The sequence below is a fragment of the Rattus norvegicus genome, chromosome 15 (assembly GCF_036323735.1).
Source record: "Rattus norvegicus strain BN/NHsdMcwi chromosome 15, GRCr8, whole genome shotgun sequence".
Classification (NCBI taxonomy): Eukaryota; Metazoa; Chordata; class Mammalia; order Rodentia; family Muridae; genus Rattus; species Rattus norvegicus.
The window spans coordinates 85,729,458-86,017,815 of NC_086033.1; the positions used below are offsets into that span (position 1 = coordinate 85,729,458).

The following is a 288,358-nucleotide window of genomic DNA, read 5'->3' on the forward strand; positions in this document are numbered from 1 at the left end:
ATCTCTCTGAAATAAAATGGTCTCAAACATTGAAATTGTCCTTGGCATTGAATGGTTTTGTCTTTGGGTAAATTATACTTTAAGTGGAATTTAGGCTTCAGGAAGGAAAAAAAAATCCATCAAGCCAACCTTTAAAGAGTGAGAGTTAAGAAGGCAGAAATGTTAAGTGCCATTTCCCTCCCAAAGAATCACAAGGATCTGGAATTAATATAAATATTACTTTTAAATCCATTTTTTCTGATTCCGTCTTTAAATAACTCTTCATGTGTCTTTCTCTCTTATTTCCACTTTGTTTTTCCTTGTCTCCCAGGGCAGTCTTCCTGCTATCTCAATATTATTTATAATGGTTGTCTCAGTCGGAGTTGTGTTATAGCACAAAATATCACGACCAAGAAGCAAGTTGGGGAGGAAAGGGTTTATTCAGTTCACACCTCCACATTCCTGTTCATCACCAAAGGAAGTCAGGACAGGAACTCACACAGGGCAGGAACATGGAGGCAAGAGCTGATGCAGAGGCCATGGAGGAATGCTGCTTACCGAATTGTTTCCTTTAGCTTGCTCAGCTTGCTCTCTTGTAGATCTCAGGACCAACAGTCCAGGAACGGTACCATCCATAATGGGCTAGGCCCTGCTCTCTTGATCCCTAGTTGAGAAAATGCCATACATCTGGGTCTCATGGAAGCATTTCCTCAAGGCAGGTTCCATTCTCTGTTATAGCCCCAACTTGTGTCAAGTTAACACACAAAACCAGACAGTATATTGGTATCTAAAACAAAGCAATAATTTTCTAGGCTGCTGTGTGCTTTAGTGTTTCCAGTTTATTAGAACATCTTTACCATGAGTGGTATAGCTGGGTCTTCAGGTAGAAATATTTCCAATTTTCTGAGGAACCTCCAGATTGATTTCCAGAGTGGTTGTACCAGTTTGCAATCCAAACCAGCAATGGAGGAGTGTTCCTCTTTCTCCACATCCACACCAGCATCTGCTGTCACCTGAGCTTTTTATCTTAGCCATTCTGATTTGTTTAAGGTGGAAACTCAGGGTTGTTTTGATTCGCATTCTCCTGATGACTAAGGATGTTGACATTTCTTCAAGTGCTTCTCAGCCATTAGAGATAACTCTGTTGAGAATTCTTTGTTTAGCTCTGTACCCCATTTTTTAATTCAGTTATTTTGGTCTGCCTTCCTGTTTACATCATCTTGCTTGAGAAGAAAATTAAGCTTTCGTGTAAAGGAAGTAACAAAATAACCATTTTAAGAACCTGAGATGTGTATTAAAGAGAGTGACGAATCTTACCATGGGCAGTTTTGCATTTTGGAAACTCAAGAATAATCAATGTCTGTATTACTTCCTTTATAGCAGGTTGTTCCATTGGATACTTTTTGAAGATCCTATATTTATTCTCTCCTTTGGAAAGTGTGAAAAGACTTGAGTCCTTTTGTAAAGACAGTCTAAGGTGAAAGGAGGTACATGAGTCCAAAAGTGTGAATCTGCTCTAGCTGTCCCCTGACTTTGCTTTTATTTTATTTTTTAATTTAATTTAATTGTTCTTAACTTATTCACATTACATACTGCTCACACCCCCATCCTGTTTGCTCCCTCCCACAATCCTTCCCCCATCCTCCATCTCCCCTGCTTCACTGAGCTGGTGAGGGCTCTCCTGGGTATCCCTTTTCCGAACCCTGTCACTTCAAGTTCCTGGGAGGCTAAGCTAGACGCTTCCTCTCCCTCTGAGGCTAAACAAGGCATCCCAGCTCTTAGAGCCTATCCCAAGTACAGGGAACAGCTTTTGGGATAGCCCCTGTTCTAGCTGTTCAGGACCCACATGAAGATCAAGCTGCTAAGACATCATGAATTTTGCAGGCAAATGGATAAAACTTGAGAATGTCATCCAAAAGGACATGCATGGTATATGCTCACTTATAAGTAGATATTAGCCATAAGATACAGGTACTATGTCACACTCCACAGAAGCAGGAAGGTCCAAGTGAGGAATATAGACTCTCACTTAGGGGAGAATGAAATAGTCATAAGAGACAGATGGAGGGCAGGAGCTGGGAGGGAGGGGGCACAGGGAGTGGAATGGGGGATTCAGGATCAGGTGTGGGGAAGGACAGGAGAGATGGCAAGATGGCCATGATAATGAATGGAAACCTGCAACTGACAGGGGTGAGGAGGTGGGGGGACATCTCCAGGATGAGACAGAGACCTGGAGATAAGGGAGGCACCCAAGAATGAATTGGGGTGACCTTATCTGTGACTCCCTACCTTGGGGATATGGAACCTGAAGAGACCATAGAAATCATAGAAAGTTTGGGTTCCATCGATATTAATAATTTCATATTTCACTTTCTTATGAGAATACAGACTAAGAAAGTTTGGCTGATATATTAGTTATTTGTTTCATAGCTATGTCAAAGAACCATGACAAAAGCAATTTGAGGAAAAAGTATTTATTTCAACTCATATCACGTTTCAAAGGTAGGTCTATACTCTTAGTCATGGCAGCAGCAAGCAAGAGGCAGCTGGTGCTACAAGGTGCACACACAGGAAGAATAACACAACAAATGCTAGCTCTCAGCAAACTATCATTCAGTCCCGAATCCCAGCCTATGAGATGGTGCCACCTACAGCTGAAGTAGGTCTTTACCTCAATCAACATAATACAGATAACTGCTCACAGGCATTCCCTCATAAGCATGCCCTGTGGTTTATCTCTTAAATAAGTAGCTTAGGTCAAGCTGAGGATCAATACTAAATATCAGGGCTGGCTTATGCAAGAAGATGCACAAAGAACGAGCGGCTAACACATAAGTGCCAGTATCCTCTAGTAGGTTTCCGCTATCCTTAGCACTGTTCTTTTTAAACGGTTCTTTAATAAAAAGAATTATTGCTTATCAATGACTGCTTAATTCATTGGATTCAACATCAACCAATAAAATTATTTTGCTGAGTCTTTCATAACCTATGAAAGTTCTGAAATGAATATTTGGAATATCTGGGTGAATATTCTGACAACCTTAGCTGTTTAGTTTCACAATAAGATAACAGCCACCTGAAGTCAGCCCAAAGGCAGGTGAAACTCGTTACAATTCTCAGAGTTATTCTTTGGAGAGCCACTGGTTATGATAAGGGTCTGTAAATGACTAGAAGACATTGCCATGCCTTTCAAGAGGGAGGCATTTGCTTACATCACAGACACCTCTTGTCACAAAGAATAAAACCTAAACTTTCAGATGAATGCAAAGGATAGACTTTGATCTGGTCCAAATTTACAATTGCCATTTACAGATCTGAGGTCCTATGCTGTAAGATTTCAGTAATTCAATTCAACAGTATGCATTATGGTTCAGCAGGCATGACCTAGATACAGGAAAACGCAGGGTCTACAGGAACATTAAAAGATAAAGTATGTCATTCTGGGTGAATTTGCCCACAGTAGTGTGTGTAGACACATGAGTGTGTGTGTGTGTGTGTGTGTGTGTGTGCGTGTGCGTGTATGTGTGTGTGTGTGTATGTGTATGTATGTGTGTATGAAAATTGAAACCTGTGATAGTTTTTAACTGAACAAATACTTCAAAGAATTGATGTTAATAATGAAAAGCTTGTGATCTCTAACACCTGATCATGTATGGTAACTGTGCATGCTTACTGCGCCTGTGTAGGTCTCTGTCAAAGGTCTTTTTTTTTGGGGGGGGGTTCTTTTTTTCGGAGCTGGGGACCGAACCCAGGGCCTTGCGCTTCCTAGGTAAGCACTCTACCACTGAGCTAAATCCCCAGCCCCTCTGTCAAAGGTCTTTAACTGAAATAGTGCTAATGTGCCACTCATTCACTTTCAAACATGATGGAAATACACTCAAACAGTAGATCTACATAAAATAATTATGAAAGTACAAAATATACAATACATATCAAAGGAGCAAAATGCTAAGCACAAAAGTAGAATAAAGTTGCATTCCCAAGCCAATTACAACTGGACACAACTTAGTTTTCTTTAGCTGCCCACATAGTGAAAGAGCATAAAAGAACAATTTTATAGTGATAATTTTTCTCTCCAAGACTCACAGAATTCTAAATTGCCAAAATCTCTTCTATTTTCCTACAGGCTTGAAACAATTGAAAGACATAATCCCAGAGCTCACACACAGCAAGGCTGGTAATATCCACGGGCAGGTATCCCTGAGAGTATGCTTGAGGACTGCAAAGGCTTCTCTAGAATAAACTATAGTCAACGGGAAGCTGGTAATATGCTGTCAGAATGTTGGAGAACCAGGAAGTTTGGTAATATAACAGAGTTGTGGGCCTTCTTGCTAATATCTCTCCGAATGGTCTAAATCCTAGAACCCAAAGGCCGAAGACTCTTGGATACAGCAAAGTGTCCTTTACCTTTTTGATCTATTTAGATACCAAAGGGGATTGGTGATGGTTGATCTGTACAGAGTTCCCTGAGTCAGTTGCACATCAGTTCCATACCATTCCCACAGATGCACCTCAGAACGCTTTCCCAGCCATCTGAGCATTCTGTAGCCCAGCCAGCCAGGTAAATAAAACTGCTCAGCACACAAGCTATCCCAGAACCATACAGTCAGTGTGTGCAATCCTATCCTGCCTTTTGTAATTCTCATTCTTAATTAGTCTAGCTTCTGCTCATAATGAGATTGCCTTGGAGGAAACGTTTGACTTTGGAACTCCAGATGGGTACCTCTGTACCAACACTGCTTTATTGCTCTCATTGACTATTTTTATCTGTGTCTTCACTATCATTTTGCATTTCTGACAAAATAAAAAGAAGAGACCAGCAACATAACTCAGCAGATTAAAGGCACTTGCTGCCAAGTCTGATGACCTGAGTTAGATCCCCTAGACCAGAGGTTCTCAGCCTGTGGGTTTTGACCCTTTTAATAGTTAAACAACCCCTCCACAGGAGTCACCTATGACCCCTGGAAAACATAGATATTTACATTATGATTCATAACAGTAGTTAGATTACAGTTATGAAGCAGCAATGGAAATACTTTTATGGTTGGGGGTAACCACAACATGAGGAATTGTTTTAAAGAGCCACAACATTAGAAAGAGTAAGGACCACTCTGGTAGACCCACATGACACAGGAGAGAATTTACTTCCAAAAGCTTTCCTCTGAACTTAATATGTGTGCTGTGGCACATATGAACATATATATATACATATATATATATATATATATATATGTATATATATACACACACATACAATATATACGCACACACACAAATAAATAAATACATGTAATTTAAAAATAAAATAAATTTTAATAGAAAAAGTTTATATATGATTTAGGAATAATTGAGTTTGAATATACATACAAATAAATATTCATAATTTAAAAATAAGATACATTTTTTAATAAAAAAAGTTCAGAAATTATTTACAAATAATTGAGTTTGAAGGACACCAGGAAAATCTTGCAAACCAGCTAGGATGGGATGCACAAAAAATGGCAGGCAGAGGCAGTAGTGTGCATGAAAGTCTGTAAGCAAAATGAGCATGGGTTATCAAAGAGACGACACTTCCATATGGAAACTCAATGCTCACTTCATCACATACGTATTATGAACCATATGGTTATAGAATATGCTAGAAAGAAGCAGAAGACGTGGGGGAAGCTAAGGGCTCTCAGAGGCACTGCTGGTGTTCATCTAGTAGTCATTCCTCCTTCTAACAAAACACCATTCAGAAACCCATTTGCATTTTAATCATGAGCCTCAGGCTTTTCCCAGACTGGCATACACATGAGTATGTCATGCAACTACTCGAGGCTGGGGAAATTCTAGCCTTATTCTTATGATACCTCATATACTTACATGGGTTATTCATTTCCCACTAACTGGGATAACCACAAACGGGGTCATCAGATAATAATTGTCATCTGTTGAGTGTGCTAAAGGTCGCCCCATAGAGTTGGGATTTCAGAACAAACTTCATTTCTGGATAGGTTATTTCAATTTGAATGAATTATTCCATTTTTTTCCAGTAGTATCAATAAGTCCTTGGAAGCAATGGGTAGAACAGGTAAGAAGTATTCATTACACACAATAGAGAGGGAAGATAGAGAAGGGGACAGATGAAATAATAAAAGCTACTGTTAAGCGCTCCTTTCCTCTCTACACCCTGGTCCCAAAAGAGAGCATGCCTTATGACCTAGTATTCTTCTCCCAGGTGGAGATGGTCCCAATCATGCTGGATTCACCATGATGAAAGCTCAGCTATCGCAGGATCTCTGCATTATATGCACCTGCTCATTGATAAACCAACAGAACACAGAGGTGGATGTGGGGTGATATGAGTCTCAGACTAAGCATTCTCTAAGTGCACAGGAAAGGTTTATAGCTAACCATCTGTTTAGCCGTCCCAGTAAAGACCCATCACATCAGTTTTCCACTGGTCCCGTGACCTAAGATTGGTTGTCTCACACAGAGTCACTGGCTCTGTGAACAGGACATCTTCAATCTCTCTCCCAAGGCTAACACGATTCACACTTCACTTCTTTTTCCTCCATGCTCTTCCAATTTGTTTGCATTTTTTATTTTCAAATAAATATGATGCCTTTAAAGCACTTTCATAGCCACTAACTGCTTAGCAGAATTATTTATTCTTAATTGCACTCAGGGCCACACAGTTTTGTCTTAAGCTTACTCTTGTGTGATATAAATTATCCTGGTAAATTGTCATGTGCTGTTTGTAGTTGTAGAAATTAGACTCTGGGTGTTAAAACAGCTCCTTTATTCCAGACCCCAGCATGTTTATCTCAGTTGTAGTCCAAGATTCCATGTCATAGGGCAGGCTGGATCTTGGCTTTGAAACATGGGTAGGAGAATAGCAAACAGGTAAGGGCATTGAGATCTCTGCTCTGAAGAATAGCTGGAATTATTCTAATTGATGTGACTATCACCAATCCTAAAATAGAAAATTGTCTGTGGTCAGAATAAGAAGCTGGCAAATTGTCCTGCTCTTGACAGAAATAATTCATTTGGCAAGTCCATCCAGAGTGTGTCTACTGGGCTTCCACAGTCATGACTGCTGGATACTGTCAGTTGATCGGATGTTGCTTTGAAGTCTGTCTGCTGCTTGTTATTTGTTCTTTTATTTGCTATATACTTAATTTTCTTGCTTATTTAAACACAAACTCAATACTATCATGAATGATTGTGTGTACAGAACATCTCAATTACTCTAGAATAGTGGTTCTCAACAATGAATGGCAACTTCTTTGGTGGTCAAATGACCCTTTCACAGGTGTTGCATATCAGATGTCCTGCATATCAGCCACTTATGATTCATAACAGTAACAAAATTACAGTTTAGTAGCAAAATAATTTTATGGTTGGGAGTTACCCGCAACAGCAGGAAAGCTGAGAATGACTGCTCTATAATATACAATCTGAGATCAGAATTTTATCAATTTGTTCCCTATTTCCTCAATGCCCAGAAAAGTGTTGAGCAAAAATTAACATTCAAGAAATATTATAAGTGAACAAATACATCTTATTGTCTAGAGACCAACTATGTGAAGCAAAATCAGCTCTAAAATTGATTAGTGTGTTTTACAAAGCACTGGATCCTGAATATCATTGTAGTCTGTGTTTTCTTTGTCAAGTGTGTCTGTTTGGAGAGAGCAGTATGTTCTTAAGTTTATTAGATTCAAGGTAAAGATCAAGAACTTTAACATTTTTCCTTTTCCTTTTAGGAACTAAATTGCCCTTAGCAATTGAAGATTTAAGAGCTAGAAAGGAGGGCTGGAGAGATGGCTCAGCGGTTAAGAGCACTGACAGCTCTTCCAGAGGTCCTGAGTTCAATTCCCAGCAACCACATGGTGGCTCACAACCATCCATAATGGGATCCGATGTCCCCTTCAGGTGTGTCTGAAGACAGCAACAGTGTACTTACATACATGGAATAAATAAAATAAATCTTTAAAAAAAAAGAGCTAGAAAGGAGGAATAAAATGACAGGTCAGCAACTAAGAGCTCATACTGTTCCTAACAAAGGAGACAAGTTTGTGTTCTTGCACCCAGAATGGGCAGCTCACAACTGCTCATACTCCAGTTCTGAGGGGAATTGACACCCTCTTCTGGCCTCTACAGGAACCTTCACTCAAGTATACACACACACACACACTTAAAGTTTCTAAATAAACCATCAAATAGCTGAAACAAAGGTGTCTAATATTCAAGAAATGTTTTACTCAGCTCTAGCACTGGCATGATACCTGGACCTTCTGAGCTGGGTCTGCAGTGAACTGTTTCTCTGGGAATAGCTGTGCTTCCTTAAGAGGACCAGTCACTGCTAAGGATCTCACTTCACAGGTCATGTAATGCAGAAAAGGCTTCTGATGACTACAAATCTTTATCTTTTCTTAGAATTTCTATCAAAAGACATTTATATCATTCTTCTAGGAAGCTTACTTGGATTCTCTTTTTAACCATCACGATTCAGCCTTCATGATAACTGGTTGTAATAGCTTCACACAGAGAACTAGCTTCATTGAAGCAAAAAATAAAGGAATGAACAAAGTAAATAGCAAAACAAAACTAAACCTATTAGAGTGCTCACTGTGAAATGCAATGCCAATGATGTGACTGGGGAAAATGTTAAATGTCACTGAGTTCTGAAAATCCCTGCAATGCCTTCTCTGTCTCCAAGTTCCATGACCCTTTGTTGGCCTTGAACTGCCCTTTGACTCTCTGAGTTGTGACAAGCATATCCATGCACTCCTGACCAGCACAAAGCACAGAGAGGATTCAATATTTTGTGGGGGTGGTGGATATGACTTTGAAATCACCCTGGTGTCCAACTCATACCATGCATGTAAACTCACTCTATCATGGAAAGTGATTCTGCTTCTCTGTGACTCCTGCTCTCTCGCTCTCTAAGCTGCCTACTAAGGAGTAAACTTTTCAGCACAACTAAGGCCATTTTTAATGAAAGAATCCATTCTTAAAGAATAACATCTGCTATGGCCAAATTTTTCTTCTGATATGTTTATTCTTGTTCATACATGAATATATTATATGAAAGTCACATATGGCAGGATTGTTTGTATTTTAAGCTTAACACTAAAAATGCAAAGAATTAGAAGTCTAATCCCAAGGTCATCCCTAAAATTATACATATGTATACAAACCCACACACATGGACACTAGAATGACCACAGAGAGCAAATGCTGATCTGACTCCCCACTGTGCCTTAGAAAGGGTAGCTTTAGCAATTCAACACACTACTAATTTTTCTAGGCTAATGTAGTCATTTGCATATATGCATGAAATACATATGCAGTTTTGATACTAACAAAACTATGTGAAACATATTGTTCTGTAAGATTCTTCCCATTAACAACAATTTACTACCAATTTACTTTCTGGATAGTTCAGTCATCTCACTGTAGCTATAGGATTTTCCTTTCCATGAAAGCAGTTGGAGTTAATGGCACAGGAAATACCATCCCAGTCTCCACCGCAGTCTCTCCAGCCTTTGCTAGTATATGTTCTATGATGATTAGTCTCTTTCAAAATGATTTGGTGATGATATATATTTCCCATGAAACGACATTGAAAGCTAAGAAGAATCCGTGCCCAATTGCCTCCTCACATGTGTATCACGAAGACAGTGGATGCTAACTTGAGGGTGAATTTGAGAGCTAATCTGCAGTCCTTTCAAGCAGCATCATGGCACAGAGGATTCTGCATTTGTTCTCAGTCAGCTTACCAGTTTGATTGACACTATGCTGCCCAACATCGTTATCTAATCTTTATCTTGAATGTCAGTCATGAGCAGCAACAAATGGATGCTAACGTGTGTCTGGAGAAGCTCTACAAATCAGCCCATAGCCCCATTTCTAGACAAGACAGCATAAGAGCTGCCTTTCTTTTCCTGCTTCTCAAATACTTTTAGTAATTAGCATTTTTATAGCTTTAAAGTGGCACCATTTTTCTCACTGTAAATATTTAATTCCATAATGCAAATAACCAGCATTATAAGAATGTACATTTTTCCCATTTAAAGCCTCAAGAAAGTGATTAAAATTTCAATGAAATATGTCATGCAAAATATGCATATTTCAAGAATGTGAAACTGTAAAACATATACTGTATGCAGATACTTTTTCTAAACACTCTTCTAATTTAAGGGTTTTATCTATTACAGTTTCACAGAGAATCAAAATTCAATCCTATGTTTATTCTGTGGAGTAAAACTAGAAGTCCTAGCTATTTTTAATTCTGAATTGGTTCTTAATAAAGGTCAAAGGCATCAACAAAATCACTGGTAAAATTGAGCATTGTAAATATTTTTTTGTATTCTCCAGTATTGTTTTCAATAAATGATCTTTTGGAGATGGAATCTTGTCATTTGTCGCCTCACTTTGTGGCGTGATATTTTCCTCTGGACCTTGATGCTGCATCAGGATTGCTGTTATGGGAAATTTCTCTGAAATGATTTTTACCCTTACAAGGCCTTTGGTGAGATTTTCCTCCTTGTCCATCTCCCCCTGCTAAAAAAATATAGATGGCAATGTAAGTATGCCAGATAAGGACCAGAACTTGTCAGTAATTTAGACATTTTTTTCCAGGCAACTTTTATCATATTTTATTTTCATAAAGAACATACCTTTCCAAAATGAAAATTTGTGCCACAAGACAGCTAGAACTGGCTACTGCTTGTGCTTCTGTTAAACATCAGCACAGGAAGGAACACTGCAGAAGATCCACAAATGAAACTTTCAACAGAGGCCATATACAGATACAGGAAGCTGCCCAAATCATCCTATATTTAAGAAGCATATCTATTACAGTTTCACAGGAAATAAAAAACCACTCTGCTTGTTGTCTCAAGAAGGCATTTAATGAGGAAGTTGAGTGCATATTAAGATGTTCACAGGTCTCATGGGAAAGGCAGCTATTAACCCATGAGTAAAAAGGAAAGCTAAAATTTAGAAATAGAAATATATCCCATGGAGGGAAAATGGTGAGAAAATGCATTGACTGCCTTCAGGTAATCAACACATTCAGGGATACTGAGACGCAGGGTCACTCCCACCAAAGCTCACACAGAAGACACTGTAGACCTTCCATTCTTGTCAGCAGAGTCTTTTGTTCTTCTTGTCAGAACAAACGCCAACTTTAATCCTATGTCTTGGCCTTTTTATGGGTGAAAATGTAAACATATCAGCAAAACTCTGGAGCGTTTAGCCCCCAGGCTTCAGACACAAGGAGGTATCACGGATAGGAATGGTTCTGGACCTCATCAGAACACATCTCATTCAAAAGTTCATTAGTATGATTTCTAAGATCACAGACAGGGTCTCTTTAGAGACCCAGAAACATACATGCATCTCAAATTTAGCTGACACTGTTTCCCTTTGAAACTTATTTGGATGTCCCAGTTAGACACACACACACACACACACACACACACACACACACACACACACACACACACCACAAAACACAAAACAAAAAAAACCTCCAAAATTAACATTTCTAAAGATGACAGCTTTGTTAGAATTATACTCTTAGATAAACCTGTTTTCATAACAAAACTCAGGAGAGCAGACCTACTACCTCTCTCTGTTTAGTTGCTAGAGTTATAAAAGAAGGAGAATGAATTATGAAAGTTGGCTAGCACTTTCTTAGTGCCAAGCCACATTAACACCATTTCCTTCCTCTTGGGTGATATGTGCATAGAAGATGATTAATGTGTTTTCAATCTGGTTAGGAAGTTTTGGATAACCAAAGTCCTTGTCAGTTTTATTGAATCATTCATGAAATTGATTTGAATTTGTACAAGATTCTCTCCATCTTCAAAGACTAATTTAGTTATTTGAGGATGAATTTTTTGGCAGTTTTCAAAGTATATTATCTGTCTCTATTTTAATGAGCCTCAGGTTTATATAATCTTTGGTAGTTTCTGGCAATGTTATTCTCAGTGTCTATGGATTTCAGAAACTTAGGCACCAACTTTTCATTTTTAACATTTGGTTTTTAGCTCCAGAGTTTTATAAAATATCTGCCTTAAATTATACTTATATCTTAATCCCAAAATCACCACCATGCTATAGCAAAACTATATCTCAATGTTACTTCATCCTTCAGCATATAAAAAATTAAAAAGATAGTAAGATACAACTATGCATCAAGTAGAATGACAAATTTAAAAATCTTACATTGCATATTGGCAAGGATGTGAAAAACATTGGGACTTTTTATAAATATAAATTGCCAAACTATTGGCAAACAGTTTGACAGTTCTTAAAATATTCAATATATACCCATCAGATAGCCCAGCAATTTTCTTTGTTAAATATTTACTGAAGAGAAATGAAAGCAATTACTCAATAAAGATTCATGCATAATCATAAAGCTGCATTTGTAATAGCACAAACATAAAATAAACAACAAATGACAACCAACAGATAAACGGTTAAGTAAATGGAATAAACCATTAAACATTCACCTTGGCAAATGGATGTTAAGGTAGTTATGCTGAGTGAGTAGCGCTAAACAAAATGAGTAAGTGTTGAGAGTCTCCATTTACACATAATCCTAGAAAATATATGGTATCTATATGAAAAAGAAACATACAGGGATTTGGGATAAAGGAGTTGGAGAATCAAGAGAAGCATGTTGGGCTTTGGGATTTAGGAATAGGTATGTTATAACAATCATGCATGAATTTCCTGAAGAACAAATTAAAATAAAAATAATCATAGGCCTGGCTTAATTAGATTTTCTGTCTGGGGTTTGTTATTCGTTACTTTTCTGTGGCTGTGAGAAACCAACTTGACCTATGAAATGTATAAAAGAAAAATTTTATGTGGGCTTCAAGCAACTCATTCAAGGAGTAGGAGTTCATAATTGTGGGCATGCTAGCAGGCTGGCACACATGGTGGCTGGAACAATGGAACAACATCTGGGAGCTCACATCTTCAATGGTAATGGAAAAGACAATGCAGAGAGAGCATTCTAGAAGTTTAGTAATGCCAGTGACTTACTTACTATAAAGCCAGAATTCCTAAACCCCTTCAAATACCACCACCAACTCGGGATCAAGAGTTCAATGGTCTAACCCTATATGAGATATTTCTCATTCAAATCATGACAGCGCACTTCTGGTCTTCTGGTACCAATTTTTAATTCTGCTAAGAATCTGAAATTGTGATCAAACATCGTGACTAAAAACAATCTAGGTAGAAAAGGGTTTTAATTTCATCTTAAAACTCTTAGATTACAATCCATCACTAAGGGATTCTAAGGCAGGAATTCAAGCAGGCACAGAAACAGGAACTATGAATAAGGTAGCTTGCTGGCTTGCTACTTCCAGTTCCTTTTCTTATATCCCACAGGACCACCTGTTCTGGAGTAGCCCATCCATAGTGGACTGGACACTCTCGCATCAATCGAAAGTCAAGAAAATGCAACAAAGACAAGCTTATACACATCAAAACAATACTCTTTCTTCAATTGAAGTTCCATCCCTTCAAGTGACTCAAATTTGTGTCATCTTGACAAAAATTAACCAGCATTTGGTTTCTTATGAAGTTCAATCAAAAGTCCAACAGGGCTACCGTTAAATCAAAGGTAGCAGGAGGATCCTCTTCCAAGCTGGCTAGGCACATGGCTGATGGCAGATGATCTTGTTTTCTTTCAATGGGTTTTTTTTACATGAATTTGCTTCTGTGTCTTGTACACAATTCAACTGAAGGAAAAAGAAGAAATCATGTCTTTTAATTAATCATCTTTTAATTGCCGTGCTATCACTTTAGCCATCCTGATGTTCAGAGACCAACCCTGGACAATGTGGGGAAACACGACTCACAGGATTCCCTGTTTGATTTCCTGCCCTAATTGCTTTCAATGATGAACAGTACGTTAAATAAATCCTTTCCTTCCATTTTTGTCATGGTGTTTCATCACAGTGATAGTAACCATTACTAACATACCCTCTTTGCCAAATAATTGAAGAGTTGCAGAAAAAATTAAATCTAATATATGAAAAGAATCAGAATTTGACTCAATCTCTTCAGAACTCGTTGACCTCCAGGATCTTTACTGAAGGTTTTAGACATTATGTATTGATATTATTTGAGACACGAAAAGGTTCATTGCAATATTAAGACAGGAAGAACTAATAGAAAGGCTCATTGGCTTCTTATACCAAATATCCATTCAGAGTCACATAAGGCTTGTAAAGTAACAGTCTAAAAGATAAGGTTTTGAAATAAATCAGATCACTATACTATATATGAGTATAGATAAAATAAAATATTAGCCTCAGTTTTACTTCTTGTACATAATGTTAACAATGAACTAAGCAATTAAAAAAAACATACTTTTTTTCAAAAGGAGACCGGAAGCCCTTTGTCTCAGTTCCCAGCTCCCACAGGTAATTCCTGGGAACACAATTAGTCAAGATGGCCAGGGGATCAGACAGATAATCTTCCCTCTCCTTCTTTACCTTCAATTACAATATCCAAGTCTCAACCCCAGATTTGTAGCAGACCATCTGCTATGATCTCTTCCTCTCTGAGGAAGGAGGAGAGGTCTACAAAGATCTTAGTTGGACAGCCAGCTTTCTTCCCTGAAATGGACAGACCTTCTCAACGTCCTACCTCTTTCTAACCCATCCCTATTCTTTCATGTCAGCTCCTAATACCTAGAAAGAGACTCTATCCTAGACTCCAGTGGCCAAAACTGGCCGGATGTCAGAAGCAATCTTTACCATGTAACCCATAGCCACACACTCTCCTGAGCACCAGAGAGTGCAAAATAAAACACAGAATCAAACACAAATCCACAAAACACAAGACCAAATATCAACATCTAGAATTACAATCATCTCAAATCCAGATGCCTAAATGCCAGTATGAAAACCCAATTAACATCCAGAACATATGTCTCCACTGGAGACCAGCAACCCTACTACAGCAGATCTTAGAAAACACAATATAGCTGTCCACAAGACAAGAACTTCAAATTAGCTATTGTAAATATGTTCAAGGATCTTAAAGAGCTTGTAAATAGATTAATAAAATATGTGTGTCTCTGCATCTACATGAATACTTGTGGGTTTTTTTCCTGTGGTTCTCTTGTTTCTATTTGTTTTGTCTTATTCCAAATTCCTTGTTTTTTGTTTATCTTCTAATTTAATTTTATTATTATTATTGAGAGGCCTGTTTGTTTTCTGAGACTCAAAGATCATGATGTATTCTGATGGAAGGGGAGAGAATAGAATGTCAGAAGAGTTAGGAGAAGGAAGCTGTGATCAGAATATATTGAATGGGAAAAAAACTGTTTTTAATACAAAAAAGAATAAAACAGATTGAAGAGAATATTAATTTAGTAAAGTGATTTAATCTTTGTATTTCTTGTTTTATATTTTAGTCATGAGCATTTTTCAAAGGTTTTCATGCTTAAAGTTAATCATTATGTTTCTAAAAGAAAACCTTTCTCTTCTTTGCAATTAATTTTATTATGACAAGCTGTTGCTTTCATAAACACTCACTCAGGCATGCTAAAATTGATTGGAAATATACTAGACTGTCAGAGTGCTTCATCCAGGCAGGTAGAAGTGGTTCAAAGATTCAACATGACCTATTAATCTTGCCCAGAATCAGAGTTTGGTTCCCAGCACCCAGGAAGCCCACACTAGCCCATACTGCCAGGGTATCTGATACTGTTTTGGATGTGTGACACCTATACACATACCACCAAAAGACAGACTTGCCTACACATGATTGAAAATAAATCCCCAAACCTTATCCACCACCACATGCAGATTATAGGTAAATAGACTGTGAACTTTGTGCTGAGGTGGATGTGAAGCAAGATGGATACTACTCCATTGCTGGTGGGAGTAAAAGTTTGTACAGCCACTGTGGAATATGGCAGTTCCTCAGAAAATTGGGAATCTATTGACATCAAGACTCAGCTACACCACTTTTTGGTGTATATCCAAAGGATGCTTCATTCTAACACAAGAACACTTGCTCAATTGTATTCACAGCAGCTTTATTCATAATAGAAACTGAAAACAACCTAGATGTCCTTCAAACAAAGATTGGATTTTAAAAAACATGGTGTTTTTACAAAATAGAGTATAACTCAGCTGTTAGAAAATATCATATCATAAAATTTGCAGGCAAATGGATAGAAGTAGAAACAATCATTCTGAGTGAGGTAACCCAGACTAACAAAGACAAACATTGTATGTAATCACATGTAAGTGAATATTAGCTGTTAAGGAAAGGATTATCATGACAAAATCAATGCATAGATGGAGAGATGTTAAGTAACAAGGAGGGTTCAAGGTGGGGATGGGGGAGATGCATGGATCTCCCTAAAAAGGGGAAATAGAATAGATTTAGTAGTTTGACTGAGATGAGTGGGAATGGGAATTAGGAGTAGCAGAAGGGACAGGAAGGGATAAAGGAAGAGGGTACTGAGAGGGTCAACTGAAATTTGGGTCCACTTAGAGTCAACATAGAAATCTAGTGCAGTAGAAACTCCCTGGAATCTATGAAGGTGACCCTAGTAAAGATTCCTAGTACTGAGAGGTAAGGAGCCTGAACTGGCCATCTTTTATATTTAGGCAAGTTTTCCAATGGAGGAACTGGGAAGCCAAGCAAGCCATAGAACTTTCACCACACAATTTGTCCTGCCTGAAAGATATGCTGAGGTAAAGGTGGCACAGAAATTCATGCCATGAGGGGAAGCCCATGCCTGACACTATCTGGATGACCAGAAACCAAAGGCTAGATAGCCCAAAGACCTGGTATAGAACCAAACAGGACTGTCAATAAGAAAAAAAAAGTCAGTGAAATAATTCCTAATGATATTAGTTATACTCATAGATTGTTGAGTAATCCAATTGTCATCAGAGAGGTTTCATTTAGCAGCTGATGAGAACAAATGAAGACTCAAAGCCAAACATTAACAGAGCTCAAAGAACCCCATGGAAGAAGGATTGTAGGAGCCAAAGAGGTCAAGGACACTACAAGAATCCTGTCCACTCACTGTGGTTAGGACAAAACCGCAACCAACAGATAAGATCTTTACCAATCCTACAACAGATAGAGGCCTTATATCCAAAATATACAAAGAACTCAAGTAGTTAGACAGCAGGGAGACAAATAACCCTATTAAAAATGGGGTTCAGAGCTAAACAAAGAATTCACAGCTGAGAAATGCCAAATGGCTGAGAAACACCTAAAGAAATGTTCAACATCTCTAGTCATAAGGGAAATGCAAATCAAAACAACCCTGAGATTCCACCTCACACCAGTGAGAATGGCTAAGATCAAAAACTCAGGTGACAGCAGATGCTGGCGAGGATGTGGAGAAAGAGGAACACTCCTCCATTGTTGGTGGGATTGCAGACTGGTACAACCATTCTGGAAATCAGTCTGGAGGTTCCTCAGAAAATTGGGCATTGAACTGCCTGAGGATCCAGCTATACCTCTCTTGGGCATACACCCAAAAGATGCCCCAACAAATAAAAAAGACACGTGTTCCACTATGTTCATCGCAGCCTTATTTATAATAGCCAGAAGCTGGAAAGAGCCCAGATGCCCTTCAACAGAGGAATGGATACAGAAAATGTGGTACATCTACACAATGGAATATTACTCAGCTATCAAAAACAATGACTTTATGAAATTCATAGGCAAATGGTTGGAACTGGAAAATATCATCCTGAGTGAGGTAACCCAATCACAGAAAAACACACATGGTATGCACTCATTGATAAGTGGCTATTAGCCCAAATGCTTGAATTACCCTAGATGCCTAGAACAAATGAAACTCAAGACGGATGATCTAAATGTGAATGCTTCACTCCTTCTTTAAAAGGGGAACAAGAATACCCTTGGCCTACACTGTGGTTAGGACAAAACGGCAACCAACAGATTGGGAAAAGATCTTTACCAATCCTACAACAGATAGAGGCCTTATTTCCAAAATATACAAAGAACTCAAGAAGTTAGACCGCAGGGAAACAAATAACCCTATTAAAAAATGGGGTTCAGAGCTAAACAAAGAATTCACAGCTGAGGAATGCCGAATGGCTGAGAAACACCTAAAGAAATGTTCAACATCTTTAGTCATAAGGGAAATGCAAATCAAAACAACCCTGAGATTTCACCTCACACCAGTGCGATTGGCTAAGATCAAAAACTCAGGTGACAGCAGATGCTGGCGAGGATGTGGAGAAAGAGGAACACTCCTCCATTGTTGGTGGGATTGCAGACTGGTAAAACCATTCTGGAAATCAGTCTGGAGGTTCCTCAGAAAATTGGACATTGAACTGCCTGAGGATCCAGCTATACCTCTCTTGGGCATATACCCAAAAGATGCCTCAACATATAAAAGAGACACGTGCTCCACTATGTTCATCGCAGCCTTATTTATAATAGCCAGAAAATGGAAAGAACCCAGATGCCCTTCAACAGAGGAATGGATACAGAAAATGTGGTACATCTACACAATGGAATATTACTCAGCTATCAAAAACAACGAGTTTATGAAATTCGTAGGCAAATGGTTGGAACTGGAAAACATCATCCTGAGTGAGCTAACCCAATCACAGAAAGACATACATGATATGCACTCATTGATAAGTGGCTATTAGCCCAAATGCTTGAATTACCCTAGATCCCTAGAACAAACGAAACTCAAGACGGATGATCAAAATGTGAATGCTTCACTCCTTCTTTAAATGAGGAAAAAGAATACTCTTGGCAGGGAAGGGAGAGGCAAAGATTAAAACAGAGACTGAAGGAACACCCATTCAGAGCCTGCCCCACATGTGGCCCATACATATACAGCCACCCAATTAGACAAGATGGATGAAGCAAAGAAGTGCAGACCGACAGGAGCCGGATGTAGATCGCTCCTGAGAGACACAGCCAGAATACAGCAAATATAGAGGCGAATGCCAGCAGCAAACCACTGAACTGAGAATAGGTCCCCTATTGAAGGAATCAGAGAAAGAACCGGAAGAGCTTGAAGGGGCTCGAGACCCCAAAAGTACAACAATGCCAAGCAACCAGAGCTTCCAGGGACTAAGCCACTACCTAAAGACTATACATGGACTGACCCTGGACTCTGACCCCATAGGTAGCAATGAATATCCTAGTAAGAGCACCAGTGGAAGGGGAAGCCCTGGGTCCTGCTAAGACTGAACCCCCAGTGAACTAGTCTATGGGGGGAGGGCGGCAATGGGGGGAGGGTTGGGAGGGGAACACCCATAAAGAAGGGGAGGGGGGAGGGGGATGTTTGCCCGGAAACCGGGAAAGGGAATAACACTCGAAATGTATATAAGAAATACTCAAGTTAATAAAAAATTATAAGCCCGTGGGGGGAAAAAAAATAAAAAAAAAAAAAAAAAAAAAAAAAAAAAAGAATACCCTTGGCAGGGAATAGAGAGGCAAAGATTAAAACAGACACAGAAGGAACACCCATTCAGAGCCTGCCCTACATGTGGCCCATACATATACAGCCATCCAATTAGACAAGATGGATGAAGCAAAGAAGTGCAGGCCGACAGGAGCCGGATGTAGATCACTCCTGAGAGACACAGCCAGAATACAGCAAACACAGAGGCGAATGCCAGCAGCAAACCACTGAACTGAGAATAGGACCCCCGTTGAAGGAATCAGAGAAATAACTGGAAAGCTTGAAGGGGCTCAAGACCCCTTATGAACAACAATGTCAAGCAATCAGAGCTTCCAGGGACTAAGCACTACCTAAAGACTATGCATGGACTGTCCCTGGACTCTGACCTCATAGGTAGCAATGAATATCCTAGTAAGAGCACCAGTGGAAGGGGAAGCCCTTGGTCCTGCTAAGACTGAACCCCCAGTGAACTAGATTGTTGGGGGGAGGGCGGCAAAGGGGGTCAGGATGGGGAGGGGAACACCCATAAAGAAGGGGACGGGGAGGGATTAGGGGGATGTTTGCCCGGAAACCGGGAAAGGGAATAACACTCGAAATGTATATAAGAAATACTCAAGTTAAAAAAAAAAAAAGAATCCTGTCCACTGACTCAAGTACTTAGGTTTCATAGGGACCTGAAGCAACAACCACAGTCATCATGCCTTCATGGCTCTGAGGTAGGTCCTCCAAATATATGTTATAGCTTGATATTCTTGTAGGACTCTTAACAATGGAAGTGGAGGCATCTCTAACTCTTTCACCTCCTTTTGGGTTATCTTGTTCAACCTTGATAAGAGAGCTTGTACCTAGTCTTATTGTAACTTGTTAAGCCATGTGTTGGTTACTATCACTGAGAGGCCTGCTGTTTTCTGAAGGGAAATGGAGGAGGTGTAGATCTGGGGGAGAAGAAAGATAGAAGATAGAATGTTATGAGTGGAGAGAGGAAAAACTAGTCCAGTTGCAATGTATGAGAAGAATTAATTAATCAGTTAGTTAATTAATTAAAACAACTAAATAAACCACCTCCTCAAATACAATGCCTTGTATGCAGAATTTATGTAAATGGACTGTAAACTGCATGCTGGGAAACTTAGCTCTGTGTCACTAGCTCTGATTTCCTCAGGGGGCCTATTGATAAGAAGTCAAAGAATAAACTAGTCAAGTTCTACATCAAGCCTAGTTCTACAATGACCAACTATACATATGCAACTCACATGAGTATTTTATATTTCTCTTTCTTTTTTTTTTGGTTCAAAGGGGAGTTGATTATTTTTTGGTAATAAATGGGACTATCTGAACTAGGCAATCTTTTTAATTTGGATGTTTTAAATTATAGCAGAATTAAAATCAAAGTGACAGAACAAATTTTTAAAAAGGGTGTTGGAGAAGTTTATCTACATGAGAATTCTTCCTCTTTTACATAGAAAGGACTTCTGTCAGCCCAGATGCTAATATTCCTTAACTGGCACTGACTGATTGTTCTAAAAATAACATTGTTCTATCATACTGTCTATGGAAATGAGTAACTTACTTTCATATGTTGTACCATTCATCCATTCCTTTATTTTGGTTGGGTAATGTGAGAGAAGGCCATTCCCTCCAAATTCCATGGAATGGTCTCTATAATAACAGTTTTTCTTACTGAAATAAATAAATAGATTTTAGATACATAAAATTTTCTGGCTGCACTTTCTACATGTTAATGAGCATATTAAATAATTCTTATGACTTGGTTTTTCATATGGGATCAATCATCTTTTAGCTTTGTGTATCTTAAATGTGAAGGTTGCCAGTATTAAAATATTATGCACAACTGTTATTCATTTCATGGTATGATTGTTTACAACTAAAGCTATAAGAAGCTTAAGGAAAAGCACTTTGCTATAAAACTTTTCTTATCCTAAACATAATTCTCAGAGCAGTGTTCTCAACCAGTGTCAATCAACAATATCAACCAACCAGACCCCCCGCCCCCAGGAATGGACCCATGGCTCCAGCCGCATATGTAGCAGAGGATGGCCTTGTCTGGCATCAATGGGAGGAGAGGCCCTTGGTCCTGTCAAGGCTTGATGCCCCAGTGTAGGGGAATGCCAGGGCAGGGAGGTGGGAGGGAGTAGGTGGGTGGGTGAGCACCCTCATAGAAGAAGGGGGAGATAGCAGGTTTCTGATGGGGAAACTGGGAAAAGGGATAACATTTGAAATGTAAGTTAAAAAAAATCCAATAAAAGAAAAAAATGTCAATAAATAAATAAATAAAGCCATAAGGATAGTGCTATTTGTTAACTAACTTCAGAGGCACACCGGAGACTAAATGCATCCAAGAAGTATCTGCACGAAGACATTCTACACAGCCTGGTGTCTGCATTGCCACAGAGAAAGGGAAGTATCTAGGAACGTGATGTTTATGCTTTCACAGGACCAAGAACAGGCCGGGCTCACTTTTGGGTTACTACACTGTCTGTTTGAGTATAAGTGGTAAACATTGTGAATGGTGTTTAAAGTATGACCGAACAGCATTCTTACTCAGAGCAAAGAAGTGAAGGGGAAAACACATGACCAGAAAACCATGAAAGATTGACATATTGTGAAAGCATCAATCAGACTAAGTTATACAGTGAGATATATCATTCTTCAAGCAGAATGTAAAATCACTTATGAAGATTTTGTCAGAGTTGTTTGGGTTAGGCAAGGCAAAAGTGGAGCAGCTAAATCTCTATTTTCAGGTGTATGGCAAGAATGCATAAAATTGAAACTTATTATGATTTCCTTTTGTTCATGGTGTACAGAATAAAATAAAATAGCATTAAATCAAGTCAGAGGCAATTTAGGTTAGACTTAAAATCATCTGTGGTCTCAAAATAGAAAGCAAGCATACGCCCTCCAGTGGGACACTCAAAACTCTGGCTTTGATGGTAAACAAGAGGAAGAAGAGGAATAGAAAAAAAATCAAAACAAAACAGAAGAGAAAGAGGAGAATGAGAAGAGGGAGGAAGAGTTTGTATTTCTAGTTCTGAGCTAAACAGTTGTATTTTCTTACTGTCCTTCATATCAACTATGTTAATCATTTCTACTCTTTATTTCTTTCCATTGTCTTTTACAAGGGGGATTCTTAGTCTAACCCAGAGGATTCCTAAACCATCGCCAAGAAAAAGCTGAAAGGAGATCGAACTGAACTTAGAATGGGCCATGCAGGACTCATGATGTCTCTCTCATAGGTGGGGTATAGCTCACTGCCTGATTATTTGGGTTCGGGTATTGGTAAAAACAGGGAGACGATTACATGTACAGGGAACTGTATAGTAAGATCATGCCTTCCTGTGTGGAGTCAACATGATATCGGGGCCACAAATGAGGTAAAGAAGCACGAGTCGAGTTTAATGGAGACTTGGATCATTGTTGGTTGCACATAAAAATGTGAACATTGTTAATGCTAGGAAACAGGGCAGAAAAATACTTGATAAATGTTATTAATTTTCTGCTTTTCAGACCATAAGTAAACATGGATGGATACATATACATATATTGCTGAAGCTTCAACCCTATGACCCTAGCACAATCGACAGAAAGAGATGTGGTAAGCATGGAAGGGCAAGAAAGTAGAACCTACCCAGCAATGAAGGGTCCAGAACTGCGTTTTCTAAAGGAAGAGCAGATTCACCCAAAATACGGTCTTTCCAAGAAGTGAGGCGATTTATTTATGGCCCCAGGACAAGTACATGGTTGCAGGGAGACTGAGTGGTTTAAAATAGAGCAGAGCTGCCTGATTCTGTACATCAAATGGACAGGTCGTTGTTGAACCTAAGAAACCAAAAGTGATGGACGTGTTTACTACCATAAGATTGATGGGATGTCTATTGTTTGTAGAAATGACACAACAAAGGTCTTGACCCAGAATGAGGCAAAGAGCTAGGAGATGACTTTGGTTTTCATGCAAATAAATGAGACCCCTTTCCCCTTTTTTCTCTCCTCTTTTCCCCTTCCTCTATCCTGTCAAATCTTATGATATAGTTTCTTTTCTTGAGAGACACTTCAGAACATTTCACAACTTTTGGTATATTTCCTCTCTGTTCATTTCTGCTCCTCATTTAAACAAGTTCTTTGAAAACTGAGAGCTTGGCATTGTTCTTGTCTTCCTGAAAAGGATCTTCCCTCCCACAATTGTTCTTCCCTTAGAAATGCTGATTGTGATTTCTCAAAAGACATTTTATTAAATGTGTCTTTTCATAGCTTTTTACAGATCCAAAAACAAAAATAACACGATTTGATATAATAATTTCTGAAGAAAGGCATTTAGAAAGTTTGACTCATGGGAAGGTAGAAGGCCAATTTCTGAACTTTATTAGGCACTTGTTAGGCAAATTATTCTTTTCCATTTGAAGATCATTGACCAGGGAAAAGTAAGATTTGCCCCGGATCTCTCTGTCTACAAACCATTAATCCACTTTATCTTTTAATCATTTTTTAGTTCACATTGCAGATGGGAATAATTCTCTGTGCTTAAGGAAAGTTAAAGTTTATCTTCAACAACAAAACCTCAGACAGTGTCCTGTAAAACTCTGGGTACTGTGAGACTTGGCTGCAGTCATCATATCCAAGTCCAGTAGCCAACCAACATTTGGTTCTTTCTAAAGGACCCTTCTAAATTTCCCTAAAAACTTAGTTCTTTAAGTCATATGTGGCCACACTCATCTGTATTCTGGTATTCAGTAAGAGTAGATATAACTTGATGTTAGGGGTTTTACTTATAAGCAATGTACCATCATCTGCCATCAAAATAGGTAGATACATATTAAATAAACAGATATTTAGAATATGCACATCTATTTAAAAATTTCTAGTAAGACACACAAACACACACACAAACATACACAGGGTGGAGATAGGGGCAGAGAACTACAGATGAAACAGGGGCTGATTCTGCCTGTATGGATCATTCCTTTTAGATTTCGAGGCTAAAATATGTTCAAGCACAGACAGGCAAGCAAACAGTATGATGTTATTTCAACAGTGTATTCCCATTGTCATTCTCTTCTAGATTCTTTTTTTTTTTTTTTTTTTTTTTTGGTTCTTTTTTTCGGAGCTGGGGACCGAACCCAGGGCCTTGCGCTTCCTAGGTAAGCGCTCTACCACTGAGCTAAATCCCCAGCCCCCTCTTCTAGATTCTTATACAAAGACACAAATCAAACAATAAGATGGGAAAGGAGAGGTGCTCCTAGAAGTCAGCTTAACTATTTCCCATTGGATGCACAATCTTAGCCACAACAAAAGATGCAAACTGGACCCTTTCTTAGGCTCTTTCTCTGGTTTCTGGACATCAGAAAGTCTTTCAATGTCTTCTGTTACAGAGTAAAAGTTTAGGGACACATCTCATGGCCCGTCTTGGCATTCGAGTACCTCTAATCCATTACTCTGCTCACAGCAGAATCACCTCAGTGCTGAGCTCAGCATCTCTCAGCACATCAGTTTACATCATTGAGTTCAAGTGTTTCTAATCACCTTTGAAAATGTGTCTTATAGAACTTGGGATTCTTGTTAATGTTTTGCTTAAGACTTCGCTCATTCTGGAAGCTCAGCAATTCTGTGCAAAACATATAGGAAGTCACAGATAAGGGACATTGATCCGCTGCACCTGGGCATGAATGTTATTCCTCTTAAACTAAAAGAATAGTGATTACTTGTATTTGGAGGACAGAAGTGACCTAATAAATGATTCTTCAATACTTGTTGGGACAAAGTGGAGGCACCAAGGAAATAGATAAATCATGTCAGCGGCCTGGAGGTCTACAAAGGACACCTTCACACTGTGCCCTCAAGTTGGGCGGACTTACCAGAGGCCTATTTCAGGAAAACCTAAAACTTTAATAAACCAGTTTCAATTTTGACAGGAATTGATGATGATTCTTTCTAAATCAATACATCTTAGTTAGTGTTTTATTGCTGTGAAGAGACTCCATGACCACAGCAACTCTTATAAAGAAAAACATTTAACAGGGGCTGACTTACAGGTTCAGAAGTTTAGTCCATTATCATCATGATGGGAAGAATGGCAGCCTGTGGGTTGACTTGGTGCTGGAGAAGAACTACAAGTTCTTCGTCTGGATCTGTAAGCAGCAGAGAGAGTGACAATTGGTATTGCTTGAGCATTTTAAACCTCAAGCTCCCAGGTGGCATACTTCCTCTCACAAGGCCACACTTAGCCCAACAAGGTCATACCTCCTAACTGTGTCACTTGCCATGAGCCTATTGGGGGGGCATTTTGATTCAAACCACTACCTTCCACTCCCTGAACCCTTCGAAAAAGGTAAGACCCCCCTCATCATCCCCCAAAAAAGCCAGCAAGGTAAACTCCAAATTCTGCAACTCCATTTCTGATGTGAAGATTCACTTCAGATCTCCAAATCATTTCAGCTTTGTTAACTGCAACACACTCGTACTTTGGGCTGTTCTCGTTCCCTGTTAAGCAGCTTTTCTCTGCAGGAATCCCATGGTTCTGACATCTCCAAGACAATCTAGGCTTTACTTTTCACTGCATCTCACTCTGTATAGGCAACCATGTAGGGACATCCCTCACCTATGTCTGGCCTCAACAACTTTCCTTACCCATAGATGGGGATTCCACAATCCCTTTCTTTGACCCTTGACTCTAAAGCTGGAAGCATGCTGATGAAGCTGCCAAATTTTGGTGCTGGCTGAGACTGGAACATGGCCTCCTCATTCCATTACAATTTCATTGACTTTCTGTTTCTGCTTTTGATGGTTTCCTTCACTGCTTAAGCATGGCTGCCTAGGCTGACCCCAATCTTAGAGATCTGACAGCCTCTGTCTTCAGAGTGCTGGGATAAAGGTGTGCACCACCATGCCTGACACTAAGTTTTCCTTTAATTCCTTTTCACAAGCTGAGCTGGGTGGGGTCTTGCTCTGAGGTCAACACTCTCTTTATTCCACTTAGTATTAGGCTTTTTTTTTTCTTTTTCTTTTTTTTTTTTTTTTTCGAAGCTGGGGACCGACCCCAGGGCCTTGTGCTTGCTAGGCAAGTGCTCTACCACTGAGCCAAATCCCCAACCCCAGTATTAGGCTTTTTAAAAATATGTTTATATTTCCTGGTGCCTCCTTTCTCCTCAAACTGTGTGTTTTGTATTTTTTTCCGTACTCAGCATGATCCTTTACATTATAGATTTGCATATAGCATGGCCACTAGTAACCAAGCAACATAGTCAATCCTATGCTATCTGGAAATCTCCCCTGCTAAAGCTGTCAATCTATAATTCTCCACTTTAACATCAGGCAGATTAAAGGTTTATTTTTTATGGGGTGGTAGGGGGAGACAAGGGCAGAAAGCAGTCACATTCTTCATCAAATATTACAAGAATGTTCTCCAGGCCACATATTAATATTCATCTCTGAAACCTCTTGAGCTGGGTCCCCACAGTACAAATCACCCACAGCACTGCTGTCTTCCACACATAATAGCCCACTGTGCCCTGCCTGATGCAGTCAAGTGGTTCTCTAATCCGAAGTCCACATTCCTCCAAACAGAAGCCCAGTCAGGCCTATCACAGTGATAATTTTAGCTCTCCAGTTAAAGTAGGGGCTTCTGGAGGTCAGATGATTAATGAAGTTTTGGCTAACATCCAACTCACAGAAGGTTCGGTGTGTCACCAAACTCATCCTGCTATTTCCCCAATTCCGGAATGTATAACTAGAGTTAGAAGTTGTACTTAAAAATTCTTAGACGTTGGAAGAATCTTCACATTGGTTGCCTGACCTGCAGGATTGAGGGCTATTATGATTGGAAAGGCTACATGGAAGCCTTTACAGTTGCCTCAGCCAAAGAAATAATGAATGGAAAACAGTATCACATCCCTGGAGGAACCACAAAAATTAGTACGCACGCACCATAAAGGACTTGAAACAGTCAGGGGTGGTGGTTCTCATCTCTTCTCTCTTTAACTCTCCAATCTGGCCAGTGCAGAAGACAGGTGGATCACGGAGAATGACAGGAACTATCAAAATCTCAGTCAGGGAGTGGCTTTGACTGCAGCTTCTGTACCAGACGTGGTGGCCTTATTTCATTATCACCTCTCCTGTACATGATATGCAGTGAAGGACCTACCAAACACCCTTTTCTCAGTACCTGTCTGTTAGGATGACCAGAAACAGTTTGCTTTAATTTGACAAGGCCAGAAGCATATCTTTACAGTTTTGCTTCAAAGACATATTATCTCTCCTGCCCTGTGCTATAGTTAGTTAGAAAGGATCTCCATTATCTGTCTCTCCAACACAATAACACATTGGTGTACTATATTGATGACATCAGGCTGCTTGTACCAAGTGAGAAGGAGAAAGCAACTGCTTTAGATTCCTTGGTAACAACTATGCATATTAAGATGGCAAATAAATCTAATCAAAATTTAAGGGCCTTCTACCTCAGTGAAATTCCTAGGAGTCCAGTGCGGCATACAGAAATATTCTTTCTAAGGTGATGGATAACTTACTGTATATCACCATCAGAAAGTGAGCCAATGTTTAGCAAACTTACTTGGATCCTATTCAATCGGGTGTGTTACTCTGGCCTCTATACCAAGTGATACAGAACGCCACTAGCTTTGTATGGGTCCTGGAATAGGAGAAGGCTCTTCAAGAGGACCAGGGTGCTATATAAGTTTCTTTACCACTTGGACTATTTAATCCAGCAGACTGATGGTACTCGAGTTATTAGTGGCAGATAGAGATGCCCTTAGGGGCTTTTGGCAAATGACTATAGGCAAATAACAAAATAGAACTTTGGGATTTGGTAGCAGGGCTCTACCATCATATACAGACAACTATTCTCCCTTTGAAAGATAGCACTTGGCCTGCTAGTAGGCCTTAGTAGAAACTGAATCTTTAATAAGTTCCCATGAATCCTGAGCTGCCCATCTAGATCTGGGTGTTATCTGATCCTGATCCACCAAGTCATAATTACAATGTGCATAGCAGCAATCTATTTTCAATGGAAATGGTGTATAATGATCTTGCCTAAGCTGTTCTTGAGTAAAAAAGCAAGTTAAAAGAAGATGTTGCCTACAGTCTCTACTCCCATCATAACGCCATATACTGCAAAGTATGTACCTAGAGCCTCATGATGCGTTCCCTGTGATTGGTTGACAGAGGAAGAGAAGGCTCAGGCCTGGTTTTTGAAGGTTTTGCATGTTATGCAGACATTAACCAGAAATGGAGAGCTGCAGCATCACAACCCTTTCCTAGGACAGCCCTGAAAGACATCTGGTCATTGTTTTGAAGGAGAAATGGGCAAGTGTATGATTGTTCACTGACTCATGAGCTGTAGCCAATGGGTTGTCTAGATGGTCAGGGACTTGGAGAGAACATGATTGGAAAATTGATGAGAAAGACATCTGGGGAAGAAGTATACAGATAGATCTCAACAAATGGGCAAAGGATGTGAAGATACAACTTATGTCCTATGTAACTGAGCATCAAAAGATGAGCTCAGCTGAGGAGAAGTTCAATAATCAAGTAAATAGGATGAACTATACTTGGATATTGAGCCTCAGTCCCCAGCTAATTCTGCCATTGCTCAATGGGCCCATGAACAAAATGGCCATGGTGAGGTTTTGCATGGGCTTGACAATATGGACTTCCGCTTACCAAGACTAGCCTGGATATGGCCACTGCTGAGTGACAGATCTACCAACAGCAGAGACTAACACTGAGCCCCAGATATGACACCATTCTTTGGGGTGACCAGCCTGGTGGCAGGCTGACTATATTGGATGATCTCCTCCATGGAAAGAATGATACTTTGTCCTTACCAGAATACTGTAATTATGGATTTTCCTTTCCCAAGAAAGGAAAACCACCATTCATGGACTTTCAGAATACCTTACCTACTATCACGATATTCCATACAGTTTTGTTTCTGACCAAGGATCTCACTTCATAGCCAGAAAAATGTTATGGTGGGCCCATGACCATCATCCTGAAACATCTGGTCTGATATAAAATTATATAGCTTTCTGAAGGCACAGGTATAGCACCAATTAGGTAGCAGCAGCCTGTAGAGCTGGGAAGGGTTCTCCAGAAGGTAGTGGGTGCTTTGGGTCAGTATCCAGTATATGGTAGCATTTCTCTCATGGCTAGGATTCATGCATCCATGAATCAAAGAATGGGGAAGGGAACAAGTCTAGTCATTATCACCTCCAGTAGACCACTAGGAAGTTTTTTGCTTCTTGTTTCCACAATCCTAATTTCTGCTGGCCTAGAGGTTTTTATTTCACAGTAAGGAGCACTCCTGTCAAGAGGCACAACAAGCATTTCATAAACTAAAAAAGCTCAGAATTCCACGTGACCACTTAGGTCTTCTAATGCCCTTAAACCAATATTCAAAAAAAGGAATAACAGTGTTAGGAGATAAGGTTAATCCTGATTACGATGGGAAATTCAATTGATTCTCAACAATGAAAATAAAAAAAGATTATGTCTGGAGTTCAAGAGATCCTTTAAAGTCAATGGGAAACCACAACAGCCTAATCTATTTAGGCAAGATGACAGTGGGCATAGACCCATCAGGAATGATGTTATGGTTCACTCTTCCAGAAAAAGAGTCATTAGCTGCTGAGCTTCTTGAGGGGGAAAAATACAGAATGGGTAGTAAAGGAAGGTAGCTACAAATACCAGCTTAGGCCATGCCACAAGTTACAAGTTAGAGAAATAAGGATTATAGCTGATATAAATACTTTTTGTTAAAAAATGTACTTTGTTAAAAATGTTTATACAGATATTTATGTTTTCTTTCAATTTCTTTGTCATACATTGTAATATAAATTAAGAGAGTATTAGCAGTTATTATATTTATGTTTGGGTACTGAAATAATGTCCCCCTAGTGACATTGCCACCTATTCTAAATTTATAATGTGTTTGTGGTTGTGTGAGGGACATTAATAGGATTTTAGGCATAAATATGACCTGGTGTACAATTATATGTGAGATACTTTGATTATATTTAGGTATTATCATAACCTGGTTATTATTTTCTTTTTGGAATTAACATGACATAAGGAGGTATTACTATGTGCCAAGTAGACCAGGGGTAGACTTGTAATGGCTATTATTGGCTCTCAATTTGACTATCTCTGGAATGAACTACAACACAACAAGATATAGAGGACACAACTGTGAGAGACATTTTGCTTGGTGTGAAGTGCTTGAAGTGGGTAGGTCCACTTATAGTCTGAACTTTGGGGTAGGAAAGATATACCCTTCATCCAGACCACACCTTCTGCTGTAAGTCTACATAAAGACATAGAAGAAAGTTTCTGCTCTTCACCTGTTTGTCTTCACCTTGCTAGGACATTCATTTCTTCACTAGCATTAAACCTGCTGCTTCTTCAGGATCCCCACAATAAATGAAAGACCAGTTGAGACATCCAACTTTGTTAACTAAGCAAGTACTCAACTCTTGGGCTTGCCATTCACAGCCAGCCATTGAAGAAAGAGAAACAGAGAAAACTCTAGAGAATACTGAATAATAATACACAGGGATTCTTAAATTTCATTCTGCTGAAAATATGACTAGAGAGCTTATTTAAAAGCTAACTATCAGAACTAGAGAGATGTCTCAAGAGTTAAGTGCAGTGGTTGCTGTTCAAGAGGACCTGAGTTTGAATCCCGGTGCTCACATGGTGACCCATGACCATCTTTAACCCTAGGATTTTGGGATATGTATACAACTGCATGCATGTGGTATACAGGCATAGATGCATTCAGAACATCCATACACATACAGTAAAAGTAAAGGTTTAAAGAGAAGAAAGAAACAAATTATCAAGAAATTCTGAGATGATCCAGTTATGGGTGCATTTAGAGATCAACTTTTGTGTGGTACCAGGGAACAGAACGGTTACAATAATATACAGAAAAAAAGACCATTTCCTGTTTACATATGGTGAAGTTGCCTCTTCGGAGAGCAATACATACCTAAAACTTAATGTGCAATCTGTGACAATAAACTAACTAACTGTGACAATAAACTAACCAGTGCTAGTTTGTGAGCATGACTTTGTTACCAGTCCGAGTTCACACTGCTTCATTAGACCTTTATTATACCAGGGGCAGAATGAATGGAATGATGGGAAAAGCACACATCTATGCTGGGACAACCTGATATATGGATCTGTATGTTGGTTTGGGAAACACTAAAGCTATATCAGATGTTTTGTTCTTTTCTGTGGCTGGTAAGAATACTATAAGCCACACAACTTTGGCTATGCAAAAGGCTTTAGAGAGCTTATTTTTTGTCCTGAAAAGTTGGCCATTGTATCTAGGAACAAAACACAATTAAGTGTGCAGATTAAACTTAATTTTTTAAAAGCTTTCCAAGTGAAAATAAAATGTTTTCTAAAACCACTTCTTGCCAATCCTCAGTATACATGAAAAAGCCTGGCAGAAAACTGACAGTGGCTTGGCTGACGAATAGCAGTGGCGTGTTTTCCCATACTCAGTTCACAGAACATGCCTGGAGCTGCCCACAAGGCACTGCTGATATCATTGCCTAGTACCTTTGGTAATTTTGGCTCCTCTCTCACCCTACCTACCTATGTGAAAACTTACCGGATGGAGAAAACTGATCATCCAAGCGAAAGCCCTTCTTTGTTAAATGCAAACAATTCAAATGAAACACAAATATACTGCTTAGAAATGTTAGCAATATCTTGGGAAGAAAGAAAGGGTTACCCATGAAGCTGAATTCCTACTTTGTATAGGATGTAGCTACAGAGCCTTGTTACCTTAGATCAACCTTTCTAATGCGTGTAACCCTTTAATAAAGCTCAACATGCTGTGTTGACTACCAACCATAAATTATTTTGTTGCTACTTCATAATTCTAATTTTGCTACTGTTATGAATTATAGGAATATCTGATACACAACCCTGTGAAAGGGTCATGTGACCTCCAAAGGGGTCACAACCCATAGGTTTTAGAGGAAAATAGGTTATTACATATCCAAGCAACTCCCTGATGAAAAAAAATTCAGCCTCATGCTAACCGTGTAACATTTGATTGATTATTTTTCTGTAGACATTAGTCATGTCATAGTGGATAACTTTTAAATTAGCTGGCAAATGGAATGGTTTCTCTAATTGTTCCTGTTAAAGATAAAATGTTAGCTAATTTCAATAACAGAGAAGAGCAATTAGACAGATCAGTGAATCTTTCTCTTCATACTTTCATCTCAGAAGTTCTATGTTAGCTTGAATAGCGCTTTCTGCTTTGATCAGAATGATTATCAGATGGCTCTAGTTTATGTGAGACAAGAGCACATCTGAATTGCCAACACGTCTGTGAAGCCCATGTCCAAGTTGCATTAGCTAATTTCTACTAATAGTGGGTACATTTTCAATTAAGTGATGATTTGATCTGTGAAAAAAAAGTGATTATTAATTTAGTCATTGTCTGTGCTCCATTTTGGCTGAGTAACAGAAACTTCAATGAACTCAAGCAAAAACTAAGGAATTTCTTGGGAGGGAAGTTTGCTCTTGCACATGGTTCTCTGTATTAGCTGGGCTCCTCCTGGACTGTGTGCTTGGGAATCAGAATGCTGGATTAGTTGGACCAACATGTCTTCTGAGTCTTAAACTCAGCCTCAAGTTAGACCATGGTTGGATCATACATATATTTTGATAGGGCAGAGAAGTTTTAGTACAGCTTGGTTCAGCTGTCTTCCTATTCACTCAGAAGTTGATTTAATAGGCTACCATTACTTCTGAGATAGAACCAAGCCCAGCAATGCATATCTGAGTAATTTTTCTAACTGTACACAGCTAATGCTAGAGGTCATAGCCATTCATCTTCATGACTTTAGCATCTTCTAACCCATAGAACCAACAGGCTAGTGTGAGTCATTTAAGTGCTCACAATAACCACTGAAATTAAGATGATATCATTCACGCTAATGATGGTCATCACATCTACAAGATTAATTATTACAAAATTATTTAATCATTTATCAATTGATTATTAATACATTTAATTATTGGCAAAAACATAAACAGGGTCCTGAGAAAAACTAAAGAGTTGCTCTAATAATAATGGATAATTTTTACTCTGTTATAACAAGACAGTTTCTTGTATGGTAAAGTACATACTCCACTGAGTGTCTAAGTGTATTATCAAATTGAAATCTCATATTTATTCAAGTGTAGTATCATTGCTCTTATTTAGACGTAAGCTTTACAGTTGTGTTAAAGAAAAAAAAATACTCAGAGTCAAATGGTTAGAAGATATTCTTGAGAACCAAGTATGATTTGGATGCCTTGGCATGATGGCTTGTCTTACTGCGTTATTATTTATATCAGTGCGCCTCCGTTCACTGTTCACACATGGCCCTGGAGAAGAGAAGTGCAATGAAATTCCTGACTCCTACATTTTACCCTAGTAATCCTGTCCTTCCTCATTCTGTTCATAATTTAACTATGGACAATTATGACCGTTTTAGGGTACACACAGAGAAGGTGCAGGAAGGAATAAGTAGGTATCTAAGTAAGCTTAAATGATTTGGGGTTGTAAATCACTTAAAAAAAAAAAGAAAGAAAAACGACCTTCAAAATGGAAATTTTCCAAGGCACATTGGTCCTTGTATGTTGTGTTCTTACCCTGTACCTCTTTACAAAAAGATGCACTAGTATATTGTCTTCTTCATATTAAATAATTTTTTTTATTAACTTGAGTATTTCTTATATACATTTCGAGTGTTATTCCCTTTCCCGGTTTCCGGGCAAACATCCCCCTCCCCCCTCCCCTTCCTTATGGGTGTTCCCCTCCCCACCCTCCCCCCATTGCCGCCCTCCCCCCATAGACTAGTTCACTGGGGGTTCAGTCTTAGCAGGACCAAGGGCTTCCCCTTCCACTGGTGCTCTTACTAGGATATTCATTGGTACCTATGAGGTCAGAGTCCAGGGTCAGTCCATGTATAGTCTTTAGGTAGTGGCTTAGTCCCTGGAAGCTCTGGTTGCTTGGCATTGTTGTACTTTTGGGGTCTCGAGCCCCTTCAAGCTCTTCCAGTTCTTTCTCTGATTCCTTCAACAGGGGACTTATTCTCAGTTCAGTGGTTTGCTGCTGGCATTCGCCTCTGTATTTGCTGTATTCTGGCTGTGTCTCTCAGGAGAGATCTACATCCGGCTCCTGTCGGTCTGCAATACCCTTGGCAGGGAAGGGAGAGGCAAAGATTAAAAAAGAGACTGAAGGAACATATTAAATAATTTTTAATTCAAGCTAATTTCTGGAATAGAGTGGGGCATCTGACCTGTACTAAGTCAAGAAAGAGCAAAGCCAGATCTCGCTGCCAATCCTGCCAACAGATAAACAGTGAATCACCGAGAAGCAACATGGTGCTTAGTAGATTTATTTTTGAACCGTTAATAATGGAAGGGGAGAGGAAATTTTAAATCAATGTCAAAAGTATTTTTAGAACACTTTCTACAGAAGTTTAATGACCACTATATACTTATACATATACAATACTACCTTAGATGGTGTCATATCTAGTCTAGTAGATCTTATAAAATGAAAATCAGGCCTCAGTGATGCCTCAAAGCATAAAGACTCCTGCCTACCAAGCCTGAAAACCTGATTTCAATCCCCAGAACCGACATGGTGGACTAAGAGAATCAACTCCCTCCATTTGTGCTCTGAGCTCCACACTCCTGCCAGGGCACATCTGTGCCCTTTCCCACAAACACACACAAATAAATATTTTATCAGAGGATGGCCTTGTCAGGTATCAATGGGAGGAGAGGCCCTTGGTCCTGTTAAGGCTCAATGCCCCAGTGTACGGGAATGTCAGGGTGGGGAGGCAGGACTGAGTGGGTAAGTAGGTGGGGAAGCACCCTCATAGAAGCAGGGGGAGGGGGGAAGGGATAGCAGGATTCTGGAGGGAAAACTGGGAAAGAGGATAACATTTTACATGTAAATAAAAAATACCCAACAAAAGAAAAAAAAAGAATATATTGTAAGAACAACAACAAAGCCCGAAAACACAAATCTCCCTAAGTGCATAGAAAGACAGACTTCAAAACTAACCTGGACAGGAAGGAGACTGGAGGGGTGCCAGGCTGAAAACAATGATCATTTCTCTATAATTTTATTGCCATCATGAGGTCTTTGTCCATGTCATTATTAATGTCAGAAATATTCATTGGTGTGCACCATAATACGTACTAGGCACTTAGATAAGCAATGGCTGACGTAAACAGAAATGGCTACTTCCCTCTGGAAACGTTAGGTTCCATAGTCTTCATTTGCTGACAAAGTCATGACCATTCTCCATCAATTTAATGAAATTGCTGTTATCCTTCTTTGCTCAATATTTTTTTTCCAGAAAATGGTCATTGTTTCATGTTTTCATGAGAAATGGTACAAAGAAGAGACAATGGCGAAAAGGACAAAGAGCGAGGTACTCCCGCATCTTATCTCCTACTGTTGGTGCTGAAGATTATGTAAGGCTGAATAACTCTGGGAGTAATGATGACACAGGTTGAGTGTGGTCAACCTTCCTCTGTGCAGATGCCCATTTCTGATGCTTCTTCACCCATGAAGCTGAGTATGTGCTAGTCTCTTACCTTAATTAACTTTAAAGTTTACATCCTGTCTTAGTCAGGGTTTGTATTCCTGCACAAAACATCATGACCAAGAAGCAATTTGGGGAGGAGAGGGCTTACTCAGCCTACACTTCCACATTGCTGTTCATCGCCAAATGAAGTCAGGACAGGAACTCTCACAGGGCAAGAACTTGGATCAGGAGCTGATGCAGAGGCCATGGAGGGTGCTGCTTACTGGGTTGCTTCCCCTGGCTTGCTCAGCTTGCTTTCTTATAGAACCCTGGACTACCAGCCCAGGAATGGCACCACCTGCAATGGACTGGGGCCTCCCACCCTTGATCACTAGTTGAGAAAATGCCTTAGAGCTGGATCTCATGGAGGCATTTCCTCAAGGGAGGCTCCTTTCTCTGTGATAACTCCAGCTTGTGTCAAGTTGATAAGAGGTACAACTGACCTCTTATCAACTTGACACATAAGCCCATCACTAAGCCTACTCTCTTATCCATCCCCACGATCTAAATAACCTTTAAAGGCCTTACAAATTCTTATGCATTAAAATTTCAATCCCTTTCAAATATCTAATCTCTTTTGAAATTCAAACTTTTTATTTTTATAATTCAAAGTCTTTTAACTGTGGGCTCCACTAAAATACTTTCTTACTTCAACAGGGAAAAATAACAGGGATACGTCACAATCAAAAGCAAAAATCAAACCATACCTGTTCAGTGTCTGAGATCCACACACAATCTTCTAGGTCCCTCCAAAGGTTTGCATCACTTCTCCAGCTCTGCTCTTTGTAGCACACACCTTATCATCTAAGCTCCAGCTGCCTGTACTCCATTGCTCCTGCTGTTCTTGGTGGTCATCTCACGGCCCTGGCATCTCCAAAACATGGCTATCCTCTGCTGTAACTGGACAACACTTTCACAAATAGTCTTTCATAGGCTCTTTTCGTGGTGCTAAGCTTCAACTTCTCTGCATGACCCCTTCAGTCCTGGGCTGTCAACTGCCACTGAGGCTGCACCTTCACCAATGTCCTCTCACAGTACCAAGTATCAGCTGCCACCCCTTCATGTTTCAAAACAAGTGTCACCTGGGTGACTTACACAGTCCCAAGTCTGGCTGCCAGCATGTGATACAACCGTGGCTGCCACGGGAACACAGCTTCTCTCAGAAAACACTTCACAGATGATTTCACCTCGGTGATGCTGGTCTCCTCTTAATCACGGCTAATTTCTTAGCTCCAGCTGACCAGCATCAACCATCCCAGTAATACTAGGTTCTGCTTCAGCAGTTCTGGCATCTTGTTAATCACAGCTGATTCTTCAGCTCCCATAACCAAAACCACAGATTCTTCACAATCAAAACAGCAATGGCCCTAATATGAGTCTTTAATTTTCCCTCTGAAATGTCACAAGCCAGGCCTCCACTGTTTGCACTGTTCTCAACATTCTCTTCTAAGCTCCTGCAGAACATCCCACAGAGCTCTTATCGCCCAATGGCTCTTCTAGCCCAAAGTCCTTCTACAGAACTGCCAAAAACATAATCAGGCTGTCACAGGAATACCCTACTCCTGTACCAATTTATCTTAGTCAGGGTTTGTATTCCTGAATGAGACACCATGACCAAGAAACAAGTTGTGGAGGAGAGAGTTTATTCAGCTTACATTTCCACGTTGCTGTTCATCACCAAAGGAAGTCAGGACAGGAACTCACACGGGGCAAAAACTTGGAGGCAGGAACTGATGCAGAAGCCATGGAGGAGTGGGACTTACTGGCTTGCTTCCCATAACTTGCTCAGCTTGCTTTCCTATAGAACCAGCCCAGGGATGGTACCACCCACAATGGACTGGGCCCTCCCCTCCTTGATCAGTAATTGAGAAAATGCCTTAGAGCTGGATCTCATGGAGGCATTTCCTGTGATAACTTCAGCTTGGGTCAAGTTGATACATAAAACCAACCAGTATACATCTATAATGTGTATATGCATACACAGGTGGATGTATGCATAATATGGCATAGTATTTCATAGGCATAAAATGGAAAACCAAATTAAGAGAATGGTGCACACAGTGTTGATTTCTGCAGTATTGTAGAACAACTTGAGTCCTCATCATTCAAGAGCAATGGAAAGTATTATTCTAAAGACTCCTGGAGGTATAACCCCACAAACTCATCTAGTTCCACTGCATTCTGGATGCGCAGTAAGCAGCGTTCTTGAAAAACCAGCCTTTCTATTAGAAAGTGGTATGAAAGTTTATCTTCTTCCAGAAAAATGAAAAAATGTCTAATAACGTGGTAGGGTTGGAAAGTATGATTCCAAAGATAAATAGGCCACCCTGGGAATACTCGGCCTAAAATGAAGGAAGGAGTAATATGCACCCTTTGCTGTTTCTGTTGCTCATTCTCTTAGAGATAGTAAATTTCATTAAATATAATAATTCACATATGATAAAACTAACATTTCCATCCCTAGCAAGAATGTCTTTAAATACATGAAATTAACAAAAAGATTTTAAAATATCTAGTCATGTGCTATGTTAAACTTTCTTTGGGTTTTTTTTTTCTAAGATCAACATCGTTAGTCATAGCTGTTGCATTATCAGGACTTACCCCTGAATAAATGGAATTCTTTACTACTTTAAGTGCTGTGTCTAAATTTGAATAATATTATTTATAACTTTTAATGTTGTCTAGTAATCCTGCGATTGTTCCCACTTGCAAAATGTTCTTAGAAATGTACAATAACTATGTTTGTATTTGGCCTATCTGAATTGAGATAAAACTCATCTTGGAATTGGCTGATACAGCTTTCAAATAGCTTTTAATCTATTTATTAGTTCATATTTCTAGTCTAATATATTATACACAATATATAATATATATATACTTATTCATGTATATATGAACACATAGGTATGAGTATGTGTGTGTGTGTGTGTGTGTGTGTGTGTACACATATATGTGAACAAACCAAACCATTTATTTTGTGAGATTTTTTTCTAACTTTCTGGCTTTCACTAGTTGCACCCCCTGGGAATACACTATATCTGAAGTTTCAATTGCTTTTAGAAGATAAATTCCCATAGCATATGTCTATGTTTTCTATTTTTAAACTATTTCCTACTATAGATCCATCATAATAAAACATATTTCAAAAACTATTTATTAAGCTTGCGTTACCTATACTATATTACGTATTTCATGGGACAAAAGCAGTTAGCTTTCCCACCAGAGTATGCACAGATGATGACGACACTCTGCTTGCCACAGCTTTCTCCCACATCCAACGCCTCTTGCTGCTCTCCCTTCGCACAGTAAAGTAGCATTTGATTCACAGGCATTTGGTTATGAATTAAACGACAGCTTGGAGTGTGATGCTATTCTTACTACACACAAACACATGCACTACCCTGAGTGACTCCTCCATCCCTCTTGTTCTAAAAATACCTCCACTGGGTTTGCCATTTTCCCGGGAGGATAACCTGACGAGCCAAATCTTTGGCCAGGGGAATCTGACCACAACATCTGAAATCACTCATGGCTTAATGAGTTGAGTCTGCATGAAGTCAAAATTTAATTGTATGTTTATAAGACTTTTTATCCAGGCCTCAAATGATTTCTTTTGTACATGTTTCTAAGGGAAATGAAATCAAGTCTGTCCAAACTTTGCTTGTCTGCCCCAGAGAACTGTGTGGTTCACATGAGAAGCACTAAAATTCTTTATTCAGCAAGAGACTAATCTCTGTGGATGCGTCACACTCTGGGCAGGAGTACCGGATTTCAGTTGTTGATTGAATCCACACTTCCCTTAACACCACTTCAACTGTTCTTTTCAGATTCTAGATGTTACCAAACTTTTGGCTAGTCAAAGGTGACTCCACCCACACTCTGTACTCTATTTGAATTTAAAGTCAGAATGTGATGCTGACATCAACTTTCCCATATTTAAGGAAGTTAAGTTCCCATAGGATTTGCTTTTTCAAAATGATTTTTTTATTTTATTTTAGTGTGTGTGTGTGTGTGTGTGTGTGTGTGTGTGTGTGTGTGTGTCTATGTGTGTGTTCCTTAAGTGTTGGGATGCCACACTTGAAGAAAGTGGCCAGAAGATATCGATGAATCCCCTGAGCTAAAGTCAGAGGTGGTGGGAAACAAACTCAGATATCTGCAATAGTGGTGCAGTATCTTAAGCACTGATTCATCTCAGCAATCCCAACAGGATTTTCATTGTCATTGTCTTTCTGTTTCCTCCAGTGTATGTCTTCCCCAATCATGCCAGATGGTTTACTGGACATTTTAAAGGACTCACTTCTTCATTATACCCTAAGTAACACATTCATTAGAAAAATCTCGAGTCTGTCCCAATTGCTCACACCCGAAAAATTCATCTTCGCTGGTTTTCTATTGCTTTTGCTTCTGACATTTATATCTCTCACAGCACAGCTCCGAGCTGCTTACTCTCTGGAAGCACACATTCTCAAATACATCTTTGAAGCTGCCTGGCTTTGCTCTTAGACAGGAGAAAGGGGCAGGGTTACTGATTAAAATTCATTTCTGGAGATACAAAATCACTTCAAGCTAAAATCTACTTAGGTTGAAGCATGTATCTGATCTTTAACACAAATGAAACAAACCCTAAGAATAATTTACTGAATATAGAACAGAAAGCATAATCAGACTAGATAGCCCATAAATTGCCAATGCACAGCACAGAGTCAGCTTCTCTCATGTAGAATTCTCATTTTCCTTTCCTTGATGACTAAATGGTCAACACCAAAACAGCCTCTAGAAAAAAAGTGTGGCAACTGGTGACTGGGGTGAGTTAGAGTAAAACAGAAATGCTCACTTTGGGGATGCACTAGATAAAAAGAAAGGGATAGATGAGCAATTTAAATATTCCCCTTTCTGTTCTCAGTGGGAGAGGATGGACCTAGTCCTACAGTAACTTGGTGTACCAGGGCAGGTTGGTATTCATGGAGGGACCTCCCCTTCTCTGAGAAGGGAATGGAGGATGAGAGGAAAAGGGGTTGGGAGGGAGGGATAAAAGAGGAGGAGGGAGAGAAAGCTCAATAAGGATGTAAAGTGAGTAAATTAATTAAAAATTCACATATTGCATCCTAATTAATAACAGAACATCCACACGAATATAGAAGTCTTATTTGACCAGAAGACAGACCACAAAAGAATGGGGTAATCTGAACTTGATTTTTCACATTTTTGATAGTTCCTAATTTTATCCCAAAGGGGGGCAATAAAGCTAACAGCCTTAACTGGTCTGAGGTTACAAGTTACATGTAAAGGATGCCAGTCACTGACCAACCTCTTCTTTGTAGAACTGGAAGGTCCATGGAGTGCTATTTTGAGTTTTCTGCACAAAACAACAAAGAAACAGACAAACAACAACAAACAAAACAAAGCCAAAAGAAAAAATCCAAACCAAAACCAAACCAACCAACCAAACAAACAAACAAAAAAATAATGGTGGCTCTCTGATGGTATGAAGAACTTCCATTGCTGGCATCGGGACACTACAACCAGAATTAGAATATTGGAACTAAATAAAGCGCAGTCTGGAGCCAACTGGTCAACCTTCTCACCTTTAGTCACATTTCTAGAGAAGTAACTTATTTGAAAATAGAGACAGGTTTAACTAAGTCAGCACTCTTTGGCAGCAATTGGGCTAGCTTCTAATCAAATTTTAAGTTACTCATTTGTGTGGCAAAGGCAAACTATTCTTTGAAAGAAGACTACCAACGAAAAACTAAAACTCCAACTTTGATGATGATCAACATTGAACTAAATGCACCTGCGCACACTTACCACCCACTGCCCTAGTTTCTTTTTTCTGCTACTGTAATAAGAAAATACTCTGAGGAAAGAAACTCAAGAGAGACATTGTTTGTTATGCTTCAATTCAAAAATAGAGTATCACATTACTAGGTAGTCAAGGCAGTAGGCAGGAAGTCACATGGCACCTGCGGTCAACAAGCAGAGAGACAATAAATGGATGCTAGTGCTCGTCTCTCATTCTCCACCTTATGCAGTTCAGAGTTTCTACCCACAATTGATGAGTACTTCCCACCTCTATTGACATTCTTAAGATAATCCTCACGAGCATGTCGGAACTATCTCAATAGGCAATTCTTAGTCCCAACAGGTTTACAAGGAACACTGTCTATTACACCCACATGGACTGAGCCCAGGTCTGGATAGGAAATAAGTGCTTGATTTGCGCAAACTTCTGGGCATCCACAGTGCTCTTGACAAGACCTTTTACTCATTCTCCACATCAAACTCCATCTTGTAAGCTCTTCTTATCCCCATGGTACACTATATGAGATTTTGTTCTTCTTTACTTATTGACATATTGTTTCTCCGGGAAACCTATTCCTATAATAGTTTAATCATCCCAAGTTAACCAATGTGAGATACAGATAGAACCCTGTTTTCGTCCATCTACAATGAAGGAATCACGTCCCTAAAACCTACTCCTGCACCCCATCACCAAATACATCCTCCTTACTTGGGAACCCAAAGGCACATACCATTTTTCTTTTGTCATTATCTCTGTCACTATATTCCTAGACTAAGCAACATGGTCTTTCTCTGACATTATGATCTAACCTCCTAACAGAAAAACATGCCTTAGCTCTTGTCTTCCCACCATTTGTCCATCTCTGACCAGCCATATTCCTCTCAGTTAAATGTAAGACAAATCTGGATTTCCTGACTCACAGCTTCAAAGTGCTTTTTAACCCACTCGATAAATTCAAACTTTTTAACCTAATGGAGGAGGAGGTGAGAGTAGTCCATGAAGAAAGGGAAGAAGAGAGAATGATTAAAAGGATTATTTTATTTACTACTTGTGGTTTGGAAGAATCCACATGAGATTAATGAGGCTTGCAAGTTGGGCAAACAAGGCCTCTTTTGTATGTAGTATTATTAGATCCACAACCTTGGTGGTTACTTTCATTTTTCTGTCCTAGACCTTATTCATCTCTTTCTTACTCCAGTTCTTCCAAAAAGTACAAATGAAATGATTCACATATCTAGCACAATAACAGATAGTAATGTGAAAGAAACAGTATACCAAATGGTGCCATATATGACCTAGAACAAGGTATTGTATTATCACAACCAAGAGAAGGAGGGGACAAGTCTAATGAACTTAGAGGACAGAGAGCATAGAGCATAGGTCTCTAACCTATTAGGGACCCTAGGAAAGGGACTCAGCTAATTTTGGCTTTCTTTTTATTATGTGAATAAAGAATGTAAAACCAAACATTCAGATGAGCTCCCGCGACCACTGTGTTTACGGTCAATGCGTTTCTTCTTCTTTCTCCACCACATGAGAAAGCAGGCACCATCTAGGGGATGAGTCGTTTATGCCACCTTTTGCTGAGAAACCATTTCTGTTGTCTCTTCCTTATGAGAACTATACAGAACTTCTGGACAAGCTTTGGCCACATCCTCTAGGTTATAGCTTTGGGTCCCAGAATAAAGTCCCATTACTCGGCAGATATTTTGATGACCATCCTACTGAAATACCTTGTAGCAGAACTGGAGACTGTACCCATTCTACCTGGGAAAACCCGTGTCCCCACTCGTGATCCTGCAGCCTCTGCTGCCCCCTGGTGGTACCTACTAAAGTTACTGTCCCATTGATGGAGTCAAAGTTCCCAGGAAAACTCAAGAAACAGTTTTTGAGACTTACTGCATTTGGAGTATTGCGTATACAGAGCTGTGGCACAATGTCATGGCATATGTTTTTCAATAAAAACAACGTTCGAGAAAAATATTAATTTTCCTTGAAAAAAAAAATTATTCCCTGATAGCTAACCAACCATACATGGAACTGTAACTAATTTTATTATCAGAAACACAGAATAAATCAACAGTGCCACTCGCACATTTCAAAGTTTAAAAACAAGAGTTATAAAGATAATTTAAAATAGTTCAGGTGAAGTTCATAGGTTTTACCTAAATGATAGTAATTTCCCCATCTTCAGAATATGTACCATTTGATACTTAAAATTCTCGTGGGTGCCTCTGCTTAGCCCAAATTAAACACACATTAAAGCCTGAAACTGAAATAAAAAAAGAGGAAAATTTAGGACTGCCTTATGGAATCTAATATTTCCATCAACTATGTTTTTTCATTTATAAAAATTTCCACAAAGAAAAATGAGTTATATTTGAAATACGGTTTTTGTTTTTTGTTTTTTTGTTTTGTTTTATTTTTTGTTGAAGCATCTTAGAAAATGGCCTCTAAGTTGCCACAGTCTACTTAGGAAATTCAAAGACTATGACATATTTCTCAACCCTTCTACTATTTCTCTGCCTTTGACTGAGAGTCCGCTAAAGAACCATTTTGTCTTTGAGGGTTTCATTTAAGAAAATGTCTGGTAATAAGATCATTTTCACGTTCTAGGAGGACATCTGTTTCCAATTCCATTCCTGGAAGCCAGGCAGAATCCTGAACAACTCAGATCCATTTGACAGTTTCCCATCCTTGTTTCCACTGGCAAAGTGGCCTTCTTAAATGTTCAGCTTTTCTCAAATGAATTAATACCTATAATTTGTGTTCATGCCTAATCTAATGTTCCCAAGCTGGGATAATTTCTCCTCAACAATTTCCCACAGCTGTTGGGTAGTAAAGGTGTTCCGTGCTTTGTTTTTTATGTGCCCGCATATCACTATCAACGCAGAAACCACATTTTAATGTATCCGAATCTGTCTTCTTTGGATGCTCATAAATTGGATATGTGCTCAGGGCCTTGTGGGTGTTTTTTTTTCTCACTGTAATAAACGGTAGTGAAATCTGAGGAGTTATGATGTACAACCTTGGGCTACAAGGGGGGTACTTTTGACACTCAAATGTCTCCAGAAGATGGAAAATTCAATTTATTTTATTGCCACTCTTAAAAGTTCTAAAAGTTCTGGAGAATTAAAAACTGTTCTCCATACTTCTTAGAAGTCTTAAGGTCTGTGACTAGTAGGAATTAAAATGTCTATGCCTTGTATAACATACAGAGATGCTAAAAATAATTTATTTGAGTTGAAGCCAGGAATAAGATGACTGGTACTAACACAGACAGACAAGAATCAGGTAGTTTCTGGTGAGCTGGATGTTCACCATCAGGAACTTCAAAGCACCAACCGGATGAACTCCTATTCTTGTTTTCTGAATATTGCTAACAATTTCAAGACTGAAGCTGTCTTTTTTTTTTAAAGATTTGTTATTTGTTTTTAATTATATGTATATGTAATGGAGGAGGACATCATGCACAGAGGTATGGGTGAAACACAGAAAAAGACATCAGATCTAGAGCTGGTGTTTTGGGTGGTTGCGAGTTACCAGATAGAGATGTTTGGAATCACATGTGGGTCCTTTGCAGTGAAATATGGGCATTTAACTACTGAGCTATCTCTCTGACCTCAAGTTGCTATTCCTTAGTGGCTAACTTTGTAGGTCCTTCTGCTTAATATGTTCTGGTCTCTCGTAGTTACTCAAGATCTAAGAAGACTCCTACTTTTACTGTCCTCATCATAAATCTTTAAACACTTTCCAACCAATCTGAGAAACACATGGTTTGTGAACCGTTCATTAACCTCTCAGTTACTGACTTTTATGCCTTGAGCAGACCATGCTGGAAATGGTAACTACTCACTTTTATATTACCTTAATTAGTCTAATGAGCAACATGGTGATGTAAAATTGGTTTCATTTTTCAATCTCCAGCATGGAAACTGTGCCTGACACATAATTAGTGATAAAAATTATCAATTGAATGAGTGTTGATAGCATACCTTAAAGACAGTCAATTCTATCTCCACACAAAATTAAATATTATTTCTAGAACCTTAGATTTTATTGTAATAAAGAAATGTGCCCTTGTTAATCTTGATTCTGGGAACAATTTTGGTTGTACAAATACTAGCCTCTATTTGTCAAACTCTAGCTAAAATAATTTTTTTAATTTATGGTAGTTACACAAAACTAACTTCCAAAGATAACATTAATTAAATGAAGTTCACTAATCTTTTTTCTCTCTTGCTCTTAAAAAAATAGTGTAGTATGTTTACTCCTGATTATTAGGCTTAGATCTATTCACTAGAGTTAATTTTTAAAACTTACACCCTAGAATATGATGATTTATACCCAGAAAATGTTCAAGTATTTATTACATACATAAGGTAATTATAAAGAGTATACTGAGTAAATTAGTTCCTTGCATCTTATGTGCAGCCAATTTTGTAATACTCTGACAATTCCCTATTATATAAAATCTTGCCAAGACCAAGTGTTATAAATCTCTGGGCTATTCTCCAATATTATCTATCCACCAAAGTTCTTGACACACAGAGATCAGAATTTTACACTTAGGTCCTACTTGTACATTCATCAAATTGATCAATGACACAAAAAGTATGAAAATAATCTCCACTATAATACGGCTTTTACGTTTTGACTTTAGTTACATTCAAGAGCCTCACGCTCGTCTTTCTTCCTAATTCTGGGAATCCAGACACTTAACCCAAGGTCAAGGGAAAATAGAATTTATGACATGGAGAAGAAAAAGAGCTCATAGAATAATATTCATCAGAAAACCATGAGGCATTTGTGATTAGAATACGTACCTGTTGATTCATAAAGCCCAGGTAATGATCTATAATTAAGTAGCTTTATTAAGTATAAAACAAGGTAAAGTAAAAGAATAAATAGCAAGTGATGATAGATAGAAGATAGATGATGATACAAGATAAGTAGATTATAGGTAGATGATAGATAATTGATAGATGAGTGACAGATGATAGATATATAGAAAGATATGTAGAGATGATAGATAATTGATGATGATTGATAGATAGATAGAGAGATAGATTATAGATAAATGGTAGATTATACACAGATCAATTATAGACAGACAGACATATATCATTAAATCAAGTACTCATAACAGCCATCAGAAATCAAGTGGGAAAGCCCCTTTAAGACAGTTGAAGTTCTCAACAGAGAGAGTCCCTGGCAGAGCAGTGTCCCCTTATGTGACGTTCCCAAGTGATAGAAAAAATAGCAACAAGTAGAACAAACATGTAAAGCCCTGGGGAAACTCAGTAGAAGCTGACAGAGGAGGCTGAGTAGTAGCTGAAATCTTGTTGATTTCAGTGGCGCATTCTCTCTTTGGCCAAGTTTTCCATGAACTTCTGCCTTCTCACTGTAGACACGTTAATATCCCGAGATAAACAATAACATCTGTCAGAAATGTTTAACCTTCGAGCTGCTCTTAAGTGCTTTTATTCTTGGGCTGCTTACCATTCTCTCTTCCCTGTCACAGAGTTGAGGTGAGGGGAGAGAAGGGCAGCTTATTTCCAGGCAGGGGGAATTGGAGGACATTCGATGTGAACATGCTTGGCTTGAAATGGAGCAAGGCAAAGCCTGTTTCCAAAGCAGCTTTGCAGGGATCTTAAACAGCACATGAAAACCCGCCAATGTAATAATTACACTTGATACTTGAGACTAGTATGTTGTCCGCTGGTAGATCATAATTATAAGACTCCTGTTGCTGACCCAAATGGACATCGTGTGTGTGTGTGTGTGTGTGTGTGTGTGTGTGTGTGTGCATGCGTGTGTGCATGCGTGTGTGTGTGTGCGTGTGTGTGTGTGTGTGTGTGTGTGTTCTGTTTGTTGTCACTCACATCTATCATGGTTAAGTGTTGCCCCTTTATGGATATTCTGTCATGCTAGTCATTGTCATGGTTCATAGATGTTACAGCTCAATAGTCATATTTTTCTCTTCCTTGGCAGCTTTCATAGAATAATCTAGATAGAATAGCGAGGAAGGAGGCTTTCAGATTAGATCCATCTTAAATCACTCAGGTCCTATGTCCTAAGTGTGCAGCCTCTTTAGTACTAGGAGTTATTGCTCAACTCCTGAGAAAAAAACCAAAGCTACATTCATAATCTGCAGAGATTTCAGGACCACTCGGACTACCCTGACCGATCACTTCAAAGTTGTGTGTGTGTGTGTGTGTGTGTGTGTGTGTGTGTGTGTGTGTGAACATACACTCATATATATTGTGTATAATTTGAAATAGATATAAAAATATTATTCCTTGAGGCTTTTTCAAACACACTTTGTGTTATTATCAAAGGTCAAAGAGGTATTACTTCCAGAGTCAATTGTCCTTCATATTACACTTAGAACCACACCTCAATACTTCAGCCCTCCATCCTGGGTTTCTTGCTTTCTTGTTATAGAAGATCGATCCATATTTGTAGGTCAACCCTTGTAGGAAGGCAGTCAGCTCGTCCCTTATTCCAACAAGTCCTCAGAACTCCACTTTAGTTATCCATCCTGGATTCCTAATTTTTTCCTTGTAGCAGACGGGTCCACATTTCTAAGCAAATCTTTGTTGGGTGGTAATAAATTCCTCCTAGAAATTTCATTAATAACTGATAAATACTCAAAATTCCCAACTCTACTATAAGGCAAAGGCATCAGGGTCTTTCATTTGTAACAAGCACTCCTACGATAGACTCTGCAGTTTGGGCAGGAAGACCGAAGGCCTGGCACAGAGGGATCTGTGGCGAAGACTGCACACCTAGAGGCTGCAGTATGCACAGTGGGCATTAAGCAATTAGTTCAATGAAGAAGATCTACTTTTTATTATGAGCCTTGCTTTAATGGAGGGAGAATTATCTCAAAAAGTGAGTGGATTAGTAAGATTTTTAACATCTTCAAAGGCAAATTACCATAACCATCTGCCTTGAAATCTGCGAACTCTGGAAGTATGATTTGAGCTAATATATTTCAGGTTTCAAATTCTCCTAGTGAGGAGACATTACTTATATATCTTATTCCCTTGTATATATAAAATATAGTGTTGGCTTTGGGCAAGATGCCCTGGGCAGTTTTGATAGAGAGAGAGAGAAAGAGGGATGGAGGGAGGGAGAGGGGAGGGAAGAGAGAGAGAGAGAGAGAGAGAGAGAGAGAGAGAGAGAGAGAGAGAGGCGGAAGCTAGATAAGATGATTTTTGCAAAAGTCTCTTCATTAGTAATCAGTGTCATGGCAATGCTAATTTATGTCTGTCTTCTGAGTGGCTGGAACAGAATTCCAAACTAATGCCATTTCTGCTTTCAAAGGACTCTATCTTCTAGACCTCATTTAGCATGAGGATAGAGAAACACAGATAAATGTCTTATCAGGCGAAAAAGTAATTTCATGTTCTTGCAGTTCTTCCCTCTGTCTATTCAAATGCTAGATGCCCTTTCATCTTCTACAAATGGTTTTTCTCTTAATCTGCAAGAAACTAGCCCATTCTTCCTAACAACATCATTATATTTTGAGTGAATTATCACAGAACAATTAAGAGCTGTTCTCATGTGGCACACACTTATCTTGGGCTGTTTGTTTCAAAATTTCATTCAGCTGTGCCCTCCACAATTTCCTTATTTTGTTGAATGCTTCTGTCAGCTCCCAGCAAGGAAAATAACACAGTAGGGGGCAGGGCAGAAGTCACAGTACTATAAGACATCATTGCTGCTCCAAACAATGTTCTCCATTAGAGTTCGCTGAGCTAAAGACAATGCATTATTTTGTTAAATGGTGTTACTGTCGCTGCGGCAAAATATTAACCAATTGGTGGAATATTAACCAAGCTGTTCCTCTGACACGTGTGTGTGTGTGTGTGTGTGTGTGTGTGTGTGTGTGTGTGTGAGTGTTTGTAAAGCCCTGCTGTGCCATGGGTTGTATTTTCAAGACTTTATAAATAGATTTATAAATAGGTTCATGAATAGGTTTAATGTATTTCAAAATGGTATATTACAGATAAGAATGATAGCTTTAAAAGAAGTCCTGAAACTTCATTCTTACTCAATTGATTGCTAATGATGTGATTTTTTTAGACGATATAATTAATTCTCCTAATTTCCAATGTCTGCATCAGAATGAAGGCTTGTGAAGTTTTTAGTACTAAAATTAATGTGTGTGACTTAGGGATCCATGCAAGGAGACACTGTAAAGGGAGGAGGTATAACTATCAGTAGGCACAATTAAGGCATTTTACCTCAGAATTCCATTAAGCCCTGGTGTTTCTGATTTCATGTCTATTGCTGTGATAAAATGCCTTGACTAAAATCAATTTAGGAAAAAAAGTTTCTTTGGCTCCCATTTCCAGGTTGTACCCCATTGTTGTAAATCACAGAGCAGAAGCTGGAGACAGCTAGTAGGTACATCACAGTCAAGAATAGAGACGAATGTAGGAACCTATCCTGTTTGCTCGCTGCTTCTGTTCTTATTTAGCTCTCTTCTGTTCTATACAGTTCAGGACCCTTGTCTAGGGAATGGTGTTACCATCAATGAGCTGGATGAGAGCTATTAACAATCGAGACAATCCCCCACAGACATGTTCACAGGCCAGTCAGATCAAGGAAATCTTTCATTTGAGATTTCTTCCCAGTTGACTCCAAGTTGTGGCATGATGACATTTAAAACTAACACAGAGGAAATAAAAATACAGAAGTGTGTGTGTGTGTGTGTGTGTGTGTGTGTGTGTGTGTGTGTCAGAGAGAGAGAGAGAGAGAGAGAGAGAGAGAGAGAGAGAGAGAATGTTGGTGAGAATGTAGCATCCCTATGTTTTACTAGTGGGAATGTGCAACTTACTTAGTGGGTCTTCAGAAGTCAAGCAAACAATTTCATGAATTGGAGATTCCACTCCTATGTGTATGTACAAGAGAATCAAAGGCAAATATTCAAGTTCAAATTAAACTTGTACATAAATATCCATAGCAACATTGTTGCGATTAGCCAATTGGAGAAACAATCCAAAGAATTGTCAACAGAAGACTAGGTCAATTACAATACCGTATATTTGTACAATATAAAGTTATTCAGCTTTAAATATTGCCAAAATGTTCATATTATAACTTGTATGAACCTTGAAACAATGCCCACTGAAACAAATCAATCACAAAAGATCACATACTTTTTAAATCTACTGATGGGGTTGGGGATTTAGCTCAGTGGTAGAGTGCTTGCTTAGCAAGCACAAGGCCCTGGGTTCGGTCCCCAGCTCCGAAAAAAAAAAAAGAAAAAAGAAAAAAAAGAAATAAATCTACTGATATAAAATGTTAAACATATAAATAAGGCTGAACCGTAGGTGATAGGGAAATAATTCCCAACATGTAGACAGATGGCATTGGTCATTACGGAAGTGTTCTAAAACATGTGACTAGTGGGCTATAACCCTGACCATACTAAAGACCACTGGAATACACATATAACAAATACAACTGAATTGTCACTAAAATTATACCCAAATATAAATACTCCCTGACCCCTGTTCCATGCACTTGGATATTAGGGCTCTGAGTTCACCCTGTCTACTGCACAAAGATGTTTTTGTAATAAGATCTGAGATATGCATTCATCTCTGTGTATAGAGATGGTTATTTAGAAAGCAGTTTGCTCATAGGCCCCACTTAAAACTACTACTTTGTTAAACTAGAGTAGTATACTTTTTGTTTGTCTGCTTGTTTTAAATAGTGGAGATTTTGTTCCATATTTTGGTGTTCTGAATTTACCAAAGCCATTGAAAGTTAGCATTATAAATTGAAATTGTTTTGAGTAATAGCCCAAAGTGTTCTTCCCCTTGGTGTTATTCAACTTTAAGGAATTAATGCATTTCTTGAAGTCGTTATCATTTGGCAGAAATTATTGTCTAGTTAATGGTGTGGAGCTAGAAGTAAAAAGCATAGCTTGAAGTTATCTTTATACACCCAACTGCTCTCCCTAAGTAGACTGGATGCTGCGTTCTGTCTTTCTATCTATAATAAGTCATGTTGAGTGGAATTCTGGATAGAAGTGCCCTTGTCACCATCCTAGCAGGAATGAAGATATTCTGGGGATGCTTATGACTACCCTTTGGCTGTCAAAGCCACAAACCATGGACTACTAGAAATGGAAAATTCCTCAGGACTCTTATACTGGGATGAGGAAAATGGTGAGGCCTTAGTGTCAGCCAGAGGATGCTTATCTCTGGAAGAGATTTCACATGCTTCTGAAAGCCCGTCAGATCATCGTGCAGGAGGCTCAGATTAGACAATGATGATGTAGAGGACCATATCTCAACCATGACTGCTTATTTATTCATGCCTTTTGCCTTTTATTTAAGCCTTATCCTCATGTCAGGATCCTAGAAATGGACCTGTGGACTCCCGGGAACTCTTTATCTACCATGTGGTGACATGGAATAAATATTCATTCTCTGTGTTTCCCTATCACTTCATCTGCTTAGGTAGACTATTAGACTAATGGCCAATATTGACTTGTTAAGCCTACCAGGATCCAAGTCATGCCCCTAACAACACTGGTAACACATCAGAGAATAGCAAGACATTAGAAAGAACATCCTGAATTGTTCCCCCCCTAGTTTTTATTTATACTTCTCCTCGCATTTTCTAAAGTTCTTATTCCACATGACAGTCACAAGTCACTCACCTAATTGGTTGCACCTGTTAATTGCAATGTTCAGAGCCAAGATCTCATGTTCAGCAACTAAACCACAGAGGAAGGCCACATTTCTCTCTTGGGCTCGCCAGCAGAGAACGGGAATGCTGTGGAATGTATCTTTCTGCCAAGCCCAGAAGGAAGTAAAGAAAGGAAAGGACTGAGAAGCCCAATGCACACCCTGCCGGAATACATGTGTCTGCTCACTGCTGTAAGCCTCCACTCCTGACACGAGCATCCTTCTCTCCCTGGAGCAGCCAGAGCATCCCTGCTGTAACGAGCACATGCAGATTTCAGCGTTGCTGTCAGTGCAAACTATAAATATCCAAATGAACCCCAAAGGGATTTGTCACGTAGGGAGCATGGATATTTCAATTTACGGAAGCACCATTTACAAGGAAGATGCATAGCATCTTAGAACAAACTAATTATTCGTGGATATGTGCCTCGGACTAAAGGGACAGAGGTAAAAAGGGTTACCATTTTAGGGGAAAAAATAAGATCTACTAACGGTCTTCAGTCTGATTTATAGTGCCAGCATAGTGAGGCAGAGGTGGTGCTCTTCCTGTCTCCTGTTCCATTCACTCCTCACTGTGTGTAGCTGAGAGCATTCACATTTCCTGTCTGTCTTACTGAAGAAAGCATGTTTGTGTCTCACGTGTAACTCTTATTTACCCAAACATTTCTGCTTTTTAAAAAATATTTATTTGTTCTATATAAGTACACTGTAGCTGTCTTCAGACACACCAGAAGAGGGCATCAGATCTCATTACAGATGGTTGTGAGCCACCATATGACTGCCAGGATTTGAACTCAGGACCTCTGGAAGAGCAGTCAGTGCTCTTAACCGCTGAGCCATCTCTCCAGTCCCCAAATATTTCTGTTTTTACAGTTTTCCTTTAAGCCATTGAAATTGCCCATTTCTAAACAGAGTTACAGGGTAGCGCAAGGCGTGTAGCATGGGCATGCTTTTCCTACTGAGGTACTCAGTGCTCTGCACATCTCTACACAAGTACCCTGTAAACTTACAAGAACGAAAACTGTGAGATAAAGTTTTCTGACTCAGAAGTGAGATTTCTGCATGGGGTTTTCAAACTGTCATTCAACACAAATTGGAAGTAATTGTTTCCCTATGTTGCACCTGGATAGTACTAAAAAGTGTAATTCAGGTGTAATAAGGTGAAATGGTGTCTAACCATTACCTACAATACCTTATTTAAGAAATTCTAACAACTTACCTGAGGAAAAATGCTCTTTATAATCGGTTCTTAGGAAACATTGCTGAAATTCTGGTTCATTGTTTCTCTTGTGAGATATTTTGATTATTAAGAAAACACAACATTTTTTTATTATGTATCTTATACTTTGAAAATGTTTTCTTTGCTTGTCATTTTCTTTTGACATTATGACTCTTTGATGCAATGGAGAAATTCTAGTTTTGTTTATGTGGATTAGGTCTAGACATTTTTTTTCATCTCCTGCCTTATGCTTTAGAAGAAGACTTCCATGGCAAAGTTGTTTTAAGAAGAAAATGTGCATTTAAGGTGTTGTTATTAATCACAGTCACTACTGCTCACCACGACACTTGAGCTCACTCTGACACTGTAAAATGGTATAAAATTTAAGAAAACAATTTCTTAATGCTTTCAATGTTATCCTTTTACAATCGAATGTCTTTATTTCTTACTATTGAATAAAGCATCAAGTAGAGCTGTAATTCTATTCTTTAAAAAATCAAAACCAAGCCAAAAAGTTTATCTGGCCTTCCTCTAGAGTCTAGCAAATCCTCTATTTTCTGTCTCTCCCCCATTTATTTATTTATTTATTTATTTATTTATTTATTTATTTATTTATTTAATTCATGTTTAGTTTCACCTTCCTTTAGCTACTTAAACACTTACATCAATTTTTTTAAATGTAGTTGCTTAGGAAAACTTTGCATGTTTTGGGTTGCTGTTTGTTTTTTTTATTTTTTTTTATTTTTTTTTATTAACTTGAGTATTTCTTATATACATTTCAAGTGTTATTCCCTTTCCCGGTATCCGGGCAAACATCCCCCTCCCCCCTCCCCTTCCTTATGTTTCTGAGACAGGGTTCAATTATATCGCTCCAGCAGGCCTGGAAGCTCACTACATAGACCTCTGCTTCTGAAATGCTAGGATGTGAGGGTTAGGGACGTGTACAACCATGCCCAACCATGCCCAAGACATTTTAAGTTGAAAAAAAAAAGTCCCTTGGTACCAGTTACTTTTCTATATCAAAGCATTCCTAGATGTTTTCATATTTGGACTTTGACTTGAGTTTTATCATTGTTTAGAACAGGGATGTGTTCCTCCTGATTGCCTATGACTTATTTTTTCTCCTTGTGTATTGCCTTAGCAGCCTTTATTTGGTCTGTGCTTAGATATTTTAAATGTGTTTCTGATGATGTTTTTTTTTTCTTTGTGAGTCACGAATAAAAACAGACATAAGGAGGATGTGATGGATAAGCTCGAAAAACTTAACATCTCATTTGGAGCTTGTAGTTCTACAAAGTCCATCACTGAGGAAAGAATTGTTGTAAGCACAAGTTATGTAGGAATTATGTAGTTCTGTAGACAGGAACAACTGATGCAAAGCAAATTTCTTCATAGTATGCTATATTGGGTCTTTAGGAAGGAGGGGACCTCTGCCATTAGCACCAAGTGCCTGGACATCCATGTCTTGAACTTGTTTTTAGCCCACATCATATTATGGTCACTGGTTCACTAGAGAGGTTTCCGTAAGGTCACAGATGAAAAGGGACACTTGAAGATTCCAGTAGCTATTTATTGTCTGTACCATTCATGCTCGACCTGCTTCCGTGGGCAATTAACCACCCACCCCCACTCTTATTCAGCGAGCACAGAGTACTGAAACTACATGAAGTATACATGTTAAAAAATAATGAGTGCAGGCTCTTAGGTAGTAAAAGAGAGAGCCGTGCAAATATTGGAAGGACAAGTGCAAAGAAGGGGGAGGAAAGGAGAGCTCTTCAGAGGACGTGCACCCATGGGAATTTCAAACAGCCTGAGTTGCAGTGAAAGGAACTTAAAATTCCACTCTCTGGAAATTAGTCTGTGATATATATATATAATGGGCTTGAATGCCAAGGTAAAAAAATGTAGACTAGATTAAATCTAATTTTTATTTCAAGTTAAGCTAGCTGTCTATGAAAAGGTTTATCTAAAAATAGAATGAGACACACGTGCCAGGGAACCCCAAAGTGGAAAGAAAGGTCATGTGTAAAGCATAGAAAATCTGAGGTCTGGCATACATCCCAACAGTAGCCCAGCTCCTTACATATAGAAGGCACACATTAAATATTGAATGAATTAATGAAAAATAAATGACTGGCGAGGTTTTTTGAAATCAGGCATTTCTAGAAGTTCATAATTTATAACAGTTTCATCTCAAGATTTGAGCCACACATTCTTCTCAAGCACAAGATTCCTCCTAGAGGAGCAGTGTCTTGCCTAATGAGAAAGACAACATTAAGGAACCAGAATCAGGAACACAGCAGCAATTAAGCCAAGGAATTAATGTTTCCTAAGCACTCAAGACACTGCTTTGCACAAATTAAATGCTGCATAACTGATAGAGCTATCCGTTAAGTAAATAATGAAGGCTGGAAGACAAGACCAAGATAAGGCTGTAACAGAGTAAATGTTCAAGTCAGATGCTTTCGCCTCCTTTAAAAGTACCTGGTTCCCATTTTATTCTCCCCTGCCACTTCATTATTTTTGAAAAGCTCCAAAGTAGTTTATTAAGCATTTTAAATGCTTCATAAACAACATTTAAAATAAAATCCTTTTTATAATTAAATATGAGCAATGTCTCAAAAAAAAGCCTCATGAGTAAAGACCAGAGTGGTTCTTCGGGAGATGATGTACACATTTGTAGTAGGACTTCATGAGAAGTCTTTGTCATATCGAGAAAATGCTCTCAAAGGTAACTGTGAGAGCCTGGTTCTTTTCTAAATCGTTATTCTTCCTGGTTCATAATATGATTTTTGTCACATGTTTCTGCCTGTTATATCACCCTTGTTAGGGACATGAATTATTGGGCCCACGCTCAACTGGAAACTCCAGAAGAATGAGCTTTATCTTTTAGAACATGATTCCCTAGAGTATTTTGTTATGCTAATATGATGTTGACCAACATAACTCCTCTTGGAAACAGGTTCATTTGAATCAAGGTGTACACAGAAAGAGAGGGAGAAACATTTGCTTCATGACACAAAGCTCCGTGCAAATGATCTGTTAAGGCAGAGAAGTCAGAGATAAGCAGGATACAGCTTGTCCAGTTTTGTGGATTTTAAGGCCTGGGGATTTCAACTTAAAAACAGCAGAAAGCCATTAATGATATTTAACAAGATTACCTGTCTATACCTTGATTTTTAAAAACTATTCTTTCCATTTAGAGTGAAGAATACACTTGAAAAAAATGAAGAAGAAACATCAGGTAGCTGTCATTTCAGTCAGTAGAAATGACTGGTTTCGACTTTAGTAGTGGCTGTGGAAATGAAAAATCACGAAGAGGCTGAGTGGAGATCAACTCCTCTGGAGATAAAGAAGAGTAGTGTTAAGAATACAGACTAGGTTTTGTGGCACAAGAAACTAGGAACCATTTCTCAATGACAAGTGTTTTTCAAATATGGGTTCTGGGGAAGGAACACATTATCACTTTAGCTCATGTTAACCTTCAGAAGCCAGATTCGAGTCCTCCAACTAGAGATAGTAAGTAAGGAGCAGGTCGTATGAATGGGAACCTAAGAAATATCGGAGATAAAGAAATACATGTGATGTTTATATTAGACCATCATAGGATTCAAATTTACAAGCTTGCACACCAACCTCTTACCCCAGTCAAAACAGCCACAACGTGAGCTGTTGCTTTCTACATACGTTAAAACAGATGTCTACAACTTTAATATTATAATGCCCTCCATTGGACTTAGGATGTACCAGTGTGCTGTTCTGTGCATGTACTGGCTAAAGCTTATTTTTATACACCCCAGAAATATGAAAGAGCTAAGAATTTCCCATCAGACCTAAGTCTAAAGTATTCCACCATTTTACAAAGGCATACTTTTGGAGGCCAAGCATTCAACAGGTGCACCTTCAGGGGACATTTAAGATTTACACTATAGCTCATGTCTGAAGCTACTTTGAAAGGAAAAGGAAGCTGATGAATGAACATGGTTTTCACCCCTGGGTATACAGAAATGGAGATGAGTTTCTCCAAGCTTCTCTGATGCTCCAGGAAAGATCCAATATCAATCACCCAAAGAACCAGTCACGTTGATCATCCATTCTTTAGCAGGCTTGCCTTTCAGCCTAAACTCACTTCATCTGTGCATCATTACCACCGCTGGCTAAGATAGCTTCCCAAGTAATAATTGCATGCAAGCCTTTGTCTTGCTAGTAGAATTATTGAAGTGATGTGAATGTACAAGACCAAAGAGAGAATGAGAAAAGATGTGAAAAGCTTCAAAATTTGTTAATTTACTGATCATGTACAGCCAAGAAATTTTAAAGAAACTCTAGTTATGAAAAAACTTCAACAAAATTTAAGATGAATTTAAAAGCAGTATAGAGAGAGGGTAGAGTGGGATGACCAGGGGTTGAGGAGCCAAAAGATTATTTAAATCAGCCACAGTAAATAGCTGAAGAGTTGAAATCTTAAAAAAGAAAAAATAAATAAAAATTAAAAAACTAAAAAAAGGTAAGCCAAACATTTTGTAGTAAACTTGGAATCATGGAGATCAGTTACGTACACAGTTAAGGTATGCATTTTTTTTCCAGAACACACAGGTAGAAAATAAAATATCCCATAGAACTAGAATCAGTGAATTTCCAAGTTGAAACTCTTAGAGAGACAAGGTCTTCATCTTCCTAGAATGCTAGAGCTCCCTACCTATGAGGCCAATTGTGAAGGCCTTTTTTTTATTATTATTTGGTTTTATGTTTTTTCTTTATTTATTTTTTATTGTATATTTTATTTATTTGCATTTCAAATGTTATCCCCTTTCCCGGTTTCTCCTCCACAACCTCCCATATTCCTTTGCAAAACCAAGATCTGAAGTTTCACATTTCTGTGTTGAAGTTTGAGGGACTACCTGTAGAAGCCAGAAAACACGAAAGGAGCTATGAAGATAGTGGAAGGAAATATATGTGGTACGGAGATGGAATGTGGAAAAAACTAGAGATGAAAAGGTTGAATTTGGGATGAAGCCTAGAGGAGAAAGGAAGGAAGATAGTGGGAAGGGGACCAAAATTATGGACTATGAAAAAAATCATAGGAACCTACTAACATATAGGCTGACTAAATGTTATTTTTAAAAAGAAGCTCGGCTGCCCACAGAAACCGAATGAGAGGAAACTTTACTGAAGGCAATACACACCTTGGATATAAGATAGGGAAAAACTGTGACCGACCTGGAAGATTCCTCCCTATTACCTAGTTTTCCAATGCCAGAAAGTGTATTGCATTGAAAAGTCATCAATTACCTGACCCAATTCTGAATTCTATGTGTTATATTACTAACCTACCAGAAAACTATGCCCTCCAATGGAGCACTGGCATGACTATTTTGGGGGTAACCAACTATTTCCTGATCTAATCTGAGGCCTATTCCACGAAATATAATTCATGCCTGAGACTATAAACCTTATCAAAAGCTGGTGGATAGGGAGGTCACAGGCCATATGGGAGAATCTACTTCTGACATTTTTCTTAATGGATTTATAATTAAATTGTCTTCTAAATATTTGCGTTTATACTCATGGACTACAACAACTTCCTATCTTAGAGAAGCCACAAATGTCAGACATGACAGTCAGAGCAGAGACATAGGTCCTGCTAAAGTGCTGTGAGTAAGAGACCAGCGAGTACTGAGTCCTACATAAACATTCACACGTGTCTGACTTTGAGGGCCACTGGAAAGACGGCATGGAAAGAATGTGAGAGCCAAAAACAGAGGGGTTTTATAAAATGCTGTCCTTTAGATATGACATGGCTGTCGCAATCATGATCACACAGTAGTTCTCCCCAACCACAAAAGACTTGCTCAAGGCATGAAAACTGAAAACAGATAGGAACTAAGATAGGATGACGTTATCAGAAAGAAAAAAAAAGAACGGAAAAGCAATGGGTGAGTGGGTGAGATGTTATCACTGTTTATTATATAGAAGTAAAGAGCCGTCAAAAACTTACAACTAATAAACTCCCCAGCACCTGGTGACCATCAATCCACTCAACGTTCATGAGAGCCCTTTGTCTATGTTCCATGGATGAGTGAAATCATACACTGTTTGCCTTACTATACTTGATTTACTTTAAGAATCACAAAGGTCTCCAGTTCCACCCCTACTCTTATACATGACAGGACCCCATACATCATATGGCTGAATTATATTCCGTTGTGTATATGCACCATATTCTCTTTACATACCTGTAAGTTGATGGTCACTTATTTCATTATTTTGAGCAAGGCTTCACTGAAGCTTGAATTAAAACTATCCTTGACTTATTCCCTTTCCTTTGCATCTATGTTCAGCAGTGGGGTTGCTGGATCGCTTGTGGTTCTATTATTACGTTTATGAGGGAATTCTGACCTGTTTTATATAATGATTATTTATAGTTATTTACTCTCCCAGTAGAACTTTTCTCTAGCACTTTTCAGAAGTTATAGTCATGTTTCCTGAGGTCAACTTAAATTGTGGTTTTAAAGTGGGATTTCTTTGATAACCAATGATATTGGAAATTTTCATATACCAGTAGACCATTTATGTCTCATTTTGAAAGATGTCTATTTGGGACAGGTGCTCACTTCTCAATAAAGCTACTAATGCTTCTATTATTTTGATAGTGAGATTCCATAGTACTTTCTATTCTCAGGATGCCAACATCTTGCTAGATCTACAACTGCCAAATATTTTTTCCTACGTCACAGGTTGTATTTTTACTGTGTTGTTTATTTCTCTTGCTGCACGGATCCTTCCTAATTTCATGCAATCATAATAATTTAACGTTTTTGCTTTGTTTTTAGTGATCTAGGGTCTTAGGAAAAAAATCTTTATCTATTCTACTAGTTCAATATTCCTTATAAAAGTTTCAGGTCAGTTGTAGGGTTCGTGAAGATCCTCTCCCAATCTGTAGGCTGCCAATTTGTCCTATTCGTAGTGTTCTTTGCCTTACAGAAGCTTTTCAGATTCATGAGGTCCCATTTATCAATTGTTGATCGTAGAGCCTGAGCCATGGGTGTTCTATTTAGAAAATGGTCTCCTGTACCAAAGTGGTCATGGGGTATTTCCCAATTTCTCTTCTATTAGATTTAGTGTATCCAGTTTTATGTTGAGGTCATTCAACTACTTGGACTTGAGTTTTGTGCAGGGTGATAAATATGGATCTATATTCATTCTTCTCCCTGTAGAGATTCAGTTAGTCCAGCACCATTTGTTAAATTCTTCTTTCTGTCATAGGTTTTACCATTTTTTAATAAAAAATAAAGTGTCCATAGGTTTGTGGATTTATTTCTGGATCTTCAATTTGATTCCATTGATCAACGTTTCTATAGCAATACCATGCAGTTTTTATCACTATTGTTCCATAGCACAGCTTGAGGTCAGGGATGGTGATTCCTCCTAAAGTTCTTTTATCATTCAGGATTGTTTTGACTATTCTGGGTCTTTTTGTTTTTCCATATGGAATTCAGAATTGCTCTTTGAGATTTATAAAAACTGTATTATAATTTTGATGGGAATTGCATTGAATCTTGCTTTTGGTAACATGACTATTTTCACTCTGCTAATCCTACCTATCCATGAGCTTGGTAAATCTTCTCTTCTAATATCTTCTTCAAATTCTTTCTTCAGTGACTTGAAGTTTTTGTCATACAGATTTTCACTTGCTCGGTTATGTTGTAGAAATCATTTAAATTCTGGCCAGAGGTTTTGACCCTTCTTATTTAAGTTCTGAGATGTAAAGTGCACACAACTTTTATATTTACAATTAGCCCTAAACAACACAAGATGTTGGCAGATATTACTCTCTATTTTGTTAGAACCCACTTCTCTTTCAAAAACCCCAAGTTATTACTCACTATGTTTCATCTGGGCTATTCTTAACTCCAATTGGTCAGGCCACAGTTCTAGATTCTTATTATCTTGACACCTAACCCATGGCAGTTTCTTCCTTTTCCTCCTCCTACACTCTTCTCACCCTTGTGGTACCTTTCTGACCCTAAGCCTATGAAACCTAAACCCCATCTATGTACATGTATGTCTCTTCTGCCCAACGATTAGCTATTGGCATCTTTATTTACCAATCAGAAATAACTTGGGGGCAGGGTCACTTAGCACCTTATAGGCAAACTCTCTCATCTCTGAGGCAACCAATCTTGGGGGTCAAATATTAACATTAAAATCCAAGTAGCATAAGGCCAATCCACTGTAGAGTTACACCAAGATGTTTTCTATTGTTTGTGGCTATTGTGAAGGCTGTTGTTTCTCTAATATCTTCCTCAGCCCACTTATCATTTGTATAAAGGAGGACTACTGGTTTTTTTTAATTAATTTTGTATGAAGCTACTTTGCTGAAGCTGTTTATCAGCAGTAGGAGCTGTTTGGTAGAATTTTTGGGGTCAGTTATGGATACCATCACATCGTCTACAAATAGCAATACTTTGGCTTCTTCCTTTCCAATTTTTATCCCCTCGATCTCTTTTAGTTGTTTTATTGCTCTGGCTAGAACTTCAAGTGCTATATTGAATGGATAAGGAGAGAGTGTACAGCCTGTCTTGTCCCTGATTTTGGTGGAATTGATAATACCCAAAATTTACAAAGAACTCAAGAAGCTAGACACCAACGACCCAAATAACCCAATTTAAAAATCGGGAACAAAGTTAAACAGAGAATTTTCAACAGAGGAATCTTGAATTGGCGGAGAAACACTTAAAGAAATGCTTAAAGTCCTTAGTGATCAGGAAGAAGCAAATCAAAACAACTCTGAGGTTTCCTCTTACACCCATTAGAATGGCTAAGATAAAAAAAAAACTCAAGAGATAGCACATGCTGGCGAGGATAAAAAGCAAGGGAAACACTTTTTCCTTGTTGATGGGAGTGTGAACTTGTACGACCATTTTGGAAATCAATTTGGACTTTCTCAGAAGACTGGGAATAGTTCTACCTCAAGACCCAGTTATACTACTTTTAGGCATATACCTAAAAGATGCATCAATATCCTAGAAAGACACTTGCTTAACTATATTTATAGTAGCTTTACTCATAGCAGCCATAAACTGGAAACAACTTAGATGTCCCTTAACTGAAGAATGGATATGAAAATGTGAGACATCTCTGCAATGGAATACTATTCAGCTATTACAGACAAAAACATGAAATTTGCAGGCAAATGGATAGAACTTGTGAGTAGTCACCCTGGGTGAGGTAACCCAATCTCAAAAGGACATGAATGACAAGAACATGTTGTCCTCTGAAAGTCTTCACCCAGCAGCTGGCCCAGACATATACAAACACTCACAGCCAAACAGTCGATGGAGCTTGGGGACTTTTATGGAAGAATGGGAGGAAGAATTGCAGATCCTGAAGGGGATAGGAACTCAACAGGAAGACCAATAGTGTCAACTAACCTGGACCCTTGGGTCTCTCAGATATGAACCCCAACCAATGAGCATACATGGGCATGTTCCTAAGCATCTGTGCACATACATTGCAGATATGCAGCTTGATCTTCATGTGGGTCCTGAACAACTGGAACAGGGGATATCCCAAAAGCTTTTGCCTGTCTGGGACATGTTCTTCTAGCTGGGCTGCTTTGTCTGACTTCAGTGGGAGAAGAAAAGTCTAGCTTCACAGAGACTTGAAGTGCTGGGGGATGGGGAGGCATCCACTCATAGGAAAAGGAGAGGAGGGATGGGGAAAGGATTGTGGGAGGGGGTAGCCAGGAGAGGGGCAATGGTAGGATGTAAAGTGAATAAGTAAAAAAATTAAATTAAATTAAAAAAGTTTTGTGTCTCCCATTTATGTCTTTAATCCATTTTTTTGGTTGATATTTGCAAGCGGCAAGAGAAATGGATCTACTTTTATGTGTCTGCATGTCAATATCCAATACTTCCAGCCCATTGAACACTATCTTTTCTTGTTATTACATCTTTAAAATATTATTTTGTTATAGATCTCTGAGTATACCTCTAGCCTTATGATTGCATTGAAATGTCCAGCTGTCCCATTGTCCTGTAGTCTCTCTGCCTTTCAGTGTGTAATATTTACTTTTCTGTAACAGCTATTGGATACAACATTACTTGTCTCCAGCTGTGGGAAACCATAAAAACGTAATACCAATTAGTTAGTCTACTGTTGAATAATATATCTCTCAGGGTACATTCACCAATAACTGCACGAAATCAATAATTTTCTATTGGTTGCCATCATTGATCTTGTAAACACGTTTGCACTTAATCTTTAGGAGATTAAACTGAAATTGCCTCTGCAATGCTTTCTGTAAGACAATATTTACTCACCTTTTGTCCATATAAAAATTATCTCATGGGAATTACCTTAGGTTTAAACATCTCAGCTTTAGAAGGATCGTTAATAATAAACACTTTCTATCATAGAAAAGCAATCAACGTTTTGGAATTCCCCCCATCTATCTGGTCTGTAGACACAGTAATTAAAATTCAAATCCAGTACCAGGGCAGAGATGTCTTTTTATTTTAGCAATTCTTGAATTCCATCTCTAACTGTTGGTAGTAATTTTTCCTGACTCCTACTCACAGCTTTAAAATCACTCGCCCAGAGGCTCACAGCAATTCATACATGTCTTGAAATGTATCTGAACTGAGAGGAAGAGCTCTGACCTGTGATCTACAACTCGGATCACAACATTGGTAAAATATGATGCTGATTGAAAACTAAAGTTGAAGAAAATAAATTATTTTCATATTTTACCTGAAAATGTCAGTAATATTATTCAGTTCCTAAATTCGAATGCTTTTCTCCAAGCTAACCATGTATATCAAGATACACAAACACTTTGAGCACTAATAGCTAACACTCCACCAGGTATAGTGTTAATGCATGATGCGTGCTATGCCTGAGTATTTGGATCACTCTACAAAGTTGGTAACAATGTCCATTTCACAGGTAGAAAAACTGAAATGTGAGGGGTTAATGAGTTAGATTGACAAAGCTAAGAGAGATGATAGAAATGGAATCCAGTAAAGTAAAAGTATTGTACAATTATAATTAACCAAGCAGATCTTTTTATTCCAACTTTATTTGCACAAACTTTCAGTATGGACTTCTCTTATTCTTACCATACCAAAGCTAACATTCAAAAGTAAGAGATGCTCAAAACTGGTCCAAAGTAGCTCCTCCCTGAAAACACAGACCTGAGACTCCAAATGACTACTGACTGGTGCTTAATTATAACCAATATCAAACTTGCATGACACCACAAATCTACAGGAAAAAAAAAGACAAACTTTGTATCCTGAAATGCACCCTTTCTCATGACATTTCCTTGCTGGATTCAAAAGCCTCCAGTGAAAGAGAGACTCTATGCAGGCAAAGAATCAAGCAAAGAGGAAAAATTACAAGTCAGAAAGAGCCATGTTTGTTTTTGCCTTGTCAGCAAGGCTGGGAATCCATCTTGTCATGAGTCGCCTGCAGCAAGCCACCCACACTGCTCAGAGTTGGCAGCCCAATACTGACAGATAAACTTCTCTATTATACTTGACTTTTATTTCTTGCGTTTGAAAATGCTAATTGCTAAAATTTGACCATGTTGAAGTTGTCAAGGGAAGAAAATAGACTCAAGGTAAACATATGATACAAAGAAAATTTACCCGAGCACCAAACAAGTTGGTCTTATTTCAGGGCAATTATTCGTATTGAATATTTCTACTTATTCTCCTGTACTTGACAAGGCCAATGATTTCTGAATAAAATATCGCATTCTTCTGGGCCTCCAATTTGAATTTTTGTACATGATTTCTTTCAAGGATGCTGTGATTTACAGTTGATTTGCTGTGGTTTGAGTGTTTGTGCCTCTCCTGCAATTCAGGAAAAAATGCAGATGTGGATTTTTAACCTCCCTAAAGAGTGATAGGTATTAGGAGGGAGGAAATTTGGGGTAGTGAATAGACCACAAGAGTTGTGCCCAAATGAATGAGATTAACGTATTATATGGATTAAATCTAGAGTGTCACTTTCTTAATTACCTTTCTACTGCTTGACAAGACATCATAACCAAGGTAACATATAGAAGGAAGAATTTATTGGGGATTGCATACAATTTCAGAGTGTGAGTCCATGGCTGCCATTGTGGGGGAGTATGGCAGCAGGTAGGCAGGCATTGAGCTTGAATAGTAGCTGAGAGCTTATATCTGATCCACAAGTAGGAGGGGCGCGCGCGCACACACACACACACACACACACACACACACACACACACACACACACGGGGGTGAGAGAGAGAGAGAGAAGAGACAGAGAGAGAGACAGACAGAGACAGAGATAGAGAGACAGAGACAGAGACAGAGGGACAGACAGAAACAGAGACAAAGCATGGGAAATTACATGGCTTTTTGAAACCTCAAACCCAATCCCAGGTGATAATATCCTCCAACAAGACCTCACCTGCTCCAAAGCCCCACCTCCCCAAGACCCAAGTAGTGTCGCTCCTTAATGACTTAAGTATTTAAACACTATGAGGGTTGTTCTTATTTAAACCACACTATCTGAAATATCTGGGGACAATGCATTCAAATATATAAGCCTGTGGGGATGAGTCTCACTAGGCAGTCAGCTATAGGCTACTATTGCCTATACATGGCCTTCAGCTAGAGGGTTTGATTCCCTTTGTTTTTTTTTTTTTTTTTTTTTAGAAGTTCTTGAAATTTTGTCAGGTATAGCCTAACTGGAATAAACTGGGCACTAATGGTGAACATTCGAGGGTTATACTATAGCTCTGGCTATACCCTCTAGCCTTACCCTTTGTGTCTTGGTCTCTCACTATGCCAACAAAATCTGTTATATATGAAGAATATATAATAAAATATTATATAACAGACGAATGTATAAGAGTTCAGCTCACCATGAACTAAGCTGTTCCACCAGGATGGATATAAACTTTCTCACACCATGGACCAAAATAAAAATTTTCTACCTTAAATTGCTTTCATCAGGCCTTCTGTCATGGTGATAGGATAGTAGTCCATACAGAAAATTGTTACTGATACAGAATGTGGAGTAATTGGTGTGTCTAACCCTCACCACATGGCGATTGAGGTCTTTTAATGTGTTGGTAGAATGGATTTTGAAGAACTTGGATGCACAGCTAGAGAAGCCTTAGAAGCCCATAAATAGGCCTTCATGAATGATTCTGGTAGGAGTGCAGAGGACCAGAATGTGGACAGGGATGTGGTCAGTAAGAACTGCATCATGAAGGTTCTGATGGACATAAGGACTGTATTGACTAGAGCCAGTTGTTGTCTATGCTAAGGATTTTCTTGTTATTTTGCCTATATGCTGAAAAATTGAGTGAGGTGAAATTCAGAAGTAAGGAGCTAATTAATTTAGTGGAGGAAAATTTAAGATAACATCACATTCAAGCTGTAGTATGGTTATTACTAGCTTCCTTTAGTGAGGTTTAGAGTAAGAAAAAGAAGCAAATGAAGAGCAGAATGATCTGGAAATTTGTAGTTTGACTACAAAAGGGGGATTGTTCATAATCGGAAGCTAAAAGGCCTTAGTTGCTAAGAGATTAGTAGTATTAGAAGACTCTACTCCATGTGTTTTCTATACCTTGTGTGTGTCTTCCCACCTCAATTAACCTAACCCAGCTAATCTCTCATGGGCATGCCTGTAGGCTAATAATTCCTCATAGGCAGACCTAAAGGTTTATCTCACAGATGATTCTAGAACATGTTAAGTTGACTAAAAAGATTAACTATCACAAGGGCATTTGGAGAATTGGCAAAATCTCTCCACATGATATAAGAATGTAAGGTCAAGGAAAAGACTTCTCTAGAACTATAGTGACTACTGAGTACCATGCTCAGGCCAGGCACCTTTGGAAGTGTTTCCCACAAGTTCTGCTGCTTTGGTGCTTAGCCTTAGTTTTTAATTCATGTCACTTGAATTTTCGTCATTTTGAAAAAAACATCAAGAATTAGTTGGCATTCCCCTACCCTGAGGCATCGAGCCTTCCCAGGACTAAGGACATCTTCTCCCATTGATGTCCAACAAGGCCATCCTCTGCTACATATGCAGCTGGAGCCCATGGATCCCTCCACGTGTACTCTTTGGTTGGTAGTTTAGTCCCTGGGAACTCAGGCGGGGCTTATCTTCTTCAGTCCTTTCTCTAACTCCACCATTGGGGACCCCGTGATCAGTCAAATGGTTGCCTGCAAACATTCGCCTCTGTATTTGTCAGGCTCTGGCAGAGTCTTTGAGGAGACAGCTATATCAGACTCCTGTCAGCAAGCACCTCTTGACATCCACAATAGTGTCTGGGTTTGGTGGCTGTGTGGGATGGGTCCCCAGGTGGGTCAGTCTCTGGATGTCCTTTCCTTCAGTCTCTGCTCCACACTTTGTCTCCATATTTCCTCCCTTGAGTATTTTGTTCCCCCTTCTAAGAAGGACTGAAGCATTCACACTTTAGTCTTACTTCTTCTTGAGCTTCATATGGTCTGTGAATTGTATCTTGTGTATTCCGAGCTTTTGGGCTAATGTCCACGTATCAGTGAGTGCATACCATGTGTGTTCTTTTGTGACTGGGTTACTTCACTCAGGATATTTTCTAATTCCATCCAATTGCCTAAAAATTCATGAAGTCATTGTTTTTAATAGCTGAGTAGTACACCATTGTGTAATAGTACTACATTTTCTGTATCCATTTCTCTGTTGAAGGAGGCAGGAGTAGGTGGGTGGGTGGGGGAGCACCCTCATAGAAGTGGGGGGTGGGGAGAGGATGGGATAGGAGGTTTCCAGAGGGGAATCCAGGAAAGAGGATATCATTTGAAATGTAAATAAATAAAATATCCAATAAAAAGGCAAAAAGTAGAACTAATGAGACAGAATAAATGGCTCTACTCCAGTCCCCCAGAGTTCTTGTTACTGTCAGAGCCTCATGAGAATAGCCATTAATGTCCATGTTTTTATTGAGATTGTGCTCTTCCAAACTCCCACCAGAATCATCTATAGGACTAAGGGGCACAGACACCTGAAAAACCAAAAAAGGACCTTGGTGTTTTCATGTATTGCCATTGTCTTGTTTTGAAGGTATATACACTATAGAAGTTCGGGGAATATAGGATTTTCATAGAAAGTTTATTGCTCATGAAATGTGTTTGGGTGAATCTTAAGAGGTTTCCCATGTATTGCAGACTGGTAAAACCATTCTGGAAATCAGTCTGGAGGTTCCTCAGAAAATTGGACATTGAACTACCTGAGGATCCAGCTATACCTCTCTTGGGCATATACCCAAAAGATGCCCCAACATATAAAAGAGACATGCTCCACTATGTTCATAGCAGCCTTATTTATAATAGCCAGAAGCTGGAAAGAACCGAGATGCCCTTCAACAGAGGAATGGATACAGAAAATGTGGTACATCTACACAATGGAATATTACTCAGCTATCAAAAACAATGACTTTATGAAATTCGTAGGCAAATGGTTGGAACTGGAAAATATCATCCTGAGTGAGGTAACCCAATCACAGAAAAACACACATGGTATGCACTCATTGATAAGTGGCTATTATCCCAAATGCATGAATTACCCTAGATGCATAGAACAAATGAAACTCAAGACGGAAGATCAAAATGTGAATGCTTCACTCCTTCTTTAAAAGGGGAACAAGAATACCCTTGGCAGGGAATAGAGAGGCAAAGATTAAAACAGACACAGAAGGAACACCCATTCAGAGCCTGCCCCACATGTGGCTCATACATATACAGCCACCCAATTAGACAAGATGGATGAAGCAAAGAAGTGCAGGCCGACAGGAGCCGGATGTAGATCTCTCCTGAGAGACACAGCCAGAATACAGCAAATACAGAGGCGAATGCCAGCAGCAAACCACTGAACTGAGAATAGGACCCCCGTTGAAGGAATCAGAGAAAGGACTGGAAGAGCTCGAAGGGGCTCGAGACCCCTTATGAACAACAATGCCAAGCAACTAGAGCTTCCAGGGACTAAGCCACTACCTAAAGACTATACATGGACTGACCCTGGACTCTGACCTCATAGGTAGCAATGAATATCCTAGTAAGATCACCAGTGGAAGGGGAAGCCCTTGGTCCTGCTAATACTGAACCCTCAGTGAACGTGATTGTTGGGGGGAGGGCGGCAATGGGGGAAGGGTGTGGAGGGGAACACCCATAAAGAAGGGGAGGGGAGGGATTAGGGGAATGTTTGCTGGAAACCGGGAAAGGGAATAACAATTGAAATGTAAATAAGAAATACTCAAGTTAATTAAAAAAAAAGAGGTTCCCCATGTTTATAAAGATTTAGCTGAAGCCTAATCTAAAGTGAAGATGCCAGGATATTGGGAAGCCAAGAATATAAGATATGCCTATTGAAAGCTGGAGATACCACATGCTGACAGCTTAAGACAGAGGGCTTATCAGTGCTCCAAAGGGCAAAGCCATAGGGATGGAGCTTTCTCAGGGCTCATATGATGACACTATGCGATCCAGGTGCTGAACATGCAGAACCAGAATTCGTCCTTTGGTCTCACCCATCCCACCTACCAGAAAACATAGTATGTAAGTAAAAGACCTGTAAGGTTTTTTTTTAAGCTCAGACAAAGCATTGTTAAACAACTACTCCAAGAGTATTATTGAGTTCATTCTGTGTTGTTCATACATGGGTGGGTATGGGGCTGTCCATGAGGACATGCAGTGTATATGCAGTGAAATTCCAATAGAGGAAACTACCTTCCCTCTCTGAGAGCATTTATCAACTAGAGATAGATTCTGTGTTAAAGATGGGGCATGTGTTCACTTTCCTTCTCAGCACTGGGACCCTATCTGATTTAGACCTGTGCAGGCCCTAAACATGATACTAGAGTCTCCATGACTTCATATGTGCATCAGTCCTGTTTTATATAGAAGGCAAATTTTTTGCCTCCTGTTCTATAAAGTTCCTGAGGGGAGGAATTTGGCGGGTATATCCCATTTATGACCGAGTGTTCCAAAGTCACTTGCTCTTAGCACATTGTTCAATTGTGTGTCCCTTTATTGTTCTCATTTATTGAAGGAAGAAGCTTCTCTGGTGATGACTGAGAGATACACTGATTTGTGAGAAGAGCAGAATGTCAATTGGAGTCATTTCTTTGTTACTTTCCTTTATCAGAACAATGGCATTTGGTTTTCCCCTAGGAAAGACTAAACATGTCATTGGCCTATTTAGTCCAAGCATCTTGGCCAGGCAAGCAGTGTTGATTAATCACAGGTTCCATTTCCTTGAGTGGGTTTAATTCCCATCAGACCGTGGTTGGTTACTCCCACAATTTTTGTGTACTATTGCCTCAGCCTATCTTGCAGGCAGTTCACCACTGTGGACCTCAGGGTTTAAAGCTGCTGCTTGCCTTCCTCCTCTCATAGTGCACAGAATACCTTATAGTACCACGAATACCAATCAGGTGGATTAATGGTCTTAGGTAAATACCAGCTCTTGACTAAGTGAGTAATGCAGGTGTTGCCGATGCCCTTACCATCTGTCCTTTAGGAAGGACAACCAATAGCCTGTGATGTTTGAAGATTTCCATGGCACCCCTTTGGCCAACAACTTGATTTGGTATAACATATTCCTGGCACTTGAGGTGAAGTTGCTGGAGAGATATCTAAGTGGTTCTTGCTCTCCCCCAATTTATACAACCTTCATATATGCAAGTATTTTAAGAAGATTTTACCACACGAGGTTTCTATACAACTCTACAAATTGCCCTGACTTTCTGCCGTCCTCACTATTCACTCCCTTACTTAGCTTGTCCCTCCCATTCCAGTCCCCTATCTATCTATAACTATCTATTTTATTTCCCCATCCAAAGGAATCTTTCCCTCACTCCTAGTATCTTACTCTACATCTACTCTCTGTGGTTGTAGGAATTGTAATGTGCTTATCGAACACTAATACCTATATATAAGCAAATATGTATCATATTTGTCTTTTGGAGGTATCTCACTCAGAATGAGTTTTTCTTTTTTGTTTTTAGTTGCATTTTTAATTTACATTTTAAGTGTTATCCTATTTCCTGGTTTCCCTTCCAGAAACCCACTATTCCATACTCCTGCTTCTATGAGGGTACTCCCTCACCCACCAACCCACCCACCTACTCCCCACTCTGAAATTCCCCTACACTGAGACATCAAGCCTTCACAGGACCAAGGACTTTTCCTCCCACTGATGCCTGACAAGGCCATCCTCTGCTACATATGCAGATGGAGTCATAGGAACATTTCTGAGTTCTCTTGGGATGGTGGTTTTTATCCCTGGGAGTTCTGGGCAGGGTGGGTATAACTGGTTGATATTGTGTTCTTCATATTGGGTTGTAAACCCCTTCAGCTACTTCAGTTCTTTTTCTAACTCTTCCACTGGGAACCCTATTCTCAGTTCAATGGTTGGCTGCTAGCAACCACCTCTGTATTTGTCAGGCTCTGGCAGAGCCTCTCAGCAGACCGCTATATCAGGCTCCTGTCAGCAGGCACTTCTTGACATCCACAATATAATCTGGCTTTGGTGGCTGTATATGGGGTACATCACTATGTGGGGCAACCTCTGGATGGCCTTTCAGTCTCTGCTCCACATTTGGTCCCTTTATTTCCTCCTGTGAACATTTTTGTTCCCCCTTCTAAGAAGATATGAAGCATCCACATTTTGGTCTTCCTTCTTGACCTTCATTATAAATAAGGCTGCTATGAACATAGTGGAGCACATGTCTTTGTTGTATGTTGGAGCATCATTTGGGTATATGCCCAGAAGTGGTACAGATGAGTCCTCAGGTAGTCCAATTTCTGAGGAGGTTTTTTTCTCTAGTTCTATCTATTTACCAGAAGATTTCTTGATTCATCTTTAGAATAGCCGAGTAATCTTCCATTCGTTAAATGTATTACATTGTCTCCATCCATTCATCCATTAATGGACATCAAAGCTATTTCCAATTTCTGGCTATTATGAATAAAAGCCACAATGAACATGGTTAAACAAGTATCTCCGTAGAAGGATATATAATCCTTTGGGTCTATACCCAAGAGTCTTGTAGCTGAACCTTGGGGTAGACCTGTTCTCATCTTCCTGCACTGATTACCATAACAGGTCTACTAGTTTGCAGTCCAACAGTCAATAGGTGAGTATTTCCCATACTCTGCATCCTCACCAGTATGAATTGTTATTTGTTTTTTATTAATCTTGGTGTATTCTGAGTGTTGTAAAATTAAATCTCAAAGAGTTTTGTCATGTCCTTGATGACTGAGGGTGTTGAATAGTAAATGTTCCTCACCCATCTATTTTTTCTCTTTTGATAACTTTCTGTTTAAATCTGTGCCCCCTTTTACATTGGATTTTTTGTTTTGTCGATACCTAGATTTTTTTGTGTTCTTTGTATATTTAGGACATTAATCTCTATTAAATGTGTAGTTTGACACACACACACACACACACACACACACACACACACACACGTTCCCATTCTGTAGTCTGTTGCTTTGTCTGAAGAATGGTGTCCTTCAGGAGCAAACATATTCAATCCCTGACAGGGCTATGTTTTGAATAGTTCGATTCTGTCTGAACATGCTATCCTTGGAGGTTCTAGAAACTTTGTGAGGTAGGCGACAGCTAGCAAAGTTAGGTAAGTGGAGATGGTTCTTCCAAGTTTATAGTGAAACCTGGTTCTTGCCTATCTCTTTGTCTTAGTTGCATTCTCTGTTGCTGTGATACACTACCACAAGAAAATCAACTTAAGAGATAAAAAGTACATTTGGTTCATAATTTCAAGTTATAGTCCATCGCTGTGGAGAACTCGAGGCAGCAAAAACTTGAGGCAGCAAGTCATACCATTTGGCAGTCAAAAGCAGATGGCAATGAGTTAATAAGACATCCTAGTGCTAAGATCATTGTGTCCCTCTATTAACCCTCTATTAAATGTGTAGTTTCATTAATTTTATCATTAATTCTGGACTACAGACCATGAAACAATGTCTCTCATAGTTAGGGTAGTCTATCTCAATTAACTCAATTAAAAAAAAATCCCTCATAGACATGGCCTACTGGCCAACCATTATAGACGACTTCTCATTGAGACTCACTTTTGAAGTGATTCTATAATGTCTCAAGTTGACAGTGAAAACTAGCCATCACCTTTCTGCTTCCTGGCTTGCTGTGATGCAAACAGCCTGTACCACAAGTTTCCTGAGCTTGATCTAATGTGCCTTCTCATTGTGATGGACTGAAGCTTGGTTGAACCATGAACAAATATAAATCTGCCCTGTCTAAAGTTACTCTGGTTTTTGTCACTGTTGCAAATAAAATTAACAGAAAGCCCTTATTACAGATATCCCAGATGGCTGCCTTGCCCCACCCATCATGTGAGAATCCAAGCAGAAAATTAAGAAAGTCATACCTGACCATATTTATAATTATCAGATACCTCGATAGTGGATTTCTCAGATTCCACAACTTTGTTTATATGCTCCTCACTGTATGCTGTTTTGCTTTTATAGAGATTCCCAAATAGAAGATGTGGTTTGCACAACAAATACTGGTCTCAAGATAGAGATATGAATTTAAATCTCAAGAAAACATACACATGAACATTGTCCTTTATGTCACTTTGAGCTTCAACACTGTGATGGTTCATATATGCTTGACTCAGGGTGTGGAACTATTTGGAGGTGTGGCCTTGTTGGAGTAGGTGTGTCACTGGGTGAGTGGGCTTTAAGACTCTAGTCCTAGCTGCCTGGAAGTCAGTATTCTGCTAGCAGCCTTCAGATGAAGATGTAGAACTCTCAGCTCAGCCTGCACCATGCCTGCCTACACACTACACACTGTCATGCTCCTGCCTTGATGATAATGGACTGAAACTCTGAACCTGTAAGCCAGCCCCAATTATATGTTGCTCTTATAAGAGTTGCCTTGGTCATGGTGTCTGTTCACAGCAGTAAAACCATAACTAAGATAAACATCCTTAATGAAAAATAAAAATTGCATTACTCACATGATGTAGTAGTAAAGACCATGTATATGCTTTCACAGTACCTAACATAACATTAAAATTTAAAAGTACTGTCTGAATCCCAAGATCAATCCTTTACACAAAAATTTTCTTGTTTAGATGCATTATTTTATCACCCAATAAATGGTCATTCGTTTCCTCTCCTCTCCGTGGGGTACTAAGTTTCTGCATAGAATTACCAGGTATAATTGAAATTGATAGTAGATGTAAGCACTTTCACCAGGCAGCTATAAAGAAAATTACCTTTTTGAAATGTTCCTGCTGTGAAATGATGGTTTACTAGCCACAGGGGGACATAAGAAGGCCACTGGCAGATGGACAAGACTGTCCTTCGTCTTTTGAAAGTTCTACATGTTGCTGACAGTGAATTTGCTATGTGAGTAATGGAAGAGAATAAATACGCACGATCTTCTGTTTTCTTAGAGCTACTGACTCGCACTGTTCAAAACCGAAATGAACACTGGAGGGTTCCAAGCATGTATTCCTTCCATGACGTGTGGTTCTTTAAAGAATATAATCTGTTGTTTCTTGGAATATATGAAGAGTAGTTCTTAGATTTGGGCCATTCCCAATCTGTTATATTACATTCATCGAAGTGGTCCTGGGAAGATAAAAATAGATTTCCTTTGAAAAAATAAAATTATACACAAAATGAAAAGTTCTCCATTTCAACACATTGCCAGAGTAGTGACGCTTACAAACTGCATCTTCTATTTCAGTCCTCTGAACTCAAGATAAGAAGGTTTCTTTTGTCTATTTTATATAAAAAAAGTTTCCTTATGGCCAATTCATCTCAACTGGCATCAAAGTGTAGGTTAAGTCTTGTAAGGTATTATATCATAAAGAATGTGATTTTTTGCAAATATGTGTGGGTATCATGTTTCTTAGGGAATGTCTACTTAACATTCAAGGTATGTACATGTATATATCAAAATGTAACTATCAACAGCTTTCATGAGTCACTTTGATATCCTTGTTAAGAACAGAGCAAGATTAAAGCAAAGAAGAGGCATCCTGTATTCTCTGAACCTAGCTACACATAATCACTGGTTTTATTTCCTAGCAATCTCGAAGGAGATTAATGTAGCTATAAAGAGATTTGGTTGAATTAGTCTAATCAGTTAACTATCCCACCTCAATAATTATAGCTAGATTTACTAGACAGCTCGCCAAGGACACCACACATTACCTATTAGATCATTGAAACTTTTATAGTAGATGACATTCCAATTCCACTTTATAGAAATCCAACTAAGGCATAATAGAGAAGAAGGTGGGTTGTGTGTTCCATGGAGATAGAGCCTAAGTGCAATGAACTTGGGGACATCACTGAGCCTCATGAAAATGATCACACTACCTTGTAAGTAGGCTAATAACCAGATGCAAACACAGCCCTAGTCCAAAAGAATGAGCTCTTAGGTTATACCATTCATTGGTGTCTGACATCTCCATGTCAAATCCAAATAGCACTACTCTGAGTATATAAAACAGAAATTCACATCTTTAAAAATTTACTTGATGATTATTCAATAATAATCATTTTATTTTTATTACCAAGTATTCTCTTTTGGGTGAAAGTAAAAATGCTAAATTCAAAGAAGCCTAGGCCTTTGATAAGGTCTTCATTTCCTAGAAGGGTTCATGAGTATACTTGTCTCAGTTTCTACAATAATTCCAGCTATGAGGATCCATTTTGTATGGTTGTTAAGAAACCCATCATTTGTTGGCATTGGAATCCTGCTTTCTTTGGATAGCACTAGGTGACAAAGTCAGTCAGTATTCTGGTTAGTTTTTATATTGCCTACTTTACACAACCAAGAGTCAACTGGCATGAGAAAATCTAAATTGAAGGGTTTTATTTTGTTTGTTTGTTTGTTTGTTTGTTTGTTTGTTGTTTTAGATAAGATTGGTCTTTGGCCATTGTCTCGACTGTTGTTTAATGTGAGAGCCCACAGTGGATAGTGCCAACCACACATAGGTTCATGGGGCTGAATAAAAATCAATCAGGAAAAGCAAGAACAAGAGCAAGAGTGATAGTGAGAATCAGACAGACAGACAGTGTGTGTGTGTGTGTGTGTGTGTGAGAGAGAGAGAGAGAGAGAGAGAGAGAGAGAAAGAGAGAGAGACAGAGACAGAGACAGAGACGAAGACAGACAGAGAGAGACAGAGAGAGACAGTATTTTTTTCCTGCCTTGACTTCCCTGGAAATGTAAACTAAAACAATCCATTCCTTCTTCAGGATATTTTTGGTCATAATATTTCATCACAGCATTTGCATCTTCTGTCTTTGAGAAGTTTGGTATTACTCCTATTAATCCAGGAGCACAATATCAATGTCCAATGTTAGTGTCTTGCCATTAGTCACCCTTCTAGTCACCAGGTCAAAGGGTTACCCTCAGTGCCTCACATGAATCACAAAGCATCAACTTCTCCAGTCAATGTGCTTGCTGAGCAGCCCGACCCTTAGCTTCCTATGGTACCTTGGCTTTCAAATTCATAATGTTTTAAATCTATTCTTTGCCTCAACAAACATTTACAATAGATTTAATGAATCTATGTATTACTGAAACTGTCAGGAATAAAAATATAAATCTTATAAAAATGCTCTCTTTATCTACTAAGGGGACTAGGAAAATAACACAATAGAAATATAGTGCCGTGATATAATGTATGAAGTACTTAACTACACTAAAGCAGGGTAGGAAATACTGGGTGTGTGTGGAAAAGATGCTTCAAGGGCAGGATAGTTATGTCACAATATGAGCAAAGTGGGGAAATGAGGCTTCTGTCCATCCTCCCAAAAAGAGATGTGGGAAGAGAAGAGAGTTCGTTGAGAACAAACAAGGTCATACAGCTATGTGAGCAATGGAGTGAAAGAGATGGGGTCAGACGCATAGGGGCTTACAGGGTGCGGTAGGCCACACAATAAAATGACTCTTTTATTTAAAAGTGATAGTATGTTCATTTTGTATTTCTACCTTACAAAATGTGGCTGAAAAATTTAATGCTTAGTGGTGGATGCCTGTGACCCCAGCACTTGGAAAGCCAAGATGTAAAGATTGGGAGTTTGAGGACAGCCCAGGCTGCTTAATAATATCTTATTGCAAAATATAACAAAAATAATTGTTATATTGAAGAATCTTGAACAATTTCTATCAGTCAGGAGTTGAGTAATTAACTATACTTTCTGCACAGAACTTCAAAAGGATAAAATGAGACATCATCTAGCTGTATCCTACTTAGAAGTGTTCAATGGAAGAATATATTTTCAACTCCTTCAAGATATTTAAAAACATCTTTCGGTCCAGATGTTTGACTCCTATCCCATCCTCTTCCACATTTAAAAGATAGAGAACCTCTCAGACTCTTGCCATGCACTATATACAACAGTGTAACAATTTGCCTCCTGTAGGCCACCAAAGTGTCTCTGATTCAGGTAACTCTGTCTTCTGATCAGGTCAGGCCAGGATATTGCTTCTTATGATTAATTCAAAGTTAATTGATTTGGGAGTTTAATTACATCTGAAAATCCCATTATCATCACAAGGTCTTCTTAGATTCAGGGGCAGGGTTTATATTCCATTCAAAAGGCAAAATGTAGAAGGGGAGCTTAGAATTCTCTCTACAATACACCATAAGTCAGGGAATCAGAACAGCCTAAATTAACTCCATGCAAGTTTCGACACAGTAAGCTTACCTAGATTTCTATGCAATAGGTTTTAGATAAAGAATAGTACCACTGGGATAAATCAAGAAGCCATTACCATGGTATAGGTGATGTTTGATGACAGGTTGTATGACCTAGCTTCCAAGACAGAGTCACTAGCTTTGGTCTGGGTATGAGGCATGGATTCTGTGCTTGGAGGGCACAAAGCTTGTCATCATGAATATCAGATGATGACATTTTCTCAACTTTTGAAAAGCAACTATACATGCCGAGGTTTCCTTCTTCTCCCTCTGGACAAAAGCTGAATGCAGCTGCAGCCTCCAAGGTCTGTACTCACTAACCTGTGGAGATTGCTCCTCACTAGCTTATGTAATTGAATGTGACAGGAATGCTGCTCCGGTGAGAAACTCTCTTCTTCTACTATTTTGAAAACTAAGTTTCTATTTTCTTTAGGCCTTGGGTTTCATCATAATTTAAAGAGAAGCCCCACCAACCTCATTAATTGAGATGCCCATAATCACCTTGTTGAAGAGCATTCTTGGCACCTGTGATCTACTATGTAAATTTTCATTTGCTTGTGCCATTCCTGTACTGACACACATTTTAACTAAAAGACTGCAGTAATAGAGAAGCACTGTATTAAAAACCACCAAAACCACGCCTTGCAAATAAATGATTCAATATCTCTGAAATAATAAATGACAAGCCTTTAAGTCTCCATCAGTGATGCCTAATCCCCAGTCAAACATACAACAGCTAAGGATGGGACAAGCAGCCATTCTTTTGTTGCTAAGCACAAGAGTATAAGGCTCTGATCTATAGATCAGAGAGAGACATTTTGAAGAGATAGCATTGTCCTGGGGACACAGCGACAGTGCCATTGATTCCTCCAAATGAGGGTGAGTACTAGATCAAGGTTCTTGAGTGGTCCATGGTGGAGCCTTCAAATGTCTATTCAGTTAATAATTGGACCAACTATAGCTGATTGATACCTGGGCTCTTAAAATTGAACTCACACTGCAAGAGAATAGTTTGTATTCTGCTGGAAGATCTCCACACCCTTTGGGGAACTATTCGGGTTAGTTTTTATTTTTAATTTTCACAAACTTAGAGTTGCCTGGGAAGAGGGACCTGAAGCATTCTCTCCAGCAGATTGAGAATTCTGGAGAATTAGCTTGATAGGTGATTGCTATGAGAGAGTTCATCCCTCTATGGGTAAAACCATTCTTAGTTAAGAGGGTCTAGGCTATGTAAAAAAGCTTGCCCTAGAGAGCAATGCAGTAATTAGCATTCCTCTGTGGGTTCTCTTTAGAGCTCCTGTTTTGAATGACTGCATTAACATCCCTGGATAATGGACTGTAACCTATAAAATGACATAAACCTATTCATCCTAAATTGCTTTGGCCATGGCATTTATTACAGCAACAGATAGCAGACTAGTATGGAAAGAAAACTTACTTTTGTATGTGTGTGCAGATGCTTTGAAGAGTGCTCAGTCACTTGTGTGTACGTGTGTGTAGAGGACAAAGCACAAGTTTGGATATTGTTTCCCAGGTCCCATCTACTTTATTTGTTTGTTTGTTTACTTATAACTTACTGTGGTGGTTTGAATATGCTTGGTCCAGGGAGTGGCACTATTAGGAGGTGTGGCCTAACTTGAGTAGGTCTGGCTTAATTGCAGGAAGTCTGTCACTGTGACTAGGTGGGCTTTAAGATACTTGTGCTAGCTTCCTGGAAGCAAGGCTTCCCCTGCTTGCATTTGGAACAAGATGTAGAACTCTCACTTCCTCTAGAGCCATCACTGCCTGGACCCTGCTATGTTTCCAGCCATGATGCTAATGGACTGAACCTCAAAACCCCAATTAAAGGTTGTCCTTTATAAGAGTTGTCTTGGTCATGGTATCTCTTTACAGCAATGGAAATCCCAACTTATTATGAGACATTGGCTGGGACTTTCCAAATAGTCTAGGCTGGCACCAAGGACACATCTGACTCTACCTGGTCTGAGCTGGCATTACAAGCACATATCACCACACCTAGGTTTTGTAAGTGAGTTCTGAGGGATCAAACTGAGGTCCAAATCCTCATTCGGCAAGCACTTTCTAAGTGTTCACTTTGTACAAGAATGCCCTTTCATCCTGCTTCTTACAAGACAATAATACCCTAGACAACTTTATGGTACAGGCACATTAAAATCTTTCTTAACTCTTCTCTATGTAGTAAGAATATGAATGGATCTTGCCTGTTGAGAATGGCTAGGGTCAGGATGGCTGCACACACTTTTCCAATTGTAAATTGCCTTCAAAGTTAAAAGGAAAAAGCTATAGTGTTCACGGTGCAATGCAATTTCATTTCTATTGCCTACAACAATAGAAATGTATTTGTATTATTTCCAATGTGAAACTTGTCATAAAAGTAGCCCTTTGTTTCTTTTATCTAAACAATGCAGAGTTTCTTAAAATTGTGCCTCATTATTTCTGGTCTCTAATTCTTAGGAACTCACAAAACCCTGAAAATGCCACGAAAGTAAACTGTTGACAAGACACAGCTGACCTTACTGCTCTCCAAAAAGTAAGCAAAAGCATTATCTTGACAGAATCTTAGCGGCACTTTAGAAGGTGAAGGGTCATATTGATTATTTTTGTGCAGCTTAGAAGTGTCGTAGAGACAGCTCTTCTGCTGTGGACGTTGATTAGTGATGGGTGGCACCTATGCTAGAACACTTTAGGTTTGGTGAACATGGCCAGGGTCACTGAGAAGTGAAAGTGCTTTGATGCTAACTACTGTAAAGTTGAATGTCTGATGTTCGTTTAGATATCTTATTATAGATGATTAGGAGTTTTCTAGACAGGAAAAATATGGTGTTACATATTCGTGAGAGAAGTGACTTGGGAGAGTAAAATATTAAAACAGGATTATTGCAGACGGTGAATGGCATTGCCCTCTCAGTGTGTGGCTATAGATCACCCTGCTTCTAAAATAAGTGCAAATATTAAGATTATTGATTCAATTAGAATTAAGGTTTTCTAATTTGGGCTAATGGCTGACGCTTGATTAAATAATTTATGTTGGATGTTACTAATTAATTTTGCTTTTATGATAAAATTCCTTGAAGGAGAAAACATCTATTATGATTCAAAGTTTCTGAGAGTTCAGTTCATATCTTCATTGCCCATGAAGCCCATCAGCCACAGGAGAATATCATGGAGGAACAGAAAGCAGAAAGAAGGGGGTGCTGACCAGGGGCAACCAGCAAAAGCAAGCCCTAGTGATCCATTTCATCCACCTTGACCCTACCTCCTAAAGTCTCAGGAACTTCCCCAGATAGTATGCACTAGAAACCAGACATTGACCATGTAAGCCTGTGGGGACAGTTCCTGTTCAATCCACAAGGGGCACTGAGTTTAACCTACCATCTTCACCCCAGCCAACATTGTCTTTGTTCTTCCTGTTGCCTCCCCTCTGGACATTTTGTATTATAACCACGTCACTGTTCCGGGAACACCAGGCTTACCCAGGAATTCATTACTGTGTTTTTATTCATGCTAGCAGAAACCTTTGTAAAATACCATGCTTTCATGTAGAAAAACCAGAGCTAACTACTACGTATTTCTTATTAGGAAACATCCACCCATCTCCCAGAAAGCATTTCCGGCACCTGTGTTACTGCCTTACACCTTGGAGGAACAGATTGGTATCTACTTGATTTTATTACACAGACTATAGCACAGGTCATTGTAAGTGCTGTGTGGACATATTAGGAATATTCTAGAAGTAAAATTCATAGCCCCTTTCTTCAAAAACTACTACCTGGGAATCAGCCGAAAGGAAAACAAGCAGTTTCCTATGGATTTGACCCTTTTCAAAATCCATCAACGTCATCCCAGAAGCCAAGCTCACTTCACATTTTAAGAGCCCATTGTATTTCTTCTTCAAACATATACTACATAAATTTTTAACCATTCTTCCTGCAAAAGGACAACTAAGTCCTAGAAGTAATGAATCAAGAAACTAAAATTATAGAAAAATGCCCAAATATAGCAATAACTATTGCTGACTACTTGGTGAAGCACTAACTTCTCTCTGCTTTCAAGTTAGAATCATCATGCTTTATAAACCTGGATTTTCTCTGTATCTCTTGTTTTCCTTCTTTGGAAGAGACTTTTGCAAGTTGTTTTATGGGCCAAGACTATTAAAAGTTTCTTGAGTTTAAGTTATTGTCAAAATAGTTATACATACATACACATATACACAACTACAAAATAGTTTTATAGGATATTTTTCATATACCATGTGAGAACATATATGTATGTATATATAGAGATATATACATATATATTATATATATACATATATACATATGTATATATATATAACACATAGATACATCTATCTATCACAAATATTAATGAAAAGAAAAAGGGGTCAAAGAGGGGTACCCAGAAGGATTTGGAGGGAGGAAAGTGAAGGGGAAAATAATGTAATTATATTGTGAACTCAAAAGTAAATAATAATAATTTTTAAAAGAGCATTTGACTGTCTCTCCTTGTATGTAGATCTCAGGTATTTATGCTGTCATTTGATTCAATAATGTGTTACCTCCTTCTTTAAAACAAGTGATGCTTTGCTTGCAATTTTCCATTATTTTATATAAATTCTCATTACTTTCTTAAAGGCCATGTGATTTTGATGCTGTCTAACTCTTACAGAGGTTATAAAATAGAAGATATGCCTGAATTTCCACCACACATTTCTCATATCTCACTACAGCTAACAAGTTGAAATGCGTTCAAGAATAGTTCACATCGCATTAGCCCCTCATTTTATCTTGTAACCAATTCTTCCTGAGACCCATAAACTCAAGGTTAAAGTCAATAAAACTGATTGTAAAACATTCTGGGAAAATATATATGTACACTCACCTTATAATAACCATAAAAGTGCATAGTCGCCCCCCATAAAACCTGATGCTGTAATTTGATCCCTGTAAGCTCTTGGAAAATCTCTAGTGTAAGCAACGTGGACCTGGTTTTACTCATGAGAGATTATATACTGAGTGAATGCAGCAGGAAAGAGATCACTCTACAAACATTATGTGCTTTCTTGTTCAAGGTGAATATATATGTTCTGACACTCTTACTTCGTTTCAGAAAAATCAAAGTAAATTTTGATCAGTAAGGGGTGAACTTGCTCATGAGAGTAGTTTCTAATATATGATATCAATTACTTCTCAAAAAGAATCAAGTTTTTTGTGATGGTATAGTTTCTTCTCCATAAGTGATTATTGGTACTACAAACATAAATATTATTTTAATTTATTAAGTCTCTATGTGTGTTTACGTACATGTGCATGCAAAGCATATTAGAAGACCTCCTGCAGGAACTGGGATTGTTTTAATGTTCCCCCATGAAGGATCAATGATTATGCCTTTCATTTGTTGAGAACTAGTATCTCACACTTTAGTACTGTACCTGTGACTGTATTGTACAGCTCAGCATCAGATTTGGGAGAGCAACTGAATTCAAGTAGTGTCTTCTCTATTGCCATTGTGACTTCAGGTTGTTTATTTAAACCCTTTGATATCTAGTCTCCTCATTTCTAAAACCAAGGTATTAATTTTTCTTTCTAGCTTAACAGATAATAGCAAGGAGCAAATTAATGTAAATGATTCAAAAGTTTGGTTTTTAAATGCAAAGCTTCTCCTATTCTGGACGTAAAAATAGTACTGACTCTTAAGTTTTTGACTGACAGATTACAATTTTTTTGAGACTGTAAGTCTTGGGCTTCAAAGTATAAAGTCTTCAGTTTCAGAAAAAAAATACCAATATCAAAGTGTATTCTAAGGTCTGAACTGTTTGCTATGTACCTAGACAAAAATTCTTATTGCTGTTTTAATATAACTTTTTATTTATTTTTTTTTCTTTTTTTTCAGAGCTGAGGACCGAACACAGGGCCTTACACTTTCTAGGCAAGTGCTCTACCACTGAGCTAAATCCCCAACCCCATAACTTTTCATTTAAAAACTTAACTCTAATGGATGTCAGATCTTCTGTTTTCTTCACAAGTTATATTATTACACTATGCTACTCTCCAGAAAGAAAGGCAAGAACAAATGAAATGCCTCTCTTACATTTAGGAATACTTTTGGCTGTTCTTTTAGCTTGACCATTCAAGGGGAACCCTCTTCAAAGTTCATTTTATCCACTACATTAACCATTAACCTTGTTGTGTTTCTTTTAGAACACTCTCTTCTGATATGTGAGTCATGGGCATATGGTCCCTTTATTGGAAACTAAGGAACAGATGTGTGGTTTAGTGAGTACACACAAACACGTGAAGGTCGAAGGCTGGTGGCTCACTACTTTTGCTGTGTGGTAGAAAGGATAGACATGATTCACTTGCTTGGGAAATTTATTCCTTGAAACAGCAGCATCACAAAACCTACCATTTTATTTATTTTTCTATGAAGGCTTAAAAGGATCTAACGGGTATATATATCTTTTGAGTTGTTAATAATTCTCTGGGAATCCAGATGGTGCATTTTGGAAAATGTTCTGCAAGCCAAACCAAGGAATGAACACACATCAAGATCTTTCTCACATCAAGATCTTTCTTCATTGACTATGAACGGGAATTTCTTCAATGTTTGTCTTCCTTATATGAACATTCAGCTCATATGAGAAAACTGGGGGATCACTTGCCATGTCAGGGTGCTCTACTTACTTTCTTTCCAGAAAACAACTCTTTCCCAGAGTCTCTTGAAACAGAATAAAAGAAAAATGTCCCTATGCCCAGGAGGAACACAAACTAGAATTGGTGGGTTTAAAAAACGAGCACTTAACATTGCTTGCATGTGTGTTTTTTGACAAATTAGTATTCAATATTGAATTAGGGTACCTATCCTCAGAGAAGATTTATTCTCCCACTTTCAGAAGCACTCATTGTTGATAGCTGTTCATCCATGAATAGGGCCATGTAAGAATCTCCATCTATGCTAGCATGTCAACTGGTGTAATCATTGTTCGGGTTATGTGTCATAAATTTGAGATTTCATGGGTGTGGTTTCTCTGCTTTATGTACAGAGCAAAATCCCGGTCCTCTGACCCTTACAGTTCTGTCCTATCTCTGCAATGTTTCCTGAGCCTTGGGTTTAGGGATGCTGATACAGATGTTTAAATTGGGACTGGGTAATCATTTCTGAATTTGTCCATTTATGGATTTCTGTAATGGTCTCTATTTAATGGGAAACAAAGCTTCTTCGATGGCTGCCAAGAGGCTCACTGATCTGTGGGCATAAGGAGAAGTGTGCTGAATACACGTAGAAATCATGCTGGTTTAGGAAATGGCACTAGTAGATCCTCTAGGTTCCATGGCCTCATCATCTGCAGGCAATTGGCTAGCTTTAAAGTAGTACCAGGCTTGGAATTATTCCTATGGAGCAGGCTGTAAGTCCATTTAGATGGTTATCGACTACTCCCAAGATCATTGCTACTATTGTAACTTTGGAGGATATCTTGTAAAGCTGATCATTGTTAACATTCAGAGGCATCAGAGCAGGGTAAGAACACTAATTGATTCTTTCCATGGCGACTTTCAGAGCACCTTACAGTGTTATCAGAGCTAGTCCTCAGGGAAGTGACATTAAGACCAGATCCAGGTCTCTCTCTCTCTCTCTCTCTCTCTCTCTCTCTCTCTCTCTCTCTCTCTCTCTCTTTCTCTCCTTCCCTCCCTCCCTCCCCCTCTGTGTGTGTGTGTGTGTGCACGCGTGTTATACCTCTGAAATAAGGTCTTACTTTCAGATTCTAGGAGGCAGCAGAAGTAGTCAGTCCTAGAAATGAGTACATTATTAACACAAAATGGACTCAGCTTTATATGTATAATTTGCTTATTTCTTTAATAATTAAAGGGAAGGAGACCATGATTTTGAAATGGGGGAAGCATGGAGATAATTGGAGATTACAGAGGAAGGAGAAATGATGTAAATACAGTTACAAAATTCTCAAAATTATAAATACCAATCAATAAAAGAAAAAAATTTTAAAACCATGAAATTTGGGTGATTAGGGAAGTGGGATTGAATCTGGAAGGCATTGAGGTTAACCATAATCAAAATCGGTTTGGTTTTATGAAGTTCTCAAAAAAATTAACAGTATGTATATATTTTTTTAAAAAAATCAACAAATGAAACTATATGTTCTTGAAAACTTTGAGACCTATTTCCAATAGCCTGTGTTTTATTTTTTAAGTCCAAGTCTCCTGCCCTGGCGTTTATCCCCGTGTTACAACTTTAGAGACATCAGACACCAGAGATAGGGAAGTTGAACAAAGTCGCAGCAGAAGGAAGCCATGCTCTCTCCCTCTAGTAGGAGTATGAGGCATTCATATCTACCCATGAAACCCAACGTTTTAAATACTGAAATGAGACCACTTTGTACTTAAAGGTATCTTAAGCCCTTGGACTGCTTTCTGTCAACTTCTATAACTTTCTCGTCTTCATGAGCAAGCCAAGAGAAAATGAAGTTCGCTTAGCAACCTGCCAGAGCAGTGGGAAGAGGCGAGGTTTGCTCTGTGAATTGAATTCTAAAAATTATACCCATTCAGAACACTGGAGACAGCTGTTAGAGTCTCCCATACCTTAACTTTCACAAGTGAGTGAAAACAAGCCAGCTCACTTTGCACACCACTCCACGATTTAACTTTGAGAAACCTCACGCCTTCTCTCCCAACAGACATGAAACCACTCATCACATCGAAGACCTCCAACAAACCCACCATTATTCTAATGATATTAGCAAACATTTTGTCAATTCTTCTAATGCCCCTGTCTTTGGCAGATTTTAGGTTTTTTTTTTTTTTTTTTTTTTGGACTTCTGGAACTGCTGTTCAACTTTTGACTTAATGTGTCAATATGGTTACGCTTTTCCATTTGTGGTGTCAGGATTTAGTCTTTCTAGCCTCTAAGATGGAGAATAAATGGGAGCAAAGCATAAAGGTTCTGAAAAATCTGCCTCCATTACAGCTTAGTAAAACTATAAATATGCACATTTCTACCGAATTTTGAAAATAGAATTTCCTTCTTGCTATTTATAGCTGTGTTTTTTTGCTCTTTTCTTTCCTCCCACCCTTGACATCTTGGTAATAGAAAACGTTAGCATCAAGCACATGTTCTAATGAGATACCTCCTCCTAGAAATTCTCATTTGAAATGCCAGGGTTATGATCTCATAAATCAATTTTCGTATGCAGTAAGCAGGAAGGGGGACATTCTTTGCTGCTGGTGGAGATTTCTTACTCTTGAAATTGCATTTTGCAGACGGTGCCTAAGACACACTATAGACTGCATTTATGTTGTCAGGTGATATTATAAACATACATATATATTAACTTTTTAAACATATATTTTCTTGCTCTTTTTCTCAAGAGTCATAAAGAGCTCCTGAGTAAATGCTCAATTCCCAAGACTCAGATTGGTTTGCAGAAAATGAATCAGACAGATGCCAGTGGCTACCCAATTTCCATGGATGGAGTTTTCTGATGCACCCTCTTTCTTGATCTATGGAGAGACTGCTAGAAAATTTCAACTTATTTCCCTCTACATTTAGGCATTCCTTTTGATTTCTCTGTTTTTCAAGATTGAAACAATCATTTTTGGTGGCCTTAGATTATGAGTCAAAATAATAAGTTTACAGCGTGCTTTAAGTTCTAACTTCTATTTCCCCACAGAAAATTATGGGCTTGAATTTCCTCTATTTAATCAAAAGCAGTTAACACTATCATTCTAATTCAAAGCTTCATACAAGTACCAGTAGGTGTATACAAAGAGTGTGGAGTAGTTTCTAGTGAGTCAAAAAGAACACAAATCATAAGGATTTTTGCTGATACCCTGGTGTGTTACTGACTCTGTACACACTTGCTGATTGTGTACCTGTCCTGGTGTGTTACTGACTTGGTATACACTCACTGATTGTGTCCCTGCAGTGTATCCTAACTCTGTAGAGGTGACCCTCATATGGAGAAAAACATCCCTCTGCCCCTCAAAGACTCCTTTCAAATCCATTAACAGATATCACATACTGACAACATGGGGCCAGGGGTGGGTGGGCAGTGGGCGGAAGACCTAAGAACAATTTAAGGTGAGAGCAGAAGAGAATGTTTCATTTCGCAGGAAATCAGGTTGTGTATCCTTAAATTAATTTTTAGTGAGCACTTAGATTTGTTAAAATAAATTAAAATGCAATTTGAGGTATGAAGCCAGATTGTTGACCAAAACTGATTGGGTTAGCTTTGTGGACACAAGACTGGATTAAGGAAAGAGATAAAACTGAGATTTTAGCACCTGTGTAACATTCAGTGCACTTCAGGGCATCTACTGAGGAATGTGGCAATGCACAGATTCACACAGGCATGTTACATGCACGTGCCCTATGAATGTTCCAGAATGACCTTCCTCCTTGATTGGCATACGCCTTTAACCTCACTGCTTACGGTAGACCATTGCATAAACCTGGATTCCCTCTTTCCTAGCTTTGTGGCTAACATTCTTCCCTTTTGTTTTTCTATTTTTTTTCTGTGATATTCATTTTTGTGTCTTGGGGTCTTTAAATTTAATTGTGCATATTTAACATGTATTATATGATGTTTTAATATTCATGTACAGATGTATATTGTGAAAAGATCACTAGTAAACAAATTAGTTTTCTAGAATCTATCTTTTGAGGAGGCATGATAATAATATGTAATTCTACTATCTTAGCACAATTTTACATACATGTTTCCCTCCCTCCACTCCTCCCAGTCTTCTCCCACCTCTCATGTGGATCCAATTCCTTCTGGTCACAATGAGATAATAATAAAATGAAACAAAATATAATAAGACAAAACAAAAAAAAGAACAAATAGGAATAGAATAAAACAAATAGAAAAGCCTAAGAAAAGAACAAGGAACAGGTCGAGGCACAGAAATATACTTGTGCACACACTGAGGAATCCTATAAAAACAAAACCAGAAACCATAAGGACCTTCAGGGGAAATAAATAAATGAATACATACATACATACATACATACATACATACATACATACATACATACATACATATAAAAATAAGTTCTGACATGATGTTATGAGACAAGGAACCTCCAAAGACATGTTGAGTCCATTTTCTGTAGGCCATCTAGTGCTGGCCCTGCAACCTACAGCTAAGAGTAGTTTGTTTCCTCAGTAAGACTGACTCCCTTGGAGAAAGCAAAATTTTCATTTGCAAGTGGTTATCAATTGGCAATGGCTTCTGGGTTGAGAATGGGGAAATATATCCTCTTTTCCTTTCAACTGTTAGGACCCGGTCTTGTGCAGGCCCTGTGCAAACTGCCTATTTCTATTTCTGAGTTCATGTGTGTGTTCATGTATGAGTTCATGTATGTGTTCATGTATGAGTTCATGTATGAGTTCATGCAAGGCCTCGTTTCCTTGTTTTCCACACCCCCTGACTCTTATACCTTTTTTGTCTTCCCTTCAGCAGGGTTCCCTGAGCTTAGAAAGGGAGGGATACGGTGAAGGCATCTGTTTAGGTCTGAGTGTTCCAAGGTCACACACTCTGCATGATGTCCTGCCGTGGGTCTCTGTTTTCGTTCACATCTACTGCAGGAGGAAGCTTCTCTGACGATGGCTGAGCGGGGAAGGCATTAATCCCTGAGGATAGATAGCACAGTGTTATTCAGAGTCATTTATCGCTGTGTTCCTTTAGTAAAACTGTATTAATTAGATTTCCCCTAGTCTTCTGGACTACCTAGTCTCATGTTCAAGTCATCCAAGCAGTTTCAGTTCTAGGTTTCGTCTTATGGAGTTGGCTTTAAATCATATGGGATAGTGGTTACTCCTACAAGCTTTGTACCACCATTGCACCTGAGTATCTTGCAGTCAGGTGACCATTATAGATGGAAGTGAATGCTGTTTCACTTTTGGTAGTATGTAAGCTACCTTCTTATAGCAAGAACACTATCCCCCAGGGATAAAGGCTCTTGGTAGGTACCAGCTCATCTTCTTTGTGCTCAATGAGTTGGCTCAGTGCTGTCTTCAGCAGTAGTGCCTTGTGGTCAGCTTCTGTAGAACAAATTATGTGTCCATTTTTGGAGAGCAAAACTATGGCCTTGACAACAGCCTGGGTTGTTTGGGGATTCCCGCAAAACCCCTTGGACCAACACATCAATGAGATGTATCCCATTTCCAGTACTGGAAACTTCATTTGATGGCAAGAGATGACATGAAAATTTTGTTGGCTTTAGTTCTGCTGTTCATTAAACCTCCATGATAATTCATTTCATATAATAAAACTTCTTGGTGTTATTTTTATCAATTTATCTTTACTTTTTCCTACAGACATATCTGTGCCCCATGTGGATGCCTGACACCTGTGTAAACTAGAAAAGGATATTTGATTCCTGTAACTGGAGTTATGGTCAATTGGAAGTCACTATGTGAATACTGGGAACCAAACCGAAGTCTTCTGCAAGGACTACAAGTGCTCTTAACAGCTAAGGCATCTCTCTGACCCCTCCTGGAGGTTTTTTTTTTATACAGTTCCATAATGAAGACAATGCCATCTGTTTAATAAGGTCCCTTATATTCTAGGTTTAGAAAAGTATATAAGGAAATATCTGATACACACTCAACAATGGCTTTATTATCTCTATAAATTACTATGCAGTGTTCTCTAACAACTTTGCCATTTCTCAGCAGTTCACAGTCCTAGCTTCCAGAGTAGCTCCTGTGTTCAGGCTGCTCTATTGAATTCTATTGTACTTATATAAACCAATTCTGCATTCAGTTGAAAGTTTATGCTTAGAATTTAGGTACAACACAAAGATCAATATCATATTTTATTTAGTATTTCACCATTTAAAGCAAGTTGTGTGTGTTCTGCTATGCACCCATATCACCAGTAATCCTTTCATGCTTGTTTTAGTTGAGATTGCTTGTGGAATTTCAAATGCATTGACCGGAAAAGCAAAAAAAAAAAAATCTTTCCTTTTAAAAAGGTTTGTAATTGATTTATTTCTTCCATTTGGAACTTGCAAAACAGTTCACGATTGTGTGAAATAAGAGTTATATTAAAATTAGAGGCCATTTTGAAGAAGGGCTAACTTCTTATTTCTCAGACAAAGTTCTGTTTCCTTTGATCCCATTTGTATTAACTTCGATCAAGTGGCCCAAGATATGGCTTTCATTCTTTCCTTTTCTCTCCACTTTTTCAATGTACGTTTTATTTTTTCTAGTTACTAGTCATGCTGTTTAGTTTGGTTTGCTCACGGTTAGCAATGGCATCTTTATTTGTGAGGAGCGTGTGGTGTTTCTGTGACACATGTTCCGTTGTGTCTAAGTATACTAACACACTACTTCCTTCCTTTTTAGTTATCTTGATCATTTATCTCGTTGGTGAAAGTTGGGTCTTTAATAATTTAATTCATTAATATTTTTCTAGTTACTCTAGACAAGGCTACATAGCAGGATTCTTACCCAAACCCACAAAATACTATAAAAATCACTGAAGATCTAATCGTTAAGAACTCCCATTAAGCCATTTTGCAAGTACTTAAAACTATCTCCAGTGTTTTAAAAGTAAGAATGAAGACACTTAAAATGAAAATGCACTGATAAACTAGAAGCCTATATAGCAGGCATTACTACAGCAAAGACTAATTCTATAATAACAAAAGGTATGTGGGAGCAAAGCAAATGCTGATTGATTTAGATTTATTTAAATGCACCGAGCAGACACAATGGCACACATCTGTAATCTCAACACTCGGGAGAAAGAGCAAAGAGGGTCAAGGGCTTAAGGCCAGTCTGAGCCTGGGCTACACAGTGAGCCCTTGTCTCAAATATTAAAAACAGATATACATGTAACAAAACCAGAACTATTATAAAAGAAATGGCATTTCTATAAGCCAGTGAGTTCAATAGAGTTCTCTCAATATATAAAGATCATGAAGCAAAAAATATTCTTCCAAATTGCTTTAAATTCTAAAAGAACTGCAATAATTTCCAAAAGAAAAAATAAAAATAAATGTATTTTTCTTCAGGGGGAAAGATGCCTGTAGATATGTAAAAGTTAATAATAAATTGTAAATTTTTTTAAAAAAGTAACTACAGAATTGTTTCTTACAAAGCAGAAGACAAAAGAGGAAAATAAAGATAATTTAAATATTCAAGAACCATCAAAACACATAAAATATAGAAAACTCAAGCAGCAAACTGTTCACTTATTGATTTCATACTTTTAGGAGGAAAAAGGGAAATGAATGAAATGTCTTCATTCTGAACTAGATAATCCTCAGCGATGATGTCATAGCCTCTTCTGAGGGGATCTGATTGTCCACACAGGAGGCTGTCTGTGTTCTGCATGGCCTTCCTCAGGCATGGGTAATTAACTGGGCTGGAGGTCAGCTTGCAGCTTAGGAACGTGCTTAGGTTAAACAGTGACAAGTGAAAAACAGTGGGAAAAGATGAACAGGATTATTATTATATACGATATTACATTATTACACTCTATTCTTGAACAATGTATCTTTATTCAAATACACTTTGGTATATCAAATTAAAAAAAAAAGACTGGCAGGAAAGAGAAACTCTGCTTTGGTACTTAAGTCTCCTCAAAAGAAACAGTCTTCCAACATCCTAGCTACTAATTGACAGGGTTCCCAAGTTGGGTAAGAAAGAGAAGCCAACATGTCTGACTGTTGGGAGAAGGGGAGAGAGAAATATGAAACAGTTTCATGGCGCTGACTTCATCAGAACTCAACTTAGCCTGGTGGCTGTTTGTTCTCCACATCAGGATTCTGTGTCATTCCCATTATTAGCAGTAGACTGTGAGGGGCCAGTGTCCTTTTGTACCCAGTAGCGACTCTGCATGCTTCTCACTCAGAGACTACAGAGAAAACTAAAGATGCCACGTTATCAAAGCATCTCAGTGTGTCCTGTTAAAAAGATGGACTCTGACCGCAAGGTTTCCTGATCATTAAGAAGAAAAGGCCTTCTTACGGTTGTTAGAGTCTTGGACAAATAGTGACGTTACACATTTCTGCCTTATGAGCCACTGAAAAGCTTTGCAGAAGATTAGCAGAGAGCGCACCGAGCTAGTTCCCCGTACCAGCTTTTTTCCTTCTTGTATTCTTTGCACGTTTGTTTGCAAAGATGCTAGTAATACAGAAGGAGTGAAATTAATATTTAATTACAAGAGGAGTAAATGCGCAGAAATAATAAAGCTGGATTTAAGGCGGGCAATGGAAACCATGTGCCGCCTGGCGCTATACGCTGCTAACAGGAAGCTGAAAAAGTCTGTTTATTCTTTCAGTCAAACCCAAATAAACCCAGCTTTTTACAGTGATTGTTGTCGGAGCTGGAGAGACTGTTCACTGCTTAAGAGTACTTGCTCTCACAAAAGATCCAGATCAGGTTTTCCCCACCCAAATGGTGGCTCATACCCATTCGTAACTCCAATTTCGTGGGATGAGATGCATTCCTCTAGCCTTCTCTGGCACCGAGAATGTGTATGGTGCCCAGACATACATTTTGTTGGCAAAACAAAACAGTAAAACCATAAAAATTAGTGTGTCTTGCCTGATATGAACTTTATATTTAAGAGAATGGATTTTTCTCCTCAAAACTTGGCAACTTCTTTTGGCAACTGTGCTTTCTTCCCTAAATGTCTGAGGAATACTGTGGAAATAACCAACCTTACCTATCGGGATACATAGCACATTATCAATGAACAACAGATGGAGAGCACCTTGCTTTAAAAATCACGAACGCTTTTTATTCTTCAGTTTACCATGCTGTGCAAATGGCATAGGGGCAAAGAGTTCCCCCAGAAACAATTCTCACAGGGCCCAAAAAAAATGGAATACTTTTTAACATTTCAGAAAGGCCACTCGTGTTAACATGATTTCAATTTCTCAAGTTGAAATTGAGAGTTAGTATTGTATCAGCTCCCTTCACTTACAGAGGTAGATTGAGCAGGTAAGGAAGCTAAATAACCCAGGAAACAGAAGTGATGGCTTGGACTTTCCTTCCCCTCAATTTATCTCAGCTTGTCTACGTTCAGGTCTCACCTGCTCTAAGAACCTTCTGGAACTTCATTGGGCTATACCTATTAGCAGCTAGGAGCTTCGTTTTTGGTTTTTAGATCAGCTACCAAGCACCAAATGGTCATTATAAATAAACCGGCCTTGGGGCCCACTTCTATACCCACGTTCTTGCAAGAGACCTTTCCTGTATTCTCAGCCATGGCTCTATGTCTTTATGTCCCAACCTCAGAGGCATTCCTGCTCTCTATGTTGACCTACTAATAAGCATCTGCCCCATGCTAATCACACCCAGAATGTGCCAGCCATATTTCTTCTTCAAGTTACAGTTTTAAGCTAAGCATGATTAGCGTCCCTGACCGAGAAACGTTCCAGACAATCCCACCATGAAGTGGTTTCCCATAGCAGTGTGTGCAGGCTCTCCTAACTAAATCCCTAAGCTTCCTTCACCCATGAACAACATCTCTGTGTAAATAAACCCCGTGCTTCCCTTGTCTGCTGCAGTCAGTGTTTCTTCACTCTTCCATGCCCCCTCAGGGCTTGCGTGTGCACTCCAAGATGGGAATCCATGGTGTCCGGTCACATAACCTACTCTGGAACAAATGCTAAGCTTAACAGAGTTGGAACAATGTAATAAAGTATTGTTTGGAATACTTGCCTAGGGATGAAGCAGAAAAACAGACCCACATTCCTGACCACGTAGTTACTAGGAGGATCAGGCAAGCGCCAAAGTCAAGTAATTGGAGCTGGTGACACCCAAGTCATGTTATGAGAAGTAAATAAGAGAATATGCTACGGAAGTAATAAAGTGATAAGTGATCGGTCAACCACCATTTGTCCAATGAGTCTCCTGGAAAGAAAGGGGGAGGAGAGGGAGAGAGGGAGGGAAGAAAGGAAGGAAGGAAGGAAGGAAGGAAGGAAGGAAGGAAGGAAGAAAGAAAGAAAGAAGTTCAGAAAAACAATTTATAGAAAAGATTTCTGCCCATAAGGGAAGAAATCTCTTTCTATAGTATCTTGTAATGTGAGAGCAAATCACTGAGCTGTTAAAAGTCTAAAATGAAGAAGCCCCAGGAGTGTCCTCAGGACCATCAGAGAGAAAATGAGTCAGCAGCTCTCCCGACGGGCCAGCAGACCTCTGTCAAAGCCAACGCATGATCAGAAGCAATGTCAGAAGGATGTGGGGTTTGGCTCCAACTAACAAATATTTGTGTGTGTGTGTGTGTGTGTGTGTGTGTGTGTGTGTGTGTGTGTCTGTGTTTGTGTGTGTGTGTGTACAAAGTGATTATCTTTTACTCATTAATGTATACCTTTAAAATCATCCCATAAAAGTTCTAGGAAGAAGATGGGCCATCACCATTTCATTTCCACGTGACGGTATTCCCAAAGGTGCTGTGGGAGAGGAAATATGCAGTAAGAGTAATTTTCTAAACAATGCTCTGAGGACGCACAAGGACATCCATGCTTAGTTAAAGTGTGCCGTGACTCACAATGTAAAGCGGAAATCTTGACCTACATTTTCAAGATGGTTTAAGAGGAAAAGAGCTATAGCCTTACTGTGAAAAAGAAAACACGTTGAAATTTCCTTCTGTCCTTTGTCTGTGAAAACAACTGAATTTGAAAGTAGAGATACATTTTGCAAATATGCCTTATGATGTTCATTCATTTCTCCATTGATGGATACCTAACCTAAGCTGATGCCATAACTTGGCCACTGGAATTAAAAGGGGGAAGTGATATTAGCAGGAGAATGAGCTGAACTGGGACCCATCGCTTTCAGTAAATTAAGGAAAGCTAAAAAAGACAAATATCTCATGTTTTCACACACATGTGCAGGTGTGCACACGAGAGAGAGAGACAGAGAGAGAGAGAGAGAGAGAGAGTGAGAGAGAGAGAGGGGAGGAGAGGGGAGGGGAGGGGAGAGGAGGGAAAGGAAAGGAAGGGAAGGGAAGGAGAGAAACTGTTTTAAACTTAAGAATTCATCTTTCTTTTGTAGATGCTGAAAGCATATGAGGGAGTAGCCACAACTTGTTTGAAAAGTAAATGTGTTATGTAAATCATTGATTCATGTTACAGCTAGAAAGTTTTTGTATATTCTCATGCTTATTTCATTCACCTGTTGCTGTAAAATTATAAAAAGTTTTCCTTTACCCTTTCTAGATCCGGTACCACAGTGCCCCAAGATATCTGGTAGGTATCTTGCCAGAAACACACATCACAACTTCACGGCATCCCAGTGTCTGTGCCACCATACACTCACTTAAACATAAATCATGACCTGAAAGAACACACAGAACAATAACCTCTGATCCAATCGATAATATATAATTGCCCACCTAAACATACAAAGCCCTACACATCCATCCCTTAAGAACATTCATAACAACCTATAAAGATACAGTGTGGAATCTTAACATCGCCTCCATGTTCTCTCTACTGCTTCTCTTCTAGTCTCCTCCAGTCTTTGTCCTTTCCATTCCAGTCTCCTCCTCTTCCCTCAAACTTTTCTCCTGTCCATTCTTCCTTCTTGTCCAATGACAGGCTTCATTCTATCTTGTACCCGCCTCTCCTGTATGACATCATCTCACATTCACCTTTTTTCCCTCATCCTTTGGAACAAACTTGATTTCAGACCAGAGTCCCTTTTAGACGAATAGGGTTGGTTAATGCACACCCAGCTTAAATGTCAGGAGACACTTCCTACTCAACCTGGAATAACTTGAAGCCAAGGTAGTTGTCAGTATTGGAAGAAAAGTGTCTACTTCATTCAATCTTCAAATATTAGTATCTCATTTTGAATAATTAACTGTATTTTATTGAAAAGAGAAGGATGCTTTCAGCTGAGGAAATTTCACTCCCAATGGCACAGAGACTCCAGTGATCATTGAAGTCAGGATTCTGAATGAGGCTGGTAGTTTCCAGAGTCTCCCAGTAAGAAAATGATACCCAGGAATGATTCTATCCAAATGCCTAGCACTCCATAGCCCCATCTAGGGAACATATGGGAAGCCACAATGGCCAGTTTGAGCCAAAATAGAGCCATTTGTACCCCTGACTGCACATAGCACTTGACAGAATTATGCATAATTTGAGCGAGCCTGCTGTACCTTCCTGTGAAGTCAAATGGAATTCAAGGCATCACTTTATACTGAATTGTCTCTTGCCATAACCCACACATTCGAAAAAAAATCATGTATATTGTGAAGGTCCCACATTTCTAGCATAAAGTATCTCCATTCGGATCTGGAAAAATGACACTACTAATACTTTCAAAGTTTTCCTTTCTTCTCTTTCTGTCTTTCTTTGTTTCTTCCGTTGTTTCTTCCTTCTTTTCTCGCTCCTGTTTCTCTTCCACCTTTTTCTTGTTCTTTTCTGTCATTGCCGTAAAAGAGGAAAGTTTTGAGCTAAAGATATTGTGCACTGCTTCATCTCGACAGTCATCTTCACACCTTTTTGATTGGCTATGAGCATGGGATCCTCATTTTTGTCCTCCTTTGGTGGCCCCAGAGTCCCAGACAACAACAAAAAGCATGCATTTGCTTATTGATAATACCCAAGGCCTCGGTGTTCAGTAACATTTTAAAATTTATTTCCCTTATTTTTGAGAATATTATAATAAAATCACATCATTTCCCCTTCCCTTTTCTCCCTCCAAACCCTCCCATAAACTTCTCCTGGTCTTTTAAACTCATGGCCTCTTTTTTTCACTGATTGCTGTTACATGCATATATGTAAATACATGATCATATATTTCTAAATACAATCTGCTCAGTTTATATGACATTACATGTATGAATACGTGTATGAATAATATGTTTTCAGGCCTGACCATTTGATATGGAATAATCAATTTCTATAACCTTTCCTAGTTAAAACTACTACTTCTGCTCTCTGCATTCCTTCATTGCCTGTAGTTCTTTGAGTGTGACTGAGGCCTTCTGGTCTTTCCGGTGTTTGTTTGTCTATGTGTCTACTTTCTATTGGCTTTTCAGGTCATGTTTAGGTAATTATGGTGGTGAGACATTAAGGGGTGTGCCATCTGACATTACTAGGTGACACAATATCATAGCAAATTCCTTGATCCTGCAGGAATCATATATACGTATATATATATATTTTTCTGAACACTGTTGCATAATACTTCGCTGAACCTTGGGTGTAGTGTGGCTGTAAGTGAAGTCCTCATTCCTCATCAAGGAAACGTCTCTGCAGTAACCAAAGACCATTATAGAAAACCACGACCAATCAAAGCGCAGAGTTACTTTAAACAGTTAACACATGCTATTCTAAAACCACTTGGAGATGCTTATGAAAGTGAAATTCTCGAACTTCAGTGAATTCAAACGCATGCAACAGGAGGAACTGAAATCCCTCATACCTTATCACGTGTATTTAATTAGACTCCAAAGCAGATCCCGGTTTTGCAAACAGGCACCTACTTCTCTAGTGGAGATTTCTCTGAGGGGCTCTACCACACATTGGTGAGTTTCAGGAAATGAAAACGTTTTCTGTAGGGAGCTAGGACTTCAGATCAGCGAGTGGAAAGCATGATGTTTTTGGGGTGCATTTCCTCAGCTGCTTATTCTTTTAACAGGGTTTACGGTGTTACCTTGAAGTAACAAATTCAAGTGGCTTTATAGCTCTATAATACTGCCATTTAGAAGGCTGTCATTATGAACAAATCAGAACCTAGCAGCCTGCAGGAACAGAGCAGAATAAATAAATGATGACCACCTCTAAAAAGGGAGCTGAGGTAAAGAATTAGGAGAGTGGCATGCATTTAATTAGGGAGCTCTAGAATTTTTGGATTAAAGACATTTTTACCCTGTAGGATGGTAAATACCATTGATTCCTAGAGCCGCCACCAGCTTTCCCTTTGGTATCCCTAGCAGGGCAACCCTAGTGAGCTCCTAAGTTTCCTGTGTGATGGATGGACACCTCTTTGTTGTCTCTGCCTTGCAGTGTTTACAAAACGATGACTAGTGCCAGCTACCTCAGGGTTCCATACACTTGGCGGTGATCAAGTACCAGATGACATATTTACTGATTAACCCTCACCTGTGGAGTTTATTTTTAATTGATTTGAGAGAACTGGAAATAGTAGAATTGTTCAAACGATCAGATATGACATCGATGATTTACGGCTATGCTTCTGCGACTGAGATGGAAATAGGCTCAAAGACATTTTCCTTCCGTTACCTCTTTTATTGGTTTGAGCTGTTGGTCTTGGGAGATTTTTTAATTCTACCCCTTCTCCCTCTCGTTTCCTGTTGTCATGCTTGAGAAATGGTGAGATGCTTTTCACAGATTTTTCTGGATAAACTCTACAAGTGCAAAACAACAGTTTTGATGTGTTCTCCTAGCTGCATGGTTATACAAGTAGACCCTGCCTTCATTTTCTGTTCTTATGTCAATTGATCAAAAACTATTTTAATGATGAGTCTGTGAGAAGACAACTCAATATAGTCATTAAAGTGTCAGCCTATAGTACTATGATCTGGGGTATAGTCTTAAGAAGAACCAGCCTGGCCTTGGTCATTTATTTCACATTTGTAAACTTAGGGGCTAGTTGCTTAATCCCTGTGTGATCGGGAGGGTAATATTGTTAGTACCCATCATGCAATTTGCTGCAAGGATCCACTGCCACATGAGAAAATACGTTCTGAGGGACTGGCACACAGAAAGCATTGAAGGTCAACTGTCTTTAATCTACATCTATAGGCTGCCTGCGTAATTCCAGACTGTTCACCAGGGAAACATTAATCTTAAGTAACAGTTTAATTTAACCAATAAAAACTATAAAAATTAACTTAAATAAATCTATTTCCACATCCTAAACAGCAACATAACCTCTTCAATGGTGGCAATTTAAAACTTTATTCTTTGAAAAAATTATATACCTGTGTTTATATTTGATAAAGAGAATTTGTCAGTAAATGATTGGGAGTACTTATATTTATAAGAAATATGATAATAAGTAATTAGACCTTTTAAATCTAATAAGAAAATATTTTATTTTTAAAGGCATTTTCTGTATATAAGCTATGTACATTATCATATTTTTGTTTCATTTTATGGCTCTATTAATATGATACATATTTATATCAATTATCAGTTATATTGCTTTAATCTTAACTTTTTGATAAGCTAAACCATTTAGGATGGATATTTGGGTCTGAATTTCAGATTTATCAGCCTACCTATTCTTTTAAATGTAAATTATTTATAGCTAAAAGGAAATTTTCCAGAAAAGCCACATAAAGTCAGATGTGAAGTGATGCTCCTCTTGAAATATTCATAATGTACAATTAAAAGAACTACTGATGTTAAATTATCAAGTTAGAGTGATGTATGCCATCCAGTCAACATTTACAAATCATAGCTCAATGCACAGCTAGTTATAATTCTGCAGGGGAAATTAATGACCTTATTTGATTTTCAAAATAACCCTTGACCTAGATTCTTAAAAGAAAAAACTTCACAGTTTAAATGGGACATCATGGATAAAATGTGATATTATTGTAAGTTTTCTGGAGAAAAACATATTACTAAGACAATATTTTTATGTGTTCCAATTTTTTTAAATCTCGGTAGTTATATTTCCTAACTAAAAGAATATCATTTGTAACATTCAAAACACACAGTGACATTAATTATTCATTACAGGCATCTATGGTGTGTGTGTGTGTGTGTGTGTGTGTGTGTGTGTATACACAGGTACATGAGTGTGCCTATGCCCGTGTATGACTATGCATGTATTCATTTAAAATTCATAGTTTTCATGCACACTTATAAATATATATTTTCCCTCATTATTATATCATTTGGCCTTACATATATAAACTATCCTGGAAAATGGGATATCTGGAATTTACATTGTCAAATTCTTTTAAGTAATGGGAAATGAATATTCATCAATATTGCTTTACAAACTTAATCAACTCTATGATTATTTCATAATTCTGTCAATCAAAAACCTATTAAACTGTATGGCTTTCTCACAAATAGACAGCATTTGATATTATAAACTATTTGTTATACAATAATACATGTCAGACAGAAATTTATTTATCAAGAGTAGAAAAATACTCAATTACACTTGGAGTTATTAAACTTAAGGCATGGCCGTTAATGTGGTAGTTTTGCTTATGACTCTGTCCGTAATAATAAAGCAAATGGCCTCATTCATTTTGCATTCAGTATTAAAATTATTGTATTGAGATTAGGAATAGAAAAATATTTTGAAAGTACAATTGATTTCAAATTGAAGAATATATCTCTTAATAATATATGGTAAGAAAATAATTAAATGCAGAGTGGATTTTTACAAGCATAGCAGGAATAGTTTATAGTTGAATTCAAAATGATTTGACGAATTAGAAAAATCAGACACTTAAATAAATTGCCAATATGATTTTATATGCATAATCAGCTTTCAAAGGTTTTATGTTTATTCCAGATTAGAGAAAATGATTTTCTAAGTGTCTAAAGCTAATCTGTTTTGTGCTCTATGCTGAAGATTGAACCAGCCACTTGAAGGCTGTTCTCTGTTTGTAGCCAAGGGCCATTGTCCTTCCAACCAAATCAGCTATTTGAGTTCTAATCTCCATAAAATCATCTCTTAATCCAAAACTTTCAGAAGGAACTAACTTCTTTCAACTTAAAGTCATCTTTCTCAAGTCTTGCCAAAATCACACTGGGTAACATAATTTTTCCTTGTTCCCACCTTAGCCTAACTTTTGGAGGATGAAGACAATGATTAAACACTTGAAATATCAAAAAGCAACATGACAATGCTCACCCGAGGTCCTAGCATTTCAGAGACAAGACAAACTGATCAAGGTTCAAGGCTACCCTCAGCTACGTAGCATTTGAGGATAACCTGAACTATCTAAGATCCTGTCTGAAAACGTGACTAAAATTAAGACGAATCTTGTCTCTGAGACCTCAGCTCCCCCATCTGAATCCCACTTTAGATTTCTTGGGGGAGTAACAGAAATGGCAACTGTTCTGTTGCAACCACTGGAAGAGATATCGAAGGTCCTCATCTTTTGCAACTTAGGTAGCCCGATACTTGAGCTGATTATTCTTCTCTATACTCTTCTTCTTGCTTGATGCCCTCTGTGTAGCTCCCATGCTGTCTTCAGTTGCTACTTTTCTTGTCTCTACCTATGGAGGTTCCTTGCATTTCCAGTTTTTCTGTTTGAGCAATATAAACTATGCCATTTCATAGCCTTTTTCATAGTGAAATTAGTACCCACTTCCTTGGTATTATTTTATTGACTAATGCTTCCTATAGATCTCTTCCTTTCTATATTTCTATATACTTCTTTTTCTATATTTCATATAAGAAGGCTGGTTGATTAATTGTTTTAGGGGCCCACTGAACTTCAGGATGGCATGTTATTCACTTTAAAAATGACTTTTTGAGTAACGTTTCATTCTCGGGCATTAGAGCATGGTGCTTCAATTCATCTCTTTGGTGAAATTAATCTGATTCTATAGTGTGCACATTTACCTGTTTGAGCTTTTGTTTTCTAATTTTATTTTCTAACATATTCACTTTATATCATGCTCACTGCCCCTTTCCTGGTCACCCCCTCCCAAAATCTTTCCCATCCCCCATTCCCTTCTCCTCTGAGTGGGTGGGGGCCCCCTCTGTATTTCCTCATCCTGGTACTTCAAGTCTCTGGGAGGCGAGGAGCTTCCTCCCTTACTGAAGCCAGATGAGGCAGCCCCAGCTAGAAGAGCATATCCCATGAACAGGCAACAGCTTTTGGGTTAGCCCCCATTCCAGTTGTCCAGGACCCACATGAATATCAAACTTAGATCAAGATTTAGTGCAATTTAGGAACCTAACAAAAAACATATATGACAAAGAATTCTTATATTATGTCTAGATTTGATGAAATAATAGTAGTGCTCTCTTGAACTCTGAATCCATGAAAACATACAGCTTGTTCTTGCCCACCGGTCTACTAAATTTCTGTTTCTCCCTACTAACTCAGCCACTAAGATATTGCCAGTTATACATAATTTTTATGGGGAAATGAATTCCATTAATTGATGTTTATCTGTACTCATATAGCACTGAATTACAAATTAGCAGGGCACATAATAAAAAAGTATTTCTCGGAGTTGTTTTTAATCACTTTTCCCCAAAAAGGAATGTTGGAAATACCTATAATATAGAAAATCCAGGTTTCATAGAAATATCTTTTCTATAATGTAATAAAGTTTTGATTCATCAAATTCCTGACTAAAATGTCATTGTAACTGTATTTCTTTTCTTCATGTAGCTATTAAGACTATTCTATAAAAAAATAATATATAACACAGCCAGGGTAAAGATAAAAGCCCTAAAGTGCTCACATTATGAAGATGAAATATTAATGTTAGCAAAGACATTAGAAGAAATATTTAAGCACATCGTAAGTATAAATGTTTCTCATGATGGCTTTTCACAAAGCATATCACAGTATTAATCAGCAACACTCAGCTCTGGATATTGATAGAGATTCGTATTTAAAAATAAGTACCCACTGCAGTCATAAATGAATTGCCTACCTTCAATGGCAATTATGTAAATTAACCCAGGTACAGCTGCATTTGAACAGCAGAGTCACCGAAGAAGACCCATTCGTAGCTAATTCTGTCCCAGTTACAAAGTTGCTTCACATTTATCATGAAGATTAGATATTTACACAAGAAAATCTATATAAAACTGGCTGCCACACTCTCCACACAGGGTAGACACTTATCAAAAGCTACCATTGTTAATATCATTCAAGGGCCAGGAAGCTATAAGCACTGTTGTGAAAAAAAATATATATATATACTTCTTTAATCTTTTAGCATGTCACAGAATTCCTTTCAAAACAGTGATTGAGGTCAATCCATAACTTTTGAATGCCATGTTGATAAAATTATAAGTAAATATTTCAATCACATGTTAATAAAATGGTGATAATGTATTCTGTTATTTAAAAAATCCAGTATGGGGTCATCTTTTATTTTTAAGGGATTTCAAGACAAGGAACCTTCTTAGTAATATTCTAAAGATAAATGGTTCCTAATCATTAGCATGCGTCAACATCATCTAGAAAGTGTGTATAATATATGTTTTACACACTCCTTCCTGTACCTGGGAGTGCAGAGTGAATGAACACTCATGAACGTCATGTGGAGATCGGAGGTCGGCCACAGATACTCTGCTGTTCTCCGCCTTCGCTTTCTTTTAGTTAAATTTCTTCTATGATGGTTTCGTTCGTGTACCTCGTGTTTCATGTTTACTCTCTCCTTCCATCTGGTCTACCTTTCTCCTGCCCGTGTAACTCACCCCTTCTCCTCTGCAGGTGCTGTCTCACATTTATGCCTCTTTGTTCATTTCACTATATTTTTTATAGGACCTTCTGTATGGTCCCAGGTTTGGAAGTATTTGTTGAAGCCTAACCCAATAAGCAACCTGTTGGAATACCATTGAAAGCAATGGTTCTTTGTCCCGGAGAATCCATCGGTTACCAATATCCACCAGGATGGGTTAAGGCCCACAGGAGTTCCCTCTTCAACCGGTTGTCCTTTCATGGTTAGATATCCATGTCATCTCTCTGGGCCTGGGCTATCTCACTTGGTATAATACTTTTCCAGTTCTATCCATTTACTGGAAAATACCCATGATGCAATTTTTCTTTACAGAGGAATTGAATTTTGTTTGTACATGTGCCACATGCATCTCTTTATACACAGTTAGGCTGATTTCATTTCCCTGCTACTGTGAATAGCACATCAGTGAAGGCTTACGAACACGTATCTCTGTAGTAGGATATAGAGTTGGCTTATTTATTGATATTCCCAGGCATGATATAGAAGAACCATATGGTAGTTCTATTTCTAACTCGTTTAGAAACCTCCACAATGATTTCCATAGTGGCTGTCCCAGCCTATACACCCATCAATGGTGAAAATCTGTTCCTCTGTCATCACAGCCTAGCAAGCATATGCTGTCACTTGACTGTGTGTGTGTGTGTGTGTGTGTGTGTGTGATAACCTCTTCTCCTTTACTCTTTTCCACATACATTTTTGAAACAAAGTCTCTTATTGAACCCGGAGATTGCCATTCATGCGGGATGGGTAGCCAACAAACCATAGGGATCCTCCTGTCTTCTCTTTTCCAGTACTGGGATTTCAGGCACACATCTCTTTCCTGTTTCTTTGTGTAGACGCTGGGGAATCCACACTCCGATTCATGCTTCTGTGGAAAACACTTTTACAACCAAGCCATCTCCCTAACCTTTCTAGAAGGTTTTCCTTCTATAAAGCATAGAAGCTTAGACTCTTGAACTTCTGCATCAGTAAGCATTAGTGGTGGCTCCAAAAATGTGTATTTTTAATAACACATTCCCAGGTGAATTTGGTCTGGAAGCAACAGTTTCTGAATCATTACCACAGGTCAATTACTGGCAAAAGTTAGAACAACCTTTCTAATATTTCCTTCTCTAAACCAGACATATTGGTGTTATTAAATATCTAAGAAGAAATATTTGGGTTGTCTTGCCAATATATTTTCTGATTGTCATTTAATTATTTCAACATACTTGAATGGGTGTGGAGGAAAGTTTGATCATGTGATAGCAATTTCCAATCCCAAAACACAGACATTTTTGGTACAGGCTTACTTTCAAAACCTACGAAGAATGAATAGTGGGAACCAGAAGCCCTTCTTGACCCAGAGGACACAGCACTTCTTTGTTAGGGGCCAACAACACATCCATTCAAGAATGCTATTCAAAACATGAGAGTTTTATTTTTAACTGATGCAGGCTTGGACAATTAGATCATCCTATGTTCATTACATAACTTAAAGTCATGAAAAAAAATCTGTCTCTGCTTCCAGAACATGGTCAGCAGCCTTGGTAGTTTTCTCATAAAGAATATTCAAAATGGTGGACCACAATGAATTCTGCACAGTAGACAATATGTAGTTTCACTGAGGCTATACATCCTCTTTTAATTCCAGATTTGATAAGATTGAAATAAAAGATAGAGAGCAGGACTCATATTAGCATCATTCATTAGTTTAAGGAGCATCATGCAGAGGGTGGGCAGCCACACACTCATGAACAACTCCCGGAAAACTGATATTTTGAGTCACAAGAATGGACTGGGCTAAAACTGCATGTGATACTTCAAAGTTCAAAACTTTTGTTGGTTTTGCTTAATTCCATTTCATTCCCAAGCATTCTTCCCTCTAGGACAGGACTTAAAGGACGATCTAGACTTCTAATTTCTCTTGGATAACATAGGTATATTCGGTCTTCCTCTCACGCACTCTCTTTCTCAGGTTTCTTCCATCCCTTTCTTCTCTCTGAGAGTGCCTGAGTACAGGGAACTGCTAATTCCCTGTTTGCATGGAGCCTCTGATTGTCACCAAATGAACGCCTCACTCCTTCGTTATGTGCAATTCTGAAGTGGCCGCAGCGAACAAAAGCTGTGAATTGTGTCCTCAGCCTGGCAAAGGATGACAATTGCCTCCAAGGAAATCAAAGCAGAGTACACCTTCATCTTTCATCTGTTTCGGGTTTCCTTGCAAGTACAATCTCTCTTTTACTCACCTTGCTGCCTTCAGTCTAATCTTATCTTCACTGACCGTTCGTAACTTCCATAGCAGAGCTAGGTCAGCAGGACAAGAGCCCAAGAAGGGGAAGCACAGCCAGGATGACTGCTGTTTTCCTCAGGTTCCTGCTGTTTTCCTCAGGTTCCTGGAAGAAGGCCACGTTATTCTTCTTGCTTCCGCACCTGAATGTAGCTTGTAGTTTCAAAAAAAATGAACCAAGCTAAAGCCGGCTAGGCACCAGCACTGGCAGTCGTGCACCCCCACTTCCACCCCCAGCCCCAGCCCCCGGTGGTTAACTTAGTGTTGAGCCACTTTGTTCAAATATCTGCTCCCAAGCTCTCTTGTTCTCTGCTTGCTAAGCTGACTGAATCAGTTTTTCCTCCAATGCTCGGAGCCTTGCCTCAAACTTCCCAGGCCAGGCACCGCCTGTGGCTGGCTTACAAGAAGCCAGCTACCACTCACTCAGATCCCCATAGCCACATGAAATGAAAACACTAGAGACATCATATCATATACCAGCCAGATTTATGACGGTAAATCTCCAACCCCAAAATGCCCAAGCAAAGAACATAAGACTCAATTGCTATAAATATGAGCTGCACACCTAGACTGGGCAAATGTGCCTACACCACTCTATTGTCCATGTATGAAATTCCTAGCTACTTGTGACCCCTCTAGGTCACGTGGTTCTGGTTCATCCTTCCTCTTCTTCCATTGTTCTCTCTGTCCTCTAAAACTTTCAGCTCCGCCCTTTCCTTCCACTGCCCAATCACAGGCTCGAGGCTGATTTGATCCATTAAGATTTCACTTGACCTCACCTGAGTATGTGATCCACTCCTCATTGGGGCACTCCCCTTGAGGGAGCAGAAGATCCACAACACCCAGACCCACGCACTTGCCCACATACCACAGTAATGAAAACTTTAAATCTACCTGGGCTTGCCTTGGATTCTCACTTCCTACTGCTCAAATGTTTAGTTAGTAGATGTAATTGTGATGAGCAGACACCTAGATAACATACACATATATGTATTTCATTATTTGAATGCACGTATTTGTCTGAATTTTCTCTCTTAACATAGTGAGGCTTTCATTAGTGTTGTGTGACTATGACTAAAATTCCCATGTTAGCAGCCAAAAATTGAAATCTGTTCTTCAATCTTTTTTACTTCTTAGTTAGTGGGGTCTGTATTAGTCAGTGTAGCAGATATTCTGGTTGGAAATATTTTTATGTGAAAATAAAAAAAAAGAGCACATATATGTAAATATACATATATACATATATATGCATATTGAACTTAGATTTTAGGAGATTTTAATAGAAAAACTAAGTCTGCTTTTAAGTTTTACAGTCAAGTGTTTACTTTTCTTACTTCACTCAGAGTCATCTAGAGCTACTGAAATAACCCCTGAAAGTAAAAATGAGAGTCATGTTGTGGTACCCACCTTCTCTGTCACCTAGCAACTCTGCTCTTAAGAGTCAGCATATGAAAACTCTAAAGCAATCAAAGTAGAAAACCATTTCTAATTGATTTACAGAACTATCTCTTATTTATAACTCTCACTATTATTAACCAAACATCGAAAATATTTGACTAGCAATAAAACTCAAGTAAGTGATGTTGAAGAGTAGTTACAACGACGTAGATACATCCTTAAGGGTCATCATCTGGACATCACGAAGCTCAGTCAAACTGTACAAACTTTCTCTTTTCTTCACGAAAGTCAAATACCTTTGAAGAAATAGAATACTTTACCCTTTTCATGCTACAAATATAATGTTCTTATCTATATTTTCGATTATTAATTTTGATCATCAGGCTAAATTGGATTAAGAAACCCCTAGGGAAACCTTAAAAGTCACCCTTAGAACTGGATTTAAAATGTCATATGACATGATGATCACAGTAAATATATAACTGTGCTAGATTTATCTAAAACAAAACTATAGAGTCAGCCATAGTAATTCACGCCTATAATACAAAAGTTTATGTGACTTTCCAGAAGGTTCGAGGGTTCTGGGTCAGCCTGGGATATCTCAAACTATACTTACACATCTAAGCATGTGTACACATGTATCTGTGTGTTTGCAGTATATCTAAAGAAAAATATAAATTTTACAAGAATCAAGCGATACTTCCACAAATCTGAATTAAGGTCAAATAAAAGTAACTCCCAAACTTTGACACTGGACAATATCTCTGAATTATTTTAAGATGGACAATGCCAAATATACCTGAAGAGTGATCAACAACACCCAAGATTCCACCCTCCCACACATTTGCCTCTGCCCACATGTTGTGCGGGAGTCCCACTGGTTGTCCACGAAGAAAATGAATGACATATCCTTCAGTGCTTCCTCACTCCGTAGCAGATGTCAGCAACATCAGTCACTGGGATTGCTACTTTCTCTCAGGAGAAGAAAGCATGGACTTGGTAACAGTCATAGATCAGCAAGATTTGAGATAATGGCCCTGGATAATGACGAGGGAGGACAAGAAGGAAATGAGGCATGATGTAAAGCAGGATGAAAGGGGAGAACGGATGCACGGGACAAGTGATGGTGTGGCACTGCAGACTAAATACAAAGGTGTGTGGTGTGTTTCTCCCTTACTCTGTCTTCTTGTGCTTAAACACGCAGAACGTGCAATAACCGCTCACTTTGCCATGAAAGAAGTGGTGTAGCAATCATTCAGAGCAGTTAGTATGAAAGCAGGAAGTCATCTGTAAAAATAAAGGAACTAACATTTTATGGTCACCCAACCCTCAGAATGCATGTTTTTATACTCACTGAACATAAACTCATTAAAAGAAAAACTGTTTGGTATACTCCCAGTGAAACGAATTAGAGCAGAGATCTGCTGTGTACTTTGGAACAGATTAAATGTGGGTGATATGGATGACCAGAAATTTAAACATGGTTCTCATGCCAATTATATTTAAAAGGCACATTAATTGATTTAACTTTGAGTAAGTATGTCTTTACTATTTGCATCTGAAAAATAGCACTAGTGGATTTCTATATTATCCATAGGAAGGGTCTCTCACAGAGCACACAGGGGTGTGTGGGTATGAACTTTGATAAGTCCAGGTTCCTCACTGTGGTTCACTCACAGGAGCTAAGCCTTGGAAGCAACCCAGCTGTTCTTCACTGGGTGTGTGAATGGACGGAAACAGTGTAGCATCTAATCATAAATGAATTCTTTCTATAGTAAAGTGGGAGAAAATAAGTTGCTTCTGACAACATATATAAACCCAGACGGACAATATGATAATTAATATATCATGGTCTAAGGGAGAAGAGTAGACAGGGAGAGAGAAGAGGTTGATCAAGGACACGAGTAGACAGGAGGAGTAACCTTCAGTAATCGATTGCACATAAAACACAACAGTGCATTGCATATTTCCTAATTGCTAAAATAATAAAAATTTACCAAGAAATAGTGAGTAAAGTAGATTTACTAATTAGACTTGTGTAATTATTCTGCATTATAAACATAAAAGTTACATCACATTCCATTAATATGTATTATTAATCACAAACAGTTAAATTGTTAAATGTAATTATGGAGGGATGAATTCTGGAAAGAAAGTCTGAAGAGCCTGAGGGTCTTTCCCTGGGGATCAAACATGTCTAGTGAACACCGTGAAGATACACTGATTTAATTGTCTATATGAAGTTATTATAAATTATTTGCAGGGCATTCAACAAATGGAGAAATAATTACATAAGAAAATTTGCTTTATTTAACAAGAAAATTGAGAGCATGTCATGGTGGAGCCATGGCTTTGTCCCCATATCACTCTATTTCAACATCCTAGATGCTGAATTTGGAAAGTGAGTGCATTTAAGAACAGAGAGGTACTTCCTCTAGTCCAGCTTCTGCTTCAGGAATAGTATTTTATAGTTTCAGGGAAGCAGTATTTTCCATTCTGTCCACCCCTCCCAACCAGGGAGGTCCAGTCCTGGCAAAGCAATTGAGTAGTCTGGGCTCCATTCCCTCCAGAATCTGTTCCCTAGATTCAGCTCTCTACAGAATCATAGGCCAAGACCAGTGCACTGTCATGACCACCCTCACTTTTGCACCTTGGAGAGCAGAGTTTTCTCAATGGCAGAGGCAAAGTAGAGAGCAATCAAGGACCCTGCCCATTCCCACTCTTAATTCTGGAGAGCCATGGTGTGCTCCAGAGCAAGTGGCCAGGGTCCCTGTCACCAGCTCCATGGCTGAAATGTTGAGGTTTTTTTTTAAAGAGAACAATTGGCTATAAGAACAGAGAACACCAGAGGCTATCCCCAGGGCACTGGTTTTATTTGAAACAGAGAGTAAGGATGTCCGAAGTAGAGTGCCTCAGAGGCAAGGCATATCTTAGTAGTAACCAATTAAAGGAGTGCGGGAACTCTAAGAAAGAAAGAACCAAACTGTTAAAAAAAAAGTTTTCAATTTAATGGCAAGAATCACAGACAGAAATAGCTAAGAGTTCTCTTGGGAGTATAATAAGTTTTCAAGCATGAACCTCAAAGGCTATCCCCACAAAAGAGGCCCAAATTTAATGAGATCAAACTGTGGAGCGGTGTATGCCCCAAGGCTTTGTCAAAAATAATAGAACAATCACTAGACATTGTTAGAAACTAATAGCTGAATGTGATAACAGAGGTAGACAATTTACCAAGAGGTCAGGAAGAAGGAAAGATAAAGAGGGCCTCCTAAATCCATGTTATCCCATGGTGACTGTTAATAAGCCCATGTCTGCTCTCAAGGATGTATTCTGCACTCAGAGGAAACTAGACGTCATTCAAATAGCCTCCCAAGCCTCCAATATGTAAACAAACAGACTTAATGAAAGCATGAGCCTGGAGCAAGGTATGTGGAAATCATGCTTCTGAGTTGGCGTAAAATCTAAATGTCTAATTATTCACAATTGACAAAATTGTGGAATATTAAAAACAGAAACTGTGACTGGATCACATGAAAAAGAGCAAAAACCAGATATGAACCAGCTAAGTTGATACATTTAGCAAATCATTCAAATCGATTACAAATGAAATCCAAGAAACCCATGCTTTAAGCAGTAGAGAAAGATAAAATGGCAGTGTGACCACATGGACAATGGACAGTGTAATCCAGTGGACACGTGACCAAAAATTTGACCATCTTTTTTTTTTTTTTATTAACTTGAGTATTTCTTATATACATTTCGAGTGTTATTCCCTTTCCCGGTTTCCGGGCAAACATCCCCCTAATCCCTCCTCCTCCCCTTCTTTATGGGTGTTCCCCTCCCCATCCTCCCCCCATTGCCGCCCTCCCCCCAACAGTCTAGTTCACTGGGGGTTCAGTCTTGGCAGGACCCAGGGCTTCCCCTTCCACTGGTGCTCTTACTAGGATATTCATTGCTACCTATGAGGTCAGAGTCCAGGGTCAGTCCATGTATAGTCTTTAGGTAGTGGCTTAGTCCCTGGAAGCTCTGGTTGCTTGGCATTGTTGTACATATGGGGTCTCGAGCCCCTTCAAGCTCTTCCAGTTCTTTCTCTGATTCCTTCAATGGGGGTCCTATTCTCAGTTCAGTGGTTTGCTGCTGGCATTCGCCTATGTATTTGCTGTATTCTGGCTGTGTCTCTCAGGAGCGATCTACATCCGGCTCCTGTCGGTCTGCACTTCTTTGCTTCATCCATCTTATCTAGTTTGGTGGCTGTATATGTATGGGCCACATGTGGAGCAGGCTCTGAATGGGTGTTCCTTCTGCCTCTGTTCTAAACTTTGCCTCCCTATTCCCTGCCAAGGGTATTCTTGTTCCCCTTTTAAAGAAGGAGTGAAGCATTCACATTTTGATCATCCATCTTGAGTTTCATTTGTTCTAGGCATCTAGGGTAATTCAAGCATTTGGGCTAATAGCCACTTATCAATGAGTGCATACCATGTGTGTTTTTCTGTGATTGCGTAACCTCACTCAGGATAATATTTTCCAGTTCCAACCATTTGCCTACGAATTTTATAAAGTCATTGTTTTTGATAGCTGAGTAATATTCCATTTTTTAGATGTACCACATTTTCTGTATCCATTCCTCTGTTGAAGGGCATCTGGGTTCTTTCCAGCTTCTGGCTATTATACATAAGGCTGTGATGAACATAGTGGAGCACGTGTCTTTTTTATATGTTGGGGCATCTTTTGGGTATAAGCCCAAGAGAGGTATAGCTGGATCCTCAGGCAGTTCAATGTCCAGTTTTCTGAGGAACCTCCAGACTGATTTCCAGAATGGTTGTACAAGTCTGCAATCCTACCAACAATGGAGGAGTGTTCCTCTTTCTCCACATCCTCGCCAGCATTCGCTGTCCCCTGAGTTTTTGATCTTAGCCATTCTCACTGGTGTGAGGTGAAATCTCAGGGTTGTTTTGATTTGCATGTCCCTTATGACTAAAGATGTTGAACATTTCTTTAGGTGTTTCTCAGCCATTCGGCATTCCTCAGCTGTGAATTCTTTGTTTAGCTCTGAACCCCATTTTTAATAGGGTTATTTGTCTCCCTGCGGTCTAACTTCTTGAGTTCTTTGTATATTTTGGATATAAGGCCTCTATCTGTTGTAGGATTGGTAAAGATCTTTTCCCAATCTGTTGGTTGCCGTTTTGTCCTAACCACAGTGTCCTTTGCCTTACAGAAGCTTTGCAGTTTTATGAGATTCCATTTGTCGATTCTTGATCTTAGAGCATAAGCCATTGGTGTTTTGTTCAGGAAATTTTTTCCAGTGCCCATGTGTTCGAGATGCTGCCCTAGTTTTTCTTCTATTAGTTTGAGTGTATCTGGTTTGATGTGGAGGTCCTTGATCCACTTGGACTTAAGCTTTGTACAGGGTGATAAGCATGGATCGATCTGCATTCTTCTACATGTTGACCTCCAGTTGAATTGACCATCTTTTGAATTCTACATCATTCAATAGGATTAAATGTAGGTGATGAATAGAAAATACCGAGATTCCAAGAAAATCTTGTGGCATTTCTGACTGGCACGTCTGCCCTCTACAGCAATGCAGGCCCACTCCACTCTCAGCAGAGATCTTTGTTGTATATCTATGACTCTATAAGTCATTCTTTCTGATATTCTAGCAATAACCTGAGGCTTTGTTTCAATTTTAATGTAATTGTAAGAATTTTACATCCTCTTGCTTCTTATAAAGAAAAATTATTTTTTGAAGAAAAAATGAGATAAAATAAAGTCACTTTAATGATAATGAAACATTCAGATTCTTAAGATGTTCTTTGAACAGAGTGAAAGAGTCCTTATTCAAATACATCGAGAAGACCAAAGGATTCCAGTATCGCTAATTACAAATGAAAGAAACAATACGGATTGCCTTGCCGTTTTCCTACCTCATCTAAATCAATCAAATGCTATCCCTATATCAGTACCAGCAGGTCTATGGCATGAAGCCATGATTTATGTGAAATTCTGGCACAAAGAGAAGAGTAGAAACAAGTTGTATTGAGAAAAGAGATGGTACTCTGATGCATAAACCCTGACATAGTCATTCTACCAGTAAAGGTGAAAGGCATGTTTTGATTCTCAGTGTGGATGCTACGATCTGTAATCAATTAACTCTAATGCCTTTGGGCCTGTGAGGAGGGGTGGGACAGAACATTAAGTAGGAGTGTGTAGTGGAGAAAAATTCCTCACTTCATGATAGGGAAGTGGAAAACAGAGAAGGTGAGGATGTCCTACTATTTTTTTTTCAAATGGGTTACACAGTCACCTGAAGGCCCAAGATAGACACCAACTCCATGAGGTCCTAGGTTCAGTACAGGAGACTGAAGGTAGGGCCTCATACATGCTAGACAAACTGCTAATACACAACTACTAAGCCTGACCTCTTAAAGATTCTAGTAGCTTCTAATTATGCCTTGGGGCTTGGAACACACAGGTCTCTGGGGGGAACTCTGGATCCAAACTAAAACATTCGTGAATCAGATGTACTAATGAAGAGAACAAGGTAGGAAAATAAATTACTATTATTTGATAAAATGAGCATGTTTTCAAAGCCATTTGAGGTCAAAATAGAACTATTATTTCTTTATTTTAAAGAGTGTATTATATTTATGCATTTGTGAGATATGGAAATAGATGAATGAATAGATAGATAGATAGATAGATAGATAGATAGATAGATAGATAGATAGATTCTAGCATGAATGTGTTCTGTGGATATTTTTATTACAGCATATGTATGGAGGTCAGAGGTTAAGCTGTAGGAATAGGTTCTCTCTCCTTCTACCACTTCAGTTCTAAGGATTAAGGTTAGGTTGTCAGGCTCAGTGAAAGGTATCTTTACCAGTTGATCATCTTGGTGGTCCAAGAAAACTATAATATTTGGGCATCTTACACAAATTGCTACCCTGAAAATATATAAAGTACCAGGTGTTTTCTGAAGACAAGTTTGTTGCTGTTTTTGTTGTTGCTTTTACATTTGATTCTCTTCTGGAATATCCATGACACAAAAATCATTTATAGTTAATTGAATAACTAATGAACAATATAAATTTTCTAGGTCATGAATGTGTTTCATAACAAAGAGGATTGTTCCTAATATTGTATGTTTATTCAAAATAACAGTTCATTCCGTTCCTTCTCTAAAAGCTGGGTGAGATGCTCTGTGCAGAATAACATGTTCATTGTTTGCAGCATCCAGCTAAGTAGACCAATTGACCACTTGTAAGCACTGTTGTGCTACATTTAGTCATTATCTCAAAGTAAAATGTTATATAAGCCAAGGACCATAGTCACTACAAACAGCCAATGTGCCGATAAGAACTTAGCAGGGTCAACTAGGGCCAGAATAATCAGAAGAACTGGAGGGTTACGGTCATCTGGGTAGATTCTGATTGTTCTCAGTTCTGTGACCAGACAATGATTGTTCTGACTCATTCAACAGAGCAATCTGGGGCTGGGGTTCTAGCTCAATAGAGAGCATTTGCCTAGCATATATGAGGTCTTAAGTTCAGTTCGCACGACCACACTAAATCCAATCAATCAAGGAAAACAAAATATGCCTAAGTGAATCTTACTTGGCTCAAGACCATGAAATAGCTCCCAATATTGTAAAGCTGCATCCCATTGTCAAACTTTCAGTGTTTATTCATTATTTATTAAATGTTTATGGCATGTGAAGAAATGTATCTGGCACTGAGTAAGCAGGAAGCTATGCCTGTAATGTTTATTCAGAGTTCAGTGCAGTTTTGAAAGTCTATTTGGCACCAGGCACTGTACCTGCTGTGAGACGCTCACTGGTAGAGAGAACTGTTCTTGATTTTCGAGAGCACACAGTGGGAAAGGTGCAGAGGGATGACTGAAAGCTATAACTGAAGGCAAACGGAAGCTCTGCCACTTGCAGGACCTGGGTGACACAGGTGGACATTGTGCTAAGTGACTGCACCACAGTCAAATACTACCCAGTTTCACCTGCGTGTTGAAGGTAAAGTATTTTAAAAAGACAAAACTATAATATGTAACAAGGCTGATTAGAGGTTGAGAGAGTGTGTGTGTGTGAAGAAATTACAGTGATGAATTTTAGGCAAAAGAAATGAGCTGAAGAGGTCATCTGTGTAAAATCATGACTGTAGTTAATACCAACACATTACATACTTGAAAGTTGCTAGAATAAATTTGAAGGGCTCTCAGCAAACATATAGTGTGTGAAGTAATTTATATGTAAAATGGTCTGATTGTGTTAAATGGCTTAGATACAATGTATCTGCAGCATTAAACTATATGGAGGACATGATATCATTGCATCAGTAAATAAGTTAATAGTAAGAAGCACGAGAGCTTAAGAGCTGAATGAACTGTGACAGATTCTGTGGTGTGATTCATGGACTTGTTTCACGTCTACTCTTCGTCTCCTTTATCATCACTGGGAAGTAGAAGGTCTTGCATTCATTAATTGATGGGAATTATGAAAGACTGTAGAAAGATGGGTGCGTGACTTCTTCCATTTCACTTCAAAAGGTCACTGGTAATACTCAAAGTTGAGGAAAATGGAGCCTAGTAAGAACTAAGGTAGTTTCCTAAACTGCTCAAGAAGAAAACATTTTATGAACCTAGCCACAAGAGGAAAGAGTATACAGCAAGAACCCAAGAGAATGCTCTAATGCATGACTTGTAAAGCTTAAAATGGAAAGAAATCTTGTCAGCTGTGACAGAATGAGAGACCCTCAAGGCAGTAATCTAAATGAGAGGAGAACAGATCCATAAATTTATTGTTTAATTTATATGTAGACTGAACTGCTTCAAACTCAGGTTCAAAGTTGAAACACATACAAACAGTGACCTCTGGCTTCTCTGAAAAACCTCATTGTGTCTAACAACACAGAGAAATGAAAGTGGTGGCAAGGCAAGGAGACCTTGGCAAGCAGGAGATAGTGAGAAACTAACTGGAAACCGGAAATACTGGATATCAGCTCTGCAATGGAAATGAAATCTGGACAAAGTGATGAGGACACAGAAGAGTCGTCCATGGGCCCAAGTCGTGAGGCAGCAAACAAAAGAAAGAAGCAGCCTCCAGAAGCAAAAGCAAAGTTTCGGCTGGGTAAGATGCGTACTGTTGATTGTAAAATTTATAAAAGTAAAAACAATGAGGAGAGTTAGTGAAATACACCCTTGTGTGCCTGTCTCTACAAGGGTGATAATTGAGGATAAAGAGAATAATTGAGGGGGGCACTTTCCCTGAATGTGTGTCATAGCATGGGCTAGGACCCAGACTGAATAAAATGTGGGAAAAGAATAATGTAAGCTAAGAACTAGCATTTATCCCCGTCTGTCTGTCTGCCTGCCTGCCTGCCTCTGTCTCTTTCTTGCTCTCATTCTTATTATCTTCTTTCTCTGTCTCTGTCTCTCTGTCTCTGTCTCTCTCTCTCTCTCTCTGAGTGTGTGTGTGTGTGTGTGTCTTTTTAGTGTATTGAAATGTGAGCAATAGGGTTTGTCCATGAGGCAGCTCACATTAGAGTTTGGTGGACAGCCAATCGGTGAGGCAGACAGACAGACAGAGGCACAGACACACACAGACACACACACACACACACACAGACACACACACGCACACACACATGCACACAGACACAGACACACACATACATACACACACACACACACACACACACACACACACACCTTGAAATGGGAGGTGAAGTACCGCTAATATGGTCTAGCAGCAGGCAGGTGTTACTCAAAAGAAAAGTGCTACTTTACTCTAGAATTTTATTATAGACCGAGAATACCTTCTCTGTTAGAAACCTGAGACTTGGTCTCCTGATGGCCACAATATGGCTTTCTCTGTTCTTTCATTTCCCAGTCTCCATTCCTTCATTGTACAGGACGCCCCTGGTGTATGTACATAAAAATATTAAACTTTTTGTTTTTTTAAAAAAAATGAAATGTGAGCCAGTTTCCAGATCTTAGGTCACAGTGTCATGGACAGTAAGTAATCCACTAGGACATTGTCACTCTGCCTAAAAAAAAGAAGATGCTAGAGAAGAGACTGGCATCTTTGACAACATCACAAGCTGAGACAAAGGAAGAAGTTAATCCTGACAGGAACTCTACAAACAAACTTCTCTGCTGAGAAAACTTCAAGATTCACTAATTTATAACCAACCCAAAGCCCCAGGTCCACTGAGTCAGCAAAAAATTACCTTAAAAACCACCATGAAGAGGGATGAAAGCCGGCCTGAACAGAAACTCGCTGTTACAAATATAGTTAAGCAAACATGGAGAGATACAGGCTATGCAGAAGAGCAGAGCCTGAGCGAGGAGAAGCAGTCTGGTAACAGGAGAAACCCTAGGTTGCAAATGAAAATACAATGGATGTGGCCATATCATAGTGTGGGACACTGAAGCAGTATACATCCAGCTAGTCCACTAAAGAGAGAAGCTAGTGGAGCGAGCCCTGAGCTGAGGTGGTGTTCAATGCTGAAAGGTGGAAGGACTCATGATCAGTCAACGGGGGTGGGGTGGGGGATGGCTTAAAGAACACTCCTGCCAGAAATCAAGTCTAGCAGCGAGCAAAGTTAGAAAGTGAACTACAAGTTGTTTTCTAACTGAAGCTTTCCCATAAGGAGGAAAGGCTACAAAGATAACTCTGAGACTTGAGAGATGGGTCCACAGCTAAGAGCGTGTGCTAGTCCTACAGAGGACCCGAGTTAGAGTCCCAGCAACAGGCAGCTCCCACTACCTGTATCTCTAGCTACCGGAGTATTTGCTGCCTCTAGCCTTCACTAGCACCTGTACATATGCACCTATGTACAAAAATACACATTAATAAAACCATAAATCTTTAAAACAGAAAACATAACCTTGGGGATAGGGGAAACCTACTTTTATCACAATCAGGAAGGAATGTTGACTGATATATTTTTCCAGTGTATTATTCTTATTTTTAATTTTTGGCTTTTAGTTTCTTCCATCCTCAATTAAGTTCTGTTTGGTGTCTGTCTCTGCACCATTCTATTGCACTCTGCATTATTTATCAGACACTCAGCCCTTGTAACTTTCCTCAAATTATCTCATAGAAAAGGTAAGGGAAACTATGCCATTTTATGAAGTCAGGTGCTTTGCTATGCAAAATAGATACATGCATAGTCAAAAATGAAAGTCATAAAATAATTCCCCTGAGGAACATGGACACCAATAGTCCCAATAAAATATTTGCAAAACAAACTCAACACCATATTTTTAAAGATCAAAGAGAATAGTTAAGTTGGTTTTGTTCTAGTTTGCAAGAATGGCTTAATTCACACAGCTCTGTACATGGAATAAAATCCATAAATCATAAGTAAACTCAAGAGCAGAAAATACATGATCTTTTCAATAAATGGACATAAGATAAGGTCACATACCTTAGGTAGGTTCTAAACTTTCCCATCACAAATTCTTAACTACTTCATCTTAAAATTTGAAATAATAGTGGAGAAGGGAAATGGGATATAGCACAGACAGTAAAGAAGCACCCTAGAAACAGTGTGTTAAGTTAGGTTTGATCCTTAACACTGGGGGAAAAAAATGAAGGACAGAAGCAAGACAAACTAGTGAGGGAGAACTATACTTCCAACTACTTAAGAGGCTGAAGCAGGAGGATCAGAGTCCAATGCCGGATTGAGCTGCAAGGTAACTTTAATACCATGTTGTACAGCTAGAATACAATATGACATATATGTATATAAATATACATACATACATATAAATATATATTTAATTTTCCAGTTTGGAGACAGGTGCCTTAACTCGATGTCTGCTTAGCCCTTCAGGCCTCCATCTTATTTGAAAACAGTTCCCTGTGATTCAGTTTCCCCACTGGAGATGAATCCTTCATCTGGGGTCACAAATTTAATAAATTAACTCATAAAGATATTCACAGGAGCTTCTAATAGACTATTTTTAACCTATAGACTAAGAATACCATTCACTTGTATAAGTTCAATGTACTACTATTGAATACTTCTCTTGTGAATCCAAACAATGGCCAATGGTCCAGTAAAATGTATCCATTTGCCTATACACCTGTACGACAGTAAATATTTCCATGTGTCTCTTCAAAGACAATTATGAATGGAAATTTTTCTTATAAGGGAAAGGTTCTATCCTCTGTTTTGCTGATAATGATTCCATTATTAAATGCCAGCAGGAAGTTACATATTTTAATTGATGATTTTATCATAGTAACTACATAGACCTTTTCCCCCTGTCTTTCTGCCATTTTTAGGAGTGTTTCTAAAGCTATCAAAACACCTTGTTCATAAAATAATAAAATACATGTAAATGTGCAACAATCAAAAGTCTTTTTCATGCATGAGAGGCTTTAGACGTTTAAAACAGAGTTTGTATATCAGAGAATTGTCCTTTTCGTTCCCTTCCGCCATGTTCAATAGGATTAGCAATGTAAGTTTACATACTCCTAAAATTTGTTGAATTCTGCCTTTGCGAGACTTGATATTACAACACAACATCACTTTCTTTAACACTTCCAGAAAAGTGTACCCAATTTTATATGTAATAAACATATATAACATCGTATCACATATAAGGTATAAAACAAGCACATAAATCAAATTTAGATGTTACCAAACTTCTATCGCCTAGTGACATAATAAAATATGAATTGATAATATTTAGATAAAATACACATGTAGAAAACCAGGAGAGGTTGTGCATGGCCAGAAAGATGGCTTAGTGGGTAAAAGCAACTGTCACCAAGCCCAGATGCTTGACTTACATCCCCGGGGATGCACATCAAAGGAGAAAACTGATTCCCACATATTGTCCTTGGGTCTCCATGTCAGGTACACAAGCTCTCTCTCTCTCTCTCTCTCTCTCTCTCTCTCTCTCTCTCTCTCTCACACACACACACACACACACATGCACACATATGGTACAAGGCACGGCACCTAGGTCAACCTTAAATTCCATCTTCAAATTTATCCTCAGACCTGGCCATCACCTCCTGCTCATCAATCCTTTACTTGGGTGTAGCTACAAATTACATAGAGTGAATTGAGACTGAGAAAAGAACAATTTATTTAAAGAAAGTGGTCAAGGAATGGTGCCACCTACCCATCTCCAAAATTTTAACCCAGAATTGCTCCTGTCTAAAGGAAATACAGGGACAAAGAGTGGAGCAGTAACTGAAGGAAAGGCCATCCAGAAACTGTCCCATCTGAGGATCTATGCAACCACCAAACCCAGTCACTATTGCTGATGCCAAGAAGTGCTTGCTGACAAGAGCCTGATATAGCTGTCTTCTGAGAGACTGTACCAGATCCTGACCAATAGAGATGTGGATGCTTGAAGTCAACCATAGGGCTGATCGCAGGGACCAGGGGAAGGACTAAAGGAGCTGAAGGAGCCTTATCTGCCATCAAAGGGAGGAGAGACCCTTGGTCCTGTGAAGACTTGCCCCCCCTCCTATGTAGAGGAATGCTAGGGCGGTGAGGTGGGAGTGTGTGGGTGGCTGGGGGAGCACCCTCATAGAAGCAGGATAAGGGGGGATGTTATACAGGGTTTGCAGATGGAAAACTTGGAAAGGGAATAACATTTGAAATGTAAATAAATAAAATATTCAATTAAAAAAAAAGAGATGGTCTAGTGCAATATATCCCACCATACTCTAGCCAGTATCTCTGGACTTCCTTTCTTCCATAGTTTAGGATTGAAAAGTAACTGCAATATTTTGGGTCTTATTTGTACTTTTTTTATTCATTGAGAGATATAGAAAAATTCAAGCTGAAGCTTGTTTATTTGTTTCTTAGCTTCCATCATCACATGCTATTCAAGACATCTCTGAAACAGGGGTATCATTATGTTAAGACTTCATTTCTTCTTGTTATGTCAATGCACACAGCCTGTTCATATCAGGCTTCAAAACTGAGTTTGCAACTGAACATTACAGTTACTTCTAATAGATTTTTAGAGCAAAACAACTCTGAATTATTTAGTTTGTGATTGGATTGAATGGTATAACTTAGTTGTGTTTCAACAACAAAAAAATCCTATAATTCAAAGTGTTAGAAACATCAAATAGTTCTGTATTGGTTTCTTGTTCCTTTTGAGTAATCAATTTATTTCCTATGACCTTTATGTTTTAAAAGATTATAAAATTTATAAGAGATTATTTGTCGGGGCTGGGGATTTAGCTCAGTGGTAGAGCGCTTACCTAGGAAGCACAAGGCCCTGGGTTCGGTCCCCAGCTCCGAAAAAAAAAAAGAGATTATTTGTGTGGTTCAAAGCTCAGTTTACCATAGGATGTCACCAGATATTGTTGAGGTCCATCTATGCCACTTATTTTGTCAAGAAAGATAGAAATAAGAATACACTTCATTAGAAAATCAAGATTTAAAAAAGAAAGGAAACAAAATGCTTTTCTAAACTTAAGACTTGAGAGATGTTAAATAGTGGCCTACACTGTCTTCCTTGCTAATTTTATGGATAGATTAAGAACAGGCTACTATTTCAGTTCCTACGTACTGCTTAGACATTTGTTCTGATCACAAGAATATATCACGTTTTAGTATTAAGACACTCAAAGCTTATCTCATCTCCAGAAGATTAGAACTCTGGGTTCTCAGATATTGGCTGTTCATTCAGCCAAATGTGTTAAGAGGGGTTACTAGCCTGGGTACAAAATTCAGAGCAGCAAACAAAACAACAATGGTTTTCAACTCCTGAGGTTTTGTTCTAGTAGTAGAAGACACTGAACACAGATGAGTAAACATTATCTCAGAATGCACTACAAAGAATAATAGTGTAGGGGTGGTGATAGAAACTGTGATGAGATCAACTGTGGTACTCTCAAAAGAACAACAGAGAAGGAAGGCAGAGGTCTACAGCACAGAGACCTTTGGGAAATGAAGAGGCAAAATATGAGATGTGTTCATAGCTCTACTAGAATTGACATTGCTTGAGAACAGAGACACATACTAAATTTCTTAGACATTTTCATCTCTCTAGCCCCTCTTAGGACTTTGCACAAAACAGAAATCGGAACATATTTAAATTGCTTTGGAATCTATTTCACTAGTAACTTCACGGGACTGTCACATGAATCCTGCCAGATCATAATAGTTTCTCAGTTCTACTCGGCTTAGCTAGTATGAGAAATTTCATTGAACAATACAACAAATACATACTGGCAAATGAGGAAGATAAGAGTTGAATGTGTTCTTCAAAGTCTGTCATACAATGGTCTGCCAACTCCCATGTAGGAGCAGGAACCTAACTCATTTAGTTGTCATGATCTTACTAACACCTACAGAAACCTACCACCAATGTTAGCTGTCACATCTACTCATAATGTGTCAGTCTAGCAAAATTAGACTACCTGTAACTCACCTAAGAACTAATTTCCACAGACCTAGTCTATGCTGCATCTTAACAGTATAATATTTCAAGAGTCTTCATCCCAAAGAGGCTACTTACTGATGCTTGTCTGATGGAGCATTGTCTGAGTAGCAAGACCCTTCTGAGTGAGTGGATACTGAAAACCAACATTGCTTAAGAAAACATCAGATGTTTAGGGGCAAAGTGGCTCCATCTTCAGTGTGCGTCCCCAGGAAAATCAGGGTCAAATACTTAGCTGATGATCTAAGCCATGAGTCAGATACAAACTGATGTGCATATTGTTTCATTTTCACACATTCATATCCAAAGATGCACTACAGCTCTACCATATCGCCTCTGTTGTCCAATTACAGGGCTTTCTCTACCCAACACTGTCCTTTGATGCCCAGTTGTGCCAGATCCAGACCTTGGACCCTTGCTTGGGCCATTAAGACAATTCCACGATCATTAAAATCAAAATGCATATGAATGCAAAGGTCTCCTATCATTTTGACATATTCAAAATACCAATTTGAGCCATGGTTAAGGTAACTCATACACATATTTTTTTCATAGTTAAAAGGAGAAAATGTATTATTTTTCTATGCTGGTGCTTTGCACTGGCTCGGCTCTTGGATTTCTCAGATCATCTCTGTTATGGAACAGTTAGGGTCAGGGCTGTTTTCCTCTTTTTTTCTAGAACTTCATTCACTTGAGGTAAGAACGGTTGATGGGAAATGTTTTTCACTTTCTCTGTCCTCTCTGACCTCTGCTTGATTGTTTTGTTGAGGCAACTAACATATTTTTTTCATTACTTCCTAAGTTGACACCTCATGAGGACAGATGTGTCAAGATGCTTTCTGATCTTTCCACATCCATGTGTCCTTCCTGTCTAGCTCAGATGGGGAATCTGACATACACTGTGATCACGCTGTAATTCTGACAAGAGAAATCAAGCTAAAAAGACCGTTGTCTCTGCACAAATAACCTAGAATTCCTCAGTCCTTTCCATCCATAAAACAAACGGGAATGCCAGCTTGCAACAGGGGGCAATGGAAAGAATGACATCTTGTGCTGGGTTAAAGCAACAGAGGTTTTTATGTCTCTTGTGCAAAATATTGAGTCTTCAATAACACTTTCATCATTTCCTTATTAAACAATGGACTGTATATAATATACTTAGACAACCAGAAAAACAGATGTCTGGGATTAAAAGGAAGGGATTGGTGCTCGGTTAAGATTTAGTATCACAAAGAAAATTAAATAGATTGAGAGGAAAGTGAAAGCGTTGTTTAGATGAGATTCTAATTCCTTTTTGCTGTCACTTCCATAATTCCCCAATCTGATCAACACTCTCTTAGACTTCTAATAGGCAATTTAACACAGGCTAATAGAAAAATGGCACTATTTGTTATAGCTTTGAGGGAAAGAAAACAGATTCATCTTCATTTTCACTTCCCCATAACATTTATTGAGTAAAAATATTCTAAAGCTGTCTGAAGAAAACTGAAATAGCTATCTTTATCTGGGATGGAGGAGGATCTTTGCTCATTTTACGACAACCTTGGAGAGCTGGTTAGATTACACTTAATGAGTGTTTGAGAAGGATGAAGGACTTTAAGTGTGTGAATTCTTTCCTTTTCATCCATTGGAAAGTGCAGTTCACTCAAGCCTATTCACCTCCCAGTTGCAGAACCTTCTGCATATCCAGCACCACTCATGGTATGAAGAGCTCTGCATTGCCTCATGGTAGGGATGAATACAGCTGCATCGCTGTCCTCAGAGAGGAGGCAGACAGCTGTGAGTCCTGAGCTGTCATTTGTCCCTAGAGAACATCCATTTGCAGTTTCCTAGGTATATCGTTCATACTTGCCGCTTTTCAATTAAAGAGAAGAAAGTCAACGCTATAAAAGTACTATTATTCGATAAAAATGATACAATTGTGTGGGACATAAGTAAACTTTAGTTCAATGGTCTATAGCAAAAACTTCATTAGAAAAGACTAGTCATGCTCTAAAACTACTATTTTCTAAGAATTTGCCTTGGAAAGAGATCTGAGGTGACAGGAGTTCATGATATAAAGTTGAGATCAGGCTTGTTCAGGTTGGTATGACCACAACAACATGTTGTAAAGAATTTCCTACTTAGAGGACTCTTGACCAGAGGCATGGTGGAAGCTAACTTCATGTTATATTGCCCTGATTTTTCTCTTTTTTGTTTTTAACTTTTGGTGCATAGAAATCACACTTATTTTTAGTATCCTATGAAATGTCCCAAATGATATCTCTGTGCAAGTATGCATTGTATTCTGTTCAAATCAAGATAAAGATATCAACTCCAATATGTATCACTATTTTCGTATTGAGAACATATATTTATTGTTTTACTATAAATAAATTGAGATTAGTAAAATATGAAACATTAAAATAAGTTTAACTTATCTGTCAATTTAGTGTATGGTGGTTTGAATGAGAATGACTCCCATAAACCCAGTGAAGATGTGGTACTTAGTCGTTAGCACTGTTCGGTGGTGGTAGTGGTGGTGGTAGTGGTTGTGTGTGTGTGTGTGTGTGTGTGTGTGTGTGTGTGTGTGTGTGTGTGCGCGTGCGCGCGCGCACGTTTCTCAGTCTTGCAGGAAGAAGAAGGACATCCTGTGGGTGGGCTTTGAAAGTTCATGGTCTGGCTTCACTTCCAGTTTGCTCTCTCCAGTTTGCTCATCATTTTGCTCCTACTGACATGTGTGCTACTCGGTGCTATAGGCATCCTGACATGAAGGTCTCTCATCTCTCTGGAATCACGAGACAATACAAATTTTTTCTTCCTTAAGTCACTTTTTGTCTATGTGCTGTTAATATATCAATTTGTTTACGTGAATGAAACAAGAAAATTTCTATAAAAACAAAGAAGTTAAGATAGTCCCTTATGAGTTTTTCCACTGAAAAAATGTGCCTTCATGACACAACTGTTATTTGTTCTTTTTCTTATATTGAAAATAAATTTTCCCTCAAATAATATGTTTTGATTATAAATCTTAAATGACCTTGATTTCCCTCCCTCTTTTCCTTTCAGTTCTTCCTCCCCTCCCATCCAAACCCCACCTTCTCAGTTTTTTATTAGAAAACACTTGTTTAAGGGATAATAACATATATTAAAATAAAATATAACAAAAAATCCCACAAAAACTAACACTTCAGAATTGGAAAAGAATTAAGGAAAAGAGTCCAAGAGAAGATACAAGAATCAGAGACACACTCATTCAAAGACTCAAGAATCCCTCAAAAATACCAAACCAGAAGCTATATTATATACACAGAGGACCTGGTGCAGACCCTGTGCGTGCTGCTTCAGTCTCTATGAGTTCATTTGAGCTTTGGTCATATGGTTTAGAGGGCCTTATGCTCTTGGTCTCCTCCATTCCTTTTCATTCTTACATGCTTCCTAACTCCTGAGGGCTTCCCTGAGCCCGGATGGGATGAATTTGATGGAAACATTCCATTTAAAGCTGTGTGTTCCAAGATCCCTCACTGTGCATGTCTGGCTATGGGTCTCTCTGTTTGTTCCCATCTGCTGCAGGAGGAACCTTCCACTAGACTTGTGGATCAGTTTCTTGCTCAAACACTATCAGAGAAGCCTCCTGAAGTCACTTTTTATCATGATGTTTTATCACAGTCAACGGAAAAGTAACTAATGCAGAAGTATAGTGTCAAAGGAGAGAATGTGTATTAACATGCTCATAAATGTATGAAAGGTCTTAAATGTTATTATTTTAATTCTTTTTATAGTGCTATAAAACATATCCTAAAATTAGCACTATGTTAACTCTCATTTCTGAAGCCAAAATCTTTTCCGTGTAATACCTCTATCAAATCCCAATAAAAGAACGTCTTAATATAGGAACATAGTAAACGAGTGTTATTTTTGAACCATAACCTACTGGAATTTCATCAGTTAGAAACTAATTCGATCAGTTGTAGATCCATAACAATGAGTAAAGTTATTCAAATGAAATCAATAGGAGCTGAACCCAGAATGATTAAACTTCTACCGGAAAGCTAGAACTCCAAACATGTTCACATACACTTGACAGAAGTCAAAGCATGTACACTGATCTTGGCATGGCGCAAAGGAGCAGTGGCTTCCCCTTGCCCAACCTGCTGAATAATCAGAAGGGCTAGGTGATACTCATGAGGGTTGACTCTTTCATCTACCAGCAAAAATTTGTTTTGAAAACAAGTTGGGCGAGAAAAAGAGAACTAGATGAAAAAAGAGAGGAGAAAAAAGAAAGAAGGGAAGGATGAAAAGAAAGAGGGGAAATGAAGAAAAGAAAGAAAAGTGGTAGAGGAAGGAAGAGTATTTTCAAGTCTGGAAATGCAGGTTTCATCACGAACACAGAGTGTGCTTAGTAGGGAGGAAGGAAGGACCAGCCTGGTCCAGTTTCGCACTTTCTGCCTCTTAGGAAAATGAAGGATGTCATTGTATCCCATGCTGATTGGATCTTTGTAAATGAGGGATGAATTAATAATCATGCAGTGGTCACAGATTTTAAATAGTGGTCCTTCCCAGGACACAGAGTGCAAACTGTGAGAGCATGAACAAATGGCTTCCAGATTCTACTTTGAATCCTGGTGACTTAGCCCATGAAAGCATCTTCAGAGGCAGTTTCTTTTCTTTTCCTCAAAGTCATTCATGCACCATTCTGACTTCGTGGTCTCCTTGTGCCCAGTTGTCCTTCTCCCGATCTCCTCTGCAATGAAATGACTGTATTGCTATTTCTTGTGAACAAAACAGAAAATTTCAACTGTCTCTGGAACTGTTCAAAGTTCATACTTCAAAGAGCAAAACACTCGTTAAGTCTACCGAGGAAGAGGTTGCTTCCGCCAACGTTTCAGGAAAACGTCACTGCCATCTGCTTTGAATTTAAGAATGTTCTCACTCTCCATTAGCTGTGCCTGGGCGTTCTGTCTCTGAATGCTTTGTTTAGCATGCCAAAGCCTGTTACACTGCAATGCATGAAGCTTTGTTTCCCTGTTTGGGTTATTCACTCTTGCCTTCACTTTTGAAGAAGAGAGTTTCAAAATCTACTAACGCACTTCCTTTTGATAAAAAAGGATATCGGGTGTTTCTAGTGGCTGCAGCCTGGGGAGTTATCACTTAACTTGCTGTGCCTTCTCTCCTGTAAGTTCTCTAAGCCTGACGCTTAGGAGTCTTGCCTTCTGATAGTCTGCCAAAACGCTACTCATTATGCTAAAATTAATAAAGATTATGCTGATAATAATTTAATGAGAAAAAGTAGAAAGCTCGTGCACAAAAAAAGTGAACAATGCATTTCTCTAACAGTTGTGTACTCTTATGGGATTTTAAAAATAAATTATAAAAGCTCAAAAGACAAGTCAAGAGGAGCTTTGCTAGAAAATTTAACTTCTAGTCTATGAAGCCCACCGGTTGGCAATGCTGTACCTGTTGTTTAAATATAATGTGCCTTAATTTAATGGAAGTCAAATGAAAGGCCTGTATGTTTCTTTTAATAAATCAATTATTAATAACTGAATTTGCTTACATCAAGCTGAGGAAATAGAATTCTCTGCTTGGCAGCTTATTTTTCTACTCAAGGTTTTGTTTTGTTTTCTCTTAGATTGCATCTATTTGTCTCCCCCGCCTTGTCTCCCCCCTGTATGTAATATATTGACAATTAGGTGATTTGTCATTCTTGCTCAAGATGCCGAGCACTGCATACCTCAGAGCCTTATGAGCTACTTAAAATGAAAGCCTGGTGCAAAGTTCTTCTCCCCAGATTTGCATTTTACAATCTATTATTTATCGCTGCTGCTTGCTCCCTTACTGTACTACTGCGAGCAACATGCATAGTCCGAAGTTGTTATCTTTTCCCACTCGTCTACCCAAAGCTGAAACCGAAGAGAAAACTCATTTTCCCCTCCTGCGGACAATGCAGGCTCGACCAGTGGAATGACTGAAATGGCGTGCACTGCTTTACTGCCAGACTAAGTACCCACGTCCTGAGCACGGCACGGAAAGACACACGGCGTCCGTGTCAAATCATTCATAAGCTTCTTCGATTCTGGTCTCTCCAGGACACTGGTGTCTCAGTGAGTTGCTCTAGAGATAAAATAATAATAAATGAAACATCAGATGAGCTTCCGCCCAGCTCTGTTGCTCAGACCAATCCGTATTGCCTCAGGCATTCTCAGTGCGTATCACCAGAATCAGATTCAGGACACGGGGCTCTCTTTCCTAATCGTGACCGTGAAGGATGCTTTCTCTCTTGGACCAGAGTAACCTGTGACTCCTTTAAGGTTACTTTATTTATTATTAAGGAAATTAATTGTGAAATGTATATTGTCCAGTATAAAAAGTAAAAGCATAGAGTAAGGATTCCAGAGCAGAAAAATCAATTCTAGTAGCACACAGGTATCAGCTCGTCCTTCTGCTTTATTCAGACACTAGTCAATGTCTACCTTCCAAATAGCACTTTGAATGGCGTTTTCTGTTTGTTTGTTTCTTTGTTCTTTTTTTATTTTTCAGCTGAAATAGGCTATGGTTTACTTTAAGAAAAAAATCAGTGTGGGAGAGCTGGTGTATCTGCCCAAAGTAACACACTACACAGCAGCTTAGCGAGGGGAAGACGTTAATCTTTCTAAACACGTATTTATCATCTCAAACCTAGGGAGTATAGATCCATATTTTAAATACAAATACGACCCATAAAGGTAAAATATTTTGGCCCTGCAAACGTTTTGCAAATATCTGAACAGCATTCACTACTTAGGATAGAACCTATTTTTTTAAAAAAGGAAAAAATAACAAAAGAAAAAGAAAGCCTTAAAATATATTTTTATTAATGATGTCTCCCCTAAATCAGTTTTTTAATGAGCATGAGGTTGTAAAATCCAGAGGAAATTAAAAATAATTATATTTTTTCTCAGTTAAAAAAATTTGACACCTGCTGAGACAGTTTAGGACTCAGTTCAATACACAAAATGTAAGTCACATTAAACATTTCAAACATCATTATGGAATTTACAGCAAGCTCTGTTATTCCCAAATCTCTGGTTTCATCATTTAAAAATAAGTACTACAAAGGGATATATCATAATACCCTATGCATATTTTGACTTAGGCCTCAGGGATACAAATTACAAAAAATCAATTACATAACTCCATCTTCTTTGATAGTTAACAAAAATTTACCTCTCAATAGTGCTTAATAAACACAGTACATTTTCCCTTTAAGTTAGTGATCCAATAGTAAGCATTTACTTGGGAAATATAATCAATATTTGTTTTGATTTGAATATAAAAATGACCCTCTTAACATCTGGGCTCATGAATGCTTTGCTCCCAGATGGGGATCTGGTTTAAAAGGTTTAGCAAAGTTTAGGAGGAAGTACCAATCTGCCGGAAGTAGACCACTGGAAACATGGCCTGAGGGATGTTTCTTAACTCTGAGCTCTGTTTCCTCCTCTCTGTCTCTATCTCTGTCTCTGTCTCTGTCTCTGTCTCTGTGTGTCTCTCTCTGCCTCTCTCTCTGCCTCTCTCTCTGTCTCTCTCTGTCTCTTTCTCTGCCTCTCTGTCTCTCTGTCTCTGTTTCTGTCTCTGTCTGTATCTGTCTCTGTCTCTCTCTCCCCCTCCTCTCCATGTCCTCTCCTCTCCCCTCCCTCTCCTTGGATGAAATAAGATAAAGAACTCCTTCGATCTACACTCCCTTATCCATAGTGCTCTTCTTAAGAGCATGAGGCTAATCAACCATGGATAGAAAACTCTAAAACTGTTAACCTCACCAAATCTTTCCTCTCTCAGTTTGTTTTCTTAGGTCTTTGGTCATAGTGACAAAAAAGTTTAACAGAGAATTCCATCTTATTTTGTTAATGTGGTCACTGTCATGGTCAGTTTTTCTTTGGTGCCTACTACTTACATTTTTCCCATGAGGGGAGGCACCATGGGAGCCATGCTGTGCATATTTTCTCAGTTCACTTTTCACAGCAAATGATGCTGTTGAGAAGAATAGAAGCTAAAGAAGTTCAATAAAGTCCTTGAAACTCTACACACAGGATTAAGCCCATCTCTTCACTCCCCAACTCTATGACAGTTTAGCTACTAATTTAGGCAAACTAAAACAGAACCTTGGAAAGAAAACAGGTACTCTAGAATATTTGGGGAAAACAGATTGGAATAGTGTTTTCTTTAGTATTTATATGTCTCCCTGTATGAATACATTCCTCCATCAACACAAGTACATCTGAATTAGACACAGGTGGGTAATCCTAACTCTTGGGCAGTCTAAGACAGAGGATCAAGAGCTCAAGGTTACCTTCTTCCTATATGGGGTTGAAATACAGACAGTCAACTTCCTAATCATCCTGGTATGCCATGTTGATGTTGGGTGTAGCCCTCTGGAACTGTTAGCCAAATAAATTCCTTCTCTTTTAAATTGCTTTGATATTTACCACATCAACAAAAGCAACCGAAGCACATTGAGCATTATTTCTCAAGAATTCTTTACCTTGAAATGCTCTAAGGCTATACAGTCACATGACCATTTATTTATGCAAAACTGGGGTGCACCCACATAAAGTCTCATTCAAATACTGAGGGAACCCCATCATCAGATTAAAATGTATTCTTTGCCATTCAAAGGTGGCATCTCATAGCTGTGACATACTCCCTCCCAGAAGCAATACAAGGGAGTTAGCTCATGGTATCAGGAGACATCAGTTCATTGTGTCTGGAAAGCAGCAAAAGCAGGTCAGTACATAGTGATGGGGGCTTGTCCCAGGACATTCTATATTTTGATGAATCAGGTAACAGAAAGCTAGAGCCAAAAGTGGGGCAGGTCTTTCACTGTTAAAGGTCTGCCCCTAGTAACTCAATCCTAACTACCATGCCTCGGTTTCCAAAGGGTCCACACCTTCCCCAGACAACACCACACTCTCAGGCCAAGTGTCTAGACATTGTGAGCCTTGAGGGATGCTTCACATCCAGTCCATAATGGGCAGTAACTGGACCAGCATTGCTATCAGTATTTTTTCACGATCTTGTCTAAAAGCCTGAATTTTTGGCTTTACTCCAAACTACTGATCCACTATAGGCATTTTTAGCACAACAGCTTATTGACTTATATTAACATTTGTATTAGTATTTGTAAGGAGAATTTAATGTTAGATTGAGAACTTCAAGTTGTTCTTAAATGAGGTTGTTTGTTTGCTTTTAAGAAAACACTTAGATTATTAAAAAATTAACTATAATAATAGAACTAAAATATGCATTTATCCTTCCGGGAAATTCAAGCACTAAAACATTTTATTTATTGAAGCTTCTGAAGCATCTTAATTTTCTTTGTCAATTTTATATATTGGATATGTTTTATTTAAAAATTTACATGAAAAGACTTGATGTTTCTCAATCTCAGTTGCATGTAAACAAAAACAGAAACAGGACCTATTAAGAAAATAATAACACACACATACATACACACACACACACACACACACACACTCACGCACACTCACACACACACACACACACACACAACACAACACACACACTTCTGTTCAAATGGGACTCTTCAAAGTTTGTTAGAATCATCAGATGGGTCACAGGCTGAGGTAGTCCTGAGTCAATGTGTTAAAGCCCAGAGAGAATGTGCCTCTTTGATAGTTGATTGCCTTAACACAATGTCTCTGTGGATAGGCCCAATCTAGTTTTGCAAAAGAGTTGTTACACCTAACTTTACCTATTTCCCAGCTATTTGAAATATACTATTACATTTGCTCTCCTGTATTATAATGATTTCTCGTCATTTTGCTTCGGGAAGCATTTTACACCCTAACAAGAAAGGCTGTTACAGCCTTGATAGCCCTCTACCTCTGTCAAGAGGAAGGGCGAGGAAAAAGACCTGGGTTCATTATATTGACAGAGGAAGCTGGAGAACAGGAACACTAACTACTCAAATAAAGTGACAGTATCAATTCACAAGCCTCGATAACTGAGTGGTTAAGAACCAGTGTTTTCTCTTTCTATTGGTTAAGAACTATCCAACAGAATCTTAATTATATCATCTCTCCGACTATTGCCTTAAAAATTCAGAAATGGCAGCACATTTGAAAGTTGAATGCATTTCAATTAAACCATTCCAAGTGTCCTCACAGTGGACAAGAGGATATAATATAACATGTCAGATTGCCCTTATCAATATCAACATGGAGAGTCTTAGAAATGAATATCCAAGAGTTCCCAAAGACACTACCAGAAACTGAAAATAAGAAATAACAGCAGACATAAAACCTTAGGAGAAAGCAAAAGAAGTTTATATAATACAGGAAAATAACTTCTTTATTATACTTGAACACATTCCCAACTTTTTAACTCCTCACATTAAAAAAAGAAGTTAACGTATGATTTTACTAAATGGTATATATTTGTACATATTTATGGTACAGAATATGATAGTTCAATGTATATAAGATTTAAAATGTAATTGACACTTTATATCTTCAAATGCTTATGTTTTCTGTGTTGGGAAACTCTTCCTTTTCTCCCTCCTAATCATTATGATACATTGCTGTAGATGGTAGATACTTCTGTATAGTGGGACTGAAAATTTGTTTTTCCTCATCTATTGTTTTTCGGTACTTATTAACAAAATTCTTCCTACTCCATTTTCTTCCACTTACATTTTCTAATGTTCTCAATACATGATTCTGTGAATCCAGTTTAATCTACTTCCATGATTAGTAGAAACATGCAGTTTTTGACATTGGTGGCCTGCCTGCCTTTATACAGCACAATGTCTAGCTCCATCACTGTTCTCCAAATGACAGGATTTCATTCTTTTCATGGATTCAATGCTCTTCTATTTTTATATATTTAACCACAAATGAATACCTTGATTCCATACCTTGACTGTTATGAATAGTGCTACATTTTAAATAATTTTAAGGAATAATATCTTTTAATATCTCTGGGTCTACTTAAGGACTCCTTAGTGCTTCGCATTTGAAACACTAAGTGTTCTCATTTGACTCTGTATAATATAACTTCAAGCTGAGAAGGAAAATTGTTAGGCTTAGGGGGTCAGTGCTCTTGGCTCAATTGACCAACAAAGCACAACCTAATTGGGAAGTCAATATTCCTTTAGTATAAACTAGGCACTTAGTTTCCTTTGGAAGAGTTTTTCTTTCAATCTCTCTCAAAGTCTTCTTCTGAGAAGAAGTCACAGTTGAATGGATTCTTGGAAACAACAAGTAATTTAAATCCTTCATAGGCTTATGTTTCTTATTATGAAATGAAATTTTACACATTAATTTTGTCCATAGTAATAGTTAGAAAATCGTTGAATCACAACTCTTACTTTTGAGCCAGGCATGGTGGTTCATGCCCATAATCCAGCACTAAGGAGGCCATAACAATATCACTGGTATGAATTTGAGGCCAGAGTTCAGGACACTGCATGAGAGTCTATTTTTAAAAGGAATACTCTGCTTTGTGGGTTATCAACTAGATACAAAGAAGACACAGGGAACTAAGTCCCCAAGGAGGGAAGGCTTTAATAACCAAGCAGAGATTCATAGCAGTATCCACACTTGGAAAGAATGAAATGCCATAGGAGAGAAGTAAGGAATCATAGGTGGGAAGTTTAGAGACACTCATCCCCAACAAGAGAGGACATGGCTCAGAAGAATCAGTGTGGGTCAGGTCCTGAGAACACAGAATGAGAAAGAAGAACATTAGCAACAACACTGCTAGGAAAACTGAATATTCATAGACAACAGAATAAATTTGCTACTACTATAGTATACACACACGTACACACACACACACACACATGTACACACACACGTATACACACACACACACACACGTACACAAAACTAATCAATCAGCTCAAAATGGGTAAATGACTCAAATATAACAACTTAAATTGCAGGACTCTCCTAGAAAAAAAAGACAGGGAAAAAGATCGTGAATTTGGTTGTGACAATGACTCCACATTAACCTAAAATTATAGGCAACAAAGGGATAAATTAACAAACGAGATTACATCAAAGAAGTTGTTATAGAGATATGGAAAGAATAACAGAGTTAACATTTGCTAACAGGACAACTGAAATATCTAAGAAATTCCTTCAGTCGATACCACCATAGCTGATAAGCAAATGTTAAAGGGGCTAAACACTTAATGAGCATTTATATAAAAAGACATAATGGAAGAATTTCACCATCACTAATCATAACAGAGATAAAATACAGTGAATAAACATTCGTTGTATGTTACAACTATATTTGACAATTAAATCTTATACAGTTAAAAATAGAAAATGATGGGTCAAAGGAATATATTAGAATATGAAAAAGTGTTAGGCGTAGTGATACCTGCATGTCTGTAATCCCAATACTCAGAAGGTAGAAATACTAAAAGTCAGAGTTCAAGGTCATTCTCTGACTACATAGTAAGTTCAAATTTAAAATGTTATATGAAGCACTATATCAAGAAAAATAATAAGAAACAAAATAATACAACAACATTTTGTAATAGCTTCTATTATAATTTCCAAATATTGCCCTAAAACAAGGAGCAGAAAATGGAATTCAAACAGTGACCCCTCTCAACTTTACTCACTCACAATGTCAATCCTACAGTGTCAAAAAAAAAAACCACAGATGCTATGAACTTTTCCAACTAAATCAACATTCAATCAAATTTTACCTTCAGCCCTAACCCAATACATGTGAATCATTGAGTGAATGGCCAGAAAGTGAGGGAGAATGATCCAAAAATGTTAGTGAAAATAGTACCATTTTCCCCTAATTTTGATGCAAAGACCAATCAAAATGAAATTATAGACAAAGATTAACAAATTCAAGCAGAATATAGTAAATAACAACAACAACACTGTTTTCACAGCACGGACAAATCCTTAGTCTAAAGAGCAACAGGGAGTGGGTGGTGTGCATTTAATAAAAAGGGGCTGATAAGAAAGTCAGGGAACTTAAAAGTTGTAAAGGCAAGAAGACAATCTAATGGATTTTAAAACTGAGAAATCTCAAGGTTGATAAATTGGTAGATAGATAGATAGATAGATAGATAGATAGATAGATAGATAGATAGATAGATAGACAGTCAGACAGACATAAACAAACTCAGAGTATATGTATAATTTCAGAAAAGGGAATAAGATGGTAAAGCAACTGTGGAAAAACAATAGTATAAATATGCACAAATGAAGAAAAGTATCACCTGTTGTTTGCAAGGACCCAGTGGAATCTTGGGAAGAGGAGATGTGGAGGAATCTATACCAAAAATCATCCATTCATCAAATTCTTGAGCAATAGTGAAGTTAAAAACCTAGGGAGATACACGTGATTTGAGTTAAGCAAAGATTTCTTCTCTAAGATAGAAAGGTCACAGTCCATGAAGAAGACAAAATAGACTCCTCCGAGGTATAAATGCTTCTTCCTGCTCATAAGGCAATGTGAAGAATGGAGAGGCAAGCCACAGTGTGAGATATTCAGAGCACATACACCTGGAGAGGGAACTATATTTGAAATATGTAAAGATCTCCTATAAATCATTGGTGACCTAATTTTAGAGATGGCAAAAAGACTCGAATTTTCACCAAAGGATATGCATGAATGTCCAATAAGCATATGAAAAGATGCCTGGCGTTATTAGTCACTAAGGAAATGCAAATTAAAGTCATGCAGAACCCCACTAGAAATTCTGAACTTGACAAGGTTGAAAAGACTGGCAGAAATACAGAGCTTGAGAAAGCCTCATTCCCCTACCTTGTAAATCGGTTCGGCAGTACCTTAAAGGGGAAACACATAGCCATAGTCTAACCCAGGAGCTCCACTTTGAATTAACAAAAGCTATATGAAAGTGAATATTTATCAACAACAAAATTCATAGAATGTTCACAGCAATTTTGCCTGTAATAGCTAAAACTGAATATAATCCAAATGTGCACCAAGAGCACTATGAATAAGCAAAGTGGCATGAAATAGTCTCAGGAATGAAAGGGGATCATACACAAAACATGAATGCATCTCACTAATGTTATATTACAGCGAGAAGCCAAACGTAGAGTGGATATTGTAGAATGCCGTTTATCACAAATCAAGGACAGGACAGGCAAGCCAATGGTTGCAGAAATCAGGCAATAATGTTTGTCTGTGGTAGTGGAGTTATGGTTTAGATTAACTGGAAAAGGGAGGAAGGAGCTATCTACAGGGGTGGTGTTCTGCCTTTCTGTCTGGCTTGCAGATTGCTTACACAGGTGGATTCATTCACCAAATGGACTGGACTTGGCATCTGTTCCTTTCGTTGTTTATAAAGTAACATTACTTTTAAAGCTTATTGCCTTATGTGTCTCATTTGCAATGATGGGGATGACAGCGTAGTTATTATCTGGATTTATAAATCGGAACATTGACTCTTAGTGGGATGTGACTGGGTGGGGTCTCTTGCTCCCTGGTGGGTTTTTGGCCACTATTTTGCTTTCTTTGCACTGCATCCCCTTTACCCCCAGCATCAAGGAAGGCTTGGCTACAAGCATTGGCACAGAAAAGAGTTAATGGATTTAAAGTGTTGCGAAGGAAGAGGTTTTCTGCTGGGTTAGCACAATTCCAACACTAAATATAAGCTTTGCATACGAAATATATTCTTTTGTCTCTTGACCACTGTGCTAGAGAATAGGGAAATATGCCAAAGAGGGAACTGGAGAAGACCACAGGGAAATGGGCTGTGGTTGCTAAGGGAGCAGCCTTCTTTTTGGCTTGGAGATCTTCTTTCCTGTTCAGAACCACAGGGGAAAGAAAAATAATCATGACCAGTACTGAAAGACTAGAGGGAAATTTGAGAGTCCTTCATCAGAGCCAGCCTAGACAGAGGTAGATGGAAGGGAGGCCACTGTGGGAGCCATGGCTTAGTCCAGCTAATGCCATTGTTGATTTATAAAGCTTATGTGTCTAAAGAAAACAAAAGGGTTAGATCTGAGATGGCAAACTAATTACTAGAGGTGAGTGTGGAGTTTGTCCAGGCTCTAGCCTTCCATGAATACCAATACACATTCAAGGACCTCTGACTGACCTCCACTCCCTTGCCATACCATTGCAGCTAAGAGAATAATTTATTTCTGACAGCTAATACACACACACACACACACACACACACACACATACACACATGCACACACGCACACATGCATATGTATGTGCTGTAGATAGTACTGTGTGTGCTGCAGCTAATGTATATTATTACATAAATTATATATATTACATATACAATATGTATAAAATGACCAGAAAATATAACAAGCTGAATTGTCCTGAATTAAAGAGATTGCTAAGTAAAAAGAAGGAGGTATCTTCATGACACTCAATCACAATAAGATTAACATGGCCTGACATAGAAAACTGGCAAATTGCTCAACCATATTCCTATTTCTTTTTCTCAATAATGCCAACCTCAGAACTCACAAGAGAAAGTAATTATTTATTCAGAGAGAGGAAAATTGTGAAGAAAGGTGGTTCTTGTGAACAATGATGGATGAACATGAATCAGGTGAGTGGTTGCCCATGCACTTTTAATGAAATATACTTGATTTGAATATAAAATTTCCCCCACAGAATCACATTTCAACCATCGGGGTGCTATGAAGCCTTTGATTGATGGAGCAGAGGTGAGGGAATTAGATCAGTCCAGGTCAGCCCTTGAACATTAGAGACACCCAAAGTTTCAGCTGTATTCTTACTTCCAGGTTCACTCTCATATAGCATGTTTCCTATCTCATGTTCCTGCGGCCATGAATTCTGCCATGTCTTGGCTGCCATGATGACTGGAATATGTCTGAAACTATCATCCATCTAGTAATTTTGTGACAGCCATACAAAAGTAATATGCCACCGTGCTCAGCTTTCCCTGGCCAGAGAGTCTAATGTAATTGTAGAGGAAGGAAGGGCATGTCAACATGAATTAGGATAAAGGTGGATCTGTGGTTCAGTCCAGAGTTGACAACTACTGACTTAACCAGATGCGAGAGGGCACACAAAGTGAATGAAATCTAAATACGCAGATTGGCATATGACGGACTGGTATTATCTTCCCACAGAAAGACAATATGTGTTCAGGAAGGTTTCTAGTTAGGTAGATAGTCACAAATGAAGGTAGAGAACTCAAGGCAAAGAAACTATCCTGAAGGCAAATAACACAACCCCACAGGGATTCATTGCTTCAGTCCGCTTGCTTGAGCAGAGGTAAATTTAAAACTATAAATCTCAAAAATATAGATAAACAAAAAAATTATAGCACTGAAATCCAAGCTATGAGGTTTATTTTTGCAATATAACTTTTAGTCATTTTCTTCCTTTTGTTTTGTTTTATGTGTTTGTTTTAAAGAAGGGATATAAAATGGTAAGGGCGTTATAAAAACAGAAGCAGAATGACTCAGCCGAAATAAATTGGTGCGGGCTGAGGACATAGCTTCCTTGGGTTAGTGGTTGCCATGAACCTCACGGTGTCTTATAAAGTGACAAGCATTGCCTACAATCTGAGAACTTGGAAGGCTGAGGCAGGAGGATTGTCTTAAGTTCAAGGCCTCCTTTGCCAACATAGTAAGTTCTGAGATTGCCTAGGCTAAATGGAAAGACCTCATTCTGTAACCTCTCCACAGGCATGAGCAGTATCACCAATTCCCTTCAACACTGTCCTTGAAGCACTAGTTGGAACAAGAAGGTAGAAGGAAATTAAAGGAATACAGAAAATAGAAGAACGCTAGGTTTCCCTCTTATCTGCATATAATGATATTATATATCAGAAAGCCCCAAAACTCTACCAAAAAACTTCAAGACATGATAAAAATCAACAAAGAGCAGGATACAGAATCACTTGCAAAAATCAGTAGCTTTTCTATCCACGAATAACAAACATACAGAAAAAGAGGTCATGGAAACATTTCCATTCACAATAGCCTCAAAAGGTAATCTAAGGATGAAGCTAACCAATGAGGCGAAGAAACTGTGATGAAAAGTTCAAATCCCTGAAGAAAGAGACAGAAAGAAATGCTTAAAAATGGAAAAGAATGCTGTGCCACTGGATTAGTAGAATTTAAATGACCATTTACCAAAAATAATTCACATATTCAGTGCCATACCAATTGATTTCTCCATCTCATTCATCCCATGCAAATAGAAAAAATCTATCCTTAAATTCATATCAGTCCACAAATTTTTCTGGGTAGCCAAAATAATCCTGAGCAATAAGAATAATTCTGGATTATCACTCTAGATATCAAGGTATATTACAGAGCCGTAACAATAAAAACCTATGACTCATGTTAGGGTACATGAGTACATGAAACCACCGCTATTAAATATTTACAAAGATGTAAAAAACATATGCTAGAGAAAAGAAAATGTCTTCAACAAAGATGCTACAAAGAGAATATCCACTTGTAGGAGAATGAAGTTAGACCCATATCTATAACCTTGCATAAAAACTAATTCTAAACAGGCCAAGGACCCAGATGTGAAGCTCAGAACACTAAAATTTCTCGGAGAGACCATCTGTGACATCCTACCTGATGTACGTGAAGGAATGAACCTTCTGAATAGGACTGCATCTGCCTAAGAATTAAGGCTAAAACTGACAAGTGAGACCTCATAACACTAAAAAGCCTTTGCACGTCTGAAGAGTCAATCTGGTGAGGAGGACGCCCACTGAATGGGAGAAAATCTTTGCCAACTATACATCTGACAAGTGATTAATTTTTAGAATTAATGAAGAAGGTTTTTTAAAAATAGTGGAAAGACAAACAACCCATTTAAAAACGAGGCCGGAACTTGGATAGAGTTCGTGAAAGAAGGAAAACTGGCTAAGAAATATCTAAAAGCTCACCCATCATCAAAATCAAAACAACTGTGAGAATTCATCTTACTCCATCTAGAATAGCAAAGATCAACAAAACAATTAACAACAAAGGCTGGGGAGGCAGGGGGTGAGGGAACCCTCCTTCACCGTTAGTGGGATTGCAAACTGTCCCAGCCACTCTGGAAATCAGTGTGGAGAAGCCCCCCCCCTCAAAAAATGAATCTACCCCATGACCCACCTATACCATTTCCTGGTATGTTCTCAGTGAACTCAACCTCTCTGTGCACAGACGGCTACTCGGTCATGCTCGCTGCTTCCCCATTCCTGGTAGTCAATCAGTGGAAACAAACTGAACATCATTCCGCAGAAAATGGTTACCCATGCATTATGGAATATGATTCAGCTGCTGAGAAAAAATAATTTTGTTGGTAAATGAATGGAACTAGAAAAGATCATACTGAGTTAGGGAATCCTGGCACAGAAAAACATACTCCTACTATTTCTTCTCATGAACGGCTCCTTCAGATGTGGCTATAAAAAAGTGAAACAAGCAATAAAGACATAAATATCAGGGCACAAGTGATATGAAGATGGAAATAAAAAGGGGGAAGGTTCATTAAGGGGTGAAGAGGGAAACTAATACAGAAAAAGGAGGGGAAAAGATAAAAGATCAGTAAGAATATCTGAAAATGTAATACGGAACCATGCTATTTCCTATCTGCCTAAGATACTTGCATGTAACTTTGTATACAAATATACTCATATACTTTAATCATTTTATTTATCTTGGCTTTCAATAGTCAAAGGTCACCTAACAAAAATCCTAAAACTGGTTCTCTTTGAATCTTCTTTTGAGAAGCCCTCTTTTGAGTCGTTGGTCAGGGTTGTTGAATAGACTTCCAAAACATTATAAGACTATTTCTGCTGCAATTGGTTGCTGTCCAGGCAGGTTAGTCCTTACTGTTTGTGATGGTTTATATAAGCTCTGCCCATGGAGTGGCACTATTAGAAGGTGTGACCCTGTTGGACCAGGTGTGTCACTGTGGGTGTGGGCTTCAAGACTCTCATCCTGGCTGTCTGGAAGTCAATATTCTGCTAGCAGCCTTCAGATGAAGATGTAGGACTCTCAGCTCCTCCAGCTCATGTCTGCCTGGAGGCTGCCATGTTCCCGCCTTGATGATAATGGACTGAACCTCTGAACCTGTAAGCCAACCCCAATTAAGTGTTGTCCTATAAGAGTTGCCTTGGTCATAGTATCTGTTCACAACAGTAAAACCCTAAGACATTGCTGAAGACACCATGCGCTTCAGACTCAGGACTTGGAGGACCTGAACTACCTCTAAAATACAAACTTACCCTCTGAAACTAGTTTTCATGATACCGGAAGGTGTCATACAAACTGCCAAAGGAGGGAAGCATCCAACGGTTCTATTGAGCGATGATCCCCATGAGCTACAGCAATAACCAGCATGTTAAGATGCTTATAGTATGGATAAAATGTACAACAGTGGCACATACTTCCCCCAAGAGCTCTTTAATTAGAAATAAGACAAGAGGGAAACCATAGCTGCTCCTGGAAACCTAATCAAATACCCGGGGCTGATGAAGTCATGAATCTCAGAGAAGAACCTATAACCTCTACATTACTAAACAAACATAATCCCAGATTACATTCTAAATAGTTGTCTTATACCCACAGATAAGCATACATAGTCCCCACCTCTCATCTAGGAAATTCACTTTGCAGCACACAGAGACAATTGCAGTAAACCATACCTGTCTGAACAGAGTCCATGAATGAAACTATATGAGGAGAGTTCTAATCTCTGTACCTCCATAACATGTCTTCTTGGATTGCATTTTATGCCCCTCCTAGGTGAAATAATAGGAGCGGGTTTACTTTAGAATAACCATCGTCTTACCCATTATTACTCAGAATGTTTCCAAGCATGACTTGGCCTCACCACTGTATACTCCCTAAAAGCATGTGACCTTGCCTTTGTGACTGCATACAACTTGAACTCAAGTGAAGTTTGCTCTTATGACTTGGCTTAACCCTCAGAATATAAACTGTCCGATGCCCAGAATAAAATTGACTGTTGCATGAGACGTCAGTTTGCCTCGTGGTTAGGTTCCACAGTCCCAGGTTTATGCCACCAAGTAGAGTGGCAGCACACCCAACCACAGTGCACAGTTGTGGAGCTCAATCCTTACTGATACATCTACAGTTCCTACATCTGAGGCGCACAGATCATTGTAGAAGATGGTAGGAGCCAGACGAAGAGGGAAATTCGTGTGAGACTGTGTCTCCCAAAAATGTTAGAAAAGGTGCACAAATCAAGTCTCACCAACATAGCCACCTGAACAGGGACAACACCAGTAGATATACGACTGTGAATGGGGCTCTAAGCATAGACAAAAAACTAAGGAATGCGGAGAGCGGGACCCATTACCAAGTGGTCATCCCTGAAAACACATACATACAAATAACATTTTAAAAACTAAGCAGGCTATATTTATGTATTTAGGAATATATATATATATGTATATATATATATTATAACACACATACACAGACACACACACACACATATAGGAGGTTGACATATATATGTATATATTATTGACAATGGGAAGAATATATAATGCTTTTAATTTTATGATTGACTATTAAAAACCTAATTTTGTAAAATTCATTGGTGAAAAAACATTTTCTAATTCATAACAAACCTTGTACTTTCATAAAATATTTTTCCTAGGTTTTCAAATTGGAAATTTATCTAAGAGACTATTTACAAATTCTTTCATATACTTACCTATGAGATTGATCACGTTGGAACTAACTGGAATATCTAATTGTAGAGAGCTATTACACAATTAGCTCTCTAAATCTTTGCTATTAAAAATAGGAAAATTACAATACAAAGGACTACTATAAAACTAAATTAGATGAATATTATGATATATTATACACTGTATTCTTTTGGAAAATATATAAACATGGAGAAACACGTGTTTCCTGACTATGAACTCTTGATAGCAATTACCTAAGCAAAGAAGCACTTCCTTTACTGTGTCTCTGTAATCATAACTTTCACGTAATGTTGTATCCTTCATTTAAAGACAAAACCATAAAAACAAATAAATAGAACTGACCAAAATTTTATGACAAGATACAAACAGCAGATATTTCAATGGTATAACTTTAGTATATCTAGACATTCTAAGGATTGATAACTACAAATATATTACCTTTACAATAAAATACTAAAAGGGATTTTAGGCTCATTTAAAAACATTCAGCATCTTCAAATACTTCAGCTGCTCTCAATATTTTATTTTACTTACTGGGAAAACTTAGTTTTGTTTTTTTTAAAGAATATTAGTTTATGTATGTGACAGCTCCATATCTGCCAGGCATCCATACCAGTTGCTTCTAGCTTAGCCAGTGACTGTCCTGTAAGTGTTTGTTTAAATTGGGGAAATGTCCTTGTCACCATGTAGCTTAAAGAAAGAAGCCACTCTCTGGTTCTGCTGCTCTTAGAGACCCCTGACTTCTCAACTGACGCTTCATTCTGTATTTGGAGCTAAAGGAGCTTGACATCAACTTTATTTTCTATCATTTTCTCTGAGTTGAATAATGGTTCCTGGCAAGGCTGCCTTAAGCACCAGTCGCCATTCTAATTACAAGGCATCTGCAAATAGTCAGGTGGCACTTGGCATAGGAATTCTCATCCAAGTGTCCACTTGAAAATTCCATAGTCAGAAAAGGAGGGTGGTGTTTTGAGATTCTTGGTCTTTTATCTTGACATACCAGAGGCATTTCTACATAAGAAACGCCTTATAACTTGAGGCTTAGGTCTTTTTTTCTCCTACACCCTCTGCAGAACAAGATGTATTTTCTTATGAGGTTCCATATGCTTCTCCCTCTGAACCTGAGAACATCTGTAACCACAGATTCACATATTCTCAGTGAAAATGCACCTGTATAGGTAAAAGACACTACAGGGAGAGCACGTGTGTGCACCCTAATGCCAACAGCTGGTCAGAGAGGCATGGCAAGACTCTACAAGCTCCCTCAACACTGGAACTACAGTGGGTTCCCCAGTATGTCCTCTGTCCTAAGTATACAGAACTGTTCTATGATTCTTGACAGATTAACTGAAGATAACAAAGAGACGTATGAATAATTGGCATCTCATGGAATTGTTTATGGGGCATACATATTTATAAAAAAGCAATCAGCACAGGAATAGGAAATAGAAAAGCAGCAAAAGTAAGACCATCTCAGCAAAGCAAAGGCCAATATTTTTTCCAAAGGAAGTTCTAATAGATGAAAGGAGCTGGTGTACAAAACTACCAACACCAGGGGAAGAAGATTCTTCATGGATTGGAAGAACTCCAAGCCCCAGACAAATTTCTCACTGGAGAGCTTGTCTCCTCATTGAGACCTACAAATTCCCCAAGTGATTCATGGCTCTCTACCTCTGAGTGGTAAAGCTTCTACTTTCCAAAATGGGTGCACCAGAAGAGAGACAGACTCGTCTGTGTAGAAAACTAAATTTTCTCCCCTTCCTTTGTATCTCAAACCATGAGATTCAAAGAACAATCCAACTTTCCAAGGGATTAAAAATAAAGCCACTTGTGGAAGAACTAGCACATCCAATCTCTGTATCCCCCTGGGTCCATCTCTGTTCCCTTCTCTTCCATTTCTGCCTAATTAAAGACCCACATGGTTCATCCATGTAACCAACAACACTAAAACCTTCCAAGCATTTACAATGTTTCACAATTTAGAGGGTCAGAAATCCAGGTTCTGTCATTTGGGTTTCCCTTTGGATTTTGTGTTCTCAAAGTTCTCAGAGAATGGTGATAGACAATTTCAGCTGGAGTTTTCTATGAAAATGTTCCAGAGACATGCCAGAGATTTTGCAGCAGGCTGACCCAGACTGTAATTCTTTACAAGCATACAATGATGAGGAAAATAGAAAGTGCTTACCCCCATGGAGCCTCAGTGCATGGCTGTTTCTGTGTTTCTTCCAAGAACCCCACTGTTGCCGTGGCCCGTCTTGACGGCATGAAAGCTGAAAAGAAAAGAAAAGAAAAGAAAAGAAAAGAAAAGAAAAGTAAAGAAAAGGAAAGGAAAGGAAAGGAAAGAAAAGAAAAGAAAATCACTAGAAATACACTATGTGGTCAAAGGAAACAAAAAATGCACTAGGTAAAAAAATCACTAATAGATTGACACAAAAAGAGATTCACAAGAAAATCAGTCATTTGTCACATGTGTTAATTTGTATGTATGCCTTGATAAGTAGCTAGAGATATGCCTCAGTGAACACAGAACTGGAGTCCAGAAGGATAGTAGTCGTTGCTAAGGAACATGCTTCTCGAGGGACCTAGCAAAAAAAAAGAACCTACCTTAATTCTTCCATCCATCAAAATGTGGGAGGGGGTTGACTATAGGTGGGTCCACAATGCCCTTGGTACTAACATGGTGCTGAGCTGAAGGTCACAGACAAGTGTATAATTAGACTCAAGTTTTGAAGTGGACTCCCTAATAATTTGAAGGGTCTTTTCCACAGGATAGACATACTGCTTCTCACAGGCAAGAGGAACAGTTGGACAGCCTCGTTTTACAAGTGAAAGAAATCTCACGACCATCTCATGGTGTCTGCTGTCATCTAGGCTATCACACTGTCTGGCAGGCTGGGAAATGAGGTGCCGAACAACATATCCAGCTCTCTCTGAAGAACACCGGCTCCGAGGCTCGTCAGTCAGTCCTAGTATACTGCAAAGCATTCCCAGAGGGCTCTTCAGCGAGAAATGGATTCTCTGAAGGCAAAATTCTGCACAGATTGTGAAGAAAGTATCTTGCTTTATGTTTGTCTGCTATCTCGAGATCATTTGAGTTGTCTGTATTGCTAACAAGCCCTGTCTCCTGGTGAGACCTTCTACTCAGACTCATCCTCAGCTGGTCTGATTGTACAAACTCTAAAGAGTAAATTAACCTTAACTTTAACCTGTAGTAAGTTAACCAAGACTGGAGTTACATATATAAAAGCATAGTAGAAAGTCATTACATTAAACTTTAAAAACTGCTGTGACACAAAAGTTCACTGTAGGAAACTGCTTCAAATTCATGCACAGATATTAATCAGGTCCAATGCTGTGCAGCCATAGGCCTGAGGGCACCTATGGGTGGTACAGCCATAGGCTTCAGTGCACATAGGTGAGAAAAAAACTTATGAGGAGTCTACTTGCCAATTAGCCTGTGCAGGTCCTACCACTACAGACAATAGAAGCAAACTTTGGAAATAGAACTTTCTTTGAATTGAAAACATTCTAGGGATACTACTAGTAAATGGACAAAAATATACAAAGAGTAAGAATTTGATGCTCTTCTCTAAGAATAGTTGCACGTAAGGGCCATGCCTCCATTGTTTAATGAGACATGTTTAATGGTTTTGAATAGCTGACATTTGGTCAAATTTTATCCAATTCTCAGGGAAGGTTTCCTTGAGAGAGTAACCTGGAGGCACTAAAATGAATACATTCAGATATTAAAGAACCAGAGATCCGTGCTGGTAAGAACATCCACATATACACAAACCCTAAAGCCACCATCACTGAGGAAATACATGCAAGATAAGAAGTAAAAATTCAAACCATTAAGAGCAGGTGACAGTGTTAATCCCAGCCAAACCTTGTTCTTTGGGATCTGAGCTTCCTCCAACACGAAGACGGGCCTCCCAGGAACTACATGAAAATTAGCTCCTCTACCCACTGAGGAACCTGAGATAGTAATGGCTCGTGACTCCTCATCCCTCTGTGTTTGGAAGTTGTTTTAAGACCCTATCCTCTGAAAGATGCACGTCTGCCTTTGAGGTGAAATTGAAGAACACTGCATTTGCATTGCTAAAATATTTCAACACTGTGTAACTACTTACTAGATGTTTGAATTTCTTGTTTGTGATACTATCAGCTTGGGCCCTTAAAAAATTGCATGAGCAATTTCTAAACTTGCTTTAAATTGTTTGCCTAGATAAGAATTATTTAATCTAGGAAAGTAATGTTCACACAGCATTCATTTCATAAGTTGTTATCAGGTAGTATGTTGTTATGTAAAGTACATTCCTAAGGTTTATCACTTCAACAAGTATCAGAAAAACACTTTTATAATATTCAATGTTTATAACCAATTCTTTTAAAAAAAGACCAAAGCTAGAGGAATATGTTTCAATCAATGATGACCATGTGATTTAAATCAATATACAACATACAATATACAAACATGCATACATTTGAAAGAGGAAAAAAACTCTTAGCATAAAAATCTTTCTGTAGAGAAGTCTGTTTACATATCTTCACTACAAAAGTCTTATTTTTATTTGGGGGCTAATAAGCTTCTTCCTTTGCTATCAGATCTGGTGTGTTTCCAGAAGGATCCTTTGCATACACAAGCAAATATTGGAGTGTGTGCATATGCATAATATATAAGACAATATATTCTTAGAGTGCCTTCCATCAAAACTGAAGACCCAGAGGAGAATAATCCGTAATTACCAATATTATTTTACATTGTTCTGACAGTGATTAGGAAACAATAAGGTGAAAAACAAAAGTTAAATGTCTTTGGTTTCAAATGTGTGCAGAAAAAGAAAATTAACTCAGATCTAGTTAGTTCCTTAAGCATTAGTGACATGGGGCTGGAAATGGCTCAGTTCTCTGTGGCACAGGCATGAGCACTGGAATTCACATCATCAGAACCCACCTTAGAAAGAAACCCATGGTCACAGCTTCCCATTTGTGGCCCCAATCTAATGTAAAGCACAGCTAAATGAGAGATGGCGTGCCTATCCCAGAAGTGGAATCTTGGGACCCTTCTGAAGACCAGCAATGGGGAAAGGTGTTAGGGGATGTTCTTGCATGAGTAAATACAAATGGCTGGCTATTACTTGAAGCAAATTCAGTTTTGCTTTTGTTCCAAGAATAGAAAGTAGAGTAAAATTCAACATCATTTTTTCACGCATACATTTGAAACAGAAAAAAAAAAACTCAGCATAAAAATCTTTCTGTAATGAAGTCTGTTTACATATCATCACTACAATGAGTTTTATTTTTATTTGGGGGCTAATAAGCTTCTTCCTTTGCTATCAGATCTGGTGTGTTTCCAGAAGGACCCTTTGTATACACAAGCAAATATTGGAATGTATGCATATGCATTGTTTTAGCTTTACATTATATCTTGGCGTTTACTTCAGTGCATATATGGACATGCCGCATTTTAAGCTTTTACATAGAAACTAAAGCATCATTTCCAGTCTTTTCCCTATCTCTTTCCCCCTTTCCCAACCCTTTAATGTCACTGCGCTGACATATGAGTGATGCCTGTGTCTCCAGACCAGAAAGCATTGCTAAAAAGCACTGACTGTTTCAGAGTGTTGAAATGTCCTGTGCTGGTTCAGAGTGAATCTTATCTTCTGATCTATCAGAACCTTTCTCCCCTCTCTGTGAGATGGAGACACACAGGGCAGCATATGATAACAAACGGAACCAGATATGTCTGTGGTAGACACTGGGGAAAGAACAAGGGAGTAAGGAGGTCTCTGAGGATAATGACAGTTCAGGGATTAAAGCCAACCTCACGTCACTTCTACTCCTGGATCTCCAAGGCTCCAATACAGTTTCTTATAGTGCACACCACCATAGATGAGACTTGTTATTCTCAACCCAAAGAACATTAGTTGAACTAGTCATCTCTGGTATTGGAGAGACCATTACCACCACCCCATACATGAATAGTTCACAGAGGCTGTCGCTATGGCACAGACAAGGTGAGCATGGATGTTTGTGTACATAATGTGGAGAATAAGCATTAATACATTTGACGAGATAAGCCCTTGAAGTAAAAGTGCTATCCAAAGGAAAGAGAATTTAAATTTTTGTACCACTTTCCAAATTTCACTGCATGGACTTCATAGCGATTCTGAATATTAATACATTAACAAAGTAAACAAGTATCCATTCCCCAAAAAGTCATTAACTCAGGGTTAGCAAAGCTCCCGGTCATCAAAACTTTTGTTTCTAGCAGGAGTATTTAATGTTGGTAAAGACACAGTATGAGACACCCCTCTGTAATTCTGTTAGGAGGGTCAGACTGCCTACAACCTTTCTGGAAAGCAATCAGGCAGTATGAACTAGAACACTTAGTAAGTTCATCCTCTCTGAATGAATAGTTTTCACCTCAGTGACTCTAATGTGAGGAAGCTTTCACAGATTTGGACAGTGATTTATAGATGAAAGACTTAAGAGTTGTTGTTTAAAACAAAATGCTTCATTTAAGAAAAATGATGAAATAAATCATTTCATATACACAGGATATTATTCAGTCATCAAGTAAGTTGTAGAAAACATTTAATGTTTTCCAAGGTAATATCAGAAACAAATCATTCATGTAAAACAGTATACACAGTTTGAAAGGCCACACAAATACAAGCCTGTACATGCTTACCTATTACCTATTCATTGACAGGTAGAACATATCATTAACTTTCTTATATACATATACACTCATCAAAGGACTCTTTACAATAAGATCAATTCTATTTTTTTTTCATTTCTTGGTAGATGGAGTAGTGAATGGTTCTTGATTTATTCATAATAATCTTTGACATTTCCAAAATTCCAATTGATGAGCATGTGCTATTTTGTAATCAAGAAAATGTTACCTTCCCCTGCCGTCCTTTGCCTTGAGCCTGACAAGGCATTTGAGTTCGCAGTTAATCAGAGGATAAGACGACTTCTGGTTCATGAAACTTTCAACAGGAATGAAAAATGAATACTTTCTGTAGCATTTGAGAAACGCTTGTCTTCCCACTCCAGACTGTCAATTTATTAAGTTGTATGTAAGGTTAGAAAATATTCATTACTACATCAAATTCCCCTGCCTCATGTTCATTCAGTGTTTTTCTAAAATAATTTCAATTTATCACACATAATTCCTGGACAGAGTGTGTATATGAGGGGGACCTGACATGTAAATGTTTAGTTGACTATTACCAGTTGTATTGTGTACCATGACATGAGAAAAGTTTTAAATCGCATTTTTCAATATGTAACCTCAACTGAAATTAAATGGGAAATTTTTGAGTATGGTGAAATAGGAGAACCCAATGGCAACAAACCTTTAAAACAAGACTGGGAGAAAAAATCAGAGGGAGGTAGGATTGCTGGCCTGTGTTTTAGTGGAGAGCTTCAAACATGATGAGAAAGAACTATTTGAACCAATTTTGAACACCTAAAATAGAGGAAAGATGTGAGAATCGATGTCTCAAGACTTCGGAGTAGGCAGGTGAGTGAGTTGTCCTTTACAGGAAAGACGTGCATTGAGACCCTAAGCCAAGGCTGTCCCAGAGGCCCGCCCCATACTCTCACTACGCAGCCAGCACATTTGCCCTGACTGCTGCTTGACGTACCGTTCTGTGGGCCACTCAAACTGCCAAGATCTCTCACACCCTACCATGAAAGAAAGACAAGTGAACGTAGTCTTTGGTAGAGAAAACAAAGCAGGAAATATCTATGAAGTTTGTAAATATGAACTATTTCTCACCTTTTATTTTTAACATTTTTGAAATGAGATTATAATTTTTGATTTATTTTATATCCCAACTGCAGTTTCCCCTCCCTCTTGTCCTCTAGCTTCCTTTCCCCATTCCATTTTTCCCTTCCCTTTCCTCCTTACTAGTCCTCTCCCATACCCTTCCCCTACTATTCTTCAAGTTCATGACTGCTCCCTTCACTAATTGCTATTGTAAGTATATATGTTGGGTATTATATATATATTTTTTTCAGGACCACTTAACAGTGGATGACCAATTGCTGTGATTTCCCTAGGGAAAGCCATCTCGCTCAGTTCCCAGTTTTCTTCAGTTGCCTGTAGTTTTTGTGTGGGATTCAGGCCTCGTGGACTTTCCTCCATCCAACTTGGCACGTTCATTGGTGCCTCATCCTTGTTTAGCTGATTTGGCACCCTCTTTACTTAACAAACTGTTTTAAAATGTATTCAGCATGCCCCGGGAGCCTGAGATACACCTAACCTGCATACGTCTTCTCTAGCAACAATGGAACATCTGGAACCACAGTAGTAATCAGAGTTACTGTGAGGTGACTTTATAATGATCAGACTTTGAAGGAACTGGATCGACAGATTTAAAGCAGATAAGGAAATGGCAGGGCTGGATGACTCGTTCTGGAATATTCCTCAGCACTTTGTCCCTAAAATGGGCCCACAAGTATAGACAGGGCTACTTTCGAGAATTTTGTCTGATTTTCTTATTGGGTACATCTTGCCTGAAAGACTGATGACCAAGGTTTGTTCCTAGTACCCCCCCCAATTTTATTAGCAGGAAATTATTATTGAACCCATCCATTAGTGGCTTCATTAGCAACAATTCAGTTAAACCAAAGTTGCCCAGGCAGTCACTTAATCAGGAAGCTATGACAATGGTTTCCCCCACACATAAGTGTCAAAGTCAACCATTCCCTCTTGTCCTATAAGCTCTGAAATGTTATGGTGTTTCTTTTGTCCCAAGTGTTTGAAAGTAAACAAATGGCACAGGTCTTTTGGGAAAATGACTGGGAAATGATGACAATATAGAACATCCTAGGAGTAAGGCTTCCTTTCAGTCACTTGGGTCCCTCTCAGAAAACTGACTTCAGTTCAGAAACCTAGCTACAAACTGTGACCTTTCACCACACTGACTGGGAAAGGTAGAAGCTCCTTCAACTCCTCTGTGAGTGCTGATGTCAAAGGGCACAACTGCTCTACTCCAGTGCTATGAGATCACATGCCCTATGTATTCCCCACAATATCGTAAAATATTCTTAAAGTTTATTAACATATTGGGCCTACCTTAACTGCTGTTTTACACCTTGATATTGACTCAGGAGAAAGAGAAGAATATATTCCTATTAAAATTTTATATTATGTTCATTGCAGCCTGATTTGAAATAGCCAAAATTTGAAGCAACCAAATGTTAAAGAATTTATGAATGAAAAACGAAGCGGGTTCCGTCCTTGCTCAGCAATAAAACGGAATATTAATACACAAAATTAATGGGAAGAAGCAGCTTCATCAAATGGCTTTAAATGTTATGCAAAGTGAACACAATCCAATAAAAAAAGACAACAAATGTGATTTTATTTACATAAATTCAGGAAAAGGTAAAACTATGCTTTTAGATAGATCTTATTTTACCCAAGCCTGAGGAGATCTCACACCAGGAACTGAAAGGAGCAGATGCAGAGACCCACAGCCAAACATTAGGTGGAGAGAGCCTAAATTGGAGACCTCTACTGGTCCAAGGTCCTTCCCCCGGGAGCTCAGAGGGAACCCCACAGACAAGGGGAAGGGTTGTAGAAGTCAATGGGGTCTAGGATACCAGGAAAACACAGCCCACAGAATCAATTAAGCCCTTATGAGAGGACAGGGGCTCACAAAGACTAAAGCAAGAAGCATGAGGCCTGCATGGGTCTGAGACAGGTCCAGGCAGCATATACTAGTTGGTAAGAACACACACCCCCAGTCCACCCCAAAATATACTGTAGAGGACTGTCTGGTCTGGCCTCAGTGAGAGAAAATGCACCTAACCCTCAAGAGACTTGAGACTCCAGGGAGTGGGGATGTCTGGTGGGGTGGGGACAGGTGTGGGGTGGGAAACATCTTCTTGGAGATTGTGGAGGTGGAATGGGATGAGAAACAGTAAAATGACAGACCAGCAGGGGGTTAACGGCTGAACTGTAAAAAAAAAGATTGAAGAATAATGACAATAACAATAAATAATAATAATAATAATAATAATAATAGAAGAAGAAGAAGACGAAGAAGACGAAGAAGACGAAGAAGACGAAGAAGACGAAGAAGACGAAGAAGACGAAGAAGACGAAGAAGAAGAAGAAGAAGAAGAAGAAGAAGAAGAAGAAGAAGAAGAAGAAGAAGAAGAAGAAGAAGAAGAAGAAGAAAAAGTAGAGATTGCAGAGCAAAACTAATTAACTAGCAAAACATTGGGCAAAGTCCAGGGGTTCTAAGACTTCTAAAGTGCTGAAGTTGAGTGGTAAGGTATCAAAGAAGAAAATATAAAAGAGAAAAATTAAAACTGAAGAGGGAAACTCATGGAAAGTTCTTGAAAAGGGTGTGACAAGCTAATGCACAATGCAATTGGAAAGGTGGCCACAAGAAGGCTGTCAACAGATAGAAAAAGCACAGCCCACGTTTAGGGACACAGCAGCTCCTAGAAATGCTATGAGGCAGTACTTTAATTAAAAGTATCACACTTGCTAAGAGTTTATAAAAAAAATACCTCTTCAAATTTCAATCTACTGTTTATTTACAGATCTCTTTCTGAAACTCTTAGGTGTTAATTAAAGCCTTTATAACGATTTGCACATAGCAATTTTACTGTTGTTCAAGGAAATATGTGGAAACACTTCGGCTTTCAAACACTGTTTCCAAATGATTGATATCAATGTACAATCATAAAAGCAGAACTTCAGCTGTCTTCTCTGTGCTGCTGGCAATGGAATCTTTTTGCAAGAAAAAGATAGTGCAACTGGATTGCAAAACACAAAATTTCTAAACGTCCCTCAGATATTTATGCTGATTAAATTAAATTTCTTTACCTCTAGGGTTGAGTGATCAACTTGTGGAACAAACAAAACCTAAGGAAGTAAAAAAGAATATTCTTCTCTTAATGTCTGCTTCTCAGGAGTAAAAATGAATTTTTAAGAGCTCCATTATTTAGACTGGAAGAAGCAAAACTCTAGCAAGACAGCAGGTGGTTATCATTTTGAAACAGAAAAATAAACAGTTTCAAGTTCAAAGCATTCCTCTGAATTTAGGCCAATTGAACATTAATCTCTCTTGAGCATTGATGTCTATAGGTGAGCTCTAAAATGCTAATGTGATGACTGACTTCATCACTTGGGACCAGAGACTAAAAGTTATAAATACAGGAGAAAAAAAATAAAGCATATAACAGTGTGGCAGAAAACGTATTTCCTAGATTTTTTTTAATGCCTTGTAGAAAAAGGTATTTATTCAGTTTAAATGTTTTCTCTGCTTGTATTTAAGTGCATCTTGTGCATGCAATGCCTGAAGACACCAGAAGTGGGTGCTAAATCCCCTCTGACTGGAGTTTGAGAAAGCTGTGGGCTGCCCTGGGAGCTGAGACCCGCCCTGTGGGAGCTGAGACCCAAACCTAGGTCCTCTGCAAGAACAGCCAGTGCTCCTACCCACTAATCCATTTCTCCATCTGGATTTAACTTATTGTGCTTTTTTATTAAAATCTTGACATAGATTACATCCCAGAGTTACATTTTATTTTCATGGTGCCTAGAAAGGAGCAGAAGTCAGTTTTTGTATTTGGTGATTCTGTTTTCCGACTTCTGAGTTGGGGAAAAAAATGGCATAGAGTTTGATAAGGCTGGCTTTAGAACATATGTACCATATGGTCCTCATATCTCTGCTGTAACACATCCTAGTTTGTGAGTGCACACTAGGCTGTCTCTTTGTAATGTGTAAATAAAGAAGAAGCTTAGATTCCACCAGGGTAACACTCCCAATGGTTTTGGGGCATGAACCTGGGACTGAGACCACCTAGATAAGAACGGCCATTTTTTTTCTTTATTGGAACAATAAAAGTTTTGAGTTCTACAATAAAAAAATAATAAAGAAGAAAAGAAAAAAAAAGAAAAAAGTAAAAGCACATCATCCTGCTTACCCTCTGAGAGATCAGTTCTGATCTGCTTTTGGAGAAGATGCAGTGGAAAGGCAGTGATAGTGGTCGAGCGGGATTGTTCAGCTATACACATTTTCTAAGAACAATTATATATTTCATGTACAAAAAAATGCCAGTCTTCCTGGGACAGCATCAGTTCCCATAAGTTACAAAATATAATATGATTGCATTGCTTAATTCTTTTTGTCACATCTCCAGAGACGTGATCTGGTATTTCACTTTTTCGACTACAGTGGATTTCTCCTTTTTCTGGAATGTAGAGGAGAAAGCTTTTCTTCCTTTAGAAATGTGTCTGTGTGCATGTGTTTCAAAAGTCAATGCCCAGTGTCTTCCTCTATTGCTCTCTAACTTGTATTCTGAGAGAGGATCTCTCATTGAGTTCACAAATTGGCTAAAAGCTCTTGGCATCCTGGTCTGCACCTTCCTGGAGCTGAGACTGCAAGGGTGTAACTCTATGCTTGGATTTTCCCTGAGTGCTGGGAATCCAAACTCCGGTGCTTACACTGCTAACACAGCAAGCACTTTTCCCACCAAAGCCTTCTCTCCCTCTGATCCTCAGGTTTCCCCTCTTAGTGTGAATAGGAAGTTATCCACGATCCTGATAGTCTGCCTTGACAGATGTAAAGTGGAAACACACTGATAGGCCTCAAGCTTGCGAAACACCATAAGGCATCATTCTTGCAGAACACACCATTGGGCTACTATGGGCATCGTTCTATTGTGAACATGGAGGTCCTGTGGAGAGCAGGTGAAAAGTTGGGGGGATGCAGAGTGTATTCAATCCACCATTCGCTCTGTGGGGACAGGTTCTCTATTCACTTGTAGATGACACTGACATCTTCAATGTGGTCCTGACTTCTGTCAGGTGTTCTTTTAATCCTATGGGAAGGGTATCATTATTTCACTTTTCACTTTATACTGAAGAAACTGAGGCAAAGGCTGGTTGCCTAAGTCCTCCGTGATCATAGAGAGAATAGTGGAATGGTTGGGAAGCACATGGTCAGCTCTCAGAACCTGGAACTCTCTGCCTATTAAACAGTGACCTCGTTTTATTTTTATCCGTTTAAGAGGAAAATGAGAAAAACACGAAGAGTTCATGTGTGGGGTAATAACCAGAAAAATTGATGCAGTCCTCGACTGAGACGCAAGCAAACACTTGATATTTTTCTTTCGGATTTCAAAAACAAAAAGCAAAATGAATTAGCCATGGTATCCGGAACAAAATTTAATTATAAGACAATTATTCGTTCTCTTAATAGGATTGAACATCACAGCTGCACAAAATAAGAAGGGACTGTAACAAAGGGTTTCTTTGGTTAACTATTATTTTTATTAGTGCTCTCTTTTAGTCTATATTAACTATGCTGAGTAATGGGATATTTGATAAGCCAAATATCCCAAAGCTAAAACATCTGCCAGCACTTTTGTTTTTCTGTTGATGCTTTTTATTTCTGTGTTTTCTCGTGGTCTCACCTTACTATTCATTATGGATGGGATTCAATCCAATTAAAAGTTTTGAGCATAAAACCTTATAGAAGAAGGGGAGATAGAACAGGGGCCTTATGGATGGGAAACTGGGAAAGGGAATAACATTTGAAATGTAAATAAAAATATCCCAAAAAAAAAACCTTATAATGTGTTATATGGAGCTTTATGTAGTGTGTAAAATGTTACATAAAGGTTTTAAAACAGAATTTGGCCTTATCATACCTTTTCCCTTTGAGTAAGAATAAAAGATTACTGGTGTTAATACACCAGGCAAATGCATAATATAGTTAGTCCCACGAAATGTATCTTCCTACTTGACAACATTCATATATCACTCTTTGATGCTGACAGGTAATGTGATTGCAAGAATTTTAGAGCTGAGCTGGTAAGGGATGTCAAGGTTCACATAAAAGAAATTCCAGCAGTTGGAGAAAGACTCCTCAATGAAATGGCATCTCTTACACCTGAAATAGACACTGCTCTGTATTGGCAGATAATGGTATTTGGAAGGAACTCGATTAGCAAATTCAACACTCTCAAAACACACTTTAGACTTTCAGAATAGCCTTGTTCATTCAAAAAGTCACAATTCTTAATTCTAAAAAGAAGAATAAAAAAATTCCCACCCTGGAGACTTTTAAAATAAAAATACTTCTGCTGTCTGTAACTAGATGTTTGAAGTGCCCAAAAGCAAACACATTAAGATGAGTGAAAGTTATTTCTATTCTTTGCATTTTTTCCCTAGAGGTTGACGGAGAAAATGTTAATTGAAGTGACTATTAAAGCAGCATCTTGGAATCTTCAATACCCCTGTAATTGTTGCTATTGGTTATAAAGAAAAGCTCTGGCTCCCAAGATCCACTTTGTGATCTTACAGGATATTTCACAAGCCTGTGGAAAACATTATCATTATCATTAATGATACTTGGGAGAATGACACTAATGATGGAGAAGTGCACACTTTGAGCCTGTACCTGGTTTCCTATCCTGAACACCAAGTTTACTGTATACCTGAGACTGTCTTACACAAAATTATTGAATTTATGTTAAGGCAGATTCGGAAATATGTAAGTTTGGTCATTTTCATCAAGCGGTCTTTTATTTTGCCTCACAGATAACTCCTTATTGTCTAAAGTATTCATTATAAAAAGGCTTTCGGGCTGGGGAGATGGCTCAATGGATGAAAGGGGTTGTTGCAAAAGCATAATGACCTGAGTTCTAATGACAAGCCATGCTAGCCCACAGAGTTCACCCTGGAAACAAAGTGATCAGCATGGCTTGCTAAATGCCAGCCTCACTTCAGATTCAGTGAGAGCCTCTGCGCTAAGAAAATAAGATGGTGTGTGGTAGACCAGTAGATCCAGTGTTGTCCTCTGGCTTCTGTGAACGCACAGGTGTGTGCACCTTTACAAGTGCATGTGAAATACATGACCTTTGTGTACACACCAAGAGAAAGAAAAGAAAGGTAAATTTTAAGACTAGAGAGGAAAAGAGGAAACTTGAGAAAGGGAAAGGACAGCAGGAGGGTTGGGGGAGAGAGAGAGAGAGAGAGAGAGAGAGAGAGAGAGAGAGAGAGAGAGAGAGAGAGAGAGAACTCTAATCATTCTATTGCTCTATCTAAACCCAAGAGAATGAGAGATGCATGGCTTAATAAAGAAATGTAATACCAACAAAAATTTTTTCCTAGCCCTTGCTCTAACTGGATCTGAAGGTCAGTGTAATTTTACCAGGAGATGTTGCCTGTGAGAATCTATGGCAGAAAACAAAGAATAATAGCAAGGTACAAAGCAAAATGAAAATGAAGGAGTCAGCAGTTCCTGCTCTTTGCCTGCTTTTTCTCCAACCTCATTTCCCAGCCCCACCTCCCTGAGTCCAGAGGACTGAAAACCTGGTGCTGTCTGTGTCTTCCTTCTTTTGTTTTCAAGCAACAGAAGGTCACTTAGGTTATTCTATCATCGGGAGAAGGGAGGTTGAAAGTAAGAATGCTCTCCCGTAGAGCTGAAGTCACTGTCCTTCATCCCACTGTATCTTTCTGCACGTCATCTCGGTCACTCTCTGAGTGAGTCTGTGTCTTTTATATTCCTTCACAGTCTCATGCCACACAAGGTTTTAGCTGCCATAACCCCAATCTATGCCATCCCTTCAGAAAATGAATTCCGATCTTGTTTTTAAATCTGTATCCCAAGTCAGAAGGTGTGATGGATCTAATTCACTCTTTTGTGTTCTGTCCTTGTTAATAAATATTGACTTAGTTAATGGTTGAATTGTTTTTTCCCAAAAAGACAAATGAAGTATTAACCTACAATATCTAAATGTAACCTTATTTGTAAAGGAGGCCTTTTCAGATATGCTTAAGCTAGGAAGAGATCACTAGGGTAGACTCAATTCAGTGTAGAAGGTATGCTAGAGGAGGTGAGGAGACACAATCATGGCGGAGGTGGATGGGTGCAAGCACTGGCAGATACTGGATTTGTTTTTCCACAAGACATGTTTCGTGACCTTTGGTAAAGCAGAACATATGGTAGAAGGGTAGTCCTGGAAAGAGCTGCTTAGCAACCAAGAAGCTGAGAGAAACAGACAGAACAAGGTAAAAAATGAGTCACCTTTCAAAGGCACACCTCCCCTGTGACCTCCTTTTCCAACCATACCTCACATAATAAATCTCCACAAACTGCCAGCAATGCTGTTAAAGTCTGACTGTATTTGTGGCCAGGGCACTAGTGAAGTTGGTAAATGTTTGCCACACAAGCAAGAGTCTAGGGACCTGGGTTCAATTCCCAAGTAAGAGCTGGGAACAATCGTATGCTAATAACCCCAGTACTGTGAACATAGAGATAGGTAGATCGCTGGGGGTTTTGGCCAAGCAGTTGAGTTAATTGATGGGTTACAGGTTCAGTGAAATACTCTGTCTGAAGGCTCTTCTTCTCTCTCTTGTTCCTCTCCCTTGTCTCATTCTCTCATTAAAACCTCTCCATGTGGGAAAAAAGCAGGGAGCTGTTAAGAAAGATAACTGACACTGACCTCTGGCCTTAACATGTATGTATACACACATGTGCACATGCAACTACACATACACATTCACAAATATGAGAATATATAGACATGTGAAATTATTTTTTAAAAATTATAACTAATACTTTTAAAAATTATAACTTTTAAAATTATGATATTAATCTTTGATTATGTCAGAGTCTTCTACACTCACTGATCTCTCTGGTGTTGAAGTCATCAGCTGGGGAACAATTCCTTAACACATGTGCTTGTGAGAGAATTTCTTTATTCTCACATTGGCTCCTTACTTTGTTCTTGTACTCTACTAGTCAACTAGTTGAAGATGATGATCTGAATTGGACCTCGTGTTTTCAATTTGGTCTTTTCTCTCTCTAAAATTAACAATGTAGTCTTTTCTATGTAAGAAGTCCCTGAGGTCTAATGATTTCTCAAATTCTTCAGGAAAATGGATCTCTGATACAATCAATTAGGCTCACTGATATATGCCATCAGTGACAGTAACTTCAAGACAAGTAAGTATTACCAACAAGCTGCCCCTTCAGTGTTCCACCAGGCAAAGCTAAGAGGCTCCGAATACCAGTGTTCTGGAAATCATTCTCCACTGTTGACAGGTTGCCATACAAATGTCCTTACTTAGAAGTAAAAGCTGCATTGTAAATAAGGGAGAAACCCTTTTGCAAGTACATCTGGATGCAGGAATCATACAGGCATATAGACTCCCAATGCTAATGGAGGTAATCTCACATTATGGCCAAGTAAAAGGTCAGGAATGATCAAGTAATATTTTCTGGCATCCTTAAAGATAGTCCCAGTACCATTTCTTCTCCAAATAACAATTCCGTGCATGTTGTTACTGGACCCAGGGACACATATCTCATAACCACACCCTGGCATATCTTCAGAGACATTCAGATGGTGAACAAAAACCACAGTGATCTTGTTCTAGCTAACACAGCCTCAAAATAAACAGAGGTACCACACAATATTCTGTACTTCTAATGTATACATACCACCCCAGACCCATAGGCTTTTAGTCTACTAGACCTGTTCCATGTGCAGCAGAGAATTGCAATATGAAATAACGAAAAGCACATTTTGTCTGGCTTGAACCTTGCCAATAATGTGTCAAATTCAGCGTGTGCCAGCTTGCCTGAGCCGAATGTTAAATCTTAAAGAAATTCTATGAACATTGTTAACTTAAATTTGACCATCTTGGAGAATATTGGTGAAAATAAATAAATCAGATGGTTTGTCGTTTGTTTGTCAAGAGAGCTGGCTGCTAAATATTCATCAAGGTACCACCAAGAACGATGTTCATACACCTTTAAAAGACATATGTATATAACTACCCGATATTTCACCACTGTGTCTCAGGTTTCAGGCATTGCCTTTTCAGAATATACCTGTTCACCCCCTCACTCCACCACAAGCAAACAATGAAGCAACAGAGCCACGTTTTTGCAGTTCTCAGCAACCACACATCTGGCCCACAGATTAGAGAATCCGTTTCTTGTCACTCTTGGTTTCCATTTGACATCTTGCCACCAACCTAAATCCTCTCTACATGTTCCAAAGAGATAGGGGAGGTTTTTAAACAGTCAGAGTAAGTTTAAAAATGAATGTGTGAGGCTTTTGGATGTGGAGAACAAAATGTAGCTAACAGGAGGCCCCCTGGTTTAGATGGCAGATCCGCCAGGGTTCGACCCTGGAGGAGTTATATTTAGAATAGCTTACAAATTAGGATGCTAGTTGCGGCGCCCAGCGATTGAGTTACCTGTAGATTCTAAACCAAGATTGTGTGGCGTTTTCCTTCATGCGGTGACTCAACTGAGTTCCAGAGAAAGGTACGGTGGTGGGACATCCAACCAGCCATGAGAATTTGTAGGTGTGGGGCTGGTGTGGCAGGAACCTACCATGGGAACTTGCCGAGCCAGGTGGAGAAATTTCAGATCTCTGGGGTCAGAGAGCAGGCCACCAAGTGCCCACCAGTGCCATGCCAGCGGTGGCACTGGATTCTTTTTCTATTACTTCATGCAACAGATGATGCCCAATGTGACAGGCAAGAATCCACTAGAAATTTAAGATTCTTAGCCTCAATTAGAAATCTGGAGATTTGTTGAGCCAAGCAGAGTCGAATTACATGTTTACTCAAGCGCTGGAACCTTGAAACAAAGAAAGAGGACTCTGCGGTCCCCTGCTACGAAAAGAGACAAGATGGCTGCTTTGAGTCAGAGCTGGAAAACGGAAGCTGCCTACCTTTTGGGACAGATATTGATTGAACTGTGAATTTATAAAATTGGGATTACTTGCTTTTAGGATAGATTTATATACAGATTTTGGTCTGAATCACGTGGGGAATTTCACCTATGGTTCAGAATTAAGATATGGAAGGATATAGGACTCCAAGTGGAGAAGAATGATAATTGCCTGCTATGGACAGGTATTAATGAACAGAAATCTGTGGCTCCAGGTGGAGAGCACAGCAGGTGGATGGTATAGTAAAGTCTACAGGATAACCCATATTCTTTGAACCTGGGTTCCATGGGAGTTTTGGGTTAATTTCCTAGTATAACAAATTAAAACAGGCCTAGAATAGGCCAACACAGTCAGTGTTTGCTTAGTAGTTCATTTGTTTTGCATTGTTTTTATTATCATAATGAGTAGGATTATGAGTTTCTTTTTTTTTTTTTTTTGGTTGTTTACTAATTCTCAGAAAGAGAAGGCAAGACACAAGTTTTCCTGGTTGCACACCAAAGATTGCTGATTTGGGGGAAAAGGTTTTGTCTTTGAATTATTAGAAAAGGTGATTAGTGTTTATACACCTTCCAGAATTATATGGATCAGATATGACAAAGGGAGACCCCCTGAAGAGCTAGATTCCAGACATTCTCTAAAAGTTATCCTGATGATACTAAAAATGTGTTTTGAGATTTATATATTACAGAATGTACAGCTTTGGTGAGTCTCATCATCAGACCTGCTGAACTCATCTGCTTAACTGATCTCAGGGACTTTCAGCCGGATCCAGTCAGGACACAGACATCAGAGACTACAACCATTGTTGCTGTAGCCTTTTTAAAGCCAAACAACTACCCCATTTTCACTACCCCCCCCTTCAAAGATATCTCAACACCCGTATACAGCTGGAAGTAGTTATAAAGAGTCATCACCCTGGTTCCCTGGACTTGGAGGTCTGGAAGTGGTTATTCTAAGTTGTCTTTTTGGGGAATTTTGAAATGGTCATGATTTGAACAGGGAGGAAATAGCTAGACTTGGTTGTGTAGCCATAATCTCATTTGGTAGAAATCTTTATAATAGTTACTAAGTTGAAGTCATGATTTCTTACTTTAGTACTTAGAATTTATTTTGCTACAAATTTAAGGTTTTCATTGGTATAAATTTCTTATTGACATAAAATTGCGATTAATATTCTTACCCTCATGTAGGCATTGTGCCTATTCAACACATTTAAGAATACAAGGCCTAGACCCAGTCCTTCTATAACTGTTATTACAAACTCCTTTTAGAAGATTAAACAGTACAAGTTAAGGGACAGATAGCAAATCCGTGGCTCTGAGTTAATTGCTAGGGTGCTTACAAGATATTTTGTTCGGAAATAGCTAACAGTAGTTAACGGACAATAGTCCAGATTACTTTACAAAGATAGTTTTCAAAACATGTCAGAAATCTACAGAATGTGGTATTTAATGTTATTTATTCACTTGTTGTTGAGACATAGCTGCTCCCACCTCATGAATTCACAGAAGCAGCTGAGCATCTCTACCTCCAAATGAGGTTGCACATTGTGACTAGGTGGCCACTGGGCAGAAGTTGCCTATTTCTCCTACAGACCTGTACCTTTCTTGAGAGGATACAAGTTACAGGTTATGACAGCTTAGTTCTGCTGAGACAGAATAAGCTAGTTCTTAATAATTCCTGTTTCACTAAGGTCTGCTATTATCCTGGGCCAGAAGGCTGATGACTGATGCTCCAACTTCCTGAAATACTGAGGCTGTATGGGTAGGCAGCTGTCTCTACAATTGGTCTCAGTTCTGGAAGCTGTGTTAGGCTTCATATATTTTTAGATAATATTGTCTCATAGCCAGCCCAGGCTATTTAGCATTGAGAGACTATAGTAAGAGGACAATTTTCAGATAGTGTACAAGCTAATCAGGACATAATATATGGATTGTAAGCCTTTCTTAAGTTAGGATAGATAACAGAGTGTTCTGTTTAATTGACAAAAATGATGGATGTTAGGTGTTAGGTATATTTCGGACTTTATAAATTACAAAATGGTAAAAAAAGAATATGTGAAAATATTGAGTAATAAATGTTTTAATTGAAGACTAATTCCTAAGGCGTGTGCTGTCCACCAGGAAAGACAGTATAGTGCTGATTACTCGGACAGGCTGCTTCTGCAGAGAGGAAGAGCAAGCAGCTGGGAATGTTGGCCTCCATCCAGTTTGATAAACTAGGTCTGGGCTACAGCTGTTCGTGGAAATCTTAGCATTCACTCTGTAAGACCTAGCATGGGGGCCACTTACCCTTCGTCTGTTGTGGTTTTCAACGGCTCTCTTTTCAAAAGAAAGAGACGTAAACTTTGCTTTACATTTTAAACCCTTCCAGAATGCAATAATAAGATGTGGACCCCGTTTTTCCACTGGCTTAATAACTGTAGTTCCTTCCCCTTTTTCTTTGCGGTTGATAAAACAGAAAGGAATCCCATCATCTCCTTACCCTTGCCCATGCATTCATTTTCTATGGCTTCAGTTACCCAAAGTCAAATGTGACTTGAAAATGGTGAACAAAAAACTTCAGAAATAAATGATTAATATGTTTAGAACAACTTTAATGACAGCACAGTATTAGAATTGTTCCATGTTATTAATAACTGTAGTTAACTGTAGAGTGTGTCTAATTTATGAGTTAAAATCTATTATAGGTTTGCAGTTACAGGGAAAAACCACGATATCATTTTGATAATGCCATCCTATTAATGTCAAGTGACGTCTCACTGTGATTTTAATTGTGTTTTTCTAATGATCAGTGATGTTGAACATCCTCTCATATACCTGTTGGCTCTTTGTGTGTCTTCTTTTTAAAAATAATGTCTATTCAGCTCCTTTGCCTAGCTACTAATCAGATTGTTTATCTTCTTGTTACTGGCTTGCTTGAATTTCTTATATGTTTTAGATATTAACCTCCCTCAGATATATGCTTTGCAAGAGCCAAAGGTTTGCGTCAGGTGAGAATGAATGTTTAACATATTGAAGGCCCTGGGATTAATTCCTAACATATGCAAAGAAAATGGCAGTGCATAGGATCTCCAAATATGTCATCAACAGATAGAAGGCAGGATACTATACTCATAAAAGGTGTGTTATTTCCATAGATGGTTCCTGAAAAGTGCACATAAAATGCACTCTGACTGAAAAAATAAATTACTCTTATAAATCACCCATCATATAATGTCCACCATTAAAGCTTCATCCCTTTAGCTTACAAAATAGTCATATATTACTCTGTAGTAAAATTGTTGAAATGCCAATATGTCTTCTATTTGTGTTTATACCCAAAGATAAATGCTACTCCAAGCCTCTATTTATAAGAAATGATGGTGAACGCAGAGATTCATGGCTGTCCAGGTGCTGAGAGTAAGAGGCAATTGCATGTTTGGTCCTAAACAAGATATTTATGCCACCATTTCTAAGGCTTAGAGACCTCATGGTAGAGGGGTCAGAAAAAAACTGTATGAGCCAGAAGACAGACAGACTGTGAAATGCCATCTTACATGTATGACATAACCAATGTAGTCATGATCTCATAGTAGCTGGGACTACATTGGGCCTACACAAAACTGACTGTCAACATTCAACTGGGTCCTAGCCTTGACTACAATAATACTGACTACTAATGGATTATGGGAGAAGGGTAGTCACTGTCTTCAGTCAAGTTTCTAGTGAGGAGCTCACTAGGCTTCAGGATCTAAGTCCAAACCTCTGATCACACAGAAAGCCACAGTTAATCTTAGTGGGCCTTAAAACAACAAACAAAAAAAATGAAATAAATGTAGGGAAGAATATACATATATTGCATATATGTATTAAATTGTCAAAGAAAATTCAATTAAAATTATTTTTAAAAGGACTACATGAAAGCATTAATATTTCAATAAGACTCAATCACCTCAAACTTGAAAAACATACAAACATTTTGCCCTATAACTTATACTGAATTTCTACAGTTACAGAGGCTGTGGGCTGCATTAAAGGGATCCATGTGTAAAACTATGATTGGCCTCAGAGAGATCTGCATGAAAGACACAAAGCTTTTTCTAAAGTGTCTCTAATGGAAGCAGACCTGGCTTTTCCTCCACACTTCAAAGCACACTCCGCTGATCAATGGTAGAGCTGAGTTACGTCAAGATATAATTTCAAGCTTAGAGTAGTAATCTTCTCCCTATATTGCATTCCTTGGAGAGATGGAATAGTGATAAATAACTATGGACAGTCAACAAACCCTAGGGACTTTGGGTGCACATTGAATGATACCAAGTATAGAATATTAAACATTTTTAGGATTTGGTCATCACAGGGTCACAGTGGGACTACATGTGCTTAGTAGGTGGGAGGATCTGGGTTTGATCCTCAGCAGGAGAAAACAAAACAACAAAAAGTATTACCTGGTGTGGTTTGAATAGTAATGGTTCCCTTTTTGAAGGCTTGGTCCCAATTTAAGAAGAATTAGGAGGTATGGCCTTACTGTGGGAGGTGTGTCACTGGAGGTGAGCTTTGGAGTTTCAAAACCTCATATCATTTCCAGTTAGTTGTCTCTCTAACTTCTGCCTGGAGATAAGGATGTAAGTTCGGTGCCATGCCTGTCTACTTGATGCCATGCTTCCCACCATGATGAGAAACAGCAAGTCCAAAATAAACTCCTTATTATATAAGTTGTCCTTGTCACTGTGTCTTATCACAGAATAGAAAAGTAATTAAGTTACCTGATCTTCTTGGAAAAGAACAAACATGTCTAGTCAAACAAAACATGACCCAAAAATTCTACTTTCACTGGTTGGATGGTGCAAACCTTTGATCATAGCACTTGGGAAGCACTCAGGTGCAGAGGCAAGTGGACTTCCATGAGTTTGAGGCCAGTCTGACCTACTTAGTGAATTCTAGAGTTCTAGGCCAGGTGGGGCTAGAGTGAGACTCTGTCTCCAAAATATATCCTTTCTCCTTTTAGAAACGCCCCGTTGTAGGGAGGGTGGTAATGATGGCTTTCATTTAACAGCATGCAAATTCATTGTCTACAGCCTCTAAAAGAGATTATCAGAAATTGAGCAATTCAGCAGCATAAAGCAACAAGAATGCCTTTCACTGCTATAGAGAAAGCTCCTTATAGACTGTATGGATGCAACACCTGTCAAAATGACAGGTAGCTGAGGCAGGAAAGAGTAAGCAGGACATCTGTTGTGCAGAAAGGATTCTGTGACAGAGCCAAGCCTGGGAGGGTTGGGCTGGACATAGAGGAAGATAGTAGCAAGTAACTAAGGACTTAGAATAGAATAACTTAGAACTTAGAAGAGAATAACTTTAGCTGCTCATTACCCAACCCACTACAGTAAAATATGTGTCAGTGTATATTTTTCATTTACATATAGAAGAACATAGATTTGGAGATTGTCATTCTGTCTTTTCCCAAAACCCTTGGAAAATACGGAGAGAAACAAACCTTAGCGTCTTAGCGTCTTTACCACACAGACCCATTTCTCTTTTTTTTTTTTTGTTCTTTTTTTTTTTTTCGGAGCTGGGGATCGAACCCAGGGCCTTGCGCTTCCTAGGCAAGCGCTCTACCACTGAGCTAAATCCCCAACCCCACAGACCCATTTCTTATTATCTACCACGTTACCCACAGTCCTAAGATGGGTCATATCTGGGAAGAACGCAGACCGTCTCAATATTCCCATGGCTGTTCAAGCCTATTTTGTTGCTTCTGTAGTTGCAAGTTGAACATGTGGGTTAGCTACAGATAGGGAGTACTGCTGCCCTTGGACTAAAACTACCAGAATCCCGACCATGAGTCCCACACTTTTGAGGCTCTGCTCTGTTCACACTACTGCTATGTCCCTCAACTCAGGGCAAACTCTAAAGGACAAGAAACGATGAATTGGAGGTCAACACCCCCCCATTCTAGGTTATATCCTAAGACCCGAACATCTTTTTCTCCTTAAAGTGACCTTTCCTGCCAAAGAGAACTATACTGCCAGTGTGGACTCCTTAAGTACTGAAGGATACTGAAGATATGACTAGGTGACTTATAGGGTCACTGGAAAGAAGGGATTGGAACATCTATTTACATGGTCCAGGCTAGAACAAGTATGGGAGGAGAAAGTAAGAGACATAGAACTTAGCATCTCTATTCATCTTCATACTTAAGGACCTGCAAAAACTAAAAGTGTACTTGACTGTGAGGACAGGGATGGAGGGAAAGCCAGGCATTGACGTACTTTTCTTGATGATGTGACAGGAGATGAGACCATAGATGATAATTGGGAACACTTAGCAACTTACCCTGCTGAGTTACAGGAAATATCTAACGAATGCCAGAAAATACATAACATCAACTCCAACATACATTATTGACTTTATAGCTGGCAATTTTGGCTCAATTATTTCTTCCCTTGAATGTTATCCTTGAAAATATTTTGAAATACAGGACTGTTATTTTCATTTCTAAGTTGCTTTTTTTTTCTTTTAAGAAAATAAAAAGAGAAATGTCCCCAATGCCCAGTAGTAGACAAATAGCTAAATTAGCAGCAGCATACTGAAATCAATATAATGAAGCTTACAAAATAATGTTTATAAATTGTTTTAATAATATGGAAAACCCCTTTAAAGTTGGATAAAAACAAAGCAATTAGGCATAAAATTTTAAGTCCAATATGGCTCCAACAATGCAAAAATAAATTTTAGGGGGAAAATGACTTCAAGAAAATAACCAAAATGTTAATTGCTCACAGGAAGGGAACATCTGGCTTATTTTTATTATAATTTATAATTTAATTAACAAATTATCTACAGCAACATACATCACTTTTGTGACCAGATTTTTTAAAAACCACCTTAAAGAATAGAAGGCTGAGACCAATTACAGAGAGCAGGTTGAGCACCTTTGCTGCTCCTTACCTGAACCCTACTGGATGACAGTAGGGAGTTTTGGGGCTCTTTGTTTAGTTTTTTATTAATAAAAGCATAAACCTGCAAAGAGGGGATTTGGGAAGAAAGCGACAGTAAATCTCTTTGGAAAACAAAAGGCTGGTGAGCAAAAGTAAAGGCGAAGTGGGCCTGTGAAAGGTGCCTGTCTCCCAGGAATAGGGTACAACACACAAAAGTCAGGATCAGAGCCTCCTCATCGTTTAAGAGCGGGAGAACAAATGTGCTACAAAAACACAGAGAGCAATGGAAAATCTGTACAAAATACACAAAGGATCTCAGCAGAGCTTCCCAAAGAGATTAAAGTAAATGCATTTTTACCTGCACAGGGCCTCCACAAGACTGAGTCTGCCAATATTTTATCATTGATGGGGAGGGGCTCATGAGTCCCCACCCCTCCCCATCTGTGAGAGACTACTGGAAATTAACAGTCATAATTTTCATAACGGGAGCAGCTGTTGAAGAGCAGCCCAGGGCCCAGTACAAAACCTCCCACCATGCTCGCACAAGCAGCTCTGCCTACATTCAGTGGGTCACAGTGGGACACACAAGTAGAAGAGTGACCTGGAACAAACAAGAAAGCATTCATTAGAAAAGGGAAGAGAAAGAAAGGGGCGGTGGGATGAAGATGACCTGAATTCACTATTTGCATTTATGGAATCGTTCAAAGAATAAAAACAACAATATGTGAAAGTAAATTGAGCCAGAAATTCTGGGCCCAATCTAACAAGGAGAGCTTGGGTGGCGTAATTTAATTAAGAATACATGAATCGTGTAAATGGTGGTATCCCATCCCTTTCCCCTGGAATCCTGGTGTGAACCATTCAGACAGAAATCTGACCAAATCAAGAGAATGAAGCATATATTCTGGTCATTGATGGATTGATACACCAGCTATTTATCAATAGTTTTTTCATGTTTATCCACAGTGATTAAACAACCTTTTGCTGTCCCATTCGTTCTTCAAAAACAGTGGAAGCCAAGAATCATGAGTCACCCTAGAAAAGTTCCTAGCTTGAAAGGGAGAGCCCAGGAAAAGGAAACGAACACTATGGAACGCAAGCATAAATTTTGAATAATCATTGAAACCCTCACAGAGGAGGACCCAATGAGTTGATGATCCTGGGTTATGCAAAGGAGTAAAGTGAGCCAGCCATGGGGGACAAGCCCATAAAAACATTCCTCTATGGCCTCTGCTTCAGTTCTTGCTTCCATGCTTCTGCCCTACATTTCTGCCCCAAGTTCATGATGGGCTTCATATGAGATGGAAAGAGACATAGCCCTTTCCTCCCCAATCTCAAACACTGTTTATTTGATAATTTTGTAATTCAAATTGCCTACCACTTTCTTTTCTTTTTCTAGGTAGGTGCACAGAAAACTGACTCCCCATTTACTACCTTTGTAAACAGCAACTCAGATTAGTATCAAATTAATATCAGACCTTGAGAGAAAAAGGATCCATGGGATTTAAAAGATAGTGTGGCAACTGAATGAAAGGTGCCAAAAGTTTTGAAGTAAAAAACAAACAAATGAACGAATGAACGAACAAAAAACCTTCATCTGCCGAGAGGTGGGACTGACTTGAAAACCTGCCTTTCACCTCAAGAACCAGAGTCCATCCCCTGCCATTCATCAACACCATGCCCAGTCTTTTCTAATAGAGGTTGACTGAAGTTTGAAGCATTGGTGACATTTACCTGTCTTGGCACTGCTACACCAAAGCACCCTGTCTTCCTGAAGCTTTATTGTCAAGCTTTACCACTCATCTGAGAGTGAAGCCTAGGTTTCACAGGTCCTCTATCCACCACCCTCTGCCCCCAATCTCAGAGAGTTTATCTGATAATTGCATAACACAAATTGCCTACTGATTCCCATTCTTTTTCTAGATGGTGCACACAAACATGACTCCCCATTTACCACCTTTGGAAACAACAACTTAAACTAGTAGGGAGTCACTGACATATTCCCAGAGGGCCCACAATCCCTTCTGATAATACCAGCCAAACCCACCATGAGCCATCATTCTGTACTTAGAGTTCTCATCTACCCAAGACCATTAATTAGCCATTTCTTCAGCACTCTGCTACAGTTGCAAATGCTAACTTGGGCCTGTCCCCTTCGGTGTGATTGAAGCTTTCACCCCAGCCAAAGCTCCCTTTTAATCCTTTGATTCTAGTTCACTCTGTATCCTAAATTGTAAGCACATTCAAGTACAGTATGACAGACTTGGGACTATGACAACACTGTTGAACAGTGTCATTCTCACAGTCAGGGGGCTAGCTTTGCAGGAAGTTAAAGATTTGCTTTTTAAAAAGCTCTTAGACTTTTAATTTGTCTGTGCTGTAAGCATTAGTTTGGTCTTGTTTTCCGAGACACACTGGGATTCTGAAAAGAGAAGAGACTGCATTGAATAAGAATTATTCAATGCACTATTTCATTAAAATAGATGTACTTATAAAAGGCAGGGCACATATATTCCACCTTGACAAACTTCGAGATCTCAATCTATAAAGCAAGGGTGCTGGAAGAAGTTGTTCGCATCACTAAGATGTCTGGTCAGAATTAATTTCACAAATAAGGTCTATTAGTTAACCAAATGGACCGAATTATGTACTGTGTAATTTAGGAGTCGTGCCCTGGGACAGGTGGGTTTACCTTGATGTGAGCTACAACACTAACTGAGGTCATGAAGCAATGTTGTATCAGGTTATCCTGATTTGGTCCTATTCACACATCTGTGATTCATGCAAAGTGGGTCCTTTCCCCAGTTTCAGAAGCTGAGCTACTTATCAGAATGGGAGAAAGAAGACACCCTCTCTGTCCTTTGCAGCTACCAATGCTTTTAGTGGTGCCAAGAAGTTACAGGGTTGCCTTGTTGAGTACCTGAAAGTCATTCAAGAGAAGCTTCTGAGGGAAAAAAAATTAGGAATAGGAATAAAAGGGTTAATTTCAAACTTATACCTTATTCAAGATGTTTTGAGGAAAAAATAATAATAAAACCAACACATTCCACAGGCGACTTGGGAAATGAACACACTGCTTTCATTAGCCAACCAGAAGAGACAACTCTTGAGTCACACTGCAGTCCTACACCATGCTTCACAGGGAATGCCAGCCTGGTGCGCTCATCTTTTTTTTCTATAATGTTGCTAACCCAAAATTTAACGAGGTTAGTGGAATAGAGTAAAGCTAACCGGTGGCATCTACTAAATGGACCTACCACATGGTTCAGAACCTGGAGCACCGAAAGCTATTAATGGTATATCTCTACCATTTTGACACCTATGAAGGCATTCAAAGATTGCCAACAAAACGACTTTCGAATGGGAGCAAGTAAAATGTATGGCTCACAAATGAAGTGTGCCTCTTAATGGCTGACTTTGCGAAATGGCTTGTGATAACGATGCCCTATTTCCAACCCTGCTACCAGCGTAAACTTGGAAGGTTTGTACTTCATCTTTATACTGACACAGCCAGTCTGGTACTTGCCTTGTGGGGATTTGATAGATGTTTAGAAAATAAGTTAATTAGTGGTTCAATGAACTGCTTCAGCATGGTTCCTAGATGTCTCTTGGCAGAGGAAAAAAAAAAAACAGACTGTAGAGTCAGGGACACTTGGGCATACTTCCCTGCTCCCACAGGCAGCAGTTGATTCTTGGCCTCTCTGCACCATGGCATCAACCGCAAAGGGGGATTTTTATGAATGTCAATGCCTACCTCATGGAGTTATTCTGACAAAGGAGTGACAGAACACATACAAAAATAACCCATACATCCCATTATGCATGTAAGCATAGAGGCTGCTTCCCTGACGCTTTGTAAATACTATAAATATGCTTTAGCAGAAAAAAAAAAAAAACCCTTACCAAGCAAACTAAATTTCAGATCCCAAAATAACACAGCCCCGAATTATCAAATCCTGCAATAATAGAGTTCAACCAAATTCACTGTCGTCTTCAAATGGACACAAAAAAGAGCAACTGGCTGGTGTAGCAGCACAATGCTGGCCACTCAGTCGGCATGGGCAGCAGGGCCCCAAGCTCCTAACCTACCTGTCTGCAAAGTGAGTTCACGACCAGCTTGGACAATTGAGTGAGACAACGTTTGCTGATTGTGCTTGTCAAGTTGACTATATCAGGAATCAGCTAAAACCCCAGCTGCTGGCCATGCCTGTAAAGGAATGTTTTATTGGGATGGGAAGATTTGCCATAAATTTGGGCCATACCTTCTGGTAGCAGCCTATATAAGGAACAAAAAGGAAGGAAGCATTTGCTTTGTCCTCACGTTCGCAGGCAAGTTCATCTATTCTGATATTGAAGCACCCTACTGGAACTGGTATTTGAACCCACTTCTTCACGATTCCAACAGACCAAAGACTACCAGCTCTCCATGAAGACTCGGGAACATCAGCGGTAGATTGGGGTTGTGAGACATCCAGTCTCATGGACTGAACAGCTGCCAGATTCTTGGCCTTTCTCTCTCAAAAACAGTCATAGTTAGACTACCTGACACATAACCTGTAAGCAACTCTAATAAATATATATGTGTATATATGAATAATTATCATTATATAAAATGTTCTGTTAGATGCTATGTGTTCTATGTTGTTATCATAAATCACATACCACTTATATGACATTATATAAAATATATTATATAATTTATTATTTATTATAATCATATATTTATTAAATATTTATGCTATATATTGATATGTTATTATAATTACATGAATGATGTATTTATGTAATATGAATAAATTCCTATAATAAATATTTATATAAATATATAGTATCATTATATAAATAAAGAAACCATGTATTATTATCTAGTTATATAAACATAAAACTATATATTATATAGTTATATAAATATAAAAACTATATAATATTATTAGTTATATAAATATAACATTTATATATAACATATATATTCTATGAGTTCTGTTTCTTTCAGTAGCCTTATGATGGATACTGTCTCAATATAGACAGTAAAATGAAGGCAGAGAATATATCTCAGAGGTAAAGGAGTTACTTAGGGTGTGAAAGCCCTAGATCTATCCAATCCCACTACTGCTCTCGTCTAAAAATGGTAAATTAGAAATATATATTCTGTACCATTAATTGAAAGCCACAGAGGTCAGTGCTTGGTGTGCAAGCACAAGGAGCTGAGTTCAATCCTCAGAATGCAGGTGAAAGCCAAGCACAGTGGCACGTGTTTTCTGTACATCACCAATGGTGATGGTGATGACCATTGTGGAGACAGAGAGGACGATCTCAGTGTTCGGCCAATGGACCCAAGTCAGTGAGTCCCAGGTCCCAGTGATTAAACTAGCTGGAAAACCAAGGTAGACAACACAACATGTAACAAACTTATTTTCTTCACATGTATACAGAGAGAGGGGCGAGTGGGGATAGAGACCAAAGAGACCTTTACATAAATACAAAATTACCTCAAAAGAAGATGTCTCAGGAGCTCGAAAGAAGCAAGACAGTTAACAGCATGGTTTGTGTTCCTACAGGACTTGTTTGGTTTCCAGAATCCTTGTGTCTGACAAAAACCTGTAACTCCAATGTCAAGGGTTCCCTACTCTACTGTAGCCTCCTTGGGCACCTACACAAAAGTCACACACACACACACACACACACACACACACACAGGCACACACACACACAGGAACACATACATATAGGCCATTTTAAAAATAAATTAAAACATACAAAAGAACAGACAATCAAAATAACCAAAAGAAGATGTATACGAGTATTACTGACTTTGTTGAGAGTAAATATTCATGTTAGTTCTTTAAAACTAGTCATTTTGTCTCAGCAATTTGTCATTCTTTGAATTCCAAGTTGACTTAACGACAACAAGTGCTACAAGGAAAAGCATAGCTCATGGAATAGTTAGGAATTCATATTTAAAGCCTGAAATTACTGAAATTACTGAAAATAAAGTATGGGTAAAGCCTCAGTAGGAATTCCCTGTTTCCATCACTGCAGAGAATGAAAATCTGGCTTGGTGTTGTTTTTTAATTCCCCGCAAGTCCTTCCACGATGCAAATGTCACGTTGAAAAATTTGGCACTTGCTTTAAGGAAAGGTAAGTTGCCCAGATCTCCGGAAAATGTTTTGACATTTCAGTGACCCTTCCATTCTGTTTTACAATAGACGCTCCAATTAAGCTCAGGGCTTTCATCCCATTTACTACACTGGCCCTGGAAATGAAGGCTGGCAAAGCCCATGCTGTTCTTGCTCGGAGAACAGGACCAAATATTCTGCAAGAAAGAGCAGGGACTCCCAACTACCTCCCAAGAAGAGGGAGTTAGGAAAAACTGCCGAGGAGAGGCAACTGCCGAGGAGAGGCTTACAGATTCCCCACAGCACAGCCTTTTGTTTTTTCTCTTTTCTTTCTTTTGACTTGGATGAATCCCAACACAGATGTTCACTCTGGCTATCAGTACGCTGGGAAGGGCTGAATGCAGAAAGGTTCTGGTCCTTTGATTCTGATTTGTAATGTATCCTGAAGGCTCTTCATCCCTTCAAACCTTTCTCCATTGAGGTGCTCAAGCCAATGATGCTCACGATGTCTTCTACCTTGTGTTTTGTGGGGTGTGTGTGTGTGTGTGTGTGTGTGTGTGTGTGTGTGTGTGTGTTGTTTAGGGGCAGGAAGCAGAATTGTGATTTCTGCAGCACAGCCAACTGGCTTCTGTTTTCACTGGAACTCCAAAGTGTGAGGACAAGAATAGAATCGCTCTGAGGTCTGAGAGGCAGATCCCCTGTTACTTAGTTCTAGAGAGCTTAACAGGCCTCGAGTGTCCCAGAGACGTGGATATTTTATTTACAAATTTGCTTCAAATAATACTGGACTAAGAAACGCCTACGTCCCTCTTTCAAGTTAGTCCAGAATCTTGCCTCAAGCTACCAATGATCACCAAGGTAGCTTAAGAGAACGTGGTAATGTGGTCAAACAAATGCATGAGGACCTGTGAACACTTCAAGTATCCAAGCGGTCCATTTTGTCTCTGTTCCTTGTTACCGATCCAGCTTCTCCCACGTCTTCTACTCTCCTTCAGCCTTCCCTCTTCTTTATAACCTCCCTATTCCCTCTTCCTCTTCACCCCTTCTCTCTGATGATCCCCACATCTTCCCCCTCCCTTTCTTCTCCCATGCAGACTTTTTTCTGTCTTATCCTCCAACCCTGTAGACAATACAGACCACCAATCTCTTCGTCACTTTTAACAGGTCCACCCATCCATAGTCGCCCCTTCTCCCCTCCACATCCCAGTTCACTTCTAAATTCCAGTTTCCTTGAACGGAGAACTGATTGGAGCAGATGACCCCGCCTTGAGCAAACAACTGTGAAAGCAACAAGGAGCCTCTCAGGCAAGTTAAGAGATGGGCAATTTGTAATTTTGTTCCACTCTCCACAGGGAGAAAGCACACTTTAATACTTCAGAATTGCATCTGCCTACTCGAAATGGGTTAGGAGAATATTCAAGACCACTAAACTTCCTAATATAGTGAGTAGCAAAAATACAATTTTAAAGTATCATTTTATCTTAAAGCAGGTGTTATTTAACTGGTGTTAGACAGTTGAACAGCATCTTGTTTGAAGTGAAAGACCGACATAATTTTCTAGATTTTTAACCTCATTTAGTTGCTCCCACGTGGTAACCATAACTGAGAATATGGGGCTCAAAAGAGGAGTTCCACTAGCATTTCTTCTTGAAATAATTCATTCCAGCTCAGTGTGACTTGTCCTGTGCCTGAGCTCCACCATAAGACACATTTACGGCTTGTCCTCTGTAAGAGTCCAGACATGAAGGGTACTATGAGGGTATGTTCCAAGGGGAAAACATGGCCACAGGTATTTCAGTAGATCAAATAGATATCATTAGATCCTACCTGAGACTGGCACCATCCTCTCTTACCTGCTCATTAAGTCAGCTTATATTCACTTCCTTCCTTGTTCACTCAAGTAATTGCGTGCTGCCTATTCTGCAAAAATGACCATTTGCTGCTTCTTCCACACAGAATCAAACTGACCAGTTGTTACCAGAAGATCTTGCTCCACCATGCTCAGGTGAGAGCCACTTGTGAGTCAGGAGGCATCCTCTATAAGTACATCCTCACAAGTTTATAGGCTATTGCCAACTTCAAGTTTACAATCATCCATTGTAAAGAAAAAATAATAATTCAAGTCAGCGAGAAATGAATATAGCAGAACATAAAGGCCTCCTGGTAACAGTTTGCTTGTAAATTCAAGCAGGTTTTTTTTTCTATGTATTTTTCTAAGACAAAATATACATGCATGTAATTCCTTACACAGAAATGAGCATGAGACATATCTGCATATTTTCTGATAAAATCAGTATATACATATAATCTAGCAAATGGCTTTTGCTGTCTATCAATGTGTTAACGTTTTCTTATCTATCCAAGTCTTTTAAAAGGTATCCAAGTAGTCTGTTATTTGGATGTAGAAAGAGCCCTTCAATCAACCAATGCATACTCCAGAGCTTACCTTTTATATACAAACATGCTACTGTGAAAGTTCCTACATGTGTACCTTTGTGCGTGGGAGTCAGAAGAATGAATGGAATTGCTAAATCAAAGGATCCATAAAGTTATAATTTAAGTAATAACTGTCAAATTGCTTTTCAGAAAGCTTTTGCCAAGCTCCACCCCACGTCACCTTCTGTGATGTGGACTCCTACACTCCAACCAGCACTGAGTATCTAATCAATGATTGCTACTTGATTACATCCCCACTCTTTAATACTACTTCTTTTATTTTTATTTTTAAGATTATGATTACATCATTTCCTCTTCCCTTCCCTTCTTCCAAACCCTTGCATATGTCCTTCCTGGCTTCTTTTCAATCTCATAGCCTTCCTTTTCATTAATTGTTACATGCACATATGTATATAGATACACACACACATATATAGATATACATGCACATATGTATATAGGTATACACACATATATATATAGATATAGATGCACATATGTATATAGATAATATGCATATACATATACATTCCTAAAGGATGTGCTAAATCTGTATAATGTTACTCATGTGTATGTTTTCAGGACTGACCATTTGGCATTGGAAAACAATTAATGTGCTTTTCCCTGGGGAAGACTATTTCCCTCACTCTCAGCATTCCTTAGATGCCCATTGTATAGGGTTAAAGTTTCATGGCTTTTCCTCCATTCTCTTTAGTACATCTATTGGTACTAAATTCAGTTCATGGTTAGCCATTTATGTCATGAGAGTTTATGGGTGTAGCTTTTGACATTCCTAGGAGTCACGATCTTACAACAAATTCCCTGATCTTCTGACTTGTACTCTCTCTCCTCACCCTCTACTAGTCTTAGGTTTGAGACATGTTTTATAGATGTAAGCTTCCAAAAACGGGGAATCTACCCATAGTCCTACCCAGATCAACAAACCACAGTAACCAGTATGGAAAGACATCCCAAATTATCGGCATGCATGTCTTGATATGCTCTCTAATTGAACTTAAGACCTGATTGGTAAGAGTATCTAATAAATGATTGCTACTTGATTACATTCCCCCTCTTTAATATTACTTCTTTTATTTTTATTTTTAAGATTATGATTACATCATTTCCTCTTCCCTTCCCTTCCCTTCCTCCAAACCTTTACATATGTCCTTCCTGGCTTCTTTTCAATCTCATAGCCTTCCTTTTCATTAATTGTGACATGCACATATGTATATAGATACACACACACATATATAGATATACATGCACATATGTAATGATTGGTAAGAGAGAAAGCACATCTCACACTGTTAACTTGGCCAAGCACCCAGAGCCAGTGGACTTATGGATCTTGGAGGAAGAACCTACAACCACTACTTTACTAAAGCAGCAGAATCCGTTACTACAATTTCATGACTTGTTATACATTCACAGAAAAGCATAGTCCTTACCTCTCATGAAGGAAATTTCTCTTTGCCACAGACAAAAACAATTACGAAGAACCACAACCAATCAAAAGGCAGAATTGTGGGGCCTAGTTTGCTTTTTAAAGGTGTTTCAATGTTTCAATTTACATTTTTTAGCAAAATCCTGATGCATAGTTAGATGTCTTCCGACACTCTCAATGAATTATTATGCTTACATTTTCAATTTTACCAATTTAGTGCTCTCCATGTGTCATTATTACTAACTCTTTGTTGACTTCTTGCACGTTGCTTTTCATATAACCTTTTGTGTCTCTCCTTTGTCTTTCAGGAGGCTTATGATTTGGTAGTCACATGGAAAACAGTGGAAATTCTGTGTAGCACAGACTATCAAATGTCCTTGTTTCCTGCTTCCTGTGTTCTCTCACATTTATCTTTCATGGTTCTGTAACACATAACTACATATTTCCTGACTAAAAGCAACACAGATGTATAATATTTTAGTTTGAAAGGTCAGAAATCTCAGAAACAATAGTCAGTCTGCACGCTTCCTGGAGTCTCGAGAAATAACCCACACTGCCTTGCATTTCTGATTTCTAGAGATCAGTAGTAGTAGTTTATTATCTGTCAGTCTGTCTATGCATATTCTCTTTCTTATCCGTCTCTCTAGCTCCAATCTCTACCTCTCTCACTACGACTTCTATTGCCCCATCTCTCCTTTTCTGACTCTGATCTTTCTGCTTACATCTTACGAAGATTTCTGTAAGGTAGGAATGTAGCTCAGTTAGTTAAAGTGCTTGCTTAGCATGGAGGATGCCTTGGAACTGAGCCTTAGCACTGCATAAAACTGTGCATGGTAACACTCAAGACCTCAGCAATTGAGAGATAGACAAGAGAAGGATCAGAGGTTAAAAATTGTCTCCAACTACTTAGTGAGCATGAGGCTTTCCTGGGGTTCATGAAACCCTGCTTCAAAAGCAAATGAAAGAATAAATACCCTTGTGATTATACTGCACTTGTAATAAGTTTTCTTTACTGTCTTTTCATATTTCTAGTTATTTTCTTTGTTTTTTCTTATTTTCTTTAATGATAAACTTTTAAAATTTCATACCACGGATATAGATGCATAAGTCATAGATGATAGATAGATAGATAGATAGATAGATAGATAGACAGATAGATGATAGATAGATAGATAGATAGATAGATAGATAGATAGATAGATAGATGATAGATACATAATGCTTGATAATTTCAATTGACAACAGAATATACATTCATCTGGGGTATGGGTCTCTGAGCATGTCCTTGGGATATTATTTTTTAAAATACATAATTTAATTAATTATATTAATTGAAATATATGACCAGTGGCATCATTTCTAGGATATTCTACTGTGTAAGGTTGGAGAAATCGAGCACTATGCACACATTCATTGCTGTTTTTCAGACTCTGGATCTCTGTGTCCAGCTGCTTTAAGCTTCTGCTGTCATCTTCCATGATGGATTGTACCTGGATCTGTGAGCTAAAGTCAACACTATCTCCTCCAAGTTGCTTTTGTCATGGTATTTTATCACAGAAACAAAGGAAACTAAGGCAGGTAAATGAGCAGAAGATGGAGAATAGAGAAAGCATCTCCCCTTCCTGTGTCTTTTCCTGACTTCCATGGTCCAGCTTAGATTTCCAGTCAAGTTCTTGAGAGAGACAGTGGACACTTTTAGTGACATCCCATTGCCTCTTGCTCTTAAGCCCATTGAAACCCAAGCCCTAACACCTTCAACCACATTTCACTTAGTTTCCCAAGATGTGTCTGCCTCTATCCTGTTCTCCATCCTAACTCTGCAGCTAGAATGTCCACCTCAAAGGTAAAACCAATCACTTCACTATTGTCTTAAACCCTAAATGTAAGTCTTGACTACCTATAATGACATGAGAACTCCAAGGTATATCTGACCCTGGGGGTCAAGAAAGAGGAATCGTCAATGTCCCCTTTCTGGGACACTTTGCTCCAGTCACACTGAGCAGATACTTCTCAGTGTTTCACTTCACCTTGGACCTCAGGAGTTTCTGATATTCTATCCAGAATGTTCTGGTCTTCTCCACAGAGGGCTCTGTCTCCCAAGATTCAAGTTCCTTCATGGAATCTCTGTAACCAACCTCTCTGCCTTCAAAGACATTAACAATACCAGCCATTTCCTTTTTCGGCACCTTTCTCTGTTATGCTTCACCACCAAGATTAATGTGCAAAGGACTATGGACAACTGTTATGCCACATCGAAGTTGATGACATTCTCCACTGTATGTCAGTCAAAATAAACATACAGTTGAAGAGATGCAAGATACCCGCTGGATGATTTCTCAAGATTAATTGCTTTCTATCTCCTCTGCCAATTAAGCCCTCTTCTTAAACCTTTATATGTGTCAGGCATATAGGCAAAAAAGGCACAATCTGCATATGTAACTAAGGAGGGCACTGATATGGAGTTAACTATTTATAAAGTTGTTAGAAAGGCTTGAGGATAGTGAGTCAATGTATCCTTTGGAGAAAGTTGGGTTCCAAAAGAGTTTTCCCTATGAATCAAGATGACTCTGACACCAGCCCAACTGCCACTCTCTTGCAAGCTGATCCAACTGCTCTCACTTCCTTTCACAGTCGTAGTTGATCCTTGGTTGCCAGCCTGGGCCACTGGCACATGGACTCTGTCTCGTCCCTCCTTTCTATCTTTGCTTTCCTTCAAAGGCATCTATTTGGAAGAACCAGTTTTAATCCTACATCAAGGCTAACTACAAGGATGTTAGAAAACTAAATTATGTTCTTCCCTAGTTTTTCAAAGCCAGGGAAAGCACAAGTAAGAATGCAGAACTAGAGATAAGACATGGCACAAAAACAGATACGGATGAATGCATGCAATTGAGTCTTGATATATAATTTTCTCTCCTTTTGTTTCTAAAAGTTGTAAAGTTGACACTGCTCCAGGCACATCCATCTAAAGTCTTAGAGTACCATACTACAATATTCATTGTTTGCCTCCACTTGCAAGACTGTGAGATCCTTGAAATGGAGGCTGTGTCCGGTTTGAGGCTTTATCTCTCTGGGCTTCCTAGTGGCAAACCAGAAAACATCTGATAAATATATAAAGAGAGTGGAGCCATCTGTCCTATTAGGGAGATATGGCAGAGCAGGGCCTCCTCGGTCACCACACTCCTCTTCCCACACTGACTGTTTAAAATGCTTACTCAGAACAAAAGAGGAAACCAAACCAGATGCGCTTTGAGTTTGGCTTGGTTTCATCATCTTATTGATTATTTGTTTGTATTGAGTTTCATTTTTTTAGATTTTGTTTTGTTCCTATTTTTGAAAAGGGGTAGGGAAAAATCAAGAATTTAAGTGGGTAAAGGAGATCTGGGAGACGTTGGAAGAAAGGAAAAGGGGAAACATGACCAATATATATTGTATAAAAATTTATTTAATTAAAGAATAAAAAGAAAAATTATCAAAGTAACAACAAAAACAGACAGACAGACAGACAGACAGACAGACAGACAGATTAAAAACCAGAGGACTATAAAGGTTTCCCTTCAAATGCAGGTTCTCCACAATCTTGACAAACTTATCTTTTCTCTTCCTTATTCCTTTTTTTCCTTTAAAAAAGTCTGCTAGAAATATTGACTAAGGCAATGAATGAAAACACACAGCAGAGCAAAGACTAGGCATAGTGTTTAATACTACTCAGTCTATTAGCCTATTTCCTGCATCTACAGCAGAGAGGATAAAGCCCAAGAAGAATAATGTGGCTTGAAAGACAACACATAGAACACTGATTTATTCTTTTCTGCCATAAGTGGTAATCTTAACTGCTTTGTACTACTGAATCTTTTCTCAGAGTATTTCAAAAGGACTTTGCAAGCAGGAATTATGACACATAAATGTTAACAACAGTAGCTAGGCACTAAAGCTCAGGACTTGAGTGATTTGTCAATTTTCTTGTGATCCACATAAAGCCAGAACACTACTGAGTTTGTTTTGGTTTATTTTTGTTGCTATTCTACTTGTTTTAATTGTGGCTGTTTGAAAAGTCAATTATGGGCAAAGGTCCCTTGAAATTTGCATTGTTAGCAAAGGATCTGACCTAGACTATATATTTGAGAACAGGCAAGGGTAAGAACTAAGGACACACATTATCAAATAGTATTTCTGCTTCTTAATTGTCAAGTTTAGGGACTATTCTTGCATTTATCCTGCAGTCTTTTATTTATTTATTTATTTATTTATTTATTTATTTATTTATTTATTTAAGATGTATCAGGCTTCCATCTGCAGTTAACTAGTTAGTTTTGAGATTGGGCTAAATGGGAATAAATGTCTGAGCTTCCAAGTTCCTTCTCCACTTCGAACTGGGTAGTCTCTATTCTGGCTCTAAGAATTTGTAGAAACAGCTATAGGACCCATTGCACCTTTCATCATTGGCCCACAAAGGGCTAAAAAGACAGTCTTTTAATATTTCAATATTTTCTTTCCTAGTGGAGGCACTAAGAGGTACTAAGATTGGTCATTCTCTGCTTGTCCTTGCCAGGACTAGGGTAAGGGAAGGACAGGGTTGAGGTCTGAGTGACAAACCAAGGCCAAACAATGCACAGAAAGATCTGGAAAGGTGCTGCAGTGCTTAGGGTGGGCTGTGCACTCTCTGATCAGCAGGCATCAAGAACATACCAGGCCTGATGATGGTTCTGTTGTTGCCTGAGCCATTCCTTGCCTCAATAAAATGTAAATAACTGAGTAGTGGGTTGTTCTTTGATTGGTTGGTTTTGTTTTATTTTTTTCCAAGGGTTTTCTGTGTAATGACTTGACTCTTTCTGAAGCTGCCTTTCAACAATGAAGTCATGCAAGAAGAGAAAGAAAAAAAGAAAAGAGAAAATGATTAGAAATGCTGCACTGAAAAGGCCACCAGGGAAAAAATAAACAATACAGATTTAATTGGCCTTTCTCTCAAGGTCATCGATCTTATTTAGTATCCGAGTTAACAAAAACCACTTGATTACTAGGCTAAAGTAGATCAAAGTTTGGATCATATCTGTATATACCCTTATGAATCATACTTGGCTCTTTCTCAGCTCAATAAGAACCAAAAATAAATTTTAAAAAAAAATATGTGCTATCCCAAAGTCTATATTGAGGCTAGGCCTAACTTTCTCCTTGTCCCTTTGGTCTGAACTTGTTCCAGAAGATCTAGGCTAGATGCTCCAGAAGTTTCAATGACTGCTGTATATAACGTCACTGGTCCAGTTTTCTCCTTTGGTCTTTTTGGCCACAGCTTTCCACAAAGGCTTCTTGCCTTTCACACTCTTCCCTTTCATCCTTAACCATGTACAACAGTCTAACTGGATAACTAAAATCTTAGTCACAAACTTCTAAGACTGAAAATTCCAGATGTTTAAGGTCTACAGTTTAGATTCTGCCTAGTTTTTTCCAATCATCTCTTCTTGATGCACTAGCTAAAATGTAGTTCACATCTAGACATTCTGCTCACCTGAATGCCAATAAAAGCAGCGGGATATATTTAAGCTGCTGTTTTCAAGGATATATATCATACCTACTAACATTCTAATAAGCAAAATGTTACATGGTCTTTGTTGACTACAAGGTAATAAACTTTTGACAATTAGTTTTTAAAGTTACCTAGATTGGCTTAAGTGATTTAATTATCAAGTTAAGAACTGATATTTATATATTAGGTTGTGCCATTTAGCCATGAAAAAAAAATCTGTGCTCACTGGTTTAGATCATAGAATATCTAATCTTTGAGGACCAAATCGTTTATTTACATATCAATCCAGTCTTTACCCCAGGTTCCCTTTTGGTTGCCCCTTGCATCAGTATCCCAGTAGCCCCTTGATTATTAGAAGAAGACAGCAAGTAGTAAGCCTTTTTGTAAGCAATGCAAATGAATTCAGAGATCTGCCTCCCTTTATAAACTTGGCAGGGTGGGATCTTATCCTGTGCTCGCCATTCCCTAAATTTCTTTACCTCTTTCCTTAGTATCTTTCTGACAAGTTGGCTCATAGTGCAGCTGCCTCTGTTCCTATAGATCTGTGAAGTTTTTTATACAACTCATATTGCATCCTTATGTTTTGCAAAATTGAGAAATTATACTTTTGAACTCATGTTTTCAGAGTTCTTTCCCACAGCCTTAAGGACTGTCCTGAAGATAACAGCATTACCATTTTGCTGAGACATCAGCCACACCCTCACCTCCCAGACTTGTGGTGTTTCTGATTATTATGGAGTCATTAACCTTGGCAAAGAGGACATTCCTAGAATGAGGGACATAAAGTTTTAGGTATATATATATATATATATATATATATATATATATATATATATATATTTGCACACACACACACACACACACACACACACACACTTTAATGTCCACAGCAACCATCGACACCCGTGGAGACCCATGCTCTACTGGCTCTTTTCCAGTGACAGGAACCATGTTATTCCATCCCTTACATGGCCAAGCAGGACCAAACACTTTCTTTTAGTGTATGCATGCATGGGGTATATGTATATAATATATGTGTCCATGGTATAGGTTTTTACTTGCACCCTTCCATGTAGGGAGGCCAGAGGAGGAGGTCAGGTGGACTATCAGTTGTCACCTTATTCCTTGGAGGTAGGCTCACCCACTGAATATGAAGCTGTCCTGGCAACCAGCAATCTCTGCACATATATCCATGTCACCAGTCCCCATAGTGCTGGACTTAATCACATAAAGAGGCTGCAGCAGGCTTTTCTGTGTATACTAGGAATTCAAACTCAGGCCATCATGTTTGCACAATGAGCACTTACACTTGTTACCTCTGGAAAATCTCTAACTGATGAAAAGTTAAATAATACACATGTAAATAATTGACAGAGTTACTAAAAGATTTAAAATCAGATATAAATGAAAATGGAACACATCAAAATTTGTTCAAATCAGCTAGAATACTTAACACAGAGCAATTTTCTGTAAACACTATATTTAATCCATATATTAAAAAGAAAAAAGATCTCATGTGAGTTATCTAACTTTTTGCTTTAAAACTTAGAAAAATAAAAGTAAACTTGAGAAGAAAATAATAAGAAAAATGTGTAAATAAAACTGAACAATATCAGCCAGGAAAGGAGAAAACATAACAGGTCTAAGTATGTTAAAATTAACAGGGTCAATACTAATTTCTGCATGCAAGGTCACTGCTGAGACCTGCATACAAAAGTTGGACAATTTAAACAAAATAGACCAAAATTTTCAAAGCTACCAAAATTTACCTATATATTCTGTCTGAGTCATTTTAGGCTACTACTTTAAAAAGTCATAAACTTGGTAGCATAAACAAAATTATTTCTCAAAGTTGTAGAGTCTGGAAAATCTATGATCAAGATGCCAAGAAATTTTATTGCAATGGAGAATGCTACCAAACATTAAAAAAAAGAGCTAACATCAATTCTACATATCTTTTATGGATAGTAGAGGAGAAAGAAACACATTTAAGTTATTTTACAAAGCCATAAATATTAAAACCAAAGAGTGAACAAGAAAAAAAACTCTAGATCTGGCTGTAGATATAAAAATTCTCAACACAATATCAGCAAATACATAAAATTCCACCAGTACACATTATATCACAGTGTGTCGTACATTACAATGAATCATTAGACTACCTACCATATAAACAATACATAAAAGGAAAACTACATCATTTGAGAAAGAAAAGATGAGACAGTATTAAACACCCACTCTGAGATAAGAACTATAAACAAGTAAGAAACAGAAGACAGCCTCAGCCTAGGGAGAAAAGCCAAGTCTGGGGACGGAGGTTCACTCCTTTAATCCCAGGACTCAGAGACAGCAGATCTCTGTGTTTGAAGTCAACCTCCATAGCATGTTCTATGCCAGCTAGGGCTATCTAAGGAGACCCTGCCTAGGAAGAAAGAAAAGAAGAGAGGGGAGGACAGGTGGGGGGAGGGTTGAACAAATGAAGGCACAAAGAGGAAACAGCCACACTTGCCACACTTAGTGGTGGATAACAAATGTTTTCCCCTAACAATGGGGAATAACACGAAATGGCCATCTCACGAGTTCTATTCAAAAATGGACTGAATTTTTGGCCAGCACACTAAGGCAGGAACAAGAATTCAAAAGCATACAAACTAAGGGGGGAAAAGACATAAAGTTCTTTCCAAAGATGGCACAATTGTCTATATAAAAAAAATCTCAAGAAATCTGCAATGAATAGTTGGGCAAAAGATTTGGCATATAAAGGCAGCACACTAAAACCTATGTTGGTAATGAAAACTACAAACTGTATCTTAACTAGTACTGTCTATAATAGCTTCCCAAGGTGAAATAGATTGTGGTTAGCCATATTTGCTTAGATATGAGTCTGTTAGTTCTATTAACTTACCGGTACTACCATGCAGAATGTGTATGCCAAAGATTACTAAGTACAATGCTGCGGAAAGACAGAAGGGGAGGCAGGGCATGGTGTTGGTGGGTTGATATGATGTCCTAAAAAGGCAACTATTCATACATGCATTTAACAAAGGTTTAAGGAAACATTTCACGGGATTCTTGGCAGACACAGTCTAACATTTACATAACACAAAAAATAGAGGAAATAGTATAAGAAAAATAAGAATGGAGTTGAAATAACCATCCCACTCACTTAGATTTCACTGTAAAGCTATGTCATCGGGGCTGGGTAATATTGGAACGAGGTAGACACGGAGAAGTAAAACAAAAGCATGAGAAGAAATAGGTTGGGCAAATATGCCAATTCATTCTGACCATGCTACACCAGCAATTCAGTGGGGGATGACACCTTTAATAACAAACAGTAATAGAGCCATAGGCCATTTATATCCAAAGAAATGAACCCTGACCCAAGTCCCATCTTTATTCATCAGCTAATCCAAAATTGATCCTAGAGCTCAATATAAAATGAAGAATTATAAAACTTTCAGGCAAAAATGAGAGAACAATCTATAAGAAACATTTCTATAGCAAAAGAGAATATGCACACAAAAATTCATTATATACAACGGAAAAAAGTAAGACCAATTCAAGAGTAAGGATATTTACTCTGTGGATGACACTAATAAGAAAAGACACACTACAGAGAGGGAGACTGTATCTGAAAATCCTACATCTAATGGAGAAAGTTTTAATTCCAATACATAGATCTCTTAAAACCCACATTAAGAAAACCAGCAACTCATCTTTAGTCATAATGGAAATGCAAATCAAAACAACCCTGAGATTTCACCTCACACCAGTGAGAATGGCTAAGATCAAAAACTCAGGTGACAGCAAATGCTGGCGAGGATGCGGAGAAAGAGGAACACTCCTCCATTGTTGGTGGGATTGCAGACTGGTAAAACCATTCTGGAAATCAGTCTGGAGGTTCCTCAGAAAACTGGACATTGAACTACCTGAGGATCCAGCTATACCTCTCTTGGGCATATACCACAAGGTGCCCAACATATAAAAAAGACACGTGCTCCACTATGTTAATAGCAGCCTTATTTATAATAGCCAGAAGCTGGAAAGAACCCAGATGCCCTTCAACAGAGGAATGGATACAGAAAATGTGGGACATCTACACAATGGAATATTACTCAGCTATCAAAAACAATGCCTTTATGAAATTCATAGGCAAATGGTTGGAACTGGAAAATATCATCCTGAGTGAGGTAACCCAATCACAGAAAAACACACATGGTATGCACTCATTGATAAGTGGCTATTAGCCCAAATGCTTGAATTACTCTAGATGCATAGAACACATGAAACTCAAGAGGGATGATCAAAATGTGAATGCTTCACTCCTTCTTTAAAAGGGGAACAAGAATACCCTTGGCAGGGAATAGAGAAGCAAAGATTAAAACAGAGACAGAAGGAACACCCATTCAGAGCCTGCCCCACATGTGGCCCATACATATACAGCCACCCAATAAGACAAGATGGATGAAGCAAAGACGTGCAGGCCAACAGGAGCCGGATGTAGATCTCTCCTGAGAGACACAGCCAGAATACAGCAAATACAGAGGCGAATGCCAGCAGCAAACCACTGAACTGAGAATAGGACCCCGTTGAAGGAATCAGAGAAAGAACTGAAAGAGCTTGAAGGGGCTCGAGACCCCATATGTACAACAATGCCAAGCAACCAGAGCTTCCAGGGACTAAGCCACTACCTAAAGACTATACATGGACTGACCCTGGACTCTGACCTCATAGGTAGCAATGAATAACCTAGTAAGAGCACCAGTGGAAGGGGAAGCCCTGGGTCCTGCTAAGACTGAACCCCCAGTGAACTAGACTGTTGGGGGGAGGGCGGCAATGGGGGGAGGGTGGGGAGGGGAACAGCCATAAAGAAGGGGAGGGTGAGGGATTAGGGAGATGTTTGCCCAGAAACCGGGAAAGGGAATAACATTCGAAATGTAAGTAAGAAATACTCAAGTTAATAAAAAAATGTAAATAAATAAATAAAATTGGAATATTCAGTTAAAAAAAAAGAAAACCAGCAACTCAATTTTTAACATGAGTAAAGGATTTCATGAATAAGGATATGTGAAAGGTGATTAAAAACTAGAGAAATCTTAGGAAATGCAAATTAAAGCTATGATGTGGCAATAAAGCACATGTATCACAAAACTTAGGGCTGGTAAGTACACAGCACAAGGGAAGTTCCAAGGGCTGCTTTTACTCTGGAAAGCAGACTCACAATTTCTTACAAAGCTAAGCCCACATCTTCCACATGACCCCACACTCTGACCCTACACTCTGACCCCTACTTACCCTCAAGAAATATAGGCTTAGGCACACACACACACACACACACACACACACACAGACACACACACACACAGACACACACAGACAGAGACAGAGAGAGACAGAGAGGCAGAGACAGAGAGAGAGAGAGACAGAGACAGAGAGAGAGAGAGAGAGAGAGAGAGAGAGAGAGAATGCTCATAACAGATAATCTGTGTAAGAGGCAATGAGTTTCACTGAACAATAAGGCAGAATAATGTGCACACAAAAATTCGGACAATCCCTAAGCATGAGCCTCAAAAGTTACATATTGTTATAATTTTATTAAATGACACTCTTAAAGATGCAAAAGGATCCAGAGACAGATGAACAGTTAGGGGTTATGAGGAAGGGGATGGTATGACTATAAAATCAAAGCATCGAGAAGTCTGGGGTTGAGAATCCCAGTTGCAGCCGTAGTTCCCTGAATATACACACCTACCAACTGCACACTTACTGAAAGATAAAATGTCTTAATGTTTCTAAACTGTGTTTAATTTCTTGGAATATTCCTCTCATCATGCAACTAAATTTGACATAATCATCAGTAATGAGCTTCAAAGGATATGGTCGTCTTGAATCACATGAGGTAAACCCGCTGAATCATTTATTCATAGCTACATTCATTCATTCACTGCACAAATAATCGTTGAGCATTTGAGCTTTGACCTATCGCTGTGTATTGCAGTTAACAATGGAAGGATTTCACTTGAGACATCAAATGTAGACGGCAGGGACACAACTGAATGTAAATTGTGAGAGCAACCATCCATAAACCAAAATAGTACAATGTGGGTGGTCAGGTGGCCTCTCCTACGCCTAGGGTCTAGGATGGATTTTAGAATGCAATGAGAAATGAGCAGATCTCTTGAATGAAAACTTTATTCTCTAAGCTGAGCTTTTAATATAAGATAAGTGGCAGAGATTTTGAGATAATACTCTTGAGAAGTACTTGAAGTGCAGTATTCTTTAGCTCCAGTTAAACCCAGAGCCATTGTGTTCTAAGTCAGTCCAGCGAGGGTAAAACTGTTGTTTCCAATATAAAATCCAAGACGTTTGAAACGTGCTTCAATCCTAAAAAGAAACCACCTACCTCATCCCAGAGAGGCTGTTGCAGCTACTGACAGGAAAGGTCATAGCAAGCTCTGTGAAGGATTCACAGGAAGTATATTTTGAGCCATACAAATAAATTGTAATAAATTCCTCAACATTGAGACTATCTCCTCCAACAAGGATTGAGTTGTAAAGCAGTATATAGTTAAAAATGAAATCATCCACAGATCGTGGCAATCATAAAAATCATTATCACTAAAATATATTTAACACTTAAAAACATAAGATCATCTCACTCAACCCCCCCAATATTTGTATAAATTAAATATCATTACCATTCCCATTTCACAGATTATTCACAAAACTATCTAAGTCACAACCACAGGCTTTGTAATAAGACTCTGAAATAATGTCCGAGCCATTACTAAACCATTAATAAAATGACAGCCAAAATCTTTGCTATTGACCTTGTTTCATTGTCTAAGTTCTAAATATGCATGATATATGTTATACACACACACACACACACATATATATACATGCATATATATGTATATATATGTATACATATATAAACATTGTGGAATTTGTATAATATATATTTCACAACTAACCTACTGTTCCCATAACTTTCCTGAGATGATAAAGTTTAAGAAAAACTCATTAAGAATAAACTGCAGGTAAATATGTTCATCCCTAGTTGAGTGAGCATTGTTAATGCCTTCCCCTAAACCAAGGCCACATCTGTATTTGAGCAAAGCATATTTACCCCCATGGCAATAGTGAGACCACACACTGGGAAGAACCACAAGACTCCTGTGTAGAACAATATTAGAAAGGACTCATTCTAGGAAACACGCTTAAGGTACTGACTTTAGGGAAGTCTCTAAAAGGAAGCCTGTGGATTGAAATGGATGTTGCCAGGAAGCAGAGTAATCTATAATTGTAGAGTCAGTTCTTATATCATAAGAGAGAGGGGAGAATATGGCTTAGATGTGATTAATAAATAAGCAGCCATCATTCTATTATTCAGGGTCAAGGAGGACGTAGTATCTTCCGACTGTGAGCTCAGGTTATCTGTGTGTAAGCACTCTCGTTTGTGTTACACACCATCACAGTCCTCATGTGAGTGTACATGATGTTAGTACCCTCTGGGTCATTCTTTCTCTACAGTGGAACAAAGGCCTTGCTGTGATGTTCAAACCAGCTCCTAGCAACACCAGGGCCAGGCTGAAGGTGTTAGGGTAACTCTCAGCTGCCAGGCACTGCTTTAGGCTCTTTCTCAACACAAACATTTCTGTCACTTCTCATGACACATAATCCTGGGGAATCAAAGTCTGTAATATATCAATTAGGTAATTGCCATTGACTCATCTTTCAGATGGACTGTCTAAGAAACTAATTAGTCTATAATTTTGAGAGACCTATATTTTCTTCCAACCAAAATGAGGTGGATCTCCCTCTGAGTCAACATCTAGAAACCATATAGTAGAAGCTGTTTGTTTCATACAAATAAAAACATATTAAGCATTATATCTTGGAATGAAAAAAATATGTGTAATTTTTAAGAGACCAGTAGTTCATGAAAGTCAAGAGAAATATGAGGCTTTATAGAAGGAATATTCTCAGTGGTGAGTACAAGTAGCTTAGTCATGGAGATAGTGCAGGTTTCAGAATAAGATTCGGCTAAACAGCAGCTCTGCTACATCACATGGCCTTCTGCTGTTTATTTAAGGTTTTTATAAGATAGACACAATAATTATACTTGTCATTACAGGCTAAAGATAACTGAGACAGCAGTTGGTGAGATGGCTCCGAGGTTAAAAGTATTTGCTGCTCTTGCAGCTGACCAGTGTTGGGTTCCAAGCACTCACAACACGGCTAATTCTCCTCTACACCCCCATCTCCAGGAATCAGTTGCCCTCTTCTAGCCTCTGTGGATACCAGGCATGCATGCAGACAAAACACTCAAACGAACATAACAAAAATAAGTGACTATTTAAAAAAATATTATAACTGAAATTAAAATAAGAAACCCTCTGCAATTTTCTCAAAAAAACTTAAATATATTGATATTATTATTATGCATATAAAACATTTTATTTAACCATAATTATTTGTGAATGTCAAGTAAAATTAATGATTCTACTAATCAACGGGCTATCAATAATGTCTTAGAAATGAAGGATGCAGTGTAAAGATAAATTCTATTTGGCTGTGTTTTTAAATTAAGTGCAGAACGTTTTTGACATCTGAAAATTCCCCAAAACTCAGAGTTTATAGAAAATGTTTTTATCAAGTGAAAAAGATTCTCTGAGAATCATATAATGTACCATCTAGTGGTACAAAGCCAGTAACGTAAAATAAATGATACACCATACAGTATTGATTTACTACCTCATCTTATAAAAAAAATTTCAGTCCTTGAGGCTCCGAGAGTATGTAATTTTGAAAGAAGACTGAGACTAATTTGAAATTAAAGGCATGTGAAATGACTAGATTTTATGAAAGAGGGTGAAATAAGTCGTTCCATCAATATGCATAGATAAACAGACATGGAAAAAGTATTATCCCATCGGTTCCTAAGGTGTAGAGCCTTAGGGAAGACAATTCCAAGTGAACCACTGATTGGAAGGAACATACAATGAACGAAAATCCATATGAGATTCACTGGATCTATCTGAGGAGGTAGAAAACAAACACAGAGATGGATGGAAGGTAGAACTAGAGACTGTACTGTGAAGAAAATGCAGAGCCATTCCAGGACGCAAAGAGAGCCTCATCAGCACCCACACTCTGTTGTTGACACATGAAAGCACCATACATACACTTAGAGCTCATTCATGACTCAGTTTCCATTCATGTCCGTGATGCTTACACCATCCACAGTGATACCGAAGGTTCTCTCTTGTCTCTATCAACTCCATCTCTATATAAAATCCTCCTGTCCCAAAGAATCTATGAGTTCTAGCTCTCCAAGATCTTGAGGATCTACATGAGAAACCACCCACATCTGTAATAAGTTGAAGCAAGAAAAAATCCAATTTAAGATCTCCATGCTAATAAACATAGATGCAAAAGATGGGAGAGACAATTATAATTCTCTCCAAATGTCCATGGAGATGTCAGAATTCCCTGCTAATGCTGATGTAAATGCTAATAATGACCTCAGAAAGAGGTCAATGAAGTTGTACTTGAAAAGATGGACTTCATGTAGTGACCCTTCAGCCATCAGTCGTTGTGGATGGGATAACTAATTTTTGTGAGACGATACATATTTGATTTCCTGCCCAGTGCTGAGTCTACTCCCCATTGTACATCTTCACATGACGTTGCCTTCATTCCAGGGCGAGCACTAGTGTACTCTCTGCCAGTCAAGGAAACCGTTCTACCTGCATAAGCATTAACAAGCCAATTATAGGTGGGCAGCTCACGGCATTTCTCAGGATAAAACCATTATCTAGGGTGTGAGCATGTGATTTAAATCAGGTCAATGAGACATCAGGGAACAATTTCCAGAGCTTTCTCAGCAATAAAAGGCAGCTATAGAAAGAAGACTTTCTCATCTACCAAGATGATGAAGAAAGCAAGAAGCTTCCTGTGTTACTGACCAGAGCTTTAATGTATACCAGGATCAACTTTCAGCACGAAGTCTACACTGTGAATAACTAGAAAGAACCGAATCCTTTTACATCCTTAAACTATTAGTATCCAGTCTGAAAATCCAGCCTTATATCTGCTCAATGATCACATTGTTCTTTAGTAATTTATCCAGTTAAATCAGACTTCTGTTACTTATAACCTGAAGCAGTTTTGTCATATATATATATATGTGTGTGTGTGTGTGTGTGTGTGTGTGTGTGTGTGTGTGTGTGTGTGTGTGTGTATGGCTATGGCAAACATTAAGGGAATATTCTATTCTGTAGCACTAGATATGATGCCAAATCTTATCCATTGTCATCTGAAAATATGACCTGCTCCCACTTCTAGGGAAAAGCCTACACCTGGATTAAAAGGCTGAAAGGGGGAAATAATTTAAGAGATAAACAGAAATAACACAACAGGAGAAAACTAGTGAGTGGAGCATATTTTAGAAAGCAGAAGTGGGGTACAGTTAGGAAGGTGGGAATTGAGGTTATCCATCTAAGATTCTATTTTCAGAAATAGGGTTATCATTAGAGTAACAGTAAGGACTGTGCGTGACAGTTGTAAAGTTCTGTCTACACAACTTCTGTATTTTATACCCTCATTTAACCTTATTCCAAAGACACACACACACACACACACACACACACACACACACACACACACCCATTGAAAACTCTAGCGTATCTCTGCTGTTCAAGGTTTGGCTAGGAAAATGAGTGTATCCACAATGATAATAGGATTTGAGTTGACAGGACTTTAATGCACCGGAGAACTGTCAGGAGACTGTATATTGACAACTCTTTGTACATGAGTACTCCGGGTTTTAACCCAAGTGCTCCAAATCCTGTTTTTTCTCATGAATATCATTTTCCTCACACTCTGATGTCTTTGGAGCTATTTTAGATAACAAACAAAGCAAGGTTGGCATTTAGATGCTGGATCGCTTCCATTTTCTGCACAGCAACTGCATATTTTGCCTTTTTGTTTGTGTGTGTGGAGGGGAGTGGGGAGAGCCATGGTGACAGAGTTTAGAGTTCTCACAGAAGCCTTGGCTCTATTCTACCCAGCCCGAGATGCTACCCACTTACACTGGCAGGCAGAATAGATGCCAGGCCCTAGTCTATAAACCACAAGACCCTGTCCATTCATTTTAAACACTTCACAGATGCTCATTTAAACCTAAAATCAATATATGCAAAGTACTCCATGTATCAGCACGATCACCAGAGCACAGACGCGACTAGCCGCAGCAGCATTTTGTTAACTTCTTAGAATAAAGAGTTATATCAAGTTTTCCCAAAGGGCTTCAGCAAAAGGAAACATCTTTAAATGTGTTCACTTTTCCTGGCTGGTAGTGGCTCTTCACTAAATTCTTTGTTTTAGAGCTTTACTAAACTCTTCGGGAGCAGTTGTAGTATGCTACACGTATGTGCCATGATAACTTACCCTAAAAGTTTAGAACCACTTCAATTAGAATAGAACTGCGATCTCAAGAACAGGGGGAAAAAATTAAAATCGAAGGAGCAAGATACCATACAAATTCTCACTAATGTAATTAATGCTTTTTAATTTGGCAGGGTGTCCCTGCATGTCCCCAAGCAATTGTACATATTACCGGTGTCTTCTTGTGCAATTTTAACTCAGAGAGACAAAATATATTTGAATTCTAAATAGATAAAAACATTAGCTTGCTGTCTTGCTTTCTGCAACTTATTTGAATTGCAAATGTGCCTTAAATACGCATAAAATGTGCCAGTCTTTACGACTTGTGCTTTTTGCTCTCATATTGTACTTTTGCTACTGTTACATTGAATCAAAATAGATGAAGCCACACTCTCCTTCAAATGTCCCAGCTATGAACCTGGCTATAATATTACCAATATCATGCTGTGCTTTTGACATACAAAATAGAAACTCAACACTATCAGGAACATATGTCTGTTATGTATCACATGACACACCACCCTTTTGTTTATAAATGGAAAGCTGATCTTTGGAGCAGGAAATTGTGGGTATATTGGGCCTGTGCATTGGTTATTGTTATTTTCATTATTTGTTGGTAATTTAGTTCCCAGAGCAGTAAAATAGACCACCATGGAAGCCATTCTCAGCACAGTACGTCGTTATGGGGTTTCACTGTGCTGCCTGCAATAGCTTTGCTTCACAATGAGACATACATTTCTCCTCACCATGCTGGAATAAATGCTGGCAGGACTGTACTCAGCACACGATAAAACTAAAATATATAGGCTACAACAGCTATTATTGGGCAAATAAAGCACAAGGGAAGTTGAATGTTTGACAGAGATCATTTAATTGGTGCTCTGCATCTTGTTATTCTCTGAACCAAATTAGTAAGAAATAATGAGAATAACAGACACCACTTAGGTGAAACCACTTAAATCCTAAGGTGGGTGGAATTACTAGGGTGCTTCCTGGCCAAATTAATCATGTAATTGCTGTATATTGTTTACAGTTGCAAGAAAGTTCTGTTTGCATAAGGTGCAAATGAATGTCATTCAGCTACTTGGGGGGAGGGCGCCTCTTCTCTTATTAACGATGCTGACATACTCTATGAATAATGGAGCCAAGGTTCCCCAATTCTTCCAAGACCATTATAATAGCCAAGATATCAAGCCAAAAGTGTCATTAGTCACCAGTGACCTTGAGAAATGTAAAAAGTGGAGGCAAATATTCAGATGTCCATTTTCCTCCGACAAACATTTGGTGGCACTCTACTAAGAACATAGCACTCTACTAGGAAATGGATGTGGCAGCTGGGTCTGGCTCCTTGTGGCTTGCCCGTGGTTGACACATAGGAGAAGCAATGCTCTAAGGCAGGCAGTTGTTCATGTTATTTCTGTCATGCAATGCACAGTAAGTAAGTTCTGCCTGAAGAGGCAGACTGACGTGAGTAACATTCTAGGCTCAAATCTTACATATTGTTCATATCCTCTGGGTTAGTTGCTTAATTTCCCAATGGGTTTTACCCAAATGAAAGAAGAATATTGATACATACTTATTTGAGATTTGGAAGACTGTGATGATCTGCATAAAATGCCAGAGTTGATCAACTATGAGTAGCTTTGGATTCGGATGACATTAATAAAGATGATTGATGATAATGAAGAAGAAGAAAATTAGGTTTTAATAGGTGTGAAAGCTTATTACCACACTCTTTTGGGACAGTCAACCACAACCTCCTCTTCATGACTTGCAGGGTGGCAGAAATAACCTGGCCCTAACTACTGGTAGAAACATAGCCTATCTTTGTATAAGCAGTTCTTGAATTAGTACGTTGTGCTGTGACAGATTCAAAGAAGCCATGGATGAATAGAGCAGACATGATGCTTTCAGCTGTCAGATCTTAAGATGAATTACTTCTCTGTATGCTAAAATGAGGGCCCACTGGACAAGAGTTTTATTTGTGGAGAAGAGAAAAGATAGGCCTACCTGTCTGTCATAGTACGAGGCGTTATTGCACATAGTGAAGCCTACCCAATCAGTCCTATAAAGACCTCCTGTCTACAGTTCCAGAAAAAAACAAAGAAAGAGGGATCAGCCACTGGGAAGATGGATACTTTAGAATAATGACTGGTAGATAGCAAGAGTCTTATATCCTGTGGTACCTTCAATAACCTCCCCTGGTAGGAATGCAGCATGTTCCCGGCTTATAGCTAAGGAATATATAATGGAGAGATGTTCAAACCTCTCTAAGATGCATGAGGCACATGGCGTCCATACCATATTCACACCAAGCAGCCGGATGCCAAAGCCCTCTTTGCCATTGTCGTATGCTGGTACCTGCATCTTTAAGTTGTATCACTAGTTTGAGTTGCCTTTTATAATATTCATCCAAAGTTTGTGTGTGTGAATACACTGTGTCAATGTGTGGACTGATTACACAATGAGAAGTTAATAAAAGGTAAATGTAAAAGGTAGCAAAGTGAAAACAAGACCGGAAGGGTCTATGTCCTAATGCAGTGATGGAGAATGCCTGAGGTGAACACAGGGGACATTTTAGAAGCTCTCTAAAGGGAAGGAACAATTGCTTACTTTTGAGCACAGATGTTAGTATACACTGAACAGTTATTTCCTGAGACAAGGTCACATACTGCAACTTAACAAAACAGGACTCCCAAATCCATTTACTCGGTAATAGATAGAGCAGGACTACAACGATCTCCCAATTTACTTTCTGGCAAGATGTGCAGCTTGTGGTTATATTAGAGGTCAGGAGCTCCATCCTCAGCAGAAATCTTCGTGATGCATAAATTGGAGGAAACACAGACCATGCAAGAAAAAGGAGAAAGTAAAATGTTTAGACTTAGATACAGAGGAGGGTTGGGTACTTCTGAAGAGAGGAGATTCAGTCTATTTCTCTGTTGTTTTAATTCTCAGATGTTTATTTGAGTTAGAAGTAAAACGAACCAGTCACCCTGGTGATGGATTGCCTGTCCTTTATAATGTCTAGCTTCAGCTTGGGTTAACTTATAACCCATATTACTAATGTTTTCCTTTGCCTTTTAATGAATTAATCTTACAGAGCAAGAGCTGAGATGTTAGCTCCCTGCTGAGCTAAATTGCGAAATGAAGGACAGGGATCATCGAATGGCAGAGTCCTTTACTTTTAATCCAGCGTTCTAATTGTGGAGGAGGGCATGAAATCAGGGAAATAACTGAGGAACATGCAATTTTCGAATGATTTATAAAATCACGAAAACCTCAAAAGTCAAAATAATCCCCGGAAAGAACAACAGCTGATGTTTAAACGAAGGCATGTCGAAGCTATTCACCACAGCTGCTACCTGCACAGAGCTCTGTTCTTATGATGCTGAGCAACCGTAAGGACTTCAAATAAAAGGAGAAAACAGATGAGCCTATGTCATCCACATGGAGAAAGTCTACAGCACGATTCTAATTCTGTATCACTCTGGTGTTTTATAAGCACGGTTTGCATGCTGAGCTTACTGTGCAAATTAAACCACAGAGCAAGACTGCTTTTATAAACATGGTCTTTACTGAAACACCACTACCATCAGACCAATGTTTCCAACCTCACAAAAATACACAGAGAAGCAGGGACGGCTCTGAGAACTCACTTGTGAGAAGAAATCTGTGTATTCAGAGAAATACACCTTTCTCGCTTTTCTATCATAAAGAGTATTTTTAGAACCGTTTCAGATTCATAGCAAAGCTGAAAGAAGGAAAGATACCCATATTCTTCCTGTCCTACGAACGCATGTTCTGTTATCATGATCTCCAACCAAAGTGACATATTTCCTACATGCTGTGGACCTTAGCACCGTACATGCATTGAATGTATGTGGTAGATTCTGAATCATACAAATATGTACATATATGTATCTACAATTACAGCATCAAGAGGGAGTTTACTTTTATAATCCTCTAGGTCCTATCCAGTCACCTTTTATTCAAACACAGAGGTCTTCATAAGTCCTTCTTTTTACAAATATTTTTATTGTTTAAATTATGTGTGTGTGTCTGTATATGTGTGTATGTTTCTGTGCCTTTGGTCTTGTGTGTCTATTCATGTCTGTGTCTGTGGCCCATGTCTGTGTGTGTCCTGGTAGGTATGGCCTTACATGGATGCAGTACTCTTGAAGTGCAGAGAACTGTGTTGGATCCTCTGATGCTGCAGTTGCAAGCAGTTGTGAGCCAGCCTACATGAGTGTTCATGACTGAATTCAGGTCCTCTCACGTAGTAAGATTCCTGTAGTGCAAAGAGAGCCAACCCTGATTTTGACACTTAAACAGCAAGATTCATATGAAATAGGACAGGCAGTTTTGACCCCATGGAGAGCTTGTAAAACCCAGTCTTCCCAAACATTCTGAACTTGGGTAGGGATTTTGTTTTCCAGAGTTTAATAATGCTCTACTAGGATTTTGGGAGGAGGGGGGATATCCATTCTAGGCTAATGTGACCAGGATAATAAAATCTGGGATTCCCTCCAAAAATCCAGTGGACAAGTGCCAGTGAATATCTTCCTTCAGCACCACAGGGAACTAGAAAATAAGCGTGCGTGGGGGGTGGGGGGTGTCAGGAATTCTACTCTGTAAATGTATGCTCTTTCTGTCCCCAGACTGAACACACATACTGATCCTCTCTCTCTCTCTCTCTCTCTCTCTCTCTCTCTCTCTCTCCCTCTCTCTCTCCCCTCCTCCTTCCCTTTGTGTGCATCTGTGTGTGTCTGTGTGTCTGTGTGGTGTGTGTGTGCGCAAAATGAAAGGTAAATTTATTTACATGCTGGGGAAAAGTTATTGCAGAGATCGGATTTGAATGTATACAGTAAGGAATCTACTTCATGGAGCAAATTCCTCCTGAAGATAGAGGTGAGAGGGAGGGGAAGGGGCAGGGATAGGGAGAGAGAGAGGGAGAGGAGAGAGGGAGAAGAGAGAGAATGAAAAGCACAGGCAAAGGGATTACTTTTGAGATTCAGAAAGGGCAACTATCGGAAGGAGAATCACAGCTACGAAACATTCAGATGCTTATGTTCCACTGGTTTTATTTCTTCCTCTCCCTGTTTCTTTAACAGTTTATGGTTTCTTTCACTGACAAATTTTCAGATCTTAATTTATAGAAGAGACTAAGTGTAAAGTAACCATAGTGAAGAAACCAAAACAAAGAGAACACAAAGAAAATAGAAATAATACAGCAATGTTTCTCCTGTCACAGAGACGTGACTTACTTCCACCTGCTGCGATTTAACCCACCAGAATCCTCGAGGTGTGGGCAAGGAGTCCAGAGATGGCTGAGCTATTGTACTACGTGCTACGCTGTAGGCCTTTTAAGTAAGTATGCTGGAATAGAAATTGATTCAGTTTTCAAGCAAACAAACTTCCTGAAAACATGGCTAGGAAAGTGATGGTTGTAGGGCATATTTAGAAAACACATTTTATAGTTCTACTTTAATCAAAATAAGAAACAACTGACTTGAAGTATAAAACTCCTGTAAGGCTTTCTTTACACTCCTGATGTGTAAGTGTCTGACAGAGACACTGATTCATTTCCTTTCTCCTTGTCAGACAAATAGAGAGAAAGTAAAATAGTTCTCTCCATGGCTAATTTATACTTGTTTGTATTCCAATTTAATAAACAAAGAGAAAGATCTACCTCCATCCTATGCCCAGACACAGTTCTCTCAAACAAGTCCTGTGTTGAGTTTGACCCCAGCATAGGACAGCCAGTGCTCCTGCAGGGAGGCTTCTGCCAAGACCTGGTTGCCTTCCTAATTAATTAATACAGATTATTTCTTGTGACTAAATACTTCCTATTCTAACTCAATAAAACTTTCTTTATTTGTATAAGTCTCACTTCTAAAAGTTGAGGTAAGACAACATCTTTTATAAAAGGGAATGGAGAATTTTGCATATGGACTTGCCTTCTTTTCTATAGATTATTGAATATAACATCTCCAATGTCCCACGCGCGACTTCCCGCCTGCAAGAAACAGCGGGTACATAGAAATCCTTACTGTGACAAAACTTTATTATAAACTTAAAGAGGAGGCCCCACGCACCGGCATGGCGTGCTTATAAACACCCTAGCGCGGCACACCCACACCTGAATGGTTGTTTACCCATGATCTCATAAGGCACGCCCCGGAGTGGGCAAAGACCTGGCACGAAGGCACTCTTGCACATGCGCACAGTTAACTTCCTGAAAGGGAGTCGGCTGGCGCGGCGAAGGCTGGCGCCATCTTGTAATGGCGGAGGCTATCCTGGCCTTCCACGTGGGGTGCAGTGGAAGCCAGCGCCATCTAGCGGTGGCGAATGTTATTGCGGCCCTCTACACTCCAAGAATGTGAACATGAAGGATTGGGACTATACCTCAAAGATAGAGAAATTCCCTGGCACACTGCAGGCCCTAGGTTCAATTCGCAGTACTGATATAGAAGAGGCAACAGTATGTGTGTTAAGGGAGATGGCCAGACTGAATATATCAAACAGAAGTCACTAAAATACCTTAGGCAAATAGCTGGGTATGGTGGAAGAGATGTGTGTGCTTACTAGACACTGTTGGCAAAAGTCCTAATTTATCGATTCTGAGAGGGAAGGATAGAAAGAACCCTACCCACTCTTCCATATACACGTTCATCTAGTTCTTACCCTCAATATCTCTCTAAGCTCAAAGGTACTTTGGTGATTGGGTTGACATCCCAAATAGCTCTGTGCTTAGGGTAGTGTTCCAAATATGAGGTACATTAGAGTGTCCACCTTGCTCACTTAACTTCTCTTCTAATTCCTATGACTAGCTGATGGCATTTGGTTCCATCTAGGAGAGCTCCTAACTCTCCAAAGGGGATGTTATGCTGAAGACCTGGAGCTATGGGGGTGAAGAATGAAGATAATTGCTCATCACGACATAATTTTCAAGGTCACATTGCCCGAAAGACAAGATACCTGTTAATGAAGGACCAGGGGGTCAAGGCTCCATTTTGATTACAAAGATCAAAAATCTATATTTTCAACCAATCTTTTCAAATCCCTGTTTCATTGCTTCACCTTTTCTTCCTTGGACTCTCTAGACTGCTCATTATTTCCCAATGGGACAAGAACATTTTCCTCTCCATCTTTTCTCCAAACTGCTCTTCTAGTCTAGAATTATTTATGGTTGACTATATTCAAGAAGGAGGGGGAAGAACTTTTGAAGAAAAATCTAATAATGTTTTACTCTTGAGAAGGAAAATGACTCCATTGAGTGTCCTAAGATACAGACTCAAGAATAAGATTAAGCTTTGGGAGTGGAAGCATAAAAGAGTAAGGAATGTGCAACCCATTGTCTTTAAATATCTTTGAAGCCTTCCGGGAAAGAGAAAGAAATGTAGCAAATCAGCTAAGCAGAAGCTGATGGCCATTAAATAAAACAATGATAGATAAAGAAACTTCCAAAAGAATGATAATAGATAACAAAAATAAAGAAAAATAATGGGAAGGGAGTCTTAGTAAATATCTGAAAAGAAGGCACAAGAAAATGTAAACAGAGCAATAAAATCCACAAAAAAGGAAGTAAATAGACAAACAGAAGTGTCTGAACATTTCAGTCACAGAAATATGCTAAGCAAATATGCTAAGCTTCAGAACTGAGGGGGAAAAAATCTCACTAAATAGAAATTTTACAGAGCAAGGAAACACAAACCGGAGGCTGCTTGGTTAAGTGTGGAGCAGAGCTGTGGAACATTGTACGCTGTTCTATTCTTGCTAGTTGTTATTTACTCCATCTTCCCAGTGCCATAACTGTAAAATGAAAATAGTGGTAAGATCCACTGTAGAAAGCTGCCGTGCAGATCATGTGGATTAACAAGTTCAATGAGATGAGATCCTTGTCTGACACAGGACCTATGTGAACCTCTGCTGATATGAACATTGTTCCAAAGAACCAAGACAACATAAGAAATATCATATATGACTAGTAACACAGAAACCACAATTCTTATCAAATATTAGGGGACTTTACTAAAGTCCCATGAATTCTCATACAGTGATGATTAACATTCTGGATTGAGAGATATCTAATGGTGTTTCTGGGCATGGATCTATGAGGGTGTTTCCAGAAACAGTCGGCATGAAAGTCAAAAACAAAGTAGAAGATCCAAGCCTGGTGTGGATGACACCAACGAATAGACTGGACACTGGCAAACAAAAGCTGAAAAGATGAAAGCCTTAAGGCGAGTAACGTCTCCTTGACCGGATGTCCAGTTGGCTCCAGCCATTCATTGTTTATAAACACCAGACCACAGACTCTATGAAAATAGACTTGCATCAACAATTCTTTAAGGAGTGTCCAGACCTTTAGCCCCGGAATGGACACCATTGGTTCTGCAGTTCTGAGAATCCCAGCTTCTTTAACTGAACACACACTGGCTTGTACAGCTCTGTAGCCTGCAGGTAGCCACCCTGAGACTGTCCTGACTCTCTGTGTAACACAAGCTCTAAAATTAAACGTATATTCGACAGACTCTGCTCTTCTGGAGAACACTGACTACTGTTCTTGTCCAATTAAAATCTGGAGTCAGTTGTGCGTGGTAGCACATGCCTTAATTCCATCACAGAAGCAGGTGGATCTCTTTGGGTTCAAGGTCATCCTGGTCTAAACAGTGGGTTCCAGGAAATTCAGAGCTACTTAGTGGAGCCCTGGCTTGAAAACAAACACCACCAACAAAATCATGGAGTCGATACCCACCCGGTGCACTGAAGGGACCTCTTTAATTCCTTCCAACTCTGTGATTATGAGAGACTCAGTAAATCATGTATTAGTCAAGCTTAATCCTTAGTCTCATGATCTTGGTGATGTTAAGAAGTAATGTGTTAATTTACTCTCTCCAAAGGAACATTACAGAATAACTAATCTAAACAACACATGTCATTACTTTAAGTAAGAACAAATTATGCTTCTGCAAATAGTTTTTGCCTTAACTCTGGCCATCAATCATCTCATAATTAGTGAAGAAAATGTTTTCCTCCTTAATTATGAAAATGTTCGCATCTATGAATAAAAAATGGGAAATAACGATCTAATATGATAAATGTAATATACTTTCTTAACACATGGTTCTAGTTCTCCACTTTCCCAGCATTTGGTAACATTCTGCTGCTATTCTATTCTTCTTCCAGGACCTTACAAAGCTTCAATTCACGTAAAAGTACAGTCAGGACCCTAAGCTTGACTGTGAAAGTTCTCTGTGTCTATGATTACAGCTGGCAGGGCTTAGCAGGCCACCTGTTATCAATTACTTTATTTACCATCACAGACTATTTTGTCCTACTTCATGAAGCCTTTCAAGTGAGGGTTGACCGGCAATATTTTTTCTTTCTTTCTTCCTTCCCTTTTCACTTTAAATCAAAAGAAACTAAGAAAGCAATGGGTTTCTTCTTCTTCATTTCTTTTTCTAATTTTTGCCAGCCAGCTAATGATTCACTGGAAAGTGAATCAATCGGTATCTTGTATCAGGAAACTACTAATGAACCATCTCTTTCAGCTTATACCTAGGAGCTGTAGTAGGGGCGATGAAGTCGTGGGTTGCCAGTTCATCTGTGTAACGTCCCGCTACTTGTCCTATCTCGGTGCCTCTGTCAGCTCTTTCTGTTAAAGACATTGTTGTAAAATTAAAACTTTTTTATCAACTTTTAAGGATTTAAATAAATTAAATAGTAAATGAATCTGCCACCGAAGAATCACTTATGACAGAAAAATAAAACTATACAAGATTGGAGCCATGTTTTCGAGGACATGGGTTAAAATTTGGAAAATTAATAAGCACAGAATAATGAGAGAGAATCAAAACACTCATCAGTGGGAAACTGTCCATAAGTAAAAGCAGAGTGGAAAAAGAGGTCAGTCATGAGGAGCAGAGGACAGCACTCACCTCTTGGGAAGGAACCAAGATAATACTGGTTTCTGCCTCCAAGGGTAGGAAAACAAACCCAAGGAGATATCCCAGCAATCATTCTTTCCAAGGGAGACCAAAATGGAGGCCTGGGAGGATCGCCAGCAGTTAGTGCAAGCGCACTTCATCCTTTAGATAGACCATTTCCAATTCCTTCATAGATTTTGTTTCCAATTAGAACATTAGTGCTTAATTCATTTTTTAATCTTGTTAAATTATGAATTAAATGAGAAATTTCTTAGCAGCCAACATAGTTAGTAGACATAATTAGATCAAAAAAAAAAGAAAGAGAAAACTTTAAAACATCTATCCTTAAAAAGAAATGCAAGTTCTTCTTTATTTCATTAGGAGGTTGTAAAATATTTCTCAAAAATTCTTAGCTTGGCGCTTCTGTGAGACTCCTGACAGGGGGAGTGTATGTATCTCTGATGTTCTGCCTGCTCTTGAGTCATTTCCCCTTATTGAGTTGCCTTGCCTAGCCTCTATATGAGGGCTTCTGCCATGTCTTGTTAGATCTTATTTTGTCCTTTGTGGCTGTTGTCTCTTGGAGGAATGCTCTTTTGTGAAGAAGAACAGAGTAGGGGTGAATCTGGGATAAAGGGAAAATAAGGGGACCTAGGAGCAGTGGAGGGAGGGGAAAGTGTAGTTGGGATGTACTCTATAGGAAAAGGCTTTATTTTTCAAACAACATGCTTACATTCAAATTTATTTTATCAGCATTATGATACACATTAATCAAGTCTAGTGTGACCCAAGAAAATGATGTCCTACAACTGTCTGGCCAGGGGTAACAGCAGGCTCACAACCTGGAGAAGACCAGGCACTGGCTATGTATGCTGTCCACAGCCTGGAAAGAAAGAGCTCTATTGTAAGAGGCTGTTGTGGCTCACTCAATAACATCGGATTCTATGTTGACTTTAAAGTTACATAGTTAATAAGGTAAGTTGATGAGGTATCTGTCTTACATCCTCTGCCCAAATTTTTAGAGTTGTGAAAGAATGAGGAGAAAAAGAGTATTGGACGGAACTCTCAGCTCCTCCCCGATAACCTTATAGCATTCCACCAGGAACCCCACTGGAACTATAACTGACTAAACCTTTGAAACTGTGAGCTCCCAAGTACGTGCCTCTCTTTAAGAGTTGCCCAGGTCATGGTGTCTCTTCACAGCAACTGACTAAGACACCTGCCTTATTTCAAAATATTGTGTCACTGCTCCCCAATAACAACCTTGTTCATTGCTTATCTCATTTCTTGAAGTTTTCAGGTCTAATGCAAACACATTGGACAATTTGTAGTTTTGTTTTCCCTTGTTATATATGTTAAGCTACCACTTTACAGATGACATCGCCGATAAAACAATTTCAGAAATAGCATTGGTTGAGATTAGATAAACAGCAGTGTGAAGAAATTTCCTGCCCACTGTTGTTACCAGATTTACCAAATAAGGAGGTTGTGCTGATAGCACTGGAGATCAGAGATCCCTCCTGATGACTTCCCCAAAGAACTGAGTCACTGATGTTTCTGTGATATGGTCTTCCTTGTGTTTCGCAAGTCAGTGACTCTTAACTGTAGCTGGACTCACAAAGGGTCTTGAAAGACAACTATATTCTTAATATTATATTCTGCGCTCTATGAAATACTGGGTTGATGATGATGGTATCACTTGATTATCCTTCCAGTCTTCCTTTCTGTGACTCAACTGGTGATTTAGTAGAAATCTAATAAGTGCAAGCTTTAACACTGGAATGCATGCTGTCCAATTCTGTAAAGTGCATTGAACATCATTTAGTACTGACTAGAAGAAGTCAGTTTGGTATAACATTACTGAGTTTTAAAGGGTCGAAAGTAAATGGGAAATTCTGATTGGAATTCTATTCTTTGATACAGAACAGGCTCTAATGATTTACCAGAAAATAATTTACCTCCCTCATAGGTAACCTAGACTCTTCTAAACGATGATGCATATCAACCTTACTACTCTTTTATCTTGAAGCACAGTATTCAGAAAATAACCTCTTGAACCAATGAACACCAGCAATCTCAAGTATGACAAATATAGAATTCTGCATCAGTTTAATGATGGGTCTCATTATCAGATGACATGGCTATGCATTACTAATGGTTCAGAAGAGGGCACATTGTCATTATGTACTTTAGTCATCAGTAAATATTAGTTCAAATATCTCATGTCTGTGGTAATATATAAGCGTAAAGGGCCATAAAAGTTCTGTTCCATTACTCACCTCTAGTGTTTATATTAATCAGCCTTTCTAGTTCAATTATGTCTCTGTTCTAAGTGAAATTGAAGGTGATAAACTTGATATGTAGCATTTTAGATGGACGTGCTAAAGCAACATATGTTCTTCTGAAAAGCTCTATGAAATCTCCCTCACAGGGCTGGTTTCTGGTTTGGTTGCAAAGATATTAAGAATGGACAGTAAGTCAGCAGAAAAAAAGGGTAACTGTGCCACTGATGTCTACATTCACTCTATAAAGGAAGGTGGCCACAAACATTCTAGGGCCCTGAGTGACTAAGAGCCTGTCAGTGATCTTTCTCATCAATGACACCAGCATGTGTTATCCATAGTGAGACACACAGCATTAGAAGAAAAAAGATAGATCCTTGAGCTTGTGGAACTTTTACCCTAGTAAGAATACAAAATAATTATGGCATTGCTGCAAATAGGAAGAGTATAAAAATGAGAAATTATTATGATATATATCTAGGATAGATGCTTCTTAAACTCTTCAGAAAAATTTCTTATGCTGAAAACGGGGATATTGCATAAGATGCTTTCTTAGATCTCATAGCTCTGAAATATCAAAGAGCTTAGATTTTAAAAAATGTTAAGGCTGGGTATGGTGGCACAGGGCATAATCCCAGTACTCAGAAGTCAATAACAAGTAGAACTCTGGGTTTAAGGCCAGCCTGATCAGCGTAGTGAGTTCCGGGACAACCAGGGCTGTGTAGAGAAACCCTGTCTTAAAACCAAACAAAAGCAAACCCATAATGATCTAGGCAGAATAACTCAGGATGGTTGTTAAGTATGGATTCAATAGACACATGGACATTCAGTGTAAGGATCAGTCTTCACAGCCTGATCAGGAAAGGCACCGAGCAAACTGACAGTGAATGACTGCAACAGGGTGGAGCAGACCAAGACTTAAACCTGCTTTCTGGACTAGAAACAGCTGTGAGGATCCAAGGACAGAGATGACAAAAATAAAGCAGTAGCATGCTACTCAGCCAGTAGCTCTAGAGACTGATTTGTCCAAGATCAGGTTCTGCCCAGGTCTAGAAACTGGCTCTCAATGAAAATGTGCCCCTAACGTGAGGAACTAAAGTAACTTGGATCCTCTTAGGTTATTTGCATCATATTATAAGTTATTTGGATGTATTTTTAAGCTGAGTATAAATGAAAAGACAAATACTATATTACCGTGGTGTGTGCATATGTATTTTATACTATTTAAAAAGTTATGCTAAATTCTTCTTATGAGGTAACTGGGGAGAGGGGGATACACGAAATTCAAGGAAAACGTTGAGTTAGAAAGTAGATGTTTCTAAAGAAAGGAGCAACTGTGGACTTCTTTTCCAGTTTCCCTAAATGTGGAGGACGTGACTGTAAGATTCATCTCTAAGATTCCACCCTGGTGCAGAATTGAGGGATATATAATCACATCGGCTATGCACTGATGTCCAAGCTCCTCCCCAAGGAGGCGATGCTGAGGTGCAAGTTGTGAGTTTGCCCTGCTGTGGACATGAGCCTTGCTTCCTCTGAATGCACTGGGAATATTAGTCTGTCACGAGTGAGCAGTCTCAGTTTGAGTTCTAGCCTGTGTGCCTCACTCTTGGGTAAGGCACCTCTCACCCTAGTTGACGCTCACCAAATCCTGAATTCTGCACTACACTGTAGCCAGAAATGATGACCCACACTAACCCAATCTATAGCAAGCCTCTGTTTCTTTAGCTACTAAGAAAAGGCTGAATGTCTCCAAATAGAAGGATTCTTTTGGTCTTTATCCTTTGCTTCCAGGGACAGCTCCTGTTGATATATTTATTCTAAAAGTCCCAGTAAGCAGCCCTGAGAAAGACTCAAGGGTGGCATCAGGTTCTCACTAATCACACAGCAAAATCATGTATTGCCCCCTAGTGCTTGGCAGCTGCCAGACTCTGTTTCCAATCTTAGTTATGACCTCTTCCTAAACTCTGACTGGGTCAAAAGCTCTTATAGGGTACAAGATTCAAATGCCACTTAGGGACAGTTCTAAAGTCTTAGCTTCAATACTAGAGAGCAACCTACAGCAAGCTATACCTTTCTGTTTACAAACATAGCACCTGATACTCAGTAAAACACTCACGTGTTCTATCACAGCTTTTTGGTCTGAGAAACCCTGCTCTGCTTTCTGCATTTCTGAAAAGCAAGACATTGTCTGGGATTTATTCTTGGCTGAAGCCTCCCAAGAATTCACTTATAAAGTTGCTCAGTAGTTGGCCAATTTGCTTCCTTGCAGCTGTGGGTTGAGGACTGTTTTGTCCTAGCTATCTACCGGAGTCCACCCACAGCTGCTAAGGACTGCCCACACTCTTTGACTCACGTCTCTCTATCTCCAGGCAAGCATAGCAGATCCCACCCATCTTTGAATTACACTCACTTCCTCTTTTGGCATCAACCAGAAAAATTCCTATAATTTGAAAGCTCTCCTGTGACTATATTAATCCCACCTGGACATCCAAATATGTCCCTTTTTTAATTTATTCAATTGCCATAGTTGAATTGAATTGCCCCTGTAAAAAACACATTCCAGCCGAAGGCAACACAATGTCAAATAGGGTCCACTGAAAAAGGATAAAGCCAAAACCACCACCACCACAAGGGTGGAGAAGTCCTAATACATGATGATGGTGTCGCCATGACAGGCAGAAATCTGCCACAGACGTAGACATGTATGGGGGAAGATGATTCAGGAAGAAGGTTCTGTTGAGGCAAAGGCAGAGACTGAGCTGATGGAGTGGTAACCCGCAGAATCCCATGGCTCCCTTGACACCTTCAGAACTTACCAAGAGGAAAGAGAATGTTCTACCCAGATTCTGAACATGGTCCTTGTGAGTTTTTCAAATATTTTTGCCTCCAGGTCAAGGAGGCAATCAATTCATGCTGTTTTAAGCCACCCATGTCTGAGTACTTTTCTGAGGTGACCTTAGGAAATGGAGACACTGTGTTGATAATTCGATTTTTCATCATGGCGGCAAACTACCTGAGAGAACTGAAAAGGAAGAACAACAGTGTATTGTGGCTTGCGGTGTTAGGGGTTCAGGTCAAGGGTATTTGAATAGACTATGGTGATGAATGAAAACAAGCAGCAGAAAGACCATTTACAAGAGAGGTGGGGAGAGAGAGAGAGAGAGAGAGAGAGAGAGAGAGAGAGAGAGAGAGAGACCCAAAAGACACATCCCAGTGACTCACTTCTTCCAAAGAGACTCCAGGACATGAAGCCCCCACAGCTTCCCAAAGAAGCAGAACCAGCTATAGGTCAGCATCATGGGCCCATGGAGAGCATCTCACATTTAGATCACAGCATACAACACATAACACGCTAGCACCATGGAACAAATTCAGAGGTTCCAAGGATTATGAAAGGTGGACCTTAAAGAAGTAAGTTTTCAGAAGTCCTGCTTATAATTCATACCATCCATAGCTTTTACGAAGAACTCATCCAAAATTTTTCTGCCCTTGGTTACTTTTCTTTTTTTTAATCTTCTTCTCACCAAACAGGATACAAATCACCAATTGTTCTTTGGCTCAAGGCACTGTCTTTATCTTCTCAGAGGGATTTCCATTCGGTTGGCTGTTACTATTTCCCTCCCAGAAAGTAAGGAGATAAACAAAGAAAAACCCCCAAATTCTTCTTCCAAGTTTCCAATGCCACAGTTGGAAGTGCATTTATGTAACTCAAGCACCAGAAGTCCTTTAAATGAAGGCTTAGTTGTGGCTACAGATTGCCCAAGAGGCCCTTGTGCACCGTGGAAAAGTAGAGAATCGCTTCTCTTTAAATGATACCATGTGCAAAGCTGCAGCCCTTGCTAAACACAACATCTCAGTTGTATCTTATTTCATCAAAAAATGATGAGTTACGAACATTGCCTCTCAAATTCTCAACCATCTCTGTAATTCCCCTCCCTTGAAAGAAGGATACAGGGGCTCCCTGCAGCCACAGTTAACTTTTGTGTGTCTAAAGTCCATCTTGATCTTCAGTCAGCCTACCCTGCTTTCTTCTCTCTACCTACAGAACTTTGTGTAAACTTCCTTTTTGGACCCTCTCCAGTACCTAACAAAGGTGGATTCTACTCCTCTGCTCTAAAAGTTTTCCCTACACTGAATAAATACATCGTGCTCTGTGAGAAGAACATTATTCAGTTCTGATCACTCAGTTCCATGGACTGGGACCTAAAGATATAGACAGCTTCCCTCTGTAGTCTGCATGGAAAGACTACATAGGAGGCAGAAGTTGAACAAACATTGCTGGATCATAGGCGTTATGAGCATGAAGTCTGCCAGTCTTCTAGAAACCGAGAAAACTTGTGGAAAAAACGGCAGGTAAGAATAGAAACGAGATGAATCATGCAGATAATAAGTGGCTGTCATGTGATAAAAATCATAGTGAACAGAAGCCACAGCTCCAGAAAGACAAATTACTGAGCAGCGAAGATGGGGAAACAGAGAAGCTGAGACGATGCAGTGCTGAGGCAATGACAGGAGGAGCGATTGTTGGCTGGCTCCAAGGAACAGCTGAAGTTGCTCGTGAGCCTGTAGAGCTACTGATTCAGCAAGATTTCAAGCAATAAGACTCCATGACTGGGGTACAAAGACTGTTCTTAATATCAGTCCAGGCCACCTAAGCTTATAGAGCATTGGCTTAATATCTCTTTTTTAGTATTCCGTGTGTTACATCTTCAAGTAGGACTTTAACCTCATCCAAAACACATAATCATTTCAACTGAAATTATTAAATTTCAGATAGAAAAGTCTATCATTGCTTGTCACTTTATTAGAGGCATGTTGATTTTGTAGGGGAGATTTCTGATATTACAAATTATTTAACACAAATTGTATAAGCTGCAAATCCTAAGAGTCTTCAGATAGCTTAGAAAACGTGTAACACAATGTTTAGTGCCTTCTCTTGCAAATATTTTTCATTGTGGCTATAACATACTAATTTGTTCCAAAAATATTGTAATGCAGGCAGGTGCATAATTGCAACCAATGTAAAAAGAAATAAGGAATATTTCTCATGATCTCCTCCAAGTAACTATTCCCGTGCTCCTTGGTAAAGATTTATGCGATCCAGTTTGATGCTTGTTTGGCATTTTCCTTTTGTGGCTTTTTTGTTCTTTGCTGTTATCATTGCTTGAAACTGTGACTGTAAATTCGGTCCTTTATATGTCCATTAATGTTGCTATAGATCAGCTCATTGTATGTGTCTAATATATTATAAAGGATATTTGGGTTAATTAACTGTGGTCTGTTATAAACAAGATAAGGGGTTCCGGTTTAAACTCCTACATGTAAAGAGCCATAAATTGTTATTCTTGTCTATGCATGGGAGAAGCCTAATTACACTAGAAATCAACAGCTTTTCTTGAGCCCTTCATAGAACTAAAGCTGCAAAACAAGCTCCTACTTCAAAATGTGGACTCTCTGGAGAGCCCAAAAAGGCACAGCCAAGTTCTACTCACAGGAAACAGTCCACTAGTGCCATGAACCAGTATCTAGATTTAATCATGACAAATGATAGATAATGCACAAGGTAGAATAGCCCGGGAGTAGAATTTTCTCCCGGTTTTCACAGGATCCTTCAGGAAAAAAGGAAAGAGAGTGCTGTGCTTTTCAACCAATCCCTCTCCGTGACAGACATTATCTCCAAGGGATAGGTAAGGGGAAGTTTCAGATACTCTTTAAGCTGAAGGGAGGAATTCCTCCCAGTTGTATCCCCTTACAGCCTTCTCATCACATTGGAGAAGAAGATGGGGAGTTAAAAGGATCACAACTTCGAAGAAGTAGATTGGGAGCACTAAATCTAGAGATGGGGATAGGGAAATGAGGTGGAGCAGGGATGCTCAACCAATGCATAAACACTTTGTGAAGAAAACTTGTGACTCACAAGGTCCCTAGTATACAAACCTCCTGAAAAGCTGAATTTTCATTTAGAGATTATAAAATGCTCTCCTCACATTTACCACATCAACAGGGCTCCAACATAATAGAACTACTTTACAATTGAAAAATCTGCAGAGCCAAGGGTTTTTCTTTTTGAGAACTAATTAGGGAATCCCCTAAATCAAGAGTGGACAGAAAAACAAGGGCATTATAGAAATTTAAGAACTCCAGCATTTGCAGTCACAAGAAACATAAACAATATAGCCAAGTAAACTCGAAGTTTCCTGCTAAAGGCCTGTTTACCTCAGCTCTAATCAATTGATACAATATGTCCAACATTGAAGATAATTATACACAGGGTCAAAGAATTGGCCTTAGCTCTGACACAGATGTGGAAATTCTCACATAGAGAGTTAAAATAACTGCATATTAATGACTCTCATAGAAAAGGGAAATAATATAATAGTCAAAGCCAATTAATACTGTAAACAGAGGCATGGAGTCGGGGTAGAAGTGGGGTGTAAGAAAAAAATCAAGGGAAAATAAACAGGGAATCAAACTCACATTAACAGCCTTCAGTGTGCTCATTACCTACAGGAAATAGCCAGTGTAAGTGTTAGTCAACTTTCAGTTATGTCAGTAGAATTAAAAAGCAGCAGGAAGTGTGAAATAATGAGAATACATGTGTGTGCTTTCATATTACTTCATATATATGTTTCCATATTAATCCACATACTCATATATCTGAATTCTGCAGGAAGAACAGAGGGAAGTATAAGAAAGTTTTGAGGCAGATAATGCATACATGTATCTGTCAGTCTGTGCATAGACATGTGTATTTCCACTGGTGTTGCCTAACTTCACCTTTGTAAGATCATGCCAGGCTGCCCCAAGCCTTGAATACCAGTGAAGTCCTTTCTCTCCAAACCTGACTTTCTCTCTTCTTGATTATAGAGTTTCTGATGGCTGTGTGATATTACTGATTGGGGCCATCCTCTGGCAAAATAATTCTTCCTATCTTTTGTCTTCTATCTCATTTGTTTGTCTTTATCTTATTATCCATGGGATCTCTTATATAGTCTAGATATAAACGTGTGTCCATCCAGTCTGCTCCTGGCTCGCCCTGTTGATCCCACAGAGTGCTGCCAACATCCCACCCCTGCTGCTCTTCCTGCACGGTCAGCGGGTGACACTCAGAAGGTTATCTAACCCAAGGGCTGCCCTAGCCTCTCTGGACTTCTCTGCCATCTTGACCCCTTAATCCCTTAGCACCTTGTTAGTCCACCAACGCTCTCAAGCAGATATTTTCATCTTTCTCTCAACTTTGCTAGCTCTTTCCAGCACTAGAGTTGAACTGAATTATCTTATCTGCCATTACCAGGAGTGGAGTCCCAGGCAGATGGAACCTGCAATCACACTGATGAAGCTCTTCCCACTCCGCCTGTAAAAAGCTCAAGGGTGTAGAACAGGCACAGCACAGCATGGGGACAATGAAGACTGACTCAGACCTCACTATTTAATCTTCTTTTATATAAAGATTAAAATGGCATACAATACTTAGTATTTCAATATTCCAACTTCTATCTAAAGTCCTGGAAATGTGAAGTGAATATCTACTACTGTATTATATAGAATCCATTATTTTTCTAACATTCCTGTGAACCTAAGGAGAGATCTCTAACCACACGGTGGAACTTAGGATACAATAAATGGGATAATTGAGTAGGGAGCTAGCAAGAACTAACCAAAGCTTTTGGCATAGGTAATTATTCATAAATAATTCATTCAGTCTCAGAGTCATTATTTTGGAAACTCAGGCATGGATTAAAAAAAAGCCCATGGCTATATCTGGGCAACTGGATACACATCCTCACCTGCTGTAAACAATTCTGCTTGCTGAAATGAGTTATGATCCAATAACTCAACCCGTATTAATTTTATGTTGAGCAGTTTCTAAAATGCAATGCTGTAATTTCTACTAGATGTGAGAATTTGGGGCTCCAAAGAAAAATTTCCTCAAAATAACTTTTTTAAAGATTATAATAGCCTCCCAGTCTCCATCCGCTGCCTCAGAGTTAACCCTATGCAACAGCTCCCCATACCCAAATCCTGCCCAGGGAAAGATGGTCTCCTAGAGATGATGTCATTCTTAAGTTCCCAGGTGAAATGACCGCTTTTGCTCCAATAACTGGTCAAAGAAGGACCCATCAGGAGACCACAGGGCACAGGAACTACTGAGAAACTGGGGACAGGATCTTGCCAGTCTCTATCTGTACCCCTGAGTTAATCCTGTGGCAAAGCTCTCTATAGCCAAATCCTGCCCTGAGATAGTTGGTCTCCCAGGAGTGCTGATACACCTAAGGTCACAGGCTCACAGGCTCACAGGAGGGACAGGAGATAACCAGAGGGCATGGGACAATCACAAGAATAGAATCTAAGCCAAAAAAAAATCAAGGTTACTTGGCATCATCAGAACCCACTTCTCCCATTACAGCAAGTGCTGGATATCCAACACACTGAAAAGCAAGGTTCAGATTTAAAATCACATCTCATGAGGATGATAAATGACTTTAAGAAGAACATAAATAACTCCCTTAAAAAGAATACAGGAAAATACAGGTAAACAGGTAAAAGCCTTTAAAGAGGAAACACAAACATCCCTTAAAGAATTATAGGGAAATACAAGGACCAGTAAATATCTTCAACAAAATTATAGAAGAAAACTTCCCTAATCTAAAGAAAGAGATGCCCATGAACACACAAGAAGCTTACAGAACACCAAATAGATGGGGCCAGAAAAGAAATTCCTTCTATCACATAATAATCAAAACACCAAATACAAAACAACAAAGAATAATAAAAGCAGTAAGGGAAAAAAGTCAAGTAACATATAAAGTCAGACCTACCAGAATTATACCAGACTTCTCAACAAAGACTCTAAAAGCCAGAACATCCTGGTCAGATGTCATATAGACCCTAAGAGAACACAAATGCCAGCCCAGGCTACTATACCCAGGAAACTCTCAATTAATATAGATGGAGAAACCAAGATATTCAATGACAAAATCAAGTTTACACAGTATCTTTCCACAAATCCAGGCCTACAAAGGATAATAGATGAACAACTCCAGCAAAGGAGGGAAATTACACCCTAGAAAAAGCAAGAAAGTAATCTTCTGTCAAGAAACAAAAAAGAAAACACCCACACAAAAATAATTCCACCTCTAACAACAAAAATAACAGGAAGCAACAATCACTTTTCCTTTATATCTCTTAACATTAATGGACTCAATTCCCCAATAAAAAGACATAGACTAACAAAACAGATACATAAACAAGACCCAGGATTTTGCTACATAAAGGAAACACACATCAGTGGCAAAGACAGACACTACCTGGTAAAAGGCTGGAAAAAAAATTTCCAAGCAAATGGTCCCAAGAAACAAGGCGAGGTAGCCATTCTAAAATTGAACAAAATTGACTTTCAACCAAAAGTTATTTTAAAAGATACAAAAGAACACTTCATACTCATCAAAGAAAAAATTTCTACCAAGGTGAACTCTCAATTCTGAACATCTATGCTCCAAATGCAAAGGCACCCACATTCTTAAAAGAAACTTTACTAAATCTCAAAACACACATTGCACTGCATACACAATAATAGTGGGAGACTTCATCACCCCACTCTCATCAATGGACAGATCATGGAAACAGAAACTAAACAGAGACAAACTATCAAGTTATGAACCAAATGGATTTAACAGATATCTATAGAACATTTCATTCTAAAACAAAAGAGTATACCTTCTTCTCAGCACTTCATGGCACCTTCTCCAAAATTGACCATATGATTCGTCACAAAACAGGCCTCAACAAATACAAAAAGATTGAAATAATCCCATACATCCTTTCAAGTCACCATGGACTAAGGCTGATCTGCAATAACAACAAAAATGACAGAAAGCCCACATATACATGGAAGCTGAATAATGCTTTACTCAATGATAACTTTGTCAAGGAAGAAATAAAGAAAGAAATTAAAGACTTGTTAGAATTTAATAAAAAATAAAGGCACAATATACCCAAATATATGGACACAATGCAAGCAGGGCTAAGAATAAAACTCATACCTCTGACTTCCTCCAAAAAGAAACTGGAGAAAGCATACACTAGCAGCTTGACAGCACATCTGAAAGCTCTAGAACAAAAATAAGCGTACACCAAAGAGTAGTAAACTGCAGGAAATAATCAAACTCAGGACTGAAATCAACCAAGTGGAAACAAATAGAACTATACAAAGTATTAACAAAACCAGGATCTAGTTCTTTGAGAAAATCAACAAGATAGATAAACCCTTAGCCAGACTAACCAGAGGGCACGTAGAGTATCCAATTTAACAAAGTCAGAAATGAAAAGGGAGACATAAACAACAGAAACTGAGGAAATTCAAACAATCATCAGATTCTACTACAAAACCGTATACTCAACAAAATTGGAAAATCTGGATGAAATGGACAATTTTCAAGACAGATACCAGATACCAAAGTTAAACCAGGATCAGATAAACCACCTAAACAGTCCCATAACCCCTAAAAAAATTAGAAGCAGTCATTAAAAGTCTCCCAATCAAAAAAAGCCCCAGACCAGACAGGTTTAGTGCAGAATTATACCAGATCTTCAAAGAATACTTAATACCAATACTCTTCAAACTACTTCACAAAAAAAAAAAAAAAAGAAACAAAGGAACACTACCCAATTCATTCTATGATGTCGCAATTATGGTCATACCTAAACCACACAAAGACCCAACAAAGAAAGAGAACTTCAGACCAATTTCCCTTATGAATATTGATACAAAAATACTCAATAAAATCTATGAAACTGAATCCAAGAATACATCAAAATGATCATCCATCATGATCAAGTAGGTTTTATCCCAGGGATGCAGGGATGGTTCAAAATATGGAAATCCATCAACATAATCCACTGTATAAACAAATTCAAAGGTAAGAACTACAGGGTCATTTCATTAGATGCTGAGAGAGCATTTGACAAAATTCAATACCCCTCCATGGCAAAAGTTTTGAAAAGATCAAGAATTCAAGACCCACACCTAAACATAGTAAAAGTAATATACAGCGAACTAGTAGCCAACATCAAACTAAATAGAGAAAAACTTGAAGCAATCCCACTAAAATCCGGAACTAGACAAGGCTGCCCACTCTCTCCCTACCTATTCAATATAGTACTCCAAGTCCTAACCAGAGGAATTAGACAACAAAAGGAGGTCAAAAGGATACAAATTGGAAAAGAAGAAGTCATTATCATTATTTGCAGGTGATATGATAGTATCATGGCTGATAAACAACTTCAGCACACTGGCTGGATATAAAATTAACTCAAACAAATCAGTAGCCTTCCTCTACTGCAAAACAAGCGAAGAAAGAAATTATGGAAATGACACCCTTTACAATAGTCACAAATAATATCAAACACCTTGATGTGGCTCTAATCAAGCAAGTGAAAGAGCTGTATGGCAAGAACTTCAAGTCTCTGAAGAAAGAAATTGAAGATCTCTCATGCTCATGAATTGGCAGAATTAATATTGTAAAAATGGCAATCTTGCCAAAAGCAATCTCCAGATTCAATGTAATCCCCATCAAAATTTTAACTCAATTCTTCATAGAGTTAAAAATAGCAATTTGCAAATTCATTTGGAATAACAAAAAACCCAAGAGAGTGAAAACTATTCTTAACAATAAAGGAACTGCTGGGTGACTTACCATCCCTGAGCTCAGGTTCTATTACAGAGCAAATCATGGTAAAAACTGCATGGTATTGGTACACAGACAAGCAGATAGACCAATGGAATAAAGTTGAAAACCCAGAAATGAACCCACCTCTGGTCACTTGATCTTTGACAAATGAGCTAAAGCCATCCAGTGGAAAAAAGACATCATTTTCATGCTGGTTTAACTTGTGCTCAGCATGTAGGAGAATGCAAATGGATTCATTCTTATCTTCTTGTACAAAGCTCAAGTCCAAATGGATCAAGAACCACCACATAAAAACAGATGAACTCAAACTAATAGAAGAAAAATCAGGGAAGAGTCTTGAACACATAGGCACAGGAAAATTTTTCCTGAATAGAACACCAATGGCTCATGCTCTAAGATCAAGAATTCACAAATAAGACCTCATAAAATTGCAAAGTTTCTGTATGGCAAAAGACACTGTCAATGGGACAAAAATGGCAACCAAAAGATTGGGAAAAGATCTTGACCAACCCTGCATTCGATAGAGGGCTAAATATATGCAAAGAACACAAGAAGTTAGACTCCAGAGAAAAAGTAACCCTATTAAGAATGGGGTACAGAGATAAACAAAGAATTCTCAACTGAGGAATGCCTGAGAAATACCTAAATAAATGTCACCATTCTTAGTCATACAATACAAATCAAAACAACCCTGAGATTCCACCTCACACCAGTCAGAATGGCTAAGATCAAAAACTCCAGCAAGAGCAGATGCTGGCGAGGTTGTGGAGAAAGAGGAACACTCCTCCACTGTTGGTGGGATTGCAGACTGGTACAACCATTCTGGAAATCAGTCTGGAGGTTCCTCAGAAAATTGGACATTGAACTACCTGAGGACCCAGCTATACCTCTCTTGGGCATATACCCAAAAGATACTCCAACATATAACAAGGACACATGGTCCATATGTTCATAGCAGCCTTATTTATAATAGCCAGAAGCTGGAACGAACCCAGATGCCCTTCAACAGAGGAATGGATACAGAAAATGTGGTCCATTTACACAATGGAGTACTACTCAGCTATTAAAAATAATGAGTTCATGAAATTCATAGGCAAATGAATGTAACTGTAAAATGTCATCCTGAGTGAGGTAACACAATCACAGAAAAACACACATGGTATGCACTCACTGATAAGTGAATATTAGCCCCAAAGCTCAGATTACCCAAGATACAATCCACAGACCACATGAAGCTCAAGAAGAAGGACGACCAAAGTGCGGATGCTTCAGCCCTTCTTAGAAGGAGGAACAAAAATATTCATAGGAGGAGATATGGAGTCAAAGTTTGGAGCAGAGACTGAAGGGAAGGCCATCCAGAGACTGCCCCTCCTGGGGACCCAGCCCATATACAGACACCAAACTCAGACAATATTGTTGATGCCAAGAAGTGCATGCTGCCAGGAGCCTGAAATAGCCATCTCTTGAGAGGCTCTGCCAGAGCATGACAAATACAGAGGCTGATTCACACAGTCAACCATTGAACTGAGAACAGGGTCCCCAATGAACGAGTTAGAAAAAGGATCGAACTAGCTGAAGGGGTTTGCAACCCCATAGGAAGAACAGTACCAACCAACCAGAGCTCCCAGGGACTAAACCACCACCCAAAGAGTAAACACGGACAGACCCATGTCTCGAGCTGCATATGTAGCAGAAGATGTCCTTGTTGGGCATCAATGGGAGGAGAAGCCCTTGGTCCTGCCAAGAATTATGTGTATATAAATGACTTATATGTGAATTATATGTATTAGACATATATTATGTAAATAGTTGACAGTATGATGCTGTTTAACTTTTTCAGATATCTTTGCTGTTATTTAACTCCCCTTCTTCTGTATTTATCTTCCTATGGTCCCTAACTAGAGCCCCTCATTTTCTCAATTCCTCCTCCAACAATCACATGTACCCTGCTATCACCCCTCTATTGTTCATCACTCCTGCAGTAATCCCTTCTTATTTTCCCAGTTTCTGTGGGAAAGATTTTTGATTTGGGGGAAGAAAAAGATAATGGGATGAGACCACAAATTAAAAAAAAAAAGATAATACTAATGATTACCTTTCTCATAGCTGCAGAGAAAACGTTAAATATTGCTGTGTGGGAATCAGAAGTGTGACAAAATAGTTTTTATTTTACTCTAAGTCAGTGAATATAGTAGAGGTATTTTATAACTATGATACAATTTCTTTTATATTGACCCATTGTGTGCATAATTTGTCATCTTTAAAAGATGATGGTCATAAATGTATTGCCCTTGTGCTCCCTAAAATACCCTAATTGACATCAACTGCAGGATGTGTCCATATTGAACAAAATTGTAGGAACCAAATAAGCATAATTAATCCTCAATCACTGAAGTCTGTGTGGAGGATGCGATTTCTGATGGTGAACTTTAGTAAATTTTTAATCCTGAGAAATGGACACTGTACAAGGTCACAAGGGTCATCCAAAGTCAACCTTCTCATCTTACAAATCAGAATGCTGGATCCCATAGGATGGTTTCTAAGATCACATACCTCTTTAGATGTAGAACAGGCATAAAATCCCAGACCCCCTGACTACACAAATGGTGCTCCTAACAGGGATTGTCAATTGTTTTCAAATAGGAAGACTTCAATCTAACAAGCAATAAGTTCCCCAAAAATATAAATACAAACCACAAGGCAACTGAGAGAGCAAGCAATCGGAATCTTAATGAAATCAGGATGAGCGTAATGAAAATGAAGAAGCCAGGCTAATGGTGACAGGCAGAAATTAGTAAGCAATGAGTTACATACCAGAATAATTTCCCCACATTTGCATTTTACTGGCTTAAGTGGGACTTGGCATGGAGTGAGAGCTTTATATAGACAGATGCCTCTTGAACTTCTCTGAGATGCCACTTTGAAATTCTGGGAAGAACCCATCAATTCCGTGAAGCAGAAGGGACGAACACAAATACAAATGGGCAATCACATTAATTTAAGGAAACCTAGGAGTGACTAGACTGTTCTAAAAACAGAAAAAAAAAACATGTAGACCACAAAACTCAACTTTAGCAATCTAGTTTGCACAAACTAAAAGGAATTGTGGGTGGGGTGGTTGGCAATGTGCTTATCTGTCCATTGTAAGGAACAATCATATTTATACAAGACTCTCTGACAAAATCATGCCTGTTGTTACTGCCTTGTTAGAGCATTTGTTGAAAAATGTATCTGCACGCCCTTCAACAGAGGAATGGATACAGAAAATGTGGTACATCTACACAATGGAATATTACTCAGCTATCAAAAACAACGAGTTTATGAAATTCGTAGGCAAATGGTTGGAACTGGAAAATATCATCCTGAGTGAGCTAACCCACTCACAGAAAGACATACATGGTATGCACTCATTGATAAGTGGCTATTAGCCCAAATGCTTGAATTACCCTAGATCCCTAGAACAAAGGAAACTCAAGACGGATGATCAAAATGTGAATGCTTCACTCCTTCTTTAAATGAGGAAAAAGAATACCCTTGGCAGGGAAGGGAGAGGCAAAGATTAAAACAGAGACTGAAGGAACACCCATTCAGAGCCTGCCCCACAGGTGGCCCATACATATACAGCCACCCAATTAGACAAGATGGATGAAGCAAAGAAGTGCAGACCGACAGGAGCCGGATGTAGATCGCTCCTGAGAGACACAGCCAGAATACAGCAAATACAGAGGCGAATGCCAGCAGCAAACCACTGAACTGAGAATAGGTCCCCCGTTGAAGGAATCAGAGAAAGAACTGGAAGAGCTTGAAGGTGCTCGAGACCCCAAAAGTACAACAATGTCAAACAACCAGAGCTTCCAGGGACTAAGCCACTACCTAAAGACTATACATGGACTGACCCTGGACTCTGTCCCCATAGGTAGCAATGAATATCCTAGTAAGAGCACCAGTGGAAGGGGAAGCCCTGGGTCCTGCTAAGACTGAACCCCCAGTGAACTAGACTATGCGGGGAGGGTGGCAATGGGGGGAGGTTTGGGAGGGGAACACCCATAAGGAAGGGGAGGGGGGAGGGTGATGTTTGTCCGGAAACCGGGAAAGGGAATAACACTTGAAATGTATATAAGAAATACTCAAGTTAATAAAAAAAAAAGAAAAAGAAAAATGTATCTGCAAATTAAGACATTCACCCACCATGGTTAAAAAAATATTTTTACCACAATCCATATAAGTATTGAGAAATGTTTTAAAATATAAGTTCTACCTCCTGAGTTTTAAAACAAAGACATGAAATAAAGACCTATCTGCAATTCAAACATTAATATGATCAATAGAACAAACTCATGCACAAATTTCAAGGTTCATGGCTCTGAGTTAATGGTAAGGTAAAATCATAAATATTCCCAGCAGGACCATCATCTCAGTACTGACAACATCTACTTGTATACAGTCCAATTTCACCATCACAACTTATATCACCTGATATGCATATTTAACTATGCATACTTAAGATTCAGAAGTGAAAACAGTATGGACGTTTTATGAAATATGTGAATATATGAAGTACAAGGGGAAATACAGAGCTCCTGTTATTTATTTAGACTTAGCAAGGTTTTCTCTTACTTTTTTGTGTCAATATAAGTCTGGAAAAGGAAAAAGGGTTCTGAAACAGGTGGTGCTGAACAACTGGATGTCTGCATGGGGAAAATGAATTTTGATATTTATCCACATTATATACAAAAGCCACATCTCAGTGGAACAGCCAGCTGGACATAAACTTCAAAACTCTAAAAGTTCTAGATGGAAACATGGAAAGAAATCTTTGTAAGCTTGAAACAGGTAAAAGTTTATTTAATAGAACAGCCTAAATCAGAGCCATTTTTATTTGTTTAAATTGGATATTTTCTTTAAAGTGAGGATTTGGAGTATTAAAAAACAATTAAAGCTTCCTTTACAAAAACACCACTAATAAAGTAAAAATTTCAACCCCAAATGCTATTTATAAAGGAGAAACTCAACCCCAATCTGAAAACATCAATGATCGCACACATATCTGCTAAAGAACTTATGTTTATAAACCTTATTACATAATGAAAAGATAAACCAAATAAAAATAATTGAGGGGTAGACAGATAGCTAAGCAGTTACAAGTATTTTCTGCTCTTCACAGACCCAAGTTCAATTCCCAGCACTCACATGGCAGCCCACAACCATCTGTAATTCTAGTCCGAGGGCATCTGACACTCTCTTCCGGCTCTGTTGGCACTACATGTGGCACTATATGTGGTGCACAAACATACACTGAGGAAAACTCTCATGCACAAAGTAAAAATAAAATCTCAGAAAGAAAGCATGCAATAGTATTGAACATTTAAATGTGCTAATTAAAAGAAAAATAAAATGCCGTGCCAAGTCCACTATAATTATTAGCATTTAAAAGATGCATACTACCAATTGTTGGTTGGAAAAAAACTAGAACTTTTTTCATTAATAATTTATGTTATCTACTTTACATCTTGAATGCAGTTTTCCCTCTCTCCTTGTTTGCCAGTCCCCTCTCTCTGTGTCTTCCCCCATTTCTCCTCAGAGAAGGCAAGGCCTCACGTGGATATCAACCCACGTTGGCATATCAAGTTGCAAAAGGACTAGGTGTATCTTCTTCTACTGAGGCCAGACAAGGCTGCCCAGTTAGGAGAAAAGGATCCAAGTTTAGGCAACAGAGTCAGAGATAGCCTTTGCTCCTGCTGTTAGGAGTCCCACATAAAGACCAACACCAAGTTGCACATCTCTTACATATAGGAAGTTTAGGTCAGTCCCATGCATGCTCTCTGGTTGATGGTTCAGTCTCAGTGAACCCCTCTGGGCCCATGTTGAAACTAGAACTTTTATACCTCATTTAGGTCAAAATAAACGGAATGTCCTTGCACTCTTAAGTAACTGTTGATGTGAAATAAGATGTGTTCATGCATGTTTGGTCCTACCCAAGATCTCTGGGCTATCCAGTCTCCAGTTCCTAACCATCCAGGCAGTACACAGCATGAGCTTCCTCTCATGGTTTGGGCCTCAAGTTAAACCAAAGTATATTCTGTTATATTCATAGATCACAGCCTTGGCCTCCTGTAGTCAGAGAAGTTTCTCTGCAGCAGATGAAAGTGGGTGCTGAGACCCACAGCCAGACATTATACAGAGATGGTCTAAATTGAAGGTCTCTACCAAGGCCCTCCCCTCAGAGCTCGGGGAACCTGCAGAAGGGATGGAGGAAAAACTAGAAGCCAAAAGTTTATAAATTCCCCTTCACAAAGAAGTCTCCCCTGGATCCCTGATCCAAAGCAGTGACTTATATGTACTTTAAAAATAATGGCCATGTGTATAGAAAAATGTGTAAGCAAGCATAATTATTCGTGTTAAGGTAGTAACATTTCACCATACAAAATAAACACATAAAACAATTTTTACTTCTGTATAACAAACAAATAATAAAAAATACAATTTAAAATAGCATCAAAATATCAAATTCCTGGAATAAACTGATTATAAAAATGTATTGACAACTGACTGTGGTCAAGCATCCCTTTAAGGTCAAGACTAACCTACATGGAGAGCTCTAGGCCAAGCAAAGATATACAGTAAGACTCTCTCAAAACCAAACAAAACTGATTATGAGGAATTAAATAATATTTAAATAGAGAGAAAAATCATTTTGATAAATTTGAAATGTGTTATGAAGATATTCATTCTTCACAAATGTCTGTATGAATTAAATCCTATCACACTTCCTCTCCTGCTCTGTCTTCCCTAGTTCACATAAATACTGGTGATGTCAATCCAATATCTAATAATAAATACTAAGAACCACTGAAATTAAAACACAAAGTAGGAACACTCACTGGACCCTCTGAGCAGCTGGTTAACACAGTGCAGTATTGCCTCAGGGTGAACAGTACGGTCAGAGTATGGAAGAACCATGGAAGATATATGACCACTTTTCATTATAAAAATAACACGACAGAACATGGGAGGAGGGAACAATCATCCCAGAAACAATTCTAGGTCAACTGGGGAACCAAATGAGAGAAAAATTAATACCTATATTACTTAATTTTTTCAAAAAACATTAGGCAGATATGAATTTTTACATGTGAAATGACATAGTTCATTGATAAAAAATGTTTGTATATGTCTTTGGGATATTGAAAAATTTCAAATGAAAAGAGAAAGTTCTAATAACTCAAGTGATCTCTAAATTAAATGATGGTAACATTAGAAACCTCTACTGAAAGTTCTTGGTTTCTTTAAGCAAGTTTCAGATGTTGCATAAAATATCTCTGATTTTTATAACCCACAAAAATCCTATGGATGGACAAAAGATACCGCACATCAATATTAAAGAGACAATGCTACAGAACAAGCAGTCGTTTCAGAAACCAAATCTGCCAAAAGAGTTATGAACACTGTCTAAACTCAATAGTAAATCAAGAAAATGCCAGCTATGATCAAAAATCCATACAACTATAAATCCCCCAGAATGATAGAAATTTAAACGACTAATAATACCTTTTTGATGATTCACCAACCTGACAATAGCTTGATTGTGTAGTGTCCTTATTATTAAAAATAAAACTAAGCTTAAAACTAAATGGAAGAGGTAAGGGAGTCACTTAAGGAAGGGTACAAAACATTCTAATGAATTCTAATGAAGGTACAAATGTCTAGTACATGCTTATACAATTTGGAAGTTTCGGTCAAATACAAATTTATTAATCTAGCACAGTTTCAATGTAGCTTCTTTTTGAGAAGGAATACATACAATTATTTAAGATTTGCTAAATTTTTATAGTGTGTCTTTGTTAGAAAAGTTAATTATGAAAGGAGAGTGGTAAAAAGAATATATACCTTACCAGATGTTTAGAATTACTTTAAAACTATTGCAATACACCATTATGAAAATTCAAATAGATCTATGGAACAAGATCAAGCCCAGAAATAAATCCACAGAAATGGCATTTCAATTAGGTGGGAAATGGTTGGTGTATTATTAAATGGTCCTGGCATTATTGGCTCTCTCTGCAAGGAAACAAGCTGCCTCATTTACCTCTCACCATATGCCGTGGTGAATTCCAGATGGATAAAGCTCACATGCAAAAATATTTGTGAAGTTTTTAAAAAATTAGAAAATTCTGAGACTTTTCACAACCCTGAACAGAGAAAAATATTCCTGTGCAAAATGTACTTGTACAAAGCCATCATTTTCCCTTTTATAATTAGATCTTTTTATGCAATCAGTTTGTGCCATATTCATCCACCACCTTTACTGACCCACCTACACCTTTATGTCCTCTTTGTTCACCTACCAAATCCCATTTGTGCTACCCATGGAGGCAAGGATGTGTATGGTTGACCTGCCAGAGGCAACTTTCTTAAAGAAACTGATTCGCTCTCTCCTGGCATCTACCAATTTCAAGAGTTACTCAGGTAGGACCTCCTCTGTCCATCCAGTTGTAAATTTAAAGAAACATACTTAGACTTTGTAACATAAAAAACATATATGGTAAATCCACTATAAATCAAGAAAAGGTAAATGATCAAATGGGAAAATGTTTGTCTCATAGGATACTATACTTCAGATAGTATAGAATGTATCTGAATTCAAAAAGTAATGGATGAATACATGGACAACGGGTAAAGTAACAGTTTACAAATGATGAAATCTAATTGGCCAATGAATGTGTGAAAATGCCTACCTAGAAAAGGGGAAGCTAAAGTTGCATTTTAACCACATCAGCAAAATATAAAATATTTATGACATGTAAAACTTAGTAAAACTAAGATGTTTTCTCATGTCTCTGGTGTAACTAGGTTGGTCAAGGCAGCTCTAATAGTAAGTTAACATTAAGCTGTTAGGATCTGTGGTTCTCTAAAGAATGATATCCCAGACTCAAATAGTATGTAAACATAAAGAGTAATTTATTCTGCAGAAATCCAGCATGCCAGGGTCTCCCATTACCAAGAGAAAGAGAGAGAGAGAGAGAGAGAGAGAGAGAGAGAGAGAGAGAGAGAGAGAACCCCAAGTAAGCTTGCAGGCCTGCTTTAAAGCACATTAGAGAATTCTGGGGTAGGTGACCTCTATGTTAACCTGTTGGGTCGATCTCTATGGACATTCAAGTACTGGGGTAGGGGAGCTGGAAACTGACTGGGGAGGGCTGGAAACTGGTACTGAACAAGTAGCTGAGGGAGTCTTTTCTTCAGGACAGGTGTCTGGGACATTCCATTACCTGGACATGAAGGCTGGAGCCTGAGTTTTGTTTTGTTTTTGTTTTTGTTTTTCTATTAATAATTGACTTGCCTGGGCTTGCCTCAACTTGCCCAGTTTGTAGGCCTAGTCTCAACTGCCAATTTTAAGTCAGTCATGGAATCAGCCTGGCCTTCTCAAAGCCTGCTGACAACTTCGACTAACACTAAGGACTAAGCAATTTCACTAAACAACTAAACAAAAGCAGTAGAAAATAATGATAAACATAAGGGTGATTGTTAAAACAATAAAACAGAAGAAAAAAGAAACTCCTGGAAGCAAATGATTGTCATTGACATAAAAAGAGGTCGGTAGATTGGGAGGTATCGGTTGCACAAGGACAGCTGTTGAAAGAAATGAAAACAGGAAAAAGAAAAAAAGAGAAAAGAACAGACCTCGGTTAGTAACCATTCACCTCCAGGGATGGCAGAGGCAAATTGCTAAATTATATATAGTAATGCTTTTGCAAAAGAACAAATAAGGCCCTATATATGCACAGACACCTATGTGAACACTGAGAAAGTTTAACACCAACACTAGAGGAAGATGTAAGTAAAGCACTTCAAGATACAGGGATAGGCAAGGAGTTTCTGAAATACAAACTTGTAGCAGAGAAAATTCTCCCAGGAATCGGCGAACAGGATACCATGAGATTCAAAAGCTTCTACTCAGGAAAGATCAGAGTGAAGACACAGCATCCAGGATAGGAAAAAAAACCCGCCATCTAAACATCAGACAGGTAATTAATATCTAGGACATGTAAACAATGCAAAGATAACAGTAGAATACAGTCAATAATTAGACCAATGAATTGAAGAGACAGTTTATCGAAAGAAGAATTATAAATGGCCAATAAAGACTTGAAAATGTGCTCGTACCTACAGGAAAATGCAAATAAAACTGCTGTGAGGCTTTGTCTCACCCCTATCAAGATAGTTATCAGCAAGGAAATGAGAGACAAGGGCTGTCCAGGATGTGGGGAGAGTGAACCCCTCATTTATCACTGGGCACAGGGGATGGCAAAGTGTGTAGCAATGATGGAAATTCATATGGGGGTTTCTCAAAAAATTGAAAACAGAACTATCACAGGCCCACACCTATATCGCATTTGGGAGCACATCTGAAGGATTCTGAACCATCAACTATACATATGGTACACAGAGATACATCTGTGAGCTTACATGTGCTCATTCATGTCTGTTGCTACAGGCTTCCCAACAGGAAGGAAATGCAGTCAACCCGGGTGTCCATCAACAGACAAATGAATAAAGACACTGGGGCATGCATGAACAATATAATTTTATGCAGCTAGAAAGGAAAATGGAATTATGAAATTCTTCAAGAAAATGAATGCAATTGGTAATCAGTACGGTAATGGAATAAGCCACATTAAGAAGACAATTATTGCCTGTTTTCTCTGGTCTGTGGACTTCAAATTGTGTGTGTGCTCATGTGCGTGCACATGGGCATGTGTATGTGTGTGTACATGCACACATATGTGTGTGTGCGTGTGTGTATATGTCTGTGTGTGTGTGTGTGTGTTTATGGGATATTATGTAACTATTTATGTGTCTGAGAGTATAGGTAATGAAACTGGAAAGAAATCCTGAGAGAAGAAGTGATCTCAGGTAGGGTTGGGAATATGATGGGAGGCATGTGGAATGAGGTTTAACCATTTGGGAGAAGGAAGGGAACCAGCCAGAGAGGATTCCCAGAGACAACAGTGGGGAAGGGGACTGATGAAGAGCAAAGTATAATGACACTTAAATATGAAAACGTCACAAATGAAATACATCGCTTTGTGTTCTAACCTTAAAAACTAACAAAAAGGGTTGGGGATTTAGCTCAGCGGTAGAGCGCTTGCCTAGCAAACGCAAGGCCCTGGGTTCGGTCCTCAGCTCTGAGAAAAAAAAAAACTAATAAAAAATAAAATAAAACACCCACAAGGAAAAATGTTAAATTGAAATAGAACACAGGAGAAAAGTTATCCTTTAGTGTGCATTTCCAATGCCTCAGCGACTACACTTACCACATGTCTTGCAATTAAAAGTTTTACTAAAGGATTTTTTTTCTAGAATATTTGTTGACTGGTTGAGAATGAAGTTTGACTTCATTGATTTTGAATATAAACTTTGCCACCATTCTTCTGTCCTAGATTTTTATTCATTTAGTTAATTAAGGCATCATGAAAAGATGCTTGTGGAGGTCAAGGGACAACTTGGGAGAGTTGGTGGCTCCTTCCACCATGAGTGCTCTGGGGTCATTAGGTTTGACAGCCAAGGTCTTTAAGCACTACAATCTCACCAGTCCATAGATTTTCTCTTACCCACGTTCTTCCCCCACTAGCATATTTTGTTCATTGATTCTTAAAGTAAACCGTGTCTACTCATTCCTTCTTTCTGTCTTTTTTAAATTTTAAAATAGATTCTTCTTTCATATAAATAGATCCCTGCCATAGTTTCTCCTCCCTCCATTCCTCTTAATCCCTGCTCTAGCTCTTCTCTTCTCCAGATCCTCCCCCTCCAACCCCTGCATTTCCTCTTAAAGTTAACAGTCAAACAGGACCAAAAAAAAAAAGATACAATAAGACAAGGCAAACATCTTTCATATTGAGGCCAGACAAGGCAACCCAATAGGAGGGAATGAGTCTCAAGAGCAGGCAAAAGAGACAGAGAGATACACGCATCCCCATAGTTAGGATGCCACAAAACATCAAGGTAACAGCTATAGCAATGCAGAGGACTGGGTGCAGACTCACGAAGACCATGTGCTGGTCAATTCCGTGTCTGTGAGCCCTGCTTAATTGACTCCATGGGCCATGTTCTCCTAGTGTCTTACATCCCCTCTGACTCCTACAGCTTTTCCTCCCTTCTTCCCAAGCTCTGAGGGAAGAGATTTGATGAAAACCTCCAACTTAGTCTTTCTGTCTGTATAATGTCTGTCCATGGGGTTCTGCACCCACTCCCATCTGCTGCTGACGGAAGCCTCTGTGATGATAACTGGACAAGGCACCAATCTACGAGTAGAGCAGAATATCATAAGGAATCATTGCATTGATTTTCTTCCAGTTATGTATGGTTCTACCCTGGATATCTAGGCTATCCAATTCCTGGTTTCAGGCTATCTGGTAGAAATGTAATGGCCTCAAGTTAAGCCAATAATCATTGGCTGGCCACACCCACCCACATATTCTGTGCCATCATTGCTCCAAAACCCATTAGCCATCCTTTTCCTTCATGTTGATAGTCTCTCTCTTATTGGTAACACTGAATGCCTCTGCAAATTCAGAGACGGATAGAAGACAGATATAGAAATCAACATCAAGATAGTGTGAAAAAAACTTACTGTCCACGTACACCAAAGTACATTTTAAAATATGAAAAATGATCACCTACCTGGGACAGCCCTCAGATCTGAAATCTGAGGAGAGGATTCATTTGGCAAGTGACATTGCACATTACCCACCCCACCCCCACTCGACAACATTAAATTCATTATGTTTTAAAATAAACCACAAGAACTTGGTAGCACACGTCTTAACCACAGCACTATGGAGGAGAGGTGGGTGTATTTCATGAGTTCAAGGCCAGCCTGGTGTACAAAATGAGTTCCAGACGAAACAGAGACATACAGTGTGATCCTGCTAAAAGTAAAAGCAAAAATTAATAAACCATGCCAACTATAACATTGTACTTACAATAAAATCTTACATCTAGAAAAAGGAGTACAAAGATATTACTTAAACTAAAACAAACAGCCAATAAAAGTGAGTGTGTTACGAATTCAAACTCAGGAGGGAAGTAGAGTTCCACACAATGCTACCTTCTCCTCCTCTAAGGCTTTGATATGTACGCTTTATTCTACATGAGAAAGGCAGCGCCCAGCTCCTCTGACTCTTGGAAGAATTGAACCTTCTGCAGGAGCACAGACTTCTTAGACGCAGTGAAAGGTGACTGTTGCTTCCACCTGGGGAAAACCTGGAAGGATTCTGTTTCCTCTCTGCTTACTTCTCTCATCATGCCATGACATAGAACATGACTGCCTTAGAGTGGGGAGAACACTTTAGGGTTGGGTAAACAAGCATTTTTGGCTAGGTCATCTTCCAGCATGTAGACATGAATTACACAGTAATGGAGAAAACATACTATTTGTCTTGCATGATCAGACTTACTAAACCTGTCTGATGGCTATATCCACCTCAGCTTCCTACTACTGGGGACTGGCTCAGAGTAGTATAATTACGTAAGGTGATCAAAACCTCACAGCTACTAAACTGTCTTTCCTCTTCGTAATTCTCCCTAACACGATCTCTTCAAATGAGCAGCAAGCAAGTATTTGTTGAGTTTCTGCAAACATAAATTAGGACCACCTAAAAGTTGTGCAATAAAAATGCTGCCTTAAACATAGACATGGCAAATTTGCTATTGGAAGAAATTCTGAAACAAATTCTCTTCCGTGCATATAAATACTCTTGTAAGTGTTAGGCTTGAATTTCTAAATACTTGTATATATTTTCACATGGTGACAAGAAACAAAACATGCTCTCTTCACAGCAGCCTGAGAAGTCGCTGCAGCAAACCTATCAAATCTAGCAGTAACTTAGGAAATGTTTAGTCCTTATATTCCTCTGTATAACATTCCTACATGGTCTTTCTAACTGTAATAGGTCAGGACAGTTAGCTCAACCCAACCCTTCCTGGAAGTCTTGTTAGGTCTGACTTGCTTTTCACACCTCCTCTACCTTTCTTTAGGTCTTTGATTTATTGATTAAAGCTCCTTTCTCGGCTGCATGTACCACCTGTTTCTAATTGTCTAAATTGTCTAAGGGTCTAAATGTCGAGCATCAATATCGATAAACTGCTGTATAAATACTTTCAAGCCTTCCTGTATAGCCTCTGTCAAACTCTCCTAGTAGATTTCCGTCTCTGGAGGTCCGATTTCTAAGCATCCCTTACTGTGCATTGTTAGAAAAACAGAATGTTTGGCTGTGATCTGAGAGAAGACTCAACACTTATAAAAGAAATCAAGAAAATCACAATGCACTTGGGAGAAGGGATGTGGGCTATCACAACACAGTCCCTCCTTCCTGCTTGTATCCGAGACCTTTGCTTTCTTTGAGACATGATAGCTCAGCTTGGAAAACACCCTCATATTAATGTAACACTCCTTTCAACAATGTATTCAGGGTGCAGTATGTTGCAGTCACAAGAAAGAACAACAGGACTGAAAGGCAGCTTCTCTGTCTCTAGGAACTCACAGTTCAACAAAGGGGCTGAGGGTGGGGGGCATCCGGTTACCTCATGGCTAGATGTGCCAAAGGCATTAGCAAATAACAGAAATATTTAAGTTGCTCTCAGATGAATCTTTGCAGAAAAACTAGCAGCTTGTGTTTTCATGTGCTACTCCCAAAACATGTCTGCAGTGGCCCGCACATAGGTTGAAGGAACCCTGCCCTGATTTGGCTCTGATTGGGAAATAAGGTTGCTGATGATCAGTGGCTGGGCAAGGGGAAAGAGGTGGAACTTTTAGGATTCCTTGGAAAGAAATGTAGAGGGAAAGCAGGGATTCCTCCACAAGAGGGGCATAGGACAGATCATACCATGAAGGAGCAGGAGGATGAGAGAGCCTAAATGTAGGTGCAAAGGGAGAGTGATCCCATGGGAGGGCCGCCCAGAAGGAAACAGGGCAGCAAAGATAAAATATAAACTTAGAAAGTGTTAACTTAGGAATACCAGGGGAGTGTCTGCTATTCACAGGGAGATTTGGAAATGGCTCAACCATTGAGCTAGCTAAGGCAAATTAAAAATAATGCTGTGCATGTGTATTTCATTCATGAATCCAGAGCTCTTGGATGGGTGCAAAGCCACATACACCTGAGAGAGTGCAGAGCGGCTTTTTAACAATTACTGCTCCCCAAAACACATGAATCACGCATATGAGAGATTGGAACTTATGGAGGTTAAGTCAGTATTAAGATGAGTCTTCAACTGTCACTCTAGGGCTGAGTTGACTGTTAGTTGGCAAAGTTCTTACCGCACAAGTATGAGTAGTGATGTTGAAATCCTCTTCTCCCACAAAAGGCTAGGCCAGTATAAAGCATCTGTAAGTCCATCTCTGGGAGGTCAGACACAGAAAGATCCTGGAGTTCAAAGGAGAACTGCAGTTTTCTCATCAACCTGAAAACACACGTAACCTTCCCATTTAACCTCAAAGTTAAAGCATCCAGAATTCTATCTGGGAGGAGCGAGCAGAGAGAGGAAGAGAAGGAGAGGAAGCATCTGCTTCCCATCAGAGTCCCATCGGCCAGTAGCAACATTTTCATCGGTATTAAGGAGAATTTTAAACAACAGTGCGTTGAATACATTCCTTTTGGATAAGAGAATATCAACAAGCACCGCCAAAAATGTTTGGGGGAGTTTGTATATGTGGTTGGACTTGCTGTTGCTGTTACTATGGTGGTTGCTTCTCTGTGGATCTCAACTCCTCCCAGGTGAAACTCTGGGGTGAGATCTGCTAGCTGAGACCAACTTCCTGCTATATCTTAGCCCATGAGCCTGAGTGCAGAAGGGAGCCTCTCATGGTTCCCATTGAGTAACCCCCGTACACTTTTTTTAAACTTTAAAATATGTATCCTTTAATTTAAAAAAAAAACTTTGTGCTGTACTCTCTGTGTCTCTGTTTCTATGTCTCTATGTCTCTGTCTCTATGTCTCTATGTCTCCCCCCACCCCGTCTCATACAACCATGAGAATGCCATGGTCACATGTAAAGGCACATGTACAAAAAACAACCTCAGATGCCAGTCCTTGTGTAATACCAGGTCTCTTGCTTTCTCCTACATTGTGGATCAGGTTAACTGGTCTATGAGCTTCCACTCATTCTCTTGTCTCTATCACTCATCTCTGCGTATAAACCCCGGGATCACAGACCCACGTGCTACCATGTCTGTCTTCTCCTGGGTCCTAAGATTGGAAATAAGAACGTCTCACTTGTACGACAGGCACCTGACTCACTGACCCATATCCCCAGCCCTCGCCATGTGACTTATAAGTAAGAATTTCAGGTTAGATATTACTTAAGGATGAATTCTGCAAAACTGACTTTTCCCATACATAACAATTATTCTATATGATTATTCTATATTATTATTCTATATGATACTATTGCTTGTGTAAACTTGTTTACTGGTTGTACGACCTCATAAGTATTAAATAATAAACATGAAAAGTAAAAATAGGGTTTCCTCAGAAATCTTCAACCTCTTGAATAATTTGCAACAAATAATGACCTGAAAATACTGAGTTCTGTGTCACTTGGGGGACAAAATGGACTAGTGTTTACCCAGGATTTTATTGACAGTGATTCAGGATTCTGTGAATCTCCTCACAGAAATAATGAATGATCAGAGTTTAATTTGGGGTGCCAGTCTCCAACTTGCCCCCATTGTGTTATTTCCATTGTGGTAAACCTCCACGTATATTCAAAGACCCCAGAACTTGTCACCTACATGATCACACTTTCTCTTCAAATCATAGAAACTACGAGTGCCCAAGCAGGAGAATAATTGAGTCTCAATTTCCTGTAGACAAGACATTTCCAAATCCCACCATTGAAGGTCTGATTGGACCCGCCACAATTCAATGATTCCAGTGCTGGAGTAGTCTTAGTGTGAGCAGAGAGCCTTGCCGTATATTCTGATGGGATGCACTATTCTTATAATCCTATAGAAGAAGGCGTCCCTACCCAGGCAAATCCTGTTATCGATGCTGCATCCATGCTTTGCCTCCATATAAGCTGCCTGAGTATTAAAATATTGACCACAAGATTTGAAGTCAGAGCTACTGCTGCGGTACAGTCTCACCACGTATTAATCCTAGGGCTGAAAAACCGTATGCAACCTAGCCTTCACATTCGTCATGAAGCTTCATGGGAGAATTTATGGCAACCTCTCCTTGCTGTGTCTCGGATGAAATAAGAGCTTACAGAGCTGCTGGCTGCCTTCCCTTCTCTTCTTTTCCCTCCTTGATCGTCCACATCATCTGTGGGAGTCTTAAAACACTCTTTAATAAGATAAAAGTCCGGATCTCTGAACCACCGAGGAAACTATCCAAAGCAGGAAACAGAATTGGTGCTCTGGTGGGCAACCCACACTGTAATTGTACCCTCCTAGCATATCATTTCTTCCACTGAAGCAGGGTCCCCTATGCGAAGAGCAGTGGGAATGTGGCCACCTACACAGGGTGGATCTTTCATAACCCTAGTGCTGACCGCAGCCTGCCTCAGAATTAGATCTTATGTAAAGCCACAGATACTCTGCTGTTCAAGGGCTTATTCCCAAGCTAATCCACGGCATTGTTCGGAAGTAGCCTTCTAGTGTGTTCCTTTACTGTTCCGTTCTTCCTTTGCTTATGGAGAGCTGCTGGGAATTAACAGAAACTTCCAGCCACCTTTTGGAAAATCCCTTTAGAAGGGCTGAGAAGATGCGCCTAACCCTCAAGAGACTGGAGGCCCCAGGGAGTTTAGAGGTCTGGTGAGGTGGGTGGGGTGGGGACATCCTTGTGGAGACATGAGGGTGGGAGGTAAGCGGGGGTGGGGAGAGGCGGTGATGCGGGGAGAAGTGTGGGGTGTGGAACTCTCAGAGGAGGGAAGGGGGTGGACCGGGAAGGGAATAAAATCTGGAGTATAAAAATAAATAAATATTTTTTTTTCTTGGTTCTTTTTTTCGGAGCTGGGGACCGAACCCAGGGCCTTGCGCTTCCTAGGTAAGCGCTCTACCACTGAGCTAAATCCCCAGCCCACATAAATAAATAAATATTTTTAAAAAAAGATTATTGCACCAAACAGAAAGCAAGTGAGACTCTGAAGCATATGTTTTTTTTAAAAAAGTGTAAGGTGGGGCCCTGCTGCTGAAACAGTTCATCAGACAAAGGTATTTGCAACCAAATCTGATGACCCGAGATCCAAATCTCCGGGACCCACATGGTTAGGAAAAAAGATCCAATGCCAGAAAGTTGTCCTCTGACTCCCAAACACATGCTGTAAAACACACACACACACACACACACACACACACACACACACACACACACACACACACACTAATAATTCCTTTAGTAAGTTCAAGTGATGGAAGAAAAAAAAAAAAAACACCTGAGAAATTAGGAATTTTTGAGAAGGTGCCGGAGGCTTTTTTCTGTCTGCTTATTAAACCTCAGACCTAGTTATCAGCAAGTTCCTCCCTGTTAGGTGAATGAGAAATGAACCGCAAGGTACCTTCGGGCTCTAAGTTTGTATGATTTAAAGAGAAGCGGGGCTTCCTTAAGAGCTAGGCTTTTTAATGATGTGAGAAGTGGCTCTGAACCCTTAAGCTCTTCTTCAGAAATTCATTTCAAGGGACTGATTCGTGCTTTTCAGTATTCATCAAAGCATGGACCCGGTCTGACCCAGTGAGAGCAAGTTTCTATTCAGGAACATACCCTTCTGATGCACGCTGCCTGTGAAGCATGGAGCCTTAAACGAGGTTCGCAACATTGGTGTAGGTCGATAGGAAATGTTTAAAGCAGATCAAAAGTTCCTCAACCTCTTCATCCCGGCCTTGAGTAAGGAGTCTGGTGAAACATTCCGCGGGTCTTCCTCGCCATTTTCATTAACATTCATAGTTGTCATTACTTTAAAAGATTTTGAAAATAGTTTTTTTTTCATACAGTGTGTTCTGATCATGGTTTTCTCTCCCCAGATTTCTTCCAGATCTTCCCCAAATTCCTGCCCACCCAACTCCACACCTTTCTTCTTTCTCCCTTTTGGAAAACAAGCAGGTAAATATTTTTTAAAAGAATGAAAGAGAACAGGAGACCACATTCATCTTGCTGGGTCGCCTTACCTCGATATAAGGGTTTGTGCCTAGGCTCATTGCCTCTAGCTGTGCCGTGATGTGATTGGTTGATATTCCTGGGAGGCCTGCTCTTTTCTGAAGGGAAACTGAGGAGCAGTGGATCTGGGGTAGAGGGAGGTGGGGGAAACTGAGAAGAGGGAAGAGAGAGGAGGTATAGCCAGGATGTATTATATGAGAGAATAATAAAGGAAAAACTATATGAGAAATATATACATGTTTGCACACATACACACAAACAAAATGCATAGAGATACATTTAAAAAACCCATTATCTACAAGCAAAACACTTGCAAAAGTAAACAGTGCCCAAGCAATGTGTAATATGAGACAATCGTTGAGCATAGGGCCTTAAAAGAGGGTTAAGATGTTAAGATATGTATCCTGGGGCATGCAAACCACCTTAAGAGTGGTTTTTGTACCCGGTGAGACTCTATTGGAGGAAACTTATTTTTACTTTGCAAGCAGTTGTCAACTGCAGACAGCTTCTTGGTTAGGAGTGGGACCCCGTGTTCACTTTCCCACATCAGCACTGGGATTCCATCTGGCTTTGAACCTGTGTAGGTGTTGTTCATGTTGCCACAGTCTTTGTAAATTCCTATGTGCATCAGTCCTGTTGTGTCTGAGAGATATCAATTTCACACTGTCCTCCATTCCCTCTGGCCCTTAGAATCTTTTCACCTCCTCTTCCACAGGGTTCCTGAACTTTGAGAGGAGGGATTTGATGGAGACCTCCATTAGGACTGAATGTTCCAACATCTCTGATTGCACATGGTCCAATTACGAATATCTGGGTTAGTCCTCATCTGCTGTAGAAGAAGCTTCCCTGACAATGGGTGAACATGTTGTCAGTCTAAATTCTTAGCCTGGGTTCATCTTAAAATCTTTGTTAAGTCAGACCTCTGAGCTACGTTTGACAAGCCAACCCACATAAAATTTATAGCTTAGGTTTGGACAGCCTTCTTCAAGTTGCCCAGTTATGAAAAGAGGCAAGTAGAATATAACAGGCTGAGAATTGATTTAAGGGATATATATATATATATATCCCTTAAATATAATATATATTTATTTAATATTCATAATTACCAGATAGAATAGCAATTAATATCCCTTTACTATTTTTGTGGAAACTGAGGCAGAGTAAGCTTCTCAAGGCTACTCATCTCAATCCTAAGACACAGAGACAGTACAGCTTCAAGGTCAAATGTTGCCCTAGCAAAGGACCAAGTAAGACAGATTTACAATGGACACACTTCTATACATTCTAATTTAGATACAGTGAAATGGGTTGAGCCTGGAGACAGAGGTCTGCTGGGACAAGCACAGGCTGGCTCATAAGAGCCAATTGCAAGATCTGGGGGAATCTCATCAGACAGTTAACTTTACAATTTCATGCTGGCCGGTTTGTAATTGTCCATGACGCACTATTGATGCACAGTCAGCAATCGCAGTTAATCAGACTCTGCCCTCAACCCCTAAACCCACTGAGCCAGTAGATAACTGCGGAGCTGCTCACCACTAAGCGAAGTACGTTTTAAAATCTTTCTGTTGATTCTAATATCTGGATATGGTCATTCCTGGCAATCTGTTAACACTCATTAGAGAGAGAAGAGAGGTGAGAGCAGGTGTGCTGTTCACTTTCTGATCTACAGTTTGCTTGACAAGAGAATCCCGAGGGAAGGACTGGAGGCTGTATCTTGCTGCGTAGAGCTCTTGCTTAGCATGCGTGAAACCTACTTTTATTCGTAATTCATGTGCTTAATCTTTATCCCAGCTTGAATTTACATTAATATTTTATGTGTTCATATTCAATGATTGATTTTTTTAAGATTTATTTTATTTTTAATTAAGTGTGGATAGGGGAGGGGTGACATAGGCGTGTGAGTACAGTTTTGCACAGAATCCAGAAGGAATCTGGAAATAGAGCCAGTCTTAAGGCCTGTGATGTGGACATTAGGAGCCCAAATAGGGACCTCTGCAAGAGAAGTTCATGTTTTTAAGCATTTTGCTAGTGTCCTTAACTTGCAAATTGGCCTTTTTGGGGACTTGAGAGAGGACTTGGTAAAACTTAGTTAAGACTTGGTACTTGTTGCTTTTGCAAGAACTTATGTCCTGTTCCCAGCACCCTCCCACTTGGTGTTGCACAAGTATCTGTTACTTCAGATTCAGATACTCTCTTCTAATAGCCCTTGGAACCAAATAGGCCTGTATATATTCAGGCATAACACATAACACATATGGGTAGAATAAAATAAATGAAGTAAACATCTAAAAACATATACATAATTAAATACTTTTAACCTCCCATTTGAAAATTCATTGGGATTTTCCCTTCATTTTTAAAGATTGGCTTTTTGATTATTTTAAAGTATGTGTAAATGCGCGCGCGCGCGCGCGCGTGTGTGTGTGTGTGTGTGTGTGTGTGTGTGTGTGTGTGTGTGTGTGTGTCTGCATGTGAATGTAAGTGCCTTGCAAAAGGAAGAGGCATTGCATCTCCTGAATCTGGAGTTACTTATGATTGTGAGCACCTGACACTGGTGCTGGGTCCTCTGGAAGAGCAGCAAGAACTCTTCACCAGAGGGATATATGTGTGTGTGTGTGTGTGTGTGTGTGTGTGTATATATATATATATATATATATATATATATATATATATATATATATACCCTGAGATTCTCTTCTCTTTTATACAGGTCTGTAAAGACTACAGAAAGAAAACAATCCATCACAAAGATGATAGATAAGGAAATTACTTTGTGACCTGTATTGTGATATATTTCATGAACACATAAATTTAGTAGTGTTCGTGTGTGTACATGTGTTCACAGTGTGTGCATTCACGTATGTGGAGACTAGAAGACAACCTTGGGTGCTGCTCCACATTTGAAATTTTGAGACAGGACCTCTTAATGCCCCAGAACTTGCCAAGAAGGCTTAGCTCGACAGCCACTGAGCCACAGGGATCATCATATTTTTTTGTCACTAAGCTCTAGGATTACAACCATGTACCAGTAGGCCCTCATGCTCGCAATGAAGCCATGCACACAGCCCATGAGTTTAATAGTTTAAAACAATAGTCACTTGTTATGTCTTATCTTTCCAGTGAGTTGAAAGCTCACAGTATATTGGAGGATGACTTATCCCTGCTCCTCTATGTCAAAGGCCTTGACAGGAAGACTTAAAGACAACACACAGAATCATCTACACATTTGTCCACTCACACAGTCAACACTGGATTCTACCTGTCAGATGACTCCTGAGGTAGAGTTATTAGCCAGACCCCTTACAGATGGCTACGACCCTGGCGTGGTATCCCATACCACTATTGTGGGTATATTCTAAACATGTGCTACAAAACAGAGAAACTGAGAAGGAAGAAAGAACAGAAAATAAGAAAAACGACAAACAGATACAGGGAGAACAATGATGGGAAGTCCTCATATTCAGATCTCACACTGTACTGAAATTGTAGCGTTGCTGACCCATTATATTGGTCAGAGAACTTTCCAATTATACAGTTTATGTGTGTTTTCATTTATTAATTTATTATTTATTTATTTATTTATTCATTTTTACATCCTGGTTACTGCTCCCCTCCCTCCTCTCTACCCAGTCCCACCCCCATAATCTCCCCCCCTACCCATTATCTCCTCCACTTTTCCTCAGAAGAGGAGAATCCCCACCCCTTGGGTACCTGCCTTCCCTAAGACATCAAGTTACAGCAGGACTAAGCACACCCTCTGCCACTGAGGACCAAGCAGGTAGTCCAATTAGGGGAAGATGATCCAATGGCAGGCAACTGAGTCAGAGACAACACACACACACACACACACACACACACACACACACCTCAAGTTGTTAGGGGACCCACATGAAAACCAAGCGACAAATCTGCCACGAATGTGTAAGGGGCCTAGGTCCAGCCCATGCATGCTTTTTGGTTGGTGGTTCCATCTCTGTCAGCCCTCATGGGCATAGGTTAGTTGGCTCTGTGGGTCTTCTTGTAGTGTCCTTGACCCCTCAGGATTTCTCAATCCTATCTGCCACTCTTCCACAAGACTCCCTGAGCTCTGCCTAATGTTGACTGTGAATCTCTATATCTGTTTCCATCCTCTGCTGGATGAAGCCTCTTGAGAGACAGTTAGGCTAGATTTCTGTATTCAAGTGTAGAAGAGTGTCGTTAATAGTATCAGGAATTGGCTCTCTCTCATGGGATGATTGTGAAGTTGAGCCAGTCATTAGTTAGCCTCTTCCTCAATCTCGGCTCCATCTTTATCCCTGCGAATCTTGTAGGCAGAGCAAATTTTGGATCAAAGGTTTTGTGGATGGGCTGATGTGCCCCTCCCTCCACTAGAAGTTCAGCCTGGCTACAGGAGGTGGCCACTTCAGTCTCCATATCCCCAACTGCTAGGAGCCTCGGCTACAGTCACTCTACAGACTCCCAAGAGTGTCCCCTGTCCAAAGATGATTTTAATAGCCAGAGAGCACCATCAATTTGCTCTAAGAGCCATAGGAATGGATATATATTCTTGAAGCTGCATTTAGAAAGATAGACTTTGTCAGAGTGACAGATTTATATGGAACAAATTCTTAAATGTTCCTTAAATAACTCTGTGCCTTTTAAGTTCAGTGGTAGATAGATGACATTTAGTGGATAAGTTGATGCTAGAGGTAGGCAGATAATTAATACATAGATAATAGATAGGTGACAGATAGTTTAGACAGATGTAGATGATAGAAGGATAGATAATAGATAGATGTAGAAGATAGATAGATGGATAGATGGATAAATGGATAGATAGATAGATAGATAGATAGATAGATAGATAGATAGATAGATAGATGATGGATAAATGATAGATATGATAGAAATTGAGATAGATAGATTGATTGATTGATAGATGATAGATGATAGAGACAATGGATGACACATGCATGCATCAGAATGACTCAGTAGAATACAGTTTTCTAAGTTCCACTTGCTTCATTGAAAGTTGCTATTCCCAGATGTTGACAAATACTTACACAGTCTAAAAATATTTCTAAGCTCCTGTCTGCACCTGGGCACTGTGCCAGAGTCTGGAGAGATAATGACAACATTATAGAACCACTTCCCCTAATGAGCTACGGTTTTCAAGCAACATAAACTTAAAGGAACCAGGAAATTACAAGGAATGAGTTTTATATGATAACCATGGCGAGAAAAAGTGCTGCGGGGGCATTTTGAACAGACACAACAGGCTTGAGAACTGGGAAAAGCGTCACCAAGCAAGTGACACCTGAGACAGTAAGCAGCCCGGGAAATAAAGACTCATGTTAGAGTGAAAGGATTAGGTAAGTGAGTTCAAAATAGAAGTCAAAGCAATTTCACAATTCCAGGGGAAAAAAGAGCATGGATAGAAGTATACCTGGTTCATTATGGCTAGAATCTTGGTAATCAGACCTGGATACGTGTCGTGAAATATATATCAAGAAAGATGCCAGTCATTTTGAAATTGGTTGAGGCCATTAATTAGGTCTTGTGATCCCAAGGTGCTTTGCTCAGGGCTCCAAATGTCCTGTAAAAAGAAGTTAGACTATAACCTCCAGTCAGACTCTTCCAGTATGGTGCACTCTCCAGAAAAGTGATTTCTGTCATATTTTGTCCATCCAATACCCACAGTATCGAGTGTTCCTATCACAGAAGAGTGCAGTCTTTGTTACATAAATAGTCTTTTTTTAAAATGTACCTTAATTTTATGTCCATCTACATGAATTTTCCTCTAGTGAATATCATGTCTTGTGGAAATGCCATTGGGCAGTCTTGCTGTTAGTCAGTTTCTGGAATGGACGATACTTCCTGGCTCATGTACAGTTTTGTAAATCTCAGCCTAAGACAAGACCTTCCACCATAGGCTTCCAAAGCTTTGCTTCAAATCGAACCATCAGGCAAGGCTGCTGTTCCTTTGAAAGTTCTACCATGAAATTCAAGGGAGTTCTGGGACTGTGTAGCTCATAGCAGCTTCAATCAGGATTTGACAGAAGTTTCAGCAGCAAGCCTTAAGTCAGTGACTATTCAAGATGCGAAGCATCTCACACAGGCACTGGTGCTCTGCCTTGATGCATATGCATGTACAGGTCAGAGCAGAAGGCTATTGACTTGAAATTGAGCAAAGGATCTCAGCTTCAACCTAACGTACCTGTCAGCACTTTGGCTCACCTTGCTCCTTTGCACAAATATAGAAAATAGCAATAATGCCCAGGCATTACCACTTCCGCCTCTTTTTCTATATCACCCATAACTACAGGTAGAAGTGGATTTTGACTTGATGGCACAAATGCCTGTTTATAGTTTGCCTGAGCATGTTAAGCCCTGACTAAATAAAATCAGAGGCAAGGAGTCCCGTTGTATTTGTCTTCATGGTGGCACTCATAGTGCCACCTTCATACGACATCCTTTGGAACATCTGATGCCTTGTAGTTGAGATGTGGGTCATTTTCTTCTTAACCAACTGGAGGAAGAAGGCAAATTGAGTTGGAGTGTCTATCTTTTTCATCCTCTAAGGGATGGTCATGTATCATTTGCCCTCCTGAGAAAAGACTCTCTTAAGCTGTACTCTTCTCCCAGCCAAAGGCATCTGGTTAGATGCTAATGACCTGAGTCCATCCATCAGAATTGGCAAAAGCGGAAAACATTGAGCAGTAAAGAGACAAGTGATTCTGTGGGAGATACGGTCCTGCTTAACTGGGCAATTCCTTGTATATAAATGAAGACCCCCCCCCAAGCCAAAGTATACTGAGTCTTTGCCACTGTGTGCCCAGTTCTGGTAAGGATTTTTCTGGCTGGCATTAGTGTGTTCAAGCCAGAAATTTCTGTCTTTGAAGTTGGTCAAGGCTGCTTTAAATGTCAGGTTATATCTAATCTTCATTAGGCTTTCCTTCTTTGAGGATATGGTACAAATGCAGAGATTCATAGCCCTTACTGTCAGCCACAGACTTCTACAAATTTCCCGATCAGCTCCTGTCTTAGCCCTGGACTTCAGGTCATTAGCTAAATATATTAGCTAATCCTTCCTGTTCTGGAATCCATGAATTAGACTACCAAATTTTTTATGTCTATTTGCTTACCATCTTAGCCATCCAACCAAGTAACACCTAATAATGTCATATTTATGTTTCTGTGGTCATCATTAAATATGGATATTGTACATACATCTGAAGATTTTTCTCCACTTAAGGTTTTGAGGCAATTAAGTTTTAATAGTCTGATTTTAAATATTATTTTCAAATGTAAAAAAAATTCTTAAGATGTTTCTTTGAGTCTAAACAATAAAAGGAAAACAAATATAAATTTAATCAATTTATAATTTAAACAAATATAAATTATAGTTATGAGAGCTGGTACAGCAAGCAAATACACTCAGTTTAGACTTACATTGCATGATTTCATATTATTTAATATCTGTGAACTGTGTGTAAAGGCATATTAAATTCCTTCTAACATCACAATTAAGAACACTTAATGATCTAATAACTATTAATCCGATTCCCTAGTGGTTAACCCGTAGCAGTTGACATGAGCATCCATGCATCCTGCGTGTCCACATCCCACTCCCACTCTACTTCAGTAGCACACCCCCCTAGACATCTGCTCAGTCTTTCCACCAATCCTCCTCCAGCCTCTTCCCCACAACCACTTCTATACCTTGGGATAATAATCTTCAGTGTGGCTGATAAGAACCTAAAGAAATATTCAACATCTTTAGTCATAAGGGAAATGCAAATCAAAACAACCCTGAGATTCCACCTCACACCAGTGAGAATGGCTAAGATCAAAAACTCAGGTGACAGCAGATGCTGGCGAGGATGTGGAGAAAGGGGAACACTCCTCCATTGTTGGTGGGATTGCAGACTGGTACAACCATTCTGGAAATCAGTCTGGAGGATCCTCAGAAAATTGGACATTGAACTGCCTGAGGATCCAGCTATACCTCTCTTGGGCATATACCCAAAACATACTCCAACATATAAAAAAGACACGTGCTCCACTATGTTCATCGCAGCCTTATTTATAATAGCCAGAAGCTGGAAAGAACCCAGATGCCCTTCAACAGAGGAATGGATACAGAAAATGTGGTACATCTACACAATGGAATATTACTCAGCTATCAAAAACAATGACTTTTTGAAATTCATAAGCAAATGGATGGAACTGAAAAATATCATCCTGAATGAGGTAACCCAATCATAGAAAAACACACATGGTATGCACTCATTGACAAGTGGCTATTAGCCCAAATGCTTGAATTACCCTAGATGCACAGAACACATCAAACTCAAGAAGGATGACCAAAAAGCAGATGCTTCACTCTTTCTTTAAAAGGGGAACAAGAATACCCTTAGGAGGGGATAGGGAGGCAAAGTTTAGAACAGACTGAAGGAACACCCATTCAGAGCCTGCCCCACATGTGGCCTATACATATACAGTCATCGAACTAGATAAGATGGATGAAGCAAAGAAGTGCAGGCTGACAGGATCCGGATGTAGATCTCTCCTGAGAGACACATCCAGAATACAGCAAATACATAGGCAAATGCCAGCAGCAAACCACTGAACTGAGAATAGGACCCCCGTTGAAGGAATCAGAGAAAGGACTGGAAGAGCTTGAAGGGGCTCGAGACCCCATATGTACAACAATGCCAAGCAACCAGAGCTTCCAGGGACTAAGCCACTACCTAAAGACTATACATGGACTGACCCTGGACTCTGACCTCATAGGTAGCAATGAATATCCTAGTAAGAGCACCAGCGGAAGGGGAAGCCCTTGGTCCTTCCAAGGCTGGACCCCCAGTGAACGTGATTGTTGGGGGGAGGCAGTAATGGTGGGAGGGTGGGGAGGGGAACACCCATAGAAAAAGGGTGGGGGAGTGGTGGGGGGATGTTGGCCTGGGAACCGGGAAAGGGAATAACATTTAAAATGTAAATAAGAAATACCCAAGTTAATAATAGGTATCATTGATACCCAACTTAATAGATGGAAAAAAAGAGAAAAAAATTATCTGCAGTGTGTATGTGTTAGTGACTTTCCTCATTGCTGTGGAATGAGACCAACAAAACAACAACCTGGCGAAACATCCCAGAGAGGTCTGTTCCGGTCTGACAGTTTGCGGATGTGGTCCGCCATTGCACACAAGTCCTGATGGCAGGAGTGTGAGGCGACTACTCACACGGCATGTGCAACCCGGAAGCAGAGCGCTGGATGCTGGGGCTCCACCAGCCCACTTCCCACCCACTCTTCCACTTTTACTGTGTGGGACCTCAACCCACGCAATGGATCCATTCAGACTTAAGGTGAGTCTTCGGCTAAGCCTTCCTGAAGGCATTCCACGGTGATTTTAAATTCTGTCAAGCTGACAGTGAAGACAAGCAGCACAACGAGATTGATTGTTTCCTTTTCAATTTTTCTTTCTTATTATTTTTTAAGTTTTATTATTTGATTATTTTATTTATTTACATTCCAAATGTTGCCTAACCCCCAGTCTCCCCTCCCAGAGTTCTTTACCCTATCGCCCCTCCCCTTTGCCTCTGAGAGGATGCTACCCACCACCACCCACCACCCACCACCCACCACCCACCACCCACCACCCACCACCCACCACCCACCACCCACCACCCACCACCCACCACCCACCACCCACCACCCACCACCCACCACCCACCCCCGGGAGCATCAAATCTCTGCAAGACTAGGTGCATCCTGTCCCACTGAGGTCAATTTTCAATGCACAAGGAAGTATTCCTTCCTCTAGGCACACGATTGTCCAACTGATCTCCAAGTCATCATATGCAACTGATCCTCTTACACACATTGAAGAGTAGCAACAACCCTTGGCGGCCAAAACGACTCTCTTATTCTGTGTTTGGCTATTTCCATGCTTTGTCCAAATAGAATCGTGCAGTGCTTGTCCCTCGGTGCCTAGCTGGTTTCACTAAGCCAATTGTGTTTGTCGTTGTTCATTCATGTCGTTTATGGCAAGCTTTCTTTCTTTTGTGGGGCTTCATGGTATTTTATTGATGGCCTGAGCTTTTCTAGTTCATTTTCCCAAATGTGAGTTTAATAATCAGCTAACAATTGAAAGAAGGGAAGATAAGAAAATACGCTATGAATTATTAGACTATTCACTGGCTATATTTGTATTTTCCTGAGGCCTTGTAGAGAAACCTTTTTTCTTATTTGAAATCTTTATTTTGATAAACCAGTGATATGGCTGGAAAATAAGCAACAAAAGGATAAATCTTTTTTGGAATCAATGAAATTTTAATTTTTGTAAGTGTACTCTTATGCACAGAAGTTACTACAACAGTGGTAAGTTTGATGATTAAGGGGCATAGTCTGGAAACAAAAGGTCTTTTATGCAGTTGACAGATCAAATCACAAGTCTGAATATTACCCTCTCAGTTACTCAACATCAAGTATGATTTATCCAACATTTCCAGACTTCTCCATACTCTCACAGTGGCCTGAGCATGCCCAGGCTAAATATTACATGTTTCCATGTCTCCATAATTGCCCTCTGAGAAGTTTGTTCTACAATAACAGCCAAACAATGTCAGAGAGCTGATTTGAACCAGGGCCTTTCTAAATCAGATCATTCAAACTTTTGGTTTTTATGTTGGAATTTTTTTATTTGAAAATGTGTAGGAAAACCTCTATTCAACCACTCATCTGGAATCATGACTCTTGGAAAAACAATGCTGTTACTTTTCAAGTTAACATCTTTGTTTTAGATGAATTCATATCACCATCTGTTTAATTTGCTTAAGTCTAATATTTCTTTTTTTTTTGCAATCCTAAAGTAAAAATGTTTGTTTTATTTTTGTTTGTCTTGTTTCTCAGGATGAATGGGAGTGGGCCAGGAAGGACATCAGCTTGCGTTTGGACATATTAACTTTGAAATGCACAGCAGACATCCAAGTATTCATACCAACAGCTTGCTGGGCATCTGAGTCTGTAGTTCTGGGCAAAGGCCTGGGCTGGAGTTCTGTCTGCATTGTTTGTATAGAGGCAGCATGTACAGCCAAGAGACAATCAGATGACCTCAGAAACTAGATGAAATCAGGAAAGAAAACCATGTATGAGAGAACCATGGGACCACACCAGTGTTAAAGATGTGACCCTTGAGGCTAGGAGGGATCTTGTGAGGCAGGGGGAAACCCTGTGTGAATTTCAGAAGGGAAATAAAGAGAGAATCAAATGGCTGTTTGTACAAAGTTGAGTGAGGACCGGGTTACTGCTTATGTCTGATGGGCTAATTTAGCCTCTCAGTTATTCAAGCTCAGTTTCCTTCACGTCTCACCCAAATGCTTTCTTCTGGGTGTGTATGTGTGTGCGTTTGGGGGAGGGGTACCACACTGCAACAGCCAGCACTTCCACATCCTTTTGTCTCTTCTTGCAGAAATCCTTCAAGCCTAACCACCTGTTCTCCAGATCACAGCAGCTAACAGCTGCAGTGCCAAAATTCTTTTTTTTTTACATTTTATTTTTTTTTATTAACTTGAGTATTTATTATATACATTTCGAGTGTTATTCCCTTTCCCGGTATCCGGGCAAACATCCCCCTCCCCCCTCCCCTTCTTATGGGTGTTCCCCTCCCAACCCTCCCCCCATTGCCGCCCTCCCCCCAACAGTCTAGTTCACTGGGGGTTCAGTCTTAGCAGGACCCAGGGCTTCCCCTTCCACTGGTGCTCTTACTAGGGTATTCATTGCTACCTATGAGGTCAGAGTCCAGGGTCAGTCCATGTATAGTCTTTAGGTAGTGGCTTAGTCCCTGGAAGCTCTGGTTGCTTGGCATTGTTGTACATATGGGGTCTCGAGCCCCTTCAAGCTCTTCCAGTCCTTTCTCTGATTCCTTCAACGGGGGTCCTATTCTCAGTTCAGTGGTTTGCTGCTGGCATTTGCCTATGTATTTGCTGTATTCTGGATGTGTCTCTCAGGAGAGATCTACATCCGGATCCTGTCAGCCTGCACTTCTTTGCTTCATCCATCTTATCTAGTTCGATGACTGTATATGTATAGGCCACATGTGGGGCAGGCTCTGAATGGGTGTTCCTTCAGTCTGTTCTAAACTTTGCCTCCCTATCCCCTCCTAAGGGTATTCTTGTTCCCCTTTTAAAGAAAGAGTGAAGCATCTGCTTTTTGGTCATCCTTCTTGAGTTTGATGTGTTCTGTGCATCTAGGGTAATTCAAGCATTTGGGCTAATAGCCACTTGTCAATGAGTGCATACCATGTGTGTTTTTCTATGATTGGGTTACCTCATTCAGGATGATATTTTTCAGTTCCATCCATTTGCTTATGAATTTCATAAAGTCATTGTTTTTGATAGCTGAGTAATATTCCATTGTGTAGATGTACCACATTTTCTGTATCCATTCCTCTGTTGAAGGGCATCTGGGTTCTTTCCAGCTTCTGGCTATTATAAATAAGGCTGCAATGAACATAGTGGAGCACGTGTGTTTTTTTATATGTTGGGGCATCTTTTGGGTATATGCCCAAGAGAGGTATAGCTGGATCCTCAGGCAGTTCAATGTCCAATTTTCTGAGGATCCTCCAGACTGATTTCCAGAATGGTTGTACCAGTCTGCAATCCCACCAACAATGGAGGAGTGTTCCTCTTTCTCCACATCCTCGCCAGCATCTGTTGTCCCCTGAGTTTTTGATCTTAGCCATTCTCACTGGTGTGAGGTGAAATCTCAGGGTTGTATTGATTTGCATTTCCCTTATGACTAAAGATGTTGAACATTTCTTTAGGTGTTTCTCAGCCATTCGGCATTCCTCAGCTGTGAATTCTTTGTTTAGCTCTGAACCCCATTTTTTAATAGGGTTATTTGTTTCCCTGCGGTCTAACTTCTTGAGTTCTTTGTATATTTTCGATATAAGGCCTCTATCTGATGTAGGATTGGTAAAGATTTTTTCCCAATCTGTTGGTTGCCGTTTTGTCCTAACCACAGTGTCCTTTGCCTTACAGAAGCTTTGCAGTTTTATGAGATCCCATTTGTCGATTCTTGATCTTAGAGCGTAAGCCATTGGTGTTTTCTTTAGGAAATTTTTTCCAGTGCCCATGTGTTCCAGATGCTTCCCTAGTTTTTCTTCTATTAGTTTGAGTGTGTCTGGTTTGATGTGGAGGTCCTTGATCCACTTGGACTTAAGCTTTGTACAGGGTGATAAGCATGGATCGATCTGCATTCTTCTACATGTTGACCTCCAGTTGAACCAGCACCATGTGCTGAAAATGCTATCTTTTTTCCATTTGATGGTTTTGACTCCTTTGTCAAAAATCAAGTGACCATAGGTGTGTGGGTTCATTTCTGGGTCTTCAATTCTATTCCATTGGTCTATCTGTCTGTCTCTGTACCAATACCATGCAGTTTTTATCACTATTGCTCTGTAATACTGCTTGAGTTCAGGGATAGTGATTCCCCCTGAAGTCCTTTTATTGTTGAGGATAGTTTTAGCTATCCTGGGTTTTTTCTTATTCCAGATGAATTTGCAAACTGTTCTGTCTAACTCTTTGAAGAATTGGATTGGTATTTTGATGGGGATTGCATTGAATCTGTAGATTGATTTTGGTAAAATGGCCATTTTTACTATATTAATCCTGCCAATCCATGAGCATGGGAGATCTTTCCATCTTCTGAGGTCTTCTTCAATTTCCTTCTTCAGTGTCTTGAAGTTCTTATTGTACAGATCTTTTCCTTGCTTGGTTAAAGTCACACCGAGGTACTTTATATTATTTGGGTCTATTATGAAGGGTGTCGTTTCCCTAATTTCTTTCTCGGCTTGTTTCTCTTTTGTATAGAGGAAGGCAACTGATTTATTTGAGTTAATTTTATACCCAGCCACTTTGCTGAAGTTGTTTATCAGCTTTAGTAGTTCTCTGGTGGAACTTTTGGGATCACTTAAATATACTATCATGTCATCTGCAAATAGTGATATTTTGACTTCTTCTTTTCCGATCTGTATCCCCTTGACCTCCTTTTGTTGTCTGATTGCTCTGGCTAGAACTTCAAGAACTATATTGAATAAGTAGGGAGAGAGTGGGCAGCCTTGTCTAGTCCCTGATTTTAGTGGGATTGCTTCAAGTTTCTCTCCATTGAGTTTAATGTTAGCAACTGGTTTGCTGTATATGGCTTTTACTATGTTCAGGTATGGGCCTTGAATTCCTATTCTTTCCAGGACTTTTATCATGAAGGGGTGTTGAATTTTGTCAAATGCTTTCTCAGCATCTAATGAAATGATCATGTGGTTTTGTTCTTTCAGTTTGTTTATATAATGGATCACGTTGATGGTTTTCCGTATATTAAACCATCCCTGCATGCCTGGGATGAAGCCTACTTGGTCATGGTGGATGATTGTTTTGATGTGCTCTTGGATTCGGTTGCCAGAATTTTATTGAGTATTTTTGCGTCGATATTCATGAGGGAAATTGGTCTGAAGTTCTCTTTCTTTGTTGTGTCTTTGTGTGGTTTAGGTATAAGAGTAATTGTGGCTTCGTAGAAGGTATTCGGTAGTGATCCATCTGTTTCAATTTTGTGGAATAGTTTGGATAATATTGGTATGAGGTCTTCTATGAAGGTTTGATAGAATTCTGCACTAAACCCGTCTGGACCTGGGCTCTTTTTGGTTGGGAGACCTTTAATGACTGCTTCTATTTCCTTAGGAGTTATGGGGTTGTTTAACTGGTTTATCTGTTCCTGATTTAACTTCGGTACCTGGTATCTGTCTAGGAAATTGTCCATTTCCTGAAGATTTTCAAGTTTTGTTGAATATAGGTTTTTATAGTAAGATCTGATGATATTTTTAATTTCCTCTGAATCTGTAGTTATGTCTCCCTTTTCATTTCTAATTTTGTTAATTTGGACGCACTCTCTGTGTCCTCTCGTTAGTCTGGCTAAGGGTTTATCTATCTTGTTGATTTTCTCAAAGAACCAACTTTTGGTTCTGTTGATTCTTTCTATGGTCCTTTTTGTTTCTACTTGGTTGATTTCAGCTCTGAGTTTGATTATTTCCTGCCTTCTACTCCTCCTGGGTGTATTTGCTTCTTTTTGTTCTAGAGCTTTTAGGTGTGCTGTCAAGCTGCTGACATATGCTCTTTCCTGTTTCTTTCTGCAGGCACTCAGCGCTATGAGTTTTCCTCTTAGCACAGCTTTCATTGTGTCCCATAAGTTTGGGTATGTTGTACCTTCATTTTCATTAAATTCTAAAAAGTTTTTAATTTCTTTCTTTATTTCTTCCTTGACCAGGTTATCATTGAGTAGAGCATTGTTCAATTTCCAAGTATATGTGGGCATTCTTCCTTGATTGTTATTGAAGACCAGTTATAGGCCGTGGTGGTCCGATAGCACGCATGGGATTATTTCTATCTTTCTGTACCTGTTGAGGCCCGTTTTTTGACCAATTATATGGTCAATTTTGGAGAAAGTACCATGAGGAGCTGAGAAGAAGGTATATCCTTTTGCTTTAGGATAGAATGTTCTATAAATATCCATTAAGTCCATTTGGCTCATGACTTCTCTTAGTCTGTCTACATCTCTGTTTAATTTCTGTTTCCATGATCTGTCCATTGATGAGAGTGGGGTGTTGTAATCTCCCACTATTATTGTGTGAGGTGCAATGTGTGTTTTGAGCTTTAGTAAGGTTTCTTTTACGTATGTAGGTGCCCTTGTATTTGGGGAATAGATATTTAGGATTGAGAGTTCATCTTGGTGGATTTTTCCTTTGATGAATATGAAGTGTCCTTCCTTATCTTTTTTGATGACTTTTAGTTGAAAATTGATTTTATTTGATATTAGAATGGCTACTCCAGCTTGCTTCTTCTGACCATTTGCTTGGAAAATTGTTTTCCAGCCTTTGACTCTGAGGTAATGTCTGTCTTTGTCTCTGAGGTGTGTTTCCTGTAGGCAGCAGAATGCAGGGTCCTCGTTGCGTATCCAGTTTGTTAATCTATGCCTTTTTATTGGGGAGTTGAGGCCATTGATGTTGAGAGATATTAAGGAATAGTGATTATTGCTTCCCGTTATATTCATATTTGGATGTGAGGTTATGTTTGTGTGCTTTCATTCTCTTTGTTTTGTTGCCAAGACGATTAGTTTCTTGCTTCTTCTAGGGTATAGCTTGCCTCCTTATGTTGGGCTTTACCATTTTTTATCCTTTGTAGTGCTGGATTTGTAGAAAGATATTGTGTAAATTTGGTTTTGTCATGGAATATCTTGGTTTCTCCATCAATGTTAATTGAGAGTTTTGCTGGATACAGTAACCTGGGCTGGCATTTGTGTTCTCTTAGGGTCTGTATGACATCAGTCCAGGATCTTCTGGCCTTCATAGTTTCTGGCGAGAAGTCTGGTGTGATTCTGATAGGTCTGCCTTTATATGTTACTTGACCTTTTTCCCTTACTGCTTTTAATATTCTTTCTTTATTTTGTGCGTTTGGTGTTTTGACTATTATGTGACGGGAGGTGTTTCTTTTCTGGTCCAATCTATTTGGAGTTCTGTAGGCTTCATGTATGCCTATGGGTATCTCTTTTTTTAGGTTAGGGAAGTTTTCTTCTATGATTTTGTTGAAGATATTTACTGGTCCTTTGAGCTGGGAGTCTTCACTCTCTTCTATACCTATTATCCTTAGGTTTGATCTTCTCATTGAGTCCTGGATTTCCTGTATGTCTTGGACCAGTAGCTTTTTCCGCTTTACATTATCTTTGACAGTTGAGTCAATGATTTCTATGGAATCTTCTGCTCCTGAGATTCTCTCTTCCATCTCTTGTATTCTGTTGGTGAAGCTTGTATCTACAGCTCCTTGTCTCTTCTTTTGGTTTTCTATATCCACAGTTGTTTCCATGTGTTCTTTCTTGATTGCTTCTATTTCCATTTTTAATTCCTTCAACTGTTTGATTGTGTTTTCCTGGAATTCTTTCAGGGATTTTTGTGACTCCTCTCTATGGGCTTCTACTTGTTTATTTATGATTTCCTGATATTCTTTCAGGGATTTTGTGTCTCCTCTCTATGGGCTTCTACTTGTTTATTTATGTTTTCCTGGAATTCTTTCAGGCATTTTTGCGATTCCTCTCTGTAGGCTTCTACTTGTTTATTAATGTTTTCCTGTGTTTCTCTAAGGGAGTTCTTCACGTCTTTCTTGAAGTCTCCAGCATCATGATCAAATATGATTTTGAAACTAGATCTTGCTTTTCTGGTGTGTTTGGACATTCCATGTTTGTTTTGGTGGGAGAATTGGGCTCCGATGATGCCATGTAGTCTTGGTTTCTGTTGCTTGGGTTCCTGCGCTTGCCTCTCGCCATCAGATTATCTCTAGTGTTACTTTGTTCTGCTATTTCTGACAGTGGCTAGACTGTCCCTATAAGCCTGTGTGTCAGGAGTGCTGTAGACCTGTTTTACTGTTTTCTTTCAGCCAGTTATGGGGACAGAGTGTTCTGCTTTCATGCGTGTAGTTTTTCCTCTGTACAGGTCTTCAGCTGTTCCTGTGGGCCTCTGTCTTGAATTCATCAGGCAGGTCACTTGCAGCATACAAGTTGGTCTTACCTGTGGTCCTGAGGCTCAAGTTCGCTCGCGGGGTGCTGCCCACGGGCTCTTTTTGGCGGCAGCAACCAGGAAGACCTGTGCCGCCCCTTCTGGGAGCTTCAGTGCACCAGGGTTCCAGATGGCCTTTGGTGTTTTCTTCTGGCGTCCGAGATGTGTGTGCAGAGAGCAGTCTCCTCTGGTTTCCCAGGCTTGTCTGCCTCTCTGAAGGTTTAGCTCTCCCTCCCACGGGATTTGGGTGCAGAGAACTGTTTATCCGGTCTGTTTCCTTCAGGTTCCTGCGGTGTCTCAGGCAGGGGTCCTGCCACTCCTGGGCCCTCCCCCACGGGAGCCCAGAGGCCTTATACAGTTTCCTCTTGGGCCAGGGATGTGGGCAGGGGTGGACAGTGTTGGTGGTCTCTTCCGCTCTGCAGCCTCAGGAGTGCCCACCTGACCAGGCGGTGAGGTCTCTTTCCCACGGGGTCTGGGAGCAGAGAGCTGCTGCGGGCCGGGATCCGCGGGTGTGGGACTTCCGGTAAACACAGGACGTGCCCGGTCCTAGAGGAATTCTGCCTCTGTGTGTCCCGATTTCACCAGGCAGCTTTCTTGCAGCAGACAAGTTGGTCTTACCTGTGGTCCAGAGGCTCCAAATCTAATATTTCTTAAATAAAGTTTGCATTAGTCTAGCAAGGTTCAGTGTGTCGATGTGAGAGTTTAATAATGCCAAAAGTTCTGTCATGTGAAGTATTTAGAGTCATAAAGGTTTAAGGAGAAGCACATGCCATCTAAAACCACCACTCCCTACATTCCTGGCTGCAGTATACACTCAGAAATTTGGGGATGTTCTTAAATGAGCACCAGAAGTTTGTACTTGAAAGAATTGTAAGTTCTGTGGTTTGGTCGCATCTCACAATCTCTAAGTCTCTCCTTGTCTTTTAAGGGGAAGAGTATGTCCAGTTAGCGAAAATGCCTTTGTAGAGTACTGAACTACTGGCCAGGAAAGTCCAGAGCAGCGCTCACACAGTTCGTCCAAAGAAAGAAACAGATACACATAGAATAATAGCCCAACAAGTTAAAAAGACAAATGTTCTTGCTCAACACATCAGTTTATACATAAACAAGAGATCCCCAGAAAATATTAAACTTAATAAAAATATTTCACGTGCTTCCGTGAAAGTAGTGTGTGCATGCGTGTGTGTGCATGTATATGTGCACTGTGCGTGTGTGTGTGTGTGTGTGTGTGTGTGTGTGTGTGTGTGTGTGTGAGAGAGAGAGAGAGAGAGAGAGAGAGAGAGAGAGAGAGAACTCTTAATGAAAGGGATAAACTTTTTTGACATCTCCTTACCCTTGAAAGGGATAATGACTTATCTATTGAATGTTTGACATTCTCTTCAGTGTTGTGAGATTTGTAACATCATGAAGATACTGCATCCCTCAAAGAGGAAGAAAATGAGATGATGGTGCTAATCCTCAAATTAAATTAAATTAAATTAAATAATAATAAAATAAAATAAAAATCATCTCAGACAACAGTGCAATCAAGTGATGTCCAAGGAAAATCTGTGTGCCCAGCAAGTTGATGCAAGCTCAACAGAGAGAGAGAGAGAGAGAGAGAGAGAGAGAGAGAGAGAGAGAGGTGTAGTCCATCATCCATCATCCTGTGGAAGCATAAACAAAAGCCATAGCTCACTCTGTGTGTTTAAAGATATAATTATTTAAGCAGCCTACTAACTAAATTTAAACATATAATTGTTTACGGCTCTATTGTAAGCAAAATTTTTTGCAAACTCTTAAGTACATTCAGAAAAAAAAATTGTTAGACTCAGCTGCAACTAGAAAAACAATCAAAAGACATCCAATAGCATTTCTCAAGTGATAAGAAAATATTCAACTATAATTCGGTCTAATTTAGACCATTAACCAATTAAATTAAATTTTCATGCCACCCTCAGAATATTAAAGCCTATTTTTATTTTTTTTAAAAACTTTTTAAAAAGCATCCATTTGATTTTCCGTATTTCCAGCTGGATATATTGTGTGTATTGAATTTCATACTCAGCAGAAAAATAACAGGTGGTCCCGTAGGCTTAATGGAGATCTGATTATAAGATCTGATTATTGTACTGCAGTAACAATATTTTCATTCTAAGTACTATAGTTCTAATATCTTTAAATATAACACCTTTTAGCTACAGTAATCTTCATCCCTAACAGAAACAATGTTGAGATAGCATTATTTGCCCAGAATGGGTACACAGCACTGTGTCAAATTTTTACCTGTGTCCTACTTTTCCAGACCTCATCCTACTACTGTAAGCAGAGGAATTAGAGGGTTCATGCCCACTGCTAAGAAACTCCAGGCAGGTTTCCTTCAAGTGTTCCCAAGTGGGTTGTTATGCCATGAAGTAAAGTTCCTAAAATAATCCTAAGAGGCTGCAGTTGCAGCTGATGTAGGACATCTCTGACAAAGTGAATGGTCACTGGAATGTAACTCTCAAAATCAGACTTGAAAAACATGTGACCAGATAGTATCCCTTAGTCCTTTCAATCTAAAAACAAAGTAACAAGCAAACCAAACCATGCAGTAGGACAGGCTGAAAACCCAGTGACTTCATTTCTCCTACCTTCCATGTTCATATATATATATATATATATATATATATATATATATATATATATATATTTATCTTTCTCTGCTAGCTCTGTCCCCTAAATACTATCTAAGGAGATGTGTATACAGCTTAGTGAGGGATAGGGAATGTATGAGGTCTACTTTGAATACAGCAGGCAGACAATTTTTAATTCTGGGATCTATGTAGGATTTTAAAAATAGGTCCAAGGTTCACTCCAACATCCAAGCTCACATGGCAAGTGCCAGAGAAGCAGCCAGTGTTTGTGAGCTGTCACCAATGCTGGGCTGGGATTTTTGTCGATGGGTTTGTTTTGGAGTCTTTGATCCTCATGCAAGTAACCCCTCATTCATAGCCTTGTAAGTAACCCCAGCAAAGCCACTGGATTTTCCAAAGAGAAACTAAACACACAATATAGAAAACTCTATAAGCACAAGCAAAAATTAAAATTAGCCAAAGTCATGGGGCAAGCTCTCTAAACTGAACTTACCAGAGATCTTATTTAGAAATATTTAGATGCCATGATTATGGAGGGTTTATTATATACCTAAATTCTTTATGCAAACAAACAACAGGTGCATATAGGAGTCTGAATATAGAATTTGAAATTGCTTGTGCTAGATAAGGTAAATTAGTTAACTGTAGAGAAAAGTCCTTGAGTCTCTTAAAGAAATTAGTGAAGTCAGCAGCTGGAGAGACAGCTAAGTAGTGAAGAGCATTTGTTGCTCTTGCAGAGGACCTAGGCTTGATTCTCACCATCTCCATGGTAGTTCACAAAGGATGGGCTGGGTTCAAAGTTCCACCTTGTGGTTCACAACCATTCATAACTCCAGTTCCAGGAATTTAATACCCTCTTATGATATCCATGGGCATAAAACATGCACATGATACATATACATGCAGGCAAAACATTCACACACAGAATGGAATGAAAAAATCTAATAAAGTGTTTTTTTAAAAAGATATTGGGGAAGTTACTCATCCTACTCACTGGACTGCAATTGAGCATATCTGGATTACTATTAGCAATGGTCTTTAACACCCTACCTCACCTGAAAAGACTTCACCTTCTCCTCTAGCAATGTCCAGCTGCTGTTAGTTTGGGGAAATATTTATGCGGGATCCACATACCTGAAGAGTTTCACCATGCTCAAGCAATACCTGCCACCTAAACCCAATAGAACCTGTCACATTTAATGCATGAATCTACGTTCTTAGGAAGTGTTTTAAGAATTTAACTATGAGAGTTATCACAGAAAATATTACTAAAAGCCCGGCAAGTGTACCAGAATTTTTCAAATACTCTTTCCAACCTAACCTATGATTTAAAATTTAGCTTGTCCTAGAATGAAGGGACGCCACTTGGAAAGAATAACAGGAGAGTCATGTGCAGTTAATTAGGACAGAGTCTGTTAATTAAATACTTCTGGTAAGCTTTGCTGAACCCAAACAGATACAAGGCTAACAAGCAATTCAACACATCATTAAAACTTAGCAACTCTCAGAGTCTGACATGGCCTGAAAAAGTGAGGCGGTGTCATTCGGTGGTGGAGCATGACTTTAATCCCGGTACTCAAGAGGCAGAGACAGGAGGTTCTTTGAGTTTGAGGTCACCCTGGTCTACAGAGCCCAGGACAGCCAGGGCTACACAGAGAAACCTGTATCAAAAAAAGTGAGGGGGCCACGTTCACTACAGATTCATGACCTATATTTCAAAGTGTGATTTGTGTTAGTCACTAGAATTGGCTAACTTTTTTCTATTTTATTTTAAAATGATTACTTTATATATTTTAGATTATACCTTTCTCCCTTCTGTTTCCTCCTTCTAAACACTCCCACATACCTCCACCTGCTCTTTTTCAAATTCATGGCCTTGTTTTTATTAGTTGTTGTTAATGCATATATGTACGTATAAATGCTCTCTCTCTCTCTCTCTCTCTCTCTCTCTCTCTCTCTCCACACACACACACACACACACATATACATATTTGATTAGAAATATGTATTTCCAAGTGCAAGTGTTGTGAGATTGTGTTTCCTAGTAAGGTCAGAAGCTACACCCACAAAATTTCACCAATGTCATTGCCTAGGCATAGACTGAGCAAGGACAATAATGGACATGTTACCATGGATGAGGGTCAAGTGCCAGAAGCCTCAATCATACACAAAGAACTCTAGGCAACCAAGACATGCTAGGATGAGAAATAGTCTTCCTAAGGAGAGAGTTTATGAATTGACTATCCAACACCAAATGGTCAGCCCTAAAAGCATACATAGGAGTAACATTCTTTATGTTTTCTGTGGCAAAGTATCTAAAACGTGGGCAGGATTTTTGAAGGACAGATAATAAGGAAACTAGATAATTCAAGAACTCAAGGAACAACTGCTGAACAAAGTAGCGTTTTCCACAAGGGAAACTGCCCATTTGTTGTTGCTTTGTTTAATAATGCACGCTTTTAAATTCCCATTCACCGTCATAGCTCTACATCTGAAGCGCCCTACTCTCCCGAGCTTTCAATTATTTTCTTCCATTCCTGAATGTGCAAGAATTGTAACTGGGTTTTGTGTACAAATAACACTCACAAAAATGTGCATCTAGAGCTTGTGAACAGTGCACTGGGTTAATAACTGGCAGAGGAGAAAGGGGGCTGTTTCTTCTATTTATTTACTCACACGTTATCGGGAAGTGTTATATTCAAAATGAACATTGAAACACATTTATGTCCATACTTTCCTTCTACGAATTTGTGTGCAAAATACCCTCCAACACAAAGATATTTCCTGCCTAGAAAGCATTTAACTGCCCATTCACACAGACCTGTAAGTTTTGATTCCCATCAAAGTTCGAGTAAAAAATAATATTAGGTTAAGTGGTGGCATGAATAAGAATGACTTCCCCCCCGCCCCGCACCCTGCATAGGCTCACAAAGTTAAATGCTTGGTCCCCCGGAGAATGGCACTATTTGAAAAGATTGGGAGGTATGGCCTTGTTGGAGGAAGTGTGTCACTGAGGGTAGGCTTTGAGGCTTTCAGAAGCCCATGTCAAGCCCACGGGCTCTCTTCCTGCTGCCCAAACACCTGGAACTCTCAGTATCTTCTCAGCACATGCCTTCTTGCATGCAACCATACTCACCACGAAGTTGACAATGGATTACCCCTCTAAAACTGTAAGCCAACCCCAATTAAATCTTTTTCTTTATAATAGTTACTGTAGCCATGATGTCTCTTCACAGCACTGGAACACCGACTGCAATGTGTGGGGATGGAAAAGAGTTGATTGAAGTAAGAATAGAAAAGAATGATAGCTCTACTTTCCAAATAATTCAGATAAATATTGATACAACCGCATCTCTTTTCCTGGCTGTGTTTAGATTGTGGCCTTGGTACATCGTCTGTGACGTTCATGGAGGAATCCTCACAGCTGAGCCCAGTGATGGAAAATGACCCACACAGGCTAATGAAGCTGTAGTCAAACCCCTGGCTATGTTATCCAGTTTTAGGGTGCTAACACAAAGGGCCCGAGACAGGCTACTTTAAGAAAGGGGGGCTTTATTTAACTAGAAGTCTTGGAAGAAGTTGTCTATAATCCAGCAGCTCCATGACTCTGAGAGTCTGAGAGGAGTGACCACATTCCAAACCAAAACACGAAGGCTGATTGCCTCTATGGGATGTTTTCTGTTCTTTCTTTTCTTTTTTGTTTGTCTTTGTCTGTAAAGCAATTTTAGCTTTATTTATATCTACCTTTGATTTCCTTTACAATCCTCTGGTTCTTCAGTGTATTAAGCGCTATGTGATTTCAAATAATACTCTAATTTGTGAGAAATTCTATGAAGTAGCAATGAAAAGGAAACAGTCGTAAAACTGTCTTCTCCGTGGGGAAGTCAGTTTGCTTGCATAAAAATGCCTGCCCTCTCAGACGGTTCCAGGCAGCAGATTAATTGCTTTGTCTGGAAGTCTATCACTGTCAAAGAAAGATTCAAACTCAAGATTTTTCATCTTGCCTTACTTCAGCAGATCATTTATAATCAGGAAATGCATGCTGAATCCCAAAATCCTAAACACTGGGCTACAAAAAATACAACCCTTACCCTTTCAACAAGCTAGTCAAAGAGACAGAGCAAGAGACACAATGCCTGATACCATGAGAAGGTCCGGGGTAGAAGGAGAATGGCATTGCTTATACTCACTCTGCCTTTTCTTCACCACAGTGTTGATAATGGACTGCCCCTCTGAAACTGTAAGCCATATTTCTGCAATAAGGAGAGGAGTTTGTTTCCCTGCCTTCCTTCACAGGCACATGAAAGTCCAAATAAAAAGAATGTCAAATTCTATAACAAATTAAACATCTTATTACTTTATTTTAAACATGAAAGTTTTTTTTAAAACATATCAGTCAACATTTTTGTATCAGGCTCAGGACAAAGCTTAGTGGAGAGCACGTGCTTGGCCCGTTCAAGGTTCGAAGATAAACTGCCATACTGAAAATAAATAAAATGGAAAACGTTACAAATGCCAATCTTTTTCCACATTTAACATCTTCATTTTGCAAACGATAAGTTTTTTTTTAATTATCCTAACACATCAAGAAGATTCATTCCTGGTGCTTTTTTCCCCTAGAGATATTGCTATGACTATGGTATGACAATGTGTTATCCATAAATCATACCCCAGGAAATTCTTGTGCCTTGAAAGTTATTTGTAGAATTCTGTGAAATCCATCTCTCACTTCAAAAAAATATTTCTCATCCAGATCCATACCTGGTGTGCATGTTTCTTTTCCCTTCCTATGATAAAATGTCCTGACCAAAAGCAACTTGGGTAGGAAAAGAATTACTTTGGACTACAGTTCCAGAGTCTATCATAGTAGGAAAGAAATGGCTCCAGTCAGGGAAGGTAAGGAGCTGACTGACTACATTTCATCAGAACACAAAATGCAATCAGAGCAAGTGGGGCCAGACTGTACAACCTCAACGCCTGCCTCCCTCCATTGCCTTTGTTCTAGCAAGGCTTCCCCTCCTGAAGGTTCCATAACCTTCCCAAACAGGACCACAAACTGGAGATCAAGTGTTCTAATACGTGAGTCTAGACGGTAATTTCACATTCAAACCACATCTCCCGGTAAATCTAAGAGAATCCCTCTTCCTTTGTCAGTAGTTGGGTCAGTAAGGAGCTTAAAGAACAGCTCAGACCACAAAGAATTATTAGGATATCTTCTTGGGGGGCTTTGGTTCCTGCTTATGAGAAATTTCAAGATGTGATAATATCTTAGTTGAGTGTCTATAATAAATTACAATAAAGTGGGTGGCTTGACAATTACAGAAATTCCTTTATCACAATTTTGGGAACAGGAAGTCTGAGTAGACAGACTTAACCCAGACACATTTCAAGGAGAGCCTTTTCTATTCAGCTGGGTCCCATAGTATTTTATTTATTTTGTTTTGTTTTATTTTGATAAACATTATCTTGAAACATATTTAAATACTCATATTAAAATATATAAAAATTACCTTTAAGGGTATTTGCCTAATTAAACATAGAGTGGGTAACATATTCAGTGTGATAGCTTGAATGAGATGTCCCTTATAGTCTTGTGCATTTGCATAGTCCCCACCTGGTGGTGCTGTTTGGAGCTTAGAAAATATGGCTTTAAAAGCAATCTACAGATTCAATGCAATCCCCATCAAAATTCCAACTCAACTCTTCATAGAGTTAGAAAGAGCAATTTGCAAATTCATTTGGAATAACAAAAAACCCAGGATAGCAAAAACTATCCTCAACCATAAAACAACTTCTGGGAGAATCACCATTCCTGACCTCAAGCTGCATAACAGAGCAATCATGATAAAAACTTTATGGTATTGGTACAGAGACAGGCAGGTAGATCAGTGGAATAGAATTGAAGACTCAGAAATGAACCCATACACCTATGGTCAATTGATCTTTGACAAAGGAGCAAAAACCACCCAGTGGAATAAAAGATAGCATTTTCAACAAATGGTGTTGGTTCAACTGGAGGTCAGCATGTAGAAGAATGCAAATCAAACCATTCTTATCACCATGTACAAAGGTTAAGTCCAACTGGATAAAGGACCTCCACATCAAACCAGATACACTGAAACTAATAGAAGAAAAAGTGGGGAAGAACCTCGAACACATGGGCCCTGGGAAATTTTTCTGAATAACACACCAATGGCTTATTCTCTAAGATCAAGAATCTACAAATGGGATAAAACTGCAATGCTTCTGTAAGGCAAAGGATACTGTCATTAGGACAAAATAGCAGCCAACAGATTGGGAAAAGAACTTTACCAATCCTTCATCTGATAGAGTGCTAATATCCAATATATACAAAGAACTCAAGAAGTTAGACTCCAAAGAGCCAAATAACTCTATTTAAATAGGGGTTCAGAGCTAAACAAAGAATTCTCCACTGAGGAATATTGAATGGCTGAGAAGTACCTAGAGAAATGTTCACCATCCTTAGTCATCAAGGAAATGCAAATCAAAACAACCCTGAGATTCCACCTTACACCGGTCAGAATAACTAAGATAAAAAAAAAACTCAGGTGACAGCAGATGCTGGTGAGGAAGTGGAGGGAGAGGAGCGCTCCTCCATTGTTGGTGGCATTGCAAGCTGGTATAACCACTCTGGAAATCAGTCTGGAGGTTCCTCAAAAAATTGGACATAGTACTACCTGAGGACCCAGCTATACCTAGGCATATACCCAAAAGATGCTCCAACATATAACAAGGACACATGCTCCACTATGTTCATAGCAGCCTTTTTTTTTATGGTTCAAATAATGCATTTATTATTTTATTTTATTTTATTTTATTTTTTTTTATTATCTTGAGTATTTCTTATATACATTTCAAGTGTTATTCCCTTTCCCGGTTTCCGGACAGACATCACCCTCCCCCCTCCCCTTCCTTGTGGGTGTTCCCCTCCCAAACCTCCCCCCATTGCCACCCTCCCCGCATAGTCTAGTTCACTGGGGGTTCAGTCTTAGCAGGACCCAGGGCTTCCCCTTCCACTGGTGCTCTTACTAGGATATTCATTGCTACCATGGGGTCAGAGTCCAGGGTCAGTCCATGTATAGTCTTTAGGTAGTGGCTTAGTCCCTGGAAGCTCTGGTTGCTTGACATTGTTGTACTTTTGGGGTCTCGAGCACCTTCAAGCTCTTCCAGTTCTTTCTCTGATTCCTTCAACGGGGGACCTATTCTCAGTTCAGTGGTTTGCTGCTGGCATTCGCCTCTGTATTTGCTGTATTCTGGCTGTGTCTCTCAGGAGCGATCTACATCCGGCTCCTGTCGGTCTGCACTTCTTTGCTTCATCCATCTTGTCTAATTGGGTGGCTGTATATGTATGGGCCAATGTGGGGCAGGCTCTGAATGGGAGTTCCTTCAGTCTCTGTTTTAATCTTTGCCTCTCCCTTCCCTGCCAAGGGTATTCTTTTTCCTCATTTAAAGAAGGAGTGAAGCATTCACATTTTGATCATCCGTCTTGAGTTTCCTTTGTTCTAGGGATCTAGGGTAATTCAAGCATTTGGGCTAATAGCCACTTATCAATGAGTGCATACCATGTATGTCTTTCTGTGAGTGGGTTAGCTCACTCAGGATGATATTTTCCAGTTCCAACCATTTGCCTACGAATTTCATAAACTCGTTGTTTTTGATAGCTGAGTAATATTCCATTGTGTAGATGTACCACATTTTCTGTATCCATTCCTCTGTTGAAGGGCATCTGGGTTCTTTCCAGTTTCTGGCTATTATAAATAAGGCTGCGATGAACATAGTGGAGCACGTGTCTCTTTTATATGTTGAGGCATCTTTTGGGTATATGCCCAAGAGAGGTATGGCTGGATCCTCAGGCAGTTCAATGTCCAATTTTCTGAGGAACCTCCAGACTGATTTCCAGAATGGTTTTACCAGTCTGCAATCCCACCAACAATGGAGGAGTGTTCCTCTTTCTCCACATCCTCGCCAGCATCTGCTGTCACCTGAGTTTTTGATCTTAGCCATTCTCACTGGTGTGAGGTGAAATCTCAGGGTTGTTTTGATTTGCATTTCCCTTATGACTAAAGATGTTGAACATTTCTTTAGGTGTTTCTCAGCCATTCGGCATTCCTCAGCTGTGAATTCTTTGTTCAGCTCTGAACCCCATTTTTTAATAGGGTTATTTGTTTCCCTGCGGTCTAACTTCTTGAGTTCTTTGTATATTTTCGATATAAGGCCTCTATCTGTTATAGGATTGGTAAAGATCTTTTCCCAATCTGTTGGTTGTCGTTTTGTCCTAACCACAGTGTCCTTTGCCTTACAGAAGCTTTGCAGTTTTATGAGATCCCATTTGTCGATTCTTGATCTTAGAGCATAAGCCATTGGTGTTTTGTTCAGGAAATTTTTTCCAGTGCCCATGTGTTCCAGATGCTTCCCTAGTTTTTCTTCTATTAGTTTGAGTGTGTCTGGTTTGATGTGGAGATCCTTGATCCACTTGGACTTAAGCTTTGTACAGGGTGATAAGCATGGATCGATCTGCATTCTTCTACATGTTGACCTCCAGTTGAACCAGCACCATTTGCTGAAAATGCTCTTTTTTCCATTGGATGGTTTTGGCTCCTTTGTCAAAAATCAAGTGACCATAGGTGTGTGGGTTCATTTCTGGGTCTTCAATTCTATTCCATTGGTCTATCTGTCTGTCTCCGTACCAATACCATGCAGTTTTTATCACTATTGCTCTGTAATACTGCTTGAGTTCAGGGATAGTGATTCCCCCTGAAGTCCTCTTATTGTTGAGGATAGCTTTAGCTATCCTGGGTTTTTTGTTATTCCAGATGAATTTGCAAATTGTTCTGTCTAACTCTTTGAAGAATTGGATTGGTATTTTGATGGGGATTGCATTGAATCTGTAGATTGCTTTTGGTAAAATGGCCATTTTTACTATATTAATCCTGCCAATCCATGAGCATGGGAGATCTTTCCATCTTCTGAGGTCTTCTTCAATTTCTTTCCTCAGTGTCTTGAAGTTCTTATTGTACAGATCTTTTACTTGCTTGGTTAAAGTCACACCGAGGTACTTTATATTATTTGGGTCTATTATGAAGGGTGTCGTTTCCCTAATTTCTTTCTCGGCTTGTTTCTCTTTTGTATAGAGGAAGGCAACTGATTTATTTGAGTTAATTTTATACCCAGCCACTTTGCTGAAGTTGTTTATCAGCTTTAGTAGTTCTCTGGTGGAACTTTTGGGATCACTTAAATATACTATCATGTCGTCTGCAAATAGTGATATTTTGACCTCTTCTTTTCTGATCTGTATCCCCTTGATCTCCTTTTGTTGTCTGATTGCTCTGGCTAGAACTTCAAGAACTATATTGAATAAGTAGGGAGAGAGTGGGCAGCCTTGTCTAGTCCCTGATTTTAGTGGGATCATAGCAGCCTTATTTATAATAATTTATTATAATTTATAATAACCAGAAGCTGGAAACAGCCCAGATGTCCTTCAACAGAGGAATGCATACAGAAAATATCGTACATTTACACAATGGAGTACTACTTAGCTATTAAAAACAATAACTTCATGAAATTCATAGGCAAATAGATTGAACTAGAAAATATCATCCTGAGTGAGATAACCCAATCATAAAAAAAGAAAACAGACCTGGTATGAACTCACTGATAAGTGGATATTAGCCCAAAAGCTTGAATTACCCAAGATACAATCCTACAATCCATAGATCATATAAAGCTCAAGAAGAAAGTGTGGATGCTTCAGTTCTTCTTAGAAGAGGGAACTCTCCTTCATAGGAGGCAATATGGAGACAAAGTGTGGAGCAGAGACTGAAGAAAAGGCCATTCAGAGCCTGTCCCACCTGGAGATCCATCCCATATATAGTCACCAAACTCAGACAATATTGCTGATGCCAAGAAGTGCTTGCTGACAGGAGCCTGATATAGCTGTCTCCTGAGAGACTCTGCCAGAGCATGACAAATACAATGGAAAATACTCACAGTCAACCATTGAACTGAGCATGGGGTCCCCATTGGAGGAGTTAGAGAAAGGACTGAAGGAGCTGAAGAGGCTTGCAACCCCATAGGAACAACAATACCAACCAACCAGAGCTCCCAGGGACTAAACCACTACCCAAAGACTACACATGGACAGACCCATGGCTCCAGCTGCATATGTAGCAGAGAACGTCCTTGTTGAGGACCAAAGGGAGGAGAAGTCCTTGGTCCTGCCAAGGCTGGACCCCCAGTATAGGGGAATATCAGTATAGGGAGGTGGGAAGGGGTGGGTGGTTGGGTGGAGGAAACGTAAATAGAAAAAGTTGTAAAAAAGAAGTTGTAAAAAAAAAGAAGAAAAAGAAAAGAAAATGTGGCTTTACTGAAAGAAGCATGTCACTGGGGCTGCTATTGAGCTTGCAAAGCCTCATGACATTTGACGTTTGCCCTCTCTGCTTGCTACTCTGGCTAGCATACTCCACCATCACGATAAGCTCTTATCCCTCCAGAACTGTAAGTCTAAATAAGCCCTTCCTCACGTTGCCTTGGTCATAGTGTTTTATCACAGTAATAGAAAAGTAATGAATACATTCTGTTTTCTAGTTTTCTGTCCATTTATGACTGCTGTAAAACTTGTTTAGAAACCCTATATCTCTCGTGCTCATGTAAGCTTCCCCAAAAGATAAAATGAAAGTACTGATTTTACAGGAAGACCAAGGTAATGTACATTTTTTAATGATAAGCCGTAGTTAATATTTATTTATTCACATTTCAAATGATGTTTTAAAAGCAGCATAACTGCTGTTATCACAGCACCCAAAAATTAACATCACTACTTCTGAAGCAGGATCACCTGTCATAGAGGCCAGAAAAGATCAAGTGATATAGGCATTTTCCCCTTGAAAGGACTGCCGGTCTCTCTCAGCTGAGTGGATAGTCCAGCACTCGCCTGATATCTGGATATCCTCAACAACAAAAGGACTTCAGGGGGAATCACTATCCCTGAACTCAAGCAGTATTACAGAGCAATAGTGATAAAAACTGCATGGTATTGGTACAGAGACAGACAGATAGACCAATGGAATAGAATTGAAGACCCAGAAATGAACCCACACACCTATGGTCACTTGATTTTTGACAAAGGAGCCAAAACCATCCAATGGAAAAAAGATAGCATTTTCAGCAAATGGTGCTGGTTCAACTGGAGGGCAACATGTAGAAGAATGCAGATCGATCCATGCTTATCACCCTGTACAAAGCTTAAGTCCAAGTGGATCAAGGACCTCCACATCAAACCAGACACACTCAAACTAATAGAAGAAAAACTAGGGAAGCATCTGGAACACATGGGCACTGGAAAAAATTTCCTGAACAAAACACCAATGGCTTACGCTCTAAGATCAAGAATCGACAAATGGGATCTCATGAAACTGCAAAGCTTCTGTAAGGCAAAGGACACTGTGGTTAGGACAAAACGGCAACCAACAGATTGGGAAAAGATCTTTACCAATCCTACAACAGATAGAGGCCTTATATCCAAAATATACAAAGAACTCAAGAAGTTAGACCACAGGGAAACAAATAACCCTATTAAAAAATGGGGTTCAGAGCTAAACAAAGAATTCACAGCTGAGGAATGCCGAATGGCTGAGAAACACCTAAAGAAATGTTCAACATCTTTAGTCATAAGGGAAATGCAAATCAATACAACCCTGAGATTTCACCTCACTCCAGTGAGAATGGCTAAGATCAAAAACTCAGGTGACAGCAGATGCTGGCGAGGATGTGGAGAAAGAGGAACACTCCTCCATTGTTGGGGGGATTGCAGACTAGTAAAACCATTCTGGAAATCAGTCTGAAGGTTCCTCAGAAAATTGGACATTGAACTGCCTGAGGATCCAGCTATACCTCTCTTGGGCATATACCCAAAAGATGCCTCAACATATAAAAGAGACACGTGCTCCACTATGTTCATCGCAGCCTTATTTATAATAGCCAGAAAATGGAAAGAACCCAGATGCCCTTCAACAGAGGAATGGATACAGAAAATGTGGTACATCTACACAATGGAATATTACTCAGCTATCAAAAACAACGAGTTTATGAAATTCATAGGCAAATGGTTGGAACTGTAAAATATCATCCTGAGTGAGCTAACCCAATCACAGAAAGACATACATGGTATGCACTCATTGATAAGTGGCTATTAGCCCAAATGCTTGAATTACCCTAGATGCATAGAACACATGAAACTCAAGACGGATGATCAAAATGTGAATGCTTCACTCCTTCTCTAAATGAGGAAAAAGAATACCCTTGGCAGGGAAGGGAGAGGCAAAGATTAAAACAGAGACCGAAGGAACACCCATTCAGAGCCTGCCCCACATGTGGCCCATACATATACAGCCACCCAATTAGACAAGATGGATGAAGCAAAGAAGTGCAGGCTGACAGGAGCCGGATGTAGATCGCTCCTGAGAGACACAGACAGAATACAGCAAATACAGAGGCGAATGCCAGCAGCAAACCACTGAACTGAGAATAGGACCCCCGTTGAGGAATCAGAGAAAGAACTGGAAGAGCTTGAAGGGGCTGGAGACCCCATATGAACAACAATGTCAACCAACCAGAGCTTCCAGAGACTAAGCCACTACCTAAAGACTATACATGGACTGACCCTGGACTCTGACCTCATAGGTAGCAATGAATATCCTAGTAAGAGCACCAGTGGAAGGGGAAGCCCTGGGTCCTGCTAAGACTGAACCCCCAGTGAACTAGACTGTGGGGGGGGCGATAATGGGGGGAGGGTTGGGAGGGGAACACCCATAAGGAAGGGGAGGAGGGAGGGGGATGTTTGCCCGGAAACCGGGAAAGGGAATAACACTCGAAATGTATATAAGAAATACTCAAGTTAATAAAAAACAAAAAAAAAATGAAATTCGGGCTGGAGAGATGGCTCAGTGGTTAAGGACACTGACTGCTCTTCCAGAGGTCCTGAGTTCAATTCCCAGCAACCACATGGTGGCTCATCACCACCTGTAATGGAATCAGATGCCCTCTTCTGGTGTGTCTGAAGACAGCCACACTGTACCATATATAAAATAAATCTTTTAAAAAAATAATGAAATTCACACACAGAGGTAGGTAGATAAATAAATAAATTAATTAATTAATTAATTAATTAATTAATTAATTCTACAGGCAACAATGGAATGCTGAGAATGGGAGAAATAGTCTTACATGGGAAGAGCCAACCAACTGGTTATCTAATACCCAATGATCATCCCTGAAAACATACATACAAGTAACATTATGCAGACTGAGAAGGTTGTGTTTACGTTTGTATACGTGTATGTGTGTATACATGTGTGTATATATATGTCTGTATGTGTGTTTGTAAATAGATTGTGTGTATATGTCTGTAATCACAATTAATGTAAAGAAAAAAAAAGAGGCCATGAATTTGTATGAGCGCAAGGGGAGTTATGCAGAAGTGTTTGAAGGGAGAAGTAGGTAAAGTGGAAGTGAAGTAATTATGTAATAGTCTCAAAAAATTAAGGAAATGTTTTTTGAAGTCTTCTCACGTGGAAGCAAGGTAGAATCCACAGAAAGAGGAAGAGGAGGAGGAGACAAGGACAATGAAGGGGGAGGGGGAGGGGAGGAGGCAGAGGTGAATGGGGGAGAAGGAGGAAATCAAAGTTATAGACATGATGTGCAATGATGCTGGTGTCCTAAACAGGAATCAATCCAAGAACCACCAATTCAGATGTGATTTTTTTGAAATCAAATTCTAACTGATCACAATAGGTTGACCAGTTATAAGTTTCCAGAAGAGCTGTTACAAATACTTCTAAATAGACAGGGTCCCTGTAGTGGCAAGAAGTATATAATAGACTTCAAAGATAGGCAAGCAGACCACTACCAACATCAAGATTAAAGCCCACACCTGAAGTTAAGTGTGAATAATCAACAGGCTGGAGTAAATCCACTGCGAGCATCTGAGAGCACGCTTGCACACTGGGAGCAAAGAATTTCTATCGAGAAATCACATGAGGAAATACTTTCATACTAACTTTAAAAGTTGAAATTCTCGAGCATCCTCAAGGATAGTAGTTCTAAAAATGCTCAGTTGTAGAGAGCGAGTAGGGACCCTCCATCAAAAGATATGAAGATGATCTAGCATTTAAATGTAGACCGTAGAACATTTAAACACAACACAGAAAACTTACTACGTACACATAAGCCTGTGTGGTAAAGAAGGAGTCTGCAGACGGCTAAGGCGTGTGTTACAAACTGCAGGGCACACCAATCTGTTAAGTGAATGACCGTCAATATCCAAATCTGAAATAATTTCAGTGATGGGAATAAACATTAAATATTTACCAGCCGCTGCACTGCTGGGTCGATGAGACCTATCTCCCTCCCCTGAGTACACACAATAATAAATGAATAGACCTTGGCTTCCAGGAGGGGTTGCCTTGAGATTGCAAATCAATGGTACCACTGAGAGCGCATCAATAGGTTAAGCGATAAATGGAAGTTGCTGTCATTTTTTAAGATGTTGCAATTAAGAGAGAGAGAGAGAGAGAGAGAGAGAGAGAGAGAGAGAGAGAGAGAGTGAGTATGGGGCAGGTTAAAGGCGTTTTTTGTTTTGTTTTGTTTTTGCCGTGTTTGCTTTATATATTTTATATACTTTCAAACTTCCTAAATTAAATCTCAAGGAAATCCTGGCTCAAGTGTACATTCTTAAAAGAACATCTTGTTCCCGAACTCATAAAGTCACCTAATATTAAATCCAGCTCCTATTCCTAAAAATAATTTAGGTTAAGATCTTCAGCTCTGACCTAGTGCTAAGAAAAAATGCAATATCTAAATTCTCGAGGCAGAAAGGGAGATGGAGTTACAATGAATAGTGGTCATGGGAACCTATAAAAGCAAAAAGAAAATGTTTTTTTTCCTTTAATCTTTTTATTCTACCAAATCTCATGGCTTCTAAGTTACCCTGAGCCAATGTGCTTCCCGATTGACAGCTTATAGAAAATTTTAGTGTTGATGCTGTCTCTTAAAGATAAAGATATTGAACTTTAAAAGTAGATTCAGAGCTGGGAGTTTATTCAACAGAGCGATTGGTAGTAGTAAGAAGTCCATTAAAAATAAGCCCTTCACAGACTCACTGAGATGCGGCCTGTTGTCAGACAGTGTGACAGTGTCACCTTCATGGTCCTCACTCCTCTCATTCCAGTTGTGTTAGTCACTTGCCCTGAAAAAGTACCAGACAGTAGCTACTTAAGAAAGAAGGGATTTATGTGGGCTCACAGTTTACAGGTACAGCCCATCTCAGTGGAAGATGCATGGAGGCAGGGACTTGTGAGACCCAAGAGAGATGAATTTTGGTTCTCAGCTCTCTTCTTAAATCCCATTCCTTAGAATGCTGCCTTTGAACATCAGCCAGCCCGGTCTGGAATCTCCTTTAGAGAATTCCCCAGAGGTTTGAGTCCCAGATGCTTCTAGAGTCAGTCAAGTTTACCATATTAACCTCAACACTAATCAAGGCCTACATGAAGCATTCTAACACATAAGCAAATCCCATAATGCACCAGTAAGAGGTTCCGTAACCAGAGAATTGGCTCCCACACACTTTAGGAATAAAATAACATTGATAGTAAAGTCACCTAGGTAGAATTAGAAAGCCCATCTCTTTGGAACTGGTGTTAATTGTAGAGAAACTTCAGTCATTGATACAAACAAAAGTTCATTTCTGGACTCAAAAATATGTTGTTTCTCCAATTGATATTTTGAAATAATAATTCTTTATAAAATAATATTCTATTCCATTTGGGATATTGGAAAAATGTTAGACCTTTTTTTACTATAAATATTTATTTGTTTAGAACAGATATTTATTTATTTTTAGATATTTATTTAAAATAATAGGTTTCATAACAACTTTATGATACATGTATGTAACGTACTTAAATCATCATACCTACCACTCCCTCTTGGCCCTTTCTTTCTACTGATTCCACTTTCCCTGATACTTTCCTCTGTTACTTTCATGTTTAAAAAATAAAATTGATTCTTCGTCATTTTACGTATTCTATCTCTGTATTTTTCAAGTGTGAAATATTTTTAAATCTCTGAAAACTTACATTATTTTTCCATAACATGTATACATTTATGAAAACTTGAAAGCCTGTTAAGTATTGTCCATAAAACTGTTATGAAGGTACACACATGTAGATGGTAGGAATTGTCTGCTACAGTTAAACTGGTTAAAATGCACCCAGTATAAAAATCACTTTGTGAGAGGTAACCATAGCTTGACATGTTCTTTTTTTTATTCTTCAAAGCTATATAGACTCTGTAAACCCTCTGGGAGAAAGAAAGGCTTAGTGAGTGCCTGTGCTTCCTACAGCCTTTCCTATCAGGCTATGTGTAACATACAGGTGTTGTCATGCACCTTTGATGAAAATATTAAATGATTCCATACGCATCATCAGCTATTCATTGCACCTCTACTGTGTGCTACAAGCCAGGAGATGAACAGACATGACAAAAGCCTAACACAAAGACATGTGACCTCACAGGTTTGAAATAAGTCAAGTTCAAGTCTGAAAACATGCATGCAAAAAGAAAAACATACATGTAAATAGAAAAACATACAAATAGAAAAATATGGGAAGTCCCACACCCGCGGATCCCGGCCCGCAGCAGCTCTCTGCTCCCAGACCCGGTGAGAGAGAGACCCAACCGCCTGGTCAGGTGGGCACTCCTGAGGCTGCAGAGCGGAAGAGACCACCAACACTGCTCACCCCTGCCCACATCCCTGGCCCAAGAGGAAACTGTATAAGGCCTCTGGGCTCCCGTGGGGGAGGGCCCAGGAGCGGCAGAACCCCTGCCAGAGACACCGCCGGACCCTGAAGGAAACAGACCGGATAAACAGTTCTCTGCACCCAAATCCCGTGGGAGGGAGAGCTAAACCTTCAGAGAGGCAGACAAGCCTGGGAAACCAGAAGTGACTGCTCCCTGCACACACATCTCGGACGCCAGAGGAAAAAGCCAAAGACCATCTGGAACCCTGGTGCACTGAAGCTCCCGGAAGGGGCGGCACAGGTCTTCCTGGTTGCTGCCGCTGCAGAGAGCCCGTGGGGAGCACCCCACGAGCGAACCTGAGCCTCGGGACCACAGGTAAGACCAAATTTTCTGCTGCAAGAAAGCTGCCTGGTGAGCTTGGGACACAGGAAAGCAGAATTTCTCTAGGACCGGGCACGTTCTGTGTTTACCGGAAGTCCCACACCCGCGGATCCCGGCCCGCAGCAGCTCTCTGCTCCCAGACACGGTGAGAGAGAGACCCAACCGCCTGGTCAGGTGGGCACTCCTGAGGCTGCAGAGCAGAAGAGACCACCAACTCTGCTCACCCCTGCCCACATCCCTGGCCCAAGAGGAAACTGTATAAGGCCTCTGGGCTCCCGTGGGGGAGGGCCCAGGAGCGGCAGGACCCCTGCCAGAGACACCGCCGGACCCTGAAGGAAACAGACCGGATAAACAGTTCTCTGCACCCAAATCCCGTGGGAGGGAGAGCTAAACCTTCAGAGATGCAGACAAGCCTGGGAAACCAGAAGTGACTGCTCCCTGCACACACATCTCGGACGCCAGAGGAAAAAGCCAAAGACCATCTGGAACCCTGGTACACTGAAGTTCCCGGAAGGGGCGGCACAGGTCTTCCTGGTTGCTGCCGCTGCAGAGAGCCCGTGGGCAGCACCCCACGAGCGAACCTGAGCCTCGGGACCACAGGTAAGACCAAATTTTCTGCTGCAAGAAAGCTGCCTGGTGAACTCAAGACACAGGCCCACAGGAACAGCTGAAGACCTGTAGAGAGGAAAAACTACACGCCAGAAAGCAGAACACTCTGTCCCCATAACTGACTGAAAGAGAGGAAAACAGGTCTACAGCACTCCTGTCACACAGGCTTATAGGACAGTCTAGCCACTGTCAGAAATAGCAGAACAAAGTAACACTAGAGATAATCTGATGGCGAGAGGCAAGCGCAGGAACCCAAGCAACAGAAACCAAGACTACATGCCATCATCGGAGCCCAATTCTCCCACCAAAACAAACATGGAATATCCAAACACACCAGAAAAGCAAGATCTAGTTTCAAAATCATATTTGATCATGATGCTGGAGGACTTCAAGAAAGACATGAACACACTTAGGGAAGCACAGGAAAACATTAATAAACAAGTAAAAGCCTACAGAGAGGAATCGCAAAAATCCCTGAAAGAATTCCAGGAAAAGACAATCAAACAGTTGAAGGAATTAAAAATGGAAATAGAAGCAATCAAGAAAGAACACATGGAAACAACCCTGGATATAGAAAACCAAAAGAAAAGACAAGGAGCTGTAGATACAAACTTCACCAACAGAATACAAGAGATGGAAGAGAGAATCTCAGGAGCAGAAGATTCCATAGAAATCATTGACTCAACTGTCAAAGATAATGTAAAGCGGAAAAAGCTACTGGTCCAAAACATACAGGAAATCCAGGACTCAATGAGAAGATCAAACCTAAGGATAATAGGTATAGAAGAGAGTGAAGACTCCCAGCTCAAAGGACCAGTAAATATCTTCAACAAAATCATAGAAGAAAACTTCCCTAACCTAAAAAAAGAGATACCCATAGACATACAAGAAGCCTACAGAACTCCAGATAGATAGGACCAGAAAAGAAACACCTCCCGTCACATAATTGTCAAAACACCAAACGCACAAAATAAAGAAAGAATATTAAAAGCAGTAAGGGAAAAAGGTCAAGTAACATATAAAGGGAGACCTATCAGAATCACACCAGACTTCTCGCCAGAAACTATGAAGGCCAGAAGATCCTGGACTGATGTCATACAGACCCTAAGAGAACACAAATGCCAGCCCAGGTTACTGTATCCAGCAAAACTCTCAATTAACATTGATGGAGAAACCAAGATATTCCATGACAAAACCAAATTTACACAATATCTTTCTACAAATCCAGCACTACAAAGGATAAAAAATGGTAAAGCCCAACATAAGGAGGCAAGCTATACCCTAGAAGAAGCAAGAAACTAATCGTCTTGGCAACAAAACAAAGAGAATGAAAGCACACAAACATAACCTCACATCCAAATATGAATATAACGGGAAGCAATAATCACTATTCCTTAATATCTCTCAATATCAATGGCCTCAACTCCCCAATAAAAAGACATAGATTAACAAACTGGATACGCAACGAGGACCCTGCATTCTGCTGCCTACAGGAAACACACCTCAGAGACAAAGACAGACACTACCTCAGAGTGAAAGGCTGGAAAACAACTTTCCAAGCAAATGGTCAGAAGAAGCAAGCTGGAGTAGCCATTCTAATATCAAATAAAATCAATTTCCAACTAAAAGTCATCAAAAAAGATAAGGAAGGACACTTCATATTCATCAAAGGAAAAATCAACCAAGATGAACTCTCAATCCTAAATATCTATGCCCCAAATACAAGGGCACCTACATACGTAAAAGAAACCTTACTAAAGCTCAAAACACACATTGCACCTCACACAATAATAGTGGGAGATTTCAACACCCCACTCTCATCAATGGACAGATCATGGAAACAGAAATTAAACAGTGATGTAGACAGACTAAGAGAAGTCATGAGCCAAATGGACTTAACGGATATTTATAGAACATTCTATCCTAAAGCAAAAGGATATACCTTCTTCTCAGCTCCTCATGGTACTTTCTCCAAAATTGACCATATAATTGGTCAAAAAACGGGCCTCAACAGGTACAGAAAGATAGAAATAATCCCATGCGTGCTATCGGACCACCATGGCCTAAAACTGGTCTTCAATAACAATAAGGGAAGAATGCCCACATATACGTGGAAATTGAACAATGCTCTACTCAATGATAACCTGGTCAAGGAAGAAATAAAGAAAGAAATTAAAAACTTTTTAGAATTTAATGAAAATGAAGATACAACATACTCAAACTTATGGGACACAATGAAAGCTGTGCTAAGAGGAAAACTCATAGCGCTGAGTGCCTGCAGAAAGAAACAGGAAAGAGCATATGTCAGCAGCTTGACAGCACACCTAAAAGCTCTAGAACAAAAAGAAGCAAATACACCCAGGAGGAGTAGAAGGCAGGAAATAATCAAACTCAGAGCTGAAATCAACCAAGTAGAAACAAAAAGGACCATAGAAAGAATCAAGAGAACCAAAAGTTGGTTCTTTGAGAAAATCAACAAGATAGATAAACCCTTAGCCAGACTAACGAGAGGACACAGAGAGTGTGTCCAAATTAACAAAATCAGAAATGAAAAGGGAGACATAACTACAGATTCAGAGGAAATTCAAAAAATCATCAGATCTTACTATAAAAACCTATATTCAACAAAATTTGAAAATCTTCAGGAAATGGACAATTTCCTAGACAGATACCAGGTATCGAAGTTAAATCAGGAACAGATAAACCAGTTAAACAACCCCATAACTCCTAAGGAAATAGAAGCAGTCATTAAAGGTCTCCCAACCAAAAAGAGCCCAGGTCCAGACGGGTTTAGTGCAGAATTCTATCAAACCTTCATAGAAGACCTCATACCAATATTATCCAAACTATTTCACAAAATTGAAACAGATGGAGCACTACCGAATTCCTTCTACGAAGCCACAATTACTCTTATACCTAAACCACACAAAGACACAACAAAGAAAGAGAACTTCAGACCAATTTCCCTTATGAATATCGACGCAAAAATACTCAATAAAATTCTGACAAACCGAATTCAAGAGCACATCAAAACAATCATCCACCATGATCAAGTAGGCTTCATCCCAGGCATGCAGGGATGGTTTAATATACGGAAAACCATCAACGTGATCCATTATATAAACAAACTGAAAGAACAGAACCACATGATCATTTCATTAGATGCTGAGAAAGCATTTGACAAAATTCAACACCCCTTCATGATAAAAGTCCTGGAAAGAATAGGAATTCAAGGCCCATACCTAAACATAGTAAAAGCCATATACAGCAAACCAGTTGCTAACATTAAACTAAATGGAGAGAAACTTGAAACAATCCCACTAAAATCAGGGACTAGACAAGGCTGCCCACTCTCTCCCTACTTATTCAATATAGTTCTTGAAGTTCTAGCCAGAGCAATCAGACAACAAAAGGAGATCAAAGGGATACAGATCGGAAAAGAAGAGGTCAAAATATCACTATTTGCAGATGACATGATAGTATATTTAAGTGATCCCAAAAGTTCCACCAGAGAACTACTAAAGCTGATAAACAACTTCAGCAAAGTGGCTGGGTATAAAATTAACTCAAATAAATCAGTTGCCTTCCTCTATACAAAAGAGAAACAAGCCGAGAAAGAAATTAGGGAAACGACACCCTTCATAATAGACCCAAATAATATAAAGTACCTCGGTGTGACTTTAACCAAGCAAGTAAAAGATCTGTACAATAAGAACTTCAAGACACTGAGGAAAGAAATTGAAGAAGACCTTAGAAGATGGAAAGATCTCCCATGCTCATGGATTGGCAGGATTAATATAGTAAAAATGGCCATTTTACCAAAAGCAATCTACAGATTCAATGCAATCCCCATCAAAATACCAATCCAATTCTTCAAAGAGTTAGACAGAACAATTTGCAAATTCATCTGGAATAACAAAAAACCCAGGATAGCTAAAGCTATCCTCAACAATAAAAGGACTTCAGGGGGAATCACTATCCCTGAACTCAAGCAGTATTACAGAGCAATAGTGATAAAAACTGCATGGTATTGGTACAGAGACAGACAGATAGACCAATGGAATAGAATTGAAGACCCAGAAATGAACCCACACACCTATGGTCACTTGATTTTTGACAAAGGAGTCAAAACCATCAAATGGAAAAAAGATAGCATTTTCAGCACATGGTGCTGGTTCAACTGGAGGGCAACATGTAGAAGAATGCAGATCGATCCATGCTTATCACCCTGTACAAAGCTTAAGTCCAAGTGGATCAAGGACCTCCACATCAAACCAGACACACTCAAACTAATAGAAGAAAAACTAGGGAAGCATCTGGAACACATGGGCACTGGAAAAAATTTCCTGAACAAAACACCAATGGCTTATGCTCTAAGATCAAGAATCGACAAATGGGATCTCATAAAACTGCAAAGCTTCTGTAAGGCAAAGGACACTGTGGTTAGGACAAAACGGCAACCAACAGATTGGGAAAAGATCTTTACCAATCCTACAACAGATAGAGGCCTTATATCCAAAATATACAAAGAACTCAAGAAGTTAGACCGCAGGGAAACAAATAACCCTATTAAAAAATGGGGTTCAGAGCTAAACAAAGAATTCACAGCTGAGGAATGCCGAATGGCTGAGAAACACCTAAAGAAATGTTCAACATCTTTAGTCATAAGGGAAATGCAAATCAAAACAACCCTGAGATTTCACCTCACACCAGTGCGATTGGCTAAGATCAAAAACTCAGGTGACAGCAGATGCTGGCGAGGATGTGGAGAAAGAGGAACACTCCTCCATTATTGGTGGGATTGCAGACTGGTAAAACCATTCTGGAAATCAGTCTGGAGGTTCCTCAGAAAATTGGACATTGAACTGCCTGAGGATCCAGCTATATCTCTCTTGGGCATATACCCAAAAGATGCCTCAACATATAAAAGAGACACGTGCTCCACTATGTTCATCGCAGCCTTATTTATAATAGCCAGAAGCTGGAAAGAACCCAGATGCCCTTCAACAGAGGAATGGATACAGAAAATGTGGTACATCTACACAATGGAATATTACTCAGCTATCAAAAACAACGAGTTTATGAAATTCGTAGGCAAATGGTTGGAACTGGAAAATATCATCCTGAGTGAGCTAACCCAATCACAGAAAGACATACATGGTATGCACTCATTGATAAGTGGCTATTAGCCCAAATGCTTGAATTACCCTAGATCCCTAGAACAAACGAAACTCAAGACGGATGATCAAAATGTGAATGCTTCACTCCTTCTTTAAATGAGGAAAAAGAATACCCTTGGCAGGGAAGGGAGAGGCAAAGATTAAAACAGAGACTGAAGGAACACCCATTCAGAGCCTGCCCCACATGTGGCCCATACATATACAGCCACCCAATTAGACAAGATGGATGAAGCAAAGAAGTGCAGACCGACAGGAGCCGGATGTAGATCGCTCCTGAGAGACACAGCCAGAATACAGCAAATATAGAGGCGAATGCCAGCAGCAAACCACTGAACTGAGAATAGGTCCCCTATTGAAGGAATCAGAGAAAGAACTGGAAGAGCTTGAAGGGGCTCGAGACCCCAAAAGTACAACAATGCCAAGCAACCAGAGCTTCCAGGGACTAAGCCACTACCTAAAGACTATACATGGACTGACCCTGGACTCTGACCCCATAGGTAGCAATGAATATCCTAGTAAGAGCACCAGTGGAAGGGGAAGCCCTGGGTCCTGCTAAGACTGAACCCCCAGTGAACTAGTCTATGGGGGGAGGGCGGCAATGGGGGGAGGGTTGGGAGGGGGAACACCCATAAGGAAGGGGAGGGGGGAGGGGGATGTTTGCCCGGAAACCGGGAAAGGGAATAACACTCGAAATGTATATAAGAAATACTCAAGTTAATAAAAAAAAAACAAATAGAAAAATATACATGTACATAGAAAATGCTGCATTCCCCAATATTGTCTTGGTGCAAGTGTCTTTCGAGAACAGACTATGTTGAAAAGTCCTGTCAGTGAGACTGCAGTAAGCACCTGAGTAGAAGAGTCTCATGCATGTTTTCATAGGAGCAGAAACCAATTATGTGTCCCTATGTCTTCCAGGTTCTCACAGGTGGGTGAACAGCTGCCAGTAGACATCAGAAGAGACTGGCCATACAGCATAAAGGGGCAAAAGCAGATGATGGCCTCTCAGAGCATTCAGAAGAACAAAGATGGTGGAGGGAGTGAGAAAAGGAGGGGAAAGAAAATGGAACAAAATAAAGGAGGCAGCGGAGATTGTCATCTTCTTGGAGTCAGGCCAAGGAGAGCCCAGAGAACAGGTCCATTGTATTTTTCTTCAATGCTTTCATGTTTCTTAATGTAGGACTTCTTCTCATATACAATCCTACCCTGTGTTCTAACAAGTATTCAGAAAGTGTCACACACACAGACACACACACAGACACACACACACACACACACACACTTGTTTTCTTAATAAAACCATTGGTTCTACTATGTGCCACACGTAGACTGGTACAGGCTTAACAATACTGGTATCCTGGTATGATAGTTGACACTAATATAGTTACAATGATAAAAAGTCTGTAACTGTCTCTAGTTTGTAAGGCACTAAAACTGGTCCAATTGATAATCGTTATGAAGCCACACAGGAATATAAAGCCAGTTACAGGGATTTGAAAGGGTGTCACACAAGTGAGGGATGTTCAAATTCAAGCTTCACTGACTTCAAAGTAAATCCACTTCTGCTTCTGACTCAAACCTAGGGGATTGTTCTTAAAAGCTACAACAATTACGCTATTATGTGAGGCCGTTCACAAAAGAACCTCACAAGTCTATATAAAGTGGGGAGGAGATGGAAATATATTTTAAAGACTATTTATAAAGTCAGTGTTTGTCATTAATTATACAAGTCCTTTCCTACGTGCCCATCTTTAACACATTCTTTTAATTAAATGCAGGCCTAATATAGAAACCATCTCATTATGTTACTATAATCAGATAGGAGCAGTTTCTCTCATTACATTTAAATGCACTGCAATTCCCAGTGTCAAGGTAAACATCTATAGAATGTTGATTGCAATTACTCATTAAACCTTGTCAAGAATTTGCATGGATTATGGGCCATACTATTATTGCAATTTGTGGGAGAAATGCAAAGTGAAATGAAGTGGCGTGTTATGCTTTGGATAATGAAGAATGTGTGCTACAAAAGAACGCACACTGCTGTCACTATGTTTCAACCATTGACTGAACTCCCTTCGAATGCTTTTCTGCCAGCTCAAGGACTTTTCCTCCAAAACTTTCCACTGAGACTTCATAAAACAACAGAACATACAAAGTATGTCACAGATACAGATCCTTAATCTGAATATCATGTTTCTACCCAAGTTTATGCTGGCTTTATATCTGGTGATGAAACTCCAGAGGCAAGAGGAAAAACGATTATCTGATAGTTCTACTATACCACGGAACAGTGACAATCAACTTCGGCTCTTAGCCCTATCTCCTGTCATTAACATCAGACCTTTTCTGTGGCAGACTATACCCCTCCCTGTTGCTCTGGTCTCCTAGGTCTGTGCTGAAAACACTTACGGGAGAACATGTGACTTGAGCTAGACCAATTGGGCTCTCTTTCCTGAGATAATGTGCAAAGCAACAGCAGAATGAACAGTGTACACCAGCCATTGGGACTGGATGTTCTCAGGGACACTGGTGAAAGCAGACACTCTCAGTAGATTCCTGACATAGAAGTATCCTTCCAAAGGCACAGCGAGTGGACAGCTCAGGTCTGTTACTTATCCAGATGCCTTCTGCACTGTCCACCCATGCTTCAGTCAACTTCTCTTTGCTAAAGTGATGAAGCACAGGTCTATGATGATATCAACTGATATGACTAACTTGGGAATGGAGGGGACTTCATAAGTCCATAAGACTTTTCAGTTGCATTTATTTTCCTCCATAACCCTGTAGCTGTATTGCAGGAAATTCAGACAGGGGTGGTAGTTCATGCCAAGGGTATATTCCCAGCCCTTGGGATGTGAAGGAATGATTATTGATCATTAGGACTTCAAGCCAGCTTAGGTATGTTATATTAAGTTCCAGACCAACCTGGGATATAAGAATGCAATAATTTCTCAAAGAGCCAAACACAACACAACATAAAACAAAAACAATTGAAAAGAATCTTCTCCCTGTTCCTGATCTCAAAAAACAAAACAAAACAAACAACAACACCACAAAAACACCTTACATATGCAAAAATGCTTTAGTTTCTTCAAACTCTGCAGGGCCAGGTCTAAACCTGAAGCAATGTTTGCTGTGGCATACTATCTCACATAGAGAGAGGCTTTTGAATTCGAGTTGTTACAGAGCAAACAAATTTTTGAGTTAGGAAGCAACCTCTTGTGGTGTGAGATCATCCTTTTACCATCTTTGTGTAGAACCTGAAGTTTGTATTTACTTTTGGAGAGGATTTTTTTTTTTTTAGCTAAAATCAGCTAACTTTTAACTTAGTTAAAACAGAATAGCAGATTTGTGTTTATCTGTCTTTGTTTAATTCAAAGGAAATTAATTCTGAAAAATTGAAATTGGCAAGCCACTTACCTCTTGAGGCAGAATAATTGCTCTACCTATTTAAACAACACAAACAAGTGGACAGAGAGTTCTTGGTGTTCTTACAAATTCAGCGTCTCCCTGATGATTTTGCTATCAGCCCAAGAGGTTACCACTGGTCACTTGACTCTGTACTGGGGAAGCAGGTCCTTTATAGAATCTCTGAGGAAAGATGCCCAATACATTACTGCTGATGGCCTGGTCTTTTTCCCTCTCTATCTAAGAACTTGCCTTTGAAAAATTGAGAGTTGTCGTCTCTGTCTCCACTATAACTCTGTCTGCAGAGTTGAACCGTGTTCATTGCCAGACTTTTAGATAAAGCACTTTTAAAATAATGTAAATCTATACTGGAGTGGTATTATGTCAAATACTCATTAATTACTAATAATTTCATAATAAGCATTGTTTTTCTTTGTGCTTGTACCTCTTAATCATCCTAATTAGGGCAAACTTTTGTAAGAATGTTTTAGTTTACTTCTCAACCAGACTCCAAACAGGGTGAGGGAGGGAAAAAGGGGAGACATGTTTTTGGAGTGGTGTGTGTGTGTGTGTGTGTGTGTGTGTGTGTGGTATTAGCATATGTAAAAAGCATATGCACATGTGTGCATATGTATGTAGAAGGTGAAGGTCATTCCTTGAGTGTCATTCCTTGCACATGGTCCACCTTTTGTAGAAACAAGGTTTTATAATTATTTATGTTACTCTGATTAAACTCTCTGACCAAAACCAACTTAGAAGGGAAGGCTTATTTGGCATACAGCTCCAGGTTATAATTCATCACTAAGGAATGCCAAAACAAAAACTCAAGCAGCTAGTCCCATCACATCCGCAGTCAAGATTAGAGAAAAAAGAGGAATCTATGTTACTTTTCCATTTTGTATTCAGCTCTCCTTCCTGCTCTTGCAGATCACGAGTCTCTAATGGTGCTGCCCACAGTAGGCTGTTTTCTTACATTAATTAATAATCAACATACTCTCCCATGAGCCAACTTGACCTAGACAATTCCTTAACTGAAGCTCTCTTCCCAGATGGTATCAAGTTGACCGTTAAAACAGAGAAGCACGGGGCTGGGGATTTAGCTCAGTGGTAGAGCGCTTACCTAGGAAGCGCAAGGCCCTGGGTTCGATCCCCAGCTCCGAAAAAAAAAGAACCAAAAAAAAAAAAAAAAAAAAAAAAAAAAAAAAAAAACAGAGAAGCACATGTGGTCTCTCACAGTCGAGGACTCATCAAGTACTCAAGGCTGTTGGCATACAAGCCCAGGGATCATTCTGTCCGTCTTGCAGGATGGGATCAGA

At 39.2% G+C, this 288,358-nt stretch overlaps 3 long non-coding RNA genes across 28 annotated transcripts; 1 reads left to right on the forward strand and 2 right to left on the reverse strand.

The window, feature by feature from the left end:
* Nucleotides 1-12,379: 12,379 nt before the first annotated feature.
* Nucleotides 12,380-26,484, reverse strand: LOC108352956 (uncharacterized). 2 transcript variants are annotated; one of them, XR_005494209.2, is made up of 3 exons: nt 25,472-26,484; nt 23,076-23,266; nt 12,380-13,733 (listed from the first exon to the last, which is right to left on the reverse strand). It is a non-coding gene; the product is annotated as an uncharacterized LOC108352956 (long non-coding RNA). The 2 variants fall into 2 exon arrangements; XR_005494210.2 differs by lacking the exon at nt 23,076-23,266.
* Nucleotides 26,485-34,311: 7,827 nt separating this feature from the next.
* LOC102556284 (uncharacterized) lies at nt 34,312-148,863 on the reverse strand. 25 transcript variants are annotated; one of them, XR_010057999.1, is made up of 9 exons: nt 148,650-148,862; nt 146,946-147,030; nt 143,723-143,818; nt 142,185-142,352; nt 137,318-137,425; nt 130,077-130,179; nt 90,024-90,216; nt 75,105-75,462; nt 34,312-34,667 (listed from the first exon to the last, which is right to left on the reverse strand). It is a non-coding gene; the product is annotated as an uncharacterized LOC102556284 (long non-coding RNA). The 25 variants fall into 25 exon arrangements; XR_005494216.2 differs by lacking the exon at nt 34,312-34,667 and having other exon boundaries at nt 63,417-75,462; nt 148,650-148,861; XR_005494220.2 differs by lacking the exons at nt 34,312-34,667; nt 130,077-130,179 and having other exon boundaries at nt 63,417-75,462; nt 148,650-148,861.
* LOC120097062 (uncharacterized) lies at nt 115,821-122,299 on the forward strand. The gene is made up of 3 exons (XR_005494233.2): nt 115,821-116,674; nt 117,572-117,787; nt 121,845-122,299. It is a non-coding gene; the product is annotated as an uncharacterized LOC120097062 (long non-coding RNA).
* Nucleotides 148,864-288,358: the final 139,495 nt, after the last annotated feature.